General features: G+C 45.4%; 2 protein-coding genes across 6 annotated transcripts; both read left to right on the top strand.

The window, feature by feature from the left end:
- The first annotated feature begins 33882 nt into the window (after positions 1–33882).
- PLA2G6 (phospholipase A2 group VI) lies at positions 33883–164015 on the top strand. 3 transcript variants are annotated; one of them, XM_029590159.1, is made up of 17 exons: positions 33883–34250; positions 57812–58031; positions 76773–76988; positions 80101–80284; positions 80749–80936; positions 82699–82795; positions 83945–84127; positions 97499–97607; positions 110451–110594; positions 111882–111972; positions 112879–113042; positions 121652–121802; positions 122563–122699; positions 139518–139672; positions 149442–149609; positions 154967–155040; positions 161343–161487. In XM_029590159.1, exons 2-17 carry the CDS (start codon positions 57823–57825, stop codon positions 161485–161487), a joined length of 2415 nt encoding a protein of 804 aa, XP_029446019.1. In that variant the 5' UTR covers positions 33883–34250; positions 57812–57822. The 3 variants fall into 3 exon arrangements, with proteins under 3 accessions (XP_029446019.1, XP_029446020.1, XP_029446017.1); XM_029590157.1 differs by lacking the exon at positions 33883–34250 and adding an exon at positions 56601–56764 and having other exon boundaries at positions 161343–164015; XM_029590160.1 differs by lacking the exons at positions 33883–34250; positions 110451–110594 and adding an exon at positions 56600–56764.
- A 6122-nt stretch (positions 164016–170137) lies between these two features.
- On the top strand, positions 170138–262453 carry BAIAP2L2 (BAI1 associated protein 2 like 2). Of its 3 annotated transcripts, XM_029590154.1 has the most exons (14): positions 170138–170586; positions 172698–172773; positions 177900–177986; positions 206426–206487; positions 213868–213939; positions 214511–214627; positions 219905–220051; positions 220868–221017; positions 235060–235207; positions 235364–235571; positions 236967–237038; positions 240069–240261; positions 257461–257492; positions 261400–262453. In XM_029590154.1, the coding sequence occupies exons 1-14, from the start codon at positions 170536–170538 to the stop codon at positions 261473–261475; spliced, it is 1491 nt and encodes a 496-aa protein (XP_029446014.1). In that variant the 5' UTR covers positions 170138–170535; the 3' UTR covers positions 261476–262453. The 3 variants fall into 3 exon arrangements, with proteins under 3 accessions (XP_029446014.1, XP_029446015.1, XP_029446016.1); XM_029590155.1 differs by lacking the exon at positions 213868–213939 and having other exon boundaries at positions 170139–170586; XM_029590156.1 differs by lacking the exon at positions 172698–172773 and having other exon boundaries at positions 170140–170586.
- Positions 262454–263539: the final 1086 nt, after the last annotated feature.

Genomic DNA, 263539 nt, shown 5'->3' with positions numbered 1-263539 from the left:
TACAAATTATTATTCCAAAATGGAGTCACGTTACACTAAATGTTAGTGCGTAACTGCGTCACTACGCATTATGTGCCGTTTGCGTTGCAAATGTTAGTACATCCAAAATGGCCGTGCGTTTCACTGCTGGCATGGTTAGTCGAGAGGCTTTCAGTTATTTCATTCTTCAGATGTTCACGAAATTGAACTCCTTCATTCCCCCCTTTGATACTTCAACTTCGGTGGAAGGCAGAAGTATCACTTGTATCTGGGAAGTAATTAAAAAAAACAGACGATAGTTAATACACACAGCACTCCAGACGGGCCCTAAGATGTTGCCAGGTTGTTGGTTTCTTCACGGGTTTGAGACGGGTGGACCCTATTGGTGTCACCCCCCTTTGTAGCCCGGCTTACCCTAGCTAACAAAGTGGCCCAGGTTGGTTAGTGAAATAAGTTGCATTATAGGTTAGTATCAAGGTATTCATCTTCAGAATCATCGTCGGAGTCCGATGAATCAGATGAGGGGAATGTGGAAACTGAAGCATACTTGTTCATCATCATAACATGGGCAGCTGCTCTCCCATCAGCAATGGTTTCAATCATTGAGTGTAAATTCCTGAAAATAAGAGGGAGACATAAAGGAAACAAGAGACAAGTTATAATGAGAAATGCGAGAGGAAGGAAAAGTTCTCTCAGCCCAGGAATCGATGTAAGCCAGTTGGGGAGGGAAGTCGTCCAATCGAAAATTCCAGTCCATGTTTGTACAGGAACATGGGCTAGGCGTATCATCCGGTCGGTGATGTCCTCGATAACTTTGCTCTTATCATCAATCTGTAAGCAACAATTAGACAGATTAAATTTACAACAGACACCTCCTTCTTGAGCTAGGAGATAGTCCAGGGCCAGCCGATTTTGATAAACGGCTGTAATAATTCTTGTGTTTTGCTTGGCTAGAATATTTAGAGCTAGAGCAGAGTCATTGGTTAGGAGTTCCAAAACTGCTTGTAGACGAATGATGCGGTTTAGCATATAGATAGGGGTTCTATATCCGTAAGAACCATCCTCTGCCCATGTGGCAGGTCCATAGTACTGCACAATTCGCTCGGGTGGCCATTCCTGGTCCTTCCAGTCTCCAATCAGAACTGTGTTACTTCTGCGACGTCTGTTTGGTTTCATTGGACTATAGACTGGGACCCCTAACGTTTCCCCAGCTGAGACTGGTAAGAGAAAGAAACTTGGTCGAATCGTTGCCAGAAAACAAGTTCCATACCAACTTGTAGGCAAGAGTTCATAAGCTCTTCGACCGCATACAAAATAATATCCATCAGGAGCGGTGAAGGGAGTAGTGGGTACCCCAGCAGTTGTCCATGTCTTATTGAGAGTTGGTTCAGTCCAGAAGGGAGCAGGCATAGTAGAGTTCTCAGTCTGCCACCAGGTATAAGTGGTCATGTTGACAGTGAGGACCCCTGTGCAAGGGGAATTCCCAATGGGTATGCTGTATAATTTAGAATGTTGTCGAGATATACATTGTCTGCTAATGACATCAGTTTGGAGAGCCCATTCGTATGGATTGGTTTTCCGTGTATAAGTTACAGTATTATTCAGAATATTGAGATCAGATTGGAATACTTCTTTGGCCTCCCAGGGCCATTGTTCTCCGGCATTTGTTCCTCCACAAACGAAACAGTTTTTGACTTCCAAGGAGAGAGCTATGTTTTCAGCCAAATTCACGAACATATTCTTTGCTTGATGTGATATTGCGTGCTTCTTCAATTCCTCAGTCGCGTGGGATATTTAATCAAAGAATGATTGATAACCAACTACAGTGGTTTGGTGGATGATTGGACGGGGTTTGTCTCTCCGCTGCGTGATTGTAATGTAAGTCATCGGGTCTTTTCCAGTTCCGTCTATACCGAATCCCCAAGTATCCTGCCATGGAGATCCTTCGCCCCTGATTGGCCATTGCAAAGACACAATGTTTCCAGTTACTTCAGTTAGCCTGCCTATTCCGTGGCAGCCGTGGTAACCTCCTCCAGTGTAGTCGCAGACCAGGGCCCATCCGGATAGAGTGAGGTCCCCTACACACGGCATCCAGCTAGATGGATTGGCTGCTCGATTGTAGGGACAAAGGTATTTATGGTTGTAAGCATAGGAATCTTTCCAGGATTGAGATCCACAATGGAGTGCGTTGGGATGTCTATCAATTGCTTCACAAGCATCGAAGGTGAGTGTAACGCTAGATCCTCCTCCTATGAGGATCTTAGTTGAGTTGATGTAGTACAAGATTCCTTTTCCTTCTGGTATAATGCTGGTGGTATAGCTCTTTGGCAACCCAGCGGTGAGGGTAATGTTGTAGTACTTGGGAGTGGTTGGTGAATGACAAATGACTTTGTTACCCTCTAGACATCGATGAAAGGATTGATATCCCTGAGTAGTATTTAATGCACAGGCAGGTTGTGTTGCACAAGAAGGAGGAGGTTGAGATTGATGTATGATTGTAGAGACAAGTTGAAATCCATCTTGAGTTGTAGTACGTATTAGTTTGATGCATTCGGTACAATTCTTGCTCAGAGGCAGCTTAAGAGATGTGGTTGATGCGCATGAGATCAGTAGTAAGGCTCGTAAATATCTTGACAGTTGGAAAAAAGAATAAGAAGTAATACAGATCTGGAGGCTTAGGCTGGGGTGACACCGCATTCTTCAGGACTTATGAGCTGACGGTTTAATGCTTCATGGATTATTGTCTCTGAAAGAAGGAGAGAAATGGATACGTTAGTTATTCTTCAGTGGTTTACTTAAGACTTTTACTCAGGAGTATCTTTCTGCCTGCCTTGGGAGAATCTTAATTTATGGTCCCCTATCCTGGAGACCTGCCAGTGAGAGGAAGCAGGTTTGAGTCGAGTCCAGTGGATCCATGATGGACATCCAGAGACTTTTACAGCCGTAGGTGTGGTTAATAGCACAGTATATGGCCCTTTCCATCGTGGCTTGAGGAAATCAGACTCATCCCATTCTTTCATCCAGACAGAATTTCCAATTTGAAATGGATGAGTGGGTGTTAGCAAGACTAGCAGTTCAGTTTCACAAGTGTAATTACGGATGGCCACTACTGTGTCATGTAGTCCTTTGAGTTGGTTGCTGAGGGACATTTCTCCTTGTATTTGCAAAGAGTCAGGAAAAGATGGTAGAGGTGGAGGTCTGGCATACATCATCTCATAAGGTGTTAAGCCAGACTTTCTAGGAGTGCATCGGATGTGTAGCAAGGCTAGTGGTAAGATATTTGGCCACTTAGTTTTTGTTTCCTGACACAATTTAGCTATTTGATTCTTTAGAGTTCTGTTGGCTCGTTCAACTGCTCCGCTACTTTGAGGTCTCCAAGCACAGTGCAAATGCCATTTGATACCCAAAATTTTACTTAGCTGTTGAGTGACTTCACTGGCGAATGCTGGTCCATTGTCGAAATTGATCTGTCTGGGCAATCCGTATCGTGGTAAGATTTGATGAAGAAGTAAGGACACTACCTCTTTAGCAGTTTCGGTTCGTGTAGGCATGGCTTCGACTCATCCCGTATAGGTACAGACTGCTACTAACAGTGCTTTGTATCCTTTTGAAGGAGTCATGTGAGTAAAGTCAATTTGACAAACTTGAAATGGTGTTGTTCCCCGTAGAATGTGTCCGGGGGCAGGACCAGGTCCATTCCGAGGGTTGTTTTTTGCACACATAACACATTGATTAATAGCATGCTTTGTCAGCTGAGTAATTCTGTTGATGTAATATGTTTTCTCCAATAGTTTTATTAACGAGTCTCGACCAAGGTGGGTTTGATCATGGGCTTCTTTAACTATAGCCCAAGAAATTGCATCCGGTATCCATATTCGACCATCTTGTAGAACCCACCAACCATCCTGTTGGTGAAACTGCTCGTTCTGTGCCCAGTCATTCTCGTCGACAGAATAAACAGGACTTTCAGTTGGGAATTGTAAGAGTGGGCAAGCCTTGGCAGCTGCTTGCATTGATGGCACTCGTGCCGCTTCTTTCGCTGTTTTATCTGCCCATTGGTTTCCCTTTGCAATGGGATCTGACTTTCCTGTATGTGCCTTGCAATGCATGACGGCTACCTTTTTTGGTGCCCAGACAGCATTTAGCAAGTTGTATATTTCAGATGCGTTAGTTAACTGTTTTCCTTCAGCAGTTAGAAATCCTCGTTCCTTATATAGAGCTCCATGTACTTGAATGGTAAGGAAGGCATATTTAGAGTCAGTATAGATATTTACAGTTTGTCCTTCTGCCAACTGCAAAGCTCTGGTTAGTGCGATCAGCTCAGCCTTTTGTGCGGATGTTCCTGGGGGTAGAGGCTCAGCCTCGATGATGTCGTCTTCAAAAATGACAGCATAACCAGCAAACCGAACTCCATCAATGACCTGGCTACTTCCATCAGTAAATAAAGTCCACGCTCCCTGCCAGGGTTGATCTCTTAGATCGGGTCGACTGGAATGTACTGTAGCCATAACTTCTTCACAATTATGGCTGACCGGGTTGGGGGCTGGCAATAAGGTTGCAGGATTCAGGTTTTACTGTCTTGTATTTGGATTTCGGGAGTTTCACATAATAGGGCTTGGTACTTTACAAGACGAGAGTTAGTCATCCATTTTGGTCCATGAGTTTCTAGTAGTCCTTGAATGGTATGAGGAGTTGTTACTTGCAGAGTTTGTCCGAAGGTTAGTTTGACTGCCTCTGGAATGAGTAAGCATGCGGCTGCGATGCTTCGAAGGCAACCTGGCCATCCTTTTGCAACATTATCCATTCCTTTTGACAGATATGCAACAGGTCGTTCCCATGAGCCTAGAGTTTGAGTCAATACCCCAATGGCCATCCCTTTCTTCTCATCAACGAATAGATGAAAGGGTTTCATTACATCTGGTAACCCTAGTGCAGGGGGTTCAATCAAGGCTTCTTTCAGTTGATCCAGTCGTTCTAATTCATGTCTTTCCCATTGAAAAGGTTGAGATTCTGCCTCCTTGCCCCGCAACTTATCGTATAGGGGTTGAGCAATAATCGCATAGTTGGCGATCCACAGTCTGCAGTATCCTGTGGCTCCGAGGAACGCTCGGAGCTCCTTCTTACAAGTGGGTACAGGTTGATCTCTTATTGAATTTGTACGAGAGATTCCGAGGCGACGAGTACCTTCACGGTTTTGAAAGCCCAAATACTCTACTTCCAATTCACAAATTTGCGCTTTCTTTTTGCTTGCACGATATCCTTTTGAATACAAAGTCTTTAGCAAGTGGAGGGTGGCTACTGCACATTCAAGATACGTTTCTCGAAACAACAGAAGGTCATCCACATACTGTATCACTGGCCCATACATAACTTGATACGTCTTCAAGTCTTTTGCCAGTTGCTCACCAAACAACGTAGGTGAGTGCTTGAACCCTTGAGGCAAGCGAGTCCATGTGTACTGTTGCTTTATTCCAGTGTGTGCATTTTCCCATGTGAAGGCAAAGATCTTTTGACACTCCTCAGCCACTGGAACGGAGAAGAAAGCATCCTTGAGATCGATGACACTGTACCACTTTGATGCAGGGGAAACTTGAGCCAAGATTGAATATGGATTTGGTACAAGGGCTACTAGGTCTGCTACTTGATTATTTACCCTTCGTAAATCTTGTACTGGTCGGTAATCAGTTGAACCAGGTTTCTTTACAGGCAACAAAGGGGTGTTCCAAGCAGATCGGATTCGCCGGAGAATGCCCAAATCATACAGTCTCTGCAGATGTATCTGGATTCTTTGCCTGGCCATATATGGAATGGGGTATTGAGGTTGATTAATCACCTGTGCATTCTGTTTCATCTCTATCCAAATAGGGGTAGCATCGATGGCTATTCCTCCCGGGTTCTGTTCGGACCATACTTTGGGTACGCTATCCATCAGTTGCCTTCATCCCTCATTAAGGAGGGTGTTATCTTCATATCGATGTTCAACGGTTCGTTCGATTACGGGAAGATGTAGTCTCCATTCTTCTTGGAGGGGACAAATGAGAGAGACTGGATTATCAGCGAACGATGCTTTAATTTCACCAGTGGACTCGAATTGTAAATTGGCTCTTAATTTGCAAAGAAGGTCTCTCCCTATGAGTGGCACTGGGCATCCTGGGACATAAAGGAATTGATGGGACACTAATTGTCCTCCTACTTGAACTTGTCGTTTCTGGAGAAAGGGAGCGGTTAGTGGCTTCCCAGAGGCTCCAACTATAGAGATGTTCTTTGAAGTGGGCGTGGTGATAGCAGTAGTCATTACAGATCTTTGCACCCCTGTGTCCAGCAATCCTTTGAATGTTTCAGTCCCTACTTTTATTTCCACCAAAGGATCAAGGGGGAGATTTCCCTTGTCTAGTCATGCTTCACTGTCTTCGCCGGATGTTTCACCTACGGCCATCTGCCATTCCGCTTCCTTAGTTTTGGACGGATTATATCCTTCCTGCTTCACTTGCAGGGACTCCGGGCACTCAGACTTCCAGTGTCCTTCTTGCCTACAAAATGCACATTGATTGGCTCCTAACGGCATTCTTCCACCTTTAAACGGTCCTCCTCTACTCGCTCGCCCTCTAGGCGGCCCTCTTGAGGGCGATCTACCTCTTCCTCTGGGTCCAGGATATCCTTGATAGTGCCTGGACGAATTCCCGAAATTAGTTTCTTCCAGCGCTGCGGCTAACAGACTGACACTTTCTCTTAACTTTCTACTTTCTTTTTTCTCCTTTTTGTCTCCGTCCGGTTCTCGGTTTACATAGACTTTGTCTGCCATGGCTTTTAATTGGCTGATAGTCATTCCCTCAAATCCTTCTGATTTCTGTAACTTCCGGCGAATGTCTGGACAGGATTGTCCGACGAAGCTCATCACTATGATGGATTGATTTTTGGAGTCCTCTGGGTCAAATGGACTATACTGCCGATATGCATCCATCAATCGCTCCAAAAAGTTTCCGGGGGTCTCATCTTTTCTCTGCACTACGTCTTGGATTTTTCCCATGTTCACAACTTTCTTCTTTCCTTTTTTTAAAGCTTCAAGAAATGCTTTTTGGTAAGCAGCGATGCGCTCGCACCCTGCTGCGGTCTGGAAATCCCAGTTGGGGTCTACAACCGGGGCTTGTTCTTTCACTGCTTCGTCAGGATTACCATCTGACCCAGCTCCTAGCCGAGCTGCCTCTTCCAAATTTAATTGTATTTGTCGACGTTCTTCAGTGGTGAAAAGAATGGAGGCTAAATGCCGAACGTCAGCCCAGTTGGGATTATGGGCTGCAAAAATTCCCCGTAAAAAGTCTATCATCTGATCTGGTTTTTCAGCGTAAGAGGGGCCAAGCTGTTTCCAGTTAAAGAGGTCACTGGATGTGAAAGGTATGTAGGTAAATAATTTTATTGTTTGCGTAGTACGATACTCGTTTTCTTCGGTCAGAACCAAGGGAACTACAGTAGATGTTTCCCTGATTGGTAGGTGCAAACTTGCGGCTTGGGTTTTACTACGAGTACCGCCTGCCACAGACGACTCGCCGCCGTCTTCAACTTTTGCTGCCGCAGCTTCAAGCCATACTTCGGGCGCCGGTTCTACTATAGGGTCGGCTTGTGCATAGGCGGGGGCTGAGGGGGCTGGTGGCGCGGTATACAATTGAGGACAACTAGGGGCATATGGTGGCGGCAAGAGATGTTCCGCGTCAGATGGTACTGCGGGCGGCAGGGGTTTAACTTTTTTTTCTTGAGTCTCTGAATTCCCTTTCACTACAAATATGGCCGCCGCAGATGACGCATGATCTTTGATTCCCAAGATGGCCGCCTTTCCCTTTCTCTTCCGGTTTGGAGACTTCCGGTCACCCATTTTGTGCACCTGAGCCACCATAACGAGGGCAGCTCCCTCCACTAACTTCTTTGCCCATGACGGAGGATCTTCAATGACTGCAGTCCAAGCAGTTATGTACGGTATATCCTCAGGGCAACCCGGATTCCCTTCTTGGGTAACGATTTTCTGGACCCTTGTGGCCGTTGAGAAATCGAAAGTTCCCTTCGGGGGCCAATTTACACACAAACTAGGCCACCTATGGGCGCATCGTTGAATCATTCCGGGTTTCGTACATTTACGTCTATCAAACACTTCACTATAGTGCTTCGTCATGGCTTTTAGCGGAGTTGAATAGCCCCCTCCCATTAGGATAGAATCACAGACAAAGGAGGGAAGGGAAGACGGATAGGTAAGGGGTCCGTACCCGTCAGACACAAAAGGGTCACAATCGCCTCGACTAGAACGCGGTCGCCCGGTCTAGAACTGCGAGGCCTTTCACTCTCTTTCACACAACAAGAAACCTATTCCCGCTATTGTACACTTCACTTATAATTTTTTTTCTCTTATGCGCGTGGCCTTCGGAACAGAATTCCTACTGAAACACTGCACGGGGTGTGATCAAAGCCCCCTCGGTCCGCTCGGGGATGGACCGGCTACTCTTTATCTATTCTTCACTTCTTCTACTGTTCCCATAATACTCGCCTGCAGGGGTCTTCCGATCGTCATGAAAGCCTTCTTCCCGGATCACCAGCCCAGAGGTCTCAGAAGAATTTCTGTGGAACGGTCCCCTCAGAAACCTGATCGCTGAACTCAGCGGTGGCCACTCACCAGGTAAGTCTGGGGGATCGCTCCGCCACCAAACTACCGGACCCACTGGGGGGCTAAAATAGCGTCCCCGGTACCTCCTGGCTGGCTCGCCAAATGTAACCGTCTCTAAAAGTCAGTAAGGAGGCCCAGACAACTGATCCGTAAAGATAGACTTTTATTGCCAGCAAGATGCAGCTAAGACAAGGGCTTAGTACAACTGCATGCCACGCCCCCTTAGGAGCAAACTTTTATACACCTTACAGTTCTTATCTTTCACACATGCGTTCTAATTTCTGCTGAACAAACAATTTACAAACTGCTGAACAAGCATTTGCTAGCGTGGTCCCCTAGTAGGTGTAGCTTATAATCAGACTATTGTTTCGTCATTTAATTGACGTGTTAGACATTTTATAGCGGCATTCGTATTAATACAATACAAATTATTATTCCAAAATGGAGTCACGTTACACTAAATGTTAGTGTGTAACTGCGTCACTACGCATTATGTGCCGTTTGCGTTGCAAATGTTAGTACATCCAAAATGGCCGTGCGTTTCACTGCTGGCATGGTTAGTCGAGAGGCTTTCAGTTATTTCATTCTTCAGATGTTCACGAAATTGAACTCCTTCAAAATGATACCAGTTTTTAATTTTTTTAGAGCAGAAGTTCCCCATTATAAGGCTCTTCCTTATCTAGACTCAATGACCCTTCCCTGCTCCCTTCCCTTTATGGTTTGAACATCTTTACCTTGAATGATCTCTTTGTATGGCAGCCACCGCCTCCTCCCATTAATCCATGACAAGCTCAGACTGAAAATCAAAAGTTCCCATGAGTGTGGGAGATTTTTTATTCTTATTTTTAATTATAGGGTGGTGTTTATGTGTTTGCTGTTTTGAAATATTTTATTGGTGTTTGGGAAAGCTTTTAAAATTTGCATGAATCTTTATTTATTGGATATTCCATTCATCAGCTGTTTTGAAATTATTTTATTAGTATGATTTTGTATTATGATTAATGATTTATATATCTCTATTTTATTGCTGGTTTCATGAGGAATGGTGAAATTTTTGTTTTTCCATTGTTGCACTGTATAGAGTCTGGCATGTTGTGATTTAGTGTTCATTTTTTGTCTGCACATTTCTATTTATACTTTATGGTGGCTTTATTCTCTATTTGGTGAGGGTCTGTCTTCTGCATGCGAGACTGAGATGAAGCATTCTTTTAGCAAGTAGTTTCTCTGTAGGGATCTGTAGTAGCTTGGCCTGTTCTGTTTTCCTGATAGGAGGTTTATTGATATTTAGATTCTGGTGTAATATTTGTGGTATTCCTTTTCATAGGTAGGGTTGCTACTGTTTGAGTGTTGGCAGATAGTACTGTGTTGATACAAGAGGACCATGCCCACACGAAACATGTTACAATATTTATTTATTTAATTATTTATGGCTTTTTTTATATACCGCGGCACATTCAGGACATCACCTCGGTTTACAATGAACTATAATGCAGCAACAGGCTTTACAATGAAAGTTAAATACCAAACAATAAATAAAACAATATACATGCAACTAGCTTTACAATAAACATAATAGTAGAGCAGTATTTGAAATTCTGGAGATTACTATACAAAAGGAGGACTTATTCGAATGGGACATAGATCGGAAATAGAGAAACGGAGCATGGGGGAGGGGCGGGGAGAGAGGGAGAGATTTAAAAAAAAAAAAAAAAGGTTTCAGCATTGGTCATGTGTTATGGAAAGGTAAACTGTCATGTTGTAAGCAGTTTAAGAGCCATATCAGTCAAGGATATGCTAATTTGAAAAGCCAGGTTTTAAGGCTTTGTTTAAATTTCCTATGGCAAGGCTCCTGGCCTAGTATAGTGGGCATTTTGTTCCATAAAGTGATTCCTGCTATGGTAAGAGAGTGCTCCCTCGTGGAAACATGTTTGGTAAGCTTGGGAGAGGGGGTCTTGAGTTTGGCTTGGTGCTGAGTTCTTGTTGGTCGGTTCATCTTTTGGAATGTAAAATGTTCAGAGAACCATTGCATATTTTGGTTATGAATGGACTTATGTATTAGTGTAAGAGATTTATAAATAATCCTGGATGCAACCGGTAGCCAGTGTAGGGACTGAAGCGCTGGCGTAATGTGATCGTGGCGGTGGTATGATGCCATATGAATTCCAAATTGCAAAATTTTCTTGTTGGCATCACAACAGTGCATGTAACTAACACAACAACGTGTATATTATTTTTACCTCAGAATATCATTTTTCATGTAAAATCTCTTGTTATAAAAGCATAACATTGTGTATGGGGAGGTGGGGGGAGGGGGCATCAGGCTGTAAGGTTTGCCTAGGGCACCTAATACCCTTGCACCGGCCCTGCTGCCCCCTCCATTTAGCCAAACCTCCAGCTATTTCTCTGTCTGCCCCTCCCCCCCCCCAGCTTGACTCCTGAGGGGGGGGGGCAAGACAGAAAGTTTTTCCCTCCCTGTTCTCTCCTTGCTCCCTTTAGTAAGACCCCCTAATGTTCTTTCTGTCTCCTCCTCTTCTTCCTTAACAAAAACCCCAGCTCTTTCTTGCTATCCTCCAAGCTTGCTGTCTACCTCCACTGGACCCCCACTGCTCCTTCCTCTGTTTGGAAGCAGGCTGATCCCTTCCAGCATGCATGGGCCAACGCAGATTGCCAACTCTTTTCCAATCTGCTGCACCTTTCTCTTTTACAGCATGCATGGGCTGACACTGATGCTATTCCTTCCTCTGTTTTCCAGCCCACGCAGGCCACCACTACCATTGCTACTGCCCATGCCTAATTCTGTAGGGTAAATGCAAAATTCTGCATGGGAGAGTAATTGCACACAATTTCTGTGCTGCACAGTTGTGCAGAATTCTTCCCAGAGTAATTAGATGAGAAGGAACAAGAACAGGGAGAGGGAGGAAGAGAGAACAGCAGTTCTAAATGATGGGAGATTTACCCTTGTCTAGCTCTGTGCTTCCTATGTATATCATCCAATAGGGAATCCAAATGTCATTATAGGTATCAGCCCACCCTCCCTAGCCCCCCAAGTGTAATAGGATAACCACTTTTTCCATGGACCATAACTGGACACCCCTCCAAACTTTAGGACCGGGAGGAGTTGTTACTTTCTGAGTCTGAGAATGAGGGTGGGGGCTGCTGTCAGCTGTCAATCCACAGCCCTCACATCAATTGGGCTCAAGCATACCCTCCATACACTTTGTTTTATAAAATGTTATTTCAACCAACCTCAAACAAATCAACCACAGCCTCTCGCATGCACAGTTTGCTGTCTATTACAACTAAAACCTCTCTAATACATATACACATCTCCTCCTCTCGCATACACCTATAAATGTACTCCCAAACACACAGCCTGCTCTCTCATACATACATGTGAAACGGACCCTCAGGTTCCATTACCATTAGCTAGAGCAGTGTATGATAGAGAATGGGGGAGGTTACCATTCAAAAGCAACCCCTCCGTTTGAAGGTGCTAGAATGGCCATCTCCCTGGGAAGCTTTTTAAGCAGGGACTCCTGAGAGCTCTGGGGGACAGTGTGAGTTACTTTTGAAGTTAGAGGAGTTGTGTTGGAGTTTTTCCTGTGTTAAATTTTGGGCCTACTCTTAGGACTCCAGCAAACCCTGCTGGGAGTCAGTGACTTGGGTCGGGGATCTGCCCTGCTTATCCACTCCCTGGTGGGTAGAGTCTGCATCCTGAGATATTTTGGGCTTTGAAAAATTTTAATTTGTAGGAAATTGAGATGGTGTCCCCCTATATTCTCTCTTAAACCTGTGCGGGACCAGGCTAGATGACTGGTCCACTTTAATTCCCTTTGAGAGAGAGAATTCTGTGGGTGGGGCCCAGCAGGGGAGGAATAAGAGCTGGGACCCAGGTGAGGTTAGTCAGACCGGGCCCAGGTCTCCAGGAGGAAGGCAGCTCCTGTAGAATATTGCTGTCCACACACTGAGCTGTAATGAAGTTGTGAGTACTGAGGGAAGCAGTACTAAACTGTAAGTAATGGGAGTACACTCTTCTGAAGATAAGACAGTCTACTAATGCTTGTTTGCTGTAATTACCAAATAAAGGGGGTCATTTACTAAGCATTTTTCCTATAGACACAAAATGGGAGAAAACCATTACTAAATGACCCCCAAAGATAGAATTACTTTTAATGGGCTGGAGTCAGACTAAGTTTGTGCCTCCAGGTCTGAGGGATCACCGCTTGGGTCCCACAGTAATCTGGTGAAACCCTGGGTACCACCTGGATTCAGGGCTCGAGGAACCCTGTATCTGGGGCTGCTCAGGTTAGGGAAGTCCTGCCCCTCCACAATCTCAACGGGGACAGAGGAAGGTGGTGACCCCATGCCAGGTTTACCTCTGTTTTAGGAAGAAGATTGTAGTCTGGTCCAAAACCAGCAAATTAGAACATAAGAACTGCTACATTGGGTCAGACCAAGGGTCCAACAAGCCCCGCATCCTGTTTCCAACAGTGGCCAATCTAGATCACAAGTACCTGGCAGGATCCCAAATAGCAGATAGACACAGCCAGGAATAAGCAGTGGCTTTGCATCAAGTCTACCTGGTTAATAATGGTTTGTGGATATTTCTTCCAGGAACTTATCTTCTGGCAAAGAATTCCAGAGCTTAATTGTGAAGAGTGTAAAAGTATTTTCTCAGATTTTTTTAAAATGTGCTACTTAGTAACTTCATGCATGCCCAGTACAACTAGGTGTGCAAACCGTGCGTTTGCATGGAGTGGCACACCCAGGGAGGCGGCGGGCCAACGGCAGCAGGAGAGGTGGTGGGCCGCCGGCGGAGCCTAACCAGCCAGCAGCTGAAGAAGGAAAGAGCACCAGCGCATGCTCCATACTCTCTTCTGGGTATGAGTATGTGTGCGCACACCCCCGCAGCGTTCCTGTTGCTAGTCCCTGCCCCTCTCCGAGAAGGAACACTGGTGCACTTCCCTTCAGTCCTAAAGCTCAGCACACTATCTGCCTGGCGAGTCCTCAGGAATCTCCTGCAAAGGAACAAGAGGGGCTTCAGGTCCAGGCAGCAAGGAAAGAAGCAAGAATTTAACCCTCCCCAGTGTATTAAAATGACCAGTACAATGCCTGCAAGCCTCACTATAAGAAGCCGTCCAGGATGGAAATCCATTGGCCTCTTTCTAGCAAGGTTTCATTTGTAGGGAAATCTATAATAAACTGAGGGATGATTGCATTGATATGGTTTGCATGTATGGGGATATGATAGGACTGAAATATGATTAAAATGCAGGCGTATATGAATCCCTCCTACCTCCCCAAATCATGAAAATCTCAAGGTGACTGGAAATCAAAAGATCCCAGGTATGGAGAGCAGGAGATTTTTTTAAATCCTTATTAGTTCTAATTATACGGTGTAATTTGATGTTTCTACTGTTTTGAAATATTGTATTGTTTTTTTCGGAAATATTATAACATATTTTAATTCTTGTATTTTTTATTCATTAGATGTTTTGAAATATTTTATTGGTGTTTGGGAAATTTTGGATATTCTATTTGTTAACTGTTTTGAAATATTTATTCTTTTTATGACAGATTTTACTATTATGATTGTTTTTATATTTCTTCATTTTATTATTTTATGTTTTATGAAGACTGGTAATTTTTCTGTTTTTCCATTGTTGCTCTGCTTGTTGTGGGTTCCAGTTCAGTTCTTCTCAGCACATTTCTGTTTATACTTTCTGGTCTCTTTATTCTGTATTTGATCAGGGTCTGTCTGTGTTCTCCGTGTGTGACTGAGATGAGGTATTCTGCTACCATATGATTTATCTGTAGTGAGCTATAGCAGTCTGATTTGTTCTGTTTTCCTATTAGGAAGTGTGTTGGTATTCTAGGGCCTGATGTAATATCTTTTCATAGATAAGGTTGTTACTATTTGAGTGCTGGTAGCTAGCGTTGTTTTAATATGGGAGGTTTACTATATTGTAACGGTAATTCCATTTGTTCATTGCTTTCTGAGGGCCAAGCCCACAACCAGCACACATTACAAAAAATGTAATTCCATAGGAGTTCCAAGTGTCTTTTTTGCAGGATTTTCTGGTTGGCACCACAGCAGTGCATGTAAATATAATATGCATGTTGTAAGGGATATTTTGCCTCAGAAGACTGTACTTTTGAATGTTCTTTTTTTTATGTAAAATCTGTTATAAATGCATAATTGAACTGTGTGTGTTTGTGTGTGTGTGTGCTGTTAAGTTTGCTTAGGATACCTTATACTCTTCCCTTGACCATGGATTCCGTTTGGGGGGGTGTCAGTTTTTTTTAAATAAGACTGCTAGAGGGAGTTGGGCTTTATTTAATGGGCGCGGGACAGAGACTGAATGATGCGGGGGCCATGGGAGGAGGGCAGCACAGTAATTGTTTGCACAGGGCAGCAAAAAAGCTAGCACTGGCCCTGACTTCATGGAGTATCCCCTAGTCTTTCTATTTTCTTAAAGAATAAACAACTGATTCACATCTACCTGTTCCACTCCACGGATGATTTTATAGATCTCTATCATATCTCCCGTCTGCCATCACTTCTCCATGCTGAAGAGCCTTAATCTCTTGAGTTATTTCATTCCTTTTATCATTTTGGATGCTCTTTTCTGAACCTTTTCCAGTTCTGCTATATCTTTTTTGTGATGTGGTGACTAGAATTGCACTCAGTACTCTAAATGTACCATGGAGCGATACAGAGATATTATGATATTCTCCATTTTATTTGCCATTCTTTTCCTAATAATTCCTAACATTCTCTTTGTTTTTTTTTGACTGCCACTACACACTGAGCCAAGGATTTCAACATATTGTCCATTAGATGCCTAGATACTTTTCCTGAATGGTGACTCCTAATATGGAACTCAACATCATGTAACTAGAGTTTGGATTGCTTTTCCCTTTTACAGTTGTCCAGAGAAGGATTTAGTATTTTGGCACCCCTAGGCCCTGTTAATGCTGTCGTCCCCATCACTCCCCTCTCCCCCAATATATTTATAAATGATCTGGAAAGAAATACGACGAGTGAGGTAATCAAATTTGCAGATGATACAAAATTGTTCAGAGTAGTTAAATCACAAGCAGATTGTGATAAATTGCAGGAAGACCTTCTGAGACTGGAAAATTGGGCATCAAAATGGCAGATGAAATTTAATGAGGATAAGTGCAAGGTGATGCATATAGGGAAAAATAACCCATGCTATAATTACACAATGTTAGGTTCCATATTAGGTGCTACAACCCAAGAAAGAGATCTAGGTGTCATAGTGGATAACTCATTGAAATCGTCGGTTCAGTGTGCTGTGGCAGTCAAAAAAGCAATGTTGTGAATTATTAGAAAGGGAATGGTGAATAAAACGGAAAATGTCATAATGCCTCTGTATCGCTCCATGGTGAGACCGCACCTTGAATACTGTGTACAATTCTGGTCAGCTTCCCTATGAGGTTAGAGCTGTTCAGCATGGAGAGGAGATGGCTGAGGGGGGTTATGATAGAGGTGTTTAAAATCATGAGAGGTCTAGAATGTGTACATGTGAGTCGGTTATTTACTTTTTCGGATAATGGAAGGACCAGGGGGCACTCCATGAAGTTAGCATGGGCAGATTTAAAACTAATCGGAGAAAGTTCTTTTTCACTCCATGCACAATTAAACTCTGGAATTTGTTGCCAGGGGATGTGATTAGTGCAGTTAGTGTAGCTGGGTTTAAAAAAGGATTGGATAAATTCTTGGAGAAGTCCATTAACTGCTATTTAATCAAGTTGACTTAGAAAATAGCCACTGCTATTACTAGCATCAGTAGCATGGGATAAACTTAGTTTTTGGGTACTTTTCAGATTCTTATGGCCTGGATTGGCCACTGTTGGAAACAGGATGCTGGGCTTAATGGACCCTTGGTCTGACCCAGTATGGCATGTTCTTATATTAGAAATCAAAACAAAGCAACTGTCAAATACACAACAAAAATTACTGCTAGCAACATTTTTAGAATGAGCAGCCTTCCTGATAATTAATATAACTGAAACTCTAGCAGACTTACATTGGTTACCTATTGAATACAGGATAAAATACAAAGCCTTATGCACCAATCACAAACTAATATATGATAAAGAAGCAGACTTGCTAAACACAGCCTTACGAGTACACGTTCCACAAAGAAACCTCCGCTCAGCAAACAAAGCACTACTAACAATCCCTTCAGTAAAGTCAGCAAAATTAACCCAAGTGAGAGAAAGGGCTTTATCATTGGCTGGGCCCATACTATGGAACACGATGCCCCCCCGAACTCAGATTACACAATAATCTCAAAACTTTTAAGAAAAATCTAAAAACATGGCTCTTTAAAAAAGCCTTCACTAAAGAGTGAGGAGGGTAGAGAGAGAATGAAAGTACAAGGTAATGCAGATGAGAATGAATTTAATCAATCCTACTTTTAAGAAGTAATATTTCAAAGCGATAGTAACTCAATAATATACCTGGACTTGACCAACATTACTCAAATAATGATTTTATTTATGAAATTGTAACCGAACTTTATTGGCACCTGTTAGAATGTACGATAACCTACATTTACTTACCTTAGTCTATGTGCCTATTTGTAAACCGTTGCGATGGTATATAACTTAGCGACGGTATAGAAAAGTTTTTAAATAAATAAATAATAGAATGCTGCTGCTTGAACGTGCTTTGCTTTTGGACTTGGCCATAGAAGCAGTCCTGAGCTTTTCCATAATATCTGTGTATAGTATCCTAGACTGTTAAAGTTAGGGCCCATTGTTGGTTCTCATCTGAATCCAATTCCCCTTCTCCCCCCCCCCCCCCCCACCTGCTGTCAAAGCGGAGAGCGATGCTGTTACGTCAAAATCATGTATGCAAATTGGTTAAGGGTAGTAATCTCCATGCTTTTTGTTAGAAGTAGCAGGTGCCGCTTTGTGATGGTTACCTCCCGTGCACCCTTTTCTTAATTTCCAACTAGCCTTTAGGGATTCACATTGTTTATCCCATGCCTTTTTTAATTTGTTTAGGCTTCACCTCCTCCTCTGGAAGGGCATTCCAGGCATCCACCACCCTCTCTGTGAAAAAATATTTGGAATTTAATTTTGTGACACCCAGTTCTACTGTTTCCCTCTCTTCAGAAAAGGTTTGAAGTTCATGCATCATTAAATCCTTTCAGGTATCTGACGGTCTGTATCATATCTCCCATGCACCTCCTTTCTTCCAGGGTATACATATTTAGATCCTTCAGCCTCTCTTCATAAATCTTCCAATAATGACCCCACACCATTTTGGTTGCCCTTCTCTGGACCGCCTCTGTTCTGTCTCTATTCTTTTTCATATACAGTCTCCAGAACTGAACACAGTACTCCTGGTGAGGCCTCACGAAGGACCTGCACAAGGGCACTATAACCTCTTTTTTTTCTTACTGGTTATTCCTCTGTCTGTGCAGCCCAGAATTCTTCTGACTTTAACTATTGCCTGGTCACATTGCTCTGCTGCCTTCAGATCACTGGACACTTATCATCCCAAGGTCCTCTCCTACAGTGCCCCTGAATGAGACCTGCTGCCCTGAACTCAAAACCCAAACCAGCATCCTGCAGAACACCCCTGACAGGATCTGTTATACTCAAAGCACCACATACATACTTACCACACTCTGAGTCAGCACACAGTAAATTCCAGAACAGCAGTGTTTTTTTATATGCCAAGCAGAAAGCAATGTAGCAAAGATATCACACTCACAGAACAAAGTCAATAGTTACAATAATAAAGCAATGGCTCGCTCTGTTGTCACAAGAGCCCAGAAGAGCAGCATGGTTCTGTTGCTTCTAGCAGTTCAGGATTGCATAATCTTCTCTCTTTCAGTTATATCCCACTTTTGAGACCCAGTACCCTAACTGTAAGAAAAGTATTTGTATTACATTATTATCATTGCAACTATTGCCTTTGCTATATCTGTGTATTCTGCTTTGATTTCTGGAATGTAACTTACCATTAATAATAAACACTGCTAATCCCTTTATCTATTGTGTGCTGACTCAGATAGTGAGTAAGTGTATATGAGTGTAGCTTTGTGTTATCTTATGTAGTGGATCCTTTCGGAAGGGGAGGAGCTTGGGAGATATTGCTTGGTGTCGTGAAGTGGTAGATTCTGTCAGGAAGGGTAGCCCAGGGGAGGCCAGCCTTGCTTCTCCAATGCAGTACAGGGGCTGCCAGTCTGGAGTTGGGACTTGAGTCCTTGAAGGTCTTGTTGCGCCAGAAGTGGACCCTTGGGCCGAGATGGGGTTGACTCAACCGTAGGTAAGGACCTACGAGTCCCCACCGTCGGCAGGTGGAGTGGGTTGATGAACAGAGGCCAGCTGGAGCTTCACCAATACCAGCCCTTGTTCCCGCGAGTTGAGCCTTTGGGTGCCGGGGCCAGCTGGACTTAGGTGGGCCTCTGTATATTTATTTATTTTATTTAAAATTTTTATATACCGGCATTCATGATACAATCACATCATGCCGGTTTACATAAAACAGGGGTGTACAAAGAACAATTGAGTAACCTATTAGTGTGGAGGAAGCAGTTACAAATAACAAGGTACTAGAACTGGGAGAAGAGAAGAAAGGGAGAGGATAACATTAGATATAGATATTTACATTAATAATAACATTTTTACAAGGGGAAGTGGTTGAACTGGCTGAATAGGATTAATCGGTGTCCGGGAATGCTTTTTTGAACAGCCAGGTCTTAAGTCTTTTCCTGAAGATTGGGAGGCTGGGTTCTTGTCTGAGGTCAGGTGGGATGGAGTTCCACAAAAGGGGGCCAGCTGTTGAGAAGGCCCGATCTCTTAGAGTGATGTGTTTAGTAGTTTTGGCTGGGGGTACTTGAAGAGATCCTCTGAGTGCATCTCTAGTTGGTCTGGAGGAGTTATAAGTTTGGAATGGGACTTGTAAGTCGAGTGGGGTGTGTTGATGGATAGTTTTGTGTATTATGGAAAGAGATTTGTAGAGGATTCTAAAGTGAATAGGCAACCAATGGAGATCTTTTAGGATTGGAGTTATATGGTCCTTCCTCCTGGAATTTGTCAGTAATCTTGCCGTAGCGTTTTGTAACATCTGAAGGGGTTTAGTGTAGGAGGAAGGTAGGCCCAGAAGGATAGAGTTACAGTAATCGATCTTAGAGAAAATGATAGCTTGAAGAATGGTTCTGAAATCTTGAGTGTGGAAGAGTGGTCTAATTCTTTTCAGAACTTGAAGTTTATGGAAACAATCTTTGGTGGTTCTGTTGATGGAAGCTTTAAGGTTCATCCGGTTGTCTGTTAACACTCCTAGATCTCTCACATGTGTAGTAGTGGGGATAGTTGGAAGATTAGAGATGGAGTTGTTGTTATCTGAGGAGATGAGTAGCAGTTCTGTTTTAGAGGAGTTTAAAACTAGGTTTAGGTTAGATAGGAGGCGTTTAATTTCGAAGAGACAGTTTTCCCAGTGATTCAATGTTTTTGTGTAAGACTCTTTAATGGGTATCACGATCTGGATGTCGTCGGCGTAAAGGAAATGTTTGAGGTTGAGGTTGGAGAGGAGTTGGCAGATTGGTAAGAGATAGATGTTAAAGAGGGTAGGTGACAGGGAGGAGCCCTGAGGGACTCCTATGGAAGCGTCCATTCTTGAAGATTCTTTGTTCTGTATCTTAACCTTGAAGCCTCTGTTGGAAAGAAAAGATTTAAACCATGAGAGTGCGGTGCCTGAGATGCCTATAGAAGCCAGAGTGGAAATGAGAATGGAATGGTTGACCGTATCAAAGGCAGCTGATAGGTCCAGTAGAATCAGGAGGAAGGATTGACCTTTGTCAAGGCCCATTAATATGAAGTCAGACATGGAGATGAGGAGGGATTCTGTACTCAGTGATTTGCGAAATCCGTATTGTGATGGGAATAGGATTTTGTTTTCTTCAATGTAGTCGGAGAGTTGAGTGTTGACAACTTTTTCTAGAATCTTGGCTATGAATGGGAGATTGGCGATGGGTCAGAAATTGTTGGGGTCTTTGGGGTCCAAGTTGGGTTTCTTAAGTAGAGGTTTGATGGAGGCCAATTTGAGGTCGTCAGGATATAGACCTTGGGAGAGTGTGTATATATATATATATATATATATATATATATATATATAGTCGATAGGGAGATCGAGATCAGCCCAGAGACAGCAGATGGTACAGTCTTACACTGGACGAGGTAGTGTCCTGGAGACTCGGGCACCAAAGGAACAAAGGCAGACAGGGGGCGCCCGAGCAAGAGCAGGCCGAAGCCTGAATAGACCGAGTCCAGGAAGTAAGTTGAAGAGGCGTTGAGGAACAGGCTTGAGTCAGGGCTGGAGGCAATCTGGAAGCAGTGGCAAGCAAGGCTGAGGTCTGATCATGGAGAAGGTCAAGCGTAGTCAAACAATGCTGAGGTCTAGGTCTGGAGAGAGGCAACGACGTGGTCAGGCAATGCAGAGGTCCGGGTCTGGAGAGAGGCTGCGGCGTGGTCAGGTGAAGCAGAGGTCCAGGCTTGGAGAGAGTCAACAGCGAAGTCAGGCGAAGCAGAGGTCCGGACTTGGAGAGAGGCAACGGAGTAGTCAGGCAATGCAGAGGCCCAGGTCTGGAGAGAGGCAGCAGCATGGTCAGGTGAAGCAGAGGTCCGGGTCTGGAGAGAGGCAGCGGCATGGTCAGGCGAGCAGAGTCAAAGTCCATGTAAGCAATCCGAGGAAAGATGAAGAGCAGGAATGTAGGAGCAAGGAGTCAGGAACCAGGATCAGTGAGGAACACGGAAGTGAGACGAATCTCTCAGGAGGCAACTAGTACTCAATCAGCAAGGGAGACCTGTTGCAAAGGCAAAACTAGGGAGCGGAGCCCAGGCTTAAGTACTGATACTCCGCTGACGTCATCATCCAGGGCCACAGTTTGGTTCCCGCTGCGGGCTCTACTTAAGCATCAGCGATGCGCACGCGCCTAGGGAGGGGAACGGCGCCGAGTAGTAGCGTCTCTCCGCGGGCCACGCGGAGAGACCTGTCGTTGAGCAATGGACGTGGTGGCTGGACTGGGAACGCCAGGAACTGCAGCTGAGCCGGAGGCACCAGGGGAGGCCCGAGGACGTTGCTGGCGGCCCACCACCACCACCAGAGACCAGGAACCAGGTGCTGGAATTACTGCAGAGAGGTGAGGGAGCCGTGCCGAGGGTCTGCTGCGGACGGCACGCGTAACAGGTCTCCTCTTTATACCTCTCTGTCTGCCGCTCTAACCTCTAGAGATCAGACTCATTCTCTGAGAGCCAGGAGCTCTTTGCATCCAGTGCACACATACAGTCTCTCACCAATTGGAAGATAATACTTGTAGCAACCCTAATTATCCAGGTAATGGTTCCTAGATAACATTCAAATGTAATTGGCTATGTTTGAATATACCCGGTTGGGTCTGAAGTTATCCTGTTATGTATCCTCAAATAACGTTAACCTTAGCTGGCTATATTCAAAATATATCTGTTTAAGTGTTGAAAAACAAAACTAAGAAAACCCCAACATTTTTGACCTGTAGGATCAATCCTTCACCCCTTTCCCCCAAAAGATTTTACATGTTTTTGACCTATCAGCCCATAGAGCCTCCCCCTGAAATTTGCTGTAAATTGACCCAGAAATCTTCCACCACACCCGGCATATCCCAAAATCTCCAGGGCTACCATGAATGTGGTTATGATTGTCATGTTTCAGGTGGCCTCTAGCAAAAATCAACAGCAAAGCCATAATCACACTGCACTACTGGCAGCAGGGCTGATGGAAGCACTAGGTGGATTAGGCAGCCACCTAGAGCGTCAGAGTTTGGGGGGCAGTGGGCTGATTTCATCTACTTCTTCCCGTCTGTGCAGGCCCAGAAGAGAAAGTGGTGCAGTGTGGGCCTGCATAAGTGGAAAGGAGATGCAAGGCCAGAATAAGTAGGCTGCATCATCAGGGCCCACATGATGGAAGAAAGCAGAAGGGGCAGGAGCGGAGCACCATTGGACCTGTGTGAACAAAGAAAGCAAGAATGGATTAGCGTCAGGCCTGCGCCATCAAAGAAAGAGGAGACTCTTCGGCTTCTGCATTCCAGAGGGGGAGAAAAGTGATGGGTATATGTATGTGTGAGGGTGGGAGAGCATGTGTGTATGTGTATGAGAAAGCGAGTGTGTGTGTGTGTGTGTGTGTGAGTGAGTGTACATTTGTGTGTTAGAGAGAGTGTATGTAAGAGAGAGAATAAAGTTTTGTGTGTGCTCCCCTCTGGCTAACCCACCAATCCAAAAATCTCAGGACTTCTGGAAATCAAATGTTCTAAAAAATGGAGGGTGGGGATTTTTTAAAAATCCTTATTAATTGTAATTATTGAGTGTTATTTGATGTCTGCTGTTTTGAAATAATTTGTTGTCATTTGAAAAATATAAATACATTTTTACATGCTTTATCAATTATTGGATGTTATTCTATTTTCCAGCTGGTTTGAAATATTTATTCTTTTTATTAGTATGGTTTTACTATTATGATGTTTTATATATTCTTAACTTTATTGTTTGATGTTTTATGAAGAATGGTGATGTTTCTATTTTTTCCATTGTTGATTGCATACAGAGTCTGGCTTACTGCCGTTTCCAGATCCGGTTTGTTCTGCACGTTTCTATTTATACTTTATAGTCTCCCTATTTTGTATTTGGTGAGCGTTTGACTTTGTTCTGCGTGTGTGACCAAGGTGAGGTATTCTGCTAGTGTGTAGTTTCTATGCCTTTTCATAGATAGGGTTGTTATTATTTGAGTGCTGTTTTGGCAGGGGAGATTTACTATATTATATTTCAGTTTATTTATGGCTTTTAGAGATGTGAATCGTGTCCTCGATCGTCTTAACGATCGATTTCGGCTGGGAGGGGGAGGGAATCGTATTGTTGCCATTTGGGTGTGTAAACTATCGTGAAAATCGTTAAAATCGTGAGCCGGCACACTAAAACCCCCTAAAACCCACCCCGACCCTTTAAATTAAATCCCCCACCCTCCTGAAACCCCCCCCAAATGCTTTAAATTACCTGGGGATCCAGCGGTGGTCCAGAACGGCGGCGGTCTGGAACGGCCCCCTCAATTGAATCGTGTTGTCTTCAGCCGGCGCCATTTTGCAAAATGGCCGCCGCAAAATGGCGGCGGCCATAGACCAAAACAATTCGACGCAGGAGGTCGTTCTGGACCCCCGCTGGACTTTTGGCAAGTCTTGTGGGGGTCAGGAGGCCCCCCCAAGCTGGCCAAAAGTTCCCTGGGGTCCAGCGGGGTTCCGGGAGCGATTTCCTGCCGCGAATCGTTTTCCGTACGGAAAATGGCGCCGGCAGGAGATCGACTGCAGGAGGTCGTTCAGCGGCGGTCCGGAACCCCCGCAGGAAATCGCTCCCGGAACCCCGCTGGACCCCAGGGAACTTTTGGCCAGCTTGGGGGGGCTTCCTGACCCCCAAAAGACTTGCCAAAAGTCCAGCGGGGGTCCGGAACGACCTCTTGTGTCGAATCGTTTTGGTCTATGGCCGCCGCCATTTTGCGGCGGCCATTTTGCAAAATGGCGCCGGCTGAAGACAACACGATTCAATTGAGGGGGCCATTCCGGACCGCCGCCGTTCTGGACCACCGCTGGATCCCCAGGTAATTTAAAGCATTTGGGGGGGGGGTTCAGGAGGGTGGGGGATTTAATTTAAAGGGTCGGGGTGGGTTTTAGGGGGTTTTAGTGTGCTGGTTTTCCTGCCCTCCCCCTTCCCCCGATTTACGATTTTTTGACGATAAATCGGGGGAATTGGTATTGTATCGTGGCCCTAACGATTTTTGACGATTTAAAATATATCGGACGATATTTTAAATCGTCAAAAAACGATTCACATCCCTAATGGCTTTCAGAGGGCCAAGCTTACATCTAACACACGTTACAATAGGTGTAAGGGTATATGTGTTCCAGGTGGGTTTGTTTTTGGTTTTGCAGGGTTTTCTGGTTGGTCCAATAGCAGTGCATGCAAATATCACTTACAACAAATGTATATTATATTTTTTATCTTAGAACACTATACTTTGAATGTCCTTTTTCATGTGAAAACTGTTTTATAAATGTTAAATTTTAATTGTGTGTGTGGAAGACTAGGGGCGGGGAGTGTTGCAAGGCTGTAAGGATCACTTAGGGTGCCCAATAGCCTTGCACTAGCCAGGGGGTTTAGGGGGTGCTGGGTGAGGCTGGAGGGTTTCATATCAGCTTGCAGTTGGGAGGGTAAATGGTGGACTTTAAAAGGAGGCTCAGAGGCCACCGAAAATTTCAGAATTTGAGGAGGGAGCTTGAGATGAATTTGGGGGAGGGGGGGGAGGTGTCAGGTGCTATGGCCCACATTGGTTGTAATCCTTTAGTGGGGTAAGGGTTGGCAGATTGGGCCTATTGACCCACTTTTTATTTTCAGCATGGCATATTTTGAATATAGCCTATTAAGGTTAAAGTTGCCCAGGGCCAGGAATAAGTCTGAATATCTGAGTTAGCCGATTAAGTTAACTAAACCCTGTATTGCCCCTGGAATACCTCCAATGTATCCGGTTAATTACTTAGCCAGATAAATTTTATCCAGATACAGGGACCAGATATTCAAACTGCGGGGTTTGTCTAGCCAATTCAAAAGTTATCTGGACAAATCTTTTTGAAAATCGAACTCAATGTAACTAATGATTGCTTTGTAAAATGTATATTTTTTTTTATCAATAAAGTTTTTTTTTTGTTAAACAAATCTCTTTCCAGAAACTGCTCGATGGCATTTTCACAAACTGCAACTTCTGCAAAGAAACCAAGATACAGGTTTACAATGCAATCATCATCCCTACACTTCTCTAGGGATGTGAAGCATGGATGACCCATCAATGTCAACTTGTGTCTAAAAAAAAGTACTATCAACAATGCCTCTAAGAGATTCTCTGCAATGTATATGAAGAGTGCTGCACAAACGTCCATTTCTCTCCCTCCATCCTCCTCACTGAAGCAAATGTCACCGCTATTGAGTCAATGATCCTAAAACATCAACTCTGCTGGGTTGGGTATTGTGTGCAGTTGCCCAGCTATCGCCTCCCTAAAGATCTAAGCTCCCATATCATTCTCAGCCAGAGATCTCAAAGCAGTCAGAAGAAATGTTACCAAGACACTTTAAAGGCATACTTTAGAAAATAAACGATGACATAGTGAGCTGGGAAGACCAGGTCACTGACCAAGACCAGTGGCGCAACAACCTTAACCCAATGGCTTACCGCTTTGAGATGAAGCATTTGCACATAAGTAGAAAAGAGGCAGCAAAATTGAATTTTCACAATTTGATGGATCTTTGCAGATAGCTATTTGACACATCCTCCTTTCCGGCTTCTAGATGGGTGAATCAAACTCTAATTGATTAACATTAGCTTTGTTAGAGGAAGGTTATGGGTCTAGGATAAACACACAAAGCCAGGAAATAAAGCAATATGGGCACCCTGTGTCATTCATAATTCATCACTTATTACATTTCTAATCACATTACAAACAGTTTTCAATGACATTAAGACACAATTATATTAAATTCAAAAGCAGAGGAAGTCTTGCACTCTACTAGCAAAATATGAGGGATAGTCCACAGCAGATCTTGTTAAAAATCTAAATCTTTTATTCAAGACATATTTAAAAACTAGAGAAACAAATCTTAAAGCTGGTGGGCAGGATGAGGGAGGCTACAGCCCCCAAAATCCAACTGCTTTTTATTAAGGACCCCTTCCACTCTAATTAGTGCTCACCTATAAAACAAAATTGTTGTTATTAAACAAACTTCAAGGCAGTGACTGGCAACTATTTTTTTCTTATTATGGCGATTTACTTTATTTGGTTGTAGGCATGCTGATCACTAAAAAAAAAAAAACTGTTTGCAACTTTTGATCTGCTCATTTTGAACTGGTATCTGTTGGGGTATATAACATGAGCCTTCATTTGTGTATTACTGGTGCCACATGATATGCCGTGATCACCTTCTGCTTAGACTATTGCAGCTTGCTGCTTTGCAGGACTCGCACTGAACCATCTCTCACCATGTCAGTCTATTCAACAGCCAGCTGCACAGTTTATCTCCCACTCCCACCTTGATTGCTATGACCATGTAACCCCCCTCAGGTCACTTCATTAGCTCCATATCTAGTTTAAACTTCTTGTAGTCATGTACAAGTATCTTCACTCTGCAGCTCCTCATTACCTATCCTCTCTCATCTTACCCTACGCTCCTCCTCCTGGACAACGTTCCTTGGACAACTTGCTGTTATCTGCGCTCCTCTCCTCCATCGCCAAAACCCAGCTTTGTACCTTCTACCTTGCTTTGCCAAATGACTGGAACAACCTTCCTGAGCTGTTGTGTTTGGTTCCCTCCATGGCCACACTGAAATCCCACCTAAAACCCACCTGTTTTTATGCTGCTTTCAGTTCTACCTCTCTCCACCACTTTCAGATTTCATGGCTGCCACAGTTCATGTGTATTATGGACAGATGGAGGTCTCCACAGGCTGAAGGGTGCCTCCTCTGTATGCTGCTACTATGGGGCTACTGTTGATGTTTTCTACAGCAGTAACAGAGCTGCCACATTACCCAAGCCCAGGAGGGAGATTCTACGCCGGTCCTGGATTTCTGACAATCCCCATTTTGATTCAGTATGAGACCTGCAGCACTGATTTCAATGGGTGGAATCAGGGGGGACTACAAATGCCACCCTACATTAGGACATGAATTCATAGCCAGGAATGGCCAAAACATTTCCCTGCTAGAACTGGGTAACTTGGCAGCTCTGTAATGGTAATAAAGGTAGTAGTCATTGCCTTCCCTAGCTGCAGCTGTTCTGTTGTATTTTCTCTTTAATAAAAGTTCCAGATTTACTACAGATTCCACTGTGATCTAGTCATCTGATAATGGGTGGAAAGGAAGAAGAGAGAGAATGTTGGCCTAATATCTTGACTATACTTCAGAAGCCATGTTTGCTCCTTGATGATTGCCATCTAGTTTCTAAGCTCCTCAGAGAAGAGACCATGTCTTCTATGTGTTTATTCATCCCTTGTAGCATTATTGTGTAGTATTAGTAATAGTAGTAGTAGTATGTCCCAGAGAGTATGAACTCCTGTGTTTTGAGTGGTAGTGCCCACAGAGATGTGGTCAGCATGAGTGTGTCAGTCTTGGGTTGGAATCTGATGTGTGCAGCTGCGTGTTTCAGCAGCTGTGATGCAAGGAGTTGAGAGACAGAATCCACCGGAGGAATGGCGGGAGAGAGTAAGCCAGATTTCTGCTGAAGCCCTGAGCTCCTGGGAGGCGTATGGAACAGAATCCCCATCTGTGAGAGCTTCCAGTCAGTGAAGTGAATTAGAACCTTGAATAAAAGCAGATTCTTCTCAACACACTATAAGAAAAACGTGAAACTCTTCCTTCCATAACATTTCTCTGGAACACATAGGGTTCACTGGGTCGTACCATCTAACGGGCTGATGCAAATAGTGCGCAGAGCTGAGAATACAGTTTAACCCTTAGTTGTGAGTAGACTATTTGTGCCAAATATATTAAAAGAATTTAAATAAATAAATAAATGTTACTCTCCATGCAGCAAGGAGTTTTGCGCACAAAAAAAAATGTGCGTCCTGCTTAGCACCCTCGTACGGAAATCCTGTGCAAATAAAGGCATTATTTTATTTATTGGGTCTTATATACCATCACTCGGGTTCCATCGTAACGGTTTACAGCAATAAATACATCATAAACAATAAAACAGCCTCATAAAACATAAAACATATAAAACGTAAAAAATTACAACTAATAGCGGCATTTCAGTAACTATTACCCTCAATGCAGAGAGTGCTGGCTTAACTCAGGTTTTTTAGTGCTAGAAATTTTATTCCTGGTCAGAGGTGGAGTAAAGTTTCTGACAGGGGGACCTGTAAATGGTATTTATGCGCACACAAGTGTATTCATTCCAATTACAGGGCCTCGAAAGAGACCTGTATTGTTATTTTTTGTCACTACCTCCCCGAAGCGGGAGCATACTTTCTGCACTGAAAGCACTTTTGTATGTATAAATCATATTTTATGTGCACAAAACATGAATTTTGTGCACATAAATCACAGCTGAGAAACTGCCGCCCTCCCCCCCGAGTTAAAAATGTGCATTCAGCCCGTTCTGAGCACACATTTGAACTCCTGTTTGTGCGCATCTTTTCCAGTCTGTGCACTTTTTTAAACCTCCCGATGCATTAGCATACCATTAGCCCATTGCACTGAAAGTTAGGAAAAGGTTTTACCCTGTGCGTTAAGAAACCGAGCGCTGAATTTCAGCACACACCACTTTTAACCCTGCATGTTATTGCATTGGCCCCTAACAAAGGGAGAACAAGTCCTTCCCTCAGGTAAAATGGGGAGAAGCCACACACTTTAAAATCCCAGAGCTTTACCGTGAGCAGCGCTATTTAAGTTTCAATAAGTTGTATCAATGGATTTGTCCATTGGATTCAGATCCACGACCCCCAAAGCTACCAAGTTAAACCATACTGAGAAAAATAAAATGAAGAGAGGAGGGATTTGTGAAATCTGTGAACTATGAAACGGGATGTTGAAGTGGCCCGTAAATCCGCTACGCTCAGCATCGATAATTAAAACCTGGGTGCATTCATACTGTGCCTCTGGAGCAGCTTGTAGATGAAAGTCAGACCAGTTGGAACCACAGCGATTAGAGTTGTCTGCAGGCGTTTCAAATGTTGGCTACCCCAAGCAAGAGCTGCCATAGAAAGGATGTGGCCACCCATTCCTTTAAGTGCTTTCTCCCGGGGTCCACCTGGACCTGATCGACTTTATAGAATGCTAAACCCATTCAGGACTTTCTCCCTGATTACAGGTTTCCATTTACAATTACCCATTCCCTCCTTTCCCTGCATTTTCTGTCTCCCCCTCTCAGCTCGCTTAGCCCAATCATTGCAGTGACAGTGCTTGGCCGGAAGCCGTACATCAGAGCTTCTTCTGGAATTTGCAATCCTGGGCTCGAAATCTGGCCACTAGATGTCGATGTTGTGCAATGACTGGGATTCCCTCACTCCAGGGGCGCTGAATGCTCTGCCTGCCAACGTAAAGGAGCACTGCTGCAGATATAGAGCAGGACTGCAGCAGAGCCCAGGGCCTGCCCACCGAAGTATAGGAAGCCACAGTGGGGATGGCCCAAAGAGCAGTGCAGGCAGGGAGAAAGGAGAGAGATGAAGAGGTGGAATGGGGAGAAGAGAGAGGGAAGGGGAGACAGAGGGAGGCAGAGTTGAAGAGGAGGGAGGGGAAAAAGAGTATGCCCCCCCCAATAGACATACCTCCACCCAAAGACATGCACCCTTATTTCACTCCTCCCCAGCAACACACATATCCACACTCTCTTCTCCACCCAGCCACACTCACAACCCATCTCCCCACCACAAAGCAGCTGCAAGATCCCCACCTTCCTTCATCAGTGGAATTGTAATACATACATGCAGGTCTTGGAGTTGTAAAACACGCTTTTTGAAGTTGCCTTGCAATTCTAGACTTGTTTTTTTTTTGTCTTTTTCCCTTTTCACCTTTGAATCACCCACCTCACACAGCAAGCCTAGGCAACCCTGGGGAACCCTCGCCAGCTCAATGGCCGAAACGTGTCTCTTTTCAGCTGTATCTTCAGCCCCACTCTCTTGTTGGGTGGGGCTGCCCCAAAAGCAGCCATCCTATCCTCCCTCTCTCCCCCTGGCCTCTGCAGGGTGCCCAGACCCAATCAGCTCTGATAGAGAGAGATCTAAACCAGGATGCCATGCACTGCCTGAGCCAGATGGCTCACCCTAACATAGATTTGCTTACATGAATATAACGCCCATAAGGATGTTCTGCTACACGTTGAAAGGCTGAGATGTTAGCTCACTCTTGGCTAAAATCCTGAGAGAAGGGCAAGCAAACATTCTGCTCTTGTGTTGCTAGTGGTTCACCTCTGGGGTGAATATGACAGCAGATAAAGATCAAACGGCCCATCCAGTTAGCCTAGCCACACCTCCTATTTAACTTTGTGGTCTCTTCCTCTCTATCCCTGTGCTTGTCCCATGTTTTCTTGACTTCTGATACTGTCCTCATCCCCACCACCTCCTCCATGTGTCCACCACCCTTTCTGCAAAGAAATATTTCCTTAGTTTACGCCTACCCTCTTTCAACCTCATCCCATGACTCCTTGTTCCAGAGCCTCTTTTCTGCTGAGAGGACCATCTCCTATTCATTTATTCCTGGGAGGTATTTAAATGTCTCTATCATATCTCCTCTTTCCCCACAGTATACATGTTTAGATCGTTAAGTCTGTCCCCATATGCTTTATGATGAAGACCGTTGACCAGTTTAGTTGCTGCCCTCTGCCCTGGTTTATATGCTTTTGATAGGGCAAGTCTTCAGAAGTTTACACAGTATTCCAAAGGAGATCTCACCAGAGACTTACACAGAGGTGTTATCACCTCGTTTTTTTTGTTGGCTATTTCTCTCCCTCTGCACCCAAGCATCCTTCTAACATTTCCAGTTTTCTTGTCTGCCTGTTTGGCCACATTAAGATCATCAGATATGACAGTGCACAGAACTTCATCCCCTATTCTGTATCACTCTCTTAGATTTTTGCAACCCAAATTCAGAACCCTACATTTTTTTAGCATTGAATTTTATCTGACAAACACTAGACCATTCCTCAAACGTCACTAGATATCCCCCCCTAATGTTTTTCACACCTTCCACAGTGTCTACCCTGCTGCAGGCTTTGGTATTATCCACAAAATCGTAAACCTGTCCCCAACAGCCCTTCCACAATATCGCTGACTAAAATGTTGCAGAGAACTGGACTGAGGACCAATCCTTAGGCTGCGGCAAACAATGAATGAACTCCATTTACTACTAGCCTTTGATGCCTTTCAATCAACCAGTTTCTAGCCCAGTCAGTCACTTTAGGGCCCATATCTACAGCACTGTTTGTTTATAAATTGCCTATGTGGAACTGTGTCAAAGATCTTACTGAAATCCTAGTGCACTACATCTAGTGCTCTTCCCTGATCTAATTGTCTGGTCACCCAGTCAAATTAATTGACTAGATTCATCAGTCAAGACCTACCTCTGGTAAAACCATGCTGCCTCAGATACTGCGATCCATTGGATTACAGAAACTGCACTGTTTTAGCAGTGATTCCATTAGTTACTCACTACTGAGATCAGATTAATCAGCCTGTAGTTCTCAGACTCCTCCTTACTTCCACTTTTGTGAAGAGGAATCACAGCTGCCTTTCTCCAGTCTTTTGGAACCACTCCTGTCTCTAAAAAAGTGTTAAAAAGGTCAGAGAGCAGAGTTGTCAGAACTTCTCTAATACGTTTCCTTGGATGTATCCCTTCTAGCCCATCGCTTTAACTACTTTTACTTTTGCTAGCTCTTTGCAAACACAGTTTTCTGCAAATTGATATCTACCTCTCTTCTATTTCTATTTGTGGCAGATATGCATGCTTCACCCCTCCTCGATGAACAGAAATATTTGTTCAGTTATGCTTTCACCTCACAAGCCTCTAAACACACTCATCTTCACCTTTTGAGTCTTACAATCCCATTTTTACACTCCCCCCATCACTCATTTATTTAAAAAAGTCGTTGCCCTTTTTTATAGTATTAGCTATTCTTTTCTTCCATTTGCACTTTTGCTTTCTGACTACTTTCCAAACTTTTCTTAGCTTCTCCTGATATTTTTGCCCACCTTACTCTTACAGAGATCTCTTGTAGTTTATAAATACTAACCTTACCTCATTTCAGTTTTACCCACTGCTCTTCTACTTCCTCCAGCTCATCCCATCAAGCTGACTCCTTGAGGTATACCCCAATCTCAAAACTTTTCCTGACATCCGAGACACTTGCCATCCAGGACCCTTGCCTTTGAATGAACCACCGTACTTGTGTGTAATTCCAATCCACATAATCCAGTGATCATTGGATCCCAGTTGATTCCCCCTTTGCAAGCACTAAATTCAGTATCTTCCTCTTATGTGTTGGTTCCATATCAGTTAGCCGGATCATAACAATGAGCCAGAACTATACTCTCTGCCAATTAAACATTTTACTATTTTAAATTTTTAAATTAATGAAATTGAACTTTTGGAGGTCTATCATATTGGGAGAGGATGTCACAAAGGACTTGTAGAATGTATTTATTTACTTACAGGTCTATCCAGTACCGAGCGGTAGGAAGAGCTGCGTTAGTGCCCGGCGCATCCCCGGTTGCCGCACGCACAGTGCAGCTTACCTACCGCTCGAACCTGAACAATAATTTTATGCTAATGTAAACCGCTTTTTCAAGCACTTCAAGGTGGATTACATTCAGGTACTGTGTGTACTTTTCTGTCCCCACAGGGCTCACAATCTAGAATGGTATTCAACTGGTATAGTTTGTTTGTGATGTCAGAAATTCCTTCACATACATGACTGAAGCAAACAATCAGATCCTATTCTGTGCCAGAAAATGTGACACTTCTTAGTATGGCTGCTTCCAGAGGTGAAGAATTACACTGGAGCTTCTTGAACTGCACAATATATAAATAAACTCAACTGTAACATCTTTAATTAATAAGGTCGAACAATGTTTCCACAATGTGCTTTTGAAATATTGCACATCACAACATTGCTTTTGTTTTTAAGAAAGCCCAAACTATGGCTAGCTAAAAAATAAAACCTGCAGCATGCAGACCAAGCTGTCTCATGTGGTGAGAATAAAAATCTTATAATGTTAAATAATGTTAAATAAAACCCCACGACAAAAAAATTAAGAAAATGTCTCTCACCCCAATAAAAAAACAGAAGTACAAAGAGTCATTCACTATTTATTTTTAATATTTATATGCTGCTATATCCAAGGTCCTATGCATAATAAAATTGGACAGACTGAACATTAAAATACCACCATGTATACAGCAATCAAATACACATTAATGTAATATCTACTCTCATATGTTATAGTAAGCTTGTCTGAATAGAACGCTATTAGTAATTTCCTAAATGTTTTAAAGCATCCTTCTTTCCTTAATGCAATTGGAAGCTGGTTCCACAGTTTCGAGCCTGCGACTAAAAAAAAAGCCTCTCATTTCTGCAAGTCTAATGTTGCTATAGCTAGGAACATCAAGTAAAAGATCGTAAACTATTTTTCGCTATAGACACAGAATAGATAAAACAAACTCTTAGGAAATCAGGTCTGATGTATGCGCATGCTTGCATATTTGGAAGGGCGAAATGCTTGGGATGTTTGCCAGCAATTTGATCATCTTTCCCTGCGTGGAACTTTAACGCAAGGTCACACTTCGGTCCTCGCTACTTGGCCAACTTCGCTTCCCCGCTCGGCCGCTCCGTGCCCCTCACAAACATGGCGCCCTTCTCCTGCTACCTCCGGTAGGAGAGAGGGCTCCGCTGTGAGCGGCCCGGTTGGCTCTTTCCGGCAAAGGCCCGCCTTCCTCGTCCGAAGCCGGCAGGAGGCGTGCACAGCAGCGTTTAATCCGGCGACGGCGGTGGGTGGGTGAGTGTGCGGGGAGCTGCGAGCGAGGTGAGTTGTTGGGGGAAGGTAGCGGAAGGAGGAAGTAAAGCCGCACAACTCCTGGCACTTGCGCGGGGAGGCGACGCAGTCGTGCTTAAAGGGCCAGGCATCCCAAGAGATGAGCCGTGCCCTGGAGTCCTTTGCGTACCCCCACGTAATGTAACCTGAGACCAGCGGGTACCCCGTCAGCATGGGTAGCGGGGCCTGCCTGTACCCACATATAGTGCAAGATGGGGGGGGGCCGGAGGGACAGTGCAAAATGCTGAGAGAGTGGGCAAGGGTACTGGGGCAGCAGAGGCTCCACCCTGCTGAGCCACCGGCGGCTCTGCCAGCCTAGGCCAATTCGGGGTCAGCATCTCCTGAGATCCCAGTGCAAACTGAGCTCTCCAGAAGGCGTGGCTGTAGCCGGCGGTAAACAGGTCTTTTCCGCTGAGTCAGCGTCCCTGGAGATGTCAGATGCTTGTTGGTAGGCATGAGTTAGCACTTCAGAAATGAAAATTCATGGAGCCAGCCTATCTCGTGATACGCAATGACTGATGAATATAAATTGAGATCTTCCGGGTCCCCATTATCCTTCCTGTTTTACACAGAACGTTGCCCCATTATTTACAGTCCAGCCCCGGGAGAATCCTTGTTTCACATAGGGTTGTTCAAATGTCTGTATTTCTAATCTGCACCTGCGATTTGTCAGAAATTAAACATTTTATTTATTTTTAAATCATGTTTCCGAAGAATTTATGGGATTTTTTTTTTTTAATTTTGAGAAAATCAGTAAAAGAAAGAAATGGCCTCACGATCTTTAAAAAGATCTGATGAAAATTAAAATAAAATGTCTAATATAAAAGAGAATCCAGACCTGCCAACTCATTGTCACGAGGATACTGAGTCAGTCTTATTATATTAACTTTAACCCCGGGGTTCTGTTCTGCCTTTTATGTTGTGAGAACTACAAATCCCAGAATGCTAAGTGACAGGTGTCTACCAGTTATTTATTTATATTTTATTATTAAAGGCTTTTATATACCGACTTTCTTGATACAAATCAAATCAACTCGGTTTACAATGAACTAAGCAGAAAATATAATTAACCAATCAATGAGATAAAGGAGCATAAAAGTTACATTATAACAAGGATGCCTTATCTTGGAGTAAGAAATAAAGAGGGGGTGAACGAAAAAAAATAAATAAATACTATATACAAAAGAGGGGGGCAAGGAGCCAACCTCTTTGTCTCTGGTAGCATGGAATGAGCTGGCTGGAACAGAAGTGATACTTAAACCTGTCATCGGAACCTCCATACAGCCAGTATGATTTTCAGGATATCCCTAATAAATTTGCATGGGATATATTTGGAGGATTTCCAAATTCCATTTGCCTGGGGCAAGTGGCTTTACTTGGCTGGTGGGCATTGGTGCATCATTGATTCTGATTGGGCCTGGGAGGAGAAGGAGGAGGAATCTTCAGGTCCAATAAGGGTCCTGATGTGGAGGGAAAGAAGGGGCCTTTGGCTCCAAATTGCTTTGGAGGCTGCAGCAGGGATAGGGGGAGGTGGGGAAGAGGAAAGCGAGAAGCCAGAGTGCAACAGGGGTGGAAGTGGGGGGACTTGAGAGGGGAGGAGGCAATTCTGAGCTAAACTAGAGGATGTGAACTCAGTAGCATTCCTGGGAACTTTTGAGATGTCACCCTGAGACTGCTGAGGATTAGGGGAGGGGGGGAGTGGAGAGGAGGAATAAGGCATGCCAGTTCGCTGTCTTCCATTCTCACCCATGCTGCTAATCCACACTGTCCCTCCCCACCACTACGTCCCCCCCCCTTCAGGGATGACCCCCAGCAATCTTCCCCTTTCTCCCTCCCTGGCCCCAGCACTCTCTTTGCTTCCACCCCATATAAGTTGCTTCTACCCCATATAAGTCATCCTCTACCCTCAGTTGAATCCTGGGTCCTGGAATTATAGCTGTAGACTGAGTTGTCTATTGTAGCCCACCTATAGTTTCTCCCCACATGCTGCCTGCAGTGTGTGCTCCAGGCTCACCCCTCTTCTTTTTCCCTGCAGGCATCCTGAGGGCCTGATGTAATAAGGGAAGCGCTGAAATTCTGTGCTGAAATTCAGCACACAGTTTCTTAATGCAGTTGTTAAAAAATCTTTTTAATTTTCAAAGCAGTAAACTAATGCATTGGGAGTCGAAAAGTGCACTGATTTGCACAATGGGCACACAGACCTGAGTTAAAATGTCACCCAGGGAGGAAGTGATGTCATCAGGCGAGATGGCAGCTTAAAAGAGTAGTTCTTGTCCCGAATCTGAATCAGTCCTCGAAATCTGCAAATCCTGAGCCCATAAAGAAAGCCCGATAGAGCATTTTAGCAGCGACAGCAGCAGAGATGGCATCGGGGAAAAAAAGATAGATCTCAAACATTTCATTTGCCAGCGCGGTGTTGGCAGGCATGCTGGGGCCTTGAGGAGGAAATGTCGTCGGAGCAGGAGTCACTAGAGGCATGCCGAGACCGGAGTACGCAGACACGCGCAGAATTCCAGGCCTGCTTCCAGGACTTGACAAGTGAAATGGTCAGTTTGAGGAAAGAGATAGGAGAAATGGTAGCAGATGTCCGGTATGAAGTGACAGATTTGGGCCGACAGGTGAAAGAGTCTGAAATGAGGCTGGAGGAGCAGGCCACAGATTTAGCTAAGTAGCAGGAGGTGCAGAAAAAGTTACTGGAAGTGAATGAAGAGCTGTCTGCCCGCATTGAAGATATGGAGAATAGATCTTGCAGAGTGAATTTGCGTTTCCGAGGACTGCCAGAAGAAGCTGAGTTTGGGGAATGCTTCAAGGTGGTTGCTAGCATCTGCAAGGCGGTGTTGGGCTTGGATATGAGGTCATCCCAGTGATCAAATTAGAGAGAGCGCATAGATCATTGGGAATAACGTGAAATAACCAGGCTAGAAATGTCATCGCCTGCTTTCATAGTTTCACCCTAAAGGAGAAAATTGCAGATCTGTCCAGGAAAGCAGGACCATTAGAGTGGCGAGGTTACAAAATTGAGATATTTCAAGACCTTGCATTCTCCACAATATGGAAAAGAAGAGAATTTCGGGATATTGTGGCCCTCCTTTATAACAGGAATATTAAAATAGCGATGGCTATTTCCATTTGGACTGAGCTTTACAACAAGTGGAGTAACATCCTGTGTGAAGATCATACAGGAGGCAGCGGAGATCCTGAGAGCAGCAGGCATGTCTTATGCTGCAAGCAGAAATGGCTGCAAAAGGGCCAGAAGATGACGAGCAGGGGCATGACCCTCTGAGATGGCAAAGAGTGGGCAAAAGAGGAAGACTGCTAGAGTCCCATCAGGCAGATCGAGTTCATCTAAAGAGGCCCCGAGCTGAGGAACACGAGTCATCTAAGATCATTGGGGTCATCTAAATGCAGACTGTTTAGTTAGGTTTGCACAAGTTTTGCACTAAGGACATGTTGAGGTGTCTTTAAGATGCGAGGGTAAAGACATATTTTGAGGAAAATGACAGGTTTGGGAGGGGGGGGTATAAGTTAGTGGTCTGGCAAGGGATGCTAATGGGTCAGGGGAAGGCAGGTGAGGTTCTGGGGAAAGAGATGGATTGGTACTGCTGTGTGTTTGAGTGGAGGATGATTATGTGGATGGCTGAATGCGTATTAGAGTTTGAGGGGAGAGGGAATGATACTTTGTAATGGGAGGTCTGAAAGTAGTATCTAGAAATACAAAAGGCTTGAACTCCCCTAAAAAGAGAAGATCGTTCTTTCAAGAAATGTGTCTAGGCTCAAGGCCTCTGCAGTCTTTTGTCAGGAAACCCATCTTTCCAAACATAAAGAAAGGTGCGTGAGAGAAAAGGCGTTTCCACAGCAGTTCCTTGCTTCAGCGCCTGTGGGGAAGAAATATTGTGGGGTGGATATTCTTTTTTTCCAAGTCAGTGGTGGCAGTTGCCTGGGCTGTTCTGAGGGCCGTGGAGGGTAGATACGTAGTAGTTAAAGTGATGATAAATATGATGTCTTGTATACACTGATCAACCTCTATGTTCCCAATATAAACCAGGGACCGTTTTTAGATAAGGTCTCTGGTTTATTGGAGGAATGGGCGGAAGGACATCTTATTGTAGGCAGAGATTTTAATATAACTAGGTACCCCTACTTAGATAACATGGGCCCAGGGATAGGGAGGGGGTGAAGAAACACAAACAAGCCCTTAAAAACTTGATTATAGACCGTGGTTTGGTAGATATACGGAGGCTACAAAATCCCACGGCTCGGAATTATACCTGCTTCTCTCACATGCACAATTCTTACTCCCGGTTAGATTTCTTCTTAATTGATACACCGCTGGTAGGTCATGTGACAGAAGCTGACCTGGGTAATATCACCTGGTCAGGTCATGCTCCAGTCCGGTTACCTCTGCATTCTCCGGGTAAAGTCTGTTAAGACGATAAATCATTTGTTAATAATCTCTTGGAAATACGGGAATACCTGGTCATCAATAAGACAGAGGATGTGTCCTCGGGGACTGTATGGGACTGTTTAAAAGCTGTGGTGAGGAGCACATTGATTTCTGGTCGCCGTATCTCAAAAAGGATATAGTTGCAATGGAGAAGGTACAGAGAAGGGCAACCAAAATGATAAAGGGGATGGAACAGCTCCCCTATGAGGAAAGGCTGAAGAGGTTAGGGCTTTTCAGCTTGGAGAAGAGACGGCTGAGGGGGGATATAATAGAGGTCTTTAAGATCATGAGAGGTCCAGAACGGGTAGATGTGACTCGGTTATTTACACTTTCGAATAATAGAAGGACTAGAGGGCATTCCATGAAGTTAGCAAGTAGCACATTTAAGACTAATCGGAGAAAATTCTTTTTCACTCAACGCACAATAAAGCTCTGGAATTTGTTGCCAGAGGATGTGGTTAGTGCTGTTAGTGTAGCTGGGTTCAAAAAAGGTTTGGATAAGTTCTTGGAGGAGAAGTCCATTAATGGCTATTAATCAAGTTTGCTTAGGGAATATCCATTGATATTAATTGCATCAGTAACATGGGATCTTCTTGGTGTTTGGGTAATTGCCAGGTTCTTGTGGCCTGGTTTGGCCTCTGTTGGAAACAGGATGCTGGGCTTGATGGACCAAAGATCTGACCCAGCATGGCAATTTCTTATGTTCTTATATGTTCACAAGCTACCTTTCTTAAAAAAGGCAGGGAGAAGAAGAAGAAGCTAAAACTTGTGCAGAGGATAGCGAGACTTGAGCTGAGCCATAAGAGGACACCAGGTGCTCACAAACTGAAGAAACTCAAGGAGGCTAGAAGAGAGTTGAAAGAACTAGATTTAGCCATACTGGCCTTTCAGTTAGACTTACTTAAGTAGAATCCTGGGGGAATTCTGCGCTACTACGGAACTCAGAATTTGTGCATAATTCCCCCCTCTCTGCGCAGAATTGCCAAATTCTGCGCAGAAAATGGCAGAGGAAACCCCGGCATGCCGCAAACAGAGAGCGCGCCGTTAGCGGCGAAGATGAAGGCCCTGGCGCGCCATTCATTGTGAAGATGAAGGCCCCAGCCTGCCACGAACGGATTGTGCACCATTCGCAGCGAAGATGAAGGCCCCTGAGTGCCTTGGGATGTGCACCGCTTGCAGCGAAGATAAAGGCCCCGGTGAGAGAGATTGCGTGTAGAGAGGAGGGGGAGGGGCTGTGAGAGAGAGAGCAGAGGGTGAGAGAACAGGAGGGTGTGAAAGAGACCAGGTAGGGTAAGCAGAGAGAGCTGGGGGGGGGGGGGGGGGTGCTTGAGTGTGGGTATCAGAGAAAGGGAGCCTATATGAGGAGATTGTGAAGGAGTGTGTATGGTGTGAGAGATTGGGAGCTTGTGTGTATGTGTGAGACAGAGCCTGTGTAAAGGGATTGTGTATGTGTGAGAGAGAGTCATAGGTAGCCTGTGTGAGGATGTATGTGTGAGAGAGAAAGGGAGCTTGTGTGGGTGTGTATGCAAGAGAGAGGGACCCTGTATGAGGGGATATGGTGTGTGCGAGATAGTGAGGGAGCCTGTATGAGGGTGTGTGTAAGTGCACTAGAGAGAGAGGGAGTTGTGTGTGAGAGAGGGAGGGACAGAGGGAGCCTGTGTGAGGGGCAGTACTGAGAATGGGGTCAAACTCTGGGACTGGCGATAGAGTGGAAGGGGTTGAGACTAGAGGTGGAGGGGAGAGATACTGGCAGGTGGAGGAGTTGGGGGGCCTGAGAGGGCAAAGTGGCCAGGGGAGTAGGGAGAGTGAGTGGAAGGGACACTCTTACAATGAATTTCTAGGGAAATTCTGCTCAAACTATTTAAAATTCTGCATCTTTAAGTAATAACTTTTTTCTGTATTAATTAAAAATGTAATTACGTAAAGACTGTCATGTAATATGTGTTATTTTGACCAATATAAAGTTTGCAGAAATTTTCAGAATTTTAAGTTTTTGTGCACAGAATTTTAATTTTTTTTGTGCAGAATGCCCCCAGGAGTAATTTTGAGTATGGTAACAAAGCTGGGCGTTTATTAGCTAGGAGGCTGAAGGAGAAGGTATCTCAGAATCATATTACAAAGATTAGAGATGCTGGAGGGAAATTTGTATATAATGCTGGTGAAATTAGTAAAAGGTTTGTACAACACTTTGAGGACCTGTATGATTCAGACAAGACTATACTGTTACAAGGTATAGAACAGTATCTGGGTTGGGTGAAGCTGCCAGAGGCTCCTGAAGAGGTTAGAGAATTTCTGAACAAAGAGATCTCTGCTAGTGAAGTATATTAAATTATTAAGGAGCTGAAAGTGAGTAAGTCTCCAGGTTTAGACGGGGTCACTGCTAAGTTCTATAAAACGTTTCACCCAGTCCTTAGAGCCTCTGGTCCATAGGTTCAATTCATTGCAACAGACTGGCACCATTTCCTCAGCTGCTAATATGGCAGGCATCACTATTCTTGCAAAGGGAGGAAGGGATCACACACTCTGTGGCTCTTACCGGCCTGTATCGCTAATCAATATAGACGTGAAAATACGGGCTAAGGTTCTGGCAGTTAGGCTGGGGAAGGTAGCCCCCGTGATTATCCACACAGATCAGTTGGGGTTTGTACCAGGGAAACTGGCCTCGGACAGTGTTAGAAGAGTAACCAGATTGATCTGGCATTTACAACAGAGGTGGATGCCAGCTGTCTTATTGGATGTGGATGCTGAAAAGGCTTTCAGTAGGGTGCATTGTCCTTTTTTTTTCAAATGCTAGACAAAATGCATCTAGGCGAAGGCTTTATTGGGTGGGTCTGGAAGCTATACGAGCCACTGCATGCGTGTATAAAGGTAAATGAGGGCTATTAGACACCCTTTGAGGTGGTGAGAGGTACTAGATAGGGGTGTCCAGTATCACCTCTACTGTTTGCTCTTTCGCTGGAACCCTTTGCCGAACAGGTGAGATGTGATCCCCGGATTCAGGATATGCAGGTTGGGGAGGTTGCAGACGACATACTGTTTAAGATCACAGAGCCTGACACATCCTTGGCGGCTTTACTGAGGGAAATGAGATCCTTTGGGAGATTATCTGGGTTTAAGTTAATGAAGATAAGTCTGAGTTATTGAGTATTTCTGTCCCTGAGGGTCGATTTGTGGAACTTGGCAATGCACTCCCATTTAAAATAGCTAAGAAATGGGTAAAGATTTGGGGGTTAAAATTGGTCCGGCTTGGAGGAGCTATTTGCTCTTAATTGTGACCCATTGATCCAGGAAGCACAAAGGGGTCTAGATAGATGGAACAGAATGGATTTCTCCTGGTTGGGGAGGGTGGTTATTATAATGAATATTCTACCCCACTTTTGTTACTTTTTCCACAACCCTTCCAGGTGTGGTTCCTGACGGGGTTTTGAAATTACGACTGCATAAGCTCCTTAGATTCATATGTAAATGGAAACCTCCAGGGGTATCTAGCCAAGTCTTATTTCAATATACACTTAACAACAACAAAACCTCTATTCCCTTTTACAAAACTCATATACTACAAACCATCAAGGGAATACCCTGATGTGTGGTGATGTGTGGTAACTATGTCTGAGATAGCCATTCTGTGATTATCCCATTATATAGCCACCGTCTTTATTCTCCAAATCATTTTTTACATTTTTTTCTTTGCTTTTATTTCGTTTTACTAATCAAGTCCTTGATTTTCCCTCTCCCTGGCGGTCAGCTAGACCCACTTAGAGCGTTTTCGCTTGTTATAGAAAGTACTTATCGGTTTCAGTAAGTATGGATGAATTCCTGCTGATGTCGGGCAGGCAGCTTCAACCCAACAGCAGCGGCAGGAATTTATCCATACTTACTGAAACCGATAAGTACTTTCTATAACAAGCGAGAACGCTCTAAGTGGGTCTAGCTGACCGCCAGGGAGAGGGAAAATCAAGGACTTGATTAGTAAAACGAAATAAAAGCAAAGAAAAAAATGTAAAAAATTATTTGGAGAATAAAGACGGTGGCTATATAATGGGATAATCACAGAGTGGCTATCTCAGACATAGTTACCGCACATCACCACACATCAGGGTATTCCCTTGATGGTTTATAGTATATTAGTCTTATTTCAATCAGTTCACTAATGAATTATTACATCTCGATCTCTCCAACGCATCTACAGCCACCACCTCATGGTGCAACATCACCAAAAAGATCGCAGACATTACCTGCCCTTCCATCACAAAAGTAGTACAACCTTCGCCAGACAACAGGAAACCCTGGTTCACCCCAGAACTGAAGCTGCTTAAACAAGAGCTAAGAAATAAAGAACACACTTGGAGGAGAAACCCATCCCCCACAACATTAGCTATTTATAAAACCTCCCTCAATGCTTATAGGATCACCATACTGAGAACAAAGAGAGATTTTTTCTCAAAAAAAATACATCATTTCATATTTGATTCAAAAGCACTTTTCTCCTACGTTTCAGCTCTCACTAAACCATCACCTCCTACCATTCCTGATGATCAAGCACTCAACAAAGCATCAGAACTAGCAGAATACTTTAAGGATAAAATTGACAAACTGACTATCTCTTTCTCATCATCTTTTTCATATCCCCCTTTCCCTCACATTACCTCACCTCAACTAAATACAACGCTGGAAACTTTCGAGACCACTTCAGCACTTGAGATAGAAAACATACTTAAAAAAATGAAACCGTCATCTCATCCCTTAGACACAATTCCTACTAACCTTCTCATCGCAATAAGAAACTCCATATCAAAACCAATTGCAGACATCATTAACTGCTCTCTCTCCCAGGGTCTAGTTCCTGACCAACTTAAATTAGCCATTCTCAAACCTCTACTTAAAAAACCTAACCTTCCAACCACAGATCCAGCTAACTTCCGCCCAATAGCTAATCTGCCATTGATCGCCAAAATTATGGAAAAGATAGTCAATAAACAACTATCTGAATATTTGGAAGAAAACAACATTCTTGTATCTTCCCAGTATGGCTTTCGGAAATCGTTAAGCACTGAATCTCTCCTTATCTCTCTTACCGATTCTATTCTATCTAATATGGACAAAAAACAACCACATCTTTTGATACTACTAGATCTCTCTGCAGCCTTTGACACTGTCAACCATTCATCTCTATTAAAATGTCTGGCAGATATAGGCATTAAAGGAACAGTCTTCAGCTGGTTCAAATCCTTCCTAGCAAATAGACAATTCAAAGTAAAGATTAACAACAAAGAATCACAACCAATCCCTTCCAACCGGGGGGTCCCTCAGGGTTCCTCCCTTTCCCCTACCCTCTCCAACATTTACCTCTTACCTCTATGTCATCTACTTACTAAACTAAACCTAACTCACTATCTCTACGCGGATGACATCCAGATACTCATCCCAATCTCAGAATCCTTACAAAAAACCTTGGCTCACTGGAACAATTGTTTGCAACAGATCAATCATCTTCTCTCCAGCCTTTGCCTCATTCTTAACAACAACAAAACTGAGATCCTAATCATCAATCAAGACATCAACATCAAACTTCTAAACCCAGCTGACCTACTCAACTCATCCACTCCCATATTAAATCACTCACCACATGTTTGAGATCTAGGTATCATGCTAGACAATCAGCTCAATTTTAAAAAATTCATAAGCACAACCACCAAAGACTGTTTTTATAAGTTACAAGTCTTAAAAAAATTGAAGCCTCTTCTTTATTTCAACGATTTTCGGATGGTCCTACAAGCCATTATTCTATCAAAAGTCGACTATTGCAATTCGCTTCTCTTTGGCCTTCCATATTCATCCATCAAACCCCTCCAAATGCTACAGAACTCTGCAGCCAGAATCCTTACCAATACGAATAAAAGAGATCACATCACCCCCATTCTCAAGCTCCTCCACTGGCTGCCTATAAAGCAAAGGATCCTATATAAAGTACTCACCGTAATTCATAAATCCATTCACAATATCTCTCCTCTTCAATTATGTAACCAACTACACCCTCACTCCTCCTCTAGACCCATCAGAGGAGCATATAAAGGCACACTCTATGTACCTTCAACAAAATCCTCGCCTCATAAACGTGCCATATCTACAGCAGGCCCCATTCAATGGAATGCGCTCCCACCAGACATTCGGCTTGAGTTCTGCCACTCTTCATTCAAAAAAAAACTTAAAACCTGGCTCTTTAGCCAAGCTTTTCCAGGACCATGATCATCATTTTTTCCCCTCCAACCAGCAAGAACATATCTTCTTCACAAACCCCCATTTTCCATACCACTACCTACTTCGGTATCTAATCTCTTGCTGCAGGACACTTGAGACTTTCTCACTTATACGTTATAATTTTTATGCTCAATAAGACCTGTCAACTTAATTGTTTAAGTCTTTTTTTTTTTTTTTTCTCCTTTATCTTTTGGTCATCAATGTTACAACGTTATTGTTAAATTTTGAACTTATGTACACTGTTCCAAGTTTCATAACCTTGTTCTATGTAATGCCTTTTGGCAATTTTCATGTTCTGTTTCAATGTAAACCGATGTGATCTTTATTTCATATAGGAACACCGGTATATAAAAATCTAAAAATAAATAAATGAATAAAATTTCAAGGCAAACTAAGGGGAGGAGTAAGTGTGCTGAATTTGTTATGGTATTTTGTTGCAGCTCAACCGAGAACTTTAATTGGATGGCACGCGAGAAAAGAGCAGAGGCCATGGCTAGAGATTGCCCAGGTGGTTGCGGGAGGACCCCCATTTAGAGGTTAGGGAATGGCAAGAAGGGAAGTCGCAGACCTCAGGACTGTCCCCTTTCTCCAGGATGGTGCTGGAGGAATGGAGAAAGGGAAGAGCCAAGCTAGAAAAGGATAAGTGGGCGTTTGAGCTATTCATTAAACACTGCGGGCCGGGGTTGGAGCGGAAAGAAGTAACGAGATGGAGAGAGAGGGGGATAACCAAACTGGAGCAAATTTGGGATGGGCAAGGAATGATTCCCTTTCATATCCTGCAGCAATTATATTCCTTGTTGCAAAAGGATTTATCTTCTTATAATCAATGGGCTCATTTATGTTTGCACAGGGAAGCTTAATTTGGAACTGAAAAGGGGAAACCTCTCTTTGAGAACTTCTGGGAACAGGCAGATACATTTAAAAGACCCATTTCACAGATCTATGTGTTGTTGAATACAAAAATGGTTTATCATTTGGCTTGGGAGAGAGATTTGGGGAATATTTTAGAAGAGGGTGAGTGGGACCAGTGTTATGTGGCTGGTGAGCAAAGCTCAGTTTCGGCCTCAATAAAGGAAAATGGATACAAACTTTGTTATATAGATGGTACCTAACACCAGTTCAACTAAACAAAATGTCAATTACTTATTGTGGCAAATCCTGGAAGGCATGTGGGGCCAGAGGTACGTTCTTATCATTTATAGTGGACTTGCCCAGAGGTAGCTAAGCTTTGGGATAAAGTCATGGATTTTATAAAGGGACTACTGTACTTGGGTTACTGGTTCCTAAGATCCTAAATTGTGTTTGTTAAATATCCCATTGGGGGTGGGTACTGAGTCTCACTGATGCTTGATTTTACAGATAATAATAGTGGTCAAATGTGAGATAGCTTATTGGTAGCGGAGATCTGAGGGTCTGCTCCAGGACTGAGAGAGTTTACTATATAGGGAAACTCATAGCTATGAAGAATGACAAATTGGAAAAATTTGAGAACCTTATCTGCAGTAGAAGTACAAATGTACAGACAGGGCCGGTGGAAGCTCTTGTTGTACTATGGACATTGAGGCATGGGCCCTTGGTCGCTGCAAGAGGGACTTGCAGCGATAGGCTAGTTCCTGAGCAGAGATGGACACAGAGAAGTTAGTTTTTATTATACTGCAACGTAGATGGTAACCAGAGGAACGGGCAATGATCCCAGCCAGCAGAGGAGATGTCTGATGGCAACGTTCCGTCTGAGGGCTGCAGAGTGGAGAAGGCAGCTTCACAATCTCACCAGGTCCCGAGAGGGAGATGGGTCTGGTAGTGGTGCAGGGTAGGCCGAGGATCTATGGAGAGAGAGAGGTGAGACAATGCAGAGAGACAGAACTGGAGTGGTAGTACTCACTCTGAAACTGGCAGTTGTAGTAGAAGAAACCCCCGAGGAGCGGAGGTTTGGGACGAAATAAGGCCCCCGAGGAGCAGGTACCTTAGGCATCCTTGTTGGAAGTAGATAACCCCGAAGGGTGTAAAGGAGCGAGGCAAGGCCCCCGTGGAGCAGGTACCTAAGTCGTCCTGGAGCGAGAATACACAGAGCGAGAGCGTCTGGTACCGTAGAGAGATCAGCATAGAGGATTCCTTGCTAACTCGTATTCGGAATCGTGAATGGTGATTAAATACCAGAGCTTGTAATGTCATGCAGTGGGGACGCCCCCGAGGTTCCCACCAGGACGCACGTAAAGGACAGGGCTGTGTGCGCCCTAGGCAACTCCGGGAGAAAGATGGTTTTACTTCTATTGATGATTTATATTTCCTGATTTTATTGTTTGATGTTTTCTGAGGAATTGTAATATTTTTGTTTTTCCATTGTTGCACTGTATAATAGTCTGGCCTGTTGCACTTAACAGTTCAGTTTTTGTCTGCATGTTTTTATTACTACTTTATGGTCACTTTAGTCTGCATTTGGTGAGGGTCTGTTTGTATTTTGCATGCGTGACTGAGCTGATGTATTCTGCTGGTGTATAGGTTCTGTGTAGGGATCTATAGCAGCTTGGCATTTTCTGTTTTCCTAATAGTAGGTATATTGGTGTTTTAGGGCCTGGTGTAATAATTGCAGTTTGCATTTTCATAAGTAGGGTTGTTAGTGTTTGAGTGCTGGCTGTTATTGTAGTATTGGTATGGGAGATTTACTATATTGAAATTGTAATTCAATTTACTTGTGGCTTTCTGAGAGCTAAGCCCATACCCATCACACACTACCATAAACCCAATATCAATTCCAAGGGTCTTTTTTTACAGGGTTTTACAGCACTGCATGTAAATATTATATACATTTTGTAAGTGATATTTTGACCTCAGAAGACTGTAGTTAAATGTTCTTGTTCATGTAAAATCTATTATAAATGCATAATTTTTAATTGTGTGTGGCAAGGGTGTGACGGGGGGGGGGGGGGGTAGAATCATGCTATAGGTTTCGCCTAGGGCGCCTCATACCCTTGCACTGTCCCTGGGTAGAGGTCTAGAATTTTGAGAGAGGGGCGGGGTGTCAAAGGGGTGATTTGAAGAGATATGCTATTTGTTTGACTTTGATATTCAGGGGGGAATAATCTTGATAGCGAGTTCTGATATTTATATTGGGCATTGTTAGTACAATTTTCAGTGTGATATATTTATGTTAAATGCCTTAGCAAAGATGTACTATGTGCTATGTGCAATGCTTGACTTCATCTATGAACAACCAGTAATAATGTTACAAAATGAATATCTTTGTGATAGACAAAACAATAAGAAACTTACTATATTGTGCTCGCTTTTGCCTAGCAAAAACATTAAAGGTGATAGAACACATCTACTAGTCAAAGTCATTAGATGGCTGCAGCCGGATAAGCTTCATGTTTTATACCTAAACATGTTCAATCACAAATTGATGTGTAGAGATGAACCATTGGTAGAAGATTAGCATACATTGTCTTTTTTTCATACTTGTTCAATATTCAGTTTTTATAAGAATATTAACTCAGTAACTTTTATCTTGGTTCTCAAAGATTTACAAAAAAATGTCCCCATACAATACATGAGTTAAGCCCACTGGGTTTCAAACTGCCCTATTCATATATCCATCTTTGTTCACACTGTATTAAAGTTTTTTCGCATTCACCACCTCGTGGAAGTTTAAAAACTGTATCATTCGCAAAAAAACGAAGTTGAACAAACTTATAATGTACTTCCATGCTGTGAGCTACAAGCGGTACACCTATACGTCCATTTTTATGGCAACTGCGATGTTCTGATATGCGCATTCTAAGGCATCTTTTTGTTTTGCCCACATAAATCTTGATACATGGGCACACAGCTACATAAATAACAAAAGTAGACCCACATGTTATAAATTGTTGAAGGAGATATTCTTTCATTGCTACTTCAACACAAGCCACACTTGAAATGCCTTTTGATCAGATCCTTATTGTTAGTTCAGTCATCCTTCAGGAACGACGGGCTCAATCTTTCTTTTAGATTTCTCCCTTGTGTAAATGCAAATCGCAAATGTTTATTTTCAGAGGTTGGGTTCAGCAAAAGTATGTCCCAGTGCTTGCGAAAAATATTGCAAAGTTCAGATGTACCAGCCATGTAGTGAATCACACAGGTGAACACATTTTTATTACTGGATGTTTTTCTAGAACCCTGTGAAGCTGTTCTTGATGGTAATTAAATACTTTATGCACGATGATTGCAGGATAACCTGTTTTCAGAAAAATCCTTTGATAGCACCCTAGACTATTTCCTGTATTCTTCATTGGTAGAATAGATCTTTTTAAGTCTCAAAAATTGTGCAAATGTCAAATTTTCTCTTAATGTTCATGCATGCACACTGGAGAAATGCAGAAGTTGATTGCATTCAATTGTCATCCTGTGTTACACTAGTTACAAATTGCATGGAGTCCTTCAAAGTAATGGCCACGTCTAAAAGCGTAATACACGTCTGATGAAAATTCAAGGACAACTAAGCCCCTAAAGAGTCTGGGAATTCTGCTTGATGCGCCCTTGTCTTTTAAACCACAGGTTAGAGCTGTCATCAAAACTGGTTTTTTTAAGCTTCGTTTGATCTCTGGTTTAAGGCATCTTTTCTATGATCATGATTTTCTGACTGTAGTTTGTTCTATAATGTTTTCACGTCTAGATTATTGTAACAGCCTGTTTATAGGGTTACCCAAGATCACGTTGCAACCTATGCAACTTTTACTAAATGCTGCTGCCCGGCTGGTTTCTCATACGAAACGGACCGAACATATTTCACCAATCCTTTGTAAATTGAATTGGTTACCTGTGCGTGAACACATTGAATTTAAAATTGTAATGATCGTGTTTAAGCTTCTCAGTCTGGATGGTTCTCATTGGGCAAATGCATTGCTACTTATTTATAAACCAACTAGAGGTTTGAGATCTTCTCAACTAAACTTGCTCGATATTCCTTCTGTGCGGCAAGCTCGTTTATTCTATTCAAGAGAGACATCGTTTTCAATTGTTGCTCTATCTTTATGGAATCTCATTCCTTTTGAGCTGCATACTTTGGAAAACGTAAAGAAATTCAAGAGGCTTTTGAAAGATTTTCTGCTCCATCGGGTCTTTAGTATTTTCTAGAATTTATGACCGTGACAGCTTTTTGTTAGGTATGATTTAGGATCCATCTTTGTCTGATTACAATTGTATTATGTGTTTACATAATATTGTTGAGATTGTGGTTTCTATGAAACTTGATGATTTGTGGTTTTTGATACGTTTGTCATGTTGTTGTTTTAATGATATTATGTATGTATGTTGTAAGTTGCCTAGACCTTTTTGTGTTAGGCGTTTAATAAGTTTTAATAAATGAAAATGGAAATGGAATCTGTACAAGAATTGAGCCCAGCTATAAAACAAGGTCAATTCATCTACTGTTCTGCCCCATAACGTAAATATATCATCAATATATCTTTTCCAGATGATAATTTTATCCTTGAAAGGGGAATGCTCCATCCAGATTCTTTCAAACTCACACATATAAAGACTGGCTAATGATGGCGCCATGTGTTGCCCCAATGGCAGTTCCAGGGGCAGTTCCATTAATCTGTAAAAATAACTGACTTTTTGAAAAAGAAAAAGATTGTCAAGGCAATAGAGGCAAGACAGGAGATAAATGAAGATGGCACTACATGCGGACAATCTCTCTTCTTTAGATAAAGTGAGAACTTCCAACGTGTGATTCAGAGGGATACTAGTGTACAGTGAATTAATGTCCAAGGTAACCATAATAACATCAGTATATTTTTCTAAGCGTTTGAGCTCATGTAGCGTGTTCAAAAAAACAAGAAGTGTTACAAATATAAGAAAACTGTAAAACAAAAGTTTTTAAAAAATCAACATAATGGGATAAAAGTTCAATAATGATTGATTGGCGACATAATAGGTCTGCCAGGAGGATTGCTCAGAGTTTTATGTATTTTGGGTAGAAAATAAATGGTTGCCAAGTGAGGCTGCGCCACATTTAAACACTGAAATTCTTTCATTGTCAAAAACCCCATCTGTAAAGCAAAACTAGGTAATCTGCTTGATTCTTGACTGTAAACATTTGCATGTTTAAAGAATCCATCTTGAGAGATGTCAGAAATTTGGAATCTAAACATGTTCCTTTTGGCCAACAAAATTTAACCATTAAAGAAAAAATTGTGAAGGGGGAGGTCTCGTTATTTTGAATCACAATGTGTTGCGTCCATCGGTTGCAGATGTCTGCGACCGGTCTGCCTCACCTCTTTTTTGCCTTTCTCCTCCTTCATGGGTAAGATGGCTGCCTCCGGTGATGAGTGCCGAAACTCTCGGCATTTCCAACTCAGCCAATTCCACTATCAGTGGCTTCTCCTGCCGCCCAGGCTACTGCAGCAGAGTTTTCTCAACTTTGGAAGCAAATGAAGGAGCTACTCCTTAGAGCAGGACAGAAAGCAAAGAAGATCTACGATGCTCACCATCGAGAGGCACCACAGTTTAAGCCTGGAGCCAAAGTCTGGTTGAGTACCAAGTTTCTCCGTCTTAAACTACCTTCAGCACATTTTGCACCTCGCTATGTAGGACCCTTTGCTATCCTTCGGCGATTGGGAAATCTGATATACAGTTTGAAACTACCTTCATCAATAAAGATACACAACGCCTTCCATGTCTCTCTGTTAAAACCCTTGATGCTCTCCGAGTTCTCTAAAAAGACCCCAGAACCAACTAATCTGGACACTGAGGAAGATATCGAATATGCCATGGATGACATCCTGGATGTCCATAAGAGAGGCAAGACATGGGAGTACTTCATCTGCTGGGAAGCCTATGGACCAGAAGAAAACTCATGGGAGCCGCTGGCCAACATCATGGATAAGGTCATGGTACGTCAGTTCCATCTTGCACACCCATGTAAAGCCAGACCACCAGGAAGAGGTCCTGGAGGGGACCCTTTGAAGGGGGTACTGTTGTGTCTGTCGGTCGCAGACGGCTGCGACCGCTCTGCCTCACCTCTTTTTTGCCTTTCTCCTCTTCCTCCATTGATAAGATGGCTGCCTCCGGTGCCGAGTGCCGAAACCCTCGGCGTCTCCAACTCAGCATGGGCGTCCCCATCCACCATGCTCCTTCCCGTGGCCTCCTATGGCGCGCATGCTGCCTATGCTTATCTACACGTCATGGCGGGAACCTCGGGGGTGATCCCACCGCATGACGTCAATACCTCCGGGTATTTAAGCCTCCACTCTGCTCCTAACGAACGAGTTAGCAAGGACTTCAGTTTAGCTACTCTGACCTCTTCTAAGCTGCATGCTTAGACTCCTCGCTACCCTCCGGGGTATCTCACTCCTGAAGAAGCTCTGGGCACCTGCTCCTCAGGGGCCTCTCGCTTCCAACTACCCTTCAGGGTTTCTACTACTAATTAGACAACCGCTCCTTGGGGGTTTCTCGTCTCTTTTCAGGATCATCTGCGCTTCCAGGTACTCGCTCCTCGAGGGCCTATCCAGCTCAGTGTATCCTGCACCACGGACCTCGGGTCCCACCTTCACAATCTACCAAGAGGATTCCCACACTACTCTTCAGTGAGTACATCTATGATCCAGCTCTCCATTTCCACTCACCAGGTTCAGCTTATCCCGCTCTGCGGAACACTACCAACCTTATAAATCTGGGTGAGACTTCTCCATCTGAGGCTGTCTGAACGTATTGGCACCTTGCTGGACTTCAATGCCATCTCTTCCTGCACAATTACCATCTATCTACAGCAGTACAATAAAGCTTTCCATCTTCAGTGTCTGCTCTCTGAGTCTAACCTATCGCTGTGGTTCCCCCATGGGGCCCCTCCCCGTGGGAGGAGTCATCACCACTGCGACTAAAAGTCCACACTATGCCTCAAACCCAATACAATGATTATTTAAAAGAGGCAATGAAAAAATTGAAGGATCCAGTGTGTTATAAGAAATTAGCTTTGGATCCAACTAAATGTTTACAGTCAAGGATCAAGCATTGGGACATACTTTTGCTGAACCCAATCTTTGAAAATAAACATTTGTGATTTGCATTTGCATGAGGGAGAAAGATGGAGCCCATTGTTCCTGAAGGATGACTGAACTAACAGTAAGGATCTGATCAAAGAGCATTTCAAATGTGGTTTGTGTTGCGCATGTGATGTATGTTCATCCATCTGCAATGAAAGAATATCTCCTTCAACAATTTACAACATGTGGATCTTCTTTTGTTATTTATCTAGCTGTGTGCCCATGTAACAAGATTTATGTGGGCAAAACGAAAAGATGCCTTAGAATGAACATATCAAACATCTCAGATGCAGTAAATATGGATGCATAGATGCACCACTTGAGGCTCTCAGCATGGAAGTACATCATACATTTTCTCAACTTTGTTTTTTGTGATTGATACAATTTTTAAACATCCATAAGGTGGTGATAGTGAAAACATTTTAATACACCATGAGCCAAAGATGGATATATGAATTGGGCAGTTTGAAACCCTTTGTATTGAATGATGACATTTTTTGTAAATCATTGAGAACCAAGTTACAGTTGTCTGAATATTGTCTTTTTCACACTTGTTCAATATATGCTAATCCTCCACCAGTGGTTCATCTCTACGCATCAGTTTGTGATTGGACACGTTTAGGTATAAAATGTGAAGCTTATCTGGCTGCAGCCATCTAATGACTTTGACTAGTAGATGTGTTCTATCACCTTTAATGTTTGTTAGATAAAAGCGAGCATGATGTGGTAAGTTTCTTATTGTTTTGTCTGTCACAAAGATATCCATTTTGTAACATTTATTATTTGTTGTTCATAGGTGAAGTCAAGCATTGCACATAGCAATTTATTCGAGTATTCCTGAGGAATCCTACACAGGCGAAAAGTTGATGGAATAGGAGGAATTTAATAACTGGGACGCTGTTCTTTAAGAGATCTCATTTAAGTCTTTTGTGCATTGCCAAAAAGGGCTATCACTTAAGCATTTCCATGATCAAAGTATTTTAATGATTTTTTATACATATTGGGACATTACAATCAGTTTTTGATTGTAATGAAAATGAAAACGGAGATTTTATAACTTTGCAAATCTTTTTAAAAGGCATTTATAGCCAGAGATTTGGCATCCGAAGTTTTTCCGCTGTCATAAATAAATTATTTTTGTGCACTTTATTTATTTTCTAGTTGTTTCTGTTTAGACTAATGTGTGCATCTAGGGGTCTTTTTTTCTGTTTGAGCAGAACCATAGTTAACCTATGGCCAAGGTGTCCTGAAAGATGCCATGACCAGAGCTGCAATAGAGGGCACCAGCACTCCTTCCGATGTGGCTGGATCATAAGAGCCTGCCTCTGACTGCGTGAAAGACTTCCTGCTGCCACTCTGCACCTTACAAGACTGAAGAGCTGCAGCTGTGCCTGCCTAAAACCTGGCTGCACACTCTCTTCCCCTCCATCATGCAGTCCATGGGCCGAAGGATTTTGGAGCTGGCAGCCAGGAACTTTTAACCTTGTCCTTTTGCTGCCAGCCTGTTTTCCTTCTGTGTGGTTCAAACAGTTGATTTGCAAACTGAACCGCATTGTTAAGGAATAGGAGCCAACAGCCTAAGGATGAAGTTAGAAGCACTTAGGCCGCTGGCTTTATTTATAGGGAAGGGAGGTTCAGGGCTGTGTCCAGGCCCTGGCCTGGGGTCCCAGCGAGATTCTCTCCACTCTTCTCACTTTGCCGTGGTGAAGGAGAGAGCACTGGTAGAATTGGTCCTGAGCCAAGAAGAGGTGGTTAGCAGCCTAAAATTTAAAAGTTGAGCCCTGGATCGCTTCCTTTGCCAGCTCTCATGCCCTCCCTGGAGGAAAATTCAAAGAGGCAGCGAGAGGCACATAAATAAATAGATAATGAGCCACTGGCTTGCAGCAGTCTGACTCGGTATCATTAGTGGGGTTTAATGAGAAGGGGATGGTTAGGAATGGCTGGAAATGAAAGGGGGAGAAGCAGTTTATAGGCTGGGGAAGTTCTGGGGTTCCTGCTGGGGAGGATGAGGTGAGAAGGGAAAGTGCTGGGATCTTTCTCCCCCCCCCCCCCCCCCAATCTACAGGCCTCTCAGGGTGACCAGAGCTCAGGAGTTCCCAGGCACGATTCTTGGGCTTTGCAGTTCGTTTTTTTGTCTTCATGTTTCTATTTCTAATTTGTGGTCCCTTATTCTGTGGCGTGGATCTCTCCTTGTGCTGCATGTGTGACGGGTGAAGGATTTTGCTGGCGTGTAATTTCTGTATAAGTATCTGTAGGTATCTAGCTTGTTCAGTTTTCCCAGTAGGGGCTGCATGGATATTCTGGGATCCGTTACTATATTTTCTCTGCTGCTTTTTCATAGGACAGGTTGTTGCTAGAATGTCATAAGTTTAATATAATAAAAAATCCTTTCCTTCAATAGAAGGAAACAGTCCAGTGGAGGAAACAATCCTCCACTGATAAAGGCTCAGGGGGAGTTGGTATACGATTTAATCATCACTTGCCAAAAACACTTGTTTAACTGACTTTTGAACTAGAAAAGGCGCAGAGGATGGTGACAAAAATGATAAAGGGGATGGAACATCTCCGCTATGATGAGAGGCTGCGCAGGCCGGGGCTCTTCAGCCTGGAAAAGAGACAGCTGAGAGGGGACATGATAGAAGTTTATAAAATCATGAGTGGGGTAGAATGGTTATTTAACCTTTCAAATAATACTAAAACAAGGGGATTCCCCATGAAACTAACAACCAGCAGAGTTAAAACAAATCGTAGACAGCACTTTTTCACTCGGCGCACTATCAAGCTGTGGAATCTGTTGCCAGAGGACGTGATTAAGGCGATGAGCATAGAGGGGTTTAAAAGAGGTTTGGTCAGGTTTCTGGAGGAAAAGTCTAAAATACATTATTAGCCAGGCTGAAGACAGGATGTGGGATTTTGGTCTGACCCAGCATGGCAGCTCTCACATTTTTGTCACCTAGTCCTGCTCTAGTCCCACCTACTCATTCCAAGTCTAGATTGTGGCTTCCCAAACCTGTCCTGGGGGCCCCACGGCCAATCTGGTTTTCAGGAGATCCACAGCGAACATTTGTGACCTCAAGTTTTTATATACTGGGTTTCCAATGTATGCAAAAATCTCCTGCATCGTCACTGAGGATATCCTGAAAACTCAGCTAGCTGTGAGGTCATCAGGCCAGGTTTGGGGGGAACCCTGTTCTAGATAATCTCTTAATGCTGAGGATCTAAATTGAGCTCCCTAGCAGCAGACAGATCAGTTCTCCTGACTTGTTTTTGTTTGTGGGAGACTCGCAGCTGTTCGCTGTCCCTCAGATCATGGAAGCTGAATTTGGGGGCCGCAGGAAGAGCAGACAGTGGGAGAATGCACTCTCTCTCCCTGCATCTCTTTGTCATCACCTGCCTTTCCCATATGTTTAGGCAGGAAGGAGGAGAGGGTAGGATAGGGGCAGTTTAATGTACTGTTCCCTGGGAGATGGAAAGGTAGGAAGGGGCAATGAAGGGATTGGAGACTGGAGGGGAGGATGGAGAACGGGGAAGATGGAGGGTGAGAAAAAGAATAGAGGAGGGTTGGAGGGCTGAGAGATGGAGAGAGAAAGTTGGGGTGGGAGGCAGCAGGGAGGTGTAAAACACAAGGTGGTGGGAAAAGGTGAAAATGAGTGAAGAGAGAGGTGGAGAAGTGACACAGAGAGGTACTGAAGAAATAGAAGAAAAGAAAAATACAAAGAGGAATCGAGGAGGAAAGATGAAAGCAGAGAGCAGTACAATGAGAAACTCACACTATAAAGGTAGAAAAACTATTCTTTCAACTTAGATGTCAGAATATGTGTCTGAGAGAATAAATGTATGCAATACAATTTTTTTCATAAGTATGCATGAATTTATTGATAAATGATATAGTTCTGTTTTGTGCACTTAGTATTTACAACTAAAACAGAGAGCGCTATGACAGAAAAGGGCCACAAGGCCCATCTAGTCTTAAGGCTCTGGTAGTAGAAGAAGCTGAGCCACTGCATCTGGTTTTAAGGAAGCTGCCCATGGGCAAGATATTTCCTGAAAAGAGAATCCCCTAACAGGAACGTTGATTAGTGCATTGCTGTTCAGACTTACTATGAACATTGGGAGAGAAGGTGACCTTGGATGTACTTTGCTCAGTAATGTTTCATCTCTGAACAATCTGTCTCCAGTTTCTGTTCTAAAGAAGCACCAAGTGAAAGCAGTTTTTCCATATAACAAAGTACTTGGAGGGCTGAAAGAGAGTGCCACGGTGAATGTGCCTAGAGGGATGCATGTTTGGCTGACCGTGTCTCTCGCCTTTCTAAAACTAGCACTGCGGCTCAGACAGGGCATGGCTCTTAACCAGACCTTTTCAATGCCCATGAAACATCAACTTCAGAGCCAAGGGGGTGTGATTTTACAAGCAAAAAGCTAGAGTACAAGGAAAAGGAAACTGAAAGGCATTTTGCTGAGGAGCTCTGTCTTAGCACTTAGACAGCAAGGGGGGATCCTGTTCCGAGTTTCCGATCTCAGCACTGCACAGTGTTGGTGCTCATTTGTTTTTATGTGGAGCCAAACGTTCATTGCCGCATTGGCACCAGAAATATATGGGCGTGATAGAGCTTGGTTTGGGATTAAGTAAAGTTTTTATACAGAGCCGTTGGCTCGGATTTTATTGCCCGATGAATCTCTTCTTGAGTTGACTCTGTACTGGTGACAGGGAGGGCAGATGTATAGATTCTGTGTCTCTCAGCTGGAGGATTGTTGCTGTCAGACTGCTTGGGTGCAGTGGGACTCAGGGAGGAGGGAGAGTGATCTGATTTTTTTTTTCTCTGCAGGGTGTCCAGAGATGAATCTCTTTGGTCGCCTGGTGAACACGCTCAGCGGCGTAACCAACCTACTTTCAAACCCCTACCGCGTGCGAGAGATCCCGCTCTCGGAGTACTCCTCCTGCCTGCAAGTGAAACAAGATGGCAGGGTGATAATGTACCAGAATAATTCATCTCGCTCCTGGGACTGCGTGCTGGTGAACCCCCACACCCCACAGAATGCCTTCCGGTGAGTCTTTCTTTTCTGGTTTGTCATTTTTCTTCTTTTGTAAACTTTTGTTTTTCAAAGTTGGTCAGAAAACAGAGTTGCTTACCTGTAACAGGTGTTCTCCTAGGACAGCAGGATGGTAGTCCTGACACATGGGTGACATCATCCAATAGAGCCTGGCATGGAAAACTTATGTCAAAGTTTCTAGAAACTTTGGTTGGTTCACTGAGCATGCCCAGCATGCCACTATCCATGCAGGATCCCTCTTCAATCTCATAACATAGAATTACAAAAAAATAAAATAACAAACATAGACGAAACCCAACTCCATAGAATGGCAGGTGGGTTTTGTGAAGACTAACATCCTGCTGTCCTAGGAGAACACCTGTTACAGGTAAGCAACTCTGCTTTCTCCGAGGACAAGCAGGATGGTAGTCCTCTCACATGGGTGAATCCCCAGCTACAGGCTGTCCCCAAAGACAAAACGACCAACAGACAGCTAACCACACGCCAACAGGCACAACAACAGAGGTGCTGTTGGTGACAGAGGGAGACAGCCTGAACCTAAAAAAAGGGCTGTAGGTAGGAAGAGTTCTAGAGGACAGACTGGCCGAAACTGCTGTCACGTTGGCCATCCCTGTCTAGACAGCAGTGAGAAGCGAAAGTGTGGAGAGAGCTCCATGTCGCAGCCTTGCTGATCTCATCTACAGGTGGCTTCAGGTGGGCCATTGAAATTGCCATGGCTCTGACAGAATGAGCCTTAACATGGCCTTCAAGCTGCAGTCCCGCCTGAGATTAACAGAAGGAGATGCAATTTGCTAGCCAGCTGGACAGGGTCTGCTTAGCAATTGCAACTCTTAATCTGTTCCTGTCAAAAGAGATGAAGAGTTGTGTAGAATGCCTATGGCCTGCCTGCCAAGAAGAAGGCTAAGGCTCTCTTGCAATCCAGACTGTGCAAGACCCATTCACCCTGGTGCGAATGAGGCCTGGGAAAAAATGTGGGCAGGATGATTGACTGGTTAAGATGAAAATATGTCACCACCTTAGGCAGGAGGTTAGGGTGTGTGCTTAGGACCACCCTATCATGGAAGAACTTCATGTAGGGTAGTTCCCTGTACGTACCCGGATCAGTCCAGACTCCTGGGTTTATTCATCCCTGCCAGCAGATGGAGACAGAGAAAAGCCTCGCTGACACTGCTTGAAAATCCCTGGTGCCACCTGCAGTAGCTCAGTATTTTCTCTGACTCTGCAGATGGCACAGGGTGCATAAACCTGTAGTCCTTTTTTCTTTACCCTTGCTTTTTGAATTTTTTCTCTTTTTGGGTGAGCCTTCCTCCTAGGGACTGGGTTCCTTCTGGAACCTGTCTTGTTCGGTTGAGGGGCACCATTTAGGTCCAATTTGGTACCATGGGGTGTACATCTGGTGGTCCAGATCGCTCCCCCTCGAGGCCGGCTGTGCAGCTTCTAGCCCTTCTCCTTTTTCTTACAGGGGATTCCCTCCTTGTTGTTTTAAAAAAACAAAACAAAAAAAAGCTGATTTGTGCTGGACAGCTCCTTTCAGCTTAGGAGAGACTCCTGTTTCTCTGGTTTTTTTTCTTTTTACAATTGTTTAAAGTTTATTTAAAAAAAAAAAAAGTTTTTATCAAGGAAGAGGAAGTCGGCTGTGATTAAGGCTCCGAGGCGATGCTCCCCCCCCCCCCCCCCCCTCTCAGGTCGCGACGATTTTTTACTTTATTTTTAGTTTGCTCAGCTGGTTTTTCATGGTTCGCGGCTCGGCATGCCGCTCGTGTGGGGCCGTTCCAGCACGGCTCAGCTGGTTGGGGCTGTGCTTGGGCTGCGTTTCGGGGGGAGAAGGACCCTCCCTCCTCCCGGGGGTCTCAAAACGCCGGCGCCTATGTACGCGCATGGCTGCCGCGGTCGGGCCATTGTTACATTGCCGCGGGGGAGCCGGCAGCCATTTTGGAGCCGGATTCGTGCGAGCCACAATTTTTGGAGGGGGAAGAGGATCCTCCACTGTGGCTGTCCCGATGTGATGTGCAGGGGTTATCTGGGGGGGGCGGAAGATCAGGCAGGTCCTTTACCCCAGAGGCCTGGGGGAGACCCGGCTCCCATTTTGCCCCCAGGTTCGCATCCCTTCTCTCCTGATTTTATTCTCCTGCTGCACCAAGCTTATCTGGCACAGCCGGAGGGTTTAGGGAGTGCACCTTTGCCTCTCGCCCCTCAGGACCCGGGTCTGCGGCCTTTGGGTTCAGATCCAGGCCCCGCACGGCCGCAGGACGCCAGCATCCCGAGGGGGCCTAGTTCTGGAGGGTCACAGGGAGCTTCACAGGGTCTGCTCACCCCGGCAGGGGCAACGCTGGGTTCTTCAGTACCAGATCTGCTGTCCCGGAACCTGGATCAAGACCCAGATCACGGAGATGAAAGCCATCGGTAGCAGAAGGGAATGATCCCAAGATTCTCTGGTTATTCCAGAGGGAGGAGTTGGTTTTTTTGCTTCCACAAGTTCTTGAGGAGTTGGGTTTAAAACCCCCTCAAGAGACTCCAGAGGTGGATGGGGCGGATCCTGTTCTGGACAGTCTTCGGGCTCCTCCTTCCGCATTCCCGTATCATAGGTCAGTGCGACAATTGATTGAGCATGAGTGGGCTTTCCCGGACTCTGGTTTGAGGATAGGTAGGGCTATGGCCAAGCTCTATCCATTACCAGAACAGACCTTGGAGCTGTTTGCGCTTCTGTAGGTGGATGCGACAGTTTTCGCGGTCACAAAGAAGACTATGATTCCGGTGGAGGGGTCCGCAGTCCTCAAGGATGTACAGGATCGGAAGTTAGAGCTTCACCTCAAATGGGTTTTTGAGAGTGCGGCCTTGGGACTCTGGGCTGCCTTGTGCTCCGGTTTTATGCAGAGAGCATGTCTGCGGTGGGTGCAAGATTTGCAGGATGCACCTCCTGGTTCTGACACATCGGAGGTGGATCATGTGGAGGCGACGGTCGCGAATGTAGCGGATGTGCTGTATGACTTGGTGCATTCGCTGTCCTGGGTTATGAGTTCGGCAGTAGCGGCCAGACGTTTACTTTGGCTCCGTCATTGGTCGGCGGATGTTTTTTCCAAGGCCCGGTTAGGTTCTTTGCCTTTCAAGGGGCGTCTCTTGTTTGGTGAGCAACTGGAACAGCTCATCAAGCAACTCAGTGAGACAAAGGTACATAAGTTGCCGGAGGACAGACCAAGGAATCGCCAGGCATTTCAATCCAGGTGCCGCTTCAGGGACACCAGACTGTCTCGTCCTTTCAGAGGTCCTGTAGGGACGCAGTCACAAAGGACCTCTCAGCAACCGCGGGGAACGAATTGGGGTCAGTCCTTTCACGGCAGGTGACGACCTTCTCGAATTTCCTCGATGGGAGGAGCAGCGGCTGCCAAGTCCCCACAATGAAGCGAGGCTGGTTCACTCTGCCGTCCCATTTATAGGGGGCTGGCTGGCAGATTTTTACGGGGAGTGGACTAAAATCACGCAGGATCAGTGGGTTCTCTCACTGATAAGAGACGGTTACGCCTTAGAGTTTGCACAGCCCATTCAAGACCTCTTCTTAGTCTCCCCTTGCAGGTTCTGGTTCGGGAGACTTTGCGCAGGTTGTGCGGTTTGGGAGCAGTGGTTCCGGTACCACCTCGCAAACGGGGCAGAGGACGTTATTCCATCTATTTCATTGTCCCAAAAAAGGAAGGAATGTTTCAACCCATTTTGGATCTCAAATCGGTCAACAAGTCCTTAAAGATTCCACGGTTTCGAATGGAAATGCTACAGTCAGTCATTGCGGCGGTCCGCTCTCGGGAGTTTTTGGCCTCCCTGGATCTGACGGAAGCATACTTGCATATTCCAATCCGTCCAGAGCATCAGCGGTTTCTATGGTTCGCGGTCATGGGTCAACATTTCCAATTCCAGGCTTTGCCTTTCGGTCTAGCGACTGCTCCTCGCACGTTCACCAAGGTGATGGTGGTGGTGGCGGTGGCCCTACGACGCGAAGGGGTGTTGGTGCACCCTTATCTCGACGATTGGTTAATTCGGGAGAAATCGTTGGAAGGCTGCCGTTCATCAGTTCAGAAGATTGTTCACCTGTTGGAGTCTCTTGGCTGGTTGGTAAACCTGATGAAGAGTCACTTGGAGCCGTCCCAGGTTCTCAATTACTTCGGAGCTCGTTTCAATACGAGTCAAGGCAGGGTGTTTCTCACTCAGGAGAGGATGCTCAAACTGCAATCACAAGTTTGGCGCTTGCTGGTGTTGAAGATTCCGCAAGCCTGGGACTTCCTACAGGTTCTGGGTTCAATGGCTTCAATCCTGGAATTGGTACCGTGGGCCTTCGCGCACATGCATCCACTTCAGAGGGCCCTGTTGGACAAATGGAATCCCCTGTCGCAGGCTTTTCATTTACCAGTGTTGCTGGATGCATCAGCATGGAACAGCCTATCGTGGTAGCTACTATCTTCTAATCTGCAGCGTGGAGTCAGTCTGGAGATTCCGGAGTGGGTGGTTTTCACTACCGATACCAGTCTCTCTGGTTGGGGAGTGGTCTGCGAGCAACAGTCGGCCCAGGGCACTTGGTCGGTGATGGAAGCCTCGTGGCCAATCAATCAGTTGGAGACCAGAGTGGTGCGGCTGGCCCTTCAAAACTTTCTCCCCCTCATTCAGGGTCGTTCGGTCAGGGTTCTGTCGGACAACGCCACAACGGTTGCTTACATCAATCGTCAGGGCGGGACCAAGAGCCAGGGGGTGGCAATGGAAGCACAGGACTTGTTTCAATGGGCAGGACAGTACTTGGTTCAGCTAGCGGCTTCTCATATCGCAGGGGTTGACAACGTTCAGGCCGATTTTCCTCAGTCATCAACGCTTAGATCCAGGTGAGTGGGAGTTGGCGGAGTCCGCAATGTGACTCATCCAGAGAAGGTGGGGACGTCCCCACGTCGATTTGATGGCAACTTGGCTCAATGCAAAAGCTCCTCGGTTCTTCAGTTGCAGGAGAGAACACGGGGCCAAGGGAGTCGACGCTCTAGTAGTGCCTTGGCCTCCAGAAGTCTTGCTGTATGTGTTTCCGCCATGGCCTCTGGTGGGCAAAGTTTTGCGCAGAATAGAGACACACCCCGGGAAGGTGATCTTAGTGGCTCCAGAATGGGCTAGTCAACCGAGGTTCGCAGATCTAGTCAATCTAGCAGTGGATGGTCCGTTGCGTCTGGGTCATCTACCGGAACTTCTTCGTCAAGGTCCTGTATTTTCCAATCAGGCCGATTGGTTTTTGTCTAGCGGCTTGGTTTTTGAGAGGCGTCGCTTGAGGTGGAGAGGATATCCACAACCGGTGATCACTATGCTTTTACAGGCCAGGCGGCAATCTACTTCCCTCTCATATGTTCGAATCTGGAGAGTCTTTGAAGCTTGGTGTACTGACCGAGGGATACTGGCGGTTCAGGCAGGTGGTTCAGGCAGGCGGTTCAGGCGGTTCAGACTTGATTTCTCAAGTCTTATTCTTTTTACAGGATGGTCTAATTAAAGGTCTTGCCTTTAATTCCCTTAAAGTGTAGGTGGCGGCTTTAGCCTGCTTACAAGGCAAGCTTGAGGGGTATTCCTTGTCATCACATCCGGGCGTCCGAAGGTTTCTTCGGGGTGTTAAGTATTTGCGTCCTCCGATGCGGAAAGTATGTCCTCCTTGGAACCTTAATCTGGTTCTGTGGGTATTGTGTGATGCCCCATTTGAACTGATTAGGAGAGCGACCCTTAAGGATTTGACTCTCAAGGTGGTGTTCCTGGTGGCCATTTGTTACGCCAGGAGAATTTCCGAATTGCAAGTTTGTCTTGTTGGGATCCTTTTCTTCAAATATCTGATTCAGGTATTATGTTGCGAACGGTTCCTTCCTTTGTCCCAAAGGTGGTTTCGGCCTTTCATGTTAATCAGACTATTGAGCTTCCGGCATTTGCAGACTTGGATGCTTCTACACAGCATACTAAGGAGCTTAAATGTTGGCTGTCCATAAAACCTTGTTTCGCTAACTCAAGGTTACTAATGAGTTCAGAAGATCTGATCATCTGTGTTATGGAGCGGTGCAAAGAAGGGTATCCATGCCTCCAAAGCAACTATTGCCAGATGGCTTTAGGTTTGGCATATATTCTCAAGGGCCGTCAAGTTCCTGTGGGTTTGCGGGTCCACTCGACGTGGGCTCAGGCCGCTTCTTGGGCGGAGGCTCAGTTGGTGTCTCCGCAGGAGATTTGCAGAGCGGCGACTTGGAAGTCGCTGCATACTTTTGCAAGGCATTACTGATTGGACTTGGGTTTTGCTGATTCCAGGTCTTTTGGTGAAGGTGTCTTGTGAGCAGGACTCTCCAGGTCCCACCCTCTCTAGGAAGCTTTGGTACATCCCAAGCGTCTGGACTGATCCGGGTATGTACAGGGAAAATTGGTTCTTACCTGATAATTTTCGTTCCTGTAGTACCAACAGATCAGTCCAGAGCCCACCCGGGTTGGAGGGGAGAGTCGTCCGCTCAGCCATAATCTTTTCAGCAAACTTCTGTTCTTTGTTATAAACTTACACATTTTTTCAAGTTGTTTACACGGTTTTAAGTCAGTTTATTGCACATAGTGTTTTCAGCTTGGGTACAGATCAAATACTGAGCTACTGCAGGTGGCACCAGGGATTTTCAAGCAGTGTCGGCAAGGCTTTTCTCTGTCTCCATCTGCTGGCAGGGATGAATAAACCCAGGAGTCTGGACTGATCCGTTGGTACCACAGGAACGAAAATTATCAGGTAAGAACCAATTTTCTTATATGTCACCAAGACCGGAAGCTCACTGACTGCGCTCTGATGTGATCAAGTACTTAAAGTCACAAGAATGCAGTGGCTCGAAAGGAGCTTTTAATGAGTTGAGGCAGCACCACATTAAGATCCTAAGACACCGCAGGAGGCCGCAGAGGAGGCTTCAACTGACTCTGCATAAAGTGACCCACAATAGGTTGCACAGGAATGGGCGAACCATCGACATCCCAGTGGTAGGCACTGATCGCACTCAAGTGTACCCTAACAGAGTTGGTTTTTAAACCAGAATCTGAAAGGTGCAGGAGATAATCAAGCAGCTTTCATATGGAGCAGGAGGAAGGATCCACGCCACGGTGCTTGAACCAAACTGAAAACCTCTTCCACTTCAGGCCATAAGACTTCCTAGTAGAAGGCTTCCTGGAAGCCACCAGGACTCAAGACACATCATTGAAGAGGCCAAAGGGCTACAGGATCAACCTCTCAACATCCAGGCCGATCCTGGGTGATTAGGTCTGGGGAGGTCCCCAGACTGATCGTTTCCCAGATGGGGAGATCCCACAAGAGCAGTAACCAGATCTGCCTTGGCCAGTGCAGAGCTATGAGGATCATAGTTCCCCTGTCCTGTTGAAGCTTCAGGAGAGTCTTCAGCACTTGGGGAAGCTGAGTGTACGCATACAGAAGGCCCTTGCCCCAGTGACAGGCAAAGGCATCTGAGGTTGGTTTGCCGTTCCCCCTGTACAGGGATCAGAACTGATCCACCTTCCTGTCGCAGGGGGATGTGAACAGATCCACATTCGGGTTCCCCAGCAACGGAAGATCCGATCTGTCACCTCTTGTTTCAGGGACCACTTATGGGGCTGGAAGGCGCGATTCGGCCTGTCCACCACCACATTCTCCGTCCCGGCTCAGAGCACCATACCCTGCAACAGAGCTCAAGACCAGATCTGAACAGCTTCTTGGTACAGGAGAAATGATCCTGAACCTCCCTGATGTTGATGTACCACATTGCCACTTGTTTGTCAGTCTAAATCAGAATCACTTTGTTGACCAGCTGATCTCTGAACGCCCAGAACGCATACCAGATCGCATGGAGCTCCAGAAAGTTGATCTGGCATTGTGCCTCCTGGGTGGTCCACAAGCCCTGGGTGAGGAGTCCTTTAACATGGGCAACCCACCCCAGATTGAACGCATCCGTAGTTAACACAATCTCAACTGGGGGACCTTGAAAGGACATCCCCTGGAGCAAGTTGGTCAGATTATCCCACCAAGACAAGGAGTTCCAGAATGCGAATGTGGGCATGAAGGTCCTGGGTGGCCTGCTGCCACTGGGACCGTAAGGTCCACTGAACTCTGCACATATACATGCAAGCTAAGGGGGTAACATGGACGATCGCAGCCATGTGCCCTAATAGTCGTAGCATGCGATGTGCCGAAGTCAGCCGGCTCTGATGGACCACTTCTGTCAGAGACGCCGACATGAGCGCACGATCTCGGGGAAGATACGCTCGAGCCTGAGCTGTGTCCAGTCTGCCGCCAATGAAGTCCAGCTGAGGCGATGGGGCAATATGGGATTTCAGGTAGTTGATGATAACCATTCAGGTGTTAGAGTCCCTGGGGTTTAAGTGTAGTGACCTCACCGCTCTCTCCTGGGAGGGGCTCTTGACGAGCCAATTGTCCGGGTAGGGTACGCACCCACAATGGCCAAGCACTTGGTGAAGACGCGTGGGGCTGAGGCCAGGCAGAACGGCAACACTCTGCACTGAAAATGTCGCTCACCCACCACAAACCGCAGGTACTTCCTTTGCCCATAGAAGATCCTGATGTGGGCGTAGGCGTCTTATAGATCGAGGGAACAAAGCAACTCTCCTCTTTGTAGGAGGGGAATCAGGGTGCCCAGAGAGACCATCTTGAACTTTTCCTTTTTCAGAAACCTGTTCAAGGCCCTCAAGTCCAAGATGGGACGAAGTCCCCCTGTTCTCTTTGGAATCAGGAAATATCGGGAGTAGAAACCCCACCCCCTGGTGACCCAGTAGAATAGGCTTGACAGCCCTGGCTGTTACTAGGGCGGTGAGCTCCGACAACAGTATTTCCTGATGCGAGGACTGAACCCACAAGGAGCATGGGGGAGAGTCCGGAGGGACACCCAGAAGATTCAACCAGTACCCCCAGCGGATGATGGATAAAACCCCTGGTCTGATGTCATGCTGGGCTAACGGTCCCAAAAGACCCATAGTCTGCCCCCAACCAGAAGGTCCTGAATCAAGAGTACCGGTGGTTGGCTTATCTCCCCTCACAGCCAGTCAAAACCCCGTAATGGGACCTGACTGGTGCAGCAGATGAGATTTGCGGGGTCCGCTGCTGCCTAGCATGGCCCCTGGATCCCACCCACTGGGCTCAGGTGCGAGAAGCGGGAGGATAGTACTTCCTCTGATGATAAAAGGACCTCCTCGGGCCGCACCGCAACAATGTAACAAGAAGGCTCGCAGACCTACAAACTTAAAATGCAAACAAAGAACGCCGCATGAATAACGGAGAGTAAACCCGATACCAGAGAAGTTCCTGAGGCAGCTGGGATGCGAAATGTGATCACGTCGAACTGTATTCTGTTATCAGCCAAAGGAAAGTATCCTGCATTTAACTTGTTTTAAGCGAACTGCACTTTGCTATTAGTTAAAAGGAAGGTGCCCTGAAGCCAATTCGTTCTCGAGCAAATAATGTGCTTGAAAAATCCAAAAGCATATTTTATATAAATGAAAAATCTTTGAAAAAATAATTGATACCGGTGAAAGAAAGACCAATGATTAAAAATGATCCCGTGAACAGTTTAAGCAAGGAGCAGAGATGCCCAAAAACCGTGGGATGGTATGAAGGTCTATAAAACACACCTGATACATGTGATATAAATGATAAGTTCTTGATTTAAAAATTTTTTGAAAAAAATTGAAAAATTAATTGGTGATGTGATGCCTGTATATGGTAATAATTTTCATCATCAAATTGAAGAAGGAGTAGTCACAGTATATCAAATCAATTAACCCATCTGAGGCCATCAATGCAATTGAGCCATGGTGCATCAACATGCATGATGCACCAACATGTCTGCAGCCCTTCGCACAGATGCAACCTACACCAGATGTTAATGCACATTTTCCTAGCGTGTAGACAGATGGACTCAGGACCAGTGGGTTATGCTCCCCTGCCAGCAGATGGAGTCAGAGCAAGCTGACATCACAGTATGTATAACCCTACAGTGACCCCAGCCTGCCATTATTCTCCATTCCAGCAGATGGTGGACGTGCATCTCCCTGTGGGGATTGCTTTGAGCTTTTTGAAAGGAGAAATTTGAAATTCTAAATTCAGGAAAAGAAAGCCTCACTCTCCTGTGGTGATACCTAAAGGTCCCTCCCTCAGTTGAGAATTCCTGAGGCGATTTCCGTGATCCCTCAGAGGTGTGACTTGGTCCGCGGTGGTGATGGCAGATGCCCTCTCCCCCCACAGCTGGAGACTGTCTCCTGTACTCAGCTGGTAAGCACTGAGCTCAGGTAAGCTTTAAAAAATAAAAAAAAGGAGAAAGTTTTACATGAATCAGAAACAGTTTGAGGGATTTCAGGACTTCCTCCGGTCTCCGTTCTTGGTGCACCATGCCAACATTTGTTCCCCCTCCCGTTGGGGTTGGGGAATTGGGCAGCCTGGCAGGTTGAGTGGCCCCCAGTGAGCTAGGCCCCACACTTTGGCTTTTTTTCTTGCACGCCATGTGGTAAGCCGCGGCGGCCGTTTTCATGCACTCTTGTGCATGTTCTGCCACCCTCTATAGGCCGTTGGTCTGTCGGCTCTGTGCACGCATTGTGCGCTTATTTTTTGGGCGCACTTTTTACGCTCACAAACTTTTTTGCAAGCTTAACTTGGCGCACAGATTGTGCATGCGCCTTGCCACGCTTTCTTCTAGGCACTTATTTTTTGGGCGCAGTTCATTTTTTAGTGCGAGCCATTCCGATGCACTTTTACCGCAGCGATGGCACCGTTAAACAAGAAGCGTGTCTTTCTATTTGTGTTGTCTGTTATATTAGGGCTTCTCAGCCTGCCCTGGCTTCTAACCTCTGTCAGTGCTGTGCAGACGTTCAGGGAGAGTTGTCTTCCTCGGTTTTTGCTAAGCCTGGCTCTTCCCATTCTGATGATGGTCTGGTCATGGCCTTAACTGGGGGGATGCCAGATCTTGGTTCTCCCCTAAATGGCTCCTCTGCTGGCGAGGGAAGTTCTGAGGGACCATGCCAGGTCCTTCTGAGCTTGGTCTGGACCCGGCTGCTTTTTCTTGGGTGGAATTTTTTCAAGGCTTACAAGCCTTTCTTCAGACACAGTCCTCCAATTCCCCCATTTCTGTCTGACCAGCTGGTGGCTCCTCCCTCTTCCAGTCCTATGCTTAAGTGCCGGGGCTTGCTGATTTTCATAGCACTGACATGGCCCAGGCAAGTTTTGTATACATATCTTGTCAGACATTCCAGCAATCATCCCATACCATTGGGGTTGGTGGACCCTGCACTCCTAACTCAAGAAGACAAAACCCTCTTCCATCCCAATTTCCCAGCTCTCAACCTTACAGCATGGTTGTTGAGCTCAGAGTGATCATGAATCTTCAGTTACTGTCAGAGTTCAAAGCCATTCTATTATCCTCAAGGAAACCTTTGATCTGGAAAAACTATGCCTTCAAATGGAAAAGCTTCTCCATCTGGTGCCAGCAACATGCTTCCAGTCCTTTTTCCTGTGAGCTTCCACAACTGTTGCAATACTTACTCGATCTCTCTCATTCAAGACTCGCCACTTCCTCAGTAAAAGTCCATTTGAGCATGACTGCAGCAAACCAGTCCTTGGTAGATAACAAACCCATCTCCATGCATCTGCTCATATCCTGCTTCATGAAAGGTCTCAGAAACCCTCTATCCCATGGATCTTCAATGTGGTTCTCTCTCATTTGATGAAGCCTCTTTTCAAGCCACTGGAAATAGTTTCTTTGAAGTTCTTGACTTGGGAAGCGCTTTTCCTCATTGCAGTCACTTTGGTGAGAAGAGTTAATGAACTCCAAGCCCTCATCCACTACCCTCTGTTACTTACAGTTCTGTCACGACTGGATGGTTCTGCCAAAAGTAGTCTTAGTTTTTCATATAAATCAATCTATTGTACTACCTACCTTCTTCCCAAGACCCCATATGCATGATGGGAAGAAAGTCTTCCATACTTTAGACTGCAAAAGGGCCTTGGCGTTTTACAAATGGTATAGTCAATTTCATCATAGCTAGAACCATCACTTCATCTCCTACAACCCTAACTACCTAGGAGTTGCAGTTGCAAAGAGAATTTTATCCAATTGGATAGTGGAGTGCATTCATCACTGCTATATCTTGGCTGGACATCAAATTACAGACTTGGTCAAAGCTAGTTAAGTACGAACCAGGGCTTCCTCTACTGCCCATCTCCAAGAGATGCCCATTGAAGATATCTGCAAAGTTGTAACATGGTCCTTGATCCACACCTTCACGTCCCATTACTGTCTCGATAACACATCAAGAACTGACAGTAGATCTGGACAAGCAGTTTTGCAAAATCTGTTCTCATGGTAGTCCACTCTCCATGCCGGAGTCTGGGTTACTTACTAAGTAATTGCTCCATTGCAACCCTCCACTTGGGACTCCCCACATGTAATGGCTAATTTAGCCTGCATATCAATGGAAAAAGCATGTTTGCCTACCATAAATGTTGTTTTCCATAAATAGCAGGATGAATTAGCCAAGGAAAAACTGCCCACCTCCCTGGAGAGTCAACTACACAGCTAGATTAGCTCTTACTGACTGAGGAGGTTCACTCTCCTCTATCATCTCTTCTAGCCAAGAGGTCCCTGACAGACTTCTTTCATTTCCCCCTGGAATGGGGCAAAGGGGTGATCACCCAAGTAGCTTTCCCTAAAAGACTCCAGCAGCTGCGCCATTCACACAGCAACTATGGCATCTGACTATTTCAAAGATCTAGCTCCTGCTGGAATTGTTGTTTCGCCAGAAACCTTGGAGCTGAACAAAGCTTCTGCTTCTGTACTGGCAGATGCTCTTCAGTCAAACCTGGAGGATGAGATAAAAGCCTCTGAGAAAGCCTTGTATTGTCAGCTGGACTGATAGTAAGGCAGGCAGGTTCAGGGGGATAAACCTGCACACTTCCCTTCTATTCACCAATATATAAGGCAAATCAAAGCAAGAATCGAAAGTTCCTCCAACAAAATACGCACAGCTTGAATCTCCCTTTGTATCCCCCTTTTTATACGTACTGCTGATAATTGTGAGAAATGAACATGGGATGTGTTTCATCTCTGCTACTTGAACCTGCCCATTTCTCCAGCTGGTCGCATCCCAGATTAGTATTGACGTAGGTGCTATAGTAATTCTGCTTCTCTCTAAAAGTTGCAAGAGGCAGCTTAGAAATGGGTACTCTTCCCGGACAATTTTCCAGATTCATTCTAAAGAAACTGGATAGAGCAAAAAGAAAAGAGGGTGGTATAGGCCGGCTCCCATGATTTGCAATGGGAGGCAAAGAAAACAAAAAGGACATTGTTCCTCCCATAGGAGATAAAGGCAGCTAGGTGGCCAAAAGAGATGACGACTGGCTTTGCTCCTGCTTTGAGCAGGAGTACATTTATTTGAGATAGAGGCCTCAGGAAGGCAAATGAAGCCACGCATCTCAGTTAGTGACTATGTGACACCGTGAGCGGTATTTGGTGGCTTGCCAGAGGTCACACTCACTTCTGGACTCTGACTATTCTTTTGTAATTTTTATTTATTACAATCAAATTAACAAACACAAGCCTGCTTACCTCAGCAGTTCTAGAAACAGAAATGCAATGGTTTACCCATAACTCCTGCTCTCTTCTACTCTCATCTGGGGCCCTCTATCCTCTCTGGGGCCTGCTTCCCTATCCTTCTTCCCAACGGAAATGGCCTGCAACCAGGATTCCCTTGTGGGCTGTCTTGATGTGGACCAGGCTAAATGCTTGGTCCTGGACTCTTCAGGAGAGTCCAACATGCAGCTCCTTTATAGACTAACCCTTTGAGGGCAGGGCCAGAGGTGTAGCAGAGTATAGGCTGGCTCCTTTTCCTGTGCACTCCAGATATATCTATTATTGGGCCCTTCTAGAAATAAATAAATAAATAAATAAACTTTGAGTGTTCCAAAACACACTGAATCGTGGCAAGATATTGCCTTTTATGACCATAGATATTTGGGAAACACTTGTCAAATAGTGGCTAAATATCAAGTGAAAGCCCAAACTGCTAAGGTCAATTGAGCCCATCTATAATAAGTGCCATAGTTGTAGACAAATTTTGGCCTCCCCATGAACCAATATAATGCAACTTGAACAGTTTCTAATATATTCTTTAGTTCGTTTTTTGTGCAAATTGAAACAAAGCAGACTTTCTCTTATTTCGGGGGGGGGGGGGGGGGTGGTGTTACAGAGTTATATGCCCACACAGTGCCTTCATTGTTCAATTCATCTTTATCAGAATGCCATTTTGAAAGTCAGATGTATCAATATTATTTTAACTCAATCCCTTACAGATTTGTTTAAAGCTGAATTACTTAACCTTTTGGTAAAAAGTCCAGGCCTGGCTATTTGAGCAGACCTTTGCTAATTAGCCGTTACTGGTAGCTTTCTGAGCAGGGGTGAGTGTCTTTAAAGGAGAGATGGTTCAAGGCTGGTGATTTTTATTTTTCTTTGTCTGTGGACTGGAATGGGGAGGAACTGCCAGGGGGATTGGGATATGGTAAAGTTTTCCTTTTTGATCATGATGGTGCTGCTACGTATGAAAACTAGTTGTGTGTTTTGCTGAATCATTGACTACTGTGTATGCGATATATTATATTACAGGTGGGGAGGAGGAGATTGGGGCTGGTGGGTGTGGTTTGTTTTTTTTATGTTGTATTTTTACTATGTAACTACTTTTGGGGATTTGTTACATAAGGCGAGTAATCAAGTATAAAATAAGTAATTTAGTACAGTAAACTCACTTTTCTCTCAGAGAAAGTATTACCTCTGTTTATTTGTTGTTGTTTCTCTAATTTTTTTCTAAAAAATTTCCATTTTTCCATATTGAGTTTTGGGAAAAAATGTATGAAACAGCCCCCCCCCCCTTCCTATGCACCCACTTTTTTCTGGAAGTTTCCATTGTTTCTTAGACTCTCACATCTCAAGCTTCAGAGTGGGGCTTCAAATGCTGGTAGCTGCCTGGTTAGGTAGCTCCAGATCTTTCTTTCACTGTCTAGCTTGACAGATCTTCCCTGTCACTCTCTGACAAATCACTCAGGGCCATGATGTTACCTCCCATACTGGGTCCCAGTGCTAGCTGCTCCTCCTTCTTGCACCGGCGTGGCTTGCCCTGGAAGTGGGGGGGCAGGAGGAGATATGCACAGTTCCCCTTCCAACCTCTCACCCAAGGCCATGCCAGAAATAAGTTCCTTATAACTATGAAATTTTGCCTTTTTATCTGTTCCCCACAAAAAACCTTTGATAAATGAATCATCTGGTATATGATTTGCAATGAGGTTCCAGTGCCTTATGGAGGAGATGAGAGTAGCTGGAGAAGGCAATAGCTTTTAACTTTCTTTTCCTACCTCATTTCCATAACTCTCAGCTCCAGCTCGCATTAGGAGTCAGAGGTGTGAGATTTGTTCTCAAACCCTGAGTGCAGGGGCGGATTGACCTATCGGGGGATCGGGCTTCCCCCAGTGGGCCAGTCACTCCTGTCACGTGATTTTTTTTTTTTTTTGTATTATAAATTTTCCAACCAAAGTATTAGGGGGCGCCGCGAGCAGTGGTATCTCGAGGGGAGCCAATGCCCCCGGGCGCAAGGAGGCTCATGCGGCTGCTGAGCAGCAACATGTATATAGGAGGCAAATTGGCAGGGCCGTGGTGAGGCTCACATCCCGAAGAAAAAGATCGCGTTTAAACGCGCTGATGCTCCTCCTCCTTCCTGCCTGCGCGGCCCCGGAAGTAAACGTTGCCGGAGCCGCGTGGGCAGGAAGGAGGAGAGGCATCAGCGCGTGCAGAAGAGGAGCATCACTTACGGGCCGCCGCGAATCATCGCAGTGGCCCGAGAAGAGGAAGAGGCCCGGTAGCAGGGCCGCCGCGGCCTGAGAAGATCAGGGCCGCTGCAGAGCCCATCCTGCGGCGACCCGCGAAGAGGAGGCCCAGAGGTGAGAGAGAGGCTGAGGGTCTGTAGAGTGTGTGTGTGCGTGTATGAGATGAGTTGAGAAATTGTGTGTGGGAGTGAGGATCTGAATGTTTGCAGAGACAGCATGTGAGAGCCTCTGTGTGTATGTGAGAGAGACAGCATGTGAGAGTGAGAGCCTATGTGTGTGTATAAATGATTGTATGAGAGAGAGCATGCGACAGTGAGAGCCTGTGCTTGAGTAAGACAGCATGTGGGAGTGAGAGAGAACCTGTGTGTGTGAGAGTCAGACAGCATGTGCCAGTGAGAGACTGTGTGTCTGAATGATTGTATGAGAGAAAGCATGTGACAGTGAGAGCCTGTGTGTATGAATGATTGTATGAGAGAGAGCATGTGACAGTGAGAGCCTGTGTATATGAATGATTGTATGAGAGAGAGAGAGCATGTGACAGCGAGAGACTGTGTGTATGAATGATTGTATGAGAGAGAGCATGTGAGAGTGAGAGCCTGTGTGTATGAATGATTGTATGAGAGACAGCATGTGACAGTGAGAGGCTGTGTGTGTGTGTGTGTGTGTGTGTGAGAAGAGAGAGAAAGCATGTGAGAATGAGAACCTGAGTGTGTGTTTGAGGGAAGAAGATGGAGAGAAAAGAAATAGAAAAAAAGACAATATAAAAAGAATTGGCAAAAAAATAAGAAAGGGAAGGTGGAAAAAAAAAAAGCCTGTGACCAACCGATTAGAAAACTAAGATCAGCCAGCAAAGGTAAAAAAAAAATAAATTACTTTTTAGTGATTGGCACATGTAATCTTTGGGAATGTGCAAGAATAGCACTTTCTCCATGCTGATCTCGTACATTGTGAGATCCGCATAGAGAAAGTGCCTGCACAGAGGAGGCAGCAGAATGGGCTTCAGTGTCAGTAGCAGCAACCGGCGCCTCCCCAATAGCCACGCGGCAGCAGTGACAGTGGCAGCAGAGGAATGAGAGAGGTTCCAAGGTTGTTGGCAAAAGAAAGAGAGGGGGGTCTGCCTTTAGTGTGTGCATGTGTATGAATGGGACTCTGCTGGGGGTGTATGTGTGTGAATGCATAGGTGCCTGCCTGGGGTCTGTGTGTGTGAGAATGAATGTGTGCATGCCTGGGAGATGGGGAGGGAGTGGTGTGAAAATGAATGGGAGCCTGCCTGGGGGTCAGTGTGTGTGTGTGAGTGTGAGAGCATGAGTGTGTATGAGAAAATCCAAGGGAGTAAGAGTTTGTGTGTGTGTGGAGGGAGAGTGTCTTAGAGCCTGAGAGTGTGTCAGTGTCAGTGAGAGCAAGAGGTTATGGTGGGTATAAGAGCATGAATGTGTATGATTGTGACAGTGTATGTGTGAGAGAAAATCGACATGTGAGTATGTGTGAGAGAGAGAGGATAACCTCCTAATCCTCGACAATATCAGGGTGACTGGAAATAAAGAGCTCCCTCAGAAGGGGACAACAGGGGCTTTTTAAAATCCTTATTAGTTTTAATTATTGAATGTTATTTGATATATGTGCTGTTTTGAAATATTTTATTAGTGTTTGGGACATTGTAAAAAATGTATATGATTTTAATTAATAGAAATTCTATTTATCAGTAGTTTTAAAATATTCTTTTATTATGGTTTTACTATTATAACTGATGCTTTATGTTTCTTGATTTTATTTGTTTTATGAGGAATGGTGGTTCTATTTTTCTATTGTTAATACATGGAGTCTGGCTTCTTGGAGTTTCCATTTCAGTTTTTGTCATTTGTGCTCCTTCATTTTGTATTCTGTATTTGGTGAGAGTTTGTGTTCTGCATGTAAAGACTGAGATGAAGCATTCTTTTAGCATGTGGTTTCTCTGTAGGGATCTGCAGTAGCTTGGCCTGTTCTGTTTTCCTGATAGGAGGTGTATTGATATTTTAGATTCTGGTGTAATATTTGTGGTATTCTTTTTCATAGGTGGGGTTATTATTCTTTGAGTGTTGGCAAATAGTACTGTGTTGATATGGGAGGACCATACCGAAATATAGGGGTGTGTACATATATATGTAAATTATATGTAAATTATATTGTTTATGTAATTGGTTACCCATGGGCCAGTATGGAGAAAAATCCCCCGGGCCACTATTTTCCCACAATCCGCCCCTGCCTGAGTGTCCCATGTGGAAGAGCCAACACAAGTCTTAATAACTTTCTCCTGCAACCAGATGGCATATCTCCCTAGTACCAGCAGGAAGTTTTCTTACCTGGTTTCAGGACTGAGGGGATGACAAACAGAAATGTCTTTGTGGTACAAGAAAGAGATACAGTCAGCTATCAGTCCCAAGGTGGTGATGCTAACTCCCTAGAAATCAGCCCAGTCAGTGATCACCAGGTACTGTCCAGCCAAGCCATGGGGACATAGGCAGCTAGATGTTCGGGCAAGGTCTTGCTTGTGTTGGTAGTTCTTACGGTGATTTCAAACTTGGTAGTAAGCCATGGGGGCTTGGAAAGGCCTGGGGTTGGATTAAACATAAACACTTGTATGCTCATCTACACAGGATGATAGAGAACCAAAGAGAAAGGAAACAAAACCTTATTTGGATAAGGAGTGATATCCTAGAAATGACCAATCCTCTACAGCTGGCAGCTGGGACATATTTTTGTAGCGTAGATCAGAAAAACTAGACAGACTGGATGGTCCAATTGTTCTGTTTCTTCCCTCATCTGCTATGTTATAGAAAGATTTTATTTTTCTAATAAAAAAAAAATAATTTTTTATCTCCCAGGCTCTTTCAGTTGAGCTCAGAGTCTGAGGCTGTCCAGCGCTTCCTTGAACTCTCCCAGAAGCTCCGTCCATTCTATGAGTGCTCACGAGAAGCCTTGAAGGTCGACACCCTCCAGCAGCTGACAGACTGCTTCAGGAATCATCCGAACTGGTCACTGGCCCATGTTGCCGTGGAGACGGGCCTACAGAATAGCTTCAAACATAACGATATTGTGAGGTAAAGAACCTTTTATTTTTTAATGATAAAAAAAGATGCGTAACTTATCATTGTTTAGCTTCAATTCTAAAGGAGCGAGGCTTATCGGATGGTTGAGTGTGTGTATGTGTGTGTCCCTTCAATTTGTAATTCATTGGATCCAGTGCACCCAAAATGTTTGTGAATGCTATGAGTGCTTAAGCACCCCAAATATTGAACAATCTCCTTCAGGTGTCTACAGTCATTTTGAAAAGTTGACTGTATGTGTGTAGGTTGGCCCTTAGGGGAATATCTCACTTTTGTACCTTTCAAAGTTCAATTGGGGTATATGGGGAGGGATGCTGTAGGTGGGCCGAGTTGGCGATTTTCCCAGAACAAATGCATAGGGAAAAATTTGAACTGTGTGTGTGTGTTGGGGGAGAGATTCAGGAGCAATCTAAAGAAATATTTTTTTTATAGAAAGGATGGCGAATGCATGGAATGGCCTCCCAGAGGTGTAGTGTAGACAAAAGACGGTAACAGAATTCAAGAGGGCATGGCATAAGCACAGGGAATCTCTGAGGGAGTGGGAAATGGTTGCTGTGAAAGGACAGACTACACCATAATGGTCTTTTTCTGCCATCATGTTTCTGTGTTCTTAGGTAATATTGCGGGGAGTGGATAGAAAGTAGGGAAACATCCCCACGTAGTTGCAAGTGAAGACACATTGCCCTGCATCCTAGCTCTGATTCCAATTGAGCTGGAAAACCAGAAGAGCAGGAGGAAGCTTGCCAGGTCAAAAAAATATAAAGGGGGTCCATATTCAAAGGGATTTGTCTGGCTAAGCTCATGCAAGCCAGTCAAACCCGAGTTTTTAAATTTCCCGACATGCCTAATGGGTTAAGTTTTTATTTTTTAATTTTTTTTTGTCTGCGTAAATTATTACCGGCTAAAACCTACCCAGATATAAATGAGGAGGTGCAGCAGCTTTCCAGGGTGGGGGGAATTAAACTTAAGCCAGGTAACGTCAGTATCCACCGCTGTCTGTTTCATTGCCAGTTGAGTCAGGGAGCACTGCTACTTTATGAAATTGATCAAATTGTTTTACTTTTGCCAAATAAACTACTTGCTATTTAAAAAGCAGCAATCATTTTATAAGCAGAGCAGCATGTTGAGTATCTCACCAATTGAAAGATATAATCACTTTAGATCTTACAGCTGCAAATTCATGATTACATTGGGGTGGGGATGAATCGTATTTAGAAATCTTTGATGTCAGTCAAAATTTTAGGAGTCGGAGGAATGTGTGTGTGTGTGTGTTTCTATTTTGTTATAACTTTAATTTTTGGTTTTCTGGTTTGTTTTTTCCCTTTCATTTTATTGGATTTCAGATTTTTGAAGTGTGCTATTTGGATGCAGCACTCTTGTCACGGGAGCTGTCCAGAGCATGGTGCTGAACAGTACTGAAACATGCTAGATATTCTCAGGCCGATACAGTAAAGTGGCACGGAAAACAGGTGCCCAGTGTTGAACGCCCACATTCCTAATTCGCGCCCAGCCGCCTCTCCTGGGCGCGCGATACAATATTTAAACGAAGGGTCGCGTTAAAAGGAGGCGCTGGGGACAATTGCGCGCCCCTAGAGCCTCCTTGGCAGCCTAGGAGAGGTGGCGCTCAGCGGGTTAGGAAAACGGACGCTCAATTTTACAAGCCGTCCGTTTTTTCCTTACCTGTGCACAGCCACGGGTTAGGGAAATGGATGCTCGTTAATTGAGCGTCCCTTTTTGTAACCTGACCGCTCGCACTTTTTTTTTTTTTTTTAAACCTTTTTTTATTTTTTTTTACCTTTTGGTTCCTCCAACTAATATCAGAGGACACTTTTTTGGCGGCTCAGAAATGAATGCCTGCTCTGGGCCGGCGTTAATTTCTGAGTGTACAATTGTGCGGATTGAGCACACTTTTTTTTTTTTTTTTTAATATTTGGGGCGAATAGCTAATAGCCTCATCAACTTGCATTTGCACGTGATGAGCGCTATTAGTTTCTGGGGGGGGGGGGGGGTTGGATGCGCATCCAACCGTGTGCTAAACAGTGTGCTCAGCTTAGCGCACTTTACTGTATCAGCGTGTCTGTTTGGGGTTTTTTTTTTCTTATTTATTTTACTGTTGTTTTCATGGGTGCTGTTGCTTTTTTGGGGAGATTTTTGGCTCTTTTCGCTTTCCTGACCCTCCCTGTCCTTCATCCATGCGTTTTACCCTGCATTTCTCCCCTCTCTCAGCCATTTTCCCCTTTCTTTCCCTTCCCTCCAGCTGTTTTTATCCCCTCCTTCCAAGCTTTTCTGGGGCCTCCCTTGCTGTGTGTGAGCCCATACAGTTTTGGCTGACCAGATGGCCGGAATATTTTCTTCCCAGATTTCACCCGATCAGCCTGTCGCATGGTATTATCTGCATAGGCTATGTCCCCGTTGTCGATTAATGCATGCGTAATACCCGCCTCGCTGCCATTCTGCATCTTCTCAGTAAAGGCCAGATTAAAGAATGTGACAAAAGTTAGGGCACGATAATTGAAAAATGTTTGCGATTCATTTTTGCTTGCACAGTTTAGGTTTGAGGCTTTAATTTCCTGTATGTCCTGAAAGGAAAATGCTGGAAAGCATCGTGCAAGCCAAAGGCGTGTTGAAGGGGGGGAGGGTAATAAAAGGCCACTGTGGAAATTTAGTACCTTCCTTCAACCTTATTTTCCCACAAAGTTTTGTTTGATTTTTATTTGCAATTGTACAAGTTCTCAAGAGAATCAATGAAGAGGAAATGCTGATAAACAAATGAAAATTTTCACAAAATTAAAACGAAGAGACATGAACAAGGCAAAATAACAAGAAGTGTCCCCTATTCATAGGCTACATCGCATCTTATTCCTAAAATTCCATACCAGACCCAATTAGACGGCGATAACCGATTGACTAGGAGATGTCCTAATTATCAATAAAGATTCTTAATTGCTTTGGGTCCTTAAAAACCCAATATCTGACAGATTTATCTTTTTTCACCTGAATCCTCTGACTCTGTTGCGTGTATCGGATCTGGCCGGACACCACTTTTCTTCCCCGCCACCTTCACCTTTTCTGCCCGTATTTTTCCTGTGCCTTTTTTGCATTTCAGGAGTGTGAACAGCACCGAGAGTGAGGATGGGTGTACCCCTCTGCACCTGGCCTGCAGGAAGGGCGACGTGGCTTGCGCCCGTGAGCTGGTGGAGGGCTGCCAGGCCCGGCAGGACATCGCCGACAGGCACGGAGAGACCGTCTTTCACTACGCGGCCAGGCAGAACAACCCTCAGATCATCGAGGTGAGCAAGGGCATCTAGGCCCAGTAATGGAGGAGTAAGCAGGGTATGTGCCGCTGGGGTCATAGAAATAAAATTGCCCTTTAGGGCAGAGATTTCACAGTAAGGGATGGCAGGGCGAGTGGTTCGTTGATAGGGCATTTTATGATTTGGTTTTTTTTTTGGCTGCCATTCTTTTTCCACATTAGAATTATGATCCCTCGCGGATACGGTTGAGACTTGTTGGGAATGCAGCATATATACATGTGTGTATTTCTAGGTGGTTACGTGTGCTGGTGCTGGCGTTGCAGCTGTTGTTCCCCTTTGCTGCTTGCGCTGTATAGATAAACAGAAGGCCTTTTTTTTTTTTTGGTTTCCAGCAGTTTTCAGAAGCACTTCGATCCATGAAGGAGAGAGAGAAGTTGTGTAGGAGATGAGGATCCCAACTAAACATTTCTCTTCTTAATTATTATTATTTTTTTTTATAGATTCTGGCCATGAATCCCTCCGTTGGCGTGAACCACCTCAGCCAGAGCGGCGAGACCCCATTACATGTGGCATGTCGCTTGGGTAAAGAAGGCGCAGCCCAGGCCCTTCTCCGCTGCCGAGTGAAGCACGATGCCAGTGGGCGTCACGGTTATCCTATTCACACGGCCATGAAATATGTCCAGAAAGGGTATGCGGAGCCTTCTTGTCTTATAACAAAACCAAGAGGGAAATATCTGGTGTCATAGGAGACCTAATCATGAAACACCCAAGATACTTTTTGCCTGAAACTTATTTTTCTTGGGTTTGGTTTTTTTTGTGTCAAAGAATCACTTTGCTGTGGTCGTTTTCATAATAATAAGTGAATAAAGAGGGTACTTTTCAATAGTGTGTGTAACTCAGCATGTAAGTAGGTGTGCCTAAAGTGATGATGTGGGAGCCACACGGTTTATAAAGTACCACCTGTCATTGGTTGATATTTCAGTACCCACACATTTTTTTTAAATACTAGTATCTGCATAGTTTATACTCCTATTTGAAAAGGCTTGCATGCGTAGTTCCAAGCACCAGTTGACCCACACTCTCCGCCCCTTGCTCCACACCCCCTCACGCAAAAACTGCAGGCATATGACAAGTCAAATGTAATATCTCTTACATAAATAGCAGGTGCTAATGCACTTGTTTGATGCCATGGACGCAGAACTCAAATTATAAAATACATGAACGTGTGTGTGTGTGTGTGTGTGTGTGTGTGTGTGTGTGTGCGCTTCCAAACCCCATACTAGAACACCCTTGGAATGCCTCTTTGCACGCACGGGATTTTCTGTGCGGCAGTGACAGTGTGCGCGGGCTCCCACCTTTCTGAAAATTCAGTCATCCTGCACAACTTGCATATGCTGATAATAACTGCCATACTGGGTCAGACCAAGGGTCCTTCAAGCCCAGTATCCTGTTTCCTATAGTGGCCAATCCAGGTCACAGGTACCTGGTAAGATCCCAAACAGTAAATAGATCCCATGCTGCTAACACACACAGCCACACACACAGCCACACACATACACTCCCACTAAATATTTGCAAGATGTGTTCTGTTTAGAAAGGACTTCAACAGTCACTATGTTGAGGTTGATTTTCAACATTAGGTGCCAAACTTTGGGGCGTTAGACTCCTAAATTGGCCCTTTTGAAAATTCACTAAGCCCGGGTGCCTACATTTTCATGCTGCTGATTTCAGTAGGGGGCTGATAATCAACATGTCTAGGCTCTGACATTGAGCATCTTCATTTAGGTCATCTCCAGAGCTGAGATAACTTTGGGCGCCATAAATGACCGAATCCAGGCAAACTTTAATTGGGTTTCTAACTGAGGTGCCTTCAATCTGCGGTGGAGCCCTCTTTTTTAAAAATCCAGCTCTAGGCTCCTAAATTTAGAATCCTAAAACGTGGGCAGTGACGGGGGTGGAATTATGGGCTTAGCACTGACTTTTCAGTGGGAAGCACCTTAACTTAGGTTCCTAGATTTAGAAACTTGATTAACAGGCCTAAATTTGGGCCCCTGAGTTCATCTGAAAACATATTAGGAGCTTAAATTATGGTCCTAAATTTAGAAGCGTCTTCTTTTTCTTTTTTTTTTTTTTAAATCTCAGTCTCTTTGTTAGTACCTGATTACAGTTTGAGAAACTGAAATGTAGAGGGAGGTCAGGTAAATGGACCATAATCGCACACAGGGTCCACGGTGGTTTGGAGATTAGAACCCGGAAGTTCCTGCATCCCCTTCTCCTTGAACAGACTTCTCCTCCTTCCTTACCGACTTCAAGCATACCTGTGTCTGTTTAGTGCTGCTTGCGTTTTGTAGCACTGTAGCAATGTTTAATAATTGCAGTAGTAGTCATTGTTTACATTCCAGGTGGGGCCTTTCTTTTGTTCACTTTTGACGATTTTTTTCCCACTCCAGATGCGCCGAAGTCATCCTTGACGTGGCCCGCAGCCAGGTGCAAGCAGAGGACCCCCATTATGGAGGGACCCCCCTCCACTGGGCAAAGAGCGCAGAGGTAGTATGAACCAATAGCCTGCTTTTTATATATAGGAGGAGTTTCTTGCTAAAAATAAATGGATCCCAAAGTGCCTCGCAGTCACCTTTTGAAAACGGTGCTCCAGAGAGAAAAGTGCAAATGGTTCTGCTACCTAAAGTTGGCAGCTTTTGAAAATTAGTGACTGAAGCTCGGCACCTAAAGTTAGAAGCCAGTTTTCAGCAGGCCCCTAAATCTCACTGCCTAAAAGATGGGGTGGGCCCAGGCTGAAGGAAGTTAAGTTAGGTGCCTGGTGCAAGCCCAAAACTGGGACGCCTAGCTCATTTTGCTCAGCTTTCTCCTTGGCTTCAATGTATAAATGAGACCTTTTGTATTACTTGGGCGTGCTCCGGCTCTGTGGCTTCCAATTCACATCTGCTCAGTCTCAGTTAATGCTCAGTGGAAACCAAAGGTAGGTTCCTTTCTGCCCCAGTGTCCGCAGACAATTGTCGTTCTTCTGTTTAGTAAAGGCGGCTGATCACCTGCTAGCATCGGCTTGGGGTGCAGTACAATTCTTTCTTTATATTAGGTGTTTGCTGAGCAGTAATAAAGATGTAGAGAAAAGTGATTTGTTTTGTTTTGTTTAGGGAACTTTTATCTCACCTGCCACAAGGGCTGGTTGTGGTGCATGTTTCTCCCTGCGTTTGGGAAGAGGGTAGGACAGAGAAATGGGAGAATACCAGATGTCCTGCAGGAAGGCGTATTCATGAAACCCAGAAGAGAAAGCTTAAGGAGAGAGGCCATACTGAGGAGAACAAAACCAGGTCATTTTAGACCAGAATGTGCCATGATATGGAAAATCTCTACCCAGCATATAGCCAGGTTTCCCTGTGCAGTGGTTAAAGAGCAATTTATTTTTATTAGCACCTAATGACAGTTGGATAGGGTGGCCCAGGCACAGGGAGGTTGCAGCGATGTCTCACAAGGTCACCGAGTTGGTGGCTGAGCCAGGAGCAGTGATATCCTGAAGTTCTTGACGTCCAGCCCTATGCTCGAACCACACGATTGCTCCTCTCTTCAAGAAAGGTAGTGCGGCACTGGAGTAGGAGGCAGGGAAGTCTTCTTCTCCACCCCCGTGCCTTGCAATACACTCACAGACTCCCCCTCTTCCTCCCCTTTGTTGCCCTGCAGATGGCCCGGTTGGTGATTGAGCATGGCTGCAACATGAATGCCACCAGCAAGACAGGGGACACGGCGCTGCACATCATGGTGAAACGGGCTCGCTTTGAGTGCAGCATGGTGCTCCTCACGCACGGCGCTGACCCAGACGTCAAGGGCCAGGGCGGAAACACTCCTCTGCACCTGGCCATGAAGGTAAGTTGTACGGGCAAGGTGCTAGTCCATGCGAGTTACCGAGCTGCAGGGGGCACTGTGTGGAGATGTGCAGCGGCACAGGAGCGCAGACTATTTCATTTATAGCGCTGGCACCTTAGTGAATTGAGGCAGGGATACGGGGTCCTTTCTCCTTTAAAATTGACCGTTTCAGGCCTGCTTAGGTTGCTGGGGCCCACAAGCTGTTGTCCTTTGAGGGCTGACCACTTGCCTGTGTCAGATAATTTGCTAGTCTCAGGGCAGTCATTAGGGGCAGGTGTCTGTATCTTTAAAAGGACCCTTATAGAGGGGTGGAGATAGCCTTACCTAAATCTTCAGAGAAGCTATTGGGACTGGGTTTTATGGCGGATGACTCGAGGGACCCCCTCTGTTACAAATAGAGGAAATTGTGTATAAGATTTCATTCCAGTGGTAGGTTACTCCAGTAAGGTCGCACAAAATTAATCTTTTTCCATCTAACAAGTGTTGGACGGGGGGGCGGGGGGGGGGGGTTGTGGGGAGGTGAGTTCCTTTATTCATATGTGGTGCACATGTCCAGTAATAAAAACTTAACTGGCAGGAAATTCTTTCCTGGGTTCAAAAGATTTTCAGATGTAAAGTCTGTTAACACTTTTGTTGGGAAATACCAGTGATTTATCTCCCCCTTCCTCAGTTACTCACCTTTTAATACATGCAACACTGGAAGACCCAGCTTAAACCATCAATTGGTTTCCCTTAGTGTGCAAGATGTATACTATGGGATTAATTCATTTTAATATTAAGAGACAAGTACAGAATGTTCCTAAGGTGGGATTTCCTTTTTCGAAAGCCGAAGGGGACCATAGATGGACACTTACGGGTAGCTTTTTTTTCCCAATTTTAAATTGCATTGAGAATTCCAGGAAAGTTTATAAAGAACTCTTTTTTTTCCGTAATTGGATAGGGAGGTAAACACACATTTATAGTCTGGAGACAGGATAAATGGATTTCATATAACTTTGTAATTGGTTTCAATAAAAACAATTCAAAGAGAAAAAGTAAAAAAGCAGTGCGATGCCATGGGCAGAGCAGGGCACTGAGGGGAGAATGCAGGCCATGTCTTTTGGCTGGGTTAGTACGGCACACGCACTCTTTATGAGTCTTGCGGAGAGAGGAAAAATAAAGCCTCCAAGGGTTTCATGCAGCTCACAAGCAGCAGGAGTTTGACGAATAGGGCAGTGTTTTGCCAGGTGCCCAGCGTGCTGCGATATTTGTATCTTTGTGCACAGCTCTGCATAGCACTGTAGAAGTGATTTAGTAGCAGTAGGTGCCCAGACTGGCTGTGATACAGAGGGAAGAGAGTCAAGATTCTGGACCTGGCTGCACACTCGCAATATACTGTGGCACTTCTGATCCCCCGTCTTCAGGTGTTGTATTATTTCCAGTGTCAGGCATGAGCAGTGACACCATCATGGGCCTTCCAGGTGGCAACTTTTGAAAAATTGTTTTGTAATCCCGTAGCGCTGCAGATCCGTCAAATGACTTCTCGATCTGGTTATTTCCATCTGCCAGAAACTTTGCAGACATCATCTGATGCTCCCTCCTTTTCTGAAAATTAATCTTCCCCTTAGCATATCCCAGATGGCACGCCCAGGTTACACATGCACACGCGCCCTCCCTGGCATCGAGGGCTGCAGGGAAACCCCTTCTGAGACTAGCCACCTGTACTGCTCTCTGCTACTCCCGAGCCCTCCAGACTCTTTCGGACAGGAAACACGTTACCTGTGTTCCTATTTGAAATTGCAGCCAGTTTTACTTGTGGCATTTGTATAAAATCCCCCCCCCCCTTTTTTTTCCCCCTTGACTCTATGTAGGCTTGAAAATCAGATATGACTGAAGTCTGGATGCAGTGTTTGACAATGTGGCCATTATCGTAATAGTTATGCTCTATACCATGCTTTCCTGACAGTTTGGATGAGAATTAAAAAAAATAAAATTATTAAAAAAATAAAATTATTATAAAAAATAAAATTTCTTAGCGTATAGACAGATGGACTCAGGATAAGTGGGTTTATGCTCCCCTGACAGTATATATAACCCTGCAGTGACACCAGCTTCCCAGTATTCTCCGTCTCCAGCAGATGGTGGACATGCATCTCCCTATGGGGATTGCTTTCAGCTTTTTGAAAGGAGAAATTTGAAATCCAAAATTCAGGAAAAGAAAGCCCCACTCTCCTGCGGTCATACCTAAAGGCCCCTCCCCCAGTTGAGAATTCCTGAGGCAATTTCCGTGGTCCCTCAGAGGTGTGCCTTGGTCCGGTAGCTGGGTTTCCCATCGTGGACTTCGCTGCTAGTTCAACTGAAAGGCAGCGGGTGCAGGGGGCTGAGCACGGCAGTGATGGCAGATGCCCTTTCCCCCTGCAGCCAGAGATCATCTCTGTACTCTGCCGGTAAGCATGATTTTAAACACCTCTATCATATCCCCCCTTAGCCGTCTCTTCTCCAAGCTGAACAGTCCTAACCTCTTTAGTCTTTCCTCATAAGGAAGCTGTTCCATCTCCTTTATCATTTTGGTCACCCTTCTCTGTACCTTCTCCATCGCCATTATATCTTTTTTGAGATGCGGCGACCAGAATTGTACACAGTATTCAAGGTGCGGTCTCACCATGGAGCGATACAGAGGCATTATGACATTTTCTGTTTTATTCACCATTCCCTTTCTAATAATTCCCAATATTCTGTTTGCTTTTTTGACTGCCGCAGCACACTGAACCGACCATTTCAATGTGTTATCCACTATGACGCCTAGATCTCTTTCTTGGGAAATCTAGCTCCTAATATGGAACCTAACATTGTGTAACTATAGCATGGGTTCCCTGTATGTACCCGGATCAGTCCAGACTCCTGGGCTTTGCCCCCCCTCTAGCAGATGGAGAAAGAGAAGTTTTCAAAACAAAACTCCGCCTTATATAGGATGGTGCCACCTACAGTCCGGCAGTATTTCTGTCTCCAGCAGATGGTGGAGGTGCAAGGCCTACAGTCTGTGCTGATTGTTCATTGGAGTTAGTTAGAGTAGTGAGTTCTGTGAGTTTTAGAGAGTTTTCGGTCTGTCAAACCTTTTTACTTTGATTTAAAAAAAAAAAAAAAAAAAAGGAACAGTTTTGTCCTGAGCCTCCCAGGGGGTTTCTAAGGTCCTGAGGGGACCATCCCCTGCTGGTTGTTGAGGCAGCTGCATTACAGGGTCGGGGGCCCTCTTGTTCCAAGCTAGCAGCTGGGTGCGACACCAGGGAGCCCGGTTCACTCCACCCTGCCGGATCAGGACTGTGGACCACTGCCGGGCAAGTCTTTAAAAAAAAAAAAAAAGTTTTGATTTTCTTTCATTTTTTGTCTGTGTCACCGGCACTGTGGCTCTCTCTTCCCTCCCTGACTTGGCACTTGGGTGGACCGCGATTATGTTTCTATATTTTACAGAATTGAATTTTAGCTTTCTCAGGCCCGCTGCCCGATGCCGCGCTCGTCTGCATGCTGCGCATGTGGCTCGGCCCACGCACATCTTTCTCAGGAGGGGCTGTGCTCGGCGTGTCTTCCTGGGAAGGAGGGATCCTCCGGGGCCGCAAAAATGGTTAAAGGCAAGGCTGCCCGAGCTCCTTCAGTGTTAGCTGCACCAAGATCAGCTGAGGCAGATCCATTCCCACTGAGTGCGGGAACGGAGGCCATTTTGGAGTCTTTTAGATCAGCGACTCATGCAGCTATGGGGGAGGGGATTCTCCCGCCTCCTCTCTCTCCTCAGCCAGGGTTTCCTGGAGGGAGCAAAACTTTACAGCCTCTCTCATCTGCAATGGAGGATAGCCCCGAGGGGGCTTCTGACTCCTCCTCCTCTTCCTCCTCCTCCTCGGAGTTTATTTTATTTCTCCATAAGGCTTTTAAAGCCAGGAGGGAAGGGAAGCTGCAGGCTGGGGTAAAACTTCCTCTAGTGGTCTTAAGTCTCTTTCTCGAAAGTGGTCTAAGTCTATGGGAGTCTCTGGGTCCTCCAAAGCTAAGCACCCTTTGTGTACAGGGGCTCATCAGACCGATACTGATTCCACGGGTCAGGATATGGACCCAGGGGACCAGGACCCACAGGGCAAGCCTCTGATGGGGGTGGATACAGACCCTGATCAACATCCACAGGATCCAGCACGAGGCTCTCACATTATGGAAGGAGACGACCCTAAGGTGGTCCATCTGTTTAGGAGGGAGGAGTTGGCTCCGCTTATCCCTGCCATACTCGGAGAGCTAGGCATAGATGGGCTGCCAGAGGAGTCCAGGCTAGGGGCCATGGACCCAGTGTTGTTGGGTCTGAGGGGCCCGGCTACGTCCTTTCCTTTTCATTTTTCTGTCACGGACTTGCTATATAGAGAATGAGATACCCCGGATCTGGGATTGAAAGTTAGCAAGGCTATGGATAAGCTATATCCTCTTCCGGAGGAAGCAATTGACATACTGCGGGTGCCCAAGGTGGACGCGGCGGTGTTTGCAGTCACCAAAAAGACCACAATCCCGGTTACGGGTGCTACAGCCCTGAAGGACCTGCAGGATAGAAAGTTGGAGCTACAGCTCAAGAAAATCTTTGAAGCCTCTGCACTGGGAGTGTGAGCAGCTATGAGCAGCAATTTTGCCTTACGAGTGGGCCTTCTCTGGGTTCAGCAGTTACAGGCTAATGCTGGCCTTTCCGATGCAGAAGCACAGCAAGCAGGGATTCTGGAAGCTTCGCTTGCTTATAGTGCGGATGCACTTTATGATCTGTTATGGACTTCGGCCAGATCCATGGTGTCGGCAGTCTCGGCTCATCGGCTCCTGTGGTTAAGAAACTGGTCGGCAGATATTTCCTCCAAGGCTCAGCTGGGGTCGTTGCCTTTCAAGGGTAAATTGCTTTTTGGCAAGGACCTTGAGGATATGATTCAATCCCTGGGGGAGAACAAGGTTCACCGACTGCCAGAGGATAGACCCAAGTCAAGGGGCTCCTTTTCTTCACAGTCTCGATTCAGAGGGAATCGGAGATTTCGTCTATCCAGAGCTCCAGCTTATTCCTTTCAGCAAGCGTCCGGTCGCCAACAGTCCTGATCTCAGCCCTTTCATGGCCGACGCTTTGGCAGAACCGAGGCTACCCAGTTCGCATCTGGGGCCAAGTCTTCCCAATGAAGGAACGCCGACCCATTCCTTGGTTCCAGCTGTTGGGGGCAGATTGTCCCTGTTTTACGAGGAATGGGTCAAGGTGACATCAGGCCAGTGAGTCCTTACTGTGATAAATCAAGTCTACCTTTAGATTTTGCACACTGCCTTCCAGGGCGGTTTATGGTCTCCCTATGCGGTTACGAAGAGAAACGACAGGCAGTACAAGATACCTTGCAACGCCTTCAGCAACTTGGCGCCATCACCCCGGTTCCTCAGGCGGAGCAGCAAAAAGGGCGTTATTCCATTTACTTCATAGTCCCCAAAAAAGAGGGGTCCTTCCGACCCTTCCTGGATTTGAAGGGCGTAAACCGCTGCCTCAGGGTGCCACATTTTTGCATGGAGACGTTACGGTCAGTCATTGCCTTGGTAAGAAAAGGAGAGTTTCTGGCGTCACTGGACCTAATGGAAGAGTATCTTCACATAGGCATTTGGGCCGACCACCAGAAATTTCTGAGATTCTCAGTGATGGGTCGCCATTTTCAGTTTCAAGCTTTGCCCTTCGGTCTTGCCACCGCACCCAGAACGTTTACCAAGGTAATGGTTGTGGTGGCAGCTCATCTGCGCAGAGAGGGGTTCCAAGTGCATCCATACCTGGATGACTGGCTAATTCGGGCAAAGCCGGAGTCGCTCAGCCAGTTGGCAATTCGCAAACTGCTTCAACTCCTGCGATCACTGGGTTGGGTGATCAACTTAGCCAAGAGCCGACTGGTGCCCACTCAGTCTTTGGAGTTTTTGGGAGCTCTATTCGACACTCAACAGGGGAGAGTGTTCCTTACCTCGGACCGAATTTTCAAGCTACAAGCACAAGTGCGGGACTTATTGGCCAACCGTCTCCCCAGAGTGCGGGATTATTTGCGGGTTCTCGGCTCCATGACTTCCACCCTGGAGCTGGTGCCCTGGGCCTTTGCTCATATGTGTCCTTTACAGTCAGCATTGCTTTCGCGTTGGAATCCAGTCTCCGAACAGTTTCATTTACCTCTCCCTCTTACGGATACGGCGCGTTCCAGTCTCGATTGGTGGCTTATCTCTGGCAACTTATCCCAAGGAGTTCCCCTGGAGGTGCCCGAATGGACAGTGGTGACCACGGATGCTAGAAATTAGGGAAGCTAACCAAATTGGTAGTGCAGTAATAATTACCCCAATATTGGCTGGGTAAATGTATCATCAGGACATGCTAGAGAGATAAAGTTCCTGGATGGAATAAATGACAGTTTCATGGTTCAGAAACTGATGAGAGAGAGGGAGCAATTTTAGATCTAATTCTCAGTGGAGTGCAGGATTTGGTGAGAGAGGTAACTGTGGTGGGGCCGCTTGGCAATAGTGATCATAATATGATCAAATTTGAATTAATGACTGGAAGTGGGACAACAAGCAAATCCACGGCTCTAGTGCTAAACTTTCGAAAAGTAAACTGATAAAATGAGAAAAACAGAAAAAAACTGGAAGGAACAGCTACAAAGGTAAAAAGTGTGCAAGAGGCATGGACATTGTTAAAAAATACCATCCTAGAAGCACAGTCCAGATGTATTCCACTCATTAAGAAAGGTGGAAGGAAGGATGACGTCTACTGGGTGTATCTCCACTCTCCTGAGCACTTTGACTATCAGCGGCCAAGGAGGGAAGATGTACAGCAGCACGTCAGTCGGCCAGGGCAGCACCAGGGCAGCACCAGGGCATCTAGTTGGGGAGCGATTTGCCTGAGGAAGTCGGTGCAGGGACAATGATCCCAGGAAGAATCTCAGTGGTTGATCAATCGTCTGGAAACCAGGGCAGTGTGGTTAGCGTTGCAAGCATTCCGCCCTCTCCTCTAGGGGAAGTCAGTCAGAATTCTTTCTGACAATGCGACCATGGTGGCTTATATTAATCGCCAAGGGGGAACCAAGAGCCAGCCAGTGGCCACAGAAGCCCGGTAGCTGATCAGCTGGGCGGAGAAGCATTTAGTAAGTATTGCAGTGTCTCACATAGCAGGAGTCAACAACGTTCAGGCAGACTTTCTCAGTCGGCACTGCCTCGATCCCGGGGAATGGGAGCTCGCAAACGAAGCTTTCCAGCTCATATGCGACACGTGGGCTGTACCCTGCATGGATCTCATGGCAACATTTCAGAATGCCAAGGCTCCGCGCTTCTTTGGTCGCCACAGAGAAACAGGAGCAGAAGAGGTAGATGCCCTGGTGCTGCCCTGGTGCTGCCCTGGCCGACTGACGTGCTGCTGTACATCTTCCCTCCTTGGCCGCTGATAGTCAAAGTGCTCAGGAGAGTGGAGATACACCCAGTAGACGTCATCCTTCCTTCCACCTTTCTTAATGAGTGGAATACATCTGGACTGTGCTTCTAGGATGGTATTTTTTAACAATGTCCATGCCTCTTGCACACTTTTTACCTTTGTAGCTGTTCCTTCCAGTTTTTTTCTGTTTTTCTCATTTTATCAGTTTACTTTTCGAAAGTTTAGCACTAGAGCCGTGGATTTGCTTGTTGTCCCACTTCCAGTCATTAATTCAAATTTGATCATATTATGATCACTATTGCCAAGCGGCCCCACCACAGTTACCTCTCTCACCAAATCCTGCACTCCACTGAGAATTAGATCTAAAATTGCTCCCTCTCTCTCATCAGTTTCTGAACCATGAAACTGTCATTTATTCCATCCAGGAACTTTATCTCTCTAGCATGTCCTGATGATACATTTACCCAGCCAATATTGGGGTAATTATTACTGCACTACCAATTTGGTTAGCTTCCCTAATTTCTCTTAGCATTCCACTGTCTGTCTCACCATCTTGGCCAGGTGACGGCAGTATACTCCTATCACTATACTCTTCCCCAACACACAAGGGATTTCTACCCATAAAATTTGATTGTGCATTTAGTCTCACAAAGGATGTTTATCCTGTTCGACTCTATGCCATCCTGGACATAAAGCGCCACACCGCCTCCCGGATGCTACTCTCTGTCATTGCAATATAATTAGTACCCCGGTATAACACTGTCCCATTGATTATCCTCATTCTACCATGTTTCTGAGATGCCAATTAAGTCTATGTCATCATTCACTGCTATACATTCTAATTCTCCTATCTTACTTCTTAGACTTCTGGCATTAGCATACAAACATTTCAAAGTTTGTTTTTTGTTTGTATTTTCATTCTGCTTTTTAATTGATAGGGATAAATTAGAATTTTTTAGCTCAGGTGAGTTTTTAGTTACAGCCACTTGGACTACTTTTCTTAATATTGGAACCTCACTGTTGGGATGCCCTAATTCTAATGCGTCATTAGTATCCTTTTAAGATACCTCCCTCCGAACCATGCGCTGCTGAGCGACTGTCGGCTTTCCCCTTTGTTCTAGTTTAAAAGCTGCTCTAATCTCCTTTTTAAAGGTTAGCACCAGCAGTCTGGTTCTACCCTGGTTAAGGTGGAGCCCATCCCTTCGGAAGAAACTCTCCCTTACCCAAAAGGTTCCCCAGTTCCTTACAAAACTGAATCCCTCTTCCTTGCACCATCGTCTCATCCATGCATTGACACTCCGGAGCTCTGCCTGCCTCTGGGGACCTGCGCGTGGAACAGTGAGCATTTCAGAGAATGCTACCCTGGTTCTGGATTTAAGCTTTCTACCTAAGAGCCTAAATTTGGCTTCCAGAACCTCCCTCCCACATTTTCCTATGTCGTTGGTGCCCTCATGTACCACGACAGCTGGCTCCTCCCCAGCACTGTCTAAAATCCTATCTAGGTGACGTGTGAGGTCCGCCACCTTCGCACCAGGTAGGCATATTACCAAGCGATCCTCACGCTCACCAGCCACCCAGCTGTCTAAATTCCTAATAATCAAATCACCAACTATGACGGCCAACCTAACCCTTCCCTCCTGGGCAGTAGCCCTTGGAGACACATTCTTGGTGTAAAAGGAAAATGCAACACCTGGAGAGCAGGTCCTTGCTTACAGGATCCTTTCCTGCTGCACCAGGTTGATGTTCTCCAATCATGAGATCTTCTTCCTCCAAGGCAGCACAAACACTCTAACTTCTGTTTATTAGCTGCCTTACTGACTATTAAAAGCACAAACACACTAAATAATATACCCCAATATTTTACTTCTCCCCAATACTTTAAAAAAAAAAATTTTTCCCAAGCAAAACTTACTAATTCCTTTCAGCCACTAGCAAGATGGTCCTCTCCTCTCAGTGCTCCCACTGGATGGTGTGGTCCTACCTAGAGGTACTTGGCTTGATGGCAGCTCCCCTAGAAGTGGTGCGTGGGCAAGGGTGCATATGTGTCCTCTTCAGCACTCTCTGCTATCTCATTGGAACCTGCTGTCTCAGGATTATGTAGTTTGGCTCCACTTGCCAATGGAAATCAGCTCTCGCCTCCAGTGGTGGTTGCAGGAGGATTATCTGAGAAAGGGAGTTCCCTTGTCTTCTCTAGCCTGGTTTGTACTCACGACAGATGTGAGTCTCCGCAGTTGGGAGTTACTGTCTGGAGTTAATGGCCCAGGGGTGTTGGAATGCTGAAGAGTCCCGCTGTAACATCAATTACTTGGAGGCCCAGGCGGTATGGCTGGCATGCTTGCAGTTCAGCCAAAGGCTGCAGAATCATGCGGTTTGCATGATGATGGACAATGTGATGACGGTTACCTATATCAATCATCAGGGAGGAACCAAGAGCCAGCAAGTGTCGCAGGAAATAGACCAGCTGATGGAATGGATGGAAGTTCATCTGCAGATGACCTCAGCCTCTCACATTGCAGGAAAAGACAACATAAAAGCGGACTTTCGCAGCAGGGAGAGTCTGGACCCAGGAGAGTTGGTGTTGTCAGCTGAAGCATTTCAGCTGATTGTGGATCACTGGGGCTTTCCGTTCCTAGACCTGGCGATTTCTCGAAATGTGAAGGTTCCTCGCTTCTACAGTCGCAGGAGAGATCCGTGGTCCCTGGGAATAGGTACTCTCATACAGGTCTGGCCAGAATACAGATTGCTTTATGCTTTTCCTCTGTGGCCCTTGCTGGGCAGGATAATTCACAAGATCGAAGGCCAGAGGAGGCTAGTACTCCTGGTGGCGCCGGACTGGTCCAGGCATCCATGTTATGCAGATTTGCGACGACTCCTGGTGGAGGCCCTCCTTTGTCTTCCACCCCACATGAATATACTGTATATATGCTAAAAATAACCATTTACAATAAACAAGTGTTACATTTGATTTTTGTTACCATACCTCGCATGCATCTGACTCTGCTACTCCTACTCCAACCTTCTTCTCCCCACAGTTCTAGCTCCCTTTCTTTACGTGTAATTTCTTATTTCCTAAAGGTATTGTAAACCAATGTGATATTCACTTGAACATCAGTATAGAAAAGTTCCAAATAAATAAATAAATAAATCTGCTTCAGTGGGGACTGGTTCTTTATGAGGATTCGACTCAATTCTATCTTATGGATTGGCCCTTGAGAGGGCTCGCCTGTTAAAGCATGGTTATTTCTCTGCTGTGATTGCCACTTTACTCTGCGCTCGCAAGTTCTTCACTTCCTTGGCTTATGTGCGGGTTTGGAGAGTTTTTGAGGTCTGGTGTGAGGAGCAGGATGTGAGGAGCAGGGTGTTCTTCCTCGTTCAGTTAAGATCCCTCTCATTCTGGATTTTTTGTAGGATGGATTGAATAAAGGCTTGGACCTTAATTCCTTGAAGGTGCAGGTTGCGGCTCTTGCTTGATTCAGAGGCTTAGTGAATGGTGTTCCATGTCATCATATCCTGATGTGTTCTGTTTCTTGAAGGGAGTGAATCACCTTGGGCCTCTCTTGAGGTTAACTGTTCCATTGTGGAGCCTTAATTTGGTGCTAGACTTTTTGGAGGGCCCTAGGTTCCAACCACTGCGTAGCCTTTCCTTACGGTTGTTGACTTTGAAGACTGTGTGTTCATGGTGGCTATATGTTCTGCGTGTCGTATTTCTGATTTGAAGGCCTTATCTTGCCAGGAGCCGTTCCTTCGGGTGATTCAGGGGGCGTTACAGCTGCATACTGTTCCATCCTTCTTGCCCAAGGTAGGCATGGGCTTTCATTTGAATCAGTCCATCTCCTTGCTATCCCTGGATAAGGTCAGGGATGTGGAAGAGTTTTGCCTTTTGTGTTCCTTAGATGTTAAGGGTCTTGTCGTGTGGTATCTGAAGGTCTTTCAGTCTTTTCAAAAGACGGGGTGCCTGTTTGTTCTCCATGGCGGGAATAAGCAAGGCACTCCGACTTTGTGGGCTACCATTGCTCATTGGATTAAGGAGGTGGTCTCGCCCACGTATGTAGATGCTGGAAAGCTGTTGCCTACTCAGGTTAAGGCTCAATCCACTAGGCCTCAGGCAGTGTCATGGGCGGAGGTTAGTCTGTTGTCTCCTGTCAATATCTCCGTGAGTGCCCAATTCTAGGCCTGAGTTTTGCCCAGTGAAGGGCTGCCTCAGGAGCTGTTAAAAACAGATTTTGTCATTTGACAAGAAGCATTTTAGTTTTCTCATATCTCAATAGATTTGTGATTGCCATATAAATGGTTTTACACTCGGAAAGATATTGGTATGTATAGATTTTCAAGAGATAGCTGCTTAAATCTCTATTCCCTTTGCTATTCCCCGCTATTAAACCAAAATACTCTGAGATTTGGAGCCAGCCAGTTTTGAATGCACCTGAAGTATGCACACTGTCACAAGCTTAAGAGTTTCTTCATGAATAAACTGGACTGAGCACATCAACAAGATACTTACAGACCTGTTACCAATGTTTTGGGATTCTTTGTTGATATCATTTTGAATGAGGTATGAGAAAACTAAAATGCTTCTTGTCAAATGACAAAATCTGTTTTTAACAGCCCCTGAAGCAGCCCTTCACTGGGCGAAACTCGGGCCTAGAGTCGGGCACTCAAGGAATTATTGTTTTACCAATAAATATTTTTGAGGACTTTCGGCTTCTCTGTGCTTACATCCCTCACGGCTTTGCTAGACTGACTTCCTTCTTGTTTTTTGGTCCCATCAATATCTGCCAAGCTGGGATGTGGTCCTCTTTACACACTTTTTCCAGGTTTTATCATCTTGGATGTGCAGGCACAGGAGGATGCAGCCTTTGCATGTGCGGTGTTGACTGGACCGCGGGCAGCCTGCCACCCTGTTCGGGAGTAGCTTTGGTACATCCCACTGGTCCTGAGTCCATCTGTCCACAAGCTAGGAAATGGAGAAATTACTTACCTGATAATTTCATTTTCCTTAATGAAGACAGATGGACTCAGCTTCCCACCCTTGGCTGCCGCATGAGTGTGTCAATAGTCCTCCTGTGGGGCTCTGGGTCCTAAGGTATTACTGGTAATGGGTCATCCAATCCCTAGCTTGGGGTACCTAGAATCTTATGTGAGTACAGTGTTTATGATTGGTTGAGTACAGTTCTGGTTATTTGTTTTTAATCAAGTTTTTTGCTATTCTGTCCACAGTTGCTTTTGAAGAGAACACTGGCAGGCTGGGGTCACTGCAGGACTATATATATACTGTGACGTCAGCTTGCTACGTCTCCATCTTCTGGCAGGGGAGCATAAACCCACTGGTCCCGAGTCCATCTGTCTATACTAAGGAAAACGAAATTATCAGGTAAGCAATTTCTCCATTTTGCTAAGTCGCACAATTTCGGTACACACGTACCTGTGTGCACTTTGTAATTGTGTAGAAATGAACTCCCCATATGTACTTTCACACCCCCCCCCCCCCAGCCTAACTACACCCCCTTATTTTGTGTGGGTAAAAGTGTGTGCACTGTGAATCAACATGCATATGTTTACCCATGTAAGGCAGGGGATAATCATCAAACTGCTTTTTTAGGCAGGTAAACATCTGTTTAGCTTCCTAAAAACTTGGGATTGTTGGCTCCTTGGTGTCTTCTGTTCGGTCCCTCCTTTATCGTGTGCCCAGCCAAACCTCAGAGCCTGCATCTTTTTTTTTTAACTTCTGTTGTGTGCAGTGCATTACCACATCACATTTGAGCTATTCCCTCCAGCTCATCCTTCAGGGCCCTGGCAGCCCTAATGTTTAGGTCGTCCCGGTAAGGACTTCTTCCTGTAAATTGTGACAGCTGTGGCTTCTAGAACTCACCTGTGCTCTTGTGTGCTTTGGCCCATAAGCTGCCTGGGCCTGTTGTACCCCTCACTGTCCAGTTTTGTGCCGTCTTCCCACTCTGCAGCAGGACCACCTGGAGCTTATCAAAGCGCTCATCGTGTTCGGGGCTGACGTGGAGATCCCGAATGACTTTGGGGAGACGCCCGGGCTTATTGCTGCCAGAACCAGCAAAGGTGAGAAGGGAAAATCTTTCTTTGTCTGCGTGTTCATTTTATTACTTCCAAGGTAGAGCAAGAGAAGGATACATTTCAGAGCCATTTCTGCAGGTAAGCGGGCATTCACCCATGTAAAATGGCCCTGAGCAAAAAAGTATTGGCAAATGTGGCTAAAAGGACAGGGGGTTACCCATAGCACTTGTACATTTTTTTTTTTTTAAGAGGCATTAAAAGGAGACGTTCCCGGAGGTGTGTCTGGATCAGGGGAGGAAAGCAGCACATGCACACTTGCGTGCGAGGCGGGATTTGGAAGCCTGGCCCCCCCCCCCCCCAGTTTAAATACATGGCCAGCGTACTGGGATGGGAAATTTTCAGCTAAAATAATGCTTTACCTGCAGAAATGGGTTAAAAAAAACACCAAACTGCTGCTCCGATACGTGAGTATGCACGCAGGGCCTCTCTGTACGCTTGCCTTTTACCCGCAGTGGCAAGAGGCGTTCCCGAGAGTGGCAGAGGGGAGGGACTTTGCATCTTCAAGAGCAGGGAGCGCAGTTTTCCCACGCCCTCCCCCCACCCACGAAATAATCTGCCCGTACGTGTTAGGAGGTGTAAAAGGTGCTTGGGTAGCTTTGCTGGGATAATTTGTAAAGGGAAAGTATGCACGCACTTTCCCTTTGAAAAACTGGCATAAAAGTCCATGAGTATAAAATACCCATGGGCTTATAACCGATGTGAGCAGTGACAAAATTCCTTCCCCCCCCCCCCCCCCCCCGCTAAATGTATCTATTTGTACAGCTCCTAAACCAGGGACCGCAGAATGTCAGAGTTTCCAGACCCTCACAGGCGTGCATCGATAACGTGAATGAACATTATTCTCACGGCGTGTGTTTTATTGCCTTGTCGGAAGGCTTAGCGTGCCGCGGCACGAGGGCAGACTTACAGGAGCTGTTTGGCCGAATGAACGGGCTGTCTGAGAATTCTCTCTAAAAGTGAAAGCAGATGCAGTGGGGGGGGGGGGGGGGGGGGGGGGAAACCATCGACACACACACACGTGCTTTTACCCACAGGAATAATCTGAGGTGGGGTGAGGCCGGGGTGAGGCGTGGGGGGGCTGCAAACAAGGTGCCTAAGCTTATCAGGAATAAAGTATCTGTGGAAAACGCAGGCGCAGAGCGAAGCAGGCTCTTTTTTTCAAAGGGAAAGACAAGGCGGATAGTTCTGAAATTTGCCCGCCCCCAGTAGGGAAATTTTTTTGGTGTGTGTTTGGCTGTGGCAGCTGCCACACCTTTCATGCCGGCTGTTCGTTCGGTGAAGCTTCTAGCCCGCGTTCATACTGTACTCGTAAACCACAAGGGCTAAAAAGAAAATGCATTGTTGGCTTGTAACCTGAATATTTAGGCTTCTGCCAGAAGTTCTCTGAAGTCGAGCAGTTCACCGTGCTTGCGGGCCACGTGTATTCTAGAGCTTTCTGGAAAGGTGAAAAAGCCTTTTATGCCCTGCTCTGCTACGGCTCCACAACTCCCCTGGGGTCCTTTTTGCCTGCTGGAACTGTTGGATGTGTTTTCTTCTCTGTGGCCCTGCAAAGTTACTGAAGAGATTTTTTTTTACATCCAGCTTTTAGCCAAATTCCCCCCTCCCCCCTGCTTTCACCTACCACCAGTTCTTTCCTTAATTAAGCATTTAGTACTTCCTAAGTTTCATCTTCTTGCTCAGCATCCCTGATGAGCCAGCCAGTACTTTTGCCTGATGGGATTGTTGCCAGTAGGTTGACCAGACAAATGTTGTTTATTTTTATTTTTTCCTTCTTTTCAGACTGTCTAATTTTAGAGCAAAATTTCCTAGGCCACGTATCCATAGACATGAAAACTCTTCATTCCTCGGATTGCAAAAGAGCTGTCGCTTCCTGCCTGGAGCAGACTCAAGCCCATACAAAGTCCACCAACTGTTTTCTCTCTTTTGAGCTTAATAGACTATGGCGACAAAACACACTCTTTCTAATTGGATCAAACATTTGCACTCCTTTTGTTATACCCAAGCAGGTCTGATCTTCCAAGGCCCATAATGTTAGGGCCATGGTGGTGTCTGTCATCCATCTTAAGTCTGCCTGTGTTGACAGAATTTGCAGAGCTACGACCTTCTCATCTCACAGCTGTCTGGACATGGGCCGTCTGGCACAAAAGTAGATTTGGGACCGGTCCATTCTCCACAGCTTCTTTCAGGGGTTGAGCCAAACTCTTTCCCTCTTAGGGCCCATCCTATAAATTTTGTAATCCCCCCCCCCCCCCCCCCCCACACACACACAGACATGCAAAATATGAGATTACAAAATAGAAAAATGTTGTTGCCAACAAAAATATTTTCACGTATTAGCAGTCTTTGTTGCTATTCCCTTTTTATGTTGACAGTAACCCTCAGTTAGGGAGTCTCATGTGACTATGGTGAACTGCATGCTTACAGGGAGAGCAAGCTTGCTTACCTGTAACACATGTTTTCTGAGGACAACAGTTCATAGAAATACTCCCATTTGGAGTTCTCTCCCCTCAGTCAAATCTATTTTTATGAAGCTGAGAGGAGCTGCAGGTTCGTGGCAACACGGGAACTACTGTGCATGAGCAGTGAAACTTTTTTACACCTTTCCAGAAAGCTCTGAAGGAACCCATCTGTTTTGTGCCAAGTGCAGTCATGTGACCCATTTGTGTGACTGGTGAACTACTGTCTTCAGAGAACTCTTGCTACAGGTAAGCAACGTTGCTCTCTTTCCTGACTTCCGTAGTCTTGTCCACATATATTGCAATGTAACATCCCCAGAGAAATCAGGCAGGGGGGTTTACAGCTGTTCTATACAAATATTTCAGGGAACAGTGAGAAGGGAAATACAGAAATTCCTTAACATCCATTCCAGACCAGTCCAAACAAGAGGGTTATGTCTCCTCTACTACCAAACAGAAGTAGAGAAAAAAAAGACTTCACTCCCTTTATAGGGGTCTGGTGCTGGCTTCAGCTCTTCAGTATTTCTCTGTCTTCAGCAGAGGGTGCAGGCGTGGACTGGTGCTGTAGCTACGAGTAGGCCTCTCCCGTGAAAGCTTTAGGCCCAGGTTCCTGGTGGGACTGATCTCTCTTCCCCTTTGGGAACTGACTCCCTTGGGGTCTGAATTCCCACACCATTGGCTCAAGCAGGCAACTCCACCGTCTGATTGACATGAAAGGCCGAAACCACCTTGGGCACAAAGGAAGGAACCGTGCGCAAAGAAACCCCGGAATCAGAAATACGCAAGAACGGTTCCCTGCACGAGAGCGCCTGAAGTTCTGAAACTCGACGCGTAGATGCAATGGCCACCAGGAATACCGTCTTGAGAGTTAAGTCCTTCAAGGGGGCTGTCCGAAGCGGCTCAAACAGGGCCGTACAGAGACGTCTAAGAACCAGGTTCAAACTCCAGGAAGGGCATGGAGCCCTGACGGGGGGACGTAAATTTCGTACGCCGCGCAAAAAGCGAGCCACTCCGGGTGACCTGCCAGAGAATAACCGTCAATCTTGCCCTTCAGGCATCCCAGAGCCGCCACCTGAACCCGAAGAGAACTATAGGCCAAATCCTTTTTCAAGCCATCTTGTAAGAATGCAAGGACGTGACCTACCGAAGCACGCCGTGGAGAAAGTCGTAACACTCCAAATCACGCGTCAAAAATCTTTCACACTCTAGCGTAGGCCAAGGTAGTAGAAGACCTGCGCGCTTGCAGGAGGGTAGAAATCACCGCGTCCGGATAACCTTTCTTTCTGAGCTGCCTCCGCTCATAAGCCAAGCCGCCAGACAAAAGTGATCCGCCTGATCGAAAAATACTGGGCCCTGTCGAAGCAGATTCGGTAGATGACCGAGACGCAGAGGCCCGTCCACTGCCAGATTGATGAGATCCGCGAACCACGGGCGCCTTGGCCATTCCGGAGCTACCAGAATCACCAGACCTTGATGATACTCTATGCGCCTCAATATCCTCCCCACCAGAGGCCACGGGGGAAACACATAAAGCAGAAGGTGAGGTGGCCACGGTAGAACCAGCGCATCTACGCCTTCCGAGCCGTGCTCTCGCCTTCGACTGAAGAAGCGAGCCTCCTTTGCGTTTAACCAAGAGGCCATCAAATCCAGGTGCGGAATCCCCCATCTTCGAACTATGAGACGCATCGCTTCTGCCGAAAGCTCCCACTCTCCTGGGTCTAGACGCTGACGACTGAGAAAATCCGCTTGAACATTGTCCACGCCTGCAATATGAGTGGCTGCGAGACGAGATAGATGACGTTCCGCCCATGCCATCAACAACGACGCTTCGGTGGCTACCGGTCGACTTTTTGTGCCCCCTTGCCTGTTTGTATAAGCCACCGTGGTCGCGTTGTCCGATAGAATTCTCACCAGGGGCAGTAGAATTCGCACCAGGGGCAGTAGCTGACGCAAGGCTAAGCACCAGGGGCAGTAGCTGACGCAAGGCTAAGCGAACCACCCTGGTCTCCAGTCGATTGATGGACCACGTGGCCTGACGAGTGGACCATGTGCCCTGCACTGCTCGAGACTGACAAACAGCCCCCCAACCGATCAAACTGGCATCCGTCGTCACCACCGTCCAAAGTGGAGGCTCCAACTCCACCCCCTGCAACAGATGGTCCGGATCCAACCACCAATCTAGACTGGACCGGGCCGGATGCAGTAATGGAAGAGGCATGCCGTAGTCCTCTGACAGGGGATCCCAACGGGAAAGAAGCGCTCTCTGCAAAGGTCGCATATGCGCAAAAGCCCACGGCACCATTTCCAGAGTAGAAGCCATATGTCCAATGACCTGCAAATAATCCCAGGCCGTAGGCATGGGCTGGTCCAACAGGTCGTGCACCTGAGACATCAGATTGACCATACGCCGGTGTGGGAGGAACACCTTGCCCACTGAGGTATCGAACCTGGCGCCCAGGAATTCCAATTGCTGCGTCGGTTCCAGATGACTCTTCTCGAAGTTGACAATCCAACCCAGCCTCTGAAGCTGATCTATCACTAACCGGACTACCTGTTTGCACAGGTCCTGCGACTTCGCTCGTATGAGCCAATCGTCTAGATAGGGATGGACCAGAACTCCCTGATGGCGAAGAAAGGCTGCCACCACCACCAGAACCTTGGTGAAAACTCTGGGAGCAGTCGCTAATCCGAATGGAAGGGCGCAAAACTGAAAGTGGTCCCTCAGCACTGAGAACCGCAGGAACCGCTGATGCTGCTCCTGAATCCCGATGTGTAGGTACGCCTCCGTTAAGTCTAAAGAAGCCAAATATTCTCCCCTGTGGACGGCCGCAATAACAGACCGCAGCGTCTTCATGTGGAAACGTGGCACTAGCAACGCTTTGTTGACTTCTTTTAAATCCAGGATCGGCCTGAATGCATCTTCCTTCTTTGGAACCACGAAGTAAATGGAATATCGCCCCGTCTGACGTTCCGCCGATGGAACCGGAACTACAGCCCCCAGTGCCCTCAGACGCTCTAACGTTTGAGCTATGACCAGCTGCTTCTCCGGAGGGCCGCACGGGGACACCAGAAACAGATCCCGGATCGGACAAGCAAAATCCAATGCGTAACCTTGGCTTACAACGTCCAGAACCCACTGGTCCGACGTTATCTTGACCCATTCCTCCCGAAATAGAGCCAAACGACCCCCAATGCGAGGAAGGGAGGAATGGGTCAGCACGCCTTCATTGGGAAGTCTTGTTGGCCATAAAGGTCTGCAAGGCGCCCAATCTCTGAGGCCGCCGGCCACGAAAGGAAGGTGTCCACGACTGAGACCTCGAAGTCTGTGGCTTTGGAGGAAGGGAGCCACCTCTCCCCACCCGAAACCAGCGCTGTCCCCGAAACCGGCCCCTGGAGGCAGAGAAAGGACGCGACTGCCGAAACTTATCCTCGGGCAATTTATAGACCTTGTTGTCTCCCAAGTCCTTGATGAGCTGATCCAGCTCATCCCCAAACAGCAACTTCCCCCTGAACGGAAAGGAACCCAGACGAGACTTAGAGGAAGCATCCGCCGCCCAACGCCTGAGCCAAAGCAACCGCCTGGCCGACACCGCGGCAGACATGGTACGAGCTGAAGTCCGCAAAGATCATACAAGGCATCAGCAGTATAGGCGACGGCCGCCTCGACGCAGTTGGCCTGCTCCGCTTCAACCGGAGGAAGCTCCTGGGCAGTGAGCAATTGTTGCACCCAACGAAGGGTGGCCCTCTGCACAATACTACTACAGGCCGCCGCACGGACCCCTAATGCAGCAACCAAAGAGAGAGCATTCTCGACAGCGGCACCGAACATTTGGAATTCCATGCCTCCTGACCTTAGATTAGAACCCTGTCTACTGACATTCAGAAAAAAAGTGAAGACTTGGCTATTCCAACAAGCCTTCCCTTAATCTGGGACCTCCCCATCTATAGATTCACTCCAAGGCTCTCTAGTCTTCGCTTCCCCCTGGACCGCTTTTATAAATATTGCTGTATAGGGCTGCATTTGTAAATACTGCTTTTTATGGTTTAGTTCCGAGTTCTTCTGCCATCTGGCTCCTCTTATTCCCAGTTTTGAGTACCCCTGTTTTATTGTAACTTTGTTTATTCTTGGATATGTTAATGTTATTCCCCCATGTTCCATGTAAACCGATCTGATTTGATCCTTATCAAGAATGTCGGTATAAAAAAACACTAAATAAATAAATAAACTTCAAAAATGCGCTTCAAGACGACCTCCAACTTTCTGTCCTGCAGATCCTTCAGCGCTATCCCCCCAGTCACAGGGATAGTAGTACGCTTAATGACTGCCGTAACCGCGGAATCCACTTTGGGAATTTTAAGGAGCTCCAAAGACTCAGGCGGCAGTGGATACAACTTATCCATAGCTCTGCCGACCCTCAGGGATGCCTCCGGGAGCTCCCATTCCTTAGACATGATCTGAACCAGTTTGGGGTGGAAGGGAAAAGTTTTAGGGGGATCCCTAATGCCTGCTAAAGCCACGTCTCCCACCGAAGCGTCTGTGACCTGAAGCGGGTCCGATAGCTCTAGCTCCTTCGCGACATGCGCAGTGAGATAGGGGAGCTCCTCCTTACCAAACATGTGAAGGACCCTGGAGATCATCCCCTTCCTCGGCCGCCGGGCCATCTAAATCGCCCCTGCAGGATTATCCAGAAGATCCGGAATGGGAGCCGGAGCCACCGGAATCCCTACATGCTCCCGCGGACGAGGACCTCTAATTCTCGCTTTCCCCTTGTCCAGGGATATTTTGGGGACTTTAGGAGGGGTAGGTCCCCGATCTTCCAAGCGCTCCTGCGCCTCTAAGAAGGCTTTGTGCATCAGCAGCACAAACTGGGAAGAAAACGGAGCTGGCTTATTTCCAATGTCCCTCGCGGGTCGGGGGGGAGGTGGGGGACCCCCGAAAAAATCGACTCTGGCGGGCTCAGAGCTGGCAGAGAGGAATGAGGAGAATCCTCCTCCGCCGGCCGCATGGTCAAAATGGCCGCCGCCTCCTCAACCAAAGGAGGCGGGGCTGCTGACCGCGCGGTCAGGGATCTCCTCGACCGCTGCCAAAATAAAGTGCTGCGGGCTGCGCTCGGCCCCCGGGAGGGACCCTCACCCCCGGGGAGACAGCGGGAGCAAAGGCCCTCCCGGGAGAGTCGCGCCCCACCCCCCCCCCCCCCCCCCCCCGGCAGGCCATGCAGGACGAAGACCGCGGCATCGCGGAGAAGAACAGAAAAGCGCGCCAAAAACAACACCAAGCACCCGGGTGACCTAATCACCCCCTCCAGAGTCCCTGGACAGTAAAGCGGCAGGCCGAGGCCGACGGTAAGTACGCTGCCTGTCACCAACAGGACTGACGGGCACTTCAACCACTTGTGCTGCGCTGCAAAATCTGGCTTTTTTTTTTTTTTTCAGCACAGTCCGAGACGAGTGGTAGCCTCCTTCAGAAGCCTTTGGCTTCTGGAATAATAGAAGAGTAGGGGGGTGGGGGGGTGACCGGCCCACCGGTAAACGCTCCCCCGGTCCTTAGGGAAAACCTCCGGGTAAATGGCCTTAGGGCAAAGCCCTGCCAAGCCTGCCTTACCCTGCTTAAGCCAGCCCAGGAAATAACCACAAAGAATAAAAAACTCTTACCAAACTAACTAGTCCTCCTTGAGACTAAAATCCTTTTTTTTTTTTTTTTTTTAAACTAGTTGATCCAGTCAGGGCTAGTACCAAGGAATAATTAACCTGTTTTGTTTTTTTGCTTTTTTTTTGAACAGAATAATTTTGCCAAGATCAGGACCGCAGGTTATGCCTCTCAATCTGCTGGAGTCAGAGAAAATACTGAGGGATCGCAGGTGGCACACCGGTATATCTAGGGGGTGCTTTTCAGCTTATCTCTGACTCCATCTGCTGGAGGGGAGGCATAACCCAGCAGTCTGGACTGATCCTGGTACGTACAGGGAAAAGTTCATGTGAAACTGGGGTCACGTGTGTCAGTTGCTTTTGAAGATCGTGCTCAAAAAAAACCCCAAGTACACAGAAGGCGTAAAGCACACAGGTCAGCGAGATGCCAGTTAAGCACATACTGTTTCAAAACTTAAAGGTACGCATATAGTTTACACAAATGCACATTCCCCCCGGCTCCAGGGCACTTGTTTGTCTCATATCCGCTTTCAGGCGACTAGAAGTCTGCTTCTGCAGATTCAGCCAGTCCCACCTATGCACCTCTTTATTTTATGCAGGTAGACTGACTGAGCCTTTGAAAATGTAACCCCTCTTGGACTGTGCCGGGAAGGTGGTGTGGGGAGGAAGAGGGCAAGCTGCATGGTGTTTCTGCACTGGAATGCATGGCACGGTGTGGCATGCACCATCACCATAATCCAGGACTACGTTCTGCGGCCGTGGAAAACTATTACATCAGTCATCTGACAGTGCCAAATCCACCGCCTTAAGGAAAAACTCTTTTTTTTTTTTTTTTCTTTTGGTAAACTGAAGCTTTTCATAACAAACCGAAATATCCTTCCCTCTAGCTCCAAATCTTTTGGCCCTGCCGAAGAATCACAAGTCTGTTGTAGCCACAACCTGCAAGGAAAAACTGATCCCGGGAGACATGCGATAGAGGGAGAGAGAATAGCGCCCGCTTCTCCCCCTGCTCCCTCCTGCTGCAATTGACAAGCTTTTCCTGGAGCGCTGACGGCTGAGCAGATTCGTTTTGCCACTTGTACGATGGGAGAAAATAGTGGCGATTGCCAGAGAGGGGTTGAAGCTTCTGGTCAGACAGAGCAAGCAAAACCAAGAGAAACCAAAATGAGAGGTGGGGGCGAGCAAAAAAAAAAAAAAAGGGGGGAGGGAAGAGAGGTAAAAGCAAAAGGTGAGAGTGGAGTGAGGAAAATCAGAAAGTTGGGAAGGCAAGTCCCTATGTTTAAAGTCAAGGTAGAGGACAAGAAGAACAAGAGAGGAATTTGTAACAAAATGGAGAGGGGATCCTGGAAATCTTAAAATTAAAGGTGAAGAAGTGGGGAGAGACTGAAACAAAATAAGGAGCATGGGACTGAGAAGTGAGAGGGGGAGACAAGATGAGACAAAAGACATTTTGTTATAAACAATCAAAGGAGGCACAGGAAGGGAATATGGATTTAAAGAGGGCAATTTCAGAGGCGTTCCCGCAGGTAAAATAGTGTTTTACTTACCGAAATGGCCTTTACAAAACTGCCCACTCAGTATTCGGGTAAACTTAATACATTTATTTATTTATTTGAGACGTTTTCTATACCGACATTCATGACAAAAGACATATCACATCGGTTTACATTGAAACAGATTAGAGAAGAACATTACATGGAACAGGGGATACATCGAACTGGGACCAGGGGTACTTAAATAATATTGCTAAGATAATATTAATAAAACAAATTAGAAAAGCATTACAACGAGAAGCGGTAACATCGAACTGGGACCGGGGATACTAAACAATATTGTTAAAATGTTACTTAAATAATATAGCAAATGGGTGATCAGAAGGGGAAATCACCGCTTTCTCTGAGTTACTTATATAACGGAAAATGATAAAGATCTAGTACCTGCGAAGTGCAGAATACATTTCGGAATTTTGGCATGAGGGTTGCAGTAGTGTTTCGGACGCGGCTTGGTCCCTAATTTATTGGCTATAGCAAGAGATAAAAAGGCGGGGCCACAGAAGGAGAAAGGTAAAGCTTGAAGTTTAAGCAAGTTTGTGATAAGATGTCTAAATCTGTGAGCTGGCTAGTGACGGAGCCTGACAGCGGTAATCGGGCCCCATCAAGGGTCAAGCTGGCAGGTGACTGAGCCTGCCAGGGGTAGTGTCCTGTTTGCATGGAATTTTACCTGCACCGAGCAGGGGCTTTCCTGGAGACAGGGTTGGGGAGGGGTTTAGACCTGTCTACATACTTATTGGATTTTCCAAAGAATGTACATAAAAGTTCCCCCCCCCCCCAAACTTTCTGTGCACATAATGCTCGCAATTGTATGGGGGTAAATTTGGCGGGATAATTTTCAAAGTGGACTTTAGCACATAAGTCCGCTCTGGAAATTGGGGGGGGGGGGGGGGGTAACAATGTGCATTTGTGTTGCCTAATTTAGGAAGGCTGTTTTGAAAATCACCCCCGAAGAGAAAGAAAAAAGGAAGAAATTGTCAAAAATGTTGTAGGAGAAAGGGAAAGCCAAAAAAAAAAAGAGACAGAACAGAGAAACAAGCAAGAAAAAAAAAAATTTCAGAGCAAAAAGAGAATAAATAAGAACCAGAAACACAAGACAGGTTTGAAAATCTCTATTCTTCTCTGAAAGAGAACGCGGAGCCATTGTTTAGCTAATGTTCTTTTTTTTTTTTTCAATTATTTCTTTATTAATTTTCCAAAATATTACATAAAACACAAAATATGTTTAATTCACATTTCTATATATAATCTTAACTTGGGAAAACAAATTATTTCAAATAATGACATTACATAAATGTTCAGAAAACTTTCCCAAGTTAAAAATAATAATAATGAAGGGGGTCCTATCTATCACAAATAACCTTCCATAATTACTCATTTTGTGAAGGGACATCATCTATCTTAACTTCTATTGCTTCTCCAAGTATCGAATCTTGGTTACAATTAGAACTTGACTTATCTTTCAAGAAATTCTCAAGCTGTAATGGTTCATTGAAACTGAATTTTTTGCCCTGAAAATTTAAAAAAACCCTAGAAGGATATCTCAAATAAAACGTTGCTCCAATTTCCAGGACTTTACTTTTCAGTGCCAAGAACTGTTTCCTGCGGACCTGCGTAGGTCTAGAAACATCTGGGAACATATAAATCTTTTTACCACAAAATTGCAGGTCTTTATTTCTGAAAAATTTCTCCAATACACATTCCTTATCTCTCTCAGCCATAAAGGACACAAAGAGAGTTGCTCTCTTATTTATGACATCTATTGATTCTTCTAAGAATGTCGAAATTCCCATACTACTTTCCTCATTTATCCTAGCTCTTATATCGGATCTGGACAGGAAGTAATGTATCTTAGAGAAAGCTGGTATATCACTCTCTTCATACATTAAGATCTCTTTTAGATATTTTATCAACATCTCTCTAGGGGACAATAATCTGGTCATTGGAAAATTTACCAACCTTAAATTTTTTGCTCTTACCAAATTCTCTAAATTTTCCAAATCAGTATGTATTAGAGTATTATCTCTAATTAATACGTTATCCAAATTCTGAATGTTATTTATTTTCCCCAGTTACTTCATTTAACATTACTTCCACCGCACTCAATCTTTTACCTTGTTCCAATATTGATGTTCTATTCACATTAACCAATTAGCTAATGTTCTAATGTCAAATAGAGAATTTATTGCCAGTTAGGGAGCACGATTTCTTTTGCCTCCTTGTAGTTTTTTGGACCAAAAAGATGGGAGGATCATCTTAGATTGTTGTGGTGTAATGTGCAATGTGGGCATGCCTGTCAGCAGGGAAGGAGCATGCCTTCATGGGTCTGAGAGCAAGGTACCTGCATTAAAATGGTCCGTCATGCTGTTGCCACAACCGCAGACCGGTTAGCCATCTTCAGAATCTTTTTTCTTTTTTTGTCATGAATTTTGTCATCGAGGGGGGCCTGGTCCTAAGGCAGGCAGTCAAGCATGCATCCGCTGCCTAGGAGAGATTTGCATGTACGTATCAAAGAAAGTAGAGTCCAGCCAATCGCACCGTTGGAGACGGCTTTTTTTCTCTCTCCAGTGCATACGTCAGGCCCTTGGAATTCTCGAGCAGTAATAGTTAAATGAACCAGGTCCCGCTCACTCGCACTACTCCCTTCTTGAGATGCCACGAGGAACCAAACCCTTGCCTGAAGCTGGGCTGTGATGGATCTTTGAAATATGGCTGGGGAGGGGGGGGGGGGAGCTGGCAAGACCCCAGGGTCCTGGTGCTGTGAGGGGCCCCACAGGTCAGAAACTGCCAGTGTTACTTTCTCTGCCAGAAAGCAGGTTGGTCAAGGGCAATGCTGATATTTTGTTGTTTTTCCCTAACTGTGGAGTGAATGAGTTAAAAGCAGACTTGCTGCTATTGCTGCTTTATGGCTGTCATAGAAAGTGCCAGTCATTGATAAACCACTAGGAAGCAAGTCCCAAGGACTAGAGGAACAAGCCTGGCTATCACCAGGTGAATTTGCAGTTCTCTGTTTTGGAATTGATGTCCTCTCCTGTTGGCAAAGACATCTTCCTGTTTTTCATGATCCCCTGACTAATGAAGCCGTGCTTTATTAAGATGTTCGACTTATTTTGTGATGGTGGTGATGATGTTTGCTGTTTTTTTGTTTAAAATTTCTTACTCCCATCTCCCCCAAGGTACGAATCGGAAGGTGCTCTTGAGCCTGCTTTATAGTATAGGAGCTGAGCATTGCTATCCACCTACCCCTGAGCCCCCCCAGTTGTCGCCCAGCTCCCCCCCTGCAAGACCACCACCCCCTCGGAACAACAGTAACAACATAGGTAATACCTTGGCCTCATGTGATCATGCGTCCTTTCACAGAGTCTCTCCACCTTCCTGTTTGTTTCTTTCTTACTCTCCCTGGATTGCTCCTTCCCCCCCCCCCCTCCTCTTTCCTCTCATGTTTTTGTCTTGTTCCCCTTCCTTCTCTTGTCTCGCTTCTCCTCGCTTCCATGTTTTCCCCACGTCCTATCCAGCACCGGTGGGACTAGGACTTTTTTTTTTTTCTTTTTGGTTACTTTCTCTACAGTCTTTTGATTTATTCACCTACTTGGTTGTAGTCTTCGTAGCTTTTGACACCTTCTTGTGGTAAGTTAAATCTTGTCGAAGTGAGCTCCTGGTATTGCTCCCTTGCAGCAGTCACGAGGTCCTGTTTGCTCGGTTTAGTCCTTTCACACTGTTCTTGCTTATTTTCGAGTACTGCAGCAACAACCTGCTGCAGACGAGGGAAGCTGAGCTGCGTTCTTCCTGCTTTCCGCATGCCCCATCCATGCTGAGAGGGAGAGAGGATTTTGCTGCTGCTGCTGTGGTGGGGATTCAAGCACTTGCTCACGAGCAGCCTGAGGCAGTCCCTTTCTCCCTCCTGCGCTTCCATCGCATGCTGCAGGGGGCGTTGGGCTGCACGGCTTTGGCTTCCCGTCCCTCCAGCCCTTGCTTTGCTGGCTTGGTGATAGTGTGTCGCTTGCTCTTTGCACCCGAACTGCTGTGGGACTGTTTTATCTCATCTGGTTTTCCTTTTCCCGTTGTTTATAAATGGAAGCCGAGCGGTTATAGTGTGGAGAAGCCAGGGCTATTCAGACTAAAGAAGCCTTTTAGCTGGGTGGGGAAGCAGAGGAACTGAACTTCTGCTATATATTTGTAAGGCAGCCAAGGCTGTCTTGGATTGTAGGGAGAACACTGAGAGCCGTTTGGGTCTGAGAGAGAATGAGAATCCATAATGCAGTGGAGTGCTCAGTCCAAATTATAAAGGTGGTGGTGGGGGCAGTGAAAAAGAAGTATAAACATTTTATAGATGTAAATTTTACCGCCGGGCCCTTTTTCTCAGAGCGTTATGGGAAACCCGAAAAAACACATGAAACGACCAAGAACGCAATACTAACTGCACAAAAAGACCCAAACGTTTTCCTGCAGACAGCTGAGTAGAGCATTCCACTGGCTAAAGGCACTAAGGGGATGGGGATGTCTTAGCTCGGGACTAGGCCCAGGCCAGCATGTGGTAGGGGATGCCATAAGAGTCTGCAGCTTGAATTTGGACTGAGTGCAACCTTTTTTTTTCCCCCTGTTTCCAGGATTCAAGGACTTTGTCTACATAGCTACAGCACTTGGCCCAATGGTGACAGGCTTTGACAGCATGGACTCGACCAATGACAGATTGAGGATGTGAGTGAAGCATAAAATATAGGCCTTGTTGGACTCAAAGCCGTACTGTGGGACCAGGGCTTGGGCCATTCATCAGCTAGGCCAGGAAGAATAGTCTTGAAGACAAATCTCCACATTGTGGAGATTTTGATATTGCTGCAGCACACCATAGGGCCACAACTGTTTTTTTTTTTTTTCCCCCATAACTACTCCTCTCACCTGGTGTCTAGGGCTGGGTTTGGGATCCCACTGCTGTCACAATGTAGAAATGTCCAGCACTCTCTGAAGTACTCTGCAGTGCTATAGCCTATTTTTCCTAGTATGAGGCCTTAGGATTTGATCTTGCAACCTTCTGGCTCACCAACAGGGACTCTGCCACTGAGAGAGAGAGCAGCTTCCCTAGCTGAGCTAGTAGGAGAACCCTACTTGTTTTAACCAGGTTATGGTCCTCTCTTCCTTTATCACGATATCTTGTCACAAGCAACATCAGTGCTGCTTGCAGCATCTGAGCCAGGAGGAAGTAAAGTGGCTGGTGCAGAGGAATATAGAAGGCGAGTCTTTATATTTTACAGTTCTGTGGCTCAGCTCCTGTATCACTGATCTGATTCTTATCTATTGTGGCAGTGCCAAATGTCATGAGCTTTGGATTATTTGAGAAGTGCCATAAAACTGAATTTTCCTGCTGAGCTTTGCCTGTGTACCATTGAGCACCAAGACCCAATTTAATTTTTCTCTCATTAGGGTGTTTGATGTGAATGATACGGGCACTAAGCATGGAGAAGCTTTGTCTCGCTGACATCACTGGACCTGTCCTGTGGATAAATGGAAGACCTCGGTCTCCAGTAGTATTACATTAACAATTAAATTGAACACAAAGATACCATTCAATTCCTAACCTTTCCAACTGTTGTTCTTAACCTCATTCAGTCAGGATTGCCTATTGTGTCTGGATGGCGGAGGGATAAAAGGCCTTGTGCTGATCCAGATGCTAATAGCCATTGAGAAGATGGCAGGCCGACCTATTCGAGAACTGTTTGACTGGGTTTCGGGAACCAGCACTGGTGGCATCTTGGCTTTGGCCATTGTGCATGGTAAGGATCATGTTGCAGAGTGTTGAGTTTTTGTACAGTGCGTGTTTGCAGCACCCTGAATGCTTTTCTAGCAATAAGATTTAAATAAAAGGTGAACTATTTTGGGCATAACATACTTCTCTGCTCCTTTGGACCTATTCCAACCGGGAACCTTCATTCAGGGCTGGGCAGGGTTACTTTCCCCCACCCCCCTCTACCCCCATCTTTTTTCCTCAAGCCCTGCCATTACTGTGAGAGTCCTCTGTATAAGGGGATAGTCCACCTGGCACAGATGAGTCAACCAGGAGGCATTAAATGGTGACTAAAACACTCCTACCTTCCGGGGTTTATGAATACTGCTTCTGCAGCATCCCCAGTTTATGCTGAGCCAAGGAACAGGATCTAGGCTCAGGAATAAAATGCAGGTGTCCTGTCTGGCTACATTGCAGGGCAATTGGCTTAACCCAGAGATTGACATTTTAACAGCTGAGTCCTCTTCATGTCCTCTTTTTTTTTTTTCTCCTGTCTTTGGTGAAGGAGATGGTCCTGCATCGAAGAACACCAGTGAAGTAGTTGTAACTTCCTCTGCATTCAGTCAGGCCACTCCATCTACACATGGGTTGTGCATTCGAACCAGCAGATGGAGACAGATCAAAGGCTTGCTGATGTCACTTCTCATATACGACTGTACTGACATCAGCCCGCCAGCAATCTCTGTCTCCAGCGGATGGTGGGCGTGCTTTCCTAAGTTCTGGGCTTCAACCTGGACATATAAGATTTGCATCAGACAGTTCCCAGGGTGATAACTCTGCTTCCTCCCCCGGTTGAGCTGGGAGGGGCTCTGACTGCGTTGCTCTGGAGGTGGTGCTCTGTCTGCCTTTCCCTCTGTTGAACTGCTGAGAGAAGGGGGTAGACCTTCCAGAGGGTATAAAGTGTTTTCTTTAATATCTGTTCTTTATTAGCTTTCCCCCTCCACCTGGTTCATTTCCTCCTTTTCTGGAGCTCAGTGTTTGCTGCTGAATTTAATAAAGTTTACAAACAAAAAAAAAAAGACTGAAGGGAAGGACTCGTCCTTCCTGGGCTGATGGCGGTGATTCTCAGCGGCTCTGGAGATTTGTGCAATACAGGCAGCCAGTGGGGAAGAGGTATTTGGAATTTAATTCTTTCCTCAGTGGGCCAGCGTTGCTGCTGGGAGCTGCATAGTGCAGCCAAGATGGTGGCTCAATACGGGAAAAAGCCCACGCTGTGCTCAGCCTGCATATGATGGTGCCAGGGACGGCTCACTGATTTGCAGGGAAGGTTCGGCAGCCAAAGGGGGGGGCATGGCTATTCCGGATTTTGTGATCGTGGGCAGTTCTGGAGCTGCGAGCGAGGAATGTTTTGGCAGAGTGGCTGTGTTGACAGAGAAGAGTCAGTCAGATGAACTTCTGGCCCTAATCCTTGAGTGTGCTCAGGAGCGACTCTTCTTTGACCGGCCCTCCCAGTTCCGTCTGGCTCAGGGGAGTCTGCTTCTCTCTCACAGCTGGAATTTTTTCAAGGGCTGCAGACTTTCTGCAAAGGACAGGGATTCCTTTGGGAAGGAATCCCTCTCCTTCCTTCTCCTAATGGTGGCCATTCCCGAGAAAGGAAACAAAAGAATCCAGAGGCTGAAGGTTAGGTGGAGGATCCCTGGCTCTCTGATGATTTCATGGGGGATGGAGAGCTGCCTGAGGGATTGGAGGAAAGGGATCGATGCCCATAGAACCATGCTGCACTTTTTTCCAGAGGGAGGAATTGGCCTCCCTCATCATGCTATCTCGTCGAACGCTGCAATTGGTTGAGGGGGTCTGTTTATGGACTTTTCCTTCAGGAACTTGTTCAATGCTCTTTTAAACCCAACTATGGTTAGCAGCCTTGACCATATCCTCTGGCATCTTAATAAAGCTGGGGGTAATGGGGAATTGGATTCAAATAGCAACCAGCGAGGGTCCTGACTTTTACGGTCTGGGAAACTGATAAACACAGGGTAGCAGCGCAGCAGATGCTGCCATGGACTTGCTGGGCGGACTGGACGGACCATTTGGCCCTTTTCTGCCATCATTTCTATGTTTCACTGGAACTCACTTTTTGAAAGCAGCGGGATGTGATATCAGTTCTGAGGGGCCAGAGGTCACTGCATTCTAGTTCCAGAGCCTGGGAGACAGGAATTGGACATCTGGGCTACAGCCAGAAGATATGGGTTTGCGGGTTGCAAACATAACCGGCAGTGGGACAATTTTCAAAGCTCCTTATGTAGGCAAAAAGTGTTTTCCATGAGTTAATCAGCCTGCTGATGATTGCTCGCCCTCGATGGCAGCTGAAAGTCAATGCATGGACTTTAAGCAAAGTTGAAAGGAGGTGTGTTTTGGGTCAAGGAGGAAAAATACCCATGTAGGAAGGCATTTTCAAATCTTCACATGTGCTTCTCCAGCAAAATAATCTAGCTTAAGAAAAAGCTGGGTGCAAGTAACCGGATCATACTTTCTACCTGTGGCAAGTTTCAAAGCAAACGTACCTGCATGCTTTCACTTTGAAAATAGGTGCAAAGCCTGTGGGTAAAATGTAGCCCTATCAAACAAATCTGTAAGCTGTCTCTCAAATTACTGCAATAATGTAAATCCAATAAGAGACCAATTAACCACTTACTAGCACTGAGGCATGAAGAAAGTTTGAAAGAAAATGGCATCAGAAACAAAATGTATGCTTTAGGGTTAATCCCCTGTCTCCTGCCCGCAGTGAGCTTCAGACAGGCTTCTGATACCAGCACTAGTTGTCAGATCGTTTGCCATTTTCTTCAAAAGAATTCTCCTAAATTATCAATATTTCCGTTTACTTTATTTATCAAAGCTTTTTTTTTTTTTTAAACGATTAAAAACGGGTACTTATCTCAATAGGTTTATATAGATTGTAGCGCACTCTGCTCGTGTTGTTTTAAGGTTCACAGTGCCGTTTCTCTCATGGGGCCCCTATCTTATCTGGCTAAAAAGCACTGAATATCTGCCTCTTTAATAGTGGAAAAGCTCCATTAGTAGAAAACCAGAGCAAACTGTAAGTCCCCTAACGTGATCCGTGTTTTGCCAAACGGTTGCATTGGGAGGGACAGAATAAATGTGCAAAAGTAAAATATAAAAGAATTTTCAAAGGACAAACCAAATAAAAGGCTCCTTTAGCGATCATGCCTTGTTCAGGGTGTTTTTATCTCAGGGCAATCTTATTGATGTCTGGAGATCCTGTTATCCTAGATCTAGAAACTATACTTATTTTTGTAACGTTCATAAGACCTATTCACAAATTGACTTATTACTTTTGGATAAAGGGCTTATGAGTAGAATATTGGCTATAGATGTAGAATCAATTACCTGGTCAGACCATGTACCTGTATGGCTGTCTCTGGTTTTTCATGATTATGATAAGGGTCAATGTTTTTGGAAGTTGAATGATAGTTTATTGGAAGATGAAGCATTTGTGGACCAACTTTGGGTTGTATTCAGGATTACTTAGTTTTTAATGACTCTGGGGACATATCCCTGGTAATCATTTAGGACTGCTTAAAAGCAATTACGAGGGGTAAGCTAATTGCCAGAGCATCCTATGTTAAAAAGTCAGTGGAGAAGGAAAGATCAGATTTAATGAGGCAAATAACTCATTTGGAACAGACACATAAGAGAACATCCTCCCGACCCTGTCTCCGCCAACTGGAGATTTGCAGAACAAAGTTGGCTGAGCTAGATTCTGCTAAAATTGCTCACCAATTAGAATTGATTAAACAAAAGTATTATGAAGGTGGTAACAAAGCGGGTGAACTGTTAGCTTATAAACTAAAGGCAAAACGGATACAAAATAATGTAGTGAAACTTAAAGATGAACAAGGCAATATGTTGACTGCCATAAGGATATCTGCCAGAGGTTTCTGCATTTTTATTCAGGATTATATAATGTCAGTGGCTTCATTGATTTGGAGGGCAATAAACCAATTTCTAGAAGGGGGTCTCTAGCCCTGTTTTAGTGGAAGCCCAACTGTTTCAACTAGAAAAAGAGATATCCCAATTAGAAGTTTCCATGGAGATAAAACAGTTAAAAATTGGCAAATCACCTGGCCTAGATGGCTTTACAACTCGCTTTTACCAAAAGGTTTCATCTGTACTTGTTCCTCCTTTAACAAAAATGTTTAATGCTTTATGTGGCGATCATTCTCTTTTGCAGAACTCCAATCTGGCTGGTATCACTATCATAGTCAAACCAGGTCGAGATCCTATGGTTTGTGGGTCTTATCGCCCAATCTCCCTTATAAATATTGACTTAAAATTACTTGCCAAAATATTAGCAGATAAGCAGAATAGTTTTATATTTCACATTACTCATCCGGATCAGGCTGGTTTCGTTCCTGGAAGGATGGCTTCTGATAATGTGCGCAAAATTGTTTATTCTATATGGTGGGCTCATTGGCAACAGTTTCCTTTCTTATTGCTCATTGATGCAGAAAAGGCATTTGATCTAGTACATTGGCCTTATTTGTTTAAAGTACTTTAGAAAATGAAATTTGGACCCTTTTTCATAACATGGATGATTAAGCTATATGATACCTGCAGAGCTTGCATAAAGGTCAATGGGGGGGGGGGGGGGGCTACTTGGATGCCTTTCCCATCTGTCATGGTACTAGGCAGGGTTGCCCATTATCCCCACTACTTTTGTTCCTAGAACCTTTTGCTCAGCGAATTAGGGACAACTCCCAGATCTCTGGGATTCAGATTGGGGTCTATTCTTCTAAACTGTCCCTATTTGCCGATGATATTCTGTTCATCCTGGCGAATCCTTCTATCTCTTTAAGGGAGCTTGTAAGGGAGATGTCCCAATTTAGCTCAGCTTCAGGCTTTAAAATCAATTGGGATAAAACAGAGATTCTAAATATTTCCTTAACTGCCTCATAAGTTGAGACACTATGTAGGACATTTCCTTTTAGATAGGCCCACCACAAAATTAAATATTTGGTTCTAACTTGGATTTGTTCTAATTGAATTACCCTCCATTGTTGACATATTTGTATAAAGATATGGAAGAAAGGGATCATTATCATATCTTGTGGTTAGGCTGGATAGCAATGGTAAAAATGAACCTGTTGCCCAGACTCAGTTATCTTGGAGGAGAAGTCCGTTAACTGCTATTAATCAAATTGATTTAGGGAATAGCCACTGCTATACTGGCATCAGTAATATGGGATCTGCTTAGTCTTTAGGTATTTGCCAGTTACTTGTAGCCTGGATTGGCCACTGTTGGAAACAGGATGCTGGGCTTGATGTACCCTTGGTTTGACCCAGTATGGCAATTTCTTATGTCCTTATCTTTTTCAGACTCTCCCTTTAGATATTCCTGTCACCTTGTTAAAATGTTGGCAAAGGCGGCTCATGCAGTTTATCTGGAAGGGTAAACATCCCAGAATTCCACAAAGAATTATTTTTCAATCCAAATTGCAGGGCTGTCTAGGGGTCCCCAACCTTATTTGGTATTATGCAGTGACTCAGTTAAGGGCGTTATTGATTGGCACAAAATTGGTACACGTAAACCCTGTGTGCACTTGGATCAGGCAATTATTGGAAAGATGCCGCTCTCTGCCTTAATTTGGCAGCCCAAAAAAATCATGGAAGCCTATAAATGCACTTCTGGAGTCCTTGCATATTTGGGAGAAATGAAAAACTCCTTTGGTGGGACGGAGAGTGTTCTACCACAGTACTTCTCTATTTCACAATATTTTATTCCTTCCAAGGTGTGCATCTCTGGCCTTCTCTTTTAGGACAGCAAGTCATATAAGTGAATCCGAACATATTTGGGACTCTAAAGGTCTTATGGACTTTAAAAACATACAATTAAAATATAATCTACCTGACGAAGAAATATTCTCATACCTTCAAATACTGCATTTTATGCTTTGTTGAAAGGGGTTACTTTATTTGAACATGTGGATAAAGGTGAACCGGTAGATGTAGTGTACTTGGATTTTCAGAAGGCATTTGACAAAGTTCCTCATGAGAGGCTTCTAGGAAAAGTAAAAAGTCATGGGATAGGTGGTGATGTCCTTTCGTGGATTGCAAGCTGGCTAAAAGACAGGAAACAGAGAGTAGGATTAAATGGACAATTTTCTCAGTGGAAGGGAGTGGGCAGTGGAGTGCCTCAGGGATCTGTATTGGGACCCTTAATTTTCAATATATTTATAAATGATCTGGAAAGAAATACAATGAGTGAGGTAATCAAATTTGCAGATGATACAAAATTGTTCAGAGTAGTTAAATCACAAGCAGATTGTGATAAATTGCAGGAAGACCTTGTGAGGCTGGAAAATTGGGCATCTAAATGGCAGATGAAATTTAATGTGGACAAGTGCAAGGTGATGCATATAGGGAAAAATAACCCATGCTATAGTTACACAATGTTAGGTTCCATATTAGGTGCTACTACCCAAGAAAGAGATCTAGGCGTCATAATGGATAACACATTGAAATCATCGGTTCAGTGTGCTGCGGCAGTCAAAAAAAGCAAACAGAATGTTGGGAATCATTAGAAAGGGAATGGTGAATAAAATGGAAAATGTCATAATGCCTCTGTATCGCTCCATGGTGAGACCGCACCTTGAATGTTGTGTACAATTCTGGTCGCCGCATCTCAAAAAAGATATAATTGCGATGGAGAATGTACAGAGAAGGGCTACCAAAATGATAAAGGGAATGGAACAGCTCCCCAATGAGGAAAGACTAAAGAGGTTAGGACTTTTCAGCTTGGAGAAGAGACGGCTGAGGGGGGATATGATAGAGGTGTTTAAAATCATGAGAGGTCTAGAACGGGTAGATGTGAATCGGTTTTTTACTCTTTCGAATAATAGAAAGACTAGGGCGCACTCCATGAAGTTAGCATGTGGTACATTTAAAACTAATCAGAGAAAGTTCTTTTTCACTCAATGCACAATTAAACTCTGGTTAGTGCAGTTAGTATAGCTGTGTTTAAAAAAGGATTGGATAAGTACTTGGAGGAGAAGTCCATTACCTGCTATTAATTAAGTTGACTTAGAAAATAGCCACTGCTATTACTAGCAACGGTAACATGGAATAGACTTAGTTTTTGGGTGCTTGCCAGGTTTTTGTGACCTGGATTGGCCACTGTTGGAAACAGGATGCTGGGCTTGATGGACCCTTGGTCTGACCCAGTATGGCATATTCTAGTAATCAATGTGCAGACATGCCGATTGATCCTCAAAAGTCATATCTAAGATTTACGTATTATTAAATCAGGATCTTAAATCTAAGTCCCTGTATATTAGAGCCTGGGAGCATGATTTGGGTGAGGAGTTTTCAGAGGACTTTTGGAAAGAAGTTTTCTGGGCTACTGGTAAAGGATTAACATTGACTACCTTAATTGAAAATGGGTACAATTGGCACCACTCTCCTGAACATGTATGTAAAATTTTCCTTCAATTTCAGATGGATGTTGGAAAGGTTGTAGTAATCTGGGCTCGGTTTTCCATTTATGATGGGTGTGTCCACATGTCCACGTTTTCTGGCGAGCAGTGTCCCAATGGTTGCAGGACATGCTACGCCTACCCATAATAATATATCCACATATGGCCCTACTGAATGTACTTTATCCTTCAAGAGATAAGTAACAACAAAAGTTATCAAATAATAGTTTTGGCTCAGTGCGAAATAGCTCGCTTGTGGCGAGATAGTACTATTCCCTCATGCGCTAAGGTGAAGGCTAGAATAGATTCTATATTTCGCTTGGGACAGATAACGGCCTGTAAAAATAAGAACACTGGATTGCCTGGATTGATTCTTTACTTTAGATAATTTGATATTTTATGAGACTTGAGGGCGAGATTGTTAACTATGATCCCAGTACTTCTTACGTCTTAGTTCTTATTCCACCGATATCATTTGAGAACTCTGTTCTTGCAACTTTTCCTTAATGGCGGGAGGGGGGTGGGGTGGAGGAGGGAGGGTGGGAGATAGTTGGGTTGGGTAGGAATTTAAAATCAGAAATCCATACAGGTTGTGTTTTCTCTTTTTCATTTTATTACATGTTGTTGACTTAAAGCAGCTCATATCTTGTTTACAGACGATATCCCAATTTATTCTGTGCATAGAAATATCAAAGGATATATCTGCTAGAATGATCATGATATCTGACTTTAATTTGTTTGTTATGTATTGTTTGTATTCTATTCTTTTTCTCTTACTCAGGATTTAGCTGTGGGCTGGAGATGAGTTGTACAGCATGTTTTTGTATTTGTATATTGTGGTTTCTAATAAAAACTTTAAATATATATAAAAAAAAAAAAGCTGGCTGGTTAGATTTAAAGTTATCCAGCTACATAGATAAGCATATTCAGCGGGACATTTGTTCTGCTAAGTATCTGGGACAAGTTATCTGGCTGTTTAACCAGAAAACATTTCTGCTTGCTGAATAATTACCCCCAAGATGCATTGGGGTGATAGTTACATTTATTGTTTAGGCCTAGTAATATCTGCACTAATGATGAGCCAGTTAGCCCATGACAGAGGTGACTCTCCTCATGCTCCCTGGTTTTAGTTGCAGACAATTTCTGATTGATTTGTTACCTGTCTCAGGTAAATCCATGGACTACCTTCGCTGTCTGTACTTCCGCATGAAGGACGAGGTGTTCAAGGGGTCACGGCCTTACGAGTCGGGGCCCCTGGAAGAGTTCCTGAAGAGGGAGTTTGGGGAGCATACCAAAATGACAGACATCAGGAAACCAAAGTAAGTTCCCCCATCCTCCCCCGAATCAGTGCCTGCACTTTCCAAAGTGAGTTGCCCTTTCCTGCAGAAAACGGACTGATGGCATGTTAGTCGTGATGTGTCAAGCGTTGTATTTGAATGAATGTGCCATGGCCTGGTGTTGTGCAGTGTGTGCTCGCCTTCTGGAAATGGCAATGCAGGCAGGGAAGTAACCGGATAATTTCAGCCGTCTGGCGCGATGAGTGTGCCAATCGTTCTACCATGTGGTAAGCTTGATGGACCATTCCATTGAACACTGTGAAAAGGCTAATGGATTGTTCCAATCCAACGGAGAGGGGGGAAGTAAAAGCTCTATTTCTCACTACAACGAGGGTCTTTATTCCCCTAATAGAAACTGGAGGCAGATATTCAGCCAGCCCTGGGTAGATTAAGTTAACCTGACCATGTTTTCCAGTTAACTTATTCAGGTTAAATATCCAGATAAAGTTATCAGCTAAATAACCAGACAAATTTAGGCTTGCTATTTGGCCAGCCAGAGTTACCTAGGTAACTTTGACCAGACAGCGCTGAACATTAGTGCTAATTGGCCAAAGTTTTACCGTGCCCCAGAAGTGCCTCAGCACTGTCTTTTTGTCCTCCTACATTTAGTGCAGGCTACGATTTAGCTCAAACAAAATTTACTTGTTTCAAACAGCAACAACAAACACCTTTCAGTATTGTCCCAAGGTCTTAGTTTCTGCTCTAGCTGCGGTTAGCTTGACCATTCTCTCACTTTACGCAGGGTTATGGTGACGGGGACACTTTCTGACCGGCATCCTGCAGAACTCCATTTATTCCGTAGTTATGATGCACCCAATACCGGGCGTGAGCCACCTTATACGAGTGTTGCTTCGTTTAAGCCCCTCACAAAACCAGCAGGTAAGAGTTTCCTGCCCTAGCCCAGGGCTTCTCTTCTCCCTCCCCCTGTTCTTTCTTGGGTTAGTATTGGGTTAAAATTCAGTATAAATAATAGCAAGTGATCATGATATCTTCATTTCTGGGGTGCTGTAGCTGTGCCCAGCGGTTGCATGCATTGATTCACATGGTTACAGGATCAAGGCCTAGAAGAGCCTATGATCTAAGATTAAGTAACTTGCTCAGGGTCACACAGTAAGTATTCAACAGTGCTGGAACTGGATTCTGGATCTCTAGATTTCACAACCTGCTGCTCTAATCACTTCCAATGCCTGTGCTTTGAAGAAATTGGCATTCATCTTCATGCACAGTAGTGGATATTGGACATCCCTGGTTTGCATTGCAGACACTGGGAAAAATTAGTGCGCAAAACCCCTGCCTCTAGCTTCCTCCCCCAATTCCACTTTTCTTAGTGTCTAATCAGAAGAATCCAGAACCAGTGGATTAGGCACCTCCACCAGCAGATGGAGATGGAACAAAGCTGGCATCACAGTATATACACTCCTGCGGTGACATCAGCCTGCCAATATTCTCAGTCTCCAGCAGATGGTGGACGTATATCTCCCTACTGGGGATTGCTTCAAGTTTTAGAAGGAGAAATAAAAGGAAATTTAATTTTCCCTGCTCTTCTGTGGGGATACCAAATGGTCCCTCCCCAGTTGAGAATTTCTGAGGTAATTTCCGTGGTCCCTCAGATGAGTGTCTTGGTCCAGTAGCTGGTTTTGCCAGCTGGCATGGACTTAGCTGTTAAAAAAGCTGAAAGGCAGCGGGTACAGGAAGCTGAGCACGGTGGGGATGGTATATGCTCTTTCGCCCTGCAGCTGGAGACTATCTCTGTACTCAGCCAGGAAAGGCTGAGCTCAAGTAAGGCTTAAAAAAAAACAAAACAAAGAGACAGAATAGAAGGGTGTTTGTAAGGCCTCCCCCTTCCTCCGGTCTCCGTGCTCAGCGCATCATTCTGACATTTGTTCCTGCCCTCGATGGAGGTTAAGGGATGTGGGCAGCTTGGCAGCATGAGCAGCCTGTGTGGGCTAGACTCCGCTGTTAGGTTTTTCTCTGTGTGATGCATGATAGGCTGCAGCGGTGTTTTTACGCACCTTTCCCTGTGTATTAGGCTGCCCTCTTCAGGACCATCAGCATGTGCAAGTGTGTCTGGCTGTGTGTCCACTTGTGCGCCCAGTTTTTTGATGCTTAGTCAGACTTCTGCTTGGGCATCCAGGTGATAGCAGTTTTTGTGTTGTGCGCACAGACAAGCGCGTGCCAATTTTGGCGCATTGTTGTGTGCTTAAGTTTGGGATGCCTAGCTTTGCGATGCCTAAATTTTGGATGCATACTGACAGACTACTGGCATCTGTGGATAAGAAACCTAAGCGCCTTTCCCTTTGTGCTGCCTGTCATATTTGGGCATCTCAGCCTGGCATGCCCTCTAACTTGAGCCAGAGCTGCTTAGAGACTCGATGCAAATTATCTTTCTCTGATTTTACTAAGCCTGGTTCTTCCCAGCCTGATGACAGTCTGGGTAAAGACATGTCAGGAGGGCTGCTTGACCTTGGAACTCCCTTAACTGGTTTGTCAGTAGGGGAAGGTAGCTAAATGGGCACAGCACAGGCGATTTCTGGTTTTGGCATGGATTCTTCTGCCTTTTCTTGGTTACAATTTTTTCAAGGATTGTCCAATCCTGCCAAGTCAGAGTCTCAGATGGTGACCTCTCACTCATCTGGTACGCGTGTTAAACGCCAAAGTAAACCTAGATCAGCGAGGGGATCACGTGGTGTGATGTTCCGGTGAGGACGTGTTTCTGACCGGCTCCGGGACTCTCGCGCTCAGTCTTGCCTAATCGAGCCGATAGCCATTGTAGAACATCACATTTACCTTTGGTAAGCTTAGCGCACATGAACATCGATACTTATATGACTAAATCTCCGTCCAGGATGCCGGCAAAACTCGCGCAAAAAGATACGGCCAAGCTGAGGCCTAGTAGGGCCAAAATGGTCGCCAGCACAGAATTGCCTGCGCCAGGAGGAATAGATGCAGAGACACTAACAGCGTTGACCCAAGCAGTAATAGCTTCGCTCTCGAGCAACATTGCAGGAAATGGACCCACGAATAGATCACTTAGAGGGCTGGGTGACCTCGGTAGAGGATGACGTTATGGAAAATACCCGCCACCTTGCGCAACTGAAAAAGCAACTGGCTGCTCATACAGAAAAAATTGATGATTTAGAGAATCGATCTCGAAGGAATAACCTGTGTTTTGTTGGCGAACTGGAGGCAGTGAAGGATGCTGAGCTTTGCAAAATGCTCTCAACATGGCTACCGGAGGCTTTGCAATTAACGGCCCTTGCCTCAAACCTGATCATAGAATGGGCACAAGAAAAGCTTCAGAAAATCGGCCGAGAATTGTGATACCATGATTTTTGTATTTTGATCTCAGGCAACTTATTTGGACAACTTCTAGAGGACACTCTTCTCTTACTTATGAAAATGCTCTGATTAAAGATATTTCAAGATTTCCCACCGCAGCTGTCGGCAAAACGGAAAGAGTTTGCTCCCATATGCACCTTATTGGCAAAGAAACAAATGAAGTTTGCATTACTTTTCCCAGCAAAGTTACTTGTATGGCATGAAAATCAGCTACTTATGTTTGACTCATCGGCGGAAGCCTCGCAATTCATGGAAACGCTGATGTCTGGTTGAATGTGCTAGCAGTACCTCCTGTTTACTTTTCATACTATACTACACACTACAAGCTCCGAGTTCCAGCCTAACAACAAGCGACTCATAACTGTTCTAATTTAATTTGGACTGAGGAAGCGGGGAAGTTATAATCATATGGCAAGGAAAAATGTTTTGATATTCTCTGGTTGGGATAGACAATTAATACTTTTGGTTACATTGATTATCTTGGGGGTGAGAGACCCGAACACACAGTAGGGCAATATGTTTTGCTTGTTTGGTTTGGGGATTGGGCAGGGGGGGCAGGGGGGGTTGGGGGAGGGGGGTGGTAAAGGGGAAGGGTCACTCCAGGAGTTGTACATGATATTCGTGGTATTGTTCAGCAGGGGACATAAGAGTTAACCCATGATATGCAAACTCAGGTGACATCTTTAATGGGAAAATATATACGCGGAAGGATGTTTTGTATACTCCATATCTAAAAGGTAGGCTGGTTTATACAAATCTTTTGAGAGATTATGGCTGAATCAACCAGAGTAATAACTTGGAATGTAAATGGTATGGGACGGAATTTAAAAGGGTTATGCGAAAACCCGCTCCTGCATAGGCCCGGCGACGTGCATATGTCCCGGGGCTTGAAAAAAGGGGCAGGGCAGGGCTGGAGCCTCTAGGCACAGCGGCCATTTGCCACTGTGCCCGGGATCGCGGGCCGGCTGTTGGCCGGCACGCGCAACTTATAAGATAAAGGTAAGGGGGGTTTAGGTAGGTTTGGGGAGCAGGTTAGATAGGGGAAGGGAGGGGAAGGTGGGGGGGGGCAGAAGGAAAGTTCCCTCAGAGGCTGCTTCGATTTCGGAGTGGCCTCGGAGGGAACGGAGGAAGGCTGCACGGCTCGGTGCGTGCAGGTTGCACAATTGTGCATCCCCTTGCGCGTGCCGACCCTGGATTTTATAACATGCGCGTGGCTGCACGCGCATGTTATAATATCAGGCATACATTTGTGCGCGCCGGGTTGCGCACACAAATGTATGCTCGCGCGTACCTCTTAAAATCCGGCCCTATGGTTCTCTGATAAAACGCCAACAAGTTGTTGCGCATTTACATCAATTAAAGGGCGATGTATTTTTACTTCAAGAGACCCATATGTCAGATATAGAACATGGTAAATTAAGTAAAGGGGGATTTTCTAAATTTTCTTTTCTTCAGGCACAACTAAAAACAAAGGAGTAGCAGTGTTGATAAGGTTGCAAATACCATTTAAATTGATAAAAGAGTGGAAAGATAATTCAGGGAGAATAATAATGGTCAAGGGCGTATTATACAACCAGGAATTCATATTACTGTCAGTCTATGCTCCAAATCAGTATGACCATTCTTTTTTCGTCACCTTTCTAGATGGGTGGTCTTCACTGGGTGGAGGTAAAGTGCTTATTTGAGGCGATTTTAAATTGTGTAATTGACCCAGATTAAGACCGCCATTCTGACACCAAAATTTCTAAGATGGGAATATAAAAGCATCTTGCATCTTGCAGCGATTGATACATGGAGAGAGAGATTGCACCCACTACGCCAAAGCTCACCCTACAAAATCAAGAATAGATTACTTGCTTGCTTCTGAATCCCTCTTTACAAATATAGGCTCCGTAGAAATAGGGCAATTACTTATATCCGACCATTGCCTGGTGGTAGGTAAGTTGGAACTAAACCATGGCTCTCTTGATTCATTCCAATGGCAAATATCAGAGTGGCTTAGCTTTGATCCACATTTTCAGCTTTTTTTTACAACAAAAATGGGAACAATACATAGAATTCAATAACATATACAAGCAAAACCCAGAACTTTTCTGAGAAACAGCAAAGGGGAGAAATTATGAGTTATGTAATATTCAAGCGAAAAGCGAGGGCAAAAAAGATATTGGACTTAGGGAAAGAATTGAATTACTATAAAACACAGTGGAATAAAACCAACCAAGGTAAGTGGAAAGAAAAATGTTTTGCTTCTCAGCACATACTTAATGATCTGCTTAATCAAAAAGCTAAAAACTCAATATTTTTGCTTCATAATAAACTTTTGTTCACGGTAACAGAGCAGGACGGCTAATAGCTAATTTATCTAAGACGCATCGTCCTTCCAAATTTATTAGTAATATACGTAGGACAGATGATACACAGGAGACCACCACATCTAAAATAGGGGAGGTTTTTAGAAGGTATTACCAAGCTCTGTACAGCTCTGAAAATTCAAAAAGACAAAATTTGGAGTCTTTTTTGGAAGAAGTGAAACTGCCCCAGTTACACCTGGACCAAAACAGAGCGCTTAATAAATCTATTTTAGAATTAGAAGTAGAGGGAGTAATAAAAGACTTAAAACTACACAAATCGCCTGTGCCTGATGGTCTGAATTCTCTATTCTTTAAATTATTGCAACCCCAAATCACCCCAGCCTTGACAAACCTATATAATTTTATGGGGAATACAAGTCAGATACCGAACTCTATGACAGACGCCTCAATAATAGTACTGCCGAAGCCCGGAAGAGACCCTTTAGAACCAGGATCCTACAGACCATTATCATTGATAAATCAGGACATAAAAATGTATGCAAAAATTTTAGCAAATAGATTGAAGAATTTACTCCCTGAGTTAATGCCCGGAACAAACGGGCTTTGTGCATGGCTGTAAAGCTCATTTTACCATTAGACATTTACTATTAGGCCTTGAAGCTTGTCAAAGAGCCTTACCACCAGACCCTATTTTGATTACTTTTGATTCAGAAAAGGCCTTTGATAGGGTTGAGTAGGACTATCTTTTCACCTTGTTAGGAAAAATAGGTTTCTCAGGATTTTTTCTTCAAGCAGTTAGGCTGCTTTATCAAATACCACAAGTTTATATTAGTATAAATAATTCAAAATCAGATTCTTTTAGGTCATATTGGGGTAGAAGGCAAAGCTGCCCTTTGTCCCCACTATTATACATTTTATCCTTAGAGCCACTGATTTGAAAATTGAATCAAGACGAAGACATTAGAGGGATTTCTATAGGAACTCAAGTGTTAAAACTGATGCTATTTGCTGATGATAACACATGTCAAACAATCTCTCCCTAAAGTACTAACACATAAGGCCACGTTCGGCAGTTTCTCAGGATTAAAAATAAATTTACAAAAATCTGAAGTTATGGATTTATCAGGGGAATTACAGTACAAATGGCCTCAATTGCCGTTAAATTGGGCTAAAGACACTATTAAATACTTAAGGGGTAGATTTTAAAAGCCCTACGTGCGCTGGACCTATAAAGGGGCGGGTGTTGCATCCATCGGCCTTCGACGGCTTCGCCCCGCCTACCTCTCTCTACTTTCAGTTCCTCCCGCTCACCTTATACTGATGGCCACCGCGGCGTCTGCGTCCGGCGTCCCCGGAGCGGCTTTTGTGCTGCCTCCCGCCATTCTCCTTCAAGGTACCTCTAGGCGCGCGCGCGTGCACGCCGCCCTCATCTTTAACTCTACGTTGGCGCGAACCTCAGGGGCGTCCCCCTGTTCTGACGTCACAACTTCCGGGTATATCTGCCTACAGTATTTGCTAGCTTGTTGAGTTAGAAACAGGATTCGTACAGATGGGATTCGCTCTTCGTTCCTAAGCTACTCTGCCACACCAGCGTTATCTGGAATTCTTACTACCTTGAGGGGTCTCTAACGGGGACCTGCCAAAGTGACGCACATATGTCTTTTACTTGCATACATTTACTTCTACTTAATATCTGGTGTAAGTGATCGTAAACATTGTTAAAGTGAAAAAATGAAAGGGTAGAGGGTCTGTACGCAATGGGAGGACTTCAGGCTTAGGAGCCAGGAGGGCCTTCACAATCTGAAGAGGGACTGGTTGAACTGGTAGACTAATTGGTAAAACTGGCTATTTCATTGCCGGTAACATGTTATAAAATCCCCTGACTTGCACGTGTAAAAGCTGATTTACAGGGGGTAAAAGCATCATATTTAATGCGATTAAAATCTACTCACATATCCTTGTAAAACTGGAAGTACAAATACGTGGGTATATGAGTTGCGCACACTTATATGGCTAATTTCCAACTTAGTCGGCTAATTAGCGCCTTTCCCGCTAGTAAGAGGGATACATTTGAACTTATCTGAATAAGTAGCAGGACTTATCCGGCTGTAATACCAATTTATCTAGCTAAGTAGCAGCAGGCCTTCATAGCCAGATAAGTCTGAAAAGCACTACTTATTTGTCTAAATAATGCTTTTCGGACTTATCTGGCTACGTGCCACTACGTAGCCAGATAAATCGTCATTTATCCAGATAAGTCTGAACTTGTGCAGCTCGTGGTTTTTTCATATATGAGCATTTGTACGCCCATATGTACTTGCATCTTATAAACTGCACATGTCCTTTCCACATGGATTATAAAATACAGTAGCAACTTTACGCAAGAGGTGAAAAACATTAGGATTTGCTACTGACTTATGTAAGCTCCTACTCGATATGATTGGAAATCTGCAGCACAATTTATCACCATATGCTTTTCCTCTATTGGAGCATGGCTACTACACAATAAACTCAGTTTGAACTTATCCAAAACAGAAATAATGATTTTAGGACACCCTTACTTTGAGGAAATTTCTGAAACTTTCACCTTTGACAATACAACGATCAAAGTTTCCAAAAACATCCGTAATCTCAGTATTGTATTAGATACCAAATTAGATGTATTTATTTATTTTATTTATTTTTATTTTTTCTATACCGACATTCGTGAGGGTATCACATCATGCCGGTTTACAATAAACAGTGGGGTGATAAACGGAAAACAGTGAACGGTGCTAAAACAATAATAAAGTTACAGTTACAATAAAACAGGGAGGCGTAAAACTAGGAGTGAGAAAAAATAATAGGAACTTTAACATCGAGTATTAACCTGAAGTGTGACGGGGTACAAAATAAAGCATTTTGGGATTTGCAATGACATGTTCATTTGAGGTAATTCATAGAAAATCTGTTGTAAAATCTTCATTTTACAAACTTCATTTATTAAAACACATCAAACCTTTACTTCATACACCTGCATTCTGGACCATTCTTCAATCATTGATATTGACACGTATCGACTACTCTAACTCTCTTTTCAAGGACTCCCTCAATCTATAACACAACCACTTCCAACTAGTCCAAAACACAGCAGCCCGATTATTACGTGAACATATTTCTCTGATCCTTTCTAATCTACATTGTTTACCTATCAAATGGCTTGTACAATCAAAAGCCTATCTATTTTACACAGTCTCAACTATAACATTAAAAATGTTTGGTTGTCTACCAGCTTACATCTATATATCCCTTCCCGAAACTTGAGATCCAGAAATCAATTTCTTTTGCAAATCCCCTCTCCCAAAACCACCAGGTTGGTAGCGACATGTGAACGTGCATTTTCCATCGCAGGCCCTATCCTATGGAACTCCACACCTCAAACTCTTAGTCATTAAGCAACACAAAGGGATTTAAGAAAGCCCTAAAGCATTATTTATTTAGACAAGCTTTTGCAGACTTATGCGAATCTTAATGATCCAGCCCCACATTCCGTTCCCTTTCCTTTATTTTAATCTAATATGTTGAGATTTTTTATATTTTATAATTCTTGTATTGTTGTGTCTTTTTACATGTCATTTTTTGTCTTTGATTAATTATGAATGTGCTATTGTAACCCGCCCCGAACTTTGGTGGGCACGGGTAATAAATGAGAGGTTTCTTTTTTTTTTTTTTTTAACTTTATTTTTATTAGCATTTCAAATATACAGACAGCAATAGCATGTCACAGAAAACACAAGAATGGTATATAGTTACCATGATACTAGCAAAATCAAGCTACCCATACCGAGCCATTTTTCGAATTACAATGAAATAAGAATCATCTCAGAAAGAGCAATACATAACATTCAAAATAATAATTAAGGAGGGGGATACAGATTATATTTCAATTTACGGCTACTGCTTGGTTGGCTTCACCAGAGGGTTGATAGGAGTCCAAGAAAAAACTCAATTGAGAAGGTTAAAAAAAAATATATCTGGCATTATCAATGTTCATCACACATTTGCAGGGAAATCATACAATTATCTGAGCACCCAACTGTTGTGCCCAAGGACATAAAGCCAGGAACTTTATCTGACACTGCTGTGTTGCTCTAGATCTATCCGGACAGATCCAGACCTTTTGGCCCAGATTTAAGGAATCTCTATTTTGAAGGAAAAGTCTGAGAACATTGTCCTGGTGAGAGGAAAAAACAAAGTTAATCAAAAGAGTTCCCTTTTTTTCAGTCTGAGTCTCGGCAGATGTTTCTAAAAAATCAGAAAGATTTGCAGATGGAGGAACGAGAGGAACAGAAACAGGGGATTCACCCTCCTGCTTATTGTTTGGAAGAAAATAAACCTTAGAGGCAGGTGGTATCGCATCCATTGAAAGACGTAATATCTCTTGTAGATAATTTCTAAATTGTTCCCTCTGAGAGATTAGTTTACATTTTGGAAAATTTAACACTCTCAAGTTTAGATATCTTGATGAATTCTCCAAATTTTCCACTCTTTTGGAAATAGCAAATTCCCCCCTGAATTAAACCACTCTGAGTCGATTGGATTTGTGACAGTTTAGAATCCAATTCTTCTAACTTAGATGTATGTGAAGTAACAATTGGGTTTAGAGAATTAAATTGATTCTGGGAATCCTTCAAAACTGTTGTGAGATATAATAGAGCTTTCTAGCAGTGATTATAGCGTTCCATAGAGAATCCAAAGTCACAACAGAGGGTTTAACTAAAAAAGGTTTAGAGGAAAAAGTTACCAAGGAAATCTGTTGAGGATTTCCATCGCGGCTCTGGGCAGCCTCCAGAATCTCTCTCCCGACTAGGGTAGGCACCACTGCAGAAGACCCGCCGTGCTCTAGGCTTGATGATATTCCTTCTAACAGCGGTGTAGATGTCAAAACAGCATCGCTGGAAACACAAAACGCTGGCCTAGCTGGGAGACCCGCCTCGATAGCGGCCGCTACTGCAAACGCCTTCCGTCCAGGTGGCACACCAGGTCTCTCAGCCGCGACACGTGTGGGTGGGGAGGGAGTTGCCGGAGCTCTGGGACTAAGCGATGTTTCATCCGGAAGCGGCAGTGCAGCACATACAGCATTTTTAAAGGGTTAATTAAGAGGAAATTCTCTTTTTTTTTTTCTCTCTCCTACTACTGCAGCTGTGTCTTTTCCCCCCACTCTGGGAGACAGTGCAGCAGGGTGAGTGTGTGTGTGTGAGAAAGAAGGAAGTTTCTTTTTATGCTGGTGTATCACTGCTGCTATTTTTTTTTAAGTTTGGAGAGGAGGGTGGGGTTAGAGAAAAAGGGGGTTACAAGGTGTGGAACAGAAGTGTGTGTGTGTTGGGGTGGGTGGGGGGTTTGTACACAGGCAGGCCTGGGGACTTACCAGAGCTGCTCCAGAATTTTTAGGTTTGGAAACCAAACTGTGAGAATGCAGCATGTCCCAGGATTCTCTGGGTCCCAAACGTTGTTGCCAAGCAGATGGGGATGGGGAGGAGCGGGAATGCAGTAAAGAGGAGCAAAGAAACACAGTATCAGCCCATTCCCTGTACGTACCTGGATCAGTCCAGACCGTGGGTTATGTCCCCAATCCAGCAGATGGAGTCAGCCAAAACTTTGAGGGGGCGTCACCATAAGTAGAACTACCCCCTCTGCAGGAGTTCAGTATCTTCTGACTCCAGCAGATGCGAGTAGGGAATTTGGAGTGCTCCCAATTCAGCATAAGCTTTTCACTTTGTCTTGGCTGCCTTTTCTTGGGCTATTGCCTTTTTTCTGTGGAATCAAGTTTGAAGCAAGTTTGTTATAAAAAAAAAAAAAAAAAAAAAGGAAAGCTCCGATTGAGCAAATTAATTTATTGAGGGGTTCAACTTTGGGGAGGCGTGGCTTACCCTCTGTTTGCGTCTCCCTTGTGTTCTATGCACTACTGTTGGGGTAAGTCTCTGTTTCTTTTCCTTTCAGCTCCCCAAACACCCCTGGTACCTCGCGGAGACCGATAGCACCGGCCTCTGCGCGCTTGCCACACTGTCAGCGGCCATCTTGAGCGCCTCGTGGGCGGCTCGGCAAGGCAGGCAGGCAGGTTTTTCTTTTTGGCGGGTAGTGCGGCCAGGAGGGCCCCCCCGCGCCTTCGGATTCCTCACTTCGGCGGGCAGTGCAGGCCATCGGGCCCCCCCGCGGCGGCGGCGTTTCGGCTCGCGGGACCCCGAGGCTCATTATTTTATTCATTTTGAGCACTTTCGTTTTTCTTTCGTTTTTCGTTTATCGTTTTTCGTTTTTCGCGGTACTTTTTCGGCACTGCGATGCCGCGGCCGACGCGCTGCGCGGCCTGCGGCGAACCGGGGTCCCGCATCTCCAGGGAGGGCATCTGTGCCCGGTGTCTTCCCGGGGGGGAAGGCACCTCACAGCCTGTGGCAGATTTCTCCTTTCTCGCGCCTCTGCCCGGACGCCGGGGGCGGACCCCTCCCACAGGCCTGGCGGGAACGGGGGCCATCTTGAGCGCTCGGCGCCCCGAGGCACCTCAGGAGAGAGCGAATGACAGGGAGTCGGAGCCAGACTCGCCCCCGCCCTTGCTGCCGGAGCAGGGCCCGCAGGGGCAGGAGAGCGCGGACGTGCCCCCCTCCAGAGCCTCCGCGGCGCGACCCGGGTTTTCCCCGGAGTTCGTACTACTTATGCACACGGCATACCTGCAGGGTCTGGATTCGCCGGTGGACCCCCCCCCTGCCAAGATATGCCGAACCTCGCCTGCGGCTCCGGCCCCCCCCGTTGCGGCGGGAGCGGGGGCCCCTCGCCTACCCGCACGTGCTCGGGTTTCGCCAACGACAGGGGGATCGACGCCGGACCCAGTGGACCCTGACCCGGACTTCATCGATCTGGGGCAAGGGGACGCCACGACGGAGGGGGACGATCCGCGTACGCTGCGCCTTTTCCAGAGGGAAGAGCTGGACGAGCTCATCCCGCGCATCATTCAGGAGCTGGACCTGGATCCGCCACCTGACCCGCCTGCTCCAGTAGCGCCGGCGGTGGTCACATCCTCAAAGAAAGGAGATCCGATCCTGGCGGCCCTGCGCCCGAGGGCGAGGGCTTTCCCCATTCACGACTCGTTCCTGCAGCTCCTCACGAGGGAATGGGATACCCCCGAAGCGACTCTGAAAGTGAGTCGTGCCATGGAACGGCTGTACCCGCTACCTCAAGATTTCCTGGATCTCATCAAGGTTCCGAGAGTTGACTCTGCAGTCTCGGCGGTCACGAAGAGGACGACAATCCCGGTGACAGGGGGCACGGCCTTGCGGGATACGCAAGATCGCAAATTGGAGATCTTCCTGAAAAGAGTCTTCGAGGTCTCCGCGCTGGGTATGAGAGCAGCGATGTGCAGTTCCCTCGCCCAGCGGGCAAGCCTCCTGTGGGTTCAACAACTTCTCACCTCCCAGGATCTGCCAGCGGCGGAGGCCGCCCAAGCGGACAGGTTAGAAGCTGCAGTGGCGTACGGGGCGGATGCCTCGTATGACCTGTTCCGCGTCCAGGCGAGGACTATGGTCTCGGTGGTGGCGGCCAGGCGGCTGCTGTGGCTTCGCAATTGGGCGGCAGATACGTCTTCCAAGTCGAGTCTGGGCTCCCTACCATTCAAGGGTAAGTTCCTCTTTGGAGAGGATCTGGACCAGCTCATCAAGTCGCTGGGGGAAAATGCGGTGCACCGCCTCCCGGAAGATAGATATCGCCCTTCCCGGGCGTTTGCTTCATCCCGGACTAGAGCCAGAGCGCAGCGACGTTACAGGAACTTCAGGCCGGGGGGCTCCAGGCCGCCTGCTTCCCGGTCACAGCCCTGGTCGCGCTCCTTTCGCGGCCGCAGACCTGCGCGCCCCGCTCTCGGGACAGGTAACCCCTCCTCCAAGTCTTCACAATGATGCCAGAGTCGCCCACTCCACCGTCCCCAGGATCGGGGGACGTCTGAAGTTTTTCTACAGGGAGTGGGCGCGGATTACCTCAGACCAGTGGGTCTTAGACACCGTAAAGTTGGGTTACGCTTTGGAATTTGTCAGGCCACCGAAGAGTCGTTTCGTATTTTCCCCTTGTGGCTCGGCCCTCAAGCGGCAGGCGGTGCAGTCCACGCTGAACAGGCTTCTGGAGATAGGCGCTATTGCGCCCGTGCCCTTCGGAGAGGTGGGCTTGGGCCACTATTCAATCTACTTCGTGGTGCCAAAGAAGGACGGATCGTTTCGGCCCATTCTGGACCTCAAGGAGGTCAACAAGTCCCTCCGAGTGCTCCGTTTTCGCATGGAAACGCTGCGGTCGGTGATCGCAGCGGTACATCGGGGGGAGTTCCTTGCCTCCTTGGACCTCACGGAGGCTTACTTACACATCCCCATTCGGCCGGATCAGCACCGTCTTCTGCGATTCAAGATACTGGACCAGCACTTCCAGTTCATAGCTCTCCCGTTCGGACTGGCGACGGCCCCACGCACCTTCACCAAGATTATGGTAGTCGTGGCTGCGGCCCTCCGGAGGGAGGGGATCCTGGTTCATCCCTATCTGGACGATTGGCTCATTCGCGCGAAATCGTTCACCCTTGGCCAGGCGGCCGTGTCCAGGGTGCTACAGTTCCTGCATTCCCTGGGATGGGTGGTGAACTTCTCCAAGAGCTCCCTCGTACCCTCACAGCGCTTGGATTTCTTGGGGGCAACCTTCGACACCCGGCTGGGCAAAGTCTTCTTGCGACAGGACAAGGCGCTCTCTTTGCGGGAGCACATACGACGTTTCTCTGTGTTACCGGAACCCAACTCATGGGATTACCTGCAACTCCTGGGGGTGATGGGATCCACCATAGATATGGTCCCCTGGGCGTTTGCCCATTTCCGGCCCTTGCAGTGGGCGCTCCTCTCCCGTTGGAAACCGGTTTCGCAGGACTACCAGATGATTCTGCCACTTCCTCAGAAGGCCAGGGACAGTCTGGCCTGGTGGTTGGATCCGGCGAATCTAGCCCGCGGCGTGTCCCTCGACCTACCGGATTGGGTGGTGGTCACCACCGATGCCAGTCTAGCGGGCTGGGGCGCTGTCTGCGATCGCAGCGCCACGCAAGGAACGTGGTCGGCGGTGGAGGCGACGTGGTCCATCAACCGTCTGGAGACCAGGGCGGTCCGGCTCGCCCTGCGGCATTTTCTCCCGCTCCTCCGAAACCGCGAGGTCAGAGTGCTATCGGACAATGCGACCACCGTGGCCTACATCAATCGCCAAGGAGGCACGCGCAGTCCACAAGTCGCGCTGGAAGCAGCGCTGCTCATGCAATGGGCAGAGCGTCATCTCGTCCGGCTGGCAGCGTCACACATCGCCGGGGTGGACAATGTGCAAGCGGACTTCCTCAGTCGTCAACGGCTGGATCCCGGGGAGTGGTCTCTGTCCGACGAGGCGACGCAGCTCCTCGTACATCGGTGGGGGGCTCCCCACCTAGACCTGATGGCATCCGCTCTAAACGCCAAAGCTCCCCGCTTCTTCAGCCGGCGAAGAGAACACGGTGCCGAGGGGGTGGACGCCCTGGCACTCCCATGGCCGACACATCTGCGGCTCTACGCTTTTCCACCGTGGCCTCTAGTCGGCCGGATGCTCCGCAGAATAGAAGGACATTCGGGGACGGTGATCTTCGTCGCCCCGGAATGGCCCAGGCGACCCTGGTTCGCGGACCTGCTGCAGCTGGTGGTCGACGGCCCGATCAGGCTGGGGCATCTCCCCTTCCTCCTACACCAGGGCCCGGTATTTTTCGAGCAGGCAGAACTCTTCTGTCTTGCGGCATGGCTTTTGAGAGGCGACGCCTCCGGCGCAGGGGGTACCCGGAGGCGGTAATATCGACGCTGCTGCGGGCGCGCAAGACGTCCACGTCGGTGGCCTACGTTCGCGTCTGGAAGGTGTTCGAGCGGTGGTGTGCCAACCAGGAAACTAGTCCCACAACGGCTTCGGTCCCTCAGATCCTTCAGTTCCTGCAAGACGGGGTGGACAAGGGATTAGCCTACAACTCGGTGAGAGTCCAAGTTGCCGCTCTTGGTTCGTTGTTGCGTGATGGGGGTTCTCTCCTGCAGCACACGGACATTGCTCGGTTCCTCAAGGGCGTCAAGCACCTCCGGCCTCCGCTACGGGATCCCTGTCCCTCCTGGAGTCTCAACCTGGTGCTGCGAGCCCTGTCGGGGCCTCCGTTCGAGCCCTTGCGCTCCGCGACGCTTAAGGATCTCACCTTCAAGGCGGTATTTCTGGTGGCAATCTGCTCCGCTCGGCGTATCTCAGAGTTACAAGCGCTATCGTGCAGAGAACCCTACCTCCGGTTCTCCGACTCTGGAGTCTCGATCCGCACCGTCCCTTCCTTCCTACCGAAGGTGGTCTCGGCTTTTCATGTGAACCAGACGGTGGAGTTGCCGTCCTTCTCCGCCTCCGAGCCGAAGTCTCTCCGACTCCTGGATGTTCAACGCACACTGCGTATATACCTGGGGGTTACCAACGAGTTCCGGACTTCCGACCATCTATTTGTCCTTTGGTCCGGTCCGAAGAAAGGCTCCCAAGCCTCCAAGACAACCATTGCGAGATGGCTGAAGGCGGGTATTGCCGCTTCCTATGTCGGGGCGGGGCGGACGCCTCCGCCTGGCATTGTAGCGCATTCCACAAGGTCGCAAGCGGCCTCCTGGGCGGAGGCGCGCTCGGTCTCATCCCAGGAGATCTGTCGAGCGGCTACCTGGAAGTCGTTGCACACGTTCGCGCGGCATTACCGCCTACACCTCGCCTCTTCTGTCACGGGACACTTTGGTGAACAGGTTCTCCGAGCAGGCCTCGCAGGACCCCACCCGGTTTAGGGAAGCTTGGGTACATCCCACGGTCTGGACTGATCCAGGTACGTACAGGGAAAAGAAAATTATTACTTACCTGCTAATTTTCGTTCCTGTAGTACCATGGATCAGTCCAGACGCCCACCGCTTTGGGTCTTTTCCACTCCTGCTTCATCTTGCTCGGGATATCGGTAAGGGTATCTGTACTTCACCACTTGTCAATTTTCCACTGTTGTCCCAGCATCAGCGCCTCACGAGTTGACGTGTTGTCTGTGTGGCCTCCTACCCGTTGTAGGACGCCCACGGTTAGTCTGTTATTACAGTTACATGGCTGGTTGTTGCCAATTTCTTTATATAAACTTGATTCCATGAGGGGGTTCGGGTTGTTCTACTCGGGCTTTGATATACTCGATACTGAACTCCTGCAGAGGGGGTAGTTCTACTTATGGTGACGCCCCCTCAAAGTTTTGGCTGACTCCATCTGCTGGATTGGGGACATAACCCACGGTCTGGACTGATCCATGGTACTACAGGAACGAAAATTAGCAGGTAAGTAATAATTTTCTTGTTCTGCATCTGTGGTTAGTTGTTCAGACATCCCGCTGCAACATGCTGAGCGAGTTCTGGCTGTCTGGGGCAGGTCCGGCTTGTGAGCACCTCATGCTGGTGACTCGTACCTTGCTTTGATATTTTGGCATAATTCACACCTATACTGTTCATATTTTCCCCCCTTCCCACTGGGTTCCTGTGCTAACTGCTAGAAGCAAAAAACCCCCCACAAAAACCCTGTATTTTTAAATTCTGTATGAAAAGTGGCTAAAAATATCTTAGACCAACTGTTAATGACCATTAACACAAGCTCTGATCATGAGCTATAGTGAGAAAAAAAGGTAAGTCTAACACTGCTGATCAAAAGACTTCTGCAGAAGAGTGTCTTGCACCATCTCTAGTTGTGCCTCTCTCTCTCTCCCCCCTGCTTAGGAGGCTATCCTGAAACGCCCCAGGGGCACAGAATCTTTTTGTGTTTTGTGTTTCATGTTATTCCCTTTCCATATTTATGCTTCCGGAATGCGTGCTAGTTCCCTCAAGCCTTTGCGCTGAAGCTGCATAATGAGAGGGGAGATGGGCAGGAGGATTCGGGGAACACAGGAAAAGATGGCAGAAGGAGGAGAGAAGAGAAGCCCGTGTGACAGTCCAGTAACCCCAGCACACTCTTTTCTCACTCATAGAGCAGCTGGTGTGGCGTGCTGCCCGATCCAGTGGTGCCGCACCTACCTACTTCCGACCCATCGGGCGCTTCCTAGATGGTGGCCTCCTGGCCAATAACCCAACTCTGGATGCCATGACCGAGATTCATGGGTACAACAAGGACCTGAAGCAAAAGGTAGGAGGGGCGATAGGGGACTGGGGATAAGCCTGTCCTCTGTAAGCTCTCTCTTCTTGGTCCTTTCCCACCTGACCGTTGTCACATAATTGGACCCAGAAAACAACAAGGAAGTTGATCTATCAAAGCTGTGAGGCAACCAAAAGAAGGAGACAGATCTAAAGTCCTTTAAAAGATCTTTATTATTGTAAAAAAACAGATTTCAAAGCCCGACTCAGGCCGAGTTTCGCCACATGAAAGAGGCTGCTTCAGGGGCTGTGCTGATAATATAGCAGTCATACAAAATGGTGCAGATTTAAATCAGCATCTGATGGTATCCTAGTCCAGTGGTTCTCAACCTTTTTTTGGCCGGGACACACCTGACAAATGGTTCTCATTTGCGTGACACACTGAACATGTGACCATCACGGGGCTAAGTGTAAACATGAACTCTGCATCCACAGGAATCCCCTCAACCCTCAGCAATGAGTGCAGAGCAGATCTAGGGCATAACCTGTACAACTCACCATACAAAAAAAAGATATTCTGGTTCTGATGACATCTCAGTAAAAGCAAAACAAACTCCCTTTACTACCAGGCACAATAGCCTTCTTTATGAAAAGACAGTAATTTACCACTAATGCATATCCTATTGAGAAAACACATCAAATAAGATTGATACAAATGCCTACATGCTAGTAAAACACCTCACTTTGGTCACACACCCAGAACTGACCTTCACCAAGTACAGAAAAAACACAAATTATAAATATGGAGACAGAAACTGGAACGGAAAACCAAAAAAGCCACTCTGCATACAGTGCGAACCTGGAGAAATAGAAAGAGAAATATAGCACCTAACAGACTCAGGATTTGCAATAATGCACACAAACTAACCTGCACAAAGTTACACCTGTATTACGGAACACACGCAAACAGTAACAACCCTATCTAAGAAATACAACTATTAAACCAGGCCCTAAACACTAAAACATTTCCTATTGGGAAAAGAGAATAAGCCAAGCTGCTACAGAGCCCCACACAGAAATCATTGTAAAGTTATACCAAAAATGTTACAAAGCAGCTGCTGAACAGAATAATATTCAATTAAATACTCATAAAAATTATTAAAACATGTCCAAATATCAATAAAATATTTCAAAACAGCAGACATCGCATAATACCCAATAATTAAAATGGCAGTCAATCAAGAAAAATAAATTTAAAAAGCCACCTTTACTTACCTTCTCCAGCAACTCTCCTACTCCTTTCCCTTCCAGGCCAATAGCACTAACCAGAAGCAGCAAGGGCTGCTGAAGCTCTGTCCTCAATCTTCTTCCTTAGCACCCACAACCAGTCACTCACAACACACACACCCCCAAATAGACCCCACGACCAGTCTCGGTCTCTTTCACACCAGTCATCTTCCTGACCAGTTTCTCTCTCTCACACAGAAACACATCACCTCCCTGACCAGTCTCACTCTCTCAATCACACTCATGTTCTCTTATATACAAGCTCTCAATCACACACAAAAGCTCTTACACCCATTCACACCAGCTCTCACCCAGGCTTCCATTCACACCCCTACACACAAGCTCTCACCCAAGCACCCATTCACACCCAATGACACAAGCTCTCACCCAGGTACCCATTCACACCCACAGACACAAGCTCTCACCCAAGTACCCATTCACACCCACAGACACAAGCTCTCCCCCAGGCACCCATTCACACCCTCAGACACAAGCTCTCCCCCAGGCACCCATTCACACCCTCAGACACAAGCTCTCCCCCAGGCACCCATTCACACCCTCAGACACAAGCTCTCACCCAGGCACCCATTCACACCCTCAGACACAAGCTCTCACCCAGGCACCCATTCACACCCTCAGACACAAGCTCTCACCCAGGCACCCATTCACACCCTCAGACACAAGCTCTCACCCAGGCACCCATTCACACCCTCAGACACAAGCTCTCACCCAGGCACCCATTCACACCCTCAGACACAAGCTCTCACCCAGGCATCCATTCACACCCATAGACACAAGCTTTCACCCATGCATCCAATCACACCCATAGACACAAGCTCTCACCCAGGCATTCATTCACACCCTCAGACACAAGCTCTCACCCAGGCCCCCATTCACACACAAGCTCTCACCCAGGCCCCCATTCACACACAGACACACCAGTTCTCACCAAAAATAACTTCTTCCTTCATTGCAGGGATGGGCTCCGGTTCCGCCGTGGCTTTAATCCGGCGGGCCTTCTTTTTTCGGCGCCACGGGGATGGGCGCCTCAGTCAGAGGTCGGGTTTCCTCTTCGTCGCTAGGGGTCGTGTTTTCCTCTTCACCGCTACGGGGCTGGGCTCCCATCCCGTAGCGGCCTTGCACCATCGCGGTCGGGTTTTCTCTTCACCGCTACGGGGCTGGGCTCCCGTAGCGGCCTTGCACCATCAGGGTCGGGTTTTCCTCTTCACCGCTACGGGGCTGGGCTCCCGTAGCGGCCTTGCACCATCGGGGTCGGGTTTTCCTCTTCACTGCTACGGGGATGGGCTCCCGTAGTGGCCTTGCTTCGTCGGGGTCGGGTTTTCTCTTCACCGCTACGGGGATGGGCTCCCGTAGCGGCCTTGCACCGTCGGGGTCGGGTTTTCTCTTCACCGCTACGGGGATGGGCTCCCGTAGCGGCCTTGCTTCGTCGGGGTCCTACACTGCTATTCCTCCCACCCCACTCCCGGGCAGTGCCATGCCTGCCTCACCGGCCAATCAAAGGCTTCCTCCCTTCTTCCTACTACCACTGGCAGGTGGCAGGGAGGAGGCTTCCGATTGGCCTGCGCGGGGGAAGGCAAAATGAAGGAGGCTTCCCATTGGGCAGTGGGGGTAGGAAGAAAGGAAGCTTTCAATTGGACCGCGGGGGCTGGAAAAAGGGAGAAGGAAAGTACAATGGGGCAGTGGGACACCGGGAGACACGACACACCTGCCGGTGTTTGGCGACACACTAGTGTGTCGCGACACACCGGTTGAGAAGCGCTGTCCTAGTCCACTCACGTTAAGCTTGTAGGTAACATCTCTCTAAAGTTATCAATGGATCTTTAAAAATCATTAGTGCCAAAGAATGAACTCCCGAAAACCATAACAAATTATATAAATAAAATCCTGGGCGTCACATCTTATTTTAACAGTACTGGATTGCAATAAGACGTGACGCCCTTTTCATGTGGCAAAACCCAGCCTGAGTCGGGCTTTTGTTGAGAAACTGGTATTACAATAATAAAGGTCTTTTGAAGGATCTATCTCTTCTTTTGGTTACCGTTGTCACATAATTGTCATGCATAGCTGATACTACTTTTTCTCACTTCTGCAACATGTCGGCAGCTTTCTTATGCGGCGCAAGCTCTCCATTCTGCCAGTGGGGATTGCCATAACAGCAGTACTCAGCTCGACACCAGATGAAGGCAGCAATCCATGACAAAGCAAAATAAACTGGTTGTGAAATCACACAAGCTGGCACGTTGGGACAAAGGGCGATCTATCTTAGATCCAAAAATACCAGTGCTTCAAGAATAGTGTGGGCGCCAATTTACAATAAAAGGTTTTCTCCTAGGACAAGCACGATGGTAGGCCTCACATGTGGGTGACATCATCAGATGGAGCCCGGCACGGAAACCTTTAAAGTTTCTAGAAACTGAGCATGCCCAGCCTGCTGCTATCCGCGCGTCCACGCGAGGTACCCCTTCAGTTTCTTCTTTTCCATGGTGCAGTAGCCTTGGGTTGTGGAGCTCCAAATCCTTGACAACATTTTTACTGTATTTTTCTGGGTTTTTTCTGCGTTGGGTTCCCCTTCGCATTCGGTTCCTCTGGTAAGTACTCTTGGCTTTTGCCATCATTATTCGCAGTTGATTCCCAACTCCCACTTCTGGGTATCCATTGGTCATCGACCGCGCACCAGCCTCTTTTTCAATGGCGTCGTCGAGTTTTCAACAGTGCCGGTGGACCATGGCCATCACGGATCCACATGAGGTGTGTATCCTCTGCCTAGGGGCCTTGCATGACTTCCGAGGTGTTGTTTGTGTGATCAAATGAACTCCAAAGGGCGTCGTGCTCACCTGAATAAAATGGAGAAGCTTTTTGGCTCTCCAAAACCCTCCACTTTGGCGTCAGTATCCTCCATGCCTAAGGACCGCGGGGAACAGTCCCCATCCCTTTCCCTGGAGGTCCCGCTCTCCAGCACCCCTAACGGTCCTGGAGAGGGAGATCAATCCTTGGTGGTCTCTCTCCTCCCTCTAATCTCAGGGTCGTCATCGTCCTCTGTGCTGGGGAAAGACCGGACTGAGTGCCAGAAACCCAGGAAGCATTGACACCAATAACTGTCCCAACAAGGTTCCAGAATGGCATCGGCGGCTGCCGAGCCACCATCGAAGTGGCACCAGCCACCAGAGGACCCATCCTCCGGTGCCCCCGTAGCCCGAAGCGTTGCCACCGTTAACGGTGCTGGGTGCTGTGTCACCTTGTGATCCCTCTGAGGGTGTGCCGGCGACACCTAATCCTCCTCCATCAGTCCTTACTACACAGGAATTCCAGGAGGAGTTGGACCACAGGATGCAACCGGCGATGCTCAAGGTACTTCAGAGCGTCAAGCTGCCAACGCCACCGGCCTCCATACTGGTGCCCGATCCTCTGCCTTCAATGCTTGCCCCCCTGCTGGAGCGTTTGGACAATCTTACTGGCACCTACCAACACAACTGATGCCTCCTCGGCCACCGACGCTCTCCACCGGACTGATCCCGATTCCCAGGTCCTCCGAGGAGGAAGAGGTCGCGGGGACCAGGCGCCCATGCCTGTGGATCCCTGGGCCACCATCGGTTCCCCCCGGCATACAGTGGCTGATGCTGCCCTCTATGCCTGAGGGCCCATCGATGCCGTCTGTGCCCCTACGGCCCTCGGTGCCTTTTTGGCCCAGGCCTAGTGCCCCTCCCAGCCCTCGGTGGAGGAGGAGGGCCCCTATGACTCCTTGGACGCATCTTCCAAGTTCTCCGACGACCCCCTCTCGGAGCCTTCCCCTTCGGAGAAGCGGTGTCACTCCCCACCTGAAGACCTGTCATTCACCCGCTTTGTAAGGGCCATGGCTGAAGCCATCCCCTTCCAGCTCCTGTCGGAGGAGGATACCTGTGATAAGATGCTGGAGGTTCTCCAGTTCATTGATGCCCCAAAAGAGATCGTGGTGGTGCTGGTCCATGACATCTTGAAGGAGCTCTTCCTCTGTATGTAGGAACACCCGGTGTCTGTTGCCCCAGTGAACAGGAAAACTGATGCGACTTTGGTTCAACTGACTGTGGGCTTTGAACAGCGGCACTTACCTCACTAGTCTGCGGTGGTGGAGTCCGCACTCAAAAAAGCCAGATGCTCCCAGACACATGCTTCTGCCCCTCCGGGGTGTGAACACAGGGAGCTCGATGGCATAGGAAGGAAAATGTTCCAGGGGGCTATGCTGGTGGCCTGTATTGTGACCCACCAGCTGTACATGACCAAATACAACTGCAACTTATGGAAACCGGTCCAAGAGTTTGTGAGGGCCTTCCCCAGCAACAGCAGGCATCCCTTGCGGCCATTGCCATGCTGGGACTTGAGGCAGGTAGACACAAGGTCAGGTCTACCTATGACATCTTTGAAACTGCAGCCCGCCTAGCCGCTGAGGGCATCAGCGCCAGATGGCTGGATTGGCTCTGGGCTTTCGATCTCCGTCCGGAGGTTCAGGACAGGCTTGCGGACCTCCCCTGTACAGGAGAGAACCTGTTTGGGGACAAGGTGAAAGAGGTCATGTCACAGCTGAAGGATCAAATCACAATACAAATATTCAGCTGAAGGATCAGCATGATGCTCTACAGCAACTCTCCGCCAGCCCCTCTGAAAGCCCTTCCGCTGCCATGAAATCCTCCAGGCCGAGCTCTCGCAAGCCCTTCTACCGATCAAAGAAGTGCTTCCCTCCAGCTGGCCGTACTCGCCTGTCTAGGTCCAACCCTAGAGGCCGTGGCCGGCAGCAGCAAGTCCTGAGGGCCCAGCCAGCCCCCCAGCAGGCCCCATTCGCCAGTTTTTGACTGGCGGTGAGGGGGCGTGAGCCAGATGCCAGTTTCCCTGGCAGCCGATTTCCCCCAGTTGGTGGCAAGCTCCTTTGCTTTGCCCACCTTTTGGAAGCGATCACTTCAGACCATAGGGTCCTCTCCATTATTCACCAGGGCTACCACCTGAACTTCAGCAGGCTTCCAGAGACCACTCCCCCATATCCATTGTGGGGTTCACCCGCCCATCAGGTCATCCTTCAATTGGAACTTTCCGCCCTTCTAGCAGCAGGCGCGGTAGAACCGGTTCCCTGCGAGCAGTGGGGTCACGGCTTCTACTCAAGGTATTTCCTCATTCCGAAGAGGAATGGTGGCTTGCGCCCCATTCTCAATCTCAGGGCATTAAACCCTTTTCATGTAAGAGAAAACTTCAAGATGGTCTCTCTGGGCATGCTGATCCCGCTCCTCTGAAGAGGAGACTAGCTCTGCTCCCTTGTCTTAAAAGAGGCTTATGCCCACATTGCAGTTGTCCCCAACCACAGGAAATACCTCCGCTTCCTGGTGGGGATGGCACATTTTCAGTATAAAGTGCTGCCCTTTGGGCTGGTTTCAGCCCCATCCATCTTCACGAAATGCTTGGTGGTGGTGACTGCCTACTTCAGGTATCGCTCGGTCTACGTCTTTCCGTACCTGGATGACTGGCTGATCCGGAGAGATTCACATTCTGGGGCCCTAAATGCTCTGGCCTTAACAGTTAAGACCTTACAGACCTTGGGTTTTGTTATCAACTTCCCCAAGTCACATCTCAACCTGTTTCCACGGCTGGACTTTATCGGCGCCATGTTGGATATGGCACAAGCCAAAGCTTTTCTGCCCAGGGACCGAGCAATTGCCCTCTCCTCACTGGCTACCCTCGCTTGCAACAAAAAGAGAGTGCAGCTCTGCCTGCTGGGCCACGTGGCGGCCTCGGTCCATGTGACCCCCTTATCACGCCTCTGCATGAGGGCCCCGCAGTGGGCCTTGCGGCTCCAGTGGCAGCAGGCATCCCAGATCCTGGAGGCACCAGTGATGGTCACAGACCCTCTCCGTCTCCCTGGCCTGATAGGAGGCCCTGTCCAATCTGGAACTCCCATTCCAGTCCACGCCACCCCAGATAACCCTTACCACCGATGCCTCACCTCAGGGGTGGGATGCCCACTTGGACGGCCTGCATACCCAGGGTCTTTGGTCTGTGGCTGAGTCCCGCTGCCAGATAAACTTCCTGGAGCTGCGGGCAATCTGGTGTGCCCTATGGGCCTTCCAGGACAGGCTGTCCTCCAAGGTCATCCTCATCAGAATGGACAACCAGGTGGCGATGTGGTACATCAACAAGCAGGGCGGTACAGGCTCCCTCCCCCTTTGGCAGTAAGCGATACAGTTCTGGGATTGGCCCTCTCCAGGGGGATGTATTTACGGGCCACCTACCTACCAGGCCACCTGAACACACTGACGGACCGCCTCAGCTGGTCCTTTCAGTACAGGAGTGGTCCCTGAACCTGGCAGTGGCAGCCGACCTATTCCGTCGCTGGAGCATGCCAGACATGGACCTGTTCGCCTCTCCCCTCAATCACAAGGTGAGCATGTTCTGCTCCCTGATCTCGGGGAAGAACCATCTGGCCTATGACGCATTCTCCCTTCACAGGGGACAAGGTCTCAGGTACGCGTACTCCCCCTATTCTGCTTCTCTCGAGGACTCAGACGAAGCTGTGAGAGGACGGGAGGACCATGATCCTGGTGGCATCCTCCTGGGCAAGGCAGGTGTGGTTTCCTCTGCTCCAGGACCTGTCCATGAGCATGCCTGCACCACCTGAACCTCCAGACCCTGGTTCTCACGGGGAGGATGTTGAGCACATGATCCTCCAGCCCTTACAGCTCGTGGATGGCATTTCCAGGGTCTTGATTGAATCCCAGAATCCTTCCACTCAGAGATCTTACAGCTCGTGGATGGCATTTCCAGGGTCTTGATTGAATCCCAGAATCCTTCCACTCAGAGATCTTACAGCTTGAAGTGGAAGCGTTTCTTCACCTGGTGAGGCGGCCACAGACTGGGCCCTTTCTCCTGTCCGCTCCCCCGCCTCTTGGATTATCTTTGGCACTTGTCCGAGTCTGGCCTCCAGACCAGCTTGGTCCAAGAACACCTCAGCGCCTACCACTAGGGGGTTGATGGGATGTCCATTTCAGTCCAGCCACTGGTCGGGCATTTCATATGGGGCCTGGTTCAACTGAAGCCTCCGTTTCGCTCACCGGCAACCCCGTGGGATCTCAACATTGTCCTGCGAGGCTCATGCAGCATCCGTTTGAGCCTCTCAAATCCTATGATCTGACGTTCCTCACATGGAAGGTTATGTTCCTGGTGGCAATCATTTCCACTTGCAGGGTCAGTGAGATCCAGGCCCTGGTTATGTACGCTCCCTACATGAAATTCTTCAATGATCGTGTGGTGCTGCGCACGCATCCAAAATTTCTGCCAAAGGTGGTGACTGCTTTCCACATCAACCAGTCAATCATCCTTCCCACGTTCTTCCCACGGCCTCATTCTCACCTGGGGGAATGTGCTCTCCACACCCTGGGCTGCAAGCGGGCACTTGCTTTCTACTTGGCTCGTACAGCTAGCCATAGACAGTCCACTCAGCTCTTTGTGTCCTTTGACACCAGTAGGCTGGGAGCAGCAGTGGGGAAGCAGAGCTTAACCAACTGGCTAGCAGACTGCATTGCCTTCTGCTACGAGCAAGCAGGCCTCCAGCTGGCTGGCAGGGTAGAAGCTCACTGTACGGGCTATGGCGGCATCAGTGGCCCATCTGCATGCGGTCCCTGTTGCCGAAATCTGCAGGGCCACGATCTGGAGTTCCCTCCACACATTCGCGGCTCACTACTGCTTCGACAGGGATAGTCGCCAGGACAACGCTTTTGGCCAGTCTGTCCTCCGCAATCTGTTCCAGTCCTGAACCCAACAGTTTTCATCGTGCTCTCTGTGGGGCCAGACTTCCCCTGTTTTCCCACAGCGCCATAGTTGTGTTGTGCCCATTGGCACCTTTTTCGGCTACTGTGGGTCCCTCTGATCACATGGGGCAGTCTGGAGCTCTGTAATCACCCACATGTGAGGACTACCATCCTTCTTGTCCTAGGAGAAAGTGCAGTTGCTTACCTGTAACAGATGTTATCCTAGGACAGCAGGATGTTCTCAGGAATCCTGCCCGCCTCCCCACGGTGTTGGGTTCACCTTCGGTTTGTTATGTTATTTTTCTCGCTTGTATTTTTTGCTATGGTACGAGACTGAAGGGGGACATCGCGAGGATAGCGGCAGGCTTGGCATGCTCAGCCTGCCAGTCAAATGTTTTCTGTGCCAGGCTCCATCTGATGAAGTCTAACATCTTGCTGTCCTAGGAGAAAACCTGTTACAGGTTAGCAACTGCACTTTGTATCTGGCGGCGATTGCCACCCCCCTTCCGTTCATTGCATTTGGGTTAGGACTCTCCCATTCATCCTGCCTCAGAACTGGAGTTTTCATTGTGGCCCAGAGATCATTCTGTGCTGTAAATAACCCTAGGTAATTAAAAATTTCGAACTATCTTGTATCGGAGTGATGGAATGATAAATGAAGGAATGTAACATGGGACAAAAGCAATCAAATCTGATTTCTCAAAATATGAGCTGATGGTTCTGATTTCTTTTCTGTCTTGTTTCTGACAGGGCCAAGGAGATGAAGTGAAGAAGTTGGGAGTAGTGGTCTCCCTGGGGACAGGGAAGCCCCCCCAGGTCCAGGTGAATTCAGTCGATATCTTTCGGCCCTCCAATCCCTGGGAGTTGGCAAAGACTGTTTTTGGAGCTCGGGAGCTGGGGAAGATGGTGGTGGACTGTGTGAGTATCTGAGGAGTTGTTTCCTGCCAGGCCCTAGAACCAAAGTTTACAGAAGCAGATCTAGGAAATAGTCAGAAAGTGGCTTGTTCTGGCTTATCCAACAGAAACCTTTTTTTTTTTTAAAGTTGTGGTTTTAACCTCATGCCCTCAGATGTATTTCTCTCCCCCTGCCCTTTTTTATAATAAGGCATTTCAGACTACAGAGCTGCTAACTTCATTCCAAATTCTGAGAATTGAAACCAGTTCTAGGGTTTTGGCATATGCTTCTCTTAAGTATTCTGGGATTTCTGCTGGTTTGGTCGGTGCAAATAGTTTAGAGGAAGAAGTCTTAATAACAGGACCGAATTGGGGCCTATGCATTAAAACTCACACCAAAATTTTTTTTAGCATAGACTTACAAAAAAAATGTGATGCACATCTTAAAATGCCACTTAACCATCGATGCATAAAGATTTTACCTTGTGGGGAGAAAAAAAAAAAAATATATATATATATATTTTTTCCTCTTAGCGTGGTTACACTGTTCTTGTGTGCACTGAAATCCATAAATGCATTGGCTAAATAGCATGACCTTGTTACTAAGGGAAAGCTAAATAGCATGAGCATACTAAACTGAGTATGCTAAGTTATCTTCTATTGTTGTATGCCAGTTTTGATTAGCTGAGCCCTCTCAAAAATGAGCTCAGTTCAGCCTGATGGCATTATTTAACTTCCCTTTGGTAAGTCATGTTTAGTAAGCTAACATCAGTCTGACATAGGTATGAAATGTTCAGTTAGTGAGTGCTCAGTAAATAGAAGTTGAGCATACCTGTTTATTTACCAAACACATGCTAAACCTTTCACTTGCGTGTGCGGATATGCTAATTTTAGTGTGATCATTCTAAGATTTTTTGGACCCCCATGCATGATAAGGTCTTCTTACATTGCTTGCTGTTTTTTAGTGTGCACATGAGCGTCTTAACATGCACACTAACATTTATTCCATAAGTCCCTTAGTGTCCTTCACAGCCTGAGGTTAGTAGACTGACTCAAAACATTGGTTAGGTTCGCAGCCAGTGCAAGAGTATTTGGCGCCTTAGGTGAACCTTCAGCCTTGCACATCCCTTCTCTCCCCCCAAATTTGCCTCCTGGTGGTGGATCCATCACAGCGCTGCCTATTACCGACATTGGAAGCTATGACACAGAGCTCCTACCTTCAGCAATGTTTGGTTTCAGCACAGCATCACTCTGTTCCTTATCATCCTGCAGACCAGTCCAGATAAGTGCATTTGTTTATCTTACCAGCAGATGGCAGCAAAAGGCAAGTTCTTTGTCCGGATGATCTCTCTCTATATAGCCTGGTGCATCAGGGGATACGTCAGTAGTCCTCTGCCTCCGGCAGATGGTAGGAAAGCTGGTCCAGCAGACAGAAGGAATTAAAGGCCACCAGGGTACAGTCCAGGCTGTGGGCTACTTCCCTCAGGGTAGGCCTGGGCCAAGTCAGGAGAGTTGCAGCAGGACGATGGCCAGGTTTGGACTGTTTTCCCTCTCCCAGGGGCAAAAGTAGAGGACCCTCCTGCATTTCCCAGAATCAGCCAGAGGCAGGTGGCAGCAGATTTGATCCTATTCTTCCCTCACCTGAGGAGATCTCCGATGTGGAGAAGGGATGGAAGTGTAGGCGGTGCGGGGTCAGTTGCACAGCAAGCCTTGCCAGCTCAGACTAAAACCTGTGACGTGCAGGATGGCAAGCAAGCACAGCTGCAGGGTCAGAGCCAATGTAGAAAAAGGGGTTGATCTGGAACCATCTCACTGAGTTATGGTGACTAAAGATGCAAGCAAAATTGGATGGGGTATATTTTGCCAGGGGAAGACAGTACAAGGCCTTTGTTCCCGAGAAGAGAGGGTATTTTCAATAAATGCCCTAGAGATCAGACTGGTATTGATAAGCTTCCAGCAGATATTGGAAGGAAACCAATAAGGATCATGTCTGACAATGCCACAGCAATGACACATGTGAATAGTTGGGGTGGGGGGGGGGGGGGGGGGGTAGTTTGGGAGGGGCACAAAGAGCAGACATGTCTTAAAAGAAGTAGTGCGATGGATATAATGGGCAGAGGAGCCATCTGCAGGATCGCCCTGTAGCACATGTAGCAAGATCGGAAAAGCTGCCAGCAGATTTTTTGAGTCAACAGATGCTGGATGCAGGGAAGTGGGAGCTAGCAGTCAAAGTCTTCAAGTAATAGCAGATGGGGTTGGCCACACAGGGATCTAATGGAAGCATACAGCAATTCCAAAGCAAAGAACGTTCTTCAGTCGAAGGAAGGATACAAGGTCCGGAGGAATAGACGCTACTGTACATTGTTCCATCTTGGCCGATGGTGGGCAGGATGGAAGAAGGATTTCAGATCATCCAGGGAAGATAGTGGCACTGGACAAAGCAAGGCGCCTGTGGTATGCGGACCTGGTCAGGCTCAGTATAGGGAACTTGCTAAGGTTCAGCTAAGCAACAGATCTGCTAAGGCAGGGTCCAGTGATCATGGAGGATCCAGTTCCACTTTTTCTCACAGCCTGGCTCTGAAGAAGAGAACACTCAAGACAAGTCGTATCAATGTTGCTAAAAGCCAGGAAAGACGGAACTTTGCTCTCTTATATAAGAACCGGCAAGATCTTCGAAAGATAGTGTGCCTGCTGGGGAGTGTAAGGCCACACAAGGCAGACGTGCCCACAATTTTGCAGTTTCTGCAGGATAGGTTAGAAAAGGGTCTAGCAGTGAACTCCGTAAGAGTCCAAGTAACTACAGGGGACAAGTTAGGGGCTCCTCTCTGGTGTAGGGAACCTGGAGGTGATTCGTTTCCTAAAAGGAGCAAAACATATGTGTCTGCCTAGAAGGCTGCAGGTGCCATCATGGGACCTAAATTTGATTCTGAGGGCACCGGCACAGGCATTGTTTAAACCTGTCAAGAGGGTCTCGGTGAAAGACATTACTCTAAAGACAGCATTCTTGGTAACAGTCGGCTCAGTGAGAAGAACCTTGGAGCATTATCATGCAAAGATCTGTATCTCCTCCTCCTCCAGAGAAAAGGTCACAATTAGGCCAGTACCCTCCCTTCTACCCAAGTTGATATCAGATTTCTACCTGAATCAAGATGTTTCTTTACCAGGGTTCAGAAAAAAGAGGCTGTCCAGGCAGTAAGAAAGATCTCAGATCACTGGATGTTTGAAGGATACTTTTCAGATACCTAGAGGTATTGGACAGACTTTTTGTGTTGTTTGCAGTAGCCCGCAAAGTTGAAACAGCATCCCAAGCATCTATCACTTCAATGGCTTAAGGAGGCGATAGCCCCCGCTTATATAGTAAAAGGGAAACAAGTCACATAGGGACTTGGAGCACCCTCCACGGAGAGCACAGGCAGTGTCCTGGGCTGAGCTCTTGACAGCAGCAGCCATGTGGGTGTTGCTACATTCATTTACGAAGCATAATAGGCTGAACCTTCACAAAAAAAAAAAAGGATACAGCTATGGGAATTTGCTCCAGGGGTCTTGGATGCAGCTCTGGGATACTCCCATCCAGGATAGTACTGCTTAGGCACATCCCATGTATCTGGACTGTTCTGCAGGATGATGAGGACGGTGAAATTAGATCTTACCTACTAACTTTCCTTTCTTGAGTCCTGTGAGGCAAAGGGGTGTATGGTGGAGTCTTTCCATGCACGGGGGCCAGCATCAGAGTTGAATTCTGCGCTGGGCAGGCCTGAGAGGGAGGGGATTTCTGTGGGAAAACCATGAATCACAGTTCTGTGTTTTGCTTAGGTTGATGGCTGCAGTCTTTGCTGAGACCTGGGATGTCTCTAATCAGGACAGTTAGGTGTTAAGTGTCATTGGGGTACAATATTAGATAGAATTCCAGACAAGCCCTTCCTGTTTTCAGGTAGTTTCAAAACGTACCCACTGAACATCAATGTAGTCATTCCCTGTTGCAGTCAACTATCTTTGTTCCAGCTATTTTGCTGTCCAGGCTATGTGACCTGGAATTAAATCAGCATGAGATCGGGGTTCTCTCTCTCTTGGACCCTTCCCTGCAGGTACACCTACACATTAATGTCCAGACCGTGGGAGGACTGACTGACAGAATAGGAATTGGCAGAAGTGAGGCCAAACTTTCCATTAGACCAGTAATATTCACTCCCAGCTCTCAAGGGCCACAAACAGATCGGAGTTTCTGGATATCTGTAATGAATATGTATGAAAGAGATTTGCATACAATGGAGGCAGTGTGCATGCAAATGCATCTCATGCACATTCATTAGGGATATCTTGAAAACCCAACCTATTCCAGTCTTCGAGGCCTGGAAGTGAATGCCTCTGTATTAGATCAAAGATCCTTCTAGCTCTGCATCCTTTATTTGACAGTCGCAAGCAATGGGTGCTTGTATCAGTAGTGAATATTTCATAAGATATATTTTTAGGCATTTTGTTTCAGAATCAGGTTAATTTGCATATATTTTGATTACTTTCAAAATCAGACCTGGCTGCAGCCCTCAAAGGACTGTCATGATCACCTTCTGTAAATCTAGAGGTAGATGATTAAAATGTGCCCTACTATGTCACAAAAAATCCTGATCCATTTGAATTGCTGCACAGGAAACTATGCTCTCCAATCTTTTTTTATCTGGTGATACCCTTTAGTTTTCTTGATAGGCAAGTGGGACTGCCAGGGAAACCCTTTGCAAATAGCTGTATCACCAAACATTGATGCAGCTAGACAGATCCGTTCCATGCCCTCCAAGAGCTTTCAAAGCTCTGCTGGAGATGGATTTCTTTTTTCTTAAATTTATTCATTGTGAACATATTACGCTGCAAATGTAAATTGCATATAACTATGAGCATGTAATTGTAGTTCTGATTTCCCCAAAGAAAAGCAGGAGAATATATGCAGTGAGTGGTAGGGAGGACTGGATAAGCCTGTCCAGGGAAATGAAGCAAAGTTAGGATATTCAGAGTCTTGGGTACCTATAGAGATGGTAGAAACATCCAAATATACCTGGATTTGGCTTAAATGCTTGTAAACTGTATAAGCTGATCTGTTGCGCAGAGAGAATTTGCTAGAGTTAGAGACTTATCAGCTGACATTTCCATGAAAATGTCTATCTATCAAAAACCTTCTATTGACCGACTCGAGCATAGCTCTGGGGGTTCGTCCATTTCATTGATTTACCTTGTACTTTGGGGAGGTGGGGTAGGGTGTGGTGTATTATAAAAGGATTAACCACAGGTTTTACCATGACCTTTACCAGTAAATCTAAAGGCTTTTTTTCAAAAAGAATTTTCTCCATTCTGTGGCTGTGAAAAAAATGTTGACTCCAATTGTTTTCCTCTAGTGCACTGAATCAGATGGCCGAGCTGTGGACATAGCACGGGCCTGGTGTGAGATGGTGAATGTGCCTTATTTCAGGTAAGTATTTGTTTTTTTTATAGATGTAGCAGTGTACTTCCAGGGTGTGGGATACATCCAGCAATCCCCTGAGAGCTGCTTCACGTTGCACTCCATTCAAGCCTACTGCCTTTCTGTTCCTTCATTGGAATCAAGCCGTACTTCCTGAATTAATTCAGGATTTATCCAAACACAATCTTGAATATGGGCTCTCAAGACCACATAGGTCCCTCCCTCAGATGTGACTGTATCATCTTATGTTGGATCACTAAAAGATTTTGCAACCTGCAAAGATTCAAGTTTTCTCTAAGACCAATTTCCTCTGCACTCAGGCAGGCCAATCCACACCAGTGAGTTATGCACGCCTACCGGCAAATGGAGACAGAATAAAGCTGACTCGCTGACGTCACTGACATATAGTCCTGCCCTGACATCAGTCTGCTCCGTCTCCAGCAGATAGTGGATGTGCATCTCCCTTGTGGGGATTGCTTGTGGTAAAAAAAAAAAAAAAAAAGTCTAGGAGAAGATTCAGATGCACCACTTGAGCTCCTGAGGTGATACCAGTTTGGTCTCTTCCACAGTTGGGCGCTTTAAGTAGAGGTAAAGCAACCTACTAAGAAGGATTGCAGCTCGGGTCTCCCACCACTTGTCAGCTACTGTAGGCAAACGCCACTAGGAGATTATCCCTGGAGATGTTTAGTGGGATGTGGATCATGATATATTGGATGACTCCAATGGAGACTTGGTTTTCTGCCCTCCAGAAGAAGGGAGAAATTCTACTGATTTGGAGCCACATCGCACTCTACTCAGTTTTTTTTCACAGAGATGAGTTGCCGAGTCTTTTGACTCAGACCCTAAAGACAGTCTGAGTGGACGCGGGTGACACTACGGGCTTGCAAAAGAAAGATCCCATATTGGTCACTTTACACAAAGCGTCTTGTTTCTTTTCCCTCCTGGATCCAATTCAAGAGTTAATTGACCTTGAGTGGAACACCCTGGAGGCAAGTTTTAAAGGGGAATGCACTTTAGCAGGTTTGTACTCCTTGCATTCGAAGACAAGATAACAGTTGTGATTCCTGAAGGTGGATCCCTTGGTATGCGCTGTTAGCAAGCAAACTACCATCTCGATGGAAGCAGGGGCAGCTCTAAAAGATGCTCAAGATAGGAGGATTGAGGCTATCATTAAACAGGCATTTGAGGCTATGGCAATGAATTTACAAATTGCTTCTTGCTGCTGCCTGGTGGCTCAGTCTGGTTTGCATCTTTCTCAAGAGATGCAAGAAGCGGGGTCCGATGGCAGATTGCTGATAGAACCAGGAGCCGCATTCTTGGCCGATGTGGGCTGTGACGTGTGCAGACGGCTGCTAGAGAGGTGGCTTCCATGATAGCAGCTAGGTACCAGTTGTGGCTGTGAAACTGGTCAGCAGACACTATTTCCAAGTCCAATCTCATAAGGTTACCGTTTAAGGGTTCTCTTTTATTCAGAAGTGAGTTGAATATGGCGAATAGCTCGGATTCCCATTGGTTTTGTCCTTACAGAGGAGCAACTACTTTGAAAGATCTCAGTCCTTTTGGCCTAAGAAGCCTCATAAGGATATGGACTCTGGGGCTGGAGCACCTCAGTCTTCACAATGAAGGTGTAGGGGCTCACCTACTGGATCAGGAGATAGGCGGGTATCTATCTCGCTTTTATCAATGGTGGGCCCAGACTTACGATGAAGCAGTGAGTCCTGGAAGTGGTATGGGATGGCTGTATTCTAGACTTTCTCCGAATTCTTCTGGATGCATTTATGGTCTCTCCATGCAACTCTCTAAGGAAGAGAGTGGTAATAGAGGCTACGTTAAGGAAGCTGTTGGATTTGAAGGCTGTACTTCCTCTTCACAAATCGCAAGAAAATATGGGGCACTATTCCATTTATTTTGTTGTTCCTAAGAAGGAAGAGGGATCCTTTCGGCTCATCTGGATCTGAAGGGAGTCAATCAACATTTGCGTGTGACTCATTTCAAAATGGACACTACGTTTCATAATAATTGCAGTACAACAGGGGAATTTCTCATGTCTCTTGTCCTGACTGAGGCCTACCTACATATTCCCATTTGCCAGGAATATTGTTTCAAAAAGGATATAGCTGCACTGGAGAAAGTTTAGAGAAGGGTGACCAAAATGATATGGGGCATGGATCGGCTTCCCTTTAAGGAAAGGCTAAAGAAGTTAGGACTGTTCAGTTTGGAGAAGAGACGACTGAGGGGGAATATGATAGAAGTCTACAAAATCATGAAAGGACTTGAACAAATTAATGTAAATCGGTTATTTACTCTCTCAGATAATAGAAGGACCAGGGGGCACTCCATGAAGTTAGCAAGTAGCTCATTTAAAACAAATTGAAGAAAATTCTTTTTCACTCAGCGCATAATTAAACTCTGGAATTCATTACCAGAGGATGTGGTTTCAGCAGTTAGTGTTACTGGGTTTAGAAAAGGTTTGGATAAGTTCCTAGAGGATAAATCCATAAACTGCTATGATGGTAATTAATAAGCAATAGTAGCTAGTGATCTATCTAATGTTTGGCTACTTGCCAGGTACAATGTGACTTGGATTGACCACTGTTGGAAACAGGATACTGGGCTTGATGGACCCTTAGTCTGACCCAATATGGCATTTCTTATGTTCATTCTGGGACATCACTATCAATTTCAGGCCCTGCCCTTCGGGCTGGCTACTGCACCCAGGACTTTCTTCAGGGTCATAGTGGTGGTAGCAGCATCTATGTGCAAGAAGATCATTCTGGTCCATCCCTATCTGGATGACTGGTTGACTCGGGCCAAAATTACAGACTAGAGTCACTTGGCATCTCGCAAGGTGATCTCCTTGATTCAGGAGCTAGGCTGGGTGGTGAACTTGGCTAAGAGCAGTTTACAGCCACTCTATGAATCTCATCTAACCTAAAAATTCAGCTATCCCTTATTATTCCTCACTGGCTCCAAATTCTTTTCCTCGCATTTTGTATTTACATTCTGCTATTCCATACCCCCCCACTGTTACTCAATTTAGGCTATTGTATGCAATGTGACATTGGTCTCGCTGCTGACAGTTAATTTGCTCCTGCGAATACATGGTTATTTATATTTTATTGTTTGATATTTTAATGATGTATGCATATTATCTTTAAAACCCTTGTTTCTGTAAAGCCTGTTGCTGTCAAATGTTTTACTGTTTTTTAAACTGTTACATGTAAAGCCTGTTGCTAATTTATTGTTTCACTGTAAACCGAGGTGATGTATATCTATACGTACCGCGGTATAAAAGAATCTATAAATAAATAAATAAATAAATAAATAAATCTCAGACACTAGAGTATCTCAGTATGCGATTCAATAAGGAGCAGAGCAGAGTGTTTCTATTGGAAAGTCATATTCAGAAATTAGTTACACAAGTTCAGGCCCTGAGGCGGACTATTCGTTCAATGGTGTGGTCTTACCTGCAGGTCCTGGGATCGATGGCAGCCACATTAGACGTAGTCCCCTGGGCAAGGGCACATATGCTGCCCCTTCATCACGCATTGCTCTCCTGGTATAATCCGCAGTCGCAGGAGTACACAGTGAAACTCCACTTGCCAGTGGAGATCAGCGTTTAGTTGCAGTACTGGTTATAAGTGGATCATCTCAGGAAGGGGGTTTCCATGGAGACACTGGACTGGTTAGTGCTCACAACAGATGCAAGCCTTCTGGGTTGGGGAACTCACTTTCAAGAGTTGGTGGTACAAGGTCGGTGAAATGTCGAGGAGCTGCAGTGGACCATCAACCAGTTGTAAGCATATACAGTTCAGCTGGCATGCTTGCGATTTGCCGAGCAGTTGGAAGCTCGAGTGGTAAGGATAATGTTGACCAATGCCACAACAGTGGCCTTCATAAATCATCAAGGTAGAACCAGAAGCCAGACTGTGGAGGTAGATGTGCTCATGGTGTGGGCAGAACATCTCCAGGATAGTCAACAGAAAGATAATGTAAGGGCCAACTTCCTCAACAGGCAGGTCTTTAACCCAGGAGAGTGGGAGTTGGCAGACTAGGCCTTTTAACTTATAGTGAACCTGGATTTACTGGCAAGCTCCATCAACGCAAAGGTACCATGGTTCTTCAGTCGCAGAAGAGATCTGAGAGCACTGGGCATCGATCTCATTCAGGTTTGGCTGCCAATGATAGGCAGGGTCATTCGGAAGATTGTGAGTCAGACCGAAACTGTACTTCTGATGGTTCTGGATTGGCTGCGGAGGCCATGATATGTTGATCTTCAGAAGCTACTGGTGGACAGTCCTTTCAGACTACCACTTAGGATCTATTGCATCGGGTCTCATACTGCACGATGATCTGGAATGGTTTTGTCTTTCGGTTTGGCCCTTGAGAGAGCTCAGTTGCTGAAGTGTGGTTATTCTTCTGCCATGATTTCCACTTTGCTCTGGGCCAGAACATTTTCTATTTCTCTAGCTTTTGTTATGGTTTGGAGAGTGTTCGAGCTGGTATGAGGAGCAAGGTTTTCACCCTCTTAAAGTTGAAATTCCACTGATATTGGAATTTTTGCAAGAAGGGTTGGTTAAAGGTTTGGCCTTAAACACTCTGAAGGTGCAGGTAGCTTGCTGTTGAGGGCGGGTCAATGGTGGACCCTTGCCTTCACATCCAGATGTGTCTAGGTTTTTGAAGGGTGTTAAGCATCTACTTCCTCCCTTGTGGCTACCAGTGCCTTTTTGGCCACTGTGTGGTCTCTCTTTGTGGCTGCTCACCTTGAAAACAGTTTTTCTGTTCGGCACAACGGGTCTCCGAGCTGAGGGCTGTTTCTTGCTGTGAGCCGTTTCTACAAATGACTCCGGGGGCAGTACAGCTTAGGACTGTACCTTCCTTTTTACCGAAAGTGGTTTTGGAGTTTCCATTTGAATCAGTCTATTTCTCTGCCCATGCTGGACAGGGACAGAGATGTGTGTGATTATCGTCTGCTGCATGCCTTGGATGTCAAGCGGCATCTGGTGTGGTACTTGAAGATTACTAAATCTTTCAGGAAGTCTGATCGACTGTTTGTGCTCCATGGTGGAGATAAACAAGGAGAAAACAACGACACGGGCGACTATAGCCCTTTGGGTAAAAGAAGTCATTACGGCTGCCTATGAAGATGCAGATGTCCCATTACCTAGACAGATCAGGGCACATTCCATTAGAGTTCAGGTGATTATGTGAGATTTGCTGAGCAACAACTTAGTCCTCCTCATACAGTTTCTCCCAGCATTACTGCTTACACGTTAGGGCTCAGGAGGTCATGGCTTTCTTGCATACGGTGTTGACGGGACCACGGGCAGTCTCTTGCCCTTTTCGGGAGTAGCTTTGGTACATCCCACTGGTGTGGATTGGCCTGCCTGAGTGCAGAGGAAACAGAAATTAGTACTTACCTGATAATTTCCTTTCCTCTAAGGCAGGCAGGCTAATACACAACCCACCCTGGGCTGCCTATTTGCTTTTGGTTTGTCCTTTATATGCAGATGATGAAGAGTGTTATTTCTATTAATTCGTTTGAAAGACTGGTAAGTGACATAACCAGCCCCTAAGATTAGTTGATGTTAACTTTTTTTTGCTGAACTCAGTGTTTCCCAGGTGCTAGGAAGCATGAGCGGTTGACTGTTAATAGTCATGTTCAAGTATAATCAGTTTGTCCACAGTTTGGCTTTTCTAGAAATATCGGCGGGCTGATGTCGGGGCAGGGCTATGTCAGTGACATTAGCGAGTCAGCTTTACTGCTGCTGGTAGGACTGCATAACCCACTGGTGTGGGTTGGCCTGCCTTCCTTGGTGGAAAGGAAATGATCAGGTAAGTAGTAATTTCTCCATGGCTCCTGTTCCAGTACTCCATTCAGGTAGAGTGGAATATCGCCTTGATACTTTTCGAGCAGGGCCTCGCAGATGTACGGACTGTGTCTGATGCCTGGATATTAGCTTTCCAGGGGTTGGGCTGGCACTGTGCCTTAGTGGCAATGTTGCACATTGCTATAGGGGAGGTCTAGGTTTAATTCCTGAGCCTAGCTTCTCCTTGGGCTGGCTAGGATGTTACAGAGGCAGCCCTCAAAGTTTCCATGAAGAGTGTCCCAGCCACTGCTGAATGTTCCCTGGGTTTTGGAGACAGCTAAGGTTTCTGGGGAGGCTCCCCCCCACCAGCTGAGAGCTGTCACTGCAGTGGCTGGGTTGGACTGCAAACGCAAGGCTCGTGCTCCCATCGCCTGTAATTGGACTGGAAGCCCAAAGGAGCGCAGGGAGAGTTAAAATAAACATCTTTTTATGTGTTGGCAGGTTCAGCCCGCAGTTTAGCACAGAGGTTATGCTGGATGAGGTCAGCGACGCCATTCTGGTGAACATGCTCTGGGAGACTCAGATGTACATCTACCAGCAGCGTGATGCCATCCAGCAGTTGGTGCAGCACCTGCTTGGCCCATGAAGGCTGTACCGGCAGCACGCACTGCTTGTGAGAGCCATGAGGCCCTGACGCAGCTCCCCGGAGAGAGAGAGAGAGAGAGCTGCCCGTGTGTCTTTGAACCTTCAATTCCGTACCCTGGCAGCTGGGCTCCTTGGCAACTGGAAGGTGGCCGGCACCTGATTCCTGAGGAAGTGTGAACCCCAGTGGCACATAACTTGTCGCCTGTTGAAACATTGCTGTAGCCAGGCAAGTCTCAAAGGGGGTCTATTCAAATCCAATAATTCTTTAGTTTTTAAAATGTAAATGTTACCTGCAATTTTTTTGTGAGGTTTTTCAAATTTTGTGGTGGCAAAGGGTTGACAGTAAGAGGCCCTGGAAAGGCCATAATGGCTCCATAATGCCACTTGCCCCCCGTCGGAGCCTGTTTCTCTTATTTGCTCATCAGATTCAGGATCCCTCCCTGCTCCTGGTTTTGCTTCCTGGGGAACAGATGGGAGCTCCTGTGCGACATCACTGGAGGGGGTGTACGTTGTTAGTGGCGCTCCTCTGACACTATCGGATTATCTTCTCTTTAAAAAAACTACATTGTTTTTTTGTTTTAAATTTTGTCCTATTCCCTTCAGAATGGTGTTTTAAAGTATCCCTCTGTTAATAAAAATGTTTCAAAAGAGGCTTTCAGTTTGTACTCTGTGCTTTCCGGCTAACAATTGCTTGGTTTATTGAATTAAAGCCACGTTTTTAAGAGAACTGCGTACAGTCTCCAGAACTAGGGATGGAGGGTCCAAAACTGCTGATGAATGAATAACTTTATGTTTGTTTTTTTTAAATAAGACGCTATTTGGTCTCCAGCATACCCAAACACCTAGCATCAAGGGGAAAGCTGCAACCAGTTCAGAGGTGAAGAGGTGCTAGATGGGGGATCTTAGGAGCCCCTTCTTAAATTGTTTAATAACAAAGTGCCTGACCAGGTAGAGCATAGCTGATAAGAGACACTTAATTACTACCTAGAGGAGGTTAAGTAGGATTTTGAATTCGCCAGTCTAATTGAGCAGTCTTGGTTAGTATTTAAGTGGGGTACTGCAGTTACATCAGGACAATGTCATAGATACCCCCTGTCCCCCTTGAAGGTGAATTTTTGTGCCGTCACTATGGGTAACTGAACTGATGACATCAGAGTTAATTTAATTGCAGTTCAATGCATTGCAATTTAAAAGAAACTAACCATTTTTTTTTTTGGGGGGGGGGGGGAGGAGGTGAGCCAAAAGTATTACAAAAAAAGAAAAAGGGGGACATGACCTAACGTTTGAGATGCACTGGCACAGAGTACATAGATGGAGTGTTAGGCAAGAAGACGGCACAAGTGACTGTAAGGGAACAGAGAAATAAATGAGATTTATTAGAGAGTAGGAGTTAGAAAAGTGGCAGCTTTGAGTGCTTCTGGACTTTGTACTGCTGCTGACAGTAGCCAGGGGTATTTTGCAGGGGAAATCCCTGAGTGGTTATCATGACTAATGCAGCCAGAGTCCAACAGAATGGCTCATTACCCCCTGTGATCTGCCCAGGCAAAGGCTGGAAGGAGAGTCACGTGGCTGTAACCAGGTGCTCTGACGGGCTGCTTATTTGTACAGTGACTCTTTTTTGTTCTGTGAATTTTGTGTTGCTGCCGATTTGCTATCTTGTGATTCATTTTTTTTTCTGGCTTCTTGATTGTGAAGCAGATACCTCCCACATGGCATCCATGTCTTAGATTTCAGGGTGGTGGATTTGTTTTTTGTTTTGTTAACGTTGAGCTCTCGGTCCAAGTGCTGATGTCGCACACACCCACCTGAGCAGAGCCTTTCTGAATGGGGAGGAGCTCCTGTTGCTGTCAGACCAGGTGCTGTTTGTGTCAGCCCACGCCGAACAGGAGACCACAGCCCCTATGCAGAATAAAAGAAAAGAAAATAATGAAACATTGTCTTTGAAGATATTTAATTGGTTTGATGGGAGTGGCTTTGCCATTCAAAAGGAAAATTATACTATACTGCAGCTCTAAAGAACAGTAAACTCCTTGCCCCCCTCTCTCCCCCACCACCATCTCCTGTATTAATTGTGAAACATCTTTATCCCTCTGTGTCCGTTTTTAATCCAGATATCATGAAGGAACAATATCGTTTTATACTTCTGCTGAATAACATTTAATGAATTGCTTTAGCTAATAAAATACTTCCTGGTGGCATGGATGAGGAATTCAGTTGGTAGGCAGCTGCTCCCATCCTTTCCAAATGTAAAAACGCTATTTTTAATTGTGAAATTGTTCCTGGAGCTCCTGTGATTGGGTGCATTTGATCTCATTGGCGACATCATTCATCTGTCATGGAATGTTACCTGCAATATATGCCACAAGTACTTTGAAAATGCTGAACAGTAGAGAAGAGTCATAGCAAAAGAATTATGATAGAGAAATAAATCTTACAATGTAAATATTCTAACTTTAACGTTCTACTTCTTTTCTGAAACTGGCATTTTGAACAGTTTGAAACTAATAAAGACTCAATGGAAAAACCTTATTGTGTTGTAATAAAACTTTGGATTTTGGCCTTATTTCCTTGATCTTAGATGTTTTATTACAAGTTATTTGATGGTACAGGTGAATGCTATTTGTTAGGGATGTGCAATAGTTTGAAACGAATGGACAAAAAAACAACAAATGCGACCATTTTTTGTTTCATTCATGGATCCCCAAAATGAAGGGAGGGTGCCCATGAATTTAACAAAAGTTTTAGCTTCATTTGTTTGTTTTCCATTCTAGTCTAAGGCCCATTGAAAAGTGCTGCAGTGAGACTGGGAGGTATAGCAACCAAGCAATTCCTGAGTGAGATAGTAACCAGGACAGAGCTGAGGTGTGAGAAGAGGGCAAGTAGACAGGATGGAAGACAAATCAAGGTAAAGCTGTCCTGCTTCTGATGATACACTATAGTGTCCCGCTGTCATTCTTTCTTGCTGCTATACCCCTTATACTACACCTGGAAGATTTTGCTGCCACTATGCCTTGCTTATGTACCTCCTGCCTAGCATCCATATTGCACAGGCTCCACCAACTTTAAAACATGATGTGCTGTGCATTAACAACTGCCTGGTGACCTAAGAAGAGAGGCCCTGTGACAGGGCCACAGCATGCATATGCAGAGACGCAACAACAGAGAAGAGGAATAGGTTCAGGAGAAAGCCGGCAGAAGCCAGCAGCCGAGAAGAGGATTAGGCCTGGGAGACTGCCAGCGGACTCGATCCTGCTGGCAGCCAAGAAGATGAGCAAGCCTGAGAGGATGCCTGCAACCGAGAAGAGGAAAGAGCCCATTCTCTAAGTTCTGCAAGTGTGCCAGCCCTGTGGAATGCAGCCAGTAGGTGCTCTATGCTGATCTCGTGCATCACAAGATCAGCATAGAGGAATTGCTAGCAACACGAGTTTTGAATACCACAGGGCAGGCACACGAGCAGCAGCAGCAGCAGCAGAACGAGCTCCTTTGTGTAAGGTCCTAGCTGGTCTCTGTGATGGATATAAATTGTATGCCGATGACATCCAGTTTTTCATTTGCATTCGACTGTCTTGGACAGACACAATGGAACTTGTTAATCTATGCGTCTCCACCATTAGGAAATGGCTATTTTTTAACAAATTGTCACCGAACCTGGCTAAAACGCAGTGTGTTTTGATTCAGTGCTCTCCCTATAAGACTCAACAAACTTCAATTGTAATTGAGAACACTGCTTTTTCAGTTAACTCCTGTATTCACAACCTCGGAGTCATTTTTGACCCCTTCTTAATCCTTCCATCCCCATGTAAGAAGTTTACTGAACTCTGGTTTCTATAAGCTACGTGTTCTTTGTGGTCTTAAACATATTTTAGAGAAGCTTAATTTCAGGACGGTGATTCAAGCATCAGTTTTACCATGATTATTGTAATTCCATCCTCCTCGGTTTACCCGCCATGACAACCAAACCACTGAAATTATTGCTTAATGCTGCTACCCATCTCATTTCTGGTTGCAAAAAACATGACCACATTACTCCTGTACTTATGGACCTCCATTGGCTTCCCATTACGGAATGTATTATGGTTAATCTGCTTTATTATAACACAATATAATAAACAATTACAACAAGAAAATGGAGCATCTTTCCTTATATACCCCATAAGTTACAGGTAATGATAGCCATAACAGAAGTACCCATACCCCTATACCACCCCTCCCACCCTACCCCATCTCTTATAGCAATAAAGATGTCTTAACACAAATATTCCACGCGTAAGCTGGGGGTCATTTAGCATTGTTGAGAATTAGGCTTCTTGCTCTTGGAGAAAGAGAGTGAAGATAACTAGACCATGTCCTCAAAAAGTTCTGTTGGGTCTTAAAAGATTGCTTGGATGCCTTATAATCCATCAAGAGAAGATCATGCAGCAAATTACGCCAACACCAGACAGATGGGCCAACAGTGTCTTTCCATGCCAATAAAATAGCTTTTTTGCCCAATAAATACACTTTACGAAAGAGTAAGGCTTCTCCTTTAGACTTAAGTTGTAATGAAGAGATACTGTAAAAAAGAATAGCTTCTGGATACAATGGGAGTGGACATTGCATAAGCCTGGAAAGGTAAGTCACATTCCCTGTACATATCCAGATCAGTCCAGACTCCTGGGTTTTGCCTCCCTTCCAGCAGATGGAGACAGAGAAAGGTTTGCAGGCACTGCTTCTTAACTCGGTGTGCCACCTGCATCTCTTCAGTATTTCTCTGTCTCCAGCAGATGGAGGTGGTGCAAACCTGTGGTTCTGTACCTGAGATTCTCCTCCCAGGAGGTTGTTAGGTCCTGGTGGGACCATCCCTCCTGGTAGCAGGTTCTGAATGACCAGGGGTTGGGAACCCCAATTTTGTTCTCTGATGCCAGAGCAACAGATGTCCAGCTCCCTCCCCTTCAGCAGTCATATTGGATGTTGCAGAACAAAAGACCTGGGTTCAATTCCTCAATCTGGCTCCTACTTATCAGGTTAGCAGGGGCTGCTGCCTGATTTCTGCCCATTATGGGGAGAGAATGAGAGAGCTTGTGTGTATGTTTGTGAGCAATAGCATGTGTGTGTGAGTGCATATGAGAAATAGAGCTTGTGTGTGAGCAATATCTTGTGAGAGCTGTTCGTGAGAGCTTGTGTGTGAGCTATAGCATGTATGAGAGCTTGTAAATGTATGTGAGTGATGCTGTGTGGACCCAAGAGGGAGCTGCTGCTGCCTACACATTCCAGGGAGAGAGAACATGGGTATGTATGAGAGAGAGCATGCGAGAGAACTTGTGTCTGAACATGTCTGCATGTTGGAAAGAGCGAATTTATGTGTGAAAGATACTGTGCGAGCTCAAGGAGGCTGCTGCTGCCTGCATATTCCAGGGAGAGAGAGAGCTTGTGTGAGAGCATGTCGGTGCATTAGAGAGAGCATATGTTTATGAGAGATGCTGCACAGACCCAAGAAATGACAGCATGTGAGAGCATATGGGAGAGAGAGAGAGTGTGTGTGTGTGTGTGTGTGTGTTGGAAAATGTGTGTATGTGAGTGAGGAGAACATTTGTGTGCCCTGCCAAGATTAATCAGCAACAATCTCAGGATGACTGGAAATCAAGTTCCCAGGTATGGAGAGCGAGGGATTTCTTATAATCCTTATATTTTATTGGTGTTTGGGAAATTTAAGAAATGTATGAGTTTTTAATTATTAATGTTTGTGTCAGCTGTTTTGAAATATTAATTTTATGAATATAGTTTTACTATCAGTATTTTATACTTTGTTTCATGTGGCATGGTGATGTTTCTGTTTTTCCATTGTTGCACTGCATTGAGTCTGACTTGTTGCAGTTTCCCATTGTCTGCATGTTTTAGTTTATATACTTTATGGTCTCTTTTTTTTTCCTTGTTTGGTGAGGGCTTGTCTGTGTATTGCTTTTGTGACAAAGGTGAGACATTCTGCTAGCACGTAGTTTCTGTATAAGAATCTATAGCAGTTTGACTTGTTATTATTTCATAATAGGTGGTGTATTGGTGGTTTAGAGCCTTGTGTAATATTTGCAGTGTTGCCTTTTCATAGGTAGAGTTATTACTGTTTGAGTGCTGGCAATTAATGCTGTTTTGATATGGGAGGTTTAATAGTGTGGCGACCCCCCCTGGTCAGCCACTAGATGGCCCAAGATCCCTGTCCATTGATTTTCCAGCTTAGTGAAAGACTACAGTCCATGTGCAGTTCCTTCTCTGAGGTTGGTTGTGATTGGACAGCTCTTTTTACTTGGTGGGACTAGGAGTGGGAACGGTGTGGTCAATTGGAGTTAACCTTTGGGAGAGTGAGGAGCAGATTTTTGTGTTTTCCCTGCTAGATTGGGTCTACTTAGCATTTTTCCGTTAGAGGAGATTCCTCATCAGTGTACTCCCTGCCTCCTTTTGAAAGAGAGACTTTATTAAGATTTTTGGATATTCAGTAGCTGGTGCGAAACCTTGCACCCTTTGGTGAATGCCATTCCTGAATCTGAAGGCCAGGGCCTGAAGACCCTGTGTGTGTCTATTCCAATCACAGAAAAGGAGCAGCAGTGACAGCATCTCCCAGGAGTGAGATTTTTGGCAGTTGAAGAGAGATTTTTGAAGTGCAGAAGGTTCCTTTTTTTTGTTTTTTTTTTATCCACCCCTCCTTACAGGAAGGCTGGGCTTGAAAAGCTGGTTTCCTGTGTGCAGCAGACTTTTCCCTCCGAGAAGTCACATCTACTGGATGTGTGGGAAGAAGGAAGAAACAACCTGGAGGCCCTCAACAGGACACAGGCTGTGGGCAGCAGAGCATTGGGACGCAGGTATGATTTTTCCGGGCTTTGGCGTTTCCCCGATAGGATTCCCCTCACACACTGGGACAGTTTGCACGCTGAGGAGAAACATGGGGAGCTTTACCCCGGGAGGTTTGAGGACAGGACACAAGCCTAGCATCAGAGAGACAGTGTAATTTCCACTGTACAGTTTCATTTGTGGAATAGTTTTTGGTCATTGGTGGAAGTTTCGGAAATAATCAGTAAATTTTATTTGAACACCCAAGCAGCTTGTTCGTCCCAGCATCTAATATGCTCATACAGAGCTACACGCATGTAAGGCAAAGTACATCACCTGGGCCATGAAGGACTGGCTTCAACCCCCCTAGAAAGAATCCACCCCTTGGGATCTGCAGGAAGGGGAGAAATACCTGAAAAACAGCCCTAGATGATAAATTCCTTTATGGCCCTAGGGGAAGGAAAAAGGGTTACACTATACTGTATTGTAATTCTTTTGGTTTTGTTTTTTTTTTCTTCAGAGGATTCATTATCAATTTGTTTTCAGCATCATATTAAACTCAGCACAATTTTTAAATGTGTACAATACTGTAACCCAAAGATTGTATGTAAGTGGCTGTGTGATCTGTTATGCTGTGTCTGGGTCCCTCGGCCAGCTGTTGGGAGTATCTTAGTAAGAGATCAGTGAAGAGTGTGGATGTTTGATGCACTCATAAGATTTTCATAACACTGGGGAAAAATGAGCAATGCACCTGTAATATATATGTGTGCATACAATTAATGGATTACATATATCTATGAGAATAATGCTCCAGTCGTATTGTGTTTCAAGTTAATTGATGAGTGCATCACTGATGGCCCTGTTGGTTCTGTTGACCCATTGTTGGATTGTTCATTGCCACTGTCCTAGGGGTGCTAGAATAGAAGGAACAGCGGTAGGAGAGAGAGGAAGCCGGTTCAGGGGCAGTGGTGGCAAATTTATGCAAATGAGGGGAAGATCAGGTGGTCAGGTTCCCCCTCCCCCCCCCAGACCTCAAGTGTCCAGTTCTGGTCTGGAAAAAGTGGACAACCTGGGGGAATGGGAGGGAAAGGAAGGACCTATAGGTCCTTGCCCTAAATCTTTGAAGTACCTAGCAACACCCCTGCTCAAGATCTTAAAAAAAAAAAAAAACCAGTCCTTGTCCTGTGTCCTGGGGTGAAGGCTCCAGTGGGGTCTCTAGTTATCATCTTACTCCTGATCTTCTCCCCAAGCTGCTTAGATGGATCTCGCTGGATGAAAGGTACCCGGGCTAGGAAAAGTCAGATCTTCACTTTCCCCAACCCTTAGGCAGGAAGGGCGGCATTATACTTCCTCCCCAACTCAAGAAAAGAACAAAACCACAATCTTCCCAAAACTCCAAGAATAACTCTCTCTTATGGCGAATCAACATTGTCCCTCTACTGGTAGTGAGAGGGGCACAGCAGGTCTTCTCTACCCCTCCCCTCCTCCAGTCAAGAGCAGGGATTCCCAAAAAGAGAAAACAAAATTTCCAAAAATGACTTCCAAACAATTCAATTTATCCACACCTGAGCCAAACCCTTCTCGGCAGGGAGATGTTAGTCTATGAGATTTAAGACAAGAGACAGTAAAGAAACAGCTCCTTCCACCTCAAGAGCCAACCTCAAAATGCACCACTACTCCCTATCCTCCCCCTCCCCCCCTTTTATGCAATCAAGAACTCACTCCTCCAGCGAGCCTCAGAGGAGGTGCTGTTCAGAACGGTATACCCCTCTCCTAACTCTAACACCACGGCTTACACTAGGGCCATCGAGTGGAGACCTAGGGGGTCTGTACACTAGGATAGGTGTTGTCAGGGTATAACAATTTGAGGCACTTGTACTGGGATATACCAGTGTGGCAGAGCTGTTTTTAGGTGACAGTTTGAGGTATAGTAGTTTGTGGGAGCTGAGTTTTGGGGTATGCAAGGACAGGGAATGTCAGTCTGATGGGGTATTAAACATGGTTAATATTAAGCACTTAAGGGCATACGGCACGGCTGAGCTGGGTCTCGGGCAGGAGGTGACATTTCTGTCCAGGTGTTTTATTACAGGTGAGATCGGGTTAAATAGCTGGCTGGTGAATTATTAAACTAGTCCTGCTGCTCCTATTCGTTTCTTCCCTTTATGGGGTCTGAAGGCAGAGAAGCTCAGCTCTGCTGCAGAGTCCCTCGGAGGCTGATCGGCGCAGAGGGCGTGAGCGGAGGGGAAGAGCGATGGCTCACCAAATGGATCAGTTCTACAGTTCCACCATCAACATTTACAAGGTGAGTGCCTTTGTGCCAGTGCCCCCCTGCCTGGCAGTCCAGTCCGGCAGATTCCCTGACCGTCAGCCATGCTTATCCTGTCATCCAGGTCCTAGTCTGGAAACGGCTGCTGAGACCTCCTGCTGAGTTGGGGCAGTTAGGCCCTACCCCTGCCCACTGGCAGTAGCCCAGTTACTTAGCACTGCTGGGTGATGCTGCAGGCAATGGGGGGTGGAGGGGGAAGGACCTCGTGCCTGAGGGGGAGAGGCAGGAGCAAGTGAACTCTGAGAAACAAAGGTCTGCAGTTGTTACTGTAAATTAGTAACAAAGGTTACCAGACTAAAAATACTCACATCAGCTGTACGAAATACAAATCTTTATTTGAAACGTTTCATTGCATTAGTATTTTTTCTTCGTATAGTCTACATATTATACTAGTACAGACTACAGTTAGTGTAGGCTATATAATAAACGTAAAATGGCTGATTCCCTTGCGTCAGGTTTTTCAGAAGCATGCTCTGATTAGTTTCCCCCCCCTTACATAGACCCTCATGGTGCTGGAGGTGCTTCTGTGCTGTTTGGCATGAAATTGCCAGAACGCCGCCCCCCCCCCCCCCCCCCCCCCCCCGCAGTGGAAGTGTTTGATTTCTAGGTCATGATGACGGTGTAAGCCATCTGGGCACCTACATTAGCTTGGCATGAGACCTTCGGGCTACTGGATGCTAACTGTGCCCCAGTTAGCCCTGCTACCCTGCATTATGGCACTCTGCACCGTGTATGCCCTGAATGCTCACTGACCATGTGGGTGCAAGGCCAGCAATATGCTGATGTGCCATAATTAAAAGCGGCGGCCTGGGACACACGGAAAGAAATCGTATACAAGTGAGCCCTCCACACAGGCTTAAGGCAGCAGGAAGTAATACAAGGGACTTTGAACAAGGCACACGTATTCCACTGTCTCACAACCACTGCCTTTGAGAACAGTGCAGTCCCTGGCTGTGACTACCGTTTGTGCATGCAAGGTTTTGTTTCTTTTTTAATTTTAAATAGACCGTGGGTGACACAATAATATTGCAACAGGCAAGGCAGCACAAGCTACCCTTCCTTCTGGGAAAGAGAGGTTATGGAATTTTATAGCATGATTAGCTAGCTATTTTCCACAAGAGTGCCTTCCTCCAGGGCAGTGAGACAAAATCCTAACATTTTTTTTCACTCAACACATTATTAAACTCTGGAATTCATTGCTGGAGGATGTGGCGAAAGCTGTTAGTTTAGCTGGGTTTATAAAAGGTTTGGACAAGTTGCTGGAAGAAAAGTCCTTAAACCATTATTAAGGTGGATTTGGGGAAATCAACTGCTTGCCTCTGGGATAAGCAGCTTGGAATCTATCGACCTTTTGGGATTCTACCAGGTACTGGATTGGCCACTGTTGGAAACAGGATACTGGTCTTGAAGGACCTATGGTCTGACTCAGTATGGCAAATCTTATGTTCATGCTGTTTGCATAACATTACAGTCTGGTGCCAACAATTATAATGTCGGAAATGATCCTGCAACAGAAAGAAAGCTCTTGTTTCAAAAAAAAAAAAAAAGTAATAATTAGCAAAAGTAGAAATGCAAAGGAAGAAAGATTTATATATCTCCAAAGGGAAGAGCTAAAGCAAAACCAAGTCACACGTAGCAGCCGGCACCCAGGTGCTAAGATTCACCCTCCCTGTGGGAGTTTTACATGTCAGAAGTGACAGGCTAAACCATCCCTGGGTTTTCCCCTTTCCAGTCTCTTTGAGAACAGCAGGGTGTCATCAGCTCTTGAAATTCCTGGATTAACGCTGCAGGTGCGCTCATAAAATCTTGTTGCTAGGGGCTGTATCCTGACATCATTGTGCCTCCGTATCTTGGTGCTCTGACACCTGCCCTTATTGCTGGATGATGGCTGACACTGGCTGAATGCTTTTTTTCTGTTGTTGTATGTTTATTATTAGTATCACACACACACACACCCTCAACCCAGGACTGGATCAGTCTGTTTGACTGACCTGTGGTGAAGTCCCTCAGTAAATGTTTAATATTCAGCTCTGTGTAAATCTGTAGTGCTATGGAAACATAAAATCACAATATTGTGTCTGTCACAGAACATTCTGGATCAGTTTAACCCAGCTTTGGAGAACCTCGTGTACTTGGGAAATAACTACCTGCAAGCATTAAACGGTGAGCAACGTCTTTATAGCTTTCTTGCCTGGCCCTTGGCTAGTGTGTGCTTCCTCCCCTTCCTATCATGCCTCAGCCCCTGGTTGACCTCAGGTGCAAAACCCCAAACAAGGAGTGAAACCCGGAGTCTGCCACTTAGCATCGCACAGAGCAAATCAGGGGGGAATCCCGTCTTCAGTTTTAGGTTGGAGGAGGGTTGGGGAGTGACTTTTCATGCTGCTTGGTTGGCCCACAGAATGGTTTTGCTGTTGAGGATCTGGGGCCCCTTTGCTTGTTGGATTGAGTGAGGGGAGGAAGAGAGGGAAGAAGAAAGAAAGAGGGTGGAGAGAGAATTTGAAAAGAAATTAAATCAATTTAACACAGGTTTGAATCTCTTGAACAATTAGTGTCCTCCTCCCTTTTCTTCTTCAAGCCATGAACTTGGAGTCCTACTGTTCCCAGGCAAATTGGAAAGGTGGCCCCATGGATATATTGAGACAAAACTGGGCGTGGCTCATTCTGTCCCTGATGACCTGGAGTCATTTAGCAATTCTTCCCTGCACAGTCCCTAGCAAGGGATGAGAAGAGGAAGGAGCCAGTCACCGTCTGTCAGAGGAAAGCTAGGACGAGCACTAGGCACTCATAGTTCTCTTGCAGAGGGCTAGCATTTCCATGGAGTGGCATAAAGCAGTGCACGCTGCCAAGGGGAGAATTATGCCGGGAGGTGATTGGTTAAAAGGTTTAAGCACTAAAGCCTGGAAAGATGGCCCATGGAAACAGTATATATACACTGGCTTTCTGGCTCAAGCACCTTGCTTTGCCATGCAGAAAGCTCAGGTTTGGTCCCCAGGCCCAGCTTCTGCTTTTCAGGTTGTCCTGGAGCTGAGGATCCGCAGAGGCAATGCTCTCAGCCCCCATGGGCAGGAGGGACCCTCGGGCATCCCCCGATGGTGACCCCCTAGTAGAGTGCACATTAACAAGCTTCCAGAAGTAGCGGAGGTCTTTGGCCCCTGTATAAGGATTGGGCACTGTGATAGTTGGGCTAGGTGGGAAGTTAGCAGGGGAGAGAGGGGGTGTTATAAAATAGGGAAACAACCCCAGATGGTTGCAAACAAAGTCTTATGGTGCCATTGCCCAGTGGAGGTGGAAACTCAAAAAAGCAGGAGGAAACTCCTGCGGTAGAAGATAAAAAGAAACCGTTTATGCCATGTGTTCATATCCAATGACCATCAGACAACAATATCACTATATCTATTTTAATAAGCAGTAAATAAAATGTAATAATTCCAGGGCATTTGAACATGGGTAGGAATTTGATGATCATGATTCAAGCTCATAAATGTATGATACAGAAAAGCAGCAAATAAAATAAATCTAGGCCTTTTATTTTCATAACCATTATTTTTCGGCTCAGCATTTTCCTCTTGCTCCTTCAAGCTTACAGCTCAATCAGCCTCTGCTGGGTCAGTGGCACCATGACCCTTCATTGTAACTACATTGCGCAGAGCTGGGGAAAGATAATCAGATATAGGATATTTAGGGGAGTAGGATGGGGGAAGAACCAGGGGGAAGATTTGTGAGGTTAGGACAGCCAAAGAGGGAGCAAGTCAAGGAGGGGAAGATTGACTAAAATAGAGAAAGGGAGATTAGTGTGGACAGAAGGAGAGAGGTGGGTCAAATTGTTGGGGAAAGACTCAAAGACCATGAGATTGGGAGGGGGTGCCAGAGATGCATAAATCAGAGGAGTGAGATTAAGGGAAGAGAAGATAGATTGGGGAAGATGGGCAGCCAAGAGGGGAAAGACCCAGAGATGGGGATATGGTGAGCTGAGAGGGGAGAATGGAAGTGAGAGAAGTGGAGGATTGGGCGAGGAGACTGGAGGATGAGAGATGATAAAGGAAAAGAAAAGAGCAAGAAATTGAAGAGTAACAGGCAGAGAGGAGAGATGGAAAAGATGAGATGAACAAAAAAGGTGGATTGTCTTTATCACTTCCTCCTCACTGAAGAGGTGGGGAGGAAGTGATGAAGAGAGAAGAAATAGAAAATGGAAATGGAAATGAAATCCTGAAAAGGGGATCAAGAGAAGACAGACAAAAGCAGAAAAAAGAAATCTGGATCTGTAATCCTCAACAACAAAAGCAGAAAAAGCATTTTATTTTTAGATCAGTGATTAGAAGATGTAACAGAGTGATCTAGCAGCTGTATGGCTCCAGGTCAATAGGATACAAGATTCTCTATAGACTGTGATGACCTTTATTGGATCAATGAATGAATTATCAAAAAATGTTTCAGACCCTTCTTCAGATGTGACATCTGAAGAAATCACCCATGTGGTCGCAAAAGCTCATGTATAACATTTTTTTTATAGCTTTTACGTTGTAGGTTTTGCACTCTTCCCAGAATCCCGTGATTGGAATATTACTTTTTGAGTATTAAGTTATCAAATGTTCTATGTACAATTTATTGTTTTCTTATATGCAGAGAGAGAGTGTAAAGCTGAATACATTTATGAAAACAATGTCTTATCAAGTAGATCAGAACTGGTGAGAACCCCATGGTAAAAAATGGGCAGCTCATCACTGGATATGTGCAAAACTCAACAAGTGGCCCTATTCTGTTCTTTTTGGGTCTTTATTCTGGGTTTAGCATTTGGTGCATTTAAGTTATAAATAATATTTTTGTCTTATTTATATTTTGAGGGAGTGAAAGTGGAGGAAAGAGTGAATGGCAGTCTGCTAGGAGGGGAGGGAGTGTGAGTGGAGATCTGAGGGTAGGGGAAGAGAAGATCTACAGGGAAAGGAGGGGCTCGAAGACCAAGGATAAGTCCAGGTGCTGGGGGTGAGGAAATCCCAGGAGCCAGAAGCTCACTGCAGACATGGCTGGTTGGGAAAATCCTGAGTAAGGACACATTTCATTTCGGACTTTCTAATTCAGTTCCTGTGTTTCATCCCCGGCAATCCTATATGAGAGGCAGGACCACTGCGGGGCCTGTTAGTGCATTCGGGCTCACAGGTTCTGCGCTCTGCGACTTCCACTCCTACCATCGGCGGGCTGGCCCTGGTGAGAGGGGGTAAGCAATGATGGAGAGAGGGGTGGGCAGGGGGACAGGAGACAGTGAGGGGAGGAGGGAATAAGGGGTGAGTGTAGGAAAGAGAGGGGTGAGCCAGCCTTGGCTGACCCGAGGAGCAGAGGCCAGGCTCGGTAATCTAGATATATCCAATGTTGCAGCACACAGAACCATCGTGCCAGCCCACCACATCATTTCTGAAAAGGGGATCAAGAGAAGACAGACAAAAGCAGAAAAAAGAAATCTGGATCTGTAATCCTCAACAACAAAAGCAGAAAAAGCATTTTATTTTTAGATCAGTGATTAGAAGATGTAACAGAGTGATCTAGCAGCTGTATGGCTCCAGGTCAATAGGATACAAGATTCTCTATAGACTGTGATGACCTTTATTGGATCAAAAAAATGTTTCAGACCCTTCTTCAGATGTGACATCTGAAGAAATCACCCATGTGGTCGCAAAAGCTCATGTATAACATTTTTTTTATAGCTTTTACGTTGTAGGTTTTGCACTCTTCCCAGAATCCCGTGATTGGAATATTACTTTTTGAGTATTAAGTTATCAAATGTTCTATGTACAATTTATTGTTTTCTTATATGCAGAGAGAGAGTGTAAAGCTGAATACATTTATGAAAACAATGTCTTATCAAGTAGATCAGAACTGGTGAGAACCCCATGGTAAAAAATGGGCAGCTCATCACTGGATATGTGCAAAACTCAACAAGTGGCCCTATTCTGTTCTTTTTGGGTCTTTATTCTGGGTTTAGCATTTGGTGCATTTAAGTTATAAATAATATTTTTGTCTTATTTATATTTTGAGGGAGTGAAAGTGGAGGAAAGAGTGAATGGCAGTCTGCTAGGAGGGGAGGGAGTGTGAGTGGAGATCTGAGGGTAGGGGAAGAGAAGATCTACAGGGAAAGGAGGGGCTCGAAGCCTGAGTGAAGTTATTGAATTGTAGCCCTTCCCCCATTATCAACCCCAAGACCAAGGATAAGTCCAGGTGCTGGGGGTGAGGAAATCCCAGGAGCCAGAAGCTCACTGCAGACATGGCTGGTTGGGAAAATCCTGAGTAAGGACACATTTCATTTCGGACTTTCTAATTCAGTTCCTGTGTTTCATCCCCGGCAATCCTATATGAGAGGCAGGACCACTGCGGGGCCTGTTAGTGCATTCGGGCTCACAGGTTCTGCGCTCTGCGACTTCCACTCCTACCATCGGCGGGCTGGCCCTGGTGAGAGGGGGTAAGCAATGATGGAGAGAGGGGTGGGCAGGGGGACAGGAGACAGTGAGGGGAGGAGGGAATAAGGGGTGAGTGTAGGAAAGAGAGGGGTGAGCCAGCCTTGGCTGACCCGAGGAGCAGAGGCCAGGCTCGGTAATCTAGATATATCCAATGTTGCAGCACACAGAACCATCGTGCCAGCCCACCACATCATTTCTGAACGATTTTAAGTCATATTCAGCGAAACTTCACGCAGAAAATACCCAGTTAATGATTGGGATTCACGACAATAAGCCTGGATCGGGGGTTTTTCAGTCCATCTCTAACATCTTCATTTGGTTTTAGAATATTAAGCGCTCTAAAACTGGAATCCAGGGATGCGACAGACCAGCTTTGGCCAATCTGATGGGCTCCCAATAGTCAGTGGACCCCTAAAAAGCTCGCTGGCAAACCAACCGGCCTGATACAGCAGCATTTGGAGTACATTTAACTTGTTAAACAAAATGCCCTTCATATATAGCATAGACACAATACAAACCACTTGCTCATTAGATGCCAGGGTTTATTCTCACTTTTCGCTGGTAACCTCACCACTTGCGAGCCACAGAAACCCTCCCTCTTGTTCACGATCGGTAAGAAGGAGAAAGCTCAACGTGATGGGCAACCGTTGCGCAAAGTTGATTCATTGTCTTCAGAATTGTATTTTCTTCATATGCTTGTAAACCAACAACCACGGAAACCTCCCTTCTTCCTCCCCCTCAACCCCAAACATTAAGAGTCACAAATCGCTATGAATTGCGTCCTTGTACTAAGTTATCTCACAGTTGAACTGGTCCCCCTCTTTCTTCCTGCTTGTGTTCCAGCACTATCCAAGGCTGCCGAAGTCTACTTTAATGCGATCAAGAAAATTGGAGAGCAGGCACTCAAGAGCGCTACATCGCAGAGCCTCGGTAAGACGCGCAGCCGCTGCCACGGTCGCTCAGAAATCTAGCTGACATAAATTCAATCAATTTATTTATTTATTTGTCTTTTTTATACCGACATTCGATTTGGCATATCACATCGGTTTACAGAAAAACTCGTAGTATAATATGACAACGGTGTCATATATATTGTAACAGGGAAAAATTGGTCAATACATTGGAACTTAAGTTTGATATACATAGCCACTGTGAAAGTTAATTAACAAATGGAGTTACGCTTGATTAATTACATTGTATCAGGGAAAATTCATTAATAAATTGGAACTTGAGTTTGATTTACATTGAAACTGTGTACCTTAATTAACAGTTGGAGTTACACTTGACTTATATTGAGCGATAGGTGGGGGCAGGGGGGCGGGGCACAGGGTGAACGTGTGGTGTCACTGGTGTGTGGGTTGGAAGGCTTTCTGGAATAGCCAGGTTTTTCAGGGTTTTCTTAAACGTCTGGGTTGAGGGTTCTAGTCTGAGTTGTGTGGGTAGTTTGTTTCATATTGAGGGGCCAGCTATTGAGATGGCGTGTTCCCTGGTTGCGGTACGATGGGCCAGTTTGGTGGATGGGATTGCCAGCAGGCCACTGAGCTTCAGTTGTGCAACAGAAGACAGCCTTTCCTTAAAGGTAGGGATTCCCCTGGCAGTCTAACCATTGCTTGCCATGTGCAGTTGCTGCAACTCTGCATTACAGAAAGCAGTGCAATGTGCTATCCGGATTCAGCAGAAAACTGGGAGTGGAAACCTGTCATCCTGGGATTACCAAATCAGGAAAAAAACAAACAAACCCCAAGGTAAACTGAATACCACGTTCCAGGCAAACCCAGTGATACCGAAACATTGAAATTCACAAAGCGACTAACAAGAATACTTCTACCGGGGGGATACTCATAAATCTACAGGTGCACATTCATAATGAGGCCAATATAAAACAAAAGTGGAAAAGGGATAACTTACCCAGCTAGTTAGCTAAGTTGGATAAGTTAACAGGGATATTCTTTAGCATGAATGTCCCTCTGAATATCCTGGAATAAAGTTATCCGGCAATATGCAGTCAGATAACGCTGAAACCTAACCGGCCCTGTTTGAATATCATTGGTTAGGCTTCAAAGTTATTCAGGAACGTGTTCCCAGATAACTTTAACTGAACCATTTGACATACAGTAAGTGAAGGCTAGCTCCTGATAATCCTCCAACCCACCAAACTATTTTAAAAAAAATGAAGCGGTTGTAGCGCCCTGAGCCCCCGCTCCTTGCACAATATTTTTTCAAAATCACTAAAGTTCCCCTCCTGCTCCCCCCCCCCTCCCAGACTGCCCTTCCTGAAGCCCCAACCAGGAGCTCAGTAGAGTCCTCCCACTCGTGGCCACGTCTAGCATTGCTTTGACAGCATCACTGGAAGTGTACAATAATATCCTTACCGTCAGGTCAAAGCTGGAAGCAGCCGGGATCAGGTAAGACATGACTGTGCTCTTGGTTTGGGAGTCTGAGGTGAGGGCTCGCGGATGTGTGACAGAGATTTCAGGGGTTGAGTAGGAGGGGTCTTGGTGATTTTGAAAAAATATTATAGGGGTTAAGGGGTCAGGCTTGGGGTACTACAGCTACTTCATTTTTATTTTTTTTAATTTGTTGGGTTAGGGGATAGAGGCAGCATCAGGCACTAACCCTCTTTGATATCAATTGTTTTCCAGAGTAGGGGAGTTCTGGGATCTGACCTGAAGGTATACAGATTTATTTTTTTATACCCTGTCCGCACTTAACCAGCTATATCCTCTGAATGTAGCCAGTTAAAGTAATCTGGGAATACATTCCCAGATAAAACTGGGAGTGGAAACCTGTCATCCTAGGATTACATTCCCAGATAATTTTAACTCTGCTCTTGGCCATGTCTAGAGTTAACTAAATAACTTATTTGGCTACTCCAGATATCAGGATTAGCTGGATAAGTTATTCCGCTAGCTCAACTCCACCCCAAAACGCCTCTGAAATGCCTCCTACTTATCTGGATAAATTTTATCTCAAAAGTTATCCAGATAAATGCCTTTAAATATAGACCTCATAGTGTCTAGTACCATCTAGTTCAATCACAGGTCCCCAAAAGGTTTTTGTACATTTTCTTTCATAAATATGCTTATTGAATTAATGGAAAAGTATCCACATATCAAACGCATTAAACATAGCTACTTTCCAACACAGTGTAGCTAACAGAGCCAGAGAGCACCAGAGGCAGACCAGCAGTCCAAATCCTAGATGACTAAGGAACTCTACCATGATGAAACTTCCAATGCGGATTGCATTTCAACATAAAAACATCTGCCTCAGGGGAAAATTCTTCTAGTCCAAGGCAGAAAAATGCATTCATGTGATACCAAGTTTTTCCTTACTCTCGGCTTACAAAATAAAGCCACAGGACAAATAAAGGCCCAACAAAGTTTCTCAGTCAATAAAATAAGCGATTTGCAGGTTCAGATGTCACTTGCCACTTCTTCATTCTTACTTCATCTGCCTCATTCATCCATTCATTCATTTAGCTGATCCTGAAATGGGACTTCCCTCTATGGTCTCAAAGTCACTCCCCTCATTCAGCATTTCAGCTGTCTTGTCTAGCTGATGCCCTTATGATGTCACACTTTCCAAACAATAAGCTTTCAGTATCACACATCTATAGACTGAAGTACAGGGGCCAATTTTGGTCAAAAACTGTAAACAGAAATGCATTCTTGTGGTCTTAGGATATACAAAGACCCAAAACTATATATAAAAGATAAGGATTTTACTAAAAATGGAATTTGATCTTGACTAAGTGGTCATTAGATTTAAGGCTTCTTATGATTGATACTATTACGTTGTAGTCAAATGATATCTGAAAACAATTGGATGATCATTAATTGTCTTAAAAGAACATATGCACTCTTTGACATTTTTTATTCACAGTGTAATCTCAAAAAATCTATGGAGAATTTTAGACTAGAAATCAAGAACTTTAAGATGTTGAAATTCAGTAGAGTTGAGTGACTGTTCAAAGGGCTCTGACTTTGTTGATCTCTGGGGTGAAAGTGTTAAAAAGTTAGAGAGAATGCAAAAAGTTACTTTAGACACAGCAACTGAGGGCTTTAGTGCAGATAGGATGAGTATAGGGACTGGGGGTCCAGTGGATAAATTTAGGATCGGATGTGGATCCAAGAGGAGGGTGATATTTAGGCAGGTACCCCCCAAAATATGGTTTGGGGGAGACCAAGGACTTGCCTACAGGGAAAATAACTTTAAAACAAGCATGCGTGCTCCCACATAAGTGCGTATGTGGGTGCGAGCTCACATACATTAGAATCTTAAATCGTCCAAGCAAGTACATGCGTACGTGTGTTCCTAATTTTAAGTGGGTACGCAAGGAAACGTTATTAGCGTATCTTTTCTTATGGCTTGTTCGCTTTTACGCATGCAAGTGCGCACATTTTAAAACATGCACGCGTGAAGGAAACAACCAGTTTGCCCAGTCTATCTTTAGGTAATCCAGACCCCTCTGGTTCTTCAGCCAACACTCTCCCCAGTTTACCCAGACCCCCTCACCCTGTCAGTTTTGGGCTATAACGAGTTTTATTCAGACTTACACATGAAAAAAAAAGCAGATGTAAATATGAGCGCATAGATGTTGATCCCTCCCTGGTACGCCACTGATCAACCTCTAACCAGCCCTTTTCTTTCTCGCTTCCTGTTGCTCGCACAAGCACACATATACGCACGTAACTTGCCGGTTTTAAAATAAGAATTGCGCTCGGCCCATATACTTGCATATAAGGGCCTTTTAATGCGACCAACTCTTTTACAATTCGCCCCCCAGGGATTTGTTATAATTTGCTGAAAAATAAATAAATGGACTGTTTTGACAGACTTCTCTAAAGATAACCCTCGAGTGATTTAGCCTGCTGACAAAGCTGTGGGGCAGAGTTGTGCTTTCTCTATTGATATGTGTGAGGGAGACAGAAGGACAACGTTTGGATATTGTTTGTCATAAGAAACTCTCATGTAATACAATTTATAAAACACTAACCGAGATTAAATTACCCGTTACAATGGGCAGAACAGCTGGGTACTTTATTTTATTTATTTGGTACATTTATTGTTTGCTAATCTAAGATAATTTGCTCATAGTAGATTACAAATAAAGGCTAAAGAATATCTGTTCTTATTATTACATGTCCCAGGATGCTGGGGATATAAGACTTGCCAAAGATACATAAATTTACCTGCCTGGGAGACCATTTGCTTCTGCAATTGGATCTCTTCTAGAATCTTTGTCCACATTTGTAGATCTTTTTTTTTTTTTTTTTAATATTTATTGCTAGGATTCTATTATTTGTTAGAGACTCCAATCACATGATTCACGTCCTGGCTCAGCTTGTACCAGCCCCCTTCTGCCTGGTTAATTACCTTGGATGTCTTTTATAGACTCTCATCCTGCATGAGATGATGTTGATGATCGTTAAGGATACAATGAGCTCTTGCCATGGCTGGACATTGGAGAGCTCACTTGGAACTCATTTATCAATTAGCCTTAATTGCTCTGTGTAAAAAAAATATATTCCTCTTTAATCAGACATTCTACCTGCCAATGGGGACAATGAAAACTCCAGTTGCAGCAAATCTCTTTGAGAACGTTTAGCTTATGTAACATACTTCAAAACATAAGATCATCTCTTGGAAAAAAAATAGTGATATCTTTCTTTTCTGGAAAGGTGATTCTCAGGAATTGGATGGCTTTTTGTGGTGGCTTAGTTCTTGTGATTACAAATCTCCTGTTTTCTATGCACAAGCATCAATCATATTTTCTTTTTTGGATATTATGATTAAAACAATGGCCAAAGGGTTTTGACTGGGGAGGGGGAATATGAGGCTGGGGACTGGTTGGGGCCGGGTCTGAGGCTGGGGACTGGCTGAGGGAAAGATTCAGGGTTGGTGGCTGGTTGGCTAGCTGGGGGACGCTGGCAAGCAAGACTTTGGGAATGTCTGACTATAGCTATCTTTTTCCAGTTTCTCACTTCTTGAGATAGCTATTGTTTTCTTTACTATACAAAGTCCATAACACACTATAAGCCAGGTAAACTAAAGCAAGCTATTGCTGTCCCTGGAGTGAGTAACAGGAAGTAGATCTGCTTTATGGGGATCTGCCAGGAACTTGCGACCTGGATTGGTCACTGTTGGAAACAGGATGCTGGGCTTGATGGACCCTTGGTCTGACCCAGTAAGGCATGTTCTTATGTTCTTATGGGATGGGGAAGAGAGAGTTGTCTCTACCCCCCACTCGGTCCTGCTCCCTTTCACATCCTTACCCCCTTTCTAGCCTCTTTCTCTCTCATCCTCAGTCCTGAATGCTCTCTTACACACACACAGACCCCTCCCCTATTCACTCACCAGCTTGCAATCTCAGATTCCCTGCCTTCTCCCATCCACCCTCCCTCTACATTACTCTGTTCTGCCCTCCCCATCCCCGGTCCTCTTGTGGAGGCAGTGGGAAAGAAAGAGAGAGAGACTTAGGGACTGGAGAAGGTAGGAAGCAGCTGTACACAAGGAAAAGGAGGAAGTAAGCATTCTAGTTTTGTACTGCATACAGAGTCTGGCTTCTTGGGGCTTCCATTTCAGTTTTTGGCTGCACATTTGTAATTTGTGGTCAACTATTCTGTATTTGGTGAAGGTCTGTCTCTGTTCTGTAAGTGCAACAAAGCTGAGTATTATGCTAGTGTAGTGAGATGTCTAGCAATCCTATTTATTGTGTTCTCCTAACAGGCAGTGTATTGGTGTTCTAGGTCCTGTTGCAATATTTGTAATTCTGCCTTTTCATAGGTAGAGTTGTTGATTTTGCAGTCCTGCTACATAACTATGTGCTGAGTGCATTTTTTATTTTTTGCTGGATTTTGTATTTCACAATGTACCTGGCAGTGAAGGAAGTTTGTGTTTCTGTTACTTAGATGACACCAGAATTGTTTTGTATGGTGAGGTGCTAGGGGAAAATATCCTACTCTCCCAGCATGGATAGAAGGGAGTGTGTGTGTGTGTGTGTGGGGGGGGGGGGGGGGTTGCATCTGTGGATATAGGGCCGGATTTTAAAAAGGTGCAAGTTAGAAAATCGGGTGTACATGTGCGCGCGCCGGGTAGCACGTGCACATGTACACTCGCTCGCACCTTTTTAAAATCTACCCCATAGGGTATATATTTACAGAACTGGAGGTACAGGATGTGTGTTTGGTTTGCCTTGCACATACAATGGCAAGAATGAACCTTACTCTTAAACCAGGGTATTGGGTATGATCTGTCTCAAATTTACTGCTAGTGCTCTTCTTATTACTTGCACTGTGCCAAACACCTTTCTGAAGCGTGTTAAGGTGTAATATATACAGGCAACATATTGAGGTGAGCTTGGAAGCTTTCTTAATTAGATGAGTGGTGCCCAGACATATAGGACCATTTCTGTATCTTTAGGCCACATTTTCTTGGTCACTGATTGCAACTCTTAGTACTTGATCAGAACAGAGTGGAATAGAGGGAGGGTGGATGGCAGAAGACGGGGAATCTGAGATTGCAAGCTGGTGAGTATAGAGGAGGGTGTGTCGCTTAGTACTGACATTTCTCTTAGTATCGCTGTTTTTATTCTTTTCTCCTTTAGCACTATGTCTGGTTTTCTAGCATTAAGCATTTTATTGGTTGATCTGGCAATGAATAATTATATTCTATGATTTATGCAAAAATTGTATGTAAGAAAGAATGACATTAACTGTAAACGTAAAGTAAGAAGTTGGTAGTGGGATTTAGGGGCAGAGCTGGAGGTGGAGTTGAGGGCGAGCTTGGCTGCGTCCCCCAACCAAAAAGGCATTTCACTGTCCCTGAGTCCCCGTGATGATAAAACATTCTAAAAATAAACCCTCCCACCAAATTGTGTCAAATAATGCTTCTCCCCCACAATTTTCTTGTGGGGGAGAAGCATTTGTTATCACTTCAGCAGGATTTTATACCCATTCTCTAAAATAATTGGTCACTTTGATTCTTGACTCCTTCTCTTTTCAGTTTCTTTCCATTGCACATCAGAGAGAGAGAGTGCAGGTGAACTCTTCCCCCAGGTGACCCCATACTAAAAAGCAGGTTTTAAAGTTTCCCTTTCCAGATCAGGGGTTTGGTATATTAACCCTTTGGTGGAATCTTGAGAGAGGCAAATCTCCTCTAATTGAGATTTTGAAACCCTAGTAAGTATTTCTTGATCCCAGGCTTCTGTGGAAAGTGCCTTGTCTGAACAGAAGCACAGCAGCCCTTATTACTCAGCTGGTCTTTGAAAGGCTAACAACCTGCCCTCCTTAAGCATCTGCCCTAGAGTTCTCCGGCTTAGATTTTCCTACCGTACAAATGTTTCAGATTCCATGCTGCTATTTCTGGAATGGAATATTTAAAACCATATCCGGTGGCAGGTTGACAGTTCAGTAGAGGAGAATGCGCCTCCGTTATCTAAGGCAGTTTATGTTTTGGCAGAAACCGCTCCTCTCCAGCAAGTGCTATCTGAGACAGGGTGTCCATTGGAAGGGGCCCCTGTTAGTCAGCTTTGCAGTGAAACTGGACAATAATCTGGTCCATGGGTCTCTTTTTTTTTTTCTGGAATATTGCTAAACTTTTTATGGGATGCTGCATCAGAATTTTCCCTGATGTTTCTTGCATGAAACAAGGTATAGAAAGGCATCCACTCCGAGAGTTTTGGGTTGGGTACCACCTTTGCCCTGAAGTACCCTGCTAGGTGTTATATTTCCTATGAAAATGTTAATTGCATTTTCTTGGACCCAAGTTGATCTCTAAACCAAGAGGGGGTTACAGTAATAAGATGGTTCCCGGGCCAATGAAATAAACTAATCATTACCTAAGAAAAGGTTGTATAAGGGTACCCACTGGCCCCTTACTAGGTAAACATATTTCTCCACTAGGGGGTGCATATGAATAAGGAGAGGCGGAGTGCGTATAATACAGACACAGCCCAATGGGGGATGCCTGAGGTTTGGTGGGTCTGATAAAAGTAATGGTTCAGAAAGTTTTGGGGCTTTCTCCTTTGTAGTGGATCCAGGGCCCAAGGTCAGATCCTCTAGGTCTCAAGAGAGTGAAGTCCCTAATACAGGGGTCACAGCAGAAGTCCCTGGGGGCCACTGTCCTCCTGGATTTCCCTTACCTTTCTCTTGCACTGGCCACAACACTGCGGTAATCCACCAAGGGGACCAGGGTTCAAGCGGCAGAGAGGAGGACAAGCCTCTCTGGCTCTAAGCTCCTGGGGGCAGGTACCTTGTATGGTAACTCACAACCAAACAGTCTTTCTTCCACTCGTACTGATGCAGGCAGATCTCTCAGTTCAGCAGGCTGGTTCTTGAAGTGTAAAAAAAAAACCAGGCAGAGGCTTGGAATGGTGTTCAACAAAAATAGTTTTACTGTAACTTAAAAAATAAAGTTCCAACAGGAATGGTAAAATCATCAAAAAGAAGGCAACTCCAAGCATTGCAGTCTCTGTCCAGGTCAGCCTCTGAAGCAGTGTCCCAATGTCCAAGTCTCTCCCCACCAACGGGAAAGGAAAAACCTCTCTCCAAAAGTAAGACGGGGGAGCCGGTGGTAGAAAAACAAACGCCCTCCTTCAAAACAAGATGACAACAAAACCTCTGCACAAACTAAGGTCGTCTTCTCCTTAGAGGTCACTGCAGTCTCCACTTTTGCTGGACACAGGGTGAAGTAGCACCTCGGGCAACTGCTGGCTTCACCTCGACTGGCAGTGGGGCAAATGCACCCAATCCTGTCCCTTCAAGCACGGGAGTTCCCTCCTGAACTGAGAATAGGTCACCTCCAACCAAAGCCTACATCCAACCTCACCTTCCTCATGCTCAACCCAGCTTATAAAGGGCAGCTCAGCCAATCTCAAAAGAAGGGGGAATGGCCAATCAACTGGGGAGGAGCTAAAAATGCAAAACTCTCCCAGCAGATGGGGAAAAAAAGAGAAAACATCTAGTAAGGGGCGAAGCTTTCCTTACACTATTATCATTTATTTCACTTGATTCATTGCAATGTCATACAAAGTAAATAAAGCCATGTACAGGTTAAAATGAAAGACAAATAAAAAAAAACAACCCAATTGATTTCCATAAGATAACACAAAAAGAATAATAATAATATAAAATTGTAGTAATAGAAAACATTAAAGGCTCTGAAATCTCCTGCTGCTTTCTTTTGTGAACCAAGAGTGAGGAAGTACATAGGTGACGCTGCTGCTGGAGAGCGTTTTTCTGCCGTGGGACTAGAAGAACATTTCCCTGAATCAGATGTTTTATGTAGAAATGTAGCCCATGTTGGTGGCAAAGTCTCCTGCTCATCTAGCATTCCTTGAGATTACTGGGCGTGGGCACCTTGAGGCCTCGGGTCCCATTATATGCTGTGCTGGAAAGTATCATTTTACATTTGATATGTGGACACTTTGAGGTTTTCTTTTGCATGGATATAATAAGCATATTTATAAAATACAAAGATAAACAAATGTTTTTTAGGGACCTGTGATTAAACTATATGGTGTTAGCCAAATGTGTGCCTCTGAAATTATGAGTACCCTCTTATAAACGTCATTTTGTTAGCCCTTTTATGAATTTCAGCTTTTCGAAAGCACCAGGTTTGATCCCAGGGTTACCTCGAGGTCATCACGGACAAGCTAAGCTCATCTTGGTTTATGGTTTTAACCGACTCTTTTCTATGGACTTGCAAGTTTCGGTTCCTCTAAAGCAGGGGTGGGAGAACCTCTGGTCTGTGACTCAATCTCATCTGGGCCCGTGGCAAGATCTCCGCTCCCCCAGCCCACCAAAGCTGCTGAGCTCAGCGGGACCTCCTGTTCTGCTCCTGCTCGCCACTGCTGCCCCCGTTTCTGGATTTGTTGCCCGGCGGGGCTGTGTCATTGGAGAAGGATCCCACACCCCAGTCCCACTGGCAGGCTGCAGCCTTCCCCCATCCCTGCTTTATGGAAAGCAGAGCTACAAGTCCAGAGATGCTACCTCCCTCCAGGTCAGCTGAACAGGTTGACCCAGTCCTGATCTTGCTTCACGGCATGCACTGACTTCCTTGTAGTTCTGATTTGTCCCATTGATTTGACCTAAGAAAATGTTGACCCGAGAGTAAGGTCGCAAGCAGCAGCCCCTTCTTGCCTGTCCCTGGTGACCTGGAGCCACCTGATAACTCAGTTCTAATGCAGAATTGGCCAGTATGTTAAAAGAAGTCACTGGCAGAATGAAATGTTTTATTTGTTTATTTACTAAAATGTAAGTTGACTATTTCAAAAGAACTCCAAGCAGCATCTGCACCGACGGTAGCTGAGACAATGAACATTGCAGAGTTAACACATTGCATTGAAACACAGAGCATGGTGTATGCTTTACCTATTGACCATTTCAGTGGCTGCCTCCATCTGGTTTATATCTCTTCGAATGTGTGGTGCGCATGGGCTGGCCTTGAATTGGTTCCCCGGGGGGTTCAAGGGCCCTGCTCTTGGCAGGAGGAGCTATTCCCCCTCCCGAGGACTGCCTTTCAGCTACTTCTCTACTGGCCGTGTCACCTGCTGCCTTGTTTCCCTGTCCTGATTAGCCCAGCAGGGACCGGCCCTTATCTGTCAGGAGATTTCTGCCCCAAATCAGGTTCCCTGCTGGTTCATTGATTGCCTGCGTTTCTTGCTTTCTGGATCCGGTCCTCCATGTTTTTAATTCCTGGATGCCCGTGCTTCTTCCATGTTCCTGGATCCTTGCTCCAGTCCTCGCCTGACGTGAATTCCTGTTATCTGGATTTCTTGGACTATGTATTTCCTACCTCTCCTTGAACTGCTTTGGTTTCCTCTTGTTAAGATATAGTGAAATTAAAGTAACCTTGTTCAGCCTCCTGTTGTTCATAGTCTATATTTGGCAGACATGAGTCCCAAGGATCTCCAGTTTATGGGGTCTGCCCACATCTTAGCCCAGGGATTCCTTGTCATTCGCTGCTGGCTATTCTTCTCCCTGTGAACCCAAATATCTTCCTGTTCGGCTACCTTAAGATCATTAGATATGATCAACCCCAGCTCTCGCTTCTGTTTTATGCACAAAAGAAATTGACCCCCTATATTGTACTGCTCTCTTATCATTTTTCTCAAATGCATGACCCAGAAAACAAAACGGAAGCCAATCCAAAATGGCACAGTAGCAACCAGGAAGCACAGATCGGATGAAACAAGGATTCGTTTATTAATTAGTGGTCAAATAGCCCAACTCTGGTCGGATTTTGCTCATTTAAGTGCGCTGCATCAGGGGCTGCTGACGTTCAGACACTTTGCATCACTTCCGGTCTGAGACGCTGAGATTCTGTGCGTGCCCAGGTCGGGAGAATTTTTCTCAATTAGGCCCGCTCAGCTTTAATACAAAGGACCAACCAAAGACGGATGACTTAGTTCATGTGATTTCTGCCACTCAGATGCTACATGCACTCCAATGGGTACAATACTTATATATATATATAAGAGCAACATTGTCGGGCGGATTTTAAGGGCCTTGCGCGCCGGCGCGCCTATTTTCCATAGGCCGCCGGCGCGCGCAGAGCCCCGGGACGCGCGTAGGTCCCGGGGTTTTTGGAAGGGGGCGTGTCGGGGGCGGGACCCGATGACGCTGCATTTCGGGGGCGGGGTGTGGTGTTTTGGGGGCGGGACCTGGGGCGTGGCGCCGGCCGGGGGCGTGGTCCAGGCCTCCGGACCAGCCCCAGGGTCGGAGGACGGCGCGCCAGCACTCCGCTGGCACTCGTAGATTTACGTCTGCTTCTCGCAGGCGTAAATCTACGGACAAAGGTAAGGGGGGGGGGTTAGGTAGAGGAAGGGAGGGGAAGGTGAGGGGAGGGCGAAAGAGAGTTCCCTCTGAGGCCGCTCCGCACTCCGATTTCGGAGCGGCCTCGGAGGGAGCGGAGGCAGGCTGCGCGGCTCGGCGCGCGCCGGCTGCCCAAAATCGGCAGCCTTGCGCGCGCCGATCCAGGATTTTAGAGGATACGCGCGGCTATGCGCGTATCTTATAAAATCCAGCGTACTTTTGTTTGCGCCTGCTGCGCAAACAAAAGTACGTGATCGCGCTGTTTTTAAAAATCTACCCCTGTATCTAGGAAATTGGTTACACCATTAAGAATAAGTGTCTGAACATCAGAAGCCCCTGATGCAGCTCACTTAAATGAGCGAAACTCGACCAGAGTTGGGCTATTTGACCACTAATTAATAAACGAATCCTTGTTTCATCCGATCTGTGTTTCCTGGTTGCTACTGTCCCAAATGCGTGATCCTGCATTTTTTGAGCATTAAATCTTAGCTGCTAAACTCTAGACCATTTATCAACTTTCACTAGATCCCTCTTCATGTTTTTCATACCTTCCAGGGTATCTATCCTCTAATAGATTTTGGTATCGTCTATAAATGGTGGACCTTCCCTGACAGTCTTTCCTTAATATTATTTACAAAAATGTTGAAGAGAGCCGAGGACCAGTCCCTGTGGCACACCACTGGTATCCCCTCTTTCCTCAGAGTGAACTCTATTTGTTACTGCCCTTTGTTGCCTCCCGCTCAACCAGTTTCTAACCCATTCAGTCATTTTAGGGCCCGCTTGCTTATAAATTGCCTATGTGGAACTGTATCAAAGGCCTTGCTGAAATCCAATTGCACTACATCTAGCACTTTTCTCTGATCTCTCTCTGGTCACCCAAAGAAATTGATTAGATTTGTCTGACAAAACCTACCATTTGCAAAACCTTGCTGCCTTGGATCTTGTACTCCACTGGATTCCAGAAACTGTGCTATGCTCTGTTATAGCTGCAATTTCATTAATTTGCTCACCCCAGCGATCAGACTAGCTTAAAGTTCCCAATCTCTTCCTTACTTTCACTTTTATGAAGAGGAATCGTATCTACCTGTCTCCATCCCATTAGAACCACTTTTGATTATAAAGAAATGTTGAAACGTTCAGATACTGGAGCTGCCAGAAGTTTCCTAATTACCCATAATATACTTGTGTAACTTCCTCTCTGGTGGAGGGTTCCTAATGCAGGGGCTACAGTAACGTCTCAGGGCTGTCTTTACTCTCCTGCTGGATCTCCAAAAATATTCTTGCACCAAACTTTTAGCCCTGGGTCTGGGGTTCTCCAGTGAGGAGGAGGCCTAAGCCTCTGTTATCCTAGGTGCTGTGGTGGCATAACCAGGCTTCACAGTCACTCTCACATTTAGCCTGATATCACAATGAGGGGGTCAGTCGATCCAAGAGGACACATTTGAATAAAAAAAAGCCCAGAGTCCAATGTTGGTGTTCAAATAATAAAAATGTTTACTTAAGCTGAAAAAATAATATCTAGGCAATGATTCCAAAAATCATAAGTAAGAGGAGTAAAATACAAATCAAGAAAAAATAGATTTCTCTGTCCATAGTGCTTCTGTTGATGACCCTCCTTCTCTCACTGTTTCCTTATAGGTCCAAAATGCCTTCCCCAACAAAGGTTGTACAGTAAATTCTCCTCCAGATCCAACATTCACTAGGGATGCTGAAAACACTTTCCCCACCTTCAAAAATAGATTGAATCTCAAAATTCTTCTCAAACTTCTCCAAAGTCCAACCTGTCTTTCACCTTGCTGTGTTAACTGGGCACAAGATGCAAAAACATGGAACCAGTCCTTCCTTCCAGGAGGTCCTCCCTCTCAGTCAGGAGCCGATCCAAACATCCAAAAGTCCTCTTTCAAAATCCTCAAAAACTCTTAAGTCTCCAAAATCCTCTTCATTTGACTGGGCCTCGAGAACCTACCCAAAACATTTCTTCTTCACTGTGAGATCCAGGGATCATCTCCTTATTGTCTTCATTATCTCCTAACTCACTCTGCGTCTCCTAACCCTCTGCTCTCTGCAGTCTCGCCTTCCCTCTGACTTTTGCACGTGCTCAGTGAGACCCATCCCAAAAAGAGAATGGCCCAAAAGTTGGAGAGGTGCAGGATATGCAAAAAGCCTACCTCAAAACCCCAAGATCATGACTGGGAAAATATCGGTGTGAGCTCTAATCCCCACTATTCTTGGATGCATCTATTCAGCCCCATTGCTTTCTCTACTTTTAGTTTAGCTAGCTCCTCACAGTCTATGGTAAATTGTTTAAGGTCTACCTCACTTTCATTGCTATTTGTGGAAGTTTTCGGTGGTCCTACTGCAAGCCCTTCTTCAGTAGCTGCGATTAAAAAAAGGTTTGGAGAAGTTCCTGGAGGAAAAGTCCATAAACCATTATTAAGGCAGAGTTGCAGAAATCCACTGCTTATTCTTGGGATAAGCAGCTTGGAATCTCTCTCTACTCCTTGGGATCCTGCCAGGTACTTGTGACCTGGCTTGGCCACTGTTGGAAACAGGATAGTGGGGTGGATGAACCCTTGGTCTGACCCAGTATGGCAACTTCTTATGTTCTTAACACTGAACAGAAATATTTATTAAGCAATTCCACTTTCTCCTTGTCAGCCTCTACATATTTCTGCCCTTCCCCTCTGAGTCTTACAGTCCTACTTTTTCACTACCTCCCATCACTAACATATCTAAAAAAAAAAAATAAAAAAAGGCGGACTTGTCCCCCTGTGATACTGTATTAGCTATTTTCTTCCATTTTCACTTTCACTCTCCGACTACTTTCCTGACTTATCTTGGCTTTTCCAAATATTGTTGCTTCTTTTCCTCTTTCTACAATCTCTAGTAGTTTAGGAATATTAAACTTTTCTCCCTTACCTTTTCTGCCAATTCTTTAGTTTAATAACATACACATTTTTGCTATTTTTTTTTTTTTGACACCATAAAATCTATATTTGTCCTTTTGGCAACTGAAACTATTTCAAATTCCCAGTGCGATCACTGAGAAAAAAAGCATAGTTATCCAGTCATATAATTTGCCTATTTCCTGGTCTGTGTCCTTTGCTCCCACATTTGGAAATAAAAATGTGGGTGGTGCTTTTTTGACCCTTAAGCCCTGCAAAGGATGGAAAGGGAGAGTCTTAGGCTGGTTGGGGTCTCTCCTCAGTGTCTTTGACTTGCTGTAGAGGTTTTTCTGTGCATAAGAAGGCCTTGACTTGATGTTACCAGACATTCCAGATTTGGGGGGTCTGTCCTTGTCATACGAGCAGCATCCCCAGCTATTCTTGGTCCACAGATCTGTCCCCGATTGCTCTCTCAGCCGCATTCCTCCACTCCCTTGTCCCTGTGGCACTGATTGGCTGCAATTCTTCCCATAAGTGGAAGGTGGAAGGGGAGTAGTTTAGACAGCATTTGGAGACCGAGCAGACCCGTCTCTTCCTGTCCTTACTCCCAAGCAGAATTATGGGCAATTAGGGCTGCACGCCCCGAAAATAAACATCCCAGTTCTTGTGCATGTGTGTACTCGTATGAAATATTCCTTCTATTGTTCCTCTTATTCCCTCCACCTGGGCCATGGCTTGTGATGTTGTGTGGAGCCGGGAGGCTGTGAGGAAAGGAGAACAGATTAGTGACTCTCCCTCCTCTCCGCACTGCCACCTTCCTTTCCTGCCGGTGAATGGAGATTGCAGCCCCTCTGTGCTTTAGTGAGGGGAAGGAGGAACTGCAAGTCCATGCACGCAATGACTGAAAAGCCAGAAATGGTCCAGCTTCTCCCTACAAAATGTCCCTGGTAATCTGATAGGGGCTCGGAGTGGCCCCTAGGGTCCAGGCCCAATGGCTACCATCTTCCAGCCCAGTCATGTGATGGGGTAAGGACCAAGCAGAGCCATTTTGGAAAATAGTAGCCATTGGGCCTAGGGCCTAGGAGATGCTCCTGGTCCTCATTGGACTACAAGGGACATTGTAGTGAGTGGAGGGGGGGTCTGGGAGGTCTGGGCAGCCACGAGACCACCAAGGCTTCTTTGTCAAAAAGGTGGGGGGGGGGGCACGTTCTGGGGCCACTAGACCACCAGGACTACCTTCCTGTGTGAGGGGGACCAGGGTTGGAGGTCCTGGCCTCCAGGACCGGATGATTTTAATAAAAGGAAGGACACTACAAAATTACTTAAAAAAATTTTTTTTTCACAACGGCTGCCTCGAAGGGCAACGGGAGAAGGGGGTCTATGCGGACCTCCATCCCTGCAGAAGAATCTCTCCGGGCATGATTTTCAAAAGTATTAATGTACATAAAACCCAGTCTTAGGCATGTAAATGGGCTTTTGAAAATTGCTCAGGAGGTAAAAGTCAATCAATGAACCAGCAGGGAACATGTAAAAGTCCTCGTGTAACTCTCGCACGTATGTTTATGCGAACAGGAAATCGGCATTCTGGAGGGGGGGGGGGGAGGGAGAGGATTTGGAGTGGGGAAATCATTTACACATATAGGGGTAGATTTTCAAAAGCCTTTGCGCGTAAATCGCCTTACGCGCGCCAGGCCTATTTTGAAAAGGCCCGGCCACACGTAATTCCCTGGGCCGAAGAAATGGGACGGTGCGGGGGAGGGACAGGGCTTGGTGGGGCGAGCTCAAGGCCCCGCTGTGCTGGAGGATTGAGTGGCGGCAGGCTGCCAGCGCGCGCAACCTACACCTGCTTCGAGGAGGCTCAAGTGGTAAGTTAAAACTTTTGGGGGGGCTAGATTAGGGCTTGGGGGCGGGAAGGTTAGGGGAAAGGGTAGGAAGGATAGATTAGGGGGTAGGGAAGTTCCCTCCCAGGCCGATCCTAAATTGGAACGGCCTGGGAGGGAGCGGGGGAAGGCCGCGGATGTCGGCGCGCGCATGTTATAAAATTGGGCATCCATGTGCACACGCCAGGTAGCGTGCGCACATGGACGCATATGCACAACCTTTTAAAATGTACCCCTAGTTTGGATTTTTAGAAGTATGTGCATAAATGTATGCCCAGATTTGCACCTGCTCTGGAGCAGGTGTAATTGTGTGCACGTATGCCTGGTAGGGTTTCCATGCACAATCCTAATTTTCAAAATGGACTTACACAAATAAATCTACTTTAAAAATTTGAGCTAACGTCTGCAGGTACATTTAATGCTCTTTTGCTCTAGAACAGATCCTGGTTCCGAAGATGCCTGCCCAGAGATACAATGTCCCAACCTTAGGGGCAAGATAGACTTGGTGAAAGCTCAGGAACTTTTAGCTGAGGGTTGTGATAAATTGCCTATGGATTCTCTTGATTCCAAGGTAGAAACTTTTCAGTCTCTTTGTAAAGATTCTGTGGAGGTATTAGCCCTGGTTTCCATGAACCAGGAAATCGAAAGCAAAGGAAAAAACTGGTTTAAGAGCCAGTTGAAGCAGATGATTGGCTGAAGTCAGGGAGGATGAATATCCAGCTTCTATGGACCTCTTGTTTTAGATTGTATGAATCAGCTATTTTTTTTCCTGCTAAAAATAATTTCTGTACTGAACAAATTCTTAGCACAGGTAATGCTACTAAGGAGCTATTTTTTTTTATTGTTCAAAATGTTTTAGAGCTTCACTGATTATTTTGGACTAAGATTCCATTTCCTTGGATATAGAGGGGGTTGGCAGTATTCTTTCATGATAACATTGCTACCCTCTATAGCGATTTGGGTACTCTGTTTGGGTTGGTTAGTAATGGGATTGACCCTCGGTGGGTGGAACAGAATGTGGGCCTCTTCGAGTCTGATATTTTAGAGAACACGCAGAGACCCACCGTTGTCAGCTTCTAATGCAGTAGGGTTATTGGAAATCCAGAAACGATTGGATAAACTGGCCAAGGGGGTTGCTCCTTGGATTCATGCCTTTAGTAGCTTCTAAAAGGCCTGCCAGAGGCCTTAAGTGTTCTAGCAATTACGGCTAATCAGTCTTTTGCTCAAGGATATTATCCAGAGTCTTTGAAAGCAGCTGCCATTAAAAAAAAAAACTTTGCTGGAAAATACAGGCGTGGATCCTGAAGATCATGTAAATTATCTGCCGGTCTCGATTCTTACAGTTCTTGCCAAATCGTTAGACTCTGTTGTGACTGTTCAACTGAGAGATTTTTTTGGGAAAAAGAGGCATGTTTAGATCTGGTGCAGTCTGGTTTTCACTTGCAGTGCAGGACTGAAACGGCGCTGATTGCCCTTGCATGTGCTATTTTATTTATTTATTTACTTTTATTTTAAACGATGTCTAACCTGCTCTCTACAGTCTAGCTTGAGGCGGTGTACAATAAAAACAGCCACAGCAAAATCTGCTCTTCGTCTGCTGTTGGATCGGGGGGGATCCTTCTCAGTCTGTCAGAAGCCTTTGATATAGAGCATCACCAGCAGCTTTCTCAATGTGTAGACCCCTAGGTCTCCACTATCCAGTTGGACCCTAGCTAGATCCTTAGGCTAGGGTCCAGAACATCCCTGCAGGCAGCTCCCACAGAGGCTTGTCTGGGTTGGTCAGGAGTGCACTATTAAAGCAGGATGTGCACGAGGAACAATGTGGTAGTTTTTTTTGTGGGTTTTGTTTGGAGCTGAGTTGCAGTACTGGAGTTCTCCCTGCCGTTGGGTCCCACAACCTGATACAGGGGAAGTGGTATCCTTCTGGAGAGACTGGAAGAGAAGGAGAGTGTCAAGAAAGATTTCCCATACTGGGCCCCTGGTCTGGAACAAGGTGAAGAGACTGCTCTGGCCAGAATCCCTCCGTCTGGAAGGGAAGGTCGTTGATGAGTGGAAAAGGAGCTTGTGAGAAGAGCTGTTGGGTTTTTTCCTTTTCGAGATTTTTGCTTTTGGAATCCTGCCTAGGAAGATCACTCTTGCCTTGCAAGTTCAGGATAAGGTGCTGTGGTTCTTTTCATCCAGCTAAGGAATGACAGCAGTGACCTGACAGGGAATACTGGAGAAGAAGAAATTAGTAATTTTGCATTCAGGTTTGTTCTTGTTGCTTTGGGAGGAATTTTTCTACCAGTTCCTGCCCACAGAGAAGGAGGAGAGATTTTTGGATTTTGAATACTTTTGAGACTTTCTACCACCAGAAATCCAGCTTAGTCCATCAGAGGAAGAGATAGGAGATCCGCATCCTACTAGGAGCCAACTCTCTATCACTTAAGAGTGCTGGGTCCTTACCTAGTGCATGCCAACCTGAAGGACACTGACTCGGCTATTAATGCTGAGAAAGAGGCACTTTTGGACTCTGTATTTTTGTGTGAAGAATATCTAGAGAATTTTTGTTGTGAATTGGATTTTCAGTGTTTGTCGTTACAGTAAATTTTTGTTGAAAAGCCCACCAGAGCGTACAACATCTTCATTCAAATTCAGAGGTGCTCTAAAGCAAAGATGTCTCACGTCTTTAAAACTGAAGAGAGTTTTAAAGAAGTAAGAGGCTGTGTATGGGTCCCCACTCCCATGAGCCCTAGGGCCCCAGAGGTTTATCCTCCGCCCGCCGGAATGAACCCAAATACCCTGGGGCCTAGTGGACTGTGACTGTAGAGAGAAAAGGGAGTTGTGTGAGAAGAGTGGCTCTGGGGACAACACGTGTCCCTGCATTCCAGAAGGGCCCCCAAAAGGGGGTTACAAACTTCTAGTAGAATATATTTTTGATGGTTCCGTTTTGAGCTGGATAGATTCCTTTCTCACTAATTGAACACAGAATGGAAGCGGGGGTCACAATTTTCTGATTCATGATCTTTAATCAAGAGAATGCCCCAAGGCTCACTATTGTCATTCTTTTTTATTTATTTATTTATTTATTTATTTATAGGTTCTTCTATACCGCGGTACGTATAGTAATACATCACCTCGGTTTACAGTGAAACATTAATTTAGCAACAGGCTTTACATGTAACAGTATAAAATAAACATAAAAACAATTAATAGCAACAGGCTTTACAGAAAAACGTGGGTTTCAAATAATATGCATAAATATCGAACAGTAGAATATTAATAACCATGTATTTGCAGGAGCAAAATATGTCCGAGGCAAACCAACGTCTCATTATATATAATAGCCTGAATTGATATATAATTGATATATAATAGCCTGAATTGAATTTAATGTCTGTCTTCATACCCTGGGTAATAAGAGTACGCCCTTATATACATCCACAAGATATGAGGGCAGTAATTAGGCTTCTGTCCTATTGCACCTAGATTATTGCAACTCTATTTATCTGAGCCTTCCTAAGAGATTAATTGGAAGATTACAGTTGTGAATGTGGCTGCCAGGACTCTTACAAATAATAAACAGTGGGAGAGAGCTACTCCCCTTTTGGTATCACTGCATTAGCTGCCTTTATCCTACTGCATTCATTTTAATTAAAATCCTGACTGACATTTTGGGCCTTAGCTGGTGTTGGCCCTGCTTAGTCGGTGGATAAAATCATTTGATATGTTCCAGGGAGGAGGATGTGTTCAGTTCAGGAATTTAGACTAGTTAGTCCACCAGTTAAAATGATTAAGACTAGGGCTGACCCCTTTTTATGGTATGCATTATTTATTTATTTATTTGAAACTTATATACTGCAGATCAGAATTTCTATGCTGTTTCCACATAAACATTCATAAAGTGATATGCATAAAACAAAAGCAAAACCGAAAACATACTAAAACAAAACAACATGACTACAAAAAAATGAACCAACATAAAACAAGACGTAAAAAGACCACTCACATATACTGTACCACCATTATGTTAAGGAACTCATCTAATTATTTGGAGGTCAATATTCAAAGTGCGGCCACTGAATATGCGCCCATGTTTGGTGGCCACTGCTTAGCCATACGCCCTTATACAGCTAAAATGTATGCACAAAAAAGTAGACATTCATTGGGTGGATCGGGGGCGGAGCGAGTTAGGCGGATAAATTATATTCGAAGTTAGGCATTTAAGTGTACGTCTAAGTTTAGATTGCCCATAGAGCATGTCTAAGCTTAGCCAGGTAGACTTATCAGGTGAAGTGCACACATGTATGCGTATATTCAGCGACTTTGCCGTGCCGCTGTATATACATTGTAATGTAGTTGGATAAGTTATATTTAGCTAAGTTACTTAAATGGCCAGCTTTGAATATTGACCTCTTGATGTTTTGTCAGCAGTTGAAAACCTGGTTGTTTGTTTGTTGATTCCTTAATTGTTTTAGATGATACTGTTATGAGGCTTGGTAGGGTATATTGGCCTGGATTGGATGTGGTAGGAACAGAGGTACATTATTAGAATTAAAGATAAATAGTAATACAATCTGAATTGGGGTTTGGTTCCCCTGTTGGCTATAGAGTTTAATCAGCTTAAGATTGTATTCTTTTCAGAGGGGATCAAGGTGGTGATGAATAGATTTTAATATTTGTTTTTATCTATCTTTGAGATGATATATTTGTTTGATATAATTTTATAATATTTGCTAGTTTAGGTATATCTGTATTAGGATTATGTTATTTGTTTTTATGTTTGTAATCTATTTGAAAGGGTCCTGAGATTTCAGAAGATGGAATCAGGCTGTTATAAAACTACCCTCATAGGGGATAATTTTCAAAGGATTTACAGGCATAGACCCCATTTTTATGCGAGTAAATGTCTTTTAGAAAATTTCACAGGGGATATTGGGTACATAAAAGGGTGCATCAAACTTTGCACATACTTTTCCATGCACTGCAAAGCAGCGCTCTAGCAGGTGAAGTTAGGGGAGGGACAGAATTTATGGGCATATTTTGAATTTTGAAAGTATGCGCATAAGTACACATGCACAAAGTTACACCTGCTTTCAAGCATGTGCATGCATGTCAGTGCCGCTTATGTACACACCTGGGAATTTTTTAGTTTGCTTTCTTTGAAATTCCATCTAAAGTCTGCAGATAAAAAGTCCCCACAGACTTTGGGCGTTTTGAAAATGACTCTCTTAGAAGTTTCTTCTAGTTCCTCTGGCTCTAGTGTCCCATATTTTAGAACTGAATGGAATGCAAAAACCAACATTGTTCGTTGCTTTGTACTTGGGCAGTAATTCACAGATAACAATGTCCAAATTTACATCCAAAACTTTCCTTCAAAATGAAGATTCTGGATCGTTTTCAGAGGCGGTAGAATGTGATTCCTCAGCTGTATCAAGAAATCTTTTCTACTTCTTGCAACTCTTCTTTGCTAATTGTGGCAACATCTCAATGCCTTCTACTACAAGATGTGTCTCCTGTAAAAGTTTGGGCCACTGATCAGTAACTCGCGCTTCAGAACGCTGCTTGTGCTTTTGATTGGCTCCAGCAAATTTCACATCTTGGACATCCCATATAGGGGCCCATGCAATAAAGTGCGCACAGGTTAACCCATGGTTGGACGCGCATTTTGGATGCAGTAGCAATACACCCAATGCAACAAAGGTATTAGTGCGTCCAAAATGCACGCCCAAGCAAATGCGCAGCCATTAGCACTCATCACAAGTAAATTCCATGTAAATGAGGATATTAGCTATTAGCCCCTGATGCAGAAAATCATTGGGTGCCCAATGCACACATTTTCACACGGCTGATTTAACTACAGCACGGAGCTGGCATTAAGTCAATCCGCGAGTGAAGGGCTCAGGAGGAATTAAAAAAAAAAAATAGTGTCCTGTGTGGTTCCTACCTTTATTCTTAAACACATACTTCTTGCGGTGTTTAACAATAAAGGAATAATGTAACAGCTTGATGAAAAAAAAAGTTCTGGACGCAAAATACACACTCTCAAGGCCGATTTCGCCCCTTGAAGTGAGATAAAACAGATGCTCCTTTTTGAGCACCCGTAGTAATATGCAAGCGTACAGCCACATCTCCTGGGTGTCTGTTGCATTTCAGTGCTAGGGATGCACAATTTTCTCCCCAGCGCTTCCTTTTTAACGCACCAGTTCATTTAAATATTACATCGGGCGCCCAGGAGAGGTAGATGTGCGTGCGTTAAAAAAAAAACATGTGCCCAGTTTAGACTCACATTTTTGCCTGCTTCTTATTGCATCGGCCTGATAAGTAGTATGTAACTTTCCATAAATATCCTCAAGCATGACTTAAAATTCAGCTTTAGCTTTTTTCCACATGATAATAATTTGGAAGGTGGGCCAGGCCCCCCTTGGATCTCCAGGCCCTGGTAAGGTATATCCTTCCCTCCCCTATGTTTGGGTCCTGTCTATAGGCCCTCAGGGATGAATACATTTGATACTTCTCTTTGCCAACACAAAACAATAATAGCACAGATTTTTTTCACAAATGTATTCGTACCACAAATATGTCTACTCAAACAAAGCAGTGACAAATCAGGGAGGTTGCTCAAGCTTGGTTCCACATTTCACAATATACAAGGCACAGAGATTTCCTAGTGCTATGTAAGCAGACAGGCTCCAAGGTACTGGCATGATTCTCAGGGTTATTGCTGTGGTTAGTCTAGCCACTGAGTACTGCAGGTGTCCCAAGACTTAATTCCAAACAGCAGTATTTGTGAGAGTCCTAGCTTCATTCCCTAGCTAGTCACAAAAACAGAGGGGATCTTCCTTTTAGGGGTACTAACCAGTCCTTTCTCCCGCCCTGAAATATATAAAGAAGGCTTTCACATAACGTTAGAAGTACAGAGAGGGAGGTGGGAGAAAATGACAGCGTGAGAGAAGCAGGGTGATGGAAGAGACAACTTTGATCACTTGAAAAATAGATGTGCCTTTATCTTCCCAAGGCAAATGTATTTTCAAGAGCAAGGTTGCCAGGGGAAAACATTTTTTTTGCCGTCATTCACGTTGTTAGTGTGGCCACTGTAGTTCTTCAGAGACTGGAGGCTGAACTGCAGTCTGAGCCTCAAAATTGCTTCTATGAGTTCACCAATTGTTTTGGTTTGCATGCAGAGCTGATGTCTGAGAGCTTTAAGGCAGTTGCAGACTGTGTAGTTTAACTATTGTAGTTCATATTCTACAGGGTGGTTGTAGAAGGGAGGATGGTTGGGTGTCTCTGCCCTTCTGGTAGTTTGTATTGGACCTCTAATATTCTGTGGTAAGGAATACTTAAAGAATGTGCTTCTCAGAGGTATCAGGAAACTGCATATTTTGAGTCTAGACTGAGGGAAACTTTCACAGGCCCTCTATGAACTTGTACTAACAGTACTATCGGGCCGATACAGTACAGTGCGCTCCGACGCAGCGCACTGTTAGCCGGCATTTGGACGCACGTTTTGGATGTGCTAGCTTTACCCCTTATTCAGTAAGGGGTAATAGCACGTCCAAAATGTGCGTCCAAACCCCCCCCCCCCCCCCGAACCTAATAGCGCCCACAACATGCAAATGCATGTTGATGGCCCTATTAGGATTTCCGGACGATTCAGAAAGCAAAATGTGCAGCCAAGCTGCACATTTTGCTTTCAGAAATTAGCGCCTACCTTTGGGAAAGTGCCCAGAAAAGCAGTAAAAACTGTTTTTCTGTGCACCCTCCGACTTAATATCATGGCGATATTAAGTTGGAGGCCCTGAAAGTTTAAAAAAGTAAAAAATTAAAAAAAAAAAAAAAAAATTAAAATGGGCTGGCGGCTGTCGAAAACCGGTTGCTCAATTTTGCCGGCGTCCGGTTTCCAAGCCCATGGCTGTCAGCGGGCTCGAGAACCGACGCTGGCAAAATTGAGCGTCGGCTGTCAAATCCGCTGACGGCCGCCGCTCCTATCAAAAAAGAGGCGCTAGGGATGCGCTAGTGTCCCTAGCGCCTCTTTTTACCGCTGGGCCTAATTTAAATAAATTAACTTACTGTATCATGCGCACGCTGGGAGAGTGGGCGTTCGCTCACTCTCCCACGTTTTTACTGTATCGGCCCGTATGTAAACAATTATGCCATATTTGATTACCAAAGTTTAGCAAGCTAACCTTGAGCCAGGAGCACATAACTCCCAGCCTTGAAGGTCTAGTTTTCAGGATAGCCACAATGAATACCCGTGAGATATATTTGTATGCATTTCATGTAAACACCAGGTTGAGTGATAAGAACATAAGAAATTGCCATGCTGGGTCAGACCAAGGGTCCATCAAGCCCAGCATCCTGTTTCCAACAGTGGCCAATCCAGGCCATAAGAACCTGGCAAGTACCCAAAACCTACGACTGCGAGTAAAGTAGTGCCTCCCTTCCCTCCACCACCACTTCTTCCCTAATCGTTAACTCTGAAAAGTAGATCTGCATGTGGCCTTTGATGAATGGACCAGTGCCTTCCCGGCCTTGAGAGAGGAACAAGGAAAGAGAGGAAAAGCAATTCATACTCTTCTCACTGATAAGGAGAGGACTTTTGTACTGAGATAACAAGCCAGCTTTGGGTAATAAAGTCCATAAATACTGTGAGGTAACGATGCATCTCTGCCCTACTGCTCTGAAGGAGAAATGCACTGTATTAAGGAATGAGTTCAGACAGCCCGGGTGTGGATTGTGGACTTCAGGGAGGCTGGGTGGGGGTAGGGAGAGAAGCAAAAGTTACAGGGTGCTCATCACCTCCTCACCCTCTCTCACTCTCTCCTCATTCCCCATATCCTTCGTTTTCTTTATCCCTTTTCCACACCCAAAAAGAGAAAAATATTAAATGGCATTTACAAGTATTGTAGGACATGCAACTAATAAGAGTAAACAACTGCTACGTACCAGCTCTCACTTACCACGGCTGAACTTCTAGACCCGGTGCACCAGGGAGGGTCATTTTCAAAGGGACGACTGCGAGTAAAGTAGTGCCTCCCTTCCCTCCACCACAACTTCTTCCATAATTGTTTACTTCTCACCTGGCTAGACGTCATCTTATTCCTCAACCTCCCACCTTTCCATCCATAGGCTCCATTGTGGGTTGCAGCTTCCACTGTCCTCTTGCCCACCCCCCCTACTCTCCCTCTCCCAATCATCCATCCATGTCTTTCAACCCCCCAGCCCCCAGTCTCCATGTGTCTCCTTCTCCTAAGCCCTCTCTTCCTTGCCCCCTCTTACCCCCTCCAAATCTCTATCTTCCTGTCTCTGACCCCCTGCCCCTCTCCCAACTATCATCTCTCTCTCTCTCTCTCAGTATCTCTCCTCTCCCAGTTCATCAGCAGGTGGGTAAAATGGACGAGCTGGGGGAAAAGTGACTGAGAGCAGGAGATCTCTCTTTCCAGCCTCTTCCTCCTCCTGTATCAGCAGTAGCAGGAAGAGAAGTAGCAGGCTGCTGGCAGTTCTCCTTCCTGCGCCCCTTGGCCGAGAGTGAGAGGTACGAGACTGAGCTGGCAATAGTAGCAGTGGGCTGAACGGATAGGAGTGTTAGCAGAGAGATCCTGCACGGCCTGCAGCAGCAGCAGCAGCACAGAATCAGTGACTTGCTGCAGAGAGGGCTGTGCTGCATCCCTGCTGCCTCCTCGCCCCCCAGACTTCAGAGCACGCACAGCGAGCCCCGTGGGAGGAGCTGCTGCTGGGCCACAGGGACAGAAGGCAGCTCTCGGCAGTAGTTCAAACTCCGTTTCCATTATATTTCCTGCCACACTTCCAGACCACCGGCTCTGGGCTGCCTCTGGCTGATGGGAGAAGTATTTGTCTGGTTAATTTTTGAAGTTAGCCAAACAAGAAGCAGAAGATTTGACTCCACCCCTCCCTGCTGAGCCAGTTACATTGTAACTGCGTAATGACTTAGCTGGTTATAATTTGTCTACCTAAAAAATAAAAAGAAAATGGTGGTGCTGGGTGTTCCAGGGGTTTAAATATATCCAGCTACTGCCGAATATCAGCATTAGCGAGATAAAGTTTTCTGGATGGAACTATTCCTGTCCCACGCTTGCCAGATAACAAAAAAGAAATCATTTAGCAGTCCAGCAGCTGCCAATTTTCCCCCAACCCCCTACCACCCCAACTAATATATGAATATAATTCTAGCCTGAACTAGTGCCCTCCCCCCCCCAACAAAAGGCTTAAAATGTAGCTGTGGGCCGGTAACCCTTCTCCTGACCTCCCAATGTATTTAAAACTGTTGCCTTAGCCCAGCAGCCCCCTTCTGACCCCCCCCCCCACCCCCAATATCTAAAACTGTGGCATGGCCAAGCAGTGCTTATCGCACCCCTATTTCCTACCATTGTGTACCAAAATCATACCCCACATCCAAAAATGTTCCCCAGTTCAGACTGAGTGGAGGAGAGGCTCTTAGTATCAGGTGTAGTTGATAAGTAAGTGGCGATAGCTCTGACAGGTACCGGCACTTAGTATTCATTTATTCACTGTACTTGGGCAATGACTGCTGCCTTTGCTGACAGCTGCCAGGGACCAATCCTGAGTCTATTCATCAGAATGCAATGAATAAGTCAATATTTAACTTGCCGGTAGCTGTCAGAGTTATCAGCACTTGGTATCAAGCAGAGTTGGAGGAGGTAAGAGCTGCTCCTTCTCCTGCTCTGAATGGGGTGGGTTGGGGGACACTTTTGAGGGTTTGGGGTAGAGATGCAGGTTGTTATTTTGGCAATTTTTTTTAAAGACAGGGGAAGGGGGAAGCGATAAGGACTGCTTGACCAGGCTAGACTATTTTATATATTGCAGGGGGTGGGATCAGGAGGGGGCTGCTGGACCCTGGTTACATTTTTAACATTTTGGTGGGCATCAGGAGAGAGTTACTGACCCGGGCTAGAATTAATTTTCATTTTGGAAAGGCAGAAGTGGAGAAAATTATCTGCTGCTCTGCTGCTAGAATTTGGGGTTTTTTTTGTTATTTATTTTATTTTTTTTGCAATGTTCAGTAGACAGGTGAGTGGCAAAGTTAACTTTAGCTGAGAATTTTCAGACTGTGCAATAAAAGGTTCAATATTGGTGAAAGTCAGCTGAATACATTTAATCGGTTAACTTTCCAGCTTACTAGCTCTTTGAATATTGACCAGTCCGTGAAGTAATATTTTAAAATTCTTTTCTTTTTATTTCCCTGCCTCTCCACCTCACCTCTCTTATTCTTTTACTATGCCTGAATCTTTCTCTCTTCTTTACTGCCTTTCTCTTTTTCTCATTTTAGTTCATTCTAGCAGCATAATAAAGACACGCATGTGCTGGCTCAGTGGCAGCACTGTGAACTGCTATGTGGAGGACCTGGGTCGGATTTCTATGTCAGACCTTCCATCCCCAGGCCAGCCAAGGCTGGGGGGAGGCTTCAGAGGCAGCATTCACAGATCCTGGAGGGATGGGGGTCCCAGTCATTGCGCAATGGCGACATCTAGTGGTCAGATTTAGGGCTCATGACTGCAGGGCTCTGGAAGGACCCTGGTGCTTGACCCCTGGCTGAGGGCAATTACTGCAATGACTCAGCTAGCTAAGATGGGAGGGGATATGAAGCAAGGGGAAATCCCTGGGTAGTTGCAAATGAAGGCTCATGGCGCTGGATCTGCTTGTGCTGGAAGACCAAAGGCACAGGAAGAAACTGTCAGGCCTCCTCCTTCAAAAAAGCTTCTGCTACTGCTGTACTTTTTCCCTAGTATGATATGTTTGCCTCATATCCTCTCTCTTTTATCTTCAAGGTCAAATTTTGGTCCAAATGGCAGACAGTCAAAGACACTTGAACTCTGGTGTGGAACGAGTTGTGAGTACATTCTTCCTACTTGATGTCAATGGGTCTACCCACTGCATTGTTCTTTCATATTTTTTTTTCAAAGATCAATTATTGGGGTCCACTTAGACTTTGTAATACAATTCCATTTAAATCTGCAAATTCATCTGCTATGGTAATCATACCTTATGACCACTCCTAGTATGACAGGAGAATAGAAGAGACACTTGTACTGTATAATTGTCCTCCTGCTACAGAGCCTCTGATGATGTTGGGATTTTATCTCCCTTTGATGGGATGTTTGGCAGCATTTTAATGAGAGGGCGAGCCATTATAGAGTTAATTCTTAGTGGAACGCAGGATTTAACGCAAGAGGTAATGGTAGCTAGGCCGCTCAACAATAGTGCGATAAAATTTGACTTAATGACTGGAGGGAGGACATTAAGTACATCTACAGCTCTAGTATTAAACTTTCAAAAGGGAGACTTTGATAAAATGTGGAAAACAGAGCAAAAGCTGAAAGGTGCAGTTACAAAGATTAAGAGTTTACATCAGGCATGGTCATTCTTTAAAAATAAAGGATGGATGAGCTTGGCAATACTGTTATCCTCTTGATTAATGAAAATCAAGATTTAGGGCCTCATTTTCCAATATCGCATTGGTAACGCATTAGGGGGCGTTACCAATGCAAATGAGGCTTCTTTCGTGCAGTGGGGAAACATCGCGTGCGGCGATTTTTTCGCCATTCGCGAAAACATTAGCACCGCACGCGATGTTTTCCCAGTGTGCGATGATTCTTTCGGTGTTTCATCGCAGTGCACGATATTTGCCAGTTTTTGCACTTCAATCATCGTGGGCCACGATAGTCCCGGACAGCCTGTTTCAGGCTCCGGGGGGGGGGGGGGGGGGAGGGAGGGAGGGAGGGAGAGAGAGAGAGAGAGAGAGAGAGAGAGAGAGACTTACTATAGTGCCTATGCCCTAGACAGGTATTTTAACCCCTATGGGAGGGCCACCTACTAACTCGGGGTGGGGATTAGGTATGAGCGTCGGGGGTTGGGGGCCACTTTCGCATTCCACATGAGACCTACGGACAGAACAGTGCTCTCTAGTGCAGATTTGCTGGCCGTCGGAGTGAGGATGCTCACTCCAAGAAGTGGTTTGGGCAACATTCTCTCCACCTAGCTTGTTGTTGCCCAGGTAGAGTGTCCATCAAGCTAGGTGGAGAGAACGTTGCCCAAACCACTTCTTGGAGTGAGCGTCCTCACTCCGACGGCCAGCAAATCTGCACTAGAGACCACTGTTCTGTCCGTAGGTCTCATGTGGAATGCGAAAGTGGCCCCCAACCCCCGACGCTCATACCTAATCCCCACCCCGAGTTAGTAGGTGGCCCTCCCATAGGGGTTAAAATACCTGTCTAGGGCATAGGCACTATAGTAAGTCTCTCTCTCTCTCTCTCTCTCTCTCTCTCTCTCTCTCTCTCTCTCTCTCTCTCTCTCTCTCCCCCCCCCCCCCCCCCCACCCCCCCCACCCCGGAGCCTGAAACAGGCTGTCGTGGACCGCGATAACCCTTTAGTGGCCCCGTAACGCAAATCTCAGGGTTGTAGCTATTATCCGCGATAGCAGCCGCGCTAACACTGCGGCTGTTTCGCCGCACACGATAGCTTTGCATATACTCCGCCCCCTGACAAATTCGCAAATTGCGATAACAGCCGTTATCGTGATTTGCGAATTTATCGCGCGCGGTAAACTCCTTTGAAAATGAGGCCCTTAGTCTTTAAAAATACCATTTTGGAGGCTCAGTCCAGATGTATTCCTCACATTAAAAAAAAGTGTAAGGAAGGCCATTGATTAAAAGATGAGGTGAAAGAGGCTAATTTACCGACAAAAATTTAAAAAAATGGAAAAGGATCTATCTGAAAAAAATAGGAAAAAGCAGAAGCATTGGCAAATCAGATGTAAAATATTGATAAGATGGACTAAAAGAGAATTTGAAAAGAAGCTGTCCATAGAGGCAAAAACTCATAATAAAAGGTATAGAAAATATGATATCTGAAGCAGGAAGTCTGTGAGGAAGTCTGTTGCACTATTAAATGATCAAGGGGTTAGAGGGGCACTTAGGGAAGGTAAGGCCATTGCAGAAAAATTAAATGAATTCTTTGCTTTGGTGTTTACTGAAGAGGATTTTGGAGAAGAGGCTTTCTGTGCCAGAAACTGTTTTCAATGTTGATGATTCAGAAGAAATGAAACAAATCACAGTGAAGCTGGACGATATAATAAGACAGATTGACAAATTAAAGAGTGGCAAATCACCTGGACCAGATGTTATACAGTCCAGAATTCTGAAAGAACTGAAAAATGAAATTACTGGGATTTGTAACCTACCATTAAAATCCTCCATTGTACCCAAAGATTGGAGGGTGGCCAATGTAACCCTGACCTTTAAAAAGGGCTTCAGGGATGATCTGGGAAATTATATACCAGTGAGTTTGACTTCAGGGTTGGGAAAAATCATGAAAATTATTCTAAAGAACAAAATTACAGAATATATAGAAAGACAAGGTTTAATGGGACACAGCCAACAAAGATTTACACAAGGGAAATCTTGCCTCACAATCTGCTACATTTTTTTTAAGGGGGTTAATAAACATGTGGATAATGGTGAGCTTGTGAATGTAATGTGTTTGGATTTTCAGATGTTTAACAAAGTGCCCCATGAGAGACTCTTGAGAAAATTAAAAAGTCATGAGATAGGAGGCAATGTTCTGTTATAAATGGTAAACTGGTTAAAAAATAGGAACCAAAAAATAGGACTAAATGGTTAGTTTTCTCCATGGAGAAGGGTAAACAGTGGAGTGCCTCAGGGAACTATACTGGGACCAATGCTTTTTAATATAAATTATCTGGGAAGTGGAACAATGAGTGAGATCAAATTTACAGATGACACAAAATTATTTTGAGTTGTTAAATCAAAAGCGGATTGTGAAAAATTGCAAGAGGACCTTGTAAGACTGTGAATTCAAATGGCAGATAAAATTTAATGAGGACAAGTGCAAAGTGATGCACATGAGGAAAAGTAACCTTCACTGTAGTTACACAGTGTTAGGTTCCATATTAGGAGTTATCACCCAGGAAATGGATCTGGGCATCATTTTGTACAATAATTTGAAATTCTCAGCTAAATCTGCAACATCGGTTAAAAAGGCAAATAATGTTAGGAATTGTTAGGAAAGGAATGGAGAATAAAATGGAGATGGTCATAATACCTCTATATCCCTCCATGGTGAGGCCGCACCCGGAGTACTGTGTGTAACACATCTCAAAAAAGATATAGTTGCATTGGAAAAGATACAGAGAAAGGCGACCAGCATGATAAAGGGAATGAAACAGATCCCAGTGAAAAAACACTAAAGAGGTTAGGGTTGTTCAGCTTGGAGAAAAGACAACTGAGGAGGGGGGAGGGGGGGGATATGATAGAGGTCTATAAAATCATGAGTGGAATAGAATGGGAAAATGTAAATCCGATATTTTCTCTTTCAAAAAAAATACAAAGAGTAGGAGACACTCCTTGAAGTAGGCAGCTGAATAAACCTCAAAGTTAGCCGGATAAGTGTTTGTGACTAACTTTGCTACCCAGACTGTGACTGAATATGTAAACCCCCCCCCCCCCCCCCCACCTTAAGTAGATGGAAATCACTCCCTCTGTAAGAAGCAGAGATGGGTCACTAGATGTCCCCCTCTCACAAATTCAGAGCTTAGAAATAGCCATGCAAACGCAAGAGGTAACATATAACTATAACTCTTCCATCAGAGCCTCAGCAGGCTATCCTCATTCTTTACCAGCAGTCTGAAAGGAAGCCAGACAAAATAACTCCTTTTCCAGATTAGGTTACCATCATCTCTGCCTTTCTAGATGTTGCCTGTTTGAAGAAATTCTCTGTAATCTTGTATTGATTCTCTTTTGCTTTTGGTGATTTTACTGGAACTTTAGGAGGCAAATTCTCTGTGGCCATTGCCCACCTTGGTTAATATTTCCAAAGCCTCAGCCGGAGATTAAGCTTGCTGTATTTTCCAATTGTAAAAACTCCACTTATAGAAAATCCCTACCAATATTTTATTTTCTCCTTCTTTAGAATTTCAGTCAAGGTTTTCATTTCTTGCCTTTGCACCAGTGTGAGTGCTGAAAACTGTTATAGATTTCCAGATGATATCCTCCCAGTTAAATGTTCTAAGCTCTGCCATGTGCAGTATGGGATTTTTGGTATTAAAATAATGCATCTTCAAAATGGTACCGCATGGTTTTGTCTCCTCTGCTGGATAATGGTCCAGGGCTCTAGAAGTCTGATCAAATTCAATGCAGGTGTCATCGTACAACTTGAAAGCTCTTTTGAAAATCCTTTGTCCCAAATCAGGCAGATTACCTTGATCTAATGCCTCTGGAAGGCCCTTTATATGAAGGACATCTGGTAATCGATGTTTATAGAATCCAAAAATCTGTGTTTAGTTTGGTTTTTTTTACTTTTTTCTATTTTATGAGATGTTAAAATCAGTGTTTTAAATTAGGAATTATTTTAATTTTTTTCTCCAAAACCACGCATTTGAATTCTTCGCATATGCTGATGATTCTCAGCATTACACGACGCGTTCTCCCATTCTTGTTAGCCCACGTACAACTCTCCTCATTGATCAGGCATAGGAGCTCCCAATTTCATCAAGGGCTGAAGCTGCTGTCTGACTCCTCTGCCCACTGGCTCTCCTGCTGAAACTTCTGGTGGCGCTATAAGTTTGAGCTTAGATTGAGCAGTTTCCTTTTAGCAAGATTGTATAGAAAAGACAATCTGCAAGACATCAAGATCATAAGAACATAAGAATTGCCATACTGGGTCAGAGGGTCCATCAATCCCAGTATCCTGTTTCCATGGTCAATCCAGGTCACAGGTACCTGGCAAGTCCCAAACAGTAAATAGATCCCATGCTGTTATCATGCAGTGATAAGTAGTAGGGATGTGCCTTTGTTAGAAATGAATAGAAAATTATAACAAAATTTCCTATTTCATCTCATTTCATTCTCAAAACGAAATGATTGAATATCAGGCGAAATTTAATTGGTTTTCACGTATCCTTTTGAAACCAAAAAACGTCACCCGTCAGACCTAGACCCTGGCCCAAGGCCGATGTCTCACTTAGGGAATAGGCTGATGACCAAAACAGGGGCCACAACCTACACCTGAGCACGATACTGGTGCCTTGGCCTAAGCCTGAAGCCAAGGCCTCATCTAGGCACAGGACATGGCCTACATTCAAGTGTGATGCCGGATTCTCTGCCCAAGCCCAGGCCTGACACCAGGACCTCGGCTGAGGCCTCCAGAATTTTGCTGGGACAAGGAAACTTCCCAGCCCACACTGACCTTATCTGTCGGGGATCTGGCACTGTCCCTACACCGGGGCCTGGTTCGGAGTCCATGTCCTGACACTTCTTTCTGCCATACTATTGTATCTCTCTCTCCTTAGACCAGTGGTTCTCAACCCTGTCCTGGGGACCCCCCCAGCCAGTCGGGTTTTCAGGATATCCACAATGAATATGCATGAGAGACAATTTGCATGTTATGGAGGCAGTGCATGCAAATTGTCTCTCATGCATATTCATTGTGGATATCCTGAAAACCCGACTGGCTGGGGGGGTCCCCAGGACAGGGTTGAGAACCACTGCCTTAGACCATGTTTTTCCAGAATTTTCCTCTTAGAAACTACAGATAGGTCTGAGACTATGGCACATAGTATTTTGAGGATAATTTAGAAGGAGGAACTGATAGCTTTCCACCTTTATCTAACTCTGCCCATTTCAACATGTGAAGTGCCAAGAAAATCTTCCAAATTATCTTTATTGAAAAAATAAATTATGGTCAACAATGCTGCAGTCAAGACTGCCATCATCTGTTTGTTCCACAGAATGGGATGTTTAGATAAAAATTAAGTACCTCTTGTCCATAATCTCACATGTGAATCTGTTGCCAAGAAAAGTAGAAAAAAGATATGACAACCTTAACAGTAACCTGAATATAGATTGTCATATTGGCACCAATTTTCAGCCTCTTCACAGCTTCTTTGTACCCACTGCCCTGCAAGCCAGTTCTACCTATAGAATTTCCCTTTGAAAATCACCTCACTGGTACAAGACACCCACATCGTTCATAAGTGCAAACGCCCTGCTGGGAAGTATTTGTGGGGATTAAAAAAAAATCTACATGTGTAATTTGCCAGTCTGGCCCTGATGCCCAAATCCCTTTAAAAATTGCCCTGATTATGTGTAATCATTTCCTTTAACTTTGATTTGATGTTTATTGTTAATGAAATATGAAAAGCAGATGCCATATGCAGAAGAATAGGAGTGCTATATTTTGCAGGTGAATCCAATATAGTAATTTGTCTTCTCTGCTTCCGCTATCAAATATAGTTGGGTTTTTTTCCCAGCTGAGGGAAAACCTGAGATTGATACACAGTGCAGAAGGAAGGAACATGGGCTTCAAATGAACATTCAGCCCCCCCAGTCCTCTGAAAGTGTTAAAAATGGCCTGATATTGGGTAATGCTACATCAGTTGAATTTGGAGTGAGGCAGGCAGCAATTAAGTGTGCAGCTTCAACAAATTGCAAAGGATAAACTATAGGCCACATCACCACAAGACCTATTACAAGTAATTTGTAACTTATCATTAAAATCATCTGTTGTATCTGAAGACTGGAGGGTGGCCAATATAATCCTGATATTTAAAAAGGGCTCCAGAGATGATCCAGGAAAATATAGTCTGGAGAGCCTGACTTCAGTGCTGGGAAAATTATTATAAAGAATAAAATCACAGATCATATAGAGAGTCATGGTTTAACAGGTCATAGCCAGCATAGATTTACCCAAGGCTAGGGGCAGGTGGGGGCATTATGGAGTAATTTGGGGGAAATGACATACCAACATTTCTTGGAGAAAATATATATTTTTCCTAGATTTCTTGAAAGTGTCTACATTTTATTATGGACAAGAGGTACTTACTTACAAAAGGCAATATCCTCTATACTGTCCCAGTAAGGAACAAACACCAAGTCAGGAGAAGAAATGAAAAACAAAAACATAACACCATAGATAGTTCAATCCCACCTCATTAAACCAGCTCTGTCTTCTTGAGCCTGCTCTTTCCTGTACCATCCCGCCAACTTACCAGTTACCACATATTATAAATGGAAAATTTGAACAGCACCTGATGAGAGAGCCGGCTGCAAGCAGGTAAAGGAGTAGGGGGCCGACCATGGGAAGAAGCGGGGGAGGAGGAGCCAGTTATTAAAAAGAGCCAGGACTGGATGGGCGGGCCCTGCTCTCTGTAGAAGCGTCCTCTCGTGCGGCCCTGAAACACGTTCTGTTTCTCTAGCTGGAGACGTTCCATGGAGATATCCTGCAGCACATGGAGAAGAACACAAAGCTAGACATGCACTTTATCCAAGTGAGTGGCTCCTGCAACCCCCAAAAGTACCTTTACTTCCTCTCCCTCTCCTCACCTTTTTACTATTCCCCTCTTCTCTTTCTACCTCTCCTTTCCTCTTTTTCTTCCCCAATTCTCTTCTCCTCTCTCCTCCTCCTCCACTGCTCTTACCTTTCCTTCTGCTCTTCCCCCTGCTGTCCTCTTCCTCCTTTCCCCTCTGCTTCCCCACCACTCCTCTCCTCAGTTCGTCATTTCCTTTCTATCTTCCTGCTTATTTTCTTTTCCTTTCCTTCTTGCTTACCTCGTCTCCCTTTCTATCTTCTTTTTCTATTTTCATCCGTTTTGTGCTCACTCTACACTTTTAAGGAGCTTTCCTCATCTTAATAGATTAAAATGTTTCCCGCCCCTCCCCTATTTTTGTCCTTTTCATTTATCTGTGGGAATGTTGCGCTGTGAACTTGTGCCTGTGCATTGACACTGTGTTCTCGACTGCATTGTTTTGGTTTATTTTTGCTTCCGCCATGTTAAATAAGGGTGATTTTGGGTTGTGATGCTGAGCACACGTGTTTCTCTTGCCCCTTCCACGGCACAGGACAGCCACAAGCGTTACGAGATGGAGTACAGACACCGGACAGCAAACCTGGACAAGTGCATGGCGGAAGTGTGGAGGATGGAGCGAATGAGGGACAAGAACCTGCGAGAGATGAAGGTCAGGGGCTTTGGAAGAGGCTAGGGGCAGGTGGGGGCATTATGGAGTAATCTGGGGGAAAATGCAAAGGTTTGGGCTTGATGAAGATTATGCTGTCCATAAGTCTGTGCAAAGTTTTATTGGTTCTAGAGAGCACTGGAATCTTTGTAGGTCATGGACACCTCTAAAAGGACCAACGCAAAAGACAATGTAGTACATGGGTAGGAGTCCTTCATTTTCCGTTTTTATTTTATTTTTCCTGTAAGGAACTCTTGGTTTCCTTACCAAAAGGAATGTACTAAGTAGCTGGGGAGGTTCAGAGAGGTTTAGCAAACAGTGGATTTTGCTCTGTGGTAATTTTTAAGAGTTTCTAGTCAAATTCTTTTGTTAGTGAGGCTAACGGCAGCCACAGATTAGAGACTGCGCAGAACGGCTTTACCTGGATTGCTGTAACACACTAAAGGCAAGAACCAAAGTGATGTAGCTAAAGCATTGCAGCAGAGATGCTAGGAACAAGCAAGGTATTCTAAGAATTAATAGGACAAGTTGTTTACTGCTTTTAGGTTGACATTAGTATTCTGTGGTATATCACACATGCGAAGTGTGCCTTATACTTAACTGTTGGAAGTATGCATATTAATTTTCTTAAGCACAGAGATAGGATGATGATTTGTTAAGGATACTTTGGATCATTTTCTATTGGATAAGCAAATTAGGTGCATAACATACTCTTATACTTATAAGATGTATGTGAGGGAATATTCAAGAGACTCCCTCAAACCACCTTAAGACACAGGCTAGAGCCATCTACCCCGCTTCACCTTAAGGCACAGACCCACAAGGGATCCTAAAAGTATAAAGGATCAGGGCCCAGAAGGGTTAGGAAGGCCCTGGAGAGCTGCTTCGAACCCATGGTATGCATATATGGTATATTTATAACTGCTTTGGATGTTTATAGTGAGGTGAGCTAGTGTTTTGTTTGCTGTTTCTCCGAACTCCTGTAAATAGACTTTTGTTTCTGACCAGAACAGCCAAGTCTTACTGCCTTCCTTGGCTGTTCCAGATGCCGTGGCCAGCCCAAAACCCACAAGAGGTTTTTTTTCCCCCTGTTTCCTGTGGCCTCCCTAGTTTCTCGCTCAATGGCGCTAAAACAGGCTAAGAGGGTAGCCTGTCTGGAATAGATAGGGGTCAAGAAGTGAGGCAGAGCCAGACAGGCCAGTCTGATTTTTTTTTTTCCTCTTCCCTTTCTCCTTTCTCCAGAGAGTCACTTGCTAGCACTCCCCTTCCCCCCATAATGCAGGCAAATAAGGAGCAAATCATACAGGTTCTGGATACTGGGCAGCAACAGCTGAAAAATGCTTTACAGGTTCAGATCGACCAGCAGCAGGAGCTGCAGGAGCAAGTGGCTCAGCAGAACCCACTGCTGACTCAAGTGGCCAGGCAGTGCAAACGGTAGTGACTAAACCACCTCCCTTGGCCACAATCTTACTGATGATAACTCAAGGAAGAGGACCCCAACAGCTTCTTAAATAATTTTGAGTGAACTGCTAGACTGACTGGCTGGCCGGAGGACAGGTAGAAGGCCTCACCAGGTAACTTACTAATTGGAGACTGTCAAGCAGCTTTCCAGACCGTGAACCCTAATGGCACCACCACCACATACCAGGAAGTAAAGATGGCCATTCTTCAGAGAGCTGAGCTCACACTAGAGACCTATCAACAGTGCTTCCAGTGTGGGTTCCTGCAGCTGAGAGAGAATCCAAGAAACCTTTTCCATAGACTTCATGATGTGGCCTGGAAGTGGCTCCGCCCAAAGGGGAAGATTGGCGAGGAGGTCGCCAAGACAGTTCTCTTGGAGCAATTCCTAGATAGCCTCAGTCGGCCTACACGGCAGTGGGTCTAGCAACAAATAAAGCTGACACTAGAGAAGGCCTTAGAAGTGACTGAGGCCTATTACCAGACTCACTCTATAACAGAGGCACTGCGCTTCCCAAAATAATGAGGAGGTACCATTCCCCGAGCTCTTCCCCATGGAGGACATGGACTTGTTTCCTAAAGTCTCAAAAATGCCAAAATCTCGGTGACAATGGAGACAGGACAAGTACAGTTTTGAAGCGGACCAGGAGACAGAGGAGGAGGCTACCACTGAGTCAGAGGAAGAACCATCTTCCAGCTCGAATCTCATGCCCAACCCCTCTAATTGGGAAAGGGAGGGTAAACCAGGGGACTTTAAATGGTTCCAGAGGGAGGATGAGTCTTTTAAGTAGGCAAGGGAGCACCTACAGAGGGAGCACTGGAGACTATGCCACATCCTCCATATTTCATAATGAAAAGAGACTTGCTATACCAAGTCTTAAAGGGGAGAGTGGAGCAGGAACTGATAGAGCAACTTCTTGTCCCCAAGTTCTATCATCAAAAAGTCAGACAGCTAGCTCATAGTTACTTACTAGGGGGTCACCTCGGCAAGGGAAAAAAACCAATAGAAAATATTTACCCAATTCTATTGGCCGGGGATATACAAATAGGTCCAGTTGGTTTTGCCAGCCCAGCCCTATTTGCCAACTCACTAAACCTACAGGTGTTCGGGCAGCACCTCTCATTTCCATGCCCATAATTGAAACCCCTTTTGAAAGGGTGGCTATGGATCTCGTGGGACTGCGAGAGAGAACCACTCAAGGTAACAAGTATATTCTTGTGATCCTGGATTATGCCATGAGATACCCTGAGGCCCTACCACTGAAAAATATGAAAAACCTGACAGTGGTGACTGCCTTAATGGACGTTTTCTCTCGAGAAGAACTACCCAAAGAGATCCTGACAGACCAAGGGACCACATTTATCTCTAAACTAATAAGCAACCATGAAACCTGCTTAAGGTGAAAACTCTACGTAAATCAGCACACCATCCATAGACCGATGGCTTCATGGAACGCTTCGATAGTACACTTAAGCAAATGTTGCGGAAGTTTGTAGATGAAAATGGCAAAAATTGGGACCTACTACTACCCTATGAGCTTTTCATAACCTGTGAATTGCCCCAGAGTTTGACAGGCTTCTCACCTTTCAAGCTGTTATATGGTGGGAGACCATGAAGCACATTAGATGTGGCTCGAGAGACTTGGGAGTATGAAGAAAACCCCGGACAGATCTTGTGTACTATGTTAATACAGTGCAAGAGTGCCTAAAGAAACCTGGGCAGAGAGCCCGCTTAAACTTGTAGAAGGCCCGGGCTTACACCTGTCCCACAGTTCGAGGAGCTTCTAGCTCTGAGACCAGGTTCTGGTTCTCATGCCCTCTTCAGAAAGCAAGTTGCTCTTTGGCAAGGACCCTATAAGATCTTGGAAAAAAAACAGCCCGGTGGACTACAGAATAGCCCAACCAGATAAGAGGAAGAAAAGTCAGATATACCATGTCAACTTACTAAAGAAATGGCTTCCTCAAGAGTGCAGAATGGTACAAGGGGAATTCAGCCCAGAGCTCTGCCCTGAGGTGGACGAGACCTATGTGCCGTTTAGAGAGGAGTTGTCAACTTCCCAAATAGCTGACTTAAAGCAGCTGCTTCAGCAGAATAGAGAAATCTTCTCAAGCTTGCTGGGATGTACTTATTTGGTCCAACATGATATCATTACCCAGCCTGTGTGGTCGTACATCAACAACCATAACAAATTCCAGAAACCAGGCACTGAATCATTGAAACAGAAGTGAAAGAGAAACTTCAGCTGGGAGTCATAGAAGAGTCTTCTAGTGACTTGTCTTGCCTATAGTCCTAATGCCAAAGTCGGATGGGAGCATAAGATTGTATAGATTAAAAAAAAAAAATCATCGAAGTATCAATACTGGACACATACCCAATGCTTAGGGTAGATGAGCTGATTGAGTGCCTGGGATCAGCTAAGTTCATCTTGACCCTGGATCTTACCAAGGGTATTGGCAAGTACTCTCACACTAATGGAGAAGGAGAAGACGGCCTTCTTGACGCCGGTGAGGTTCTTCCAGTTTACATTCCTTCCGTTTGGCCTCCATGGCACCCCTGCAATATTCCAGCGCTTGGTTGAAGATATGCTCTGCCCGCATCAGGGCTATGCTGCCTCATACCTGGATGACATAATGGTCTACAGCCCAGTTTGGACAACACACTTGAGCTAACTTCAAGCTATACTATCCACTCTGAGGAAGGCTGGGCTGATGGCGAACCTGAAGAAGTGCTTATTGGGAGGACAAGAAGTCCTCTTTGGGAAAGGGTGAAGTACACCCACAGTCCAGGAAGATTGAGGCAATTAGCAAGATACAAGTCCCACAAACCAAAGGGAAGGTAAGGGCCTTCCTAGGCTTGACAGGCTACTATAGAAGGTTTAATCCTAACTATTCCGAGAAGACAGAGCCACTTATGAGGCTCTTAATGAAGAAATCACCGGAAAAATCCAATGGTCAGCCAAGACAGAAAGCCTTCCGGGAGCTGAAGGAAGTGACCTGCTCTAATCCGGTCCTAATAAGTCCAGAGTTTATGGAACCCTTCATTGTTTAGATGGATGCCTCAGAGGTAGGACTGGATGCAGTCCTCAGCCAAATGAAGGATAGTCAAGAACATTTGGTGGCCTATATAAGTCGGAAGCTGCTGCCAAAGGAGAAAAAGTATTCTATAATGGAGAAAGAGGCTTTATCAGTAAAATGGGCTCTCAAAGCCTTACAACATTACCTCCTGGGATGGCAGTTTACCCTGGTGACGGACCACCAACCGCTCATATGGATAAACCATAAAAAAGAGATCAACTCCAGACTGATGAACCAGGCTGTAGCCCTTCAGTTATAAAATTCAGCATAGGCCTGGGAAAGAGAACATCAATGCTTATTTTCTGTCAAGAGAGGTGTCCCGGACACAGACAGGTACTCACCCAAGGAGGGGTGAGCTGAGGGGTTGGATATGTGAGAGAGTATATAAGAGTCTCCCTCAAACCACTTTAAGACACAGGCTAGAGTCATCTACCCTGCTCCACCTTAAGGCACAGACCTGCAAGGGATTCTGGGTCCCGAGAGGATCCTTTCCTAACAGTATAAAGGATCAGGGCCTAGAATGGTTAGGAAGACCCCAGGGAGCTGCTTCAAGCCCATGGTAAGCTCATACGCAATATGAATAACTGCTTTGGATGTTTAAGGGGAGGTGAGCTACTGTTATGTTTTGCTATTTCTTTGAACTCCTGCAAATAAACCTTTAGCTTTAGCTCTTAGAAGTTTGATAAGGAGTAGAACTTCCCAGTTCTCCTCTGGAATTTTTCACTACCTATTCTTGCTCTGCCACAGGAAAATGTGAACAGCTTGCACTCAGACATGCAGGCTTTCGTCTCCCAGAGCCACCAGGCCGCTGAACTGGAGGAGAAGCGCAGATACAGGTTCCTGGCAGAAAAGCAGTGGGTTCTTTCTAATACCTTCTTTCAATTCTATAGCCGGGTAAGTGAGCTGCTGCAGAGGGGATGGGGCAGTTGGGTGGTGTTGCACAATTTGTGGAAATTATTTTCTCAAAAGTTATGCAGTAATAGAAATGATGATGGTAATAATAGTTTACAATTTATATACTGCTTCATACTTTGCATGCCAACTAATCACATTACTATCGTCATTAACCAATTACAGCTGGGCAAACCAAAGTATAGGAGACGTACAGAGCTTTATGTAAGGTTATACAGCAGGTTAGTAGCAGATTGTTAGAGATTATTTCTTTGAATTTCCAAAATTATGATTGAAGACGGTGTACTTGACCAACAGAGGATAAAGGAATACTTGATTCCACTGGTTAGCATCAAGCAGACATTTGGGTTTGATTACTAACTCAGTCTCCTACTCCTAAGGCTATCCTGGGCTGGGAGTGCTGCAGAATTAGCACTCCCAGCTAATTCTGGGAGTGCTAATTTGTAATTGAAATGCTGCTTGCAGCTCAACACATGCTAACTGTCTAAAGATCACCATTGAAGAAAAAAAATTTTTCCATAAGTTATATCCTACTCTCTCAGCCACAGGAACTCTTTGCACCGATATTGGTTAGGAGTTGAAGGGAACAGTGTAAGTTACTACTGCTTTCTGCAGACTGAGGTATAGTTTGGGAGTGAAACCATAGGCTTAACCCTAATTACGTAGAGACATTTCAAGAAAGAAACTTCACACATGGATGGAAGGAATTCAGTGTCCCCTAGCATGGTACAAAGCTGACTATTAGGTATTTCATTTTATTGTTATAAGTTCTGACCCTCTCTTCTTTTTCTATCTCAGGCCTGTGGAATCTTGCAGAATAGGGTCTCACTATGGAAGGAGCAGGTAGATGCTAGTCGGGACCATCCAAGTGGTCATTCCCAGATGTACAGTACCTCCCAAGGCCAGGGATACTCATCCAACCGACAAGTACCCAGCCACCTGGACACGGTAAGGGTGTAATCCTTTGGAATCGTCATTACCTAAAAATGAATCTACACACTCCTCCTCCTCTCACACTCTCAAGAAAGCAAAGCAGAGGAAGGACACCTCACAAACACGAGCATGGATTTTTCTATATTCAGCTGTGCATCTCTCTTCAAGGAATATTTTCTTTCTTTCTTTCTTTCTTTCTTTTTATTTTTTTATTTTCTTTTTATTAATTTTCAACAAATACAAGTAGGATAATCCTTACTTTTGGTAAAAGAAAATGACATATCATAGATACCAAAAACAAAATAACAATCATAAAGAGATCCAATATAGATATTATATTTTCTAATTAGGTAATACATAATAGAAAGGGGGTGCAAATATTTAGGAAGATATAGGTAATCTCAATCAATAAACAGGCTTAACGTGACTAAGGCAACACTTTTCTTATGGATCTTCAAACCTAGGTAATTACCAGGAGACAAAGAAATTATACTCCTGAAATTAATAAGGAATTTAAGTTGGTCTGGGAGAAAAAAGACAAAGCATTCAGTTTGGGAACGTCTAATACCCTTGCAAGGATATCGTAAAACAAAAGAGAATCCCAAAGCAATTTTCTGTGGCTTTAATAAGAGGAAATCACGTCTCCTTTCCTGTGTAGCTCGAACGAAATCCGGATATATACAGACTTCTTGACTATAGAAACAATCTGATATTCTTGAAGTATCTTCTCATAATTTTGCTTAATTCCTTTTCAGAAATAAACAAAACTAAGAGGGTAGCATGATCATGTATCTCATATATCTCATCCTTAGAATCTTCCAAAAATTGGGTTAGATTTTCTAACATCTCAGGACGATTTCAGAGGGACCTCTCTTTTGCAGAAACAGGCAAGAAAAACATCTTGTTAATACAAGGGATTTTACCATCTTCAAATTTTAAGATATCCAGAAAATATTTTTTCAACATAACATAAGGGTCTTCCCCCACCACTTTAGGAAAATTCAAAAAACGTAAATTCAAATGCCTTATATAGTTCTCCAGATATTCTAACCTACGAGAGGTATTAGCAAGATCGTTAATCACATTCGTGTTACAGGTTTGAATCTTGGAAATAGAAGACTCCATAGATTCTAATTGAGTTTTTACCATGTTGATTTGTCCATCAACTTTAACTTCCAAAGATTCCAACTTGGTGGTTAAATTTTCCGTTTTTGTATGCTGATCCCTAATCCAGCCACTAGGTCCCATAATGCTTCCAGCGTCACCACTGCTGGCTTAGGTGGAAGGTGGAACAACTCACCCCCCGATCCTGGAGTAGAGAGGGCCACCTCTGCTATGGCTCCCGCCAGGTCAGCCACAGCTCCTCCACTAGCTCCCAACCTCTCCATCGGCGTCGAAGTTGTTGCAAAAGATACAGAATCCAAAGATCGAGAAACCTCTGACGAGTAAGGAGGAAGCAAGGGAACAGCTAATATTAAAATAAAGAGATTAAGTAAAGGCAATTCTGCAAAATAAAACTGTTGAAACTAGAGCATGGAAAGTTTCATGTGAAATCACAAACCACAAGACATTCTATCTAAATATTTCCATAGGTTACAATCTATACATACGTCTACCTCTGTTTTCATTATTTATTTATGAATGTCTAACCTATACACTGTTATGAACTATTGATTTTCCCATGGAATGACGGTATATAAAACACACAAATAAATAAATAAATAAACGGTTTAGCACAGGGTCGGGGGAAGCACTAAGCAAACTAGACGGCCACCTAGAGTACCACAGGTTTGGGGACAGCCGCCTAGTTTTCTAACAGCCCTGCTCAGATATCATCTTTAGGCAGCACAGCAACCTCAGGACTCTTGGCTGGTGGCCGAGAGTGGGTGGGAAGGAGGAGGCCTAATTGCAGCATCAGTAAAGAGCAGGAGGGACAGTGGACCCATGGAACGGAAGAAAGGCTTCCGGAGGCAGAGCCAGGCCCACGCTGCCAAAGAGAGGAATGATAGTGGTGGAAGAGGATCATTAAGCAGAAGCAATGTCAACCACCCCAGTGGCCCATGAGAGAAGCAGTGGCAGCTAGACTCGCATGGCGGAAATAGAAGAGAGAAGCACTGAGGAAGAATAGCATTGGCTGGGCCTGCACGGCCGTGAACAGAAGAGAGAGAGAGGAGGCATCTGGACTGTGGGGTCTTCCCAAGGGCGAGGCCTACTACTACTACTACTAACGCATTCTGGGAGTGGGGAAGGGAGAGAGAGAGTAGAGTATGAATGTGTGAGTGTGTATGAGAGTCAGCATGAAGCGTGTGAGTGTGTGTGTGTGTGTGAGAGAGAGAGCGAGAGGAGAAAGTTTGTGCTTCTCCACCCCCTCCTCTCATTAATGAACGACAATTTCAGGGTGACTGGAAATCAAACGTTCCCGGGTATGGAGAGTGTCTGTTTACTCCTGGCTCTTTCTTGAGAGTCAGGGCATGGGCAGGGCGCTTCCTGTTTTTTTGTATCTCCAATGTTCCTGCATTTCTCCTGCCTGACCCGTAACATGTGGATGTGGCTGTATGCAGCAGGCCTCAGGGGCTTTTGCTTTGTTCATTCTCATACCATCTTTTTCTTTTAACTTTGAATACCACTGATTTCTTTTTCCCATACGAGGTATTCAGCAAAGGTGTTTCACTTAAGGAAAGACACCTTCAACAAATGCTGTTGGACTAACACGATTTTACTGAGACCTGACTGCAGCGCTTCGTTTAGGATTACTTCAGGCAGCAAGTTAAAGAGACACCAACCCATATTTAACACAGCGAGTGACGCAGGTTCTTTCTCTAGGCAGGAGTCAGTGCACTTGTGTAGTGAATGGGAAAAATGTCATCATCTGAGGTCTTGGTGTTCTCACTTGTGGGGGGGGGGGGGGGGGGGGGACGACAAGTCTTAAAGGCATTTCCATGGATGTTCATCTGTGGGGGAATCTGCTTTGAATATTGCCATGGGCCTTTAACAGGAAAAATGGACGACACTGGGAATGGGCAGGCAGAAAAACATGTGGGGATTTCAATTTTGAAATTCCAGCACCTGCTTCTTCCTGCTGCTAGGGCCTAGCTGCTCCTCCCTCACTAGTGGCTGCTAATTGGCTCCATGTTATAAAGAACAGACTAATCCAGTTGTGGTTTTTACTCTGCTCCATGCATGGGCAGGCAGTTCTGATTTTCCTAGTGACTTTTCTAAGAAAATCAGAACTACAACTTGATGGATATAATAAGTTAAAAGCAGTTCTGGCCTAGCCCAGGACTTCCCAAACATGTCCTGGTCACCCCAAGCAATGTAAATATATATTTAACCCTATCTTTGGGTAACCACTTAATACTGGTGGAGGCCATAAAAATAATTGTCGTTCTTTTCAGGCCCAAAACTAGTCTCTTCCTCAGGGTCTGGTCCTTGTACATATGGGGAGGGCCCTAAGTGGGAGGGGTGATACTGTTTCTTTTCCCTGGGAGACGTATGCTTTGCTTCCCCTCTGATGGACGTGGGTGCCAACAAACAACACTGGAGACTCTGGGTGAGTATCCGAAAAGAAACTTCACTGAAGGTGTATTCTGAATGACAATTGGCACAGTTCATTTTGGGTCTGTTCCCACAGCTGGCTGTTTGTTCTTACTCTCTGTAACTGTGCAAGAGTCTCCCTGTCACTTCCAGGTCAAGGGTCACCCTCACCTTCCAGGGATTGGATAAATGAAAATTCCAAGTGGGCAGGAGTATCCTTGTCTGAGTGGAAGAAAGCCTCCGCCTGGCTAGAGGAATGAATAAGAGAGTCTCTGCACAGAGTCCCAGATTTCTCTCCCCAGGGATGAAGACTCCAAGTGGAGGTCATCAGCTGAAATTTGATATTGGTCTTACTCACTGTTATCCAAAGTCTCTCTTGATCTCTTTTACCTTCTTGAATCCCATGATGGAACAAGCAACTCCTGATATTCCTCCGGAAGGACCAGGCCAGCATGTCTCTATTCTTCTTCTCCCCTCCTGCATCCTCCTCTTTCTCCTCTCCACTCCCTGCTTAGCATTCCAGCATCACCTCAGTCTCTTTGGCCCCTTTTTGCAGAGCCCAGAGGTCTCTTTCTTCACCCCATAACTGCCCAGAATCCTCTTTCTCTCTCCATCTCATTCTCACTTGCCCGGCACCTTTTCTCCACAACTCCTGTACCCACCCAACATCCTCTCTCTCCACCCCCTATTTCTATTCAGCATCCATTCCCTTCTCTCTTTTGGTGCCATGCTTTAAAATGGGTAGGTGGCACCTAGAGGTTTCTGGGATTTTTGCTGTCTTCCCCCTCCCCCCCCCAAAAAAAAAATTTGCCATCATAGGCAACTGCCTAGTTTGCCTAATGGAAGAACTGGCCCTGCTCCTGATCAGTGCAAGAGGCCACCAGGAGCGTCCTCTGCTGCTATTAGGCACAATTAAAATGTTTTTAAACATTTTAAAATTGGGGGAAGGAGGAGAAACGAGGCTCCTACCAAATTTTTTAAAAATTACCGTAACATGAAATAAGCCAGGTCTGTGTGTAATGTTTGCTGTGATTAAACATATTGCTGGGTTCAGTGGCGGGAACTGAGCTCAGTGGTTGCTAAGCAGGCCTGACGGTTGCTAAGTGAAATGTGAAGTGTAAAAGCTAATGGACAGCGAGTATTGAGGCCTACTCTTGGTCACAGAGATAGAAAGACTCTTGCATGGGCAGAACTTAAGAGTTAGAATTTATTGGGGGAAAGTTGAATACCGTGTAATTGTGATGATCATCTCTAGAAGCTTGTTGGCAAATTAACAGACTCAGGTTTGCAGGAGAATGGGGAGTGGGAAACCGGCCAATTTTGCTTCCATTTTAGCAAGGCAGAGTAGTGAAGAGGTAAATAAAGTAGGGCTGTAGAAATACATTTATTTTTGAAAGGATTATGTCCTCTCTCAAATTTTTAAATAAGATAACAGGATTATGTTGGTATGTTTATCTTTAAATGTTTACCAGGAATGGGTTGGAGGAGAGGGGCAAACTGGCTGGCTTTCGGAAATTGGCACAGTTGCCATCTTTGACTTCTAAATCACCAGTACAGATCTGAAAGTCATTGCCAAAGATCAGGGGTGGTTCTAAAATGAGGCAGGGTGAGGCAGCCCCTTCAGGCCGCAGAAATTTGAGGCGGCACAAAATGCCTCTTTCAGAACGCCGCTGTGGTGTCCGCCTCACACTGCCTGCCCCTACCACGACTGAGGGATGCTGCGAGCTGGACAGGAGGGACGCGGCTGTGGGCCAGCCAAGCCGGTGGCGGCTGAAGAGGGGGGCAAGGGGGGGGCAGGGGAGTAGGGCGAGAGGGGGCAAGGGGGGGGAGTAGGGGAGCAGGACGAGAGGGAGGCGCCATCTCGTCCCTCGCCTCAGGTGGCAGATTGCCTTGAGCTGCCCCTTCCAAAGACAGTCCAAGTTTGGATTGTGGACTTCAGGGAGACTCTAGGGGGTGAGGAAGAGATGAAAAAATTGTAGTGCACATGACACCCGCCTCCTGCCAAAAGAAGGATATAGTAACATAGTAATGAAGGTAGAAAAGGACCAAATGGTTCATCCAGTCTGCCCTGCAAGCTTCTTATGGTAGTATCTGCCACACCATGAAGGTTACCCCATGTTTCTCTTAAGGTTAGCAAATTCCACTCCGTGCAGTTATTCGATGAGCCTTCTTGAAAATTCAGACAGTGCTGATGTGTTTTGCTTATGGACTTGGCCCTAGAAACAGTCCTGTATTTTTTTCACATATATCTGCATATCAGTACCGCAGACCATAAAAGTTAGGGCCTGTGTTAGTGGTCATATGAATCCAATTCCTCTTCCACCCCCCAAGCGAAGAGTGATGTTGCAGTTGCATCAAAAGCATCAAGACGTCTTGGTTAATAGTAGTAATACCTTGCTTTCTGTTAAGAATAGTAATTGCTGCTTCGTGCATGTTATTACCATGCATAATCAGTTACCAACTGTAAAAGTTGGGGTCCATGTTGGTTGTTGTCTGAATCCAAGATAGTAACATAGTACTGTCGGGAGAAAAAGACCAAATGGTCCATCCAGTCTGCCCAGCAAGCTTCCCATGGCAGTAACTGCCGCTCCGTGCAGGTTGCCCCCATGTGTCTGTTAAGGGTAGAAACTGCTGCTCCGTGCAGGTTACCCCCATGCTTATGTCAAGGATAATAATACTTACAAACAAAACCAAGCAATTGTTAAACCCATAACAAAAAACACTGCAACATTTTTACATGGAGAGCAGCCTTCCTGATAATTCAGACAATGCTGCTTGAATGTTCTTTGCTTTTGGACTTTGCCATAGAAGCTTCATCCCCAGTATCAGCTTACCAGTACCCCAGACCGTAAAAGTCGGGGGCCCAGCATTGGCTGTCTTCAGAATCCAATGCTCTCTTTTTTTTTCCCGCCCCGCCGTCAAAGCGGAGAGCGATGTTGCAGTTGTGTCAAAATCATCAAGGCTAATTGGTTAAGGGTAGTAATCCCCCATGTCTTCTGGTTATGGCAAAACATAAAAAAAAAAAAAACCCATCCGCTAAATATTGCAGGATGTAGCACCACTACAAGAATAGCGTAGTGCCGCTAGAGTTGGGAAAACATCTTTAAAAAGGGCCGCTACATGGTTTGAGCTTAAAAAAGGTAATTTTCAATGGTGTATGTAACTCACCATAAAGACACATAAGCAGATGCACCTAAAGCTATGCCTATATTTTCTAAACTGTGCTGCAGGAGCCTCTTCATATATAAAATCTTGCATATCTCTGCCTGAAAATATGCCCATCTGTTTCAGTATGCACTCATTTTATGCAAGGATTCGCATAGTGTGCATATCTATTTTATAAAAATCTGCGCATATATTTTATGAGAAAAATAATTGTAACCGTGTGATAACCGTCGGTTTATGCGCGGAGGTGAGTATTTTATGAAGTTGGCTGATCTATATGTGTATGTATATCACGCATAAAAATACTTTACTTGTGTGCAGACTTCCAAGCACCCGCTCACCCAGACCTCCACCGCTTGACCCAGACCCTTCAGCATTTGTCCTGGAACGGATCCCCAGACTGCAGACAAAAGAGAAATCAGATTTAATTTCTGTGACCTGATTAGCAGGCGTGAAAGAATTTGCGCATGTTTGATGATGTATGCATGCATTCATTTAAACAATATTGTATATGAGCGTCCACGTCCTTTCTGTCCCTGTCCCAGAAAATCCTCACAACAGCTCTGAAATGCCCTTTTTGTGTGCGTAGGCTTTTGCACGCAGTACTCACATACTTGCAGCCTTCTGAAAATCTGCTTGGCTGCACAAAAGGTAAATAACGTGCATATATGCCAATGTAGCATGCATAAAACACATATTTTTGAAAGATTAGTCCCAAAATGTAGGCGTATCCACTTCAGATTACTCCCAGATCTACTGGGGAAAATCTATATTTCCTTTTGAATTCTGAACACAATGAAATTCAATTGTTCATGCATCCTTAGATGTTAGTTATTATACCAAGAATTTATAAAACTATAATTGAAAACTTTCCAAAGTCACACAAAACTGTATTTAAATTTAAATTGATATTTTTATCTTTGTTTTATTCCATATCATACTGTTCTCTCTGTTCTGTTTTCATCTTTTCTGTCTTCTCCTGATTCCTTTTCCTGTAATCTCTCCATTTTACTTCACTTCCTTTAACTATTTTTTTCCATCGTTCCCTTCCCCTCTATTCACACATGACATGATTTTCTTCCATGTCACATTTCTCCATCTCTTTTCCCTGCCTTTTCCCCTGTATTACCATTTCTTTAGTTTTCTTATTCTTCTGTATCTCGTCAATTTTTAACCTTCTACTCCACCATCCGTATCATGAGAATTAAATTAGAAGTGTATGCTGTGCCACTAGGGGGCGCTAGGAGAAAAGAAGCAAGTCATTGCTGGGAAGAGCTGGCAGAGCCAGGTTGTGCAGTAATGCTGGTTAACAGTAACAGTTACTACTACTACTACTACTTAACATTTCTATAGCGCTACTCGTGTTTTACTAAATCGCCTCCAGGCTCTTCTGTGAATGAATGGCCAATGCACGTTTGAACTGGTAAAGGTGCCAAAATTCAGCCCTTGAGAGAGCTTTTGCTTTGTTGAACTGCAAACAGCACTTTATACACTTCAGGATTGCCACAAACGAATAGGGCATTCATTAAAATGCATTATGGCGTTAACATATGCGATAATGGTAGCTCATGGTGCGAATGTGGGATCAGGGTGGAGGTCGGGCGGGATTTATGAAAATGAGGGGCACTATCGTACAAATTGCATTTTGGCCATTTTTGGGCTTGAGAGGAGTGAGGGGGGGGGGAGAGAGAGAGAGCCTCTGGAGAGGGCCTCATGGTGTGCAACTATTTATATCTCTATAGGAGGGCCATCTAATAGGTCGAGGTGAGGTGTTGGTGGTGGTTTAGGGTTTAGGGACCAGTTTCTCATGTAGAGTGAGACGTATGAACAGCACAGTACACCTTGGTGAAGATTTGACGTTGTTTGGAGTGAAGAAAGTCTCACAAAGATGACATTTTGTACTATGTTATCTCACCCTAGCTTGATGGTACCCTGTTATAGAGTCCATCAAGCTAGGGTGAGAGAACATTGTAGAAATAGCATCTTTGTGAGACTTTCCTCACTCCAGATGATGTCAAATCTTCACCAAGGTATTCTGTGCTGTGCGTACGTCTCACTCTTGTGATGGACATATGAGGACTGAATAGCTTTTTCAACAAACTCCTGAGCTAGCATATCAGCTATAGTATTACCCATAGAATGCCAAGACATTTCTTTCTGATGTGCCTTAATCTAACACAGGGGTCGGGAACCCATGGCTCGCGAGCCAGATATGGCTCTTTTGAGGGCTGCATCTGGCTCGCAGACAAGTGTCGCCACACTTCGCGGTTCCCCGCTGACCCAGCTGCTCCCCGGTCCTCCGCCGCCCGGGCTTAAAATGCTGTCAGCCCGGGCGGAACGCGGCGGGACAGCTGGAGTCAGTGGCACAGGCGTGCTCTCTTCTCCTCCTCCCCCCCCCCCCCCGCGGCCCGGAAGAGGAAGTGGTGAGCATCGGGTGCCTGCGCGGAAGAAGAGACCACGCTAGTGTGGTCTCTTCTTCCCGAGCAGGCACCCGATGCTCTCCACTTCCTCTTCCGGGCCGCGGGGGGGGGGGGGGGGGAGGAGGAGGAGAGAGCACGCCGGCAGCGGCACGACTGGAGTCAGCTGGGTGCCAGCGCTGGAGTCATCGGGTGCCTGCGCGGGAGTCTTCCCGCGCAGGCACCCGATGCTCACCACTTCCTCTTCCGGGCCGCGGGAAGAAGAGAGCACGCCGGTGCTGAGCGGCATCAGCGTGCTCTCTTCTTCCCGCGGCCCGGAAGAGGAAGTGGTGAGCATCGGGTGCCTGCGCGAGAAGAAGAGGCCACGCTTGTGGGAAGAAGACTGCAGCGCGGCTCGGAGGAAAATGAAGAGTTTCAACCGCGGCCGATGGGACTCCGCCTCCGCGAGGGCTGAAAATGAAGGAGGTTAGTGTTGGGAGGAGGCTGCTGCTGCCGCGAGTTCCTGGGGTGGGGGTGGGGGAGAGAGAGAGTGAATGAGCGAGCAAGCGTGTGTGTTTGAGATCCTGTGTGTGTGAGTGAGATTGCATGTATGTGAATGATTGAGAGCCTGTACATGTGAAAGAGAATATGTCTGTGATTGAGAGCCTGCCTGTGAGAGAGAGAGCATGAATGTAAGTTTACCATTGGGAACCTGTATGTGTAAGTTTGTGATTGAAAACCTGTTTGTGTGAAAGAGTATGTGTGTATGATTGAGATCCTTTGTGTGTGAGAGAAATCATGTGTATGTATGATTAAGAGCCTGTGTGTATAAGTAAGAGAGAGATCATGTGTGTCTGTGTCTGATTGACAGCTGGTTTAGGTGATTGAGAGCCTGTGTTTAAATGAGAGAGAGAGACCATGTGTGTCTGTGTGTGATTGAGAGCTGATTTAGGTGAGGGAGCATGTGAGTATGTGATTGAGAGCCTGTGTGTAAATGAGAGAAAGAGAGGACATGTTTGTAAGCATGTGAATGAGAGTCTGTGTGTGAGAGAAAAAGACAGCATGTATTTATGTGATTGAAAGCCTGTGTGTGTGTGTAAGCGTGAAAAGATAGACAGCATGTGTGTAAATGTGTAATTAAGAGCCTATATAAGTGAGTGAGAAAAAACATGTGTATATGTGAGTACTGAGAGCATGTGTGTATAGGTGTGTCATTGAGAGCCAGTGTGAGAGAGAGCACTGGTATGTGACTGAGAGAGGAGAAAGTTCCAAGCAAACCACCCCACCTCCTGCTAATTCAGAACAATCTCAGGACACCTGGATATCAAACGTTCCCAGGTATGCAGAGCAAATAAATTTTTGTATCCTTATTATTTTTCATTACTGGATCTTTGTGTCTGCTATTTTGAAATATTTTGTTGGTATCTGGAAATGTTTTATATGAGTTTTAATTATTGGATATTCCTCTCATCAGCTGTTTCGAAATATGTTCTTTTTGTTAGTACAGTTTTACTGCTGATGATTTTATATTTCTTGATTTGTTTTATAAGGATGGGTGATGTTTCTTTTTTCCTTTGTTACACTGCATACAGAGACTCTGGCTTGTTGCAGTTTCCAATTCAGTTTTTTCTGCATGCTTCTTGTTATGCGTTTTGGTCTCTTTATTCTATGTTAGGTGAGGGACAGCACGTGATTCAGGTGAGGTTTTCTGCTGGCGTGTTGTTTCTGTGTAGGACTCTATAGCAGCCTGACTTGGTCCGTTTTCCTAATAGGAGATGTATTGGTGTCTTAAGGCCTGGTGTAATATTTTCAGAGACTTATTGTACATTAAAAGTGGGATCTTACATAAAATGCACACATTTACTTGTATTTAGTTTTAAACATATTGTATGGCTCTCATGGAATTACATTTTAAAATATGTGGCGTTTATGGCTCTCTCAGCCAAAAAGGTTCCTGACCCCTGATCTAACAGATTGCTGTCATAAGGTTTCTCTCCTGTCTTTCTTGTAATGCCTCTAGGAGGTACTGCCACAAGTTGTGATGTGACAGCTGCTCCCCAACTGCAGAGATAAAACCCCTCTTGTTGCACTTTCTAAGGTGATGATGTATAGAAAATAAAACATAGTCTGAATCAATATAGATTGTTAAATTATGTTGTAAATCTCTACTACAAACATGACACTCTACATGAGAAACTGGCCCCTAAACCAGCCATCTAAATAACTCACCTTGAGTTATTTAGATGGCCTTCCTATAGAGATATAAATACTTGACTAATATGAAGGCCTTGTAGAAAGTCAGTCTCTCTCTCTCTCTCTCTCTCCTTACTTTAGCAGTTGTAGAAACAGAAAATCAGTAGTTTTACATTCATAAGTCATTTAGAACAGTTCCTTCCTTCTCTTAGTCTCATCTGAGGCCTCCTTGCCTTCCTAGTCTTGGCTGGTTTTTCTCCTTTCCTAGGGACCCTCTGCCCTGGACCAGGTTCTCTGCTGCATTGGGTTTAAGGTGGACCAGGCCAGATATCTGGAGCTGATCCTTTAAGGTGTTTCGGGGTTTTCTCCTGTACACCTCTTCACATAACATCCCCCTCAGCTAGCCCCGGATTTGTCAATAAGCACCCATAATGCCTGTGCCTAAGGTAGCAGATATTTAGGGGCAGCAGGCTGACTTAGATTGGCTGCCTTCCAGTTCTACTAAATTTCATTCAGCAGAGAGCAGCCCTCTGCTACCCTAAAACAGACCTTTACAGGAGGTGGGGGGGGGGGGGGGGTGAAAGCACCAAAAGTGCCTAGGGGCAGCAAAATGCTATATCTGTCCCTTCCCTCAGCTCAAACCTCTCAGGCTGAGCACTTGCCCTTACTTAGGGGTATTCTCCTGAGAAAAGAGACATCATGCCTCTTCCCCAATTGAAGGGAACTCCTTTCCTGCGGGGTTTGCTTAATTTCTATAGGGTTACCCTCCCCCGCCCTTGTTGGAGAATCAGTTAAGGGTTCCCTCTGCTACATGTCACTACAACCCTAGCAGTCTTTAAGCACTGGGAATTCTTGGATTTTCTTCTCGGGTGCTGCTTCTATGCTCTGGATGACTTCGACTCTGTGCGATGTACATTCACAATGTCCCATGGAGAGGCTTCCAGGGGAGATGTTTCTATGCAGCCTAAGCTGCCTCAACTGGCCCCACAGAGTCTCAAACTGGGGGTAGTCACATCCCAGAACCACAGAGTATGGAAGCTCAGGAAATGTTCCTACTACTGTATAAGCTTATACCGCCGAGGTTGTCAGTAAGACCCGACTGGTTGGGTACTATTACTGGTCACCATGTCTGCAGGCAAGTGTTGCCTTCTTCCTGTAATAGATATATTCCCTCTGGGACAAATCCTTACTGATAAGTCTTTCCATACCCTGAGGGGCAAATCTTTAAACTTACGCGAGGGCGCAGATTTGTTCGCGCAACCCGGCACAAACAAATCTGTGCCCGATTTTATAACATGGCGGCTGCTGAACGGGCCTGGATATTCAGACATCACCACTTAGCCGGAGAAGCTCCTATTTATCTGGCTAAGTGGCATTGAATTTCGACCTCCCGGTTATTACAGAACATGCAGCCTGTCAGACAACCCGATCACACGGATGCCTGTGTTACCACTAGGACGTCTAACATTTCAGCTTAACCTCTTTGCCATATATTCTGGCAGCCCCAGTAGCCATTATTGAATCAGGCGAGTACAAAGTTATGAACACTGAAATACGTGTTGCCAGGTTGTGCTGTCTACTGTCTCCCCTGTTAGCAGCTGAGGATCCTCTCTGCTTAGCCCGTGCTCTCTTAAACTCCGTTACTCTCTTATCTTCCACCACCCATCCCAGGAGGGCATTCCACACTTCCACCATCCTTCCTGTGGAAAAAAAACATTTCCTGACATTTCTCCTCAGCTTGGGCCCTCAGAGCCTCATCTCATATAGAAGATCCTTTCCCTGGAAACAGGTTTGCTTCTAGGGCATCGTTAATAACTTTCAGGGATTTAAGAAGGCTTTTTTTTCCAGCTCTTACCCCCCCTCTTCCCCAAAGAGTTTTTCCTCCTCAAAGCTGCAGGAACTTTTCTCCCGCATTTGCAGGTGCAAAGCATGCAAGGTGCCCAAGCACACAAAACGAAATCCCCACGCATACCGCGGCCAGCCTGCCCTAACCTTGCCACCATTGCCACTTTTGCCCATGAAGTAAAGTATGTGCCCTGTGGGGACAGCATGTGCAGTTTTCAAAGGGGTGTTTTCCATGGTAAACATGTCTCGCTGTCTCTGTCATATCTCCTCTTTCTTACCTCTCCTCAGGGTCTCTCAGGCCTATTCTGGGGACCCCACAGCCTGTCGGCTTTGCAGGAAATGCATAGGGAACATGCAAGAGAGAGATGTGTGTACATTGGAAACCCAGTTTATGCAAATTTCTCTCATGCATATTCATTGTGGATATCCCAAAAATCCATCTGGCTGTGGGGTCCCCATGATAGGTTTGGGGAAACCCCTTATGTAGGGTTTACAGATTTAGATTTCTAGGTCTCATCTCCTAGGTTTTCTGAAGCAGACCATGCACAATTTTTTTAGCCCTTCGTTGGGACTCCTAAATTCTATCTGTATCATTCCTCTCCATCTCCCCTTCCTCCCATCACCCATTCCAGGTCCCTCTCCTTCTCCCCACCAGCAAGGCAGGAATAAGGCGAGTGCCTGCTCTTTGTCACCTCAGGCTGCTCTCCCTGCATGGTGCAGGCTTCTCTTGTCATCAGGAAGCAGCCGCAGAGAGTGGGCGTGCAGGTATCTCCAAAGCCTGCCAGCACTCATGCTGATCTGACTGCCAGGGAGGAAGGAACCCTCAAATTTTGGGTACAACGTTACCTGTATTCTAAGGATGCCAGAGGCCACCCTAGTCCGTGTGTCCCTTTTGAACCCCCTGTCTCTTGCTCTTCCTCACAGTCCCAGAGGTCCCTGGGTGACTTCGGCTCGGCCATGAGTCGCAGTTCAAACTCCATCCTGCAGGCGGTGGAAAGAGAGCAGGCTGAGATGAGAACACCTCTTCAGTCTGACATGGGAAGGAGACCCATTCAGAGAAGCCCATCAAGTGGTAAGAACCTGGGGCACTGTGGCGGAAAGGTGCTGCGCAGGGTAGTCCCTGCCAGGCAATGCTTTGGGATCCATGAGTGCAGAGGAGTTTCAGCGTGGACCCTGAAATGCTGACACGTAAGGGAAACGTTCCGATTCTGTTTTCTTTCTCACCCAGGTTCTTTACTTAGTGGCCAACGTTCGCGGTCCAGCTCCTTTGGTGATGTTGCCAGCATAGCAGGAAGTGTGAAAGTCCAGGCTATAGTATCTCACGCCACCAGTGGTAACCAGACCATGCTGAGGTTCGGAAAGGGGGATGTTATCACCGTCCTGGTACCCGAGGCCAGGAATGGGTGGCTCTACGGCAGACTGGAAGGGCTGAATGAGTAAGTAGCCCACAGAAGGGCAGGAAGGGATTTGAACCCTGGTTTGGAGCTTGGTGCACTAACCACTAGGCTGCTACTCCGCTCCACTTATTTCTCTGGCTCTGCTGAGCGCATTTGCAATATCCCCTGTCCTCGCTCCTCCTCCACGTATGGTGCAGCCAGTGGAGGCTCACATCCCATCAGGGCTGGATTTAAGATGATGGCACCCATAGGCAGAGGATTTAGGGCAAGGGGTTTCCTCTTTCCCATCCTCCTGGAAAGCATAAAGCAACATGGGAAGTTCCAGTTTTTGGACACCTTCATAATTTAGTGCCCAAGGCTCATGCCTATGTAACCTATCCCTAAATCCAGCCCTGCAGCCTATAAGGCGGAAGAAGTGCAACTGCGCTTGGGAAGAAGTTTAGCAGTACACTGGTGGTTGAATTGGAACTGGATCCTCAGACAAAACACTTAAAATGTATTTTTTTTTCTATTAAATCTGTGGAACAGGAATTAAATAATTGGTTGGATTAATTTAAAACAAACAAAAAAAATAGGATGGAATATCATGGTCTGACTTGCTCACGCTTGAATCAAATCTTGTCCAGCCCAATTTTGTAATGACAATGCTGTGCTGTGCTGCATGGAAGATCTGAATTTGTTTTTCAGGACTTGGCTTCTGCACATTTATTTTATTTAATAGCATTTCTGAACCACTTTACAGATAAAACTATCGCCCAACGCGATGTACAAAGACCACAATTTAAACAAGATGCAAAATTCACATATCTAAAGCAAAATCATTAAAAATATAAGAAAACATAAATATTCCAGACCCCCCCCTACAAATTCCTCATCCTCCCAATATGTCAGGGTCGCATTGGGCTAGACACGGTTTGGGGATACTGTGGAGGCAGCATTCACAGGCCCCTGGGAAGGGAATCTCAGCTGTTGCACACCAGTGACACCTACAGGTAGGATTCAGGATGCACCTCTATTGGATTCTAAAGGGAGCCATGATCTGTGGGCCCCCTATCTGTTTTACACTAACTGGGTAAGCGCAGGGCGGGAGTCAAATCTGGGCAAAAAAAAAAAAAAAAGCCCTCCTTGTGGCCACTATTGAAGACACGTAGGGCCTTGTCTTCTCAACATGGTAGCAAGTGGGCTTAGGGCTAGACTAGGAATTCAGATGTAGAGGAATGTTAATCAGGCCAGAAAATTGCAATAAGGAGGGTAATATTGGAATCCATAAATCCCCTTGTTCTTCTGTTTAGTGAGTTCCTTTACTTAATGCTGCCCAGGTGGGATTATACCTAGTAGCACTGCTGAGTCCCAGTTATTGCAGATGCCCCCTGTACTGAGTCCTGCACGGAGGCTGTCTTCCTCTCCTTATCTCATTCCATCTCTCTGCTGCAGGACAGGGTGGTTCCCAGAGGCTTACGTGAAATCCTTGGAAGATGAGAGAGACGCAGAAGAGCAGTCAGTACGGTAATACTATCCATTTCTCTTTGTCCCTCTGCCTTTGTCTCTCTTTCTTTTATTTTTTTTTTAACTAGAATTTCAATAACAAGCAATGAAATAACAATAATGAACAGAAAAGCAAGAGAAAAAAAAAGAGAAAAATCTTCAATATTTCAATAATCTAAATCTTCCAGTCCACATTATATGGGGGAAGTAAACAGGAATGTATATAACATAATACTTATTGGAGTAAAATTACAATTTTATTACCTTAAATCCTCTTTATTGACTTATCCCTCATAAATATTTCAAGGTGTAAAGGGTCTGTGAACACAAATCTTGTTCCTTGAAAGGTAATCAAGCATTTACATGGATCTCTTAAGAAAGAACGTACCTCCCAAATCAATAATTCTATTTTTTAACTGGAGGAATTGCTTCCGAAGAACTTGGGTTACTCTAGAAACATCTGGAAAAACATGTATTTGCTGACCATAAAACAACCTATCTTTTAAAAGTACAAAATTCCAAAAAATAATTATTTTTTTCCTGCTCAAATGCAAAAGAGACAAGTAGGGTAGCTCGAGTAAGGATGTCATCAATAGAAGACGCAAGGAAATCAGTAAGGCTAGGACTCTCTATCACTGGAAAGTCCATTGCCCCTTCAACCGCAGCTATCTTCTTACTTAAGGGAGGTAATATATAATTGAAAGAGAGGGATATTTATTTTCAGGAATCCCAAGAATTTCTACAAAGTACTTTTTCAATAGTTCAGAAGCGGAAAGTAATCTTGTCTGAGGAAAATTTAAAAATCTCAAAATTTTCCCCCTGATCTGGTTTTCTAAATGTTCTATCTGAGATTGAAGTTTCATGTTATCTTTAATGTAAGTAGTAGCTTGTAACATACTCTGTTGAGATTTCACATTGGTAATTGCCTCATCGAAAGCATTCAGCTGTAAATCATGATCATGTAAATTAACCCAAGTGTCTTTGGTTATTTTACACAATTGTGACATAGAATTAGATAGGGATTTATCAACCCAAGTTATCACCTGCCAGATGTCCAGAAGAGTAATGTCCTTAATATTAGAGGAGTGAATAGGCTCCTCAGAATATGACAAATAGTAGGTAAGGAAGGGGGGAGACTTCACTCACTGAAGAAGGCAAAGGTAAATTCATAGATAAACATCAGAAGCAGGAACATTGTCCTTAAAGTGGATATCGGAACACCTTAGCTCCCACAGGGGAGGCTCACCGCCCAGCGAGCTGTTGAGTATGGAGGGGTCGGTAACTACTCCTGGTTGAAGAGGTGGTAAGTTCATGCCAGGACTTAGGGAGGTCCCCGACATTGAAGACATCTCCCTTTCACGATTCTCTATGACTTCCCCAATTTGCCGGGTTAGATGACGAGCCATTGGACCCTGGACTGTGGGAGATGCCGTAAAGATCTTGGCCTTCCCGTAGGAAAAACAGAGAAACAAAATCCATTCAAAGGGGCGTGCGCGGCTTCGGCTGTGCGCTGGTGGCTGCGCGCTGCTACTGCCCAGCTGAAATAGGCACTCAGGCAAGGCCTCCCTCTGTCATCGGCTTCTCTGCACAGGTGGACTAACAGGGGAAGGGAATCTCACCAACGGCCCCCGGCTCTCCTCTCACTCCCCTCCTTTGTCTTTCTCTTCCTCTAACTGTATCCCTGTCTTTCTTCCTCTGTTTCTTTCCTTTGCCATCTATTTCTGCCCTCTCTCCCTTGTTTGTTTTTCATCTTTCTGCTTCCAGAAACGCAGGAGCCGTCAGCAGATAAGGGACCACTTGGTTCACCCGGTCTGCGCGTTTGTGGCCAGCTGCTTTGCCACCGCAGGGCTTCGGTAGTCTTTTCCCTCTCCCCCCTCCTCCCGACCCCCGGCACTAAGATTTTGTGTCTATCTTGTACAAGCTTGACTTCTGCCTCTGTTTCGGCTCCTACTGCTTCTGCTGAAAGTTTGTTCTGGGTGTTGTCCACGTTTTCAGTGAGAGAGTATTTTCTTACATTTCTTTTTTATTCCTCTCCCTTCAGCTTCATATGATGACCCCCATATTCTCAAGTATTCATTCTCTGGAAGGTGCTACCTGTTGATGCTTTATTGAAGCCTGCTAGATATTTGATGTATTTATCCTTCCCCTTCTTTCTATCAGAGAGTACACCTTCCATCTCTCTTTGTATGGCTCATAATGCACCATTTGATGGTCCTCCTTTCAAATGTCTCCACTTCAACTAAAATAACATGAAAAAGGAAGCCATTTCCCACCCTAGGGTGGCCAAATGGCTCCAGATTTTCAGGACAGGTTGATCCAGTCCTGGTTTTACTCCATTGCATGCTGGGGCTTGTTCTGATTTCCCTATTGCATTCCCTAACAAAGGCAAGACTATAAGTACCTGCATAGTGGGAGTAAAACCAAGGCTGGATCAACATGTCCTGGAAATCTGGAGCCAGTTGGCAACTCTATCCCACCCCCCTCCCCCTAGACAAACCCACCTACCATCATACACACACTACACATTTCCAGACCTCCACACACATTATATACATACATCTGCTCCCAGCATACCTTTCCCTCCCCCCCCCCCCCCCGAGACAGGGAAAAAAAAATCACACAGCTTCCCAATTAAACCTTTCCCCCACACACACACCTGTGTAACCACACCCCATGTACCTACACACAGCCATAACCCACCCATCCCACAGCTCCTCTTTTAGACCCAACCTGCCACACGTTACCCCCCAGAGCATTCCCTCATACACACAAACCTGCCTAAATACACCCATCTATCCCCCAACACACACCCAGTCACCTAGTTCTCAGTGATTTTAGCTAAGCTAAATCCATGTCCTGCTAACCCCTCCCTTCTCAGTCACAAGGCCAAGACTCAGGCAGGACACGGCTTCCATTATTATCTGGATGATTTCGCTATATTCGCTCTTCAAATCAATGTCTTTAGTCCTCTTTCCATCATGCGCTTTCCATCTTTGTTCTGTTGGCATGCCCTGTTCTGCATTTTGGCTTGACTTGCTTTTTATCCTTCAGGTCTTTTGCGCTTCGGAGCACTCACAGCACGGGTGACCTCTTGGACAGATCTGATGACCTGGAAGATGTTTACCAGACCAGTGCTCCAATCTTCCCATCTGACAGAATGCCTTCTCGGACTGTGCCCAGCGTCAACAACCGACGCAGCAGTGTGACTAGCACGGCCTCTCAGGCGGCGGGCACCAGGGCCCAGGTGACTTCCTCATCCTTGCTCCAAGCTCTATTATCACCTGTCCTTTCCATGCCTTTTCTTGGAAGACAGTCTTCATTTAAAAATGAACCGTAGTAAAATGTAGTTTGGAAATCAGGAGGTGTGGTAGGCTTAGAAACCGTTATAATCAGGGAACTGAAGCAGCACACTCACAGTCCTTAGCATCCTATGATTAATATGCTTCTCGATTGAAATCAGACACTTAAATAGGAAAGGAAAAAAGAGAATTGCACTTTTACATATTCTCTTGTTTTGCCTTTCCAGGGATATCTTATCTATTTTATTTTATTGATTTATTTATTTGGATTTATTCACTTTCCCAAGATGCTGAAGGCAATAACATGCTAATTATCACATCCTCTTCTCTTCAGCTGTTTCTGCCCTTTCACACAAATAATAATTGTGCTCTGTGTCTGTAAAGTGCTTAAGACCAAGGCTTATAATCTGCCTGTCAAGAAAAAAAAAGAAAAAAAAATCACACTCTGGACAATGCTGCTGCTAGGGTGTATTTGGTATGTTCAGCTCAACACAGATGTAAGCAGAAAAGAGCCCCAGTGTAGTAATAGTGTTCAGAGTAAACAATGTCCCAGCAGCATGAAAAAGGAAAACAAGAAGAGGTCGATTTTCACAGCCACTTAACCGGATAAGTGGTGCTATTAGAAAATCTGGTCACATTTGGAGGTCGACACTTACCAAGATAATTACTTAACTGGCTAAATAGTTATCCTGGTAAGTGATGGGCATTCCGGGGCATGGCTAACTTGTTCAGTTATCTGGGTATATTCTGTGGCTCAACCACTCTGCTGAATGTCCCAGACAAGTTAGCTGGATATGTTTATCTGGCTAACTTGTTCAGCTGAATAGAAGCAGAATATTGACCTCAAGGACTGCTAAGGACAGGGATCCATCCTGCAGGAAGCTGGATTGAGAGGAAGAGCTAAGATACAATACAAACCAGGTCAAAATTAGAACCTCATTTAGGCCTTATGAGAGCAGTAGAAGGCATGGTAGGCCATGTACTATTCTTTTATACTCGCATTTCTCAAGGGATTGAAATTAATGTGACCTTGTTCTCAGAACGTGCCTGAAATATTAAATTTGGGCTGCAACGGCATGCTGTATTTCTACAGGACAGAGTATGCATTATAGTGTAATATCGCATACTCAGCCATAAGGCTGCTGGTGAGCACACCTAGTTGAGAGTAAATCACCTTCCAGATAAAGCAGGGAGTTACCACTTCAATGAGCTTCAGGCACAGAAAGTGTTGTGTAGAAGGAAGGGCCGTTGCAAACGTACTGTAATATCCAAGCTCCTTCTGGATGACGTTGCTCCCAGCTTCAGTGTATTTGGGGGTTCACGCCTATTTCCCACTAACAGAAGAGGAGGTAGAGGAGTCAAGTGACCAAAAAAAGCTATAACGATGGCTTTTGATTCCAAAGCCAACATAATAATCCATCGGGCATTTCCTCTGCTATGTGCCTGTAGGGCTTCATTCACTGCTCATAAATTGGGTGCATGCTGGTGAATACACTGGGTGCCTGCAGAGTGCGGGAGCATGACCTTCACATATGGGTTTTGATACTGTGGATGAATTATTGAATACCACTGCCTCCTCTTCCTCCCTCGACACAGATGCCCGAATCTCAAAATGCAATACATGGAGGGATTATAAGATGCTCTGATGGGTCCCACTTTTTTTTTTTTTGCTGGAGGACTCTCTTGGTTTCTGCTGCAATATTGGTGAAGGATTAACTGAGTAATCTGATTGATTGGTCTGAGTAGTTCGGAATCGAGTCCTTACGTTTAGTGCAAAGTCAGTGCTCAGAAGTGGATCCTCCCTGCATGGACGCTCCCTCACGCTGTGTCTTCTTCTGTCCCCTGCAGGGTCCCTTTAGTGCCATTCTCTCCTCTATGACCCCTCAGCCGGAGTTCTGGTGGCTGCAGAATGACAGCTCTTTCTGCTAACAGTAGGACCTTGGTCGATGCAGCTGAATTCTGCCAGTTAATTGGCGATGCCAATGCTGAGCCCTGAACAAAAACATTAAAAAACAAAAGAGGGGGGGGGAGGGCAGGAGGGAGGGAGGGAGGGAGGGAATGCCTTTTCTTGACCCTTCTCTAAAGAGAAAACCAGAGCTTGAAGTCCTCCTGGGAGTGGAGGCCTGGGCCTAACCTTCAATCTGTGAGCAAAAACATGGGGGATGGGGAGGGAAAACCTGGCGAGAGGGGAGTGAGAAGGAGGAGTCAGGGTGGGGGGATGGAAGGAGAACGGGAGAGGAAGTGGAGTAGGAACGAGAAGAACAGGGAATGTGGTGACAGAAGACGAGTTGGGAAGGGCAGACAGGACGAGCAGAATAGAAAAAAGATACTACTGCATTATTTCCCGTAGCACAAAGAGTTTGAACTGATGCGTGCAAGGTGACCGTAACTGCACACAGAGATTCGGTGGGTGATTAACACGAGGCATACGGGTACCATAGGTGAGAGACATAAAAAAAAAAAAAGAGAGAGGAAGGGGAGCTTGGAATGAGGCAGAAAGAGTCACCTGGAAAAGGGAGGATAAGGTAGAGAAGAGAGAGAGAGGGGATGAACCGAGTGGAAACAGAAAGGGAGGGAGAAAGGGAGGGAAAGAAAGAAGTTAAGAAAAACGGAGAGAGGAACAGCTGACAAAAATAGAAGGGGGGAGGGAGAAGAGAGAACAAAAGGAAAGGGACGGAGCTCGGTTCTCCAGCTTACTGCACGGGAAAGAAAGAAAGTGCTGGGTGTCTGGTGTCCCATTATGCCAAGTAAGCAGTCACATAAAAGGTGTCCATAATCTCCTCACGACGCAGCCAGTCATCAGAGTTGGCATCTCCATGATAGCTTTGGCACAGAGTTGCTGCATCTGAAGTGTTGCGTGGTGTTGCTGTGGAGAGGCTGTTACCTTCCCTGCTTCCTTGGCTGTTTGCATTTTGCTAACTTTGTGGGGGGGGGGGGTCTTTTCCAGCCCTTAGTATGATATGCAGAGGGAGATGGCAATACCATGCGATCTAGAGCAGATTCAGGTAGCATGATGCATTGCAACTCCACCTAAAAAAAACCAACCTTTAGAGTTAGAAATATCCAGTATAAATAATAATACAATAAAGTCCATTGGTGTGATGAAGCAGATAAAACTACTTCCCATTTTTATCAGCATGGGAGAAAAAGTAAGTCTTGAGATGGGTTTGCAAAAGGGTGAGAGAGAGTTGGTAGGACAAAAAGGTCATTGCAGGCCGCGGGCAGATCTTCCGTCAACTGGCTAGTTTATGTGTTGGGTCAGAGGGAAGACGGGAATAGGGAGGAGGATTCCTAGAAATCAGGCCAAAAAAGGTTAGCATGAGCCAAGACCATGAAGGATTTTGAAAGCAAGGAATGTGAGAAGGAATAAGCAGCAGCTTCATAAACAATCAAGAAAGAAGACTAGAAGAAAAAGGAGAGAATGAAAAAAGGATGCACGGAGTCTAAAAGGAGGGAGCTGGAGAAGCCCTCATGAAATCTGAAACAGAGGCGTAACAGCACTGTTTGCAAATATCTGTCTAATCCATCAAGTTTGGGGGAAGGGATGTGAGGAAAGAATCATAGGGCAGCGGTTTGTCTTCCATTGTGCATGGTAGTTTGTCACAATGAGAGAAAGAGGAAGGGTTAGTGGATCACAGAAGGAGAGTCTGAAAAGGTTTAAAGGACTCGGGCTACTGTATCAGCAGGAAAGGATATCCTGAATAATAAATGCTTGTTCTATGTAGCTTTGGTTTTGCAGTGTTTTTGTGAGTAACATTGAATGATGCACGTTTTGAGGTGAATTTTAAGAGTTGCTTGTGTTAAAAGGCCCATATACACGAGTATCTGGGCTGAGCGCGAGCAACTCGTATTTCCAAATGGTCCCATTTACGTGCATATACAGTATGTGCATGCGTGCGAGCAATCCAACGTGTGCAAAAAATGGGCGGAGTTAAGCCATGCCTGGGTGTTCCGGGGCGGGGCCAACATTTACGCACGTAAATAAGGATTTTAAATCCCAAGCCCGCCGCACGTGCTGGGCTGTTACCCGCGCTTATTCACTTCTGCTTTTGATGAGGTGCAAGGCTGAGTGAGGGGTCTGGGTAAACTGGGGGGAGTGCAGGCTGAAGAACCAGAGGGGTCTGGATGATCTCAAGATAGACTGGGCAAACTGGTGGATTACTTGTCAAACTGGCTATTTCCTTCACGAGCGCCTGTTTTAAATTCTGCGTAGCTACGTGCCTAAAAGCCAACAAATCCCTAAGGAAGATACGCGAATAACGTTCGCTTGTGTAACTGCTTAAAATTAGGAGCACACATATGCGTGGTGGGTGTATTTTAAATCACATGCACGCACTTGTGCAGGCGATTTAAAATTTGTGGTATGTGGGCGCATGCTTGTTTGTTTTAAAGTTACTGTCTTTATTTTTGAGTGGAAAGAGGACAAGGGAAGGTTGGTTTTTTTTTTGTTTGTTTGTTTGTTTTATGGATGATTTAGGGATGCATTATTGTTGACTGGCAAGTTTGCATTGCTGGTTTCATGGAGATGGGGTAGGATGGGGGTGATGGGTTATGAGGATGTGACTGGTGCAAAGAGAGGGGGAAGGGAGACTTAGTTTTTGGGTAATTGCCAGGTTCTTGTGGCCTGGATTGGCCACTGTTGGAAGCAGGATGCTGGGCTTGATGAACCCTTGGTCTGACCCAGTATGGCATTTTCTTATGTTCTTATGTTCTTAAGTGGTGAATGTGTGACTGGGACATTAACTTATGGGGTCAAGTGTGCAAATGGGAGGGGCAGCGTGTCAGCTGAGCAGGAATGTGAAAACAGTGGAATTCACGCTTGCAAGGGAGCGAGTGAGGGGTGGGGGATGAAGGTTATACATCCTATTCCTCTCAGGTCCTCAATATTCCCTGTAATCTCTCTCTCTTCTCTCTTCTCCTGTTCTCATTCCCTTTCTTCTCCCCCAGGATTTCCACCTTACTAAGCCTCTGATTGCTCCTTCGGTTTTCCTCCTTTCCTGCTTCCCTCACAGGACGCAGACTTTAGCAGTATAATTATGCTAATCCTGCTGAGATCAGCCCAGCTTGTGGTTCCTTAGGCAGGGGACTACTTTCAGTAGCGCCTGTTAATTCTGGGATGGAAGACTCTGCTTTGTCCGCGCTGCTCGGCAAAGCCAGCATCCCAAATCTGTTCCTGTTTCTGTCATGTCCACTTCCTGGTGCTCTTGTAGGAGACAGACCTCCAATCTGGGTTGTTCCCGTGAGATGCAGGAGTCTTGGGCTGTTGGTAATAGAACGAGAACATTTCATGGTGGGGTGAGCCACAGCCCATATACTTCATTGATGAACGTTGCGGTGTCAGACTTCAGGAAGGTGCCTGTAGGGCTGGCTTTTGAAGTGTGCGACCCGTGTAGCTGCATAGGGTGGCCCCCCTCCCCTGCTGGTTCCATTCGGTATCAGTCTTAAGGCGGCGGCCAGTCCATGGGGCAGGAGCAGCTGCAGAACGCAGTGACTGCACGCAGAGTGCGGGTGGCACCAGAGCTGTCTCTGCTGCTGACTCTGCCTCTGAAAGCCACTGGAAAGCAGGGACGAGCCCTGTGTGGCAGCCTGCATGCGGTTGGCAAGCAGGAGGAGAGACTTAGGATCAGGAGACCAGTGACTGTTCTGTCTTCTTTCTATGACAATTAGCCCTAGTGGGAGGGAGGGGAGAGAGGCAGAAAGTAGTTTGATGGCAGAGAGAGAGGTGGGGAGGCACCGAAAACCTTCCTCTTTAAAAATACCTTCAAAAAGGCAGACTAGTCACCTTCCACTGAGTCTATTAATGTCCTATATCTTTTGATAGCTTTCCCTGTTCTCCTGAAGCCTGCCTGTATTTTCTCTGTCATGTCATTTTGTTGTGTTGTATGATTGTATGCATGTTTTAACTGTAAACCTTCCCCCCCCCCCCCCCAAGCCTTGGAAGGCACAGGATATAAATTAATTCAATTTAATTCTGGGCTGGGCTGGGGAGAGAGAGGGGGGGATACTTGTGGGGGTGAGGGGGTAGAGGGCTGCTGAGCACTGTTGTTTGCTGGGAAAGAAAGGGACTGGTGTTGGACAGAAGGTGGGGGGAGAGAGAAAAGGGGTGGAATGTGGAGGATTAGGGGAAAGGAGCACCAATTAGTTTTTGCACAGGGTGCTGATTGCCTAGAGCTCACCCTGCCTGCTTATCTGCTAAGCACCATGGGAAATGTAGTCCACAGGACCAACAGCATCCCTGGGGCGCTGGCCTTCTGTATTACAAGTCTCATGGTGCACTACAGTTCTTTCCCCTCTACAGTTAGGCACTTTGGGACTGGAAGCAAACCAAGGAAGCAATTGAGACCATCACTGAATGCCCTAAGCTTAGGAGCCTGGCCAGAACAGATACTGCTTCTGGAAGCTATGGGCTTCTGCTACTGCCTGACTAAAGAAGCACTCCAAATGTGGGACCATTAGTAAGTGCCTGATTACGGTAAGTGGATGTCTTTAGGAGTGGGGAAAGCATTAGGAGGAGAGGTTATCAGAACTAAAACAGGCAATTATTCCCTGGATAATTTACTGTATCTCAAAACTATAATACCAAAAAAGAAAATTTATAATCATAATAAATTGTTGCGCCTGTCAGTTGCAGACGGCTGTGACCTCTGCTGCTCACCTCTCTTTTCCCTGCACCAGCGACTCTCAGAGCCACGGTGGCCTCAGCCTGCAGACGCCGCCTTCCTCAGCGTCCCCGGGACGGCGTGGGTGATCCCGTCCGCCATCTTGAACTAGTGATTATCTAGGGCACGCACGCGCGCGCCAGGCCCTCTCTTATTCACGTCATGGCAAGAACCTCGGGGGCATCCCCTCTGCATGACGTCACCCGCCAGTGTATTTAATCCATCCAGCCTATGCTTCCTACGAGTTAGCAAGGACTTCCTTCCTGCTTATTCCACTCCTCTTGGAGATATTTCGCTTAACTATTCTGAACTCATTCCTGAACTCCTGGACTTAGAATGCCTTAGGTACCCGCTCCTCGGGGGCCTTGTCATGTTCTGGCTATCTGCTCCTCGGAGGGCCTTCCTGCCTGGAGAATCCATCTATCCTTGTTTGGGATCCTGCCTAGTTCAGCCTTGTGAGTACGCTTCTCGTTTCTAACAGCTTGCTCACGGAACCACCGGTGTACCCCATGCCTCGGGCCACTACCATCCCCATTTCAGCTGCCTTCTTCTGCATGTCAGAGTGAGTAGATGTTCCGGATGCACCTTGCCATATAATCAACCCTGATAAAGTGATTCTGGCTGCTACCCATTCCGTTCCAGCTGGGAAGACAGTAGTACCTCGGACCCTGAGAAAGAAACTTCTTAAATGGGCTCATGATTCCCGATTAGCCGGTCACCCTGGGCAAGCCTGTATGCTAGTCACCTTAGAAAGATACTATTGGTGGCCTTCAATGGGGGAGGACGTATGAGCAAACGTAGAATCTTGCACCACCTGTGCAAGACAGAAGCCTCCAGCCGCCCTTGGGACCTTCTCCAGCCTTTATCAGCTCCAGAGGAACCTTGGACACACATTGCGACTGACTTCGTTGTTGAATTGCCAATGTCCAGCGGAAACAACACCATATAGGTCACTGTAGACTGCTTCTCAAAAATGGCGCACTTCATGGCATTACCCAGACTACCATCTGCCCCAGAATTGGCAAAGCTGTTTATATGGCATATCTTTCACCTGCATGGCATGCCAAAGCATATCCTCTTGATAGAGGTGTACAGTTCTCAGCTAAGTTCTGGAGAGCTCTTTGTAAGTCTAAAGAATGTGATATTTCTTTAGACCTGACATCAGCATGCCATCTACAATCAAATGGTCAAACTGAAAGAACGAACCGTACACTTAAACAGTTCCTCCGCTCCTACGTCAACTCCAGACAAAGTGACTGGGCAGAGTTGCTTCCCTGGGCCAAGTTCACCCTGAATTCGCACCCATCAACCGCTACTGGATCAACACCATTCCAGATAGTGAGTGGCCATCACCCATTACCTCCGCTACCAATTCCCTTGTCAGTTTCATCTGCAGCACCCCAGGCTTTGGCTGAAGAACTCCATCATCTCTGGGAACAAACCAAAGGCCCTTTACAGAAGGCAGGACAACGGGCCAAGAAATGTTATGACACTCATCACAGAGCAGCACCTCAATTCCAACCAGGAGACAAGGTATGGTTCAGTACCAAATTCATCTGTCTCAAGCTGCCATCTGTTCGATTCGCTCCATGCTACATTGGGCCTTTCTCCATTCTCCGCCACCTGGGACCTGTAACTTACAGCTTGCAACTACCCACTTCCATGAAGATACACAACGCCTTCCACATATCTCTCTTGAAGCCACTCATCCTCTCCGCGTTTTCAAAAAAGGCTCTGGACCCGCAGCCTCTTACTGCTGAAGAGGACATTACGTATCAAGTAGATGACAATTTGGATGTATGCAAACATGGAAAGCAATGGGAATACCTCATATCCTGGGAAGGATATGGGCTGGAAGAAAATAGTTGGGAGCCTGCTAATAATATCCTTGACAAGGAGCCAATTTGACAATTTCATCTAACTCATCCAAGGAAGCCAAAACCCCCTGGGTGGGGCCCTAAGAAGGGGGGTACTGTTGTGCCCGTCAGTCTCAGATGGCTGCGACTTCTGCTGCTCACCTCTCTATTCCCTGCACCAGCGACTCTCAGAGCCACGGCGGCCTCAGCCTGCAGACGCCGCCTTCCTCAGCGACCCCGGGACGGCGTGGGTGATCCCGTCCGCCATCTTGAACTAGTGATTATCTAGGGCACGCACGCGCGCGCCAGGCCCTCTCTTATTCACGTCATGGCAAGAACCTCGGGGGCATCCCCTCTGCATGACGTCACCCGCCAGTGTATTTAATCCATCCAGCCTATGCTTCCTACGAGTTAGCAAGGACTTCCTTCCTGCTTATTCCACTCCTCTTGGAGATATTTCGCTTAACTATTCTGAACTCATTCCTGAACTCCTGGACTTAGAATGCCTTAGGTACCCGCTCCTCGGGGGCCTTGTCATGTTCTGGCTATCCGCTCCTCGGAGGGCCTTCCTGCCTGGAGAATCCATCTATCCTTGTTTGGGATCCTGCCTAGTTCAGCCTTGTGAGTACGCTTCTCGTTTCTAACAGCTTGCTCACGGAACCACCGGTGTACCCCATGCCTCGGGCCACTACCATCCCCATTTCAGCTGCCTTCTTCTGCATGTCGGAGTGAGTAGATGTTCCGGATGCACCTTGCCATATAATCAACCCTGATAAAGTGATTCTGGCTGCTACCCATTCCGTTCCAGCTGGGAAGACAGTAGTACCTCGGACCCTGAGAAAGAAACTTCTTAAATGGGCTCATGATTCCCGATTAGCCGGTCACCCTGGGCAAGCCTGTATGCTAGTCACCTTAGAAAGATACTATTGGTGGCCTTCAATGGGGGAGGACGTATGAGCATACGTAGAATCTTGCACCACCTTTGCAAGACAGAAGCCTCCAGCCGCCCTTGGGACCTTCTCCAGCCTTTATCAGCTCCAGAGGAACCTTGGACACACATTGCGACTGACTTCGTCGTTGACCTGCCAATGTCCAGCGGAAACAACACCATATAGGTCACTGTAGACTGCTTCTCAAAAATGGCGCACTTCTTGGCATTACCCAGACTACCATCTGCCCCAGAATTGGCAAAGCTGTTTATATGGCATATCTTTCACCTGCATGGCATGCCAAAGCATATCCTCTTGATAGAGGTGTACAGTTCTCAGCTAAGTTCTGGAGAGCTCTTTGTAAGTCTAAAGAATGCGATATTTGTTTAGACCTGACATCAGCATGCCATCTACAATCAAATGGTCAAACTGAAAGAACGAACCGTACACTTAAACAGTTCCTCCGCTCCTACGTCAACTCCAGACAAAGTGACTGGGCAGAGTTGCTTCCCTGGGCCAAGTTCATCCTGAATTCGCACCCATCAACCGCTACTGGATCAACACCATTCCAGATAGTGAGTGGCCATCACCCATTACCTCCGCTACCAATTCCCTTGTCAGTTTCATCTCCAGCACCCCAGGCTTTGGCTGAAGAACTCCATCATCTCTGGGAACAAACCAAAGGCCCTTTACAGAAGGCAGGACAACGGGCCAAGAAATGTTATGACACTCATCACAGAGCAGCACCTCAATTCCAACCAGGAGACAAGGTATGGTTCAGTACCAAATTCATCTGTCTCAAGCTGCCATCTGTTCGATTCGCTCCATGCTACATTGGGCCTTTCTCCATTCTCCGCCACCTGGGACCTGTAACTTACAGCTTGCAACTACCCACTTCCATGAAGATACACAACGCCTTCCACATATCTCTCTTGAAGCCACTCATCCTCTCCGCGTTTTCAAAAAAGGCTCTGGACCCGCAGCCTCTTACTGCTGAAGAGGACATTACGTATCAAGTAGATGACAATTTGGATATATGCAAACATGGAAAGCAATGGGAATACCTCATATCCTGGGAAGGATATGGGCTGGAAGAAAATAGTTGGGAGCCTGCTAATAATATCCTTGACAAGGAGCCAATTTGACAATTTCATCTAACTCATCCAAGGAAGCCAAAACCCCCTGGGTGGGGCCCTAAGAAGGGGGGTACTGTTGTGCCCGTCAGTCTCAGATGGCTGCGACTTCTGCTGCTCACCTCTCTATTCCCTGCACCAGTGATTCTCAGAGCCATGGCGGCATCAGCTTGCAGACGCCGCCTTCCTCGGTGTCCCCAGGATGGCGTGGGCGATCCTGTCCGCCATCTTGAACCAGGGATTACCTAGGGCGCACGCGCCAGGCCCTCTCTTATTCACGTCATGGCAAGAACCTCGGGGGCATCCCCTCTGCATGACGTCACCCGCCAGTGTATTTAATCCATCCAGCCTATGCTTCCTACGAGTTAGCAAAGACTTCCTTCCTGCTTATTCCACTCCTCTTGGAGACGTTTCGCTTCGCTACTCTGAACTCATTCCTGAACTCCTGGACTTAGAATGCCTTAGGTACCCGCTCCTCAGGGGCCTTGTCATGTTCTGGCTATCCGCTCCTCGGAGGGCCTTCCTGCCTGGAGAATCCATCTATCCTTGTTTGGGATCCTGCCTAGTTCAGCCTTGTGAGTACGCTTCTCGTTTCTAACAGCTTGCTCACGGAACCACTGGTGCACCTCGTGCCTCGGGCCACTACTGTGCTCATCTCAGCTGCCTTCTTTTACACATCGGAGTGAGTACCATCATCTACCTTGCTCCACTGACCTCCTGCACCTCTCTGATCTACTAATCAGTGATTCTCGGTGTACCCCGCGCTGTGGGCCACTACAAGATCTACTCTGAGAGGTGTGTCATCGGGAGAGGAGTTCCTGGCGTACCCTGCTCTGCGGGCCTCTACCAGGGATGATATCATTGAGCAACCTCACTACTCTGGACTGTGTCTTCATTCCACTCTGTGGGTATTACCCTCGTCCCAATCTAATAAAGTCTCCTACTTCTGTGTCTGTCTCAGCCGAGGCTACGCCTATCATAGTGAGTCCCCACAGGGCTCCTTCCTGTGAGTGGAGTCAGCTCTCACTACAATCCAGGGTTCACAACCACACCAGATTATAACATTAATACATTACATCCCGGTCATAATGTAATATATAGAGAAAATTATTTTCTGTTTTTCAAGATTTTATGTAAGAATTTAATATTAAATCCAGCTGATATAAAGAGAGCCATTAAAAAAATTTTTTTTACTAGTGATGTAATGAATGACATACATTGTTTCACTTTAATACAAACTTATTGAAATTAACTTTTTTTTTTTTACACTGTTTTTCATGGCTGTCATGATTCAAAAGAGCAATATCAGTCAAAATGAAAATGCTTCCGTTTCAGTGGGCTTATGCCCAAGGGAGACATTAATTTGATCATGTAAGAAGTTAGTGTGGCACTGCAGTTGTGCACAATACAATGGCCTTAACACGTTAAAATTCTCATTGCAATTTCATCTTTGATGCTGTTGGAGAAAAACGTCAGTGTGTATTGCGATCGTGCCTCTTCTCTCCCATCGCTCCACTCTCTCTACCTGGGATGTGACTCCTTTCGGCTCTGACGGATATATGCAGCCACAGCTTCTCTCCGCCTCTTGGTCCCAATTCCCCTGGGCTGGCCTGACGCTCTGGATCCACCATGTTCCTGATGACGTAAGGGCGCACGCACGCGCTCCAGACTTTGTACCAGCAAGGGCGCGAACCTCGGGGGTGTCCCCCATAGTGACGTCATCCATTTGTACTTTAAAAGGTCTTTGTTTGCTAACCTCTAACGAGTTAGCAAGGAACTCCAACAGGACTTGCTTCGGCAGTCCACGATACTTGCAACAATGATCCGAGTCAGCAAGGGGAAGTCTTCTCCATTGCTCGGCCTTTTCAAACTTACCAGGAGTACCCGCTTCACGTGTAATCCCAAAATTATTGATACCTTTCAATTGTTCTTTAAGGACTTATACACGGGAAAGGAGGCATGTTCTCTGGATGTTCTGAGGGAATACTTGGGAAGGATTAAATTGCCTAAGATCACAGACCCACAACATGAATGACTGAGGGCTCCGCTGAATATAGCGGTAAAGTCACTGCTGCTGGGCAAACGCCTGGGGCCAGATGGCTTTTCGCTCGATTTTTATAACAAAAATGTTCAGATATTGCTCTGCCAATGGCTAGGACATTTGATCATCTAAAAGATGACCCACAATGCCCACACAGACTAACAGAGGCCACTATAGTGTTGATTCATAAAAAGGGCAGAGAGGAAATAGACCCGGGGTCTTATAGACCTATTCTGCTGTTAAATGCAAATATTAAAGTCCTAGCGAAGGTCTTGCAACTTAGATTGGAAAACATCATTCCTCAATTAGTGAAGAACGATCAAACAGAATGTGTTAAGGGGCGATTGTCCACGGTTAACTCTAGGAAGGCTTTTCAAATTATTTCTCTTGCTCATAGTCAGAAGGTGCCAGGATTGGTGGTAGTATTGGATGTTGAAAAGGCCTTTGTCAGGTTACACTGGTCTTTTCTTCTTGAAGTGTTGCATACTTTTCACCTTCATCCAGCATTTGTTGAATGAGTTTGGGCTCTATATATGCACCTGGAGGCACGAGTTTTGACTAACAGACTAGTGTCTCAGACCTTTCCGATTAAGCAAGGTACTAGGCAAGGATGCCCGCTTTTACTGCTTTTGTTTGTTATCTATAGAAATATTGGCTCAGGTTATTCGTGTGGACTCTGAGATAGAGGGATTCCGTTTTTTTGGATGACAACATAAAATATACTTGTATGTTGATGGCATATTTTATATCTCACCCTTGTTAATAACTCAGCATCTAAAGTTATTAGAGTATGGAATGGTTTCAGGGTATAAGGTTAATTTTCAGAAGTCAGAGCTTTTCTTGGGGGAGGGGAGGGGAAATTAACTGAGCAAATGATTCCAGAGTGTCTGAGGAATCTCCAGGTGGCTAGGGATGGCTTCAATTGTTTGGATATCTTCATTTTGCGTAACTGGTTGGATTTATATAAGAAGAATTATGCACCAGTTTATAACAAGATACTTGAGGATTTGCATCAATGGTCTGGAATTATGGTTACTTGGGCAAGTAGAATCAGGATACTTGAAATTAACATCTTATCCAGAGTTATTTATCTCTTTTAGCATTTCCCGATAGATTTGCCATGGACATTTTTTGGCAACTTAAACGGGCACCTGTCATGTTTTATTTGGCAGGGCAAAGCCCCATGAGTGAACTGGAGCATGCTGTGGCAAACCAAAAAAGGGGGAGGAATGGCCCTCCCTAGTCTCCTGGGACATTATTGCACTCTTGCCAGGTATGCCCCCACATCACTGCAGATTAGGAGGATCACTCGCTCACGCCCAAGAGTGACGCATAAACTTAGAGTGTGGAGAGGGCTGTGTAAGGCAATGGGGATCTCCATGAATGTTCGCAGACCGATGACTGTTATGGAAAAATCTCTTTCTCTCAATAGCTACATTTCTTGTAGATTTCCACAGCTGGTGGGAGGTGGGCCTTCAGTTTTTGGGTCAAATGTGGAACATGGAGGGGCCATGCTCGTTTGAGGATTTGCAATTAGAATTTGTTCTGCTGAAGAGACTAAAGGGAGCTATGATAAGCTGAGGGCCCAGTTAAGTAGGACAGAGAGAATGGCAAGGAATATAAGGATGCCGACTTGAGTGGAACAAGTGTTCCTGTCCTCCGGGGTGTATTAGAAAGAGATTTCAATTTTATATCAGGCAATTACTTTGACATATGAAGAGCAGGTGAATAGCACAGTGGAATACTGAGCTGGGAATAAATATAACGGATAGGGATTGGGATGGTATTTGGAAAAGAGTGCACAAGATTTCTTTATGTAGTCGCTGTGTTGAACTAATGTATGAGTTACTAAGAAGAATTTACAGATATCCATTGTATTTTGTTAAATTCTCCCTGGGAGCCTTTCCCTTGTGTTGGAGGGGCTGTGGGGCAGATGGGTCGCATTTTCACATATGGTGGGCATGTCCCTTGGTACAAAGTTTCTGGAAGGATGTGGAATCCAAAATAGAAGAAATAATGGGACATCCAGTGAATCTCCCTCCAGCATTATGTCTTCTTGGGCTTTGGGAGAATACGTCTTTAGCGAGTTCCCTGCGTAAATTAGTAAGCTCCTTATTCACACTGCTAAGTTCACGATAGCAGCATACTGGAAGTCACAACCTTTAATTTCTGATTGGCACAAACAAATTCACGATTTAGTGGTCATTGAAAAGCTGACCTATGCCCTGTGAAAGAAGTCATTCTTATATAATAAAGTGTAGCAGCTCTATTGGAGATATGAGGGTTGCAGGGGGGGGGGGGGGGGGAGAGCCTTCAATGTAGAGGTCTACTGATGTCCCTTACGAAGAATAGGGGGGCATGGACCGTCTCTGTGGAGGGTGGTATATGTACTTTAATTGTAGGTTTACAAGCCTGTTAATGATTGCTATTTTCCTGGCTATATTATGTATTATTGAAACATAGAAACAAAGAAAAGATGGCAGAAAAGAACTGATGATCCATCCATTCTGCCCAGCCAGCTTCCCACGGTAGTATCTGCCACGCCGTGCAGGTTACTCCCATGTATCCGTCAGTGCTGCTTGACATGCTTTGCTTATGGCCGTAGAAGCAGTCCTATGTTTTTTTTCCCTTAATTGTCTGCACATCAGTACCCCAGACTGTAAAAAAAAAAGTCATGGCTCTTGTTGGTTGTCTCTGTATCCAAATTCCTCTTCTTTCCACCCCTCACTCCACTTTTTTTTAAAGCAGAGAGCAATGTTGCAGTAGCACCTAAAGCATAAAGGCTTATTGGTTAAGGGTAGTAATCCCATGCCTTCTGCTAAGGGTAGTAACTGCTGCTATGTGCAGGTTACCCCCCAGGCTTATCAATTCCCCAGACCATAAAAGTCAGGGCCCTCGGTTGCTGTCTGAACCCAATACCCCTTTTTCCCTGCCATTGAAGTAGAGAGCAATATCTGAGTTGCATCAAAAGTATGAAGGTTTATAGGTTAAGTGTGGTAATCGCAAGTTACCCCCATGCACACTTTCTTCGTTTCCTTTGGGACTTGGCCGAAGAAGCAGTCCTGTACTTTTTCCCTTATGTCTGCATATCAGCATCCCAGACCATGGAAGTTGGGGCCCTCTGTTGTCGTTTGAAACCAATTTCTCTTTTCCCCTCTGCCGTCCAAGTGGGGAGCAATGTTGCAGTTGCATTAAAAGCATCAAAGCATATTGGCTGAGGGTAGTAATCTCCATGCTTTCTTCTAACGATAGTAACAGCCATATTAGCAAGTTATCTGTCTGTTTTTTAAATAGTAAAAAAAAAAATATAGTACCTGAAAAATCATAATCAAAAAGGCAATAGTCTCTTTGCCCATGACAAATCCCTTAGTTGTTGTTCTCCCAACTGATACAGTGTCCAACTTTAGAATTCCTTTCCCTTGGAGGGTTGGGTAACGTTTCTCAAGTTCCAGCATGAAACAAGTGCTGTAAAGATGACAAAGCCCTGTGTTCAAAAATAAATCCTCCAAAACAGATACTCCAACAGCCTCTGCAAATTTTTCAGAGTTTCAAAACTCCAAAATTTCCGACCTTTGCTATAGACTGGCAGAAAGGCAAAAGATCCAGAACCCAGCCCTTCATGATACCAGGGGTTTGTCCTTCTCTCAGGAAACTGTTCAAAATCCAAAACTTCATGAAAAAAAATACTTCCAAAATACTCCCAGACTTCTCTGCTCTCAAAATCTGCACTTGTCTCTGTCAGAATCTCCAACTCGCCTTGATCAATCCTTGGGGAGGTAAGATCCAGGTCAATGCTCAGGGGGAAATTTATAGCCTTGAGGCACACAAAAGTGGGGGAGAGAACAGAGGGAGGACCCCAGAATTACCAAAGCCCCTAGATGAATACAGGACAAGATATCAGTGACAGGCAAAGCCTGGTCGCACAAGGGTAAAAGAGAGTTATGAGGGCCGGCCTGGTGGCAGCGCTGTGTACCAATGTGCAGGAAGCTTGGGTTACTTCCTGGGCCTGGCTCCTGATCCTCATGCAGGCTGAAGCTGGAGAAGCTGCCGAGGGAAGGGAGTCCCAACTCTTGGTACAACAGCACCACCTATTGGCTGTCCCAAGCATGCCTGTATTCTGGTCTGTGCCCCTCAGCCTGAGGACTGGATTGGAGGACAGAGGGGAGAAAATGAGGAGAATTCTCCAGTAGTTCTAAATGAAGGCTCCTTAACTTGGTTAGGATAGGTTTTGGTTGCCCTGGAAACCCAAAGGAGAAGGGGGAAGCTGTAAGGCCAAATAAGTTATGATTAAAAAAAAAACCAACCAATCATGTTTGATATCAGAATTTGTATTTTACCAGCATTATGATATATTAAGTTGTGAGGGGTTTTTTGTTACCTCTGCAACATCTGTTGGACCCTTGAGTGACTTGACCTTTATCTTAAACCTCACCAAGGCATTTTGCATTAAATGGAAGTGGGCTTTCAGTGGAAAATTAGGTTTTGGTTAATTTGTTTTTTTTATCTTTTTTTAAAATTTATTCCAGAAATCAACACATCCCCCTGAACTGTTCCCCAGGTAAGACTATCGATCCTTGGGATCTCTAAGGGGGGGAGGGGAAGGGAGAAAGCATACCAGATTCTTCTACACGCAGCATAGGAAAGATAGGCAGGCATTTACACAATACAATTTTATGTAACATCTTTCATACCAAAAGTACTTCAAACTGCTTTACAATCAAATTGAATAAATATGCAAGGTACAATAAAATACAGTGTATCTTTTAACAAGGGAGAAAAGGTGGATGTTGAGATGGCACGTGAAGAGAGGTAAAGCGTTGGTAAGGTGATATGTATTGTATATACGATGCCACCTGACAACTAGCCTATTTTTAACATTCACAAGCCATACATTTCCAGATGAAACTCCATCATCACCATATGAAAACCATTGAAATAATATGAAATTCTATCCTGATCATATGTCTCACACGTCAAAAAATTCGTATTATTTGGTCTCAAAGTTAGTCTTTACAGGTTCTCACTGGAGCGTTTTTCAACTAAAAGGACCGCTGTGGTTTTTTGAAGATTTCTTTCTGAAAATGACCCCTATAATCATCTAGCACATGAGGCTGTGATTTTAGAAATAGCAACTATGAAAAATCAGTCCTTTTTAATATGAATAGTAAGACTGGAGAATTAGAATGCATGGCACGATATGAGGATATAGACATAATAGGCATCTCAGAAATGTGGTGGAAGGATAACCAATGGGACAATGTGATAGGATATAAATTATACCGTCATGACAGCGTAGATCAAATTGGTGGAGAGCTGGCACTATATGTAAAAGATGGCATAGAGTCAAGCACAATAAAAATCTGGAAGGAAACAAAATGGATTGTGGAATCTTTATGGATACTGCTTATCCTTGGGCACAAGCAACATGGAATCTATCTATTCTTTGGGGTCCTGCCAGGTACTTATGACTTGGATTTGGCCACTGTTAGATACAGCACCCTGGGTTTGATGCACCCTTGGTCTGACCCAGTATGGCAGTTCTTATGTTCTTATTGAAATCCTCAGATCAGTGTATGGCAGTGGTCAAAAAAGCAAATAGAACTTTAGAAATGATCTGAAAAGGAATGGAGAATAAAATGGAAAATATATTGTCTTTGTATCAATTCATGGTGCAACTGCACCTTGAGTATTGTGTGCAGTTCTGGTCGCCCCATCTCAAAAATGGAACTAGAAAAGGTGCAGAGAAGGTCAACAAAAATAATAAAGGAGATGGAATGGCTCCCCTATGATGAGAGACTACACAGGTTAAGAACATAAGAAGTTGTCATACTGGGTCAGACCGAGGGGCAATCAAACCCAGCATCCTGCTTCAGCAGTGGCCAATCCAGGATACAAGTACCTGGCAAGTAAACAAATATTAAATAGATCCCATGTTACTAATGCTAAACATTAAGGTTAAGGCTCTTCAACTCTGAAAAGAGACAGCTAAGAAGGGGACATGATGGAAGTTTATAAAATTATGAGCGGGGTGGAAGGGTAAACAAAGGACAATTATTTACCCTTTCAAATAACACTAAAATATGGGGACACTCCAGGAAACTAACAACCAGTGGATTTAAAACAAATCATAGAAAGTACCTTTTCATTCAGCGCACGATCAAGCTGTGGAATCTGTTGCCAAATGATCAAGATCAAGGCGACGAGCATAGCGGGGTTTCAAAGAGGTTTGGACAAGTTTCTGGATGAAAAGTCCATAAAACATTATTAGGCAGGCAGACTAAAGAAAACTATTGCTTTCCCTGGGTGTGAGCTCAAAGAAAGGGATCAACTTTTGGGATCTGCTGGCCACTGTTGGAGACAGGAAGCTGGGCTCGAGGGAGCTTGGTCTAACCCAGCTCGGTACTTCTTACGTTCTTATTTTAATGTGGTTCAGCAAATCTGAGGAAGTGTGATTAAAAAAGGCATAACAAAATAATTATTGGTCACCTTAATATGGCTGGAATTGAAATACCCATTAAGGATGTTGTAACAGTATTGGGTGTCAAAATTGATTCCAGCTGAACAATAGTGAGTCAAAATCTTCTTTTTACTTTTTGAGATACATTGGATGATAGAAGTCGTTTCTGAAGTACACAGACTTTGCTACATGCTTTTATTCTTACTAGAGAAGACTACTGCAATATGTTTATACTTATGTCTATCCCTAGGCATGGTTAAACATTTCTAGTTGTTGCAAAATATGGTGACGAAGCTAATCTTAGGTTTTAAGAAATCTGACCATGCCTTACCATTGCTTATTAAACTTCACGGGCTCCCCTATTCCTTTCTTGGATCAAATTTAAAAATGTGTGCTTCGTTTTCAAAGCATTACATAGGGGGCCAACCAAAATATCTATTCGACCTTTTGACCCTATTTCAACCAACAAGAGAGCTTTGATCAATTGCTCGAGATCTGTTAGGGCTCCATCATCTGTAGAGATTAGGCTGGAATTTACAAGGTGCATTTCCTTTTCATTTCAAGCCCCTTCAGGGTCGGATTTAGGCATAGTCCAGAAGATACGCATGTGCCAAGAGTGCCAAATTCGGAAAGTGCCCATAAACTAGAACTTCCCATGCTGCTTTCTGATTTCTGAAAAAAAAAATTTCACAAAAAAAAAGTACCCAGGTGAAATAAATACCAACAAAAGATAACCAAAGACAGAGCTATATTATAAAGAGACCATCATATAATGTGGTATATTGATTTGTTAAATAGTTCCGCAAAGAAGTGCTGGAACATTCAGGACAATTGATTTCCCCTTTTTTTTCATAATCATGGGTCTCAAATGTACACAAAAATCTATAGTTTTTCTTTATACATAAGAAAGTGCTTCTTTTTCCTTTTTTGTCATTTACTAATAAAATCCTCATAAAAAACAATCACTTATCTTGCAAAATGCCGACAAATATGTCCACTTTTCTTATTTCTTTCCAAAGCACAATTGGTAACCCTCCCCATCCCTGATCTTCTGCCTATGGGTGCCATAATCTTAAATCCGGCCCTGAGTTACCTTTAGCTATCCGGCAGGAAGCGAACTATCCAGTGTTCAGAAAATTGTTAAAGCACGGTTGTCCAGCTAGGCCTTTGATAACCAGTAATCATTTTACTATTTCATTTAGTAGTTTAAAATGGTGGTCTGTTTGTTGCTCTAGATCTGCTTAGGTTTTATGTGATTATATTTATTTTTGTATTTTATTGAAATTTTAGTGTTATGATTCTAACTAGACATTTTTATTTTTTAGAATAATTTGATGTTTTACTAATTTTTTTAGTATTTTTTTCTGTTGAATGATATTTCTCATATTGTAAAGTGCTTTAATTATTATAGAAAGGTGGTATAGGAAGAGGAACAAATAAACTAAATGATGAAATTTTGGCTTCCAGTGCTGCTGCATTCCTACTGTGGCATCAGTGCAACTCCATATATGGAAGCGCATGCCTGCTGTGGCATCAGTGCAACTCCATATATGGAAGTGCATGCCTGCTGTGGCATCCGTGTAGCTCCATATATGGAAGTGCATGCCTGCAGTGATCCCATTGTTGCAGTAGCATGTTAAAAAAATATATTTTTGATTGAGGACTGATTTAAAATACAGATGCTGTTTCTAAAATCACAATTTCCCATGCCAAGAGATTTTTATTTTATAGATTAGTGTTGTTTATTAACAGAAATATTATTTTTAAAAAATGCATAATGGCTCCTTCCCCTTTAAACTACAAAAATGCCATAAGTAATAATAGGATGGTGACTGAGTTAATTTGCTAATGTTTATGTACATTTTTTGCATGGGTAATTTGAAATGCATGTGTGGCTTCTTGATATTTATTGAATAACAGCCAGGAAGAGCTGTGAATACCTCAAGGAATAATATAAAATAGAGAATATATGTTACAGTTTTTCTGATATAACTTTTTGCCTCTGCAGGGGCACCAATCCATTTGCCACAGTGAAGCTTCGTCCCACTGTCACTAATGACCGGTCGGCACCACTGATCCGATGAATCCACGTCTTATGGATCATGGAATAGCAGGACAGGAATGGGGCCCTCCTGACTTTAGAGTGATGGCTCCTAAACCTTGTCCTAATGACCCCCACAGCCAGTTGGGTTTTTGGGATATTCACAAGAAATATACTTCGGAGACTCGGTATATGCATGTGGCCCCTGTTTCACTGGCTAGTAGGTCTTAGGGGCTCACAGGGGAGCGCAGGGGCCATGCTCTGACCCATGCTCCTGGATTCTTTTCCCGACAGGGGGTAAGGTAAAAGCCTTTCAAGGCTCTTAGGCTACCTTGATCGCAGATGTAAATTCACAGCAAGGGACACCTTGGAATAGTGCACTTCAGTACAGAAACTTTGCCAGTAGGCATCCCAGTCTGGCAGTCTGGGCAGCCTGAGCAGCATGGGATGAACTCCCCTCTTCTCGTGGTTCCTTCTACTCTCAAGATCCTCCTCAGAGCCCAAGGAAATCTCCTTGGTCCCAGGGGCTGGGAGTCCCAGCCACACTCTCAGGACAGGAGATGGAGGAAACAGAGTGGCCTCATGAGTTTCGTTAAAGCTTCCACTCCCTGAAAGACCCCTCCCAGTGAGGAGCGTCAGAGAAAACCATACATTGCTGCTGTCTCTGGCCTCTTACATTCAGGGGCAGTGAAGACTCTGACGGGTATAGTAAGGGACACTACGGTGACGCTCTGTGGGCATCTGAAAACCCGGCTGTGGGGTCCTCAGGACAGGTTTAGGAAGCCCTACTCTAAAACAAGCATGGCACGAGGAACAGATCCAAACTAAATCCACAAATGTTCTAATTGTTTCTGGGTTGTTGGGTTTGTTTGTTTGTTTTTTTAGTAAATAAAAACAAACATGTTCTGAGCCAATGTTCCTTGGCTCTGCGTTTTGCCAGCATAAGATGTTTCACAGATCGACCAAAAAAAAAGTGACCAAAAAAACAAGATAGATTAAAAAAAAAAAAGAGTAGTGCAAACATTAAAATGTTATTGTAAGAAGCGATAATAATAAAAACAAGTTTTGAGTGTCAAGCGTGTTGCTGTAACCTCCTCATTCACCACCGAGAGGAGAAACAGAGCAGTCAAGAGTGGGTAGAGACTACTGAGATAGAAGGTGTTTTGATCCACTTTTTTTTAATTTGGAGATTTTTTTCATCCTGAATCTCTTGCTTATGGTTTTTGGAGAAGAAAGGTTTCCTACCCTTTACGGGGAAGGAGTATTGGACATTGATTCAGTGAGAGGAGAAAGAGCTAGAAAAGTTTACATCCTGGATAAAGATGATATGGCTTTTGGAATTATGATTTTTCTTTTGTTAGTCACGATTTTTGCAGTATTAGCATGGATTCTTTTATTTAAGTTAAAGTAAATTCTTTTCGTTAAACAACACCATTGCCTCCTCGCTGTGGTTTTTGGGTGCTAGCCCTCTATTATCTACAGTGAGTATTTTTGAGTCAGTGACTGGGAGGTGGATGAGATTGACTGTTTCTAGATCATTCATCACAGCACCAAGGGCCATGGGGGTTTAAACATCCTCTCCCTCGAGTGAACCCTGGCATCCCAGGAGGTATTTGAGCAGTGTGAAGGCAGAGAACATGAGAGGACGGGGGCGTTCTGGGAATTGTGCAGCTCCTTCATTCAGTCTCTGTGACAGTGGTGTGGAGCAACAAAATAAAAACTAATACCAACCTTGGGGTTGTTGTTTTTTTTTTTTGCCATTAATAAGAGAAAAGGCACTGCAGGTTTGGGCAATATTTTTAAAGCATACCTGGCAAGTTGTTACACACATTGTGCCTGGATTAAAACCATTATTTTTACATTGGATTTTGAAGCGGCTCCCCAGTCATGTTTGGATTAGTGTCGCATGTGGCATCATACAGAATGGCAACCGATTTGGTCGTTTATTGACCAGTACATTATGCATGATATAGCACACCCACTGAACAAACAACATTTCGTTCTGCGTGATGTCATTTGTGGCCCTGTTTAAAACCTGGCTTCGGCCAGGACATCGGAGGATTCGAAGAGATGTGGGGAAAAAAATTTCAAAATCAACCGGAAAGTC

Source organism: Rhinatrema bivittatum, chromosome 2 (genome assembly GCF_901001135.1).
Source record: "Rhinatrema bivittatum chromosome 2, aRhiBiv1.1, whole genome shotgun sequence".
Classification (NCBI taxonomy): domain Eukaryota; kingdom Metazoa; phylum Chordata; class Amphibia; order Gymnophiona; family Rhinatrematidae; genus Rhinatrema; species Rhinatrema bivittatum.
This window is presented reverse-complemented; position numbering and strand designations above follow the sequence as displayed.

Excerpts from the sequence above, each read along its gene's own strand:
- PLA2G6 (XM_029590157.1), top strand. The coding sequence starts at position 56,632 with ATGAGTGAAGAGAGAGGTGGAGAAGTGACACAGAGAGGTACTGAAGAA. Across the intron at positions 121,803-122,562 it reads ACAGACATCAGGAAACCAAA|GGTTATGGTGACGGGGACAC; the intron begins GTAAGTTCCCCC and ends CACTTTACGCAG. Across the intron at positions 155,041-161,342 it reads GTGAATGTGCCTTATTTCAG|GTTCAGCCCGCAGTTTAGCA; the intron begins GTAAGTATTTGT and ends ATGTGTTGGCAG.
- BAIAP2L2 (XM_029590154.1), top strand. The coding sequence starts at position 170,536 with ATGGCTCACCAAATGGATCAGTTCTACAGTTCCACCATCAACATTTAC. Across the intron at positions 206,488-213,867 it reads ACTCTGGTGTGGAACGAGTT|CTGGAGACGTTCCATGGAGA; the intron begins GTGAGTACATTC and ends CTGTTTCTCTAG. Across the intron at positions 237,039-240,068 it reads GCAGAAGAGCAGTCAGTACG|GTCTTTTGCGCTTCGGAGCA; the intron begins GTAATACTATCC and ends TTTATCCTTCAG.